This window comes from Phyllobates terribilis, unplaced genomic scaffold, assembly GCF_046119375.1.
Source record: "Phyllobates terribilis strain yellow unplaced genomic scaffold, ASM4611937v1 Scaffold_3__8_contigs__length_932513732, whole genome shotgun sequence".
Classification (NCBI taxonomy): Eukaryota; Metazoa; Chordata; class Amphibia; order Anura; family Dendrobatidae; genus Phyllobates; species Phyllobates terribilis.
The window spans coordinates 466,820,736-467,078,029 of record NW_027362763.1 but is presented as its reverse complement, the minus strand read 5'-3'; the positions used below and the strand labels follow the sequence as shown (position 1 = coordinate 467,078,029).

The 257,294-nt window shown below is 43.8% G+C and overlaps 1 protein-coding gene across 5 annotated transcripts; it reads left to right on the top strand.

Moving 5' to 3' along the window:
• The first annotated feature begins 87,754 nt into the window (after positions 1-87,754).
• Positions 87,755-249,506, top strand: SCML4 (Scm polycomb group protein like 4). Of its 5 annotated transcripts, none has more exons than XM_073675800.1 (9): positions 87,755-88,069; positions 168,359-168,571; positions 192,822-192,941; positions 210,967-211,096; positions 211,791-211,991; positions 216,284-216,478; positions 220,897-221,178; positions 222,648-222,793; positions 240,805-249,506. In XM_073675800.1, exons 2-9 carry the CDS (start codon positions 168,374-168,376, stop codon positions 240,928-240,930), a joined length of 1,398 nt encoding a protein of 465 aa, XP_073531901.1. In that variant the 5' UTR covers positions 87,755-88,069; positions 168,359-168,373; the 3' UTR covers positions 240,931-249,506. The 5 variants fall into 5 exon arrangements, with proteins under 5 accessions (XP_073531901.1, XP_073531902.1, XP_073531904.1 ...); XM_073675801.1 differs by having other exon boundaries at positions 87,757-88,275; positions 220,900-221,178; XM_073675803.1 differs by having other exon boundaries at positions 87,757-88,275; positions 247,585-249,506.
• The last annotated feature ends 7,788 nt before the right edge of the window (positions 249,507-257,294 follow it).

Below are 257,294 nucleotides of genomic sequence, written 5' to 3'. Positions count from 1 at the left end.
AGAGTCACGCAATGGAGGACCACATGTGAATATTAAGTACATCAGTTGTTAGGAAAAATGTACACAGCAAACTGAATAACTGCTATACATATTTATTGGACATCTAATGCCTCTCAGTGCCTAAAACATAAATAGTATATGGGAACAAGTGTTCACAGGAAAAAGTATTGACCTAAGTAGGGTACTTACATATTTATATGAAAGAAAGCTTGTCTAACATGTGGTCCAGGCGCTACAACGCGAGTTTCAACCTTGCTTCATCAGGGAGCGGGTCAAAAAGAGGGCATGTAGGCGAGTATATATAGGTAGTTATGTAAATTACTAAACAAATGGCGACTGTACATATATTGTGCATAAATTCAGCCAAACAAAGGGACCGCTGGGGCTGTTCTCATACCACTGCCAATTAAATAACATGTATCACAGACCTAGACGGAGACCAGCCTATTCGAGGTGCCGTGAGGGAGAATATAACCACAGGGAAGACAACCATTCACATAGTATGTCTCATAAGAAAGTGGCGTTGAGTAGCCTATTACACTAACTCTAACTCATGTAAACACCGCCTTCATGTGCTGATTGGATGATGAGGCGGCATGTCATAGAGCACTGGCCAATGGAAGACCATATTTCCGGCGCATGTGCAGGCGGAATTCTCGCCCAAAGCAATCAACCTCCCTCCGGAACGGCGATCAGAGCGTGCGGCGTCTCCTGGGTTTGGTAATGAAGGAGACAGTCACACGCTGACAGAATCACCCAGCTGAGGAAGATATGGGTAAGTCAGAACGTGCATGCCCACATGGAAATCCACATGGGAAGGAAAATATCTATGGAAAGATTACCAGAATGTGAGTTGTGGGGGAAATGTGGTATGTCACTAACACTGAATGTTGAATACCGTGTGAGAGAATACCCAATGAACTTGTGAATATGTGAGTTTACATAGGGAAGGAGACCATATTAAAAGAACAAAAATAAAAGTGCAGTGTGCATGACGTCCCACTGGAAATATACAGGAACTAAAAGTGAAAGTTCCATACGGGCTAAGGGAAAGTGAAGACAAGCTACAAAATATAGCATGTGATATATAGTGTGTACATGTGTTAGGATGACTGGTGGGAGTCAGAGTTGGGTGACTGCTTTTTAATATTTTCTTTTTAATTCTAATAAAAATTTAGGTTTATGAGACCTTGTACACCATGTGTTGTCTGTTGATGCCCAATGAATACTCTGGACTATTTCTAATGTTCATTGTTCTAGGGTTGGGCATAGTGCACTGTCGTTCGTGAACAATTTTATGCGACAATCAGTTTTGATCAAAATCGTCCTTTTCATTCAACTTTAATCAAATGTCTAAGGGGCCTTAATGAGGACATGGCTGTAGTGGTGCTGTGTCATACTTCTGTAATCGCCATTTGAAATGTTATGCTTAATAAGTTTCAAGTGCAGTAGGGCTGGACTCGGGGTCTTCTCCTGCCTTTCTGTATATTCCCTGGCCCCTCCGCCTGCCTCCATTCTTTGAGTGACAGGTCAATGCTTTTTCAGTGACTTCCTCTGCTTGAAATCTTCCCAGCGCCATCATTGCTATGGGCAGTGCTTACAGTTATCTCTAAAACATCGAGCCAGGGACTCAATCTGTGCACGCACCACCCACGGAAATGACGAGTGTCAATGCGAGATTTCAAACAGAGGAGGTAGGTCACTGAAAAAGCAGTGACCTTTTATTCAAAGACTTGAGGCAGGAAGAGGGGCTGGGAAATCACAGACAGGGAGGAGAAGACCCAATGCAGAGTTCAACCCCAATGCACTTGAACAAAATTAGCATAACACTTCAGATGGTGAATAAAGAAGAATGACAAAGTGAATGTCTTCAGTACAGTGCGATGACAGCCAAGTCTTTACTTGAAAATACAAGTTTGTGCTGATAGGTTCTCTTTAAGGCCACTTTACACATTGTCCTTTTCATTCAACTTTAATCCAATTTAGATCAAACTGATTGTTCATCATGTAAAATTGTTCACGAACGACCGTGCACTACTCCCGAACATAGAACCGTGCCTTTACTTTAGATTCCAAATTCGTGTCGACAGGCCCTCTTGAAGACTGGTAATACTTCTGACACTTAGCTCTACAACTTTTAAAGATTACACTTAGTCATACTTCAACCCTGATTTACTAAAAAGGTTGTCTTGTAACAAGTATCAGCGCTTCTAATAAAAAAAAAAAGTATGCAACTTATTTTTCATAATACGTATGACTGATTTACTAAAGCTCACTAACTTAGTTCAAACTTGATCAAGACTTAAAATGCACCAAGTTTATTATAGTGGTTCATGCTAGTTGATGTATCTGGGCATCTTTAGATTGTCTGGTTTCGACCATTTGTTAGTTTGCTTACTTTGGTTCACAAAGTTCTGACCATTTTGGCACACAGGATTGTAATTTAGGCCACACATATTCTGCCACTTTGATAGACCATGCTCCCCTCGTCTAAACCACTTAATAAATGTGGCACATAGCATGAAGAACACTTTTATTGCCGCATCTAGCTTGTCAGCCCTTTTTGTGTTTCACTTCCTCAACATTTTCATGACTTTCTGTTTGTCAATCCTGGAAAGAAACTGCTTTAAGAGGCTGACAAGCTTCTGCCCTAGTGCTTGTCACAGAGCTGATCGTGGTACAAGTAGACTTATATACTGTACACAAGACTGAACAAGCCACTTGAATGTTGTGGTGCCTTTAAACTTTGCAGATTTTAGTTTAAAAAATGCCAGTACCTAAATAAAAATCTGTACATCTGAATGCCTTTTGTGAAAATCATATGCTCAAGCTGCAGTAAAAAAAAAATTCTATGTAACTAGATTTTTTTCCTTGAACATGCGCTAAGGGTTTAAGTCTAGAGGTGGATGTCTAGCCTCTCCATAATACTCAATGGATATCTTGTTTTAACTGATGCACTTTACAACACTTCCTGATTTGACCTTCATCTTTTGATTATGACTATTATGATTACAATTTTTTAGACCTGTTTTGAGCAGTTTTGCTTATATTTTGAGGCTCTTGATGATGACATGTCTGTCTTGCACAACCCCCTGACTAAGCAACATAAGGGATTGAGAGCAGTCTTTATACTACTGCTATGGGCGTACGTATGCATTCACTTTATTCACAACTTTTTTTTATGACCCTAGTGGAAGGCCCAAAACATGCTCCAACAAGCAGTTTTTGCAAAATCTTGAGGCCATTAACAATCTATAATCAGAAAACGCTCAATGATCTATTTGACAACTGCAGCAACCTTCAAGACTGAGTGACACAGCGGAGGCAGGGAAGTATTATTTTAGGTCCTAAACTAGTATAATTGTATTGCTTTATTGAAGCCTACGATATCAGTACAGTATTGGAGTTTCAGGTGAGGGTCAATATTTTGAGGAAATCCATCTCTACTATTTTAACTATTTTACTCCTATGGCCTCCCTGCGTGTAATTGACAGTTTGCCTCTGTAATTGTGCGCTGCAGGGTGGAGAAGTCACTGTGCATCTCACAAATACATCAGATGTCTTCACAGAGATATGCACTGGTGCCAGCAGAGGTGGAACTTGAAGCTCCTGTGCCAATGCAAAATATGCAAGGCCCTCCCAGCTAGTGCATGACATTTATAATACTGACGTATGTCAAACAGGCATTTGGGCTTAAGGTCCTGATTGGTACTTATGGCACTTCTGCTCTGTCTATACAGTAGCTATGCTTCTATTTGCCATAGTTTAGTGGCAATATTCTCGAAGGTGGGTATAAAATCCATACAAGCTTTATATGCAAGGCGGCCAAGAAGGGTTGCATTCACTAATTAGTATAACTCTTAGGCACTGTCATGAATTAGGAAGCTGGCAGCTTGTTTTGCCAAATTTTTAACACTAAGGTTCGGATACGGCTTTAAAGAAGGCAACCACTTACAATATAACGCAATTTTATTTATAATAGTTGATTTAAAAGATAAAATACACAATTAAAGAAATAGTATGATATGATATTGCGTACGCTTTTTTATATGTTAACATACAAAGGTTAAGTACATATACTCATGTTATCACAAAGGAGCTTTTAAACATCATCCGTCTGGAATATCAGAGAAGCAATCACCAAGACAGAGAAAGAGAACCCCTGGAAATATCACAACACTGCATGAGCAGGTATCACATACAACACTACTCAGTGCAGGTACAAGGCTTCTGTCTCAGTAATATTTCTCTGGCCTTATATAGTGAATTTACACTAGTAAGTCTAGTTGACCTTTCCCCTACAGTGGCCAGCCTTCAGGAAAAGATAAATCAGATGTACAAGGCTCTCACACAGACAATGAGGCAATAAACCCTCACCATTCAAAAGCTCTCTGGAGTTACATAAGAAAACTAAACACAAAGGTTAAGTAAATCTCCCTGTATTACAATAACATTAAACAGAAGACTATTTGAGAGTTGAATCTTTCAGACAATGTGAATAAACATTTCTCAAGATTTTGTTACTATTAACATTGTCTTGTGTCTAAATATCAAGTAAAGCTAAAACAGAATGTGCCTTATCTATCTGTGAATATTTATCAGACCAGACCAGTGCTGGTTTGAATACATTCTGTATATTTCAATATGGACTCAAAATATAAATTTTTATATTCACACTACACAGCTATAGAAGTTGCAAATTGGATATTTTACAGTCTAGATATACTACGTAGACAATAGTTTTTGTGAGCAGCAGTGCACATGCCCGACCACTGCTCCATTCATTCTCTATTGAGTACCAGAAAAGTTGAACGTACTACTTGGGAGCCCCATAGGGAATGAGTGCAGCAACAGTCAGGTATGCGTACTACCACTTCCAGGGGCGGACATACCATTGGTGCAACCTATACAGCTGCACAGCGGCCCAAAAGGTAAGGGTGCCCATTTCCACCTCGTGTATTATGATGAGCTACTGGATTTCAAAGAGCCCATCCTCTCTGTGTTCGCCTCTGACCGCTCCATTCTAATGGGGATAAAAAAATTTACCTTTCTGCCAATCGGTGCAGGTCCAGCGGTTGGATGCCCACCAATAAATAGGTTACCTTTCATCATAGAGTGTGCAAAGCAGTCATCAAAGCAAAAGATGGCTACTTTGAAGAACCTAGAATATAAGACATATTTTCAGTTGTTTCACACTTTTTTGTTAAGTATATAATTCCACAAGTGTTAATTCATAGTTTTGATGCCTTCAGTGTGAATGTACAATTTTCATAGCCATGAAAATACACAAAAATCTTTAAATGAGAAGGTGTGTCCAAACTTTTGGTCTGTACTGTATATATATATTTTTTTACTGTTCTGGTGTAGTTTTTTAAATAAAGCAGGTATTATGCCAGTTATTAACTATTTTATTTCGATTCATTTTGCAATTCTGTGGTCCAGCATGTACAGCATGTAGTTGATCATAACTGCTCTCTTCCTTTTTGCCTGCACCTCCTCTTGAATAAAAACATCTGCGGTGTACTATGACTGTGGTTGTATCGAGGGATTTACTATAACTGCAACCTTTGTGGCAAGAATAAACTGCTTCTGACAAGACGGAGACTAGATCTCACCAGGGGAAAAACCCCGACATTAGAGCAGTCTCTGTCGCTAAAAATACATCTATTTCACATAAATATTGCTAGAATGACACGAAAACCTGGCAAGAATTCATAGTGTGGGCCACCAATAGTATATTTGCTTCTCTTAGTTAAAAAATGAACCAAACCAATGCCACACACAAGCTAAATCATATATTTGATATTTTTTTTATAGATTGGATGATCATGAAACAAATATACAAGGGCAACTGATATTTTCATGACTGTTAAAACCTTTAGTCCCTCCATTTTTATACTACCTACTTTAAATGGGTTGTCCCACGAATAAAAGTACATTTTAACCCTAGAATGCGTAACCCAGGCCTAGTACGGTCAGACACAGCAGGGGCACATTTATAAGATTATCTCAGCACAAGAACATTTTATTTATACACATCCAATTGTGGAAGTTATTATTATTCCAAGATCTATTGATTACAATGAACTTTTGTTCGTAGGAAAACCTCTTTAAAGAATGCTGCGGTCAGATGGCCTGTCCTCTGAACTTTTTACACCAATGTTTTTATATTTCTATATAGTTTATTTTGATCAATTTACAAAATCAAAGTGAATGAACAAAAGAGAAATCTAAATAAAATCAATATATTGTGTGAACGATCTTAGCTTTTAAAAAAGGTTCAATTCTTCTAGATACAGTTGCACGCAGTTTTTGAAAAAACTAACATCTTGGAGAACTAACCACAGATTTTCCGTGGATGTAGGCTTGAGCAAATCCTTCTGTTTCTTCATGTACTCCCAGACAGACTTGATGATGTTGGGATAAGGACTCAGTGGGGGCCATATCATAATAATCTTTATTTATATAGCAATAACATATTCCGCAGCGCTTTACGATTCAGAGGTTCATATACAACAGTCATAAGTAACATAGTTAAAGATAATAAAATAATTAAATCAAAAATAATGACGACCCTGCTCGTAAGAGCTTACAATCTACAATGAGGTGGGGGTGACACAAAGTACAGGTGCTTATTTATGATGATGGTCCAGTCATCTTGAGGAAATGGGGGATAGATAAAGGCTGCATGATCTAGTTCCCAGCCAATATTTGTAGTACTTTTGGGTGCGGTGGAGTTTGATGGAGAGTTATATTTAAAAATACAGTGAATGGGCTATATATAAAAGGACTTCAATTAGGGAACGTGATAGGCTGCCCTAAACAGATGTGTTTTTAGGGAGCGCCTAAAACTATGTACCGTATTTTTTGGACTATAAGGTACACTTTTTTCCTCCAAAATTTTGGACGAAAGTGGGGGGTGCGTCTTATAGTCCAAATGCTATATTATTGTATGGCCCGTGCATGGTGGTGGGTGTGGGGGAGAGGCAGCGAGGCATCAGCGGGGCACAGGAGGCAGCAGCCGCCTGCTGCAGCCTACACTGTGCCTGCTACTAAAGAAAATGAATATTCCCTGCTCCCCACGCCCATGTGCGTGGGGAGCAAGGAATATTCATTTTTCTTAATAGCCGGCACACTGTAGCTGCAGAGCGGCTCCTGCTGCCTCTCTGCGGTCTGTGTGCCCGCTATTAAAGCTCATGAATATTCCTTACAACCCACTCCCATGGGTTGTAGTGAATATTCATGGTCTTTAATAGCGGGCACACTGACCGCAGAGCGGCAGCAGGAGCCGCGCTGCGGTTAGTGCGCCAGCTATTGAAGAGACTAAATGGTCACCGCTCCCCACGCACAGAGTCCCTCTGTGGGGAGCAGTGACAATTCCAGCACAGCATCTCACACTGTGTGAGGGCGCATGGCAGGGACGCCATGCGCGCCCTGCCATGCGCGGCTCACCCTGTGAGAGTGTTGGCAGCAGAGCAGGACAGCGCTGGAGGAGAGAGGAGGTAAGTATGATTCTTTATTTTTTTTCTGGGCAGCGTGATGGCGCATCAAGAGGTGCCATACATACCAGGATGGGTGAACAAGGAGTGCCATGTATGCCAGGATGGGGGCTCAAGGGGTGCCATACATAACAGGATGGGTGATCAAGGGGTGCCATACATACCAGGATAGGTGATCAAGGGGTGCCATGCATACCAGGATGGGTGATCAAGGGGTGCCATGCATCCCAGGATGGGGGAATCAAGGGGTGCCATGCATACCAGGATGGGGATGAGGGGGGCCATACATACCAGGATGGGTGATCAAGGGTTGCCATACATACCAGGATGGGTGATCAAGGGGTGCCATACATACCAGGATGGGGATCAGGGGGGTGCCATGCATACCAGGATTGGGGAATCAAGGGGTGCCATATATACCAGGATGGGTGATCAAGGGATGCCATACATACCAGGATGGGTGATCAAGGGGTGCCATACATACCAGGATGGGGATCAGGAGGGTGCCATGTATACCAGGATGGGGTATCAAGGGGTGCCATGCATACCAGGATGGGGGATCAAGGGGTGCCATGTATACCAGGATGGGTAATCAAGGGGTGCCATGCATACCAGAATGGGGGCTCAAGGAGTGCCATACATACCAAGATGGGTGATGAAGGGGTGCCATACATACCAGGATGGGGATCAGGGGGGTGCCATGCATACCATGATGGGGTATCAAGGGGTGCCATGCATACCAGGATGGGAGAATCAAGGGGTGCCATGCATACCAGAATGGGGATGAGGGGGGCCATACATACCAGGGTGGGGGCTCAAGGGGTGCCATACATACCAGGATGGATGATCAAGGGGTGCCATGCATACCAGGATGGGTGATCAAGGGGTGCCATACATACCAGGATGGGGGATAAAGGGGTGCCATGCATACCAGGATGGGGGATAAAGGGGTGCCATGCATACCAGGATGGGGGATCAAGGGGTGCCATGAATACTAGGATGGGGATAAGGGGGTGCCATGAATACCAGGATGGGGGATCAAGGGGTGCCATGAATACCAGGATGGGGAATCAAGGGGTGCCATGCATTCCAGGATGGGATGTGGGCCACGTAGCCACGTATACCAGGAAAGAGGGGCCCTACATACCAGGATGGAGAATATTAACAGAATTGGGGAACATTACCCCAATACCAGTGTTAGCAGCAGACCCCCTTCCCCATAACAGGGCATCATGACCACATTTTTTGCTTACATTTTTTTTCCTATTTTCCTGCTCTAAAACCTAGGTGCGTCTTATGGTCTGGTATGTCTTATAGTCGGAAAAATACGGTACGTTGTGGTTAGCCCTTATTTCTTGGGGTAGAGCATTCCAGAAAATTGGAGCAACTTGGGAGAAGTCTTGGAGCCGGGAGTGGGAGGTACGGATTAGTGCGAATGTTAGTCGAAAGTCGCTTGTGGAGCAGAGTGAACGAGTAGGCCGATCAACAGAAATGAGGGAGGACATGTAGGCAGTTGCTGCACTGTGGAGCGCTTTGTGGGTGAGAAGAAGCAATTTAAATTGGATCCTATAATGTAAGGGCAGCCAGTACAATGACTGGCACAGAGAAGAAGCAAATCAGATGCCTCCCTGATGCTATTGCATGATGCATAAGTTTCTGCATGTATTTCTCAGCATTGAGGACACCATTAATCCTGACCAAATTCTCAACACCATTTGCTGAAATGCAGTCACAAACTTGTAAGGAACCTCCAACATGCTTCATGTTGCCTGCAGACAATCAGTCTCCAGCCATTCAGCGAGCAAATATAACTGCCAAATATTTAAAATTTTGACTCCAGAGCACTTACTGTGCATAGTTAATTTGCATGACCTTGTTTCCAGGTTGAATATATGTCCCTTTGGCCACAATTCTTCCATGAAGACCACTTCTGGCCAGACTTTGTCCCAAGCAGCAGATGGGTATACCTATGTCCCACTGGCACTGCTGGACATCTTCCAGTTTCGAAGAGATGCAAGCATGATGTGTCTTTCATCATGTACTAAGTTTCTTTGGCCAACCGCTACATCTACAGTCCTCAATGTTTCCCATTTCTTGGTGCTTCTTCAAAACTCATCATAAAACGCCAGTCTGCTTTGAAACCTTTGCCGGCTGATGCAGTTTACCTTCTGTTTGGTTGCTGTGCTCAGTCTTGTCATGGTTTATGACATCTGACATGAAACGATCTTTCACAACCTCACCTTTGTATAAGAGTTTGGCTGTTCCTCACCCAGGTTTTAGCCTCCTACCCAGCGGTGTGTTTCAGTTAGTGACTGTATTTCAACCTGCATATGATGTAAATACTTTTATGCCAAAAATGACAAAAGTATTCTCAGAGTGATACCTTTATTGGCTAATAGTGTTGAGCGAGCACTAAAATGCTCGGGTGCTCGAAGCTCGGGCCGAGCTCGCCGTGATACTCGGGTGCTCGACCCGAGCAACGAGCCCAATGTTAGTCTATGGGAGACTCGAGCATTTTTTGCGGTGGCACCCCTGGCAGTCTTTTAAAAGCCTAACAAGTGCCCAAAACGATAGTGACAGTGCTCAAATGACATGGGGACAGCATGGGGATCGCCCCAGGAAGCATTTCTGCCCCCCAGGTCACTGCTGTCAACAACGTGGTCAGAGGTATTAAGCCACTTTTACAGGCTCACAATAAAACGTTCAAAAACGAAACTGAAACTTTTTTCCTGTGAAATATGTTAAGGATAGTGTTGAGCGATACCTTCCGATATCAGGAAATATCGTATCGGATTGGATCGGACCGATACCCAAAAAGTATCGGATATCGCCGATTCCGATACCGGAAACCAATGCAAGTCAATGGGACACAAATATCGGAATGAAAATAAACCCTTTCTTTCCTTGTAGGTTAATTCTACATGAAGTAAAACAACTAAGAATAATGTAGAATGTATTACGCGAAAAGCCGGCAATTCATCAGCGGCATACACCGGAATTCTCCTGCACTCAGCGCTTCAGCTTGAGAATTTTCCCACGCTGTCAGTGACGTGCATGAGGTGAGCTGAGTTCATTGGACATGACCTCACCTCATTCATGTCACTGACAGCGTGGGAAAATTCTCACGCTGAAGCGCTGAGTGCAGGAGAATTTTCCCACGCTGTCAGTGACGTGCATGAGGTGAGCCGAGTTCATTGGACATGACCTCGGCTCATCTTTATGCCGTCACAGAGAGACACTGAGGAGCGCAAGCATGCCTGCGCTTCTCAGTGTCTGCGGGATGACAGGCTGGAGGGCAGCGTTCTGCTGCGGTCCAGCCTGTCATCTCGATGTAGCAGAGCTGAAGCTGTCGTGGGAACCATGGAAAGGTAAGGATGAGGTTGCTTTATTATTTTTCTTTTATTGCAGGAGATCGTTGGCTTCAGCTGGAATGGGCGTGATGGTAAATATAGTTTAATTTAGAACAATAAAGAATTGTGTGTTTATTTCAATTAAAGGACTTTTTTCTGGGTGTTGTGTTTCTTTAAATTCTTTACTAGAAATTCATGGTGGTCATGTCTAATATTGGCGTGACCCCATGAATTTCCGGCTTAGGGCCAGCTGATAATGCCAAGCTGGCCTTAACCCCTTTATTACCCAGTGAGCCACCGCACCAGGGCCCTGGATGAGTTGGGTACAACGCCAGAAGATGGCGCTTCTATGAACGCGGCATTTTCCGGGGTGGCTGCGGACTGCAATTTGCAGCGGGTGGGGCCCAGAAAGCTTGGGCCTCCCTGCGCTGCGGATTCCAGCCCCCAGCTGCCTAGTTGTACCTGGCTGGACACAAAAATAGGGCGAAGCCCCACATATTTTTTTTTTTAATTATTTCATGAAATTCATGAAATAATTAAGAAAAAAAGGGCTTCCCTATATTGTTGTGTCCAACCAGGTACAAATAGGCAGCTGGTGGTTGGGGGCAGCCCGTTCCTGCCTGCTGTACCTGGCTGGACACAAATATAGTGCGAAGCCCCAGGTCAATTTTTTTTAAATTATTTTATGAAATAATTTTTTAAAAAAAGGGCTTCCCTATATTGTTGTGTCCGGCCAGGTACAAATAGGCAGCTGGTGGTTGGGCGCAGCCCGTTTCTGCCTGCTGTACCTGGCTGGACACAAATATAGGGCGAAGCCCCACATCAATTTTTTTTTAATTATTTCATGAATTTCCTAAAATAATTAAAAAAAAATTGACGTGGGGCTTCGCACTATATTTGTGTCCAGCCAGGTACAGCAGGCAGGAACGGGCTGCGCCCAACCACCAGCTGCCTATTTGTACCTGGCCGGACACAACAATATAGGGAAGCCCTTTTTTTCTTTATTATTTCATGAATTTCATGAAATTATTAAAAAAAAAATACGTGGGGCTTCTCCCTATTTGTGTGTCCAGCCAGGTACAACTAGGCAGCTGGGGGATGGAATCTGCAGCGCAGGGAGGCCCAAGCTTTCTGCCCCCCCCCCCCCCCCCGGTGCAAATTGCAGTCCGCAGCAGCCACCCCGGAAAATGGCGCGTTCGTAGAAGCTGGATGCTGTACCTGGCTGGCATACAAAAATATGGCAAAGCCCAAGTCAAAATTTTTGGGAAAAATTAATTAAAAAATAAATAATAATTTAGGGACTGCATCTTTATTAACTCCTCAAATGTCATTTAGTGTTAAAATAAAGGATTTATTTTTAAAAAAATTGGCGTGGGATCCCCCATAATTTTAGGCTCTAGCGGAGGTTAAGCAGACGGCTGGGGCAGATGTTTGAAGCCTGGGAAGTGGGTAATACCCACGGAGCTTCCCAGACTACTAATATCAGCCCCCAGCTGAATACCTAGCCTTTACTAGCTATTAAAATGGGGGACCCCCCCAAAAAAATGACGTGGGGTACCCCCTATTTAATAGCTAGCAAAGGCTAGGCAGACAGCTGGGGGCTGATATTAATAGCCCAGGAAGGGTGCCATGAATATTGACCCCCTTCCAGGCTAGAAACACCAGCCGTCAGCCCGCCCAGAAATGGCGCATCCATAGGATGCGCCAACTCTGGCACTTAGCCTCGCTCTTCCACGCTGCCCTGGTGCGGTGGCAGGGGGTAATAGGGTTGGGGTTCATGTCAGCGCCAGCAGCCATGAAGCCCAGGTTAGTAATGATGGGCGTCTATAAGACGCCCCCATTACTAACCTACAAAGTGTTAAAAAGAAAAAACACACTACACCCAGAAAAAAATAATTTATTTGAAATAAAACACACAATTTTATTTAATTCTTAGTTTACTAAAAAAAAATAGTTACCTTTCCACGTTCCTGCGCTGATCTCCCATGCACAGCTGTCACATCTGGAGATGGTGACAGCTGTGCATGGCTGCTGTAAGCTCACACTGCCGGGAACACGTCCGCTCCCGGCAGCGGGAGCCACTGACTGAGGTCACCGGAGTGCATTCAGGCAGCGCAGCTCCGGAGACCTCCTTTACGGCACTGCTGTAAAGTGGGAATTTCTCACGATACAGCAGGGCCGTAAAGGAGCTAACCGAAGCAGCGCTGCCTGAACTCCGGCGAACCCGCTTATGCAATGACGGGGCTGCTTTACGGCCCCATCATTCTAGCGGCGGCAGCGGTTCAGAGCGGTCACATTCTATGTGGCTGCTCTAAACTGGAGATCATCGTGGGACACTCGTGGACTACTACGGAGGGGTAAGGATAAGGTTGTGGTTTATTATTTTATATTTTATTACAGGAGATCGATGGCTTCGGGGAATTAGGTGTCTAGGTGAGTATAGGTGTAGTTTTTTATTTTTTACTTTATTTTAGGTGGCGATCGGCAGGGACAGGTAACGTATGAACTAATTTATTGTAGGCAACCACTGGCCACCAATGACATGTATTTAAAATTTATTGGGGACACAGTAGGGCAATTTAAATAGCAGGATCAGGCTGATGGGAACTACTGCTCCCATCGAGCTGATCCTGCTGGCACGAGTGGACGGGGGACAGACATAGGCCGATGGGAGTAGTAGTGTCACATCGGCCTATGTCTGCCTGCACGCACACACCCGCAGACATCGCACAGACACCGCACACACTCGCAGACATCGCACAGACACCGCACACACCCGCAGACATCGCACAGACACCGCACACACTCGCAGACATCGCACAGACACCGCACACACTCGCAGACATCGCACAGACACCGCAGACATCGCACAGACACCGCACACACCCGCACACATCGCACAGACACCGCACACACCCGCAGACATCACACACACCCGCAGACATCGCACACACCCGCAGACATCGCACAGACACCCCGCACACACTCGCAGACACACGCACAGACACCCCGCACACACTCGCAGACACACGCACAGACACCCACACACACCAATCATGACGGGCTGATCGTCTTGGAGGTGACGCTGTGCGGCCAGCCAATCACTGTAATGCCCACAAGCAACATGGCTGCGGCATTACAGTGACTGGCTGGCAATCCCTGCATGTTCATTGGCTCTGTAAAGAGCGACAAACATGCAGGGCGGAGACCCGAGCTCCCGCCCGAGTAACCCGGAAATGCTCGGTGCTCGCCGAACATCCCGAGTAGCGTGATGCTCGGGCGAGTACCGAGCAGTGTCGAGCATGTTCGCTCAACACTATTGGCTAACCAGAAAAAAATATATATATATGCAAGCTTTCAGAGCACAGAGGCTCCTTCGTCAGGCAAGATTACAAATGAATTTATAAGACAAAAAGCACAACATTTGAGAGATGTTACAACAAGCTATTTGTTCATGAGGTGTAAGTTGTGATGCCTCTGAGAATACTTTTGTCATTTTTGGCATAAAAGTATTTACATAGATTTTTCTGGCTAACACGGTACCACAATATAACTAGTGATGAGCGAGCATACTCGCAAGTACTCGGTACTCGAGATGTTCGGAGCTCGCCAAGTACTTGCGAGATGCTCGGGCGGATGCTCGGGTCCCCTCCCAGCATGTTTGGCGGTCTTTAGAGCGCCAATCAACATGCAGGGATTGCCTGCCACTCATTGTAATGCTGCAGCCATGGTGGTTGTGGCATTACAGTGATTGGATGGCCGCACAGCGTCATCAGGTCTATATCAGACCTGGCGCCGCCGTGCTCGTCACAGTCACTCCAGAATCAGTTTGAGTAGGGAGAGGTGCTGCTGCGTCAGGGAGAGATTTGCTTGTGTATTAGGTAGTGTAGGGAGAAAAACTGTACACTACACATATCCATCTTAACAAACAGTCCTTTTGAGGATTAACTAATCCATCTGCAGAGATATCAGGCAGGCAGGGTATATAGGCAGGCAGGGTATATAGCAGACTGCAGTACATATAGCACAAGAGGCTCCATTTCAATTCTGCCTTCTGCTGCTGTTAGATATTTCTATACAAAGGCCCAGGTCTCAGGGGCTAGGAATACTTTTTTGGATCTTAATCCTCATTATTTGCTTAAAAAGCAATCCAGAGGACACCGTTTTTCTGCGCCATTTGCTTGTTGGCACGGCAGAATACAGCCAGGTCCTTTCCATATTACAGCGCTAGAAATCCAGCTATCTAAAACTGTGTTTCTTCGTCACACAGATCACTTATACGTTTTCAGAAAATACTGCCATTTTTGGCCTCCATTCCAATTTTTTTTCACTGTGTCAGTGAAGTTTTTGACACCGGTTTGCTGTTCAAACTAGTTACCTACAGGCCAAGTATTTAAAACTGTTTTCTCCGTCACACGGATCACATATACGTTGTCAGAAAATACTGCCATTTCTAGCCTCCATTAAAAATTTCCTTTAGTGTGCCAGTGAAGCAATTCACAGCAGTTTGCTGTTCAAACTAGTTACCTACAGACCAGGTATTTAAAACTCTGTTTTCTCCGTCACACGGATCACATATAAGTTCGCTCCAAACTCAGTCAATTGTAGTGAGCGTGGAAGATACTGTCCTCCATTTAAAATGGGCAAGGGACGGGGAACTGGACGTGATGGTGATGGTGCATGCAGAGGCCGAGGACAAGGCCGTGGGCAAGCAGAAATTGTGCCACAACAAACACCCACATCTTCTCGCCCGACCTTCCTGTCCCAATTCCTAGGGGATCGCAGCACACCACTATTGAACCCAGAGCAGTGTCAAAAGGTTGTTGGTTGGATAGCGGATAATGCTTCCAGTCACTTAGCCACTACCCTGTAGGCCACACGGTCAAGTCTCAGTAGCCGTGAGTCTGGACCGCATATTCCTCACCCTGATCCTCCTTCCTCCCACCATGCCGAGTGCCGGGAGATAACTGATCCCACACTTGGACACTCTGAAGAGCTGTTCACTTTTCCATTTATAGATTCGGGCCTCTCGCCCGGTCCACTTGAAGCGGGGCAAGAGGTCATTGCATGTAGCGATGCCCAAATATTTGAGCAGCCACGGTCACACGAAGGCAACGGTAGGAAAGTGTCACAAGAGGTGGACGATGATGAGACACAATTGCCAGAAAGTTAGGAGGAGGACCAGGGTGCGGAAGTGGAAGACGAGGTGGTGGATGATATAGTAACTGACCCAACCTGGCAGGAGGACTTGCAGAGCGAGGACATCAGCACACAGGGGGAGGGAGGCAGAGCACCCCAACAGGAAGGGAAGAAGCAGTGTGGTGGCCGCAGACAGAAGGCAGGCAACCGTTCCCCATAACACCAACACGAAGGAAGTTGCCGATACAACTGTTAGGTCTTCCCGAGTCTGGTTGTTTTTTAAAGACTCTGCCGATAACCCCAAAAAGGCCATTTGCACCACCTGCCAGGCCAGCATCAGCAGGGGTGGCAAAACGACCAGCCTGACCACCACCAGCATGATCAGGCACATGGCAGCAAAACACCCGACTTTGTGGGAAGAACCCCAGGGTCCAGGAACAGTGTCTGCGGGTGGCACCATTGCTTCTTCCGCTGTTGTGCATGCAAGCCAATCCCCTGTCCATGGTGCATGTGAAGATGCCTCCTGCCCTGCACCTGTCATTGCACACTCTCAAATAGCAGCATCAGGAAGCACGTCCATGACCTTGTCCCAGCGCATCGTTCAGTTGTCCATACCCCAGTCCTTGGAACGCAAGCGCAAATATGCAGCCAACGCCCCACAGGCCACACTACTAAATTCTCACATTTCACGACCGCTTGAGCTCGAAATGTTGCCTTTTAGGCTCATGGAAACAAAAGCATTCCGCAACCAGATGGCGGCGGCCGTCCCTCGATACTCGGTCCCCAGGCGCCACTATTTCTCCCGGTGTGCCATCCCTGCATTACACAAGCACGTGTCCCAAAACATTAGCCGTGCCCTCAACAACGCAGTTACCGGGAAAGTCCACCTAACCAGGGGAGACGTGGACAAGAGCTTGTGGGCAGGGACGGTACATCTCGCTGGCAGCACACTGGGTTAACAGTGGAAGCCAGGATCCAGTAGGACCTTGGGACGGAACACGTCCTCCCGACGCCAAGGATTGCGGGTCCTAGGTCAATCAGGGTTGCCCCCACAGTCTACAGCTCCTGCACCTCATCCTCCTCAGCCTCCTCCTCCTCTTCAGCCTCCATCTCCGAAATGACCACATCAGTCACAAGCTGGAAGCACTGCAGCACTGCCTCGGCCAAGAGGCAACAGGCTGTGCTGAAGCTAATATGCTTAGGTGACAAACCGCACAATACTGAAGAGTTGTGGACAGCTCTGAAAGAGCAGGCAGATCTGTGGCTCACACCGCTGAATCTACAGCCAGGCATGGTCGTGTGTGTTAATGGCCGGAACCTGGTGGCGGCTCTGAGGCGAGGCGAGCTCACACACGTACCATGCCTGGCCCATGTGCTTAACCTCGTGGTTCAGCGGTTTCTCAAATCCTACCTGGAGCTGCCGGATCTGCTTGTTAAAATACGCCGCCTGTGTGCCCATTTTAGAAAGTTACCTACAGCTTCCGCCGCCCTTGCCGTGTTTCAGCAGCGTCTGCAGCTTCCGGCTCACAGACTGGTGTGTGATGTCCCCACGCATTGGAACTCTACACTGCAGATGTTGGGAAGGATTTGTGAGCAGAAGAGGGCAGTTGTTGAGTACCAGCATCAACAAGGCCGTCGGTATTCAGCACAGGCTCCACACATAAGACCTCAGGAATGGACATGGATGTCAGACATATGTACTGTACCATCCTCCAAAACTTTGAGGACTCCACCAATATGGTGAGCGGCAATGACGCCATAATTAGCGTCACCATCCCGCTTCTCTGTCTTCTGAAACGCTCTCTGCTCACAATCAAAGAGGATGCATTGCAGGCGGAGCATGAAGAGATGGAGCAAGGAACCATACAGGGTGATTACACACAGCCCAGCTTAATCTCATCCCAACGTGGATTGGGTGACAATGAGGAGGAGGAGGAGGAAGGACAGGAGCTAGTTTCATGCTCTATAGACGGTACTACCTGCACAGCTGTCATACCGTCTGTTCAGCGTGGATGGCCAGAGGACAGGGAGGAGGAGGAGGACAGCATGGTCAGTCATTGTTAGAACCCTCCTGTTAGTTCTTTTTCTATTTTGTTGGTCACATGACTTTCTGCCTATATAATCCAGCTCCGCCCTTCTGGCCTTGCTGGACTTCAGTGTTTCTTTTACTCTTAAGCTAGCCAGGTGCCTTGTACCTAACTCTGTAGTTTGCTTGGTCTTTGGACCACTAGTACTTTTTGTTTGTTTGTCTTTGCTCTGCTACAATTTCTGCTAGGAGGTGTCCATCTATATCCCAGTCCTTAGTTCTTGTAGGGACCCCTTCCTTATATCTATAGGTCTGCGTTCAGACTAGCCGAGGACTTAGGCGGGTCTGTTCACAAGGAAAAGGTACCCCGCTGCATCGTAGGGAATCAGCTTAGTCCTATTGTAGGGACAGTTTTCCTACCTTTCCTTAGTGCTTGTAGCAGTTCATAACAGTAAGTCCAGCCCAAAACAAAATAAAACACTCTAAGGAAAGAAATCCAGTTATCAGCATGGTGTCGGTTCAGGAGTTGGGTCTTCGCCTACAGGGACTGTCTTTGGAGGTGGCCGAGCTCCAGCAACACGTGAGTAGCTGTCCTGGAGCGCATTTTGTGGAACCGAAGGTAGGACTGCCAGATTTTTTTTATGGTAAACAGCAAGATTTTTTTTCCTTTAAAAACGCTTGTTTATTATATTTTCGTTTAAGACCCAGATCCTCTGGGAATGAATCACAGCGCATTGGGTTTATAATGTCACTTTTGCGCAAAGAACCACAGGGATGGACCTTTTCTCTAAAACCTAATGATCCGTGTTTTAGATCAGTGGAAGATTTTTTTTCTGCTATGGGGTTGTTGTATGACGATCCTGATCGAGTCTCATCTGCGGAAACTGAATTAAGACGTTTGAAGCAGGGATCAGGTGATGTGGAAAATTATTGTACATACTTCAGAAGATGGTCGGCCGAAGTGGAATGGAATGACTCGGCATTAAAATGTCTGTTTCTTGCTGGTCTAGGTGAAAGGGTTAAGGATCTGCTGATTGCCTTCCCAACACCTGGAACCTTGCAGGAGGCAATGTAATTAGCTATATGTGTGGACAGGAGACTGCGTGCTAGGATTAATGAAGAGAAATCTACTGCTATGACAGCTCCTAGCTTTCAGAGGGTCTGCTCGGAAGGTGGAGAACTGATGGAGATTGGGGCGATGTCACCCCATTCTCAGGAAAAAGACCGCAGGTTTGCTAAGGGATTATGTTTTTATTGCGGTAAATCTGACCACTTTATTAAGAACTGTGTGCTTCGTTTGAACAAAGAAAAAAAAAAGGTCAGTTACGCCCGTATAGCTTGTTTAAACTCAAAGGGAGTATTTCTTTCTGGGAGCACCTCATTTCAGGAGGAGTTGATTGAATTTCGGGTATTTGTGGATTGTGGTTCTACACTCAATGTGATTGATAAGAGATTTTTGGAAAAATTTAAATTAGAATCCAAACTTTTGTCATCTCCTATTTCTGTGGTTGCTGTTGATGGCTCTCCTTTGAAATGTATTACTCACAAGGTTTTTGAATTTCCCCTCACCATTAATGGTATTCACCAAGAGAATTTGGATTTGGCGGTATTAAATAACTTGCCTTCTCCAGTGGTTTTGGGGTTACCTTGGTTAAAATTGCACAATCCTGTACTGGACTGGTCTACCCATGAAATTAAGTCTTGGAGTCCTAAGTGTCATGATAAATGTTGTAACGGTCGCATTGCTGCTGTGGAAAGAGGGGAATTACCTGTACCTATTCAGGATTTTTGGAAGTTTTTTTCTGAGGAGGAGTCGCAAGTTTTGCCTCCTCATAGGGACTATGATTGCACCATTGAGTTTGTCCCTGGAGCTACTCTTCCCAAGAGTCGCTTATTTAATCTGACTATCCCTGAGAGAAAGGCCTTGGAGGAATACATACAGACAAGCTTGGCCGCCGGTCACATCAGACCTTCTAAGTCTCCTGTGGCTGTAGGATTTTTTTTTGTAAAAGAAAAGGACGGCGGTTTACGTCCATGTCTGGACTTTCGCGAAATTAATAAAATTACCATACGCAATTCCTACCCACTGCCATTAATTCCTGACTTGTTCAACCAGTTAGTGGGGGCCAAGTGGTTCTCTAAAATTGATCTCCGGGGGGCATACAATTTGTTGCGCATGAAGGAAGGTGATGAATGGAAAACTGCTTTTAACACTCCGGTGGGTCATTTTGAGAATCTGGTTAGGCCTTTTGGTCTTACCAATGCACCAGCATTTTTTCAGAACCTTATTAATGACATCCTAAGACCGTTGATCGGTAAGAATGTGGTGGTGTATTTGGATGACATTTTGATTTATTCGCCGGATCTGGAGTCTCATTGGCAGAGCATAAGTGAGGTATTGCAGTTGTTAAGTGACAATTCGTTTTTTGCTAAGCTGGAGAAATGTGAGTTCGCTGTGAAGAATTAGTTTTTTGGGCTACATTATCTCCAGCGAGGGCTTTGAGATGGACCCGGTGAAGGTTCAGGCGGTGCAGGAATGGCCTAGGCCTATTGGTTTGAAATCAATACAGAGATTTTTGGGTTTCGCCAATTATTACAGAAAATTCATTAAGAATTTTTCTAGAATTGTTAAGCCACTGACCGATCGCACCAGGAAAGGTGCGAATACGGTTCAGTGGACTACGGAGGCCATTGAGGCTTTTGTGTATCTCAAGGAGAGGTTCAGTTCTGCCCCCATCCTTATGCAGCCTAATGAGACCAAGCCTTTTTTGGTTGAGGTTGATGCTTCTTCGGTGGGGGTCGGGGCTGTTTTGTCTCAGGAAAACAAGGATGGAGTACATCCCTGTGGTTTTTTTTCAAAAAAATTTTCTGAGACCGAACTTAATTACGATGTTGGTAATCGGGAATTGCTGGCTATTAAACTCGCATTTGAACATTGGCGTCATCTCTTGGAAGGTGCTAAATTTCCCATTCAGGTTTTCACTGATCATAAGAATCTGATCTATCTTGATGCTGCCAAGCGCTTGAATGCCCGTCAGGCTAGGTGAGCACTTTTTTTTCGCGGTTTAATTTTTCTGTTACTTACATCCAGGGTACCAAGAATGTAAAAGCTGATGTTTCGGATAGGGACGCCACTGTCTCTGTTCCTCCGCTGGTGGAAGACAGTGAATATGAAATTTCTCGCATTCTTAATTCTAGATGGCATAGAGGGAGATTGCAGTATATCGTCGCTTGGAAAGGTTTCGGTCCCGATGATAACTCCTGGGTAAAGGCGGATGATGTCTCTGCTCCTAGACTTGTCGGAGCGTTTCACAGGAGGTTTCCTGATAGACCTGGGCCTGGAGGATCCGGAGGATCCTCATAGAAGAGGGGGTACTGTTAGAACCCTCCTGTTAGTTCTTTTTCTATTTTGTTGGTCACATGACTTTCTGCCTATATAATCCAGCTCCGCCCTTCTGGCCTTGCTGGACTTCAGTGTTTCTTTTACTCTTAAGCTAGCCAGGTGCCTTGTACCTAACTCTGTAGTTTGCTTGGTCTTTGGACCACTAGTACTTTTTGTTTGTTTGTCTTTGCTCTGCTACAATTTCTGCTAGGAGGTGTCCATCTATATCCCAGTCCTTAGTTCTTGTAGGGACCCCTTCCTTATATCTATAGGTCTGCATTCAGACTAGCCGAGGACTTAGGCGGGTCTGTTCACAAGGAAAAGGTCCCCCGCTGCATTGTAGGGAATCAGCTTAGTCCTATTGTAGGGACAGTTTTCCTACCTTTCCTTAGTGCTTGTAGCAGTTCATAACAGTCATCCTCTTGGTGAGGACACGAAAGTCTTGCCTGTTAGTAGTCTGGCACGCATGGCTGAGTTTATGTTACGCTGCCTTTCCCATGACCCTCGCTGTCTCAAAATTTTGGGTGACAGTCATTACTGGTTGGTGACATTCTAGACCCACGCTACAAGGAGAACTTTATATCTCTTATTCCTGAGACGGACAGGTCTACAAAAATGGGGCTGTACCAGAAGGCCCTTGTTGCGGAACTATTAAAAAAATTCCCATCTGAAAACGCTGGCGGCAGAGGGCACACTTCGTTTGACAACCAAGGAGTACAGGCGAGAGAGACACAACTTCAGTCCAGCAGAGGCAGGGGAACACTGTCAAAGTTCTGGGAGAGTTTTCTCAGCCCCTCCCATCGCACAGGCCCTGAGGCACGGGGTACTCTCACAAGGAATGCAAAGTTTGGGAAGATGCTGAGGGAGTACCTTGCCGACCGTACCAACGTCCTCCATGATTCCTCTGTGCCTTATAATTATTGGGTATCTATGCTGGATACATGGAATGAACTGGCTCTCTACGCCTTGGAGGTCCTGGCCTGCCCTGCCGCCAGCGTTTTATCAGAGCGGGTTTTTAGTGCTGCTGGTGGAATTATAACTGATAAGCGCATCCGCCTGTCAACTGAAAATGCTGACAGGCTGACTCTTATAAAAATGAACAAGGGCTGGATTGGGCCAGACTTCTCAACACCACCGAATGATAGCAGCGTAACATAAACTCAAATCCAGTGTCTTTTCTTGGGAAGTGTATTCCCATGCACCTTTTCACACCCAGACATGGGTATACACTTCCTGTTTTTGGCTATTTGCTCTTGTCCTCCTCCTTCTCCTCATCCTCCACCACCATATCACCAGGGTGATTGTGGTCCGCGATGCAACACCCACATAATTTTTTTAAAGGGTGTTTATGATGCCCGTAAAAAAAACTTTTATACAGTATGTTCATGTATACCCCCCAGGGGTAAATGTTTGTCAGCCCATACACTTAGTGCATGGGCATTACAAGTATAGGAGGCCCGCTCCTTTCTAATGGGAACATTTTTATGAGGCCCTCCTCCACATCTCTTCCAAGGGGCATTGGAGTGCCTCCAAATTTTTGGCAACCCTTGCATTCACTGCATTGGCCAGCACTATCGGAGACCCACTTCCTAATAATGGGAACATTGTTTGGAGGAGGCCCTCTGACCTCCATGTCTCTTCCAAGGGGCATTGAAGTGCCTCCAAATTTTTGGCAACCCTTGCATTCACTGCATAGGCCACCACTATGGGAGACCCACTTCCTAATAATGAGAACATTGTTTTGAGGCGGCCCTCTGACCTCCATGTCTCTTCCAAGGGGCACTGAAGTGCCTCCAAATTTTTGGCAACCCTTGCATTCACTGCATAGGCCAGCACTATGGGAGACCCACTTCCTAATAATGGGAACATTGTTTTGAGGAGGCCCTCTGACCTCCATGTCTTTTCCAAGGGGCATTGAAGTGCCTCCAAATTTTTGGCAACCCTTGCATTCACTGCATAGGCAAACACAATGGGAGACCTACTTCCTAATAATGGGAACATTGTTTTCAGGAGGCCCTCCTCTAAGTCTCTTCAAAGGGGTATTGGAGTGCATCCAAATTTTCAAAGTGGTATTGGGGTGCGTCCAAATTTTGGGCAGCCCTGGCACTCACTGCATACGCAATAACAGTATAGGAGACCCACTCTTTAGTAACGGGAACAATAAAACATAGCCGGCTGATGGCTCCCTAAGAATAGTGAGGGCAGACTGCTGGTCCTTTAAGAATAGTAAAGGCCGCCTGATGGCCCTATGAAAATAGGCTTTGTGACTTTCAGAGTCCCCCCTTCATAAATGAAACACGATGTGTCTGATGATATCTCAGACACCACATGGCCAGATATGGTTGTAAAATGTTAAAATGACATTTCCTGGTGAATGCATTTGTCACGGTTGAAAGCAATGCAAAAGTGAAAAATCACATCAAAAATGCTACGTGTGAACATAGCCCAGGGTGTGGAGGAGCATTTTTTTTGGGTTATTTATTTTGCTTTATTGTTTATAAACTCATTACCCTGGAAAGGATGTTCCTGAACATATTTCCCAGGAAAATCAATTTTGGTTTTGTTTTTGTATGTTTTATTGTGAGTCCGTAAAAGTGGCGTAATACCTCTGACAACGTTGTTGACAGAAGTGACCTTGGAGTCAGAAATGCTTCCAGGGGTCATCCCCATGCTGTCTTCATGTCATATGAGCACGGTTCCCATCGATTTGGGCAATTTTTAGGCCCTCTGCAGACCGCCAGGGGGTGCCGCCTGAAAAATGCTCGAGTTTCCCATAGACTTACATCGTCCCGAGCATCGAGCACCTGAGCATTTTAGTGCTCGCTCATCACTAAATATAACCTACATATGACAATTCTGATCATAATTGATCAAAATAAAACTATTAACATTTCTATTTTTGAATGCATTCTTACTTTGCAGCATTTTTTCCACACTTGATTAAAACTTTTCCACTGCTCTGTATATATTTATGGGTATGTTATTGGAATATTATAGAAGGATTCACTTGAACTCAATCATTGACATAATTTTTTTTTCTTAGACATGAATTAATTAAAAATAACAAACTGAGGGATGCTCATATGCTGTCAACACCAGGGATCCAACGCAGGTTGCGCTGTCTTCACATGTGCACCAGGAGTCCACCTTTCTATCTACTTGTTTTCCATCTATCTCCACCCTTCTCTGGCACTATAAAGCCAAAGCTGTTAATCAAAGAAGAGGAGGAGGGGTAAGATGGAGGAAAACAGGCAGATGGGAACATGCACTTAAATGTTGGCCACGCCATGATGTACCGAGCACATGTACTTGGCTTGAACAGTCATTCTGTGCTGACAGAGTCCCTTTAAGATGTATTGAAAAGTGGAATCACAAGCAACTTTTCAATATATCTTAAATTGCAAAGAAATGGGTATCTCACTTTATGTATGACTGGAACAACCAATGACGCACTGTTCAAGTTGCCTTACCGCTGCAGCCAATCACAGACTTCAGCGGTCCTGTGACACAGGTGGCACTGTCTTCACTTCTGGAGCCACCGCTGACCTTTGACATTTGTTTAACAATCCAAGCCTAAGAACTTTAAAAAAGTTATCCACTATCCTAACTTATTTCATTTTTTATTCATTATTCTTGCTATTATGTGCCAGTAAATGCATCCATACTCTTAGTATAGTAATATATACCTTCATCATGCAGATACCATCACGTTGTGTCTGCCAGCTGCAGATCCGATGTTTACATCGATCACTTCCTGTCCCCATGCTTACTTTGTTCTAATACTACAAGTTCCATCATGCATTGCAGTAGCCTGTGAGCCAGCACTTATCACACCCCTCCATTTTCCACCCAAACTCCTCCCTCCCTCAGACTTTAGGAAGCTTGCTCAGGCAAGCTGTCATTCAATCCAAAACGTCCACACCCACCACCAGGAGCACAGTGATGACTTCCTTTCATTTTGTAGGTTTCCTGTGCCCGGAAAAAAAAGTATCAGATAAAGCAGTGGAGGAAGAAGCATCTCCATAACAATCCTGTACCATGTGATCTCTGCGGAGATGGGCTCCTAGAAGCTGTACATCTAATACAAGTATATTACAAAAGGTTTTGTTTTGAAGAGCTATGACATATAATGGGGGGGTGAAAAAGTAGTGGAAAACCCCTTTAACCCCTTTCCGACGAGGTCAGTAATAGTACGTAGCTGCGCCTTAGGACTTATGGACCAGCTACATACTATTACGCGTGCGGCGATCACGCCCGCACACAAGCGGTGCGGGGCGATCACCGCTGGTTGTCAGCTGATTGTCACAGCATTGCGGGGGAAAAGGGGGAGGTGATCGCTATACTCACCTCTCCTGCCTCCAAAACATGGAATAACATGCGATCAAAAAGACGAATGTAAATAAAAATGGTACCGCTGAAAACATCAACTTGTTCCGCAAAAAAACAAGCCACCATACAGCTCCATCATCCGAAAAATAAAAAAGTTATAGCTCTCAGAATAAGGCGATACAAAAAAATTCTTTTTTCTAGAAAATAATTTTTATTGTGTAAATGCGCCAAAACATAGAAAAACTATATAAATGCAGTACCTCTGTAAACGTACTGACCCGAAGAATAAAGCTGCCTTATCAAGTTTACCACACACGGAACGGCATTAAAAAAAACTCATAAAAACAATTCTGGAATTGCTGGTTTTTGTTTATTCTGCCTCCCAAAAATCGGAATAGAAAGTGATCAAAAAATGTCACATGCCCGAAAATGGTACCAATAAAAAAGTCAACTTGTCCCGCAAAAAACAAGCAGTCACATGACTGTCGGACAATATATGGAAAAATTATAGCTCTCAAAATATGGCAATGCAAAAACTAGTCTTTGCAAAAAAAAGCGTCTTTTAGTGTGTGACTGCTGTCAATTATAAAAACCCGATATGAATCTAGTATCGCTGTAATCGCACCGACCCAAAGAATAAAGTCGTCTAACCACTTATACCACATGAGGAACGGTGTAAAAAAATAAACTCTAGGGTTAGGGTTGTGCTAGGGTTAGGGTTGTATTAGGGTTGGGGTTAGGGTTGTGCTAGGGTTAGGGTTATGCAAGTGTTAGGGTTGTCCTAGGCTTAAGGTTGGGCTAGGGTTAATGTTGGGCTAGGGTTAGGGTTGGGCTTGGGGTTAGGATTGGGGTTAGGGTTAAGGTTGGGCTAGGGTTAGGCTTGGGCTAGGGTTAGGGTTGGGCTAGGGTTAGGGTTGAGCTAGGGTTAGGGTTGGGCTAGGGTTAGGGTTGGGCTAGGGTTAGGGATGGGCTAGAGTTAGGGTTGGGGTTGTATTAGGGTTTGGTATTTTTTCAAAAGTAAAGAAAAAAAAATGATGACGATATGGCGACCAGTGTTGAGCACAAGTGTTCGCTACTTGAGTTTGCATCGGGTGCTCGGGTATGCCCTGAACATCGTGGGTGTTTGAGTGACATGCTCGAGTCTCTGCTCCATATGCTTCGCGGCCAAAAAAAACGTTGCTGGGTTCGCCTGCCTTGCACGAGCGATCCCCGCATGTTTTTTTGGGTGTCTAACAATCGTGAAACATGCGGGGCAGGGACTCGAGTATGTCATTCGAGCACCCGTGATACATGGTGCATACTCAAGTACCCGATGCAAACTCAAGTAGCGAGCACTTGCGCTCAAGACTAATAACAACTTGTTCAATATGATGACCTAATGTTATCAAATTCTGTCGTACCTCTGGGTTCAAAATGTACACAATACCCCTTTATAAAATCCTTGAGGGGTCTAGTTTCCAAAACGGAGTCAATTGTGGGGGGTTTCCACTATTTAGGCGCATCAGGGGCTCCCGAAATGAGACATGGCGTCTGCTCTTGATTCCAGCCAATTTTGCGTTCAAAAAGTCACACAGTGCTCCTTCCCTTCTGAACCCTGATGTGCGCCAAAACAGTGTATTTTCCCAACATATGGGATATTGGCGTACTCAGGAGAAATTGCTCAACAGTTTATAGGTTCCATTTTCTCCTCTTACCCTTGTGAAAATAAAAATTTGGGGCTAAAAGATAATTTTTGTGGAAAAAGTTAGATTTTTTTATTTTCACGGCTCCATGTTCTAAACTTCTGTGAAGCATCTGGGGGTTAAGGGAGCTCACCACACATCTAGATAAGTTCCCTGAGGTGTCTAGTTTCCAAAATGGTGTCACTTGTGGGGGTTTTCCACTGTTTAGGCACATCAGGGGCACATCCGCTAATTATTCAAGCAAATTTTACATTCAAAAAGTCAAATGGCACTCCTTCCCTTCCGAACCCTGCAGTGCGCCCAAGCAGTGGTTTTCCCCCACATATGGGGTATCGGCTTACTCAGGAGAGATTGCACAACAAGTTGCATGGTGCAATTTCTCCTGTTACTCTTATGAAAATGAAAAACTGGGGGCTGAAAAACATTTTCGTGGGAAAAATGTGAAAATTTTATTTTCACGGCTCCATGTTATAAACTTCTGTGAAGCACCTAGGGGTTCAAGGTGCTCACCACACATCTAGATAAGTTCCCTGAGGGGTTTAGTTTCCAAAATGGTGTCACTTGTGGGAAGTTTCCACTGTTTAGGCACATCAGGGGCTCTCCAAACGCTACATGGCGTCCGCTAATTATTCAAGCAAATTTTACATTCAAAAAGTCAAATGGCGCCCCTTCCCTTCCAAAGCCTGCCGTGCGCCGAAGCAGTGGTTTTCCCCCACATATGGGGTATCGGCTTACTCAGGAGAGATTGCACAACAAGTTGCATGGTGCAATTTCTCCTGTTACCCTTATGAAAATGCAAAATTGGGGGCTGAAAAACATTTTTGTGGGAAAAATGTGAAAATTTTATGTTCACGGCTCCATGTTATAAACTTCTGTGAAGCATCTGGGGGGTTCAAGGTGCTCACCACACATCTAGATAAGTTCCCTGAGGAGTCTAGTTTCCAAAATGGTGTCACTTGTGGGGGGTTTCCACTGTTTAGGCACATCAGGGGCTCTCCAAATGCTACATGGCGCCTGCTAATTATTCAAGCAAATTTTACATTCAAAAAGTTAAATGGCGCTCCTTCCCTTCCGAACCCTGCCGTGCGCCCAAACAGTGTTTTTTCCCCACGTATGGGGTATCTCCGTGCTCAGGGGAAATTGCACAACAATTTTTTCTGGTCCATTTTTTCCTGTTACCCCTGCAAAAATAAAAAAATTTGGGTCTAAAGTAACATTTTTGTGAAAAAAGTTAAATGTTCATTTTTTTCTTCCCCATTCCAAAAATTCCTGTGAAGCAACTGAAGGGTTAATAAAGTTCTTGAATGTGGTTTTGAACACCTTGAGGGGTGCAGTTTTTAGAATGGTGTCACTTTTGGGTATTTTCTGTCATAAATTTTCAAAATTTTTGCCAAATTTCTGATTTTTTTACAAATAAATGCAAATGATATTGAAGAAATTTTGCCACTGTCATGAAGTAAAATATGTCACGAAAAAACAATCTCAGAATCAGCGGGATCTGTTGAAGTGTTCCAGAGGTATTACCTCATAAAGTGACAGTGGTCAGATTTGTAAAAATTGGGCTGGTCATTAACGTGCAAACCACCCTCGGGGTTGAAGGGGTTAACCACTTTAAAAGCTGGTAGACATTGTTCGTTGCTACGGTGATGTTGTTTTCAAAGATTTTCATTTTAGATTCATCAGTAAATTCTTCACTAATCTCAGTTTCAATATGCAAATTATTTATTTATTTGAAAGCTATATGTTTTTCTCAGTTACAGCTTCTCTGTCTTGTAGTTTTACATCATTGAGTTGTCTTCTCTTTGTGACAGGACATAAACACCAATGGATTTTTGGGCGATCTAAACCAAGGATAAAGCCTTTCTCACGTACATAGTTATAATGGGATTGGAGGACATTATTTTCCTTGATGGTGGGTGCAGTGCAGGCAATAATAAGACATTCCATTTTCACCATATCATTTATTATGGATAAATTGAAATGTTGCAGAAATGTCTCAAATCGCCCCATTCATCTGATAATGGCATGCACAATAATGCTGGCGAGGAGAATAAAGTTCATTTTCTCCCCGCTGCATTTTGTTGCATGCAGGGCCCGGCCAGCATAATAACGTAATAACGCCATTAACCTGCAGATTAACCGCATATCTGCAGGTTAACAGCATTATGACTGGTGACAGGTTCCCTTTAAATATACTATGGTGCAGGCTGGACTGTCCATTTATAATCCCATTTCCAAAAATGTAAAATGTAAAGAAAACAAGAATGCAATGACATTTCTATTTTTTGAGCCCACTATTGACCTTCCCCACTGCACAACTTTCAATCTCCAATTTTTAACCCATTTCTTTTTTTTTCTAAAATAAAATACTCTTCAATACTACAAGTGCAGCCATGTTCTTCACCAGAAGTTTAAGCGGATCTTTCCTCTTGACCTTACTGATGTTCCAGAAATGGTGAGAATTTACCTCACATTTCACCATTTGCATTGCAAAAAATGAAATCCGCAGCGACACTCGAAGTCTAAATTTACATGCACCAGATGTTAGATCCACAGCGCTGGTAAATACATGCTTAGACTTGTCTCCACAGCGCGAATGCATGAAATCCCTTTCACACTGCTGTTACAGAAAAAAAGTGCTGCATAATCGCCCCATGGGTACATACCATTGAATTGAAAATGGAGGATCCAGACTGGCGAGCGAACAGTGCAGTTGCCTAGGTAACTGTACAAAGCTGAAGACCTTTCCAGCAATTTAATGTTATTTAGCTAATAATAGGGATTAACGTTTACCTTGAATTGCCAAGTGACTGTTCATTATATTGACATTTCTATTACTTGAACTACAATATTTCCGCTAGTTCTTTCCGTTCCAAAGTTACTGCTCCTGCTTGTACAGAATTCAATGACAAACTATTGTTAAAAAAGAAAAATAAATACAGTACAGACCAAAAGTTTGGACACACCTTCTCATTTAATCATTTTTCTGTATTTTCTTGACTATGAAAATTGTACATTCACACTGAAGGCATCAAAACTATGAATTAACACATGTGGAATTATATACGCAACAAAAAAGTGTGAAACAACTGAAAATATGTCTTATATTCTAGGTTCTTCAAAGTAGCCACCTTTTGCTTTGATGACTGCTTTGCACACTCTTGGCATTCTCTTGATGAGCTTCAAGAGGTAGTCACCGGAAATGGTCTTCCAACAATCTTGAAGGAGTTCCCAGAGATGCTTAGCACTTGTTGGCCCTTTTGCCTTCACTCTGCGGTCCAGCTCACCCCAAACCACCTCGATTGGGTTCAGGTCTGGTGATTGTGGAGGCCAGGTCATCTGGCGTAGCACCCCATCACTCTCCTTCTTGGTCAAATAGCCCTTACACAGCCTGGAGGTGTGTTTGGGGTCATTGTCCTGTTGAAAAATAAATGATGGTCCAACTAAACGCAAACCGGATGGAATAACATGCCGCTGCAAGATGCTGTGGTAGCCATGCTGGTTCAGTATGCCTTCAATTTTGAATGAATCCCCAACAGTGTCACCAGCAAAGCACCCCCACACCATCACACTTCCTCCTCCATGCTTCACGGTGGGAACCAGGCATGTAGAGTCCATCCGTTCATCTTTTCTGCGTCGCACAAAGACACGGTGGTTGGATCTCAAATTTGGACTCATCAGACCAAAGCACAGATTTCCACTGGTCTAATGTCCATTCCTTGTGTTCTTTAGCCCAAACAAGTCTCTTCTGCTTGTTGACTGTCCTTAGCAGTGGTTTCCTAGCAGCTATTTTACCATGAAGGCCGGCTGCACAAAATCTCCTCTTAACAGTTGTTGAAGAGATGTGTCTGCTGCTAGAACTCTGTGTGGCATTGACCTGGTCTCTAATCTGAGCTGCTGTTAACCTGCGATTTCTGAGGCTGGTGACTCGGATAAACTTATCCTCAGAAGAAGAGGTGACTCTTGGTCTTCCTTTCCTGGGGCGGTCCTCATGTGAGCCAGTTTCTTTGTTGCGCTTGACGGTTTTTCAACTTTACTTGGGGACACATTCAAAGTTTTCCCAATTTTTCAGACTGACTGACCTTCATTTCTTAAAGTAATGATGGCCACTCGTTTTTCTTTACTTAGCTGCTTTTTTCTTGCCATAATACAAATTCTAACAGTCTATTCAGTAGGACTATCAACTGTGTATCCACATGACTTCTGCACAACACAACTGATGGTCCCAACCCCATTTATAAGGCAAAAAATCCCACTTATTAAACCTAACAGGGCACACCTGTGAAGTGAAAACCATTTCCGGTGACTACCTCTTGAAGCTCAAGAGAATGCCAAGAGTGTGCAAAGCTGTCATCAAAGCAAAAGGTGGCTACTTTGAAGAACCTAGAATATAAGACATATTTTCAGTTGTTTCACACTTTTTTGTTAAGTATATAATTCCACATGTGTTAATTCATAGTTTTGATGCCTTCAGTGTGAATGTACAATTTTCATAGTCATGAAAATACAGAAAAATCTTTAAATGAGAAGGTGTGTCCAAACTTTTGGTCTGTACTGTATATACACCCCTCAACAATAAAATTGCAACACCTAGAAGGAAAAGTCATGCAAATATGGAAATGACAGGATTGATAGAAATGTTACTGATATGCAAATGTTGAAAAAAATTGAAACATTTTTAAAACATTTCAATTTATTCAATATCGAGTACGAGAAATATATACACTTACACACCTTGGCATGTTATCAGTCAAGTTATTAATGGTTGTCTGAGGAATATTTTGCCATGCTGATTTCACTTGGGAACACAAATCATCAAAATCCGCTGCTGGCAGCTTCCTTTGCAAGTGCTGACCAATGATGTCTCAAATGTGCTCAGTGGGAGACAAGTCCAAAGATGCTGCAGGCCATGGTAGCACGTTTAGGCCACACAAGTGTGATGCTGAGTCACTACTCAAGGACCAGATGTGAGACAAGGTTGTCAGGAGGTCTGAGGTCAGATACCAGGAGAGCACGTAGTACAGAGGGGCAAGAAAAAGGCATGGTCTGGTAACAGTCTGAGGTCAAATGCCAGGAGTGTACATCAAGACAAGGGAGTGAGACTAAGGGGTAGTCTGAGGTGAAGTCTGGGGTCAGGTACCGGAAGTCAGAAAGCGTCAAGAGCAGAAGCAATAATCCACATGAATAGTCACAACAAATCCCAGGCCCGACAACAAGATCAGAGAAACAGACACAATGCTAAGCACACACACCAAACAAAGCTAAACTACAGCTGACACTGGACTGCTCACAGCTAGCCAGCTAAATAGCCAGCAAATCACTAAGGATGGGAGGCACCTAGGGAAACGCCTACAGGCTAGACCAGATCGAACACCAGGGCAGTCCATCAAAGTGCTGACAGCCCAGCACACCCCAGCATCACATTGGATGACTGGACTGTCACTCACAATACTGACAATCCAGAACACTTCAGATCCCATAGGGCGGCTGAGCTGTCACTCACAGCGTCCTTAGGCAACAATTATGGAACCGTGACAACAGGCTGCTTACAGTAACACAAGTGAACATGCTGCCTATTGTTATGTTAAAAAAACTCCTGGGATACACATGGTACATATATATATATTTTTTTATGTTGTTTGGTTGTTAATCTGCTTTAAGAATAACTCCAGGTCTTTCCTTTTATGCTCACGAAAAGCAGATACTCTTTAACTCCTCCACCATGTTTTCTTGGTCCTTTACCTACTTCTGAAAAATGGCACGGAAAAACGTGAAAAAATAAACAGGGGGAAAAGTATAGCAGACTTTGCTTCCTAACAGCATGACAGCTAAAGATTTATAGCGGGAGATATAGCGGGTACATTGGATGGCAGCCATACATGGCGATGTGTAATACTGAAGCCACGGTGCTAAGAAATGAGAAACAATGAACAGTACTCCCTGTATATATTCCACTTCCAGATTTCTAAACAAATGTCTAGTCCTGCTTCCATTGCTGCCATCCTATATATTGACTGCAGGTTAGAATATATTGACTTGTGTTAGAAGTCTACAGTAGGATGACAAATGCCCATTAAAATGAAAGTGCAATAAATCTAAAATATTAATAGAGATTCATTCTGGATTTACCTAGACTGCAGTGTCCTAGATTCTAAGAATAGTAATACTGAGGAACAGTAAGTAATTACCCAGACAATCTAAAAAAAGCAGCTAATAAGCAACAAATACTTTGAAAGACTGTTAGCCTACACCCAGGTACTGCACACTTCAAGACTTGTCAACATTGGCTCCATTGTACGATATTGTTTCAAAGCTTTCAAGGACATTAGCTCAAGCAGTAGTGAACTTCTCAAAGCATGTGTGGGTGTGTAAATGAGAAATCTGTCATTTTTTTATTTAGTGATTGCAGGTTGGCTTTATAGAGGAACCCTGGGCAGCAAGCAGTGTCCTCGCTCTTCAAATAAAGTATGTATAAGGTAGGTTTCACACGGATGGTTTACAGATCGTAAGGCCCGGCCTGACCTCCATGCATCCTGACCTAAGCTACCTGCTTATAATTATAAAACATTTAGCTCAAATTGGGAGACCTGACATTTGGGCTGGATCTTTGTATGCGAGAATGGTCCACTTTTCACGGATGTGTGAAACCGGCTTTATTTTGTGACAATGACACCTGTTAAGGGGTAGTATATACACTGCTCAGAAAAATAAAGGGAACACTCAAATAACACATCCTAGATCTGAATGAATGAAATATTCTCATTGAATACTTTGTTCTGTACAAAGTTGAATGTGTTGACAACAAAATCACACAAAAATCAGCAATGGAAATCAAATTTATTAACCAATGGAGGCCTGGATTTGGAGTCACCCCCAAAATTAAAGTAGAAAAACACACTACAGGCTGATCCAACTTTGATGCAATGTCCTTCAAACAAGTCAAAATGAGGCTCAGTATTGTGTGTGGCCTCCACGTGCATGTATGACCTCCCTACAATGCCTGGGCATGCTCCTGATGAGGTTGCGGATGATCTCCTGTGGGATCTCCTCCCAGACCTGGACTAAAGCATCCGCCAACTATTGGACAGTCTGTGATGCAACGTGACATTGGTGGATGGAGCGAGACATGATGTCCTAGATGTGCTCAATCGGATTCAGGTCTGGGGAACGGGCGGGCCAGTCCGCAGCTTCAATGCCTTCATCTTGCAAGAACTGCTGACACACTCCAGCCACATGAGGTCTGGCATTGTCCTGCATTAGGAGGAACCCACGGCCCACCGCACCAGCATATGATCTCACAAGGGGTCTGAGGATCTCATCTCGGTACCTAATGGCAGTCAGGCTACCTCTGGCGAGCACATGGAGGGCTGTGCGGCCCTCCAAAGAAATGCCACCCCACATCATTACTGACCCACTGCCAAATCGGTCATGCTGAAGGATGTTGCAGGCAGCAGATCACTCTCCACGGCGTCTCCAGACTCTGTCACGTCTGTCACATGTGCTCAGGGTGAGCCTGCTTTCATCTGTGAAGAGCACAGGGCGCCAGCGGCGACTTTGGCAATCCTAGTGTTCTGTGGCAAATGAAAGCGTCCTGCACGGTGTTGGGCTGTGAGCACAACCCCCATCTGTGGACGTCGGGCCCTCATACCACCCTCATGGAGTCGGTTTCTAACCGTTTGTGCAGACACATGCACATTTGTGGCCTGCTGGAGGCCATTTTGCAGGGCTCTGGCAGTGCTCCTCCAGTTCCTCCTTGCACAAAGGCGGAGGTAGCGGTCCTGCTGCTGGGTTGTTGCCCTCCTACGGCCCCCTCCACATCTTCTGGTGTACTGGCCTGTCTCCTGGTAGCGCCTCCAGCCTCTGGACACTACACTGACAGACATAGCAAACCTTCTTGACACAGCTCGCATTGATGTGCCATCCTGGATGAGCAGCACTACCTGAGCAACTTATGTGGGTTGTCGAGTCCGTCTCATGCTACCACGAGTGTGAAAGCACAACCAACATTCAAAAGTGACTAAAACATCAGCCAGAAAGCATTGGTACTGAGATGTGGTCTGTGGTCCCCACCTGCAGAACCACTCCTTTATTGAGTGGGTCTTGATAATTGATAATAATTTCCATCTATTGTCTATTCCATTTGCACAACAGCATGTGAAACTGATTGTCAATCAGTGTTGCTTCCTAAGTGGACAGTTTGATTTCACAGAAGTTTGATTTACTTGGAGTTATATTCTGTTGTTTAAGTGTTCCCTTTATTTTTTTTGAGCAGTGTATTAAGCAAGCGAACAGTTAGTTCTTCAAGCTTATGAGCTGGGAGCAGAAAAAATGGGATAGTGAAAGTATATGAGAAAGGGTCTGCATGTAATGAGTTGATTTCTACCTGGGCCAAGGTGATGAACTCAGTGATTGACTGCAGCAGTGAAGTGAGCTGTTGACATGACCTGACCAATGCAGCCAAATCATTGGGACCTAAGCCGTAGTAGAGAGCTGGCATTGGACCCAAGGAAGGTGAGAAATATCTGATTTTTCAGCACTCTTGAACAATGAAGTTGCAACATCACGAAGGAAAAGTCATGAAATTCTAAAAATCACTGGATCGATAGACGTGTTAATGAATAAATGGATACAAAACTTTCAAAACATCTTAATTTATTCAGTATCGAGTATGAGCACCAGGCACAGAAATATCCACTTGCTATCATTCAGATTATTAATGGTAGTCTGAGGGATGTTTTGCTGGCGATTGCACTTGGGCACACATCAAGATCCGCTGTCGGCAGCTCCTTTTGCAATTGCCAACCAATAACATACCATAAGTGCTCGATGGGTGACAAGTCTAGAGACGCTGCAAGCCATGTAGCTAGTTTAGACCATACAGGCTGCTCACAGTAGCAAAGCTGTTAGTGTACCTGGAATGAAGAGTAGAGGGGTCTGACTGTCATACATTATATTACCCCACACCATTATCCCAGGAGTAGGACTGGTGTGATGGTGTGATGACTCATGAAGAACTTTTGATGGTGTTGCCAATGTGATTTTGTCAGATAGTGATCTATTTTGTAATGCAAGTGAAATTAGTTGTTACATACCAATCCTAGAGCGTCCAACAGTGTCTACATAAACCATCAGAAGGTGTTTGAATGACTTTGGGAAACTAGCCAAACATCCAGCTATAGGTGTTCCATTAACCTCACACCACCGCTTTCAAACGCTATAATTATGTAAAATAACATGGCAGTGGAGGCTGGAGTGTCTCTTCAGCAATGAGTGCCGCTTTTGTCTTTGATGCAATGATAGCCATAGGTTGGTTGGGAGACCACGTGGGGCAACTCTATGAAAAGACCTTCATAAGAGAACATGAAAGTGTCCCAGGAGCCATTATTCAACATAAAGGCATTGCAATTTTAATGTTAAGGAGTGTATTTTACATGACAGGCAATGTTTGGGGTCTACTTTTCTAAAAGTGGAAAAACCCTTTAATGCTGTCTATGAGAGAAAGGTGTCAGAATACACAGTGCATGGCAGCTTACTGCTTATAGGACTGAATGGCTATAGACGATTCAAAGTACCCATGACAAGCTTTGTCTGTCACGGGAAGCACCATGTCTTTTAAATGACATGGACCAGAGGCCTAGCTAGAGATTCAGCACAGGCAGGTGTGAAACACATTTGAGTGAGCCCCTAACATAGGCAATAGACAACCATGTTTCCAACTATGGTGGTGCACCCTATTCATAGTGGGTAAAGGGGAACCTCAGCAGGTGACCATCCTGTTACGTAGAAAAAATCACTATACAAAGACTAAACCTATATTATCACCATATGGTGATCATATAGTGGTAGATATACCAGTCCTGCAGAACATGTTAAAAGATTAATAGTACAGTTATAGATAGTGACTTACATCTGACGTTTTTCTAATGGAGTCTTTCACTTTTCCAGTCTTTTTTTTATCCGGCTCAGACCACCATGACAACTTCTTCTAACCATGACTTGGCTGTACAGTTTACAACAAAGACACGTTTAGCTTCTCACATTTCCAGTAAAACACATCTATTCTCAACCTGCACAAACTCCCCAGCCTACTGACACCCCAAGCCTGCTGTCGTATTTATCCCTATTATCGCACCTGCTGTGTGGTATGGTAACAGTGCCCCTCTTAGTCCCTCACATAGTTATTAGTGTTGAGCCACCCCCGTAGTGTTCGAGTTCGGTTCGGTTCGTCGAACACCCGTGTGTTCGCCGAACTGTTCGTCGAACTGTTCGTCGAACACCTTCGAACACCGTTAAAACCAATGGCAGGCAAACAAAAACACATAGAAACACATAGAAAACACCTTCAAAGGTGTCCAAAAGCTGACAAACTGCTCAGAAGACACAACTAACACATGGAAAAGTGACAAGTACATATAGTCATGCGAAAAGAAAAGAGGTGGAGGAGTAAAAGGAGGGGGAGACACAGATATAGGCATGTCATGCCCTTCTAAAATCCAAAAAGTGAGAAGCCGACACGTTCAGTCCGCTCCTGCCCGTGCCACCTCCGTGTCGCCGGGTTTGTGCCAGAGCCGCGGTGAACCCTGACGGCCAGCCCCCCTCTCCCAATACTGGTGCCTGTCCGCTGGTGGGTCGAGCGAGCCCCCCTGTGGTGGAGGCAGCTCTAAGCTTTTTAATTTAAATTGTCTCTCTAATTTGAATAAATACACTTTAAATCCATTTACAAGGATCTATTGGAGGGCAAGTCTCATGCCAGCAGCCGCGTAATTCCAGCTCCAGTAGCGTCCACTAAAGCTGCTGCAGTTAAAAAGCTTTTATAAGGATCGAGCTCGGCTGTCCACCGCAAGGCATCCTACTGCCAGTCCGAGCCCCTATGCCTTGGGGTGCCTTCTGATGCTCTTCACTGAGTATCCCGTGGTCCCGAAGCATTTCCTTTGAAAAAATGAAGTGTCCAAACTACAGGTGGTGTAGCTTGCTTAACAGCCGGGATAATCCGCTAACTAGCAGACCCTGCTACTAGGCACAAAGTATTTCCTGGGCTAGATGCAGTTAAAAATTTGTAATTAGATACTCTCGTTGGATGCTGAGAAAGCATTCCATAGAGTCTCCTGGCACGCCATATATGATTCTCTTAAAAAGCTTGGGGTAGGGGTCTAGGGGACCCTTTTATAGCCAAAATCACGGCCCTGTATCGCAATACGTCACCTAGGCTGAAGATAAATGGAACTGTAGCACCCTGAGGGCTCGGTTGCTACAGAGGTATTGCACCTCACCCAGAGGTGTGATATCTCACTCTCAGGTAAGGATGTAGTGTGGATCAGGACCCGACACCTGCATGCATTACACCACATTGCCGTGGGGCAGGGCGACCAATATGCCCCTGAGATGGGCACGACAGTCCCTGTCCCTGGCTGGAGTGGGGGGAGGGAACACTGAGGAAGGGGAACCCTGTAGTGCAGGAGCAGGGAGGAAGCAGTTCCTGGGTGCATTGAGAAGGGAGTATAAAAGGTGGGCACCATCTTAGTTCAGTGCAGAGAAGTCTGAGCAGAAGTGGCAGGGAGCAGGGGCTCTGCATGAGCTCTGCTCCGGAGGCGGGCCTAGTAACAGAGGCCCAGGCCTGGAAGAGGGAGAAGGAAGGAAGAGGAGCGGAGAAGGCTCCAGGAACGAGGAACGAAGGGATCTCAGGGGTGCGGACGGGCGAGTCGCCACCGCACGCCCGAATCCACCTGCGTGGAGGGGTCAGGCCAAAGGGGGAGACCGGTCCCCGAAACTAGTGGAGGCAGGAAACGACCCTCAGCTAGAAACAGGAGGCTGTGACATTTTATGTGGCGCAGCCCCTCGCTACACCCGCTAGGAAGGCACCACATAGGGTCAGGGAAACTGGCGCCAAGTTTACCAAGAGGAGGCCCGAGGCAGCCGGACAGAAGGGTTGGTAAGAAAGGCCAGACAAAGGACACACAAAGGGGGTCCTGTGAAGCACTCCAAAGTTATCTGGGAGTTGTCTGAGCCCCTCACCTGGTGAGCACAGTACGACGTGGGCAGCCGTTACCTGCAGACGTGGTCTGGATAATAAGAACTGTGAGTAAAGGCCCTGGAATGCATCACTGACTCCGTGTCATTACTGCTGCTGCCCTGCACCATCACCCCCATCCTCCGCATACACTGCCCTGAGGCTATACTCCTCCCGTGGGGAGTTATGCTACGCTCTGCTGCACCCACAACACCAGCCTCAGCGGTCTGCCCTGGAGCGGCGGTTCACTCTGACCGCAATCCACGGGTGGCGTAGTCGGACATTTAAACATCAAAACCACATAAATAGTTCCGCCACTGGTTTGACCGCCCTGAGCCACGGAACCGGGTTGCCGCCACGGAGACTACAACCACCAGCATCCACCAAAAAGGGTCCGGCTCCGGGTGTCCCAAGACCCAGGGGGCGCGTCAGAACATTTTCATCACCTTTCACAATCACCAATGGGACAAGGCAGGGATGTTCTCTGTCCCCTCTCTTATACATCCTAGTGACGGAGCACCTGCTCTCATCAATTCGCCATAACCCCAATATTAGGTGGATTGAGGTGGGAGGCACCGAGTACAAGTGCTCTCTATTTGCTGATGATGTCCTAGTATATATCACTCAATCACATATATCCATCCATGCTGTTATGGCTGAAATAGATCACTTTGTTACATGGTCAAATTTTAAAATCAATGCAGCGAAGTCTGAGGCCCTCGATGTCTCCCTCCCCAAATCCATATAGGATTCCATCCAGTCCAACTTTCCCTTTGCCTGGCCCTCACAGGGTATCAAATACTTAGGAATTCCTATTCATAGAGACCTCTCCCATCTATGTTATCTTAATTTTGGGCCCTTTATTGAACAACTCCATACAGACCACGGTTGGCAAGTTAGAACTGTAAGATTCACTACGTGAACCACTGGTGTTTTGTGGAAAAGCACATGTACACTGTGTTCCAAATTATTATGCAAAAAGTGTTTAGGAGTGATAAGGGAAGAATTTGTTTGTTTGTCAGTTAAACTCATTGATGGTGATGTGTGTCAGGGCTCTTTATATCACTGTAAGCAATTGCAGACACCTGTGCTAATTAGTTTGGCAGGTGTGTCCAATGAAAGGCAAGACTACTTAAGAAGGCTGTCTCACATTATTAAGCAGCCTACATTTTCTGCCAAAATAGGAAAGAAAAAGGATGTGTCGGCTGCTGAGAAGCAACAAATTGTGGAGTGTTTAGGTCAAGGCATGACTACAATCAACATTATGCGATGATCAGGATGAAGCGTCTTGGCAATCAAGAAGTATGTAGCTGATTCACAGTACACACGTGTGCGTGCTGATAAGGGCAAATTGAGGACTCTTTCCTACAGGCAATTACGTCAGGTTGAAAGAGCAGCGGCAAAAAAGCCTTGTCATAGCAGCAGACAAGTTTTTGAAGCTGCTTGTGCCTCCAACGTCCCCCGAACAACAAGATGCAGGGTCCTTCAGAGGTTTGCAGCTGTGCATACGCCATCCTGTCGACCTCCTCTATCCACTTCACACAAGCAGAAACGGCTCCAGTGGGCCAAACATTACATGAAGACTGATTTCAAAACTGTTTTGTTCACGGATGAGTGCCGTGCAGCGCTCGATGGTCCAGATGGATGGAGTGGAGGATGGCTGGTTGATGGACACCCCACGCAAACACGGCTACAGCGCCAACAAGGAGGAGGTGAAGTAATGTTTTGGGCTGGAATCATGGGGAGAGAGATTGTCGGCCCCTTTAGGATCCCTGAAGGCGCTAAAAATGAACTCCATAATGTATGTGGATTTTCTCAAACAGCACTTCCTGCCATGGTTAAAGAAGAAGAACCGTGTATTTCACAGCAAGATCATTTTTCTGCATGATAATGCACCATCTCATGCTGCACATAAAACATCTGCATCTCTGGCTGATATGGGCATAAAAGGGGACAAACGTATGGTGTGACCCCCATGCTCCCCTGACCTCTACCCCATTCAGAACCTTTGGAGCATCATTAAAAGGAGTGTCTATGATGGCGGGAGGCAGTTCACATCTAAGCAACAGCTCTGGGAGGGTATTCTGTCCTCATGCAAAACAATTGAAGCAGAAACCATCCAAAACCTGACAAATTCAATGGACGAGAGAGTTCAGAAGCTCCTTTCGAACAAGGGGTCCTATGTGAAAATGTAACATCACCTAGAATAAAGTTTTGAGTTGAAAACTGTTTGATTTCAGTTTCTAACAACCTGCTAATGCTTATAATTTCAAAAATGACCATTTTTTTGGTCTTTATTAAAATGAAAAGGTTGATCGAAAAGTTTGGGGGATCTAAGAGTGTGGCAACCCAGTAGTCATGATTACTTCGAATTCTGACAATATGAGGGTCATGCTGCAGGTAGTGCAGCAAGAAGGCACTTATGTGTCCTGCGCATCTCGGAGCCCCAAAATTATTTTCCGGGCTAGATGCAGCTAAAAATTATTATTAATTTTAAATCTGGTGAAGTTTTAGTATAGATGGCCTAATAGGATCAGTGCTGCACACTGCTACAAAGCCCAAATTATTTTCCAGTCAAGATACAGATAAACATGATTAGTAATTTTAAATCTGGTGGAGCTTATTATAGATGGCCTAATAGAATCAGTGCTGCACACTGCTACAAAGCCCAAATTATTTTCCAGCCAAGATACAGATAAACATGATTAGTAATTTGAAAGCTTAAAACGGTTGGTAGGGTGATTTTAACCAATCATCAAGCTTTTACTCTCCCCAGGATGACACAGGGGTAGAAAAGTCGTTTCGGATCCATGATTTGTTCATCTTTATGAACGTGAGTCTGTCTACATTATCAGTGGAGAGCCACGTGCGCTTATCTGTCAGCACACCACCAGCAGCGCTGAACACACGTTCAGACAGAACGCTGGCTGCGGGGCATGACAAGATCTCCAAGGCGTAAGTGGCTAGCTCCGGCCATTTATCCAGATTGGAAGCCCAAAAAGAGCAAGGGTCCAGTGACACAGTCGTGGCTTCAATGTTTACTTGGAGATACTCCTGTACCATCGTCTCTAGGAGTTGACTATGTGTCAGACTTCTTGTCTCCTGTGGCCTTGCAAAGGATGGGCTAAAAAAGTGGTGAAATGATTCCGCAAAATTGATGTTACCAGCAGATACTGTGGTTCTGTTACGGTTTGAGTGCTGAACACTTGACGGTCCCACGGTTGGCAAGTTGGAACTGTGAGATTCACTACGTGCACCACTGGTATTTTGTGGAAAAGCACATGTAAGATTCTGCAACAGTCTCTGCTGATACTCCTGCATGCGTGCATCCCTTTCTATGGCAGGAATAATTTCTGAAAATTTACTTTTGTACCGGGGATCTAACAGTGTGGCAACCCAGTAGTCAGGATTATTTCTAATTCTCACAATTCGAAGGTCATGTTGCAGGTAGTGCAGCAAGAAGGCACTCATGTGTGTTGCGCATCCAGGAGCACCAAGTCCCTGTTGTGTTGGTGGCGAGGTAACAATCATGCTTCCTTCCTCTGTCCTCTCCCCCCAACCTCGCACAACAGAAATGTGATCAAGGTCTCCCTCATCTGATGAGTCTTCCATCAGTTCGTCCTCCACTTCTTCCTGGGCTCCTGCACCTTCCTCACTAGTTTGGCTGCTACCATGCGCCCTGGTAAAACCATCTCCCCCACCCTCACATGCCTGCCGCCTTGGTGCTGCCGACCGTCTGGACCTTGCAGATGTTAGCCCTTCCGCATACAACTCCTCCTCCTCTACTTCCTCCACCTCCTCTTGTGCCACCACCTGACTCCGAATTCTGTTTAACATGTGCTCCAGCATGTAAATCACCGGAATAGTCATGCTGATAATGGCATCGTCAGCACTAAACATCTTCGTCGCCATTTCAAAACTGTGTAGAAGGGTGCATAGGTCCCTGATCTGAGACCACTCCTCCAGCGTGATTTGCCCCACCTCTGGATCTCGTTGGCCCAGGCTATACGTCAGAACGTATTGCACCAGGGCTTGTCGGTGCTGCCACAGTCGCTGCAACATGTGCAGAGTTGAATTCCACCGGGTAGGCACATCGCATTTTAGCCGGTGAAGTGGCAGGCCCAACGACTTCTGTAGAGATGTAAGTCGCTGAGCTGCGGGATGCGAACGGCGAAAGTGAGCACACAGCGACCGTGCCCTCTGCAGAAGGCCATCTAGTCTGGGATAGTGGGCTAAAAATTGCTGGACAACCAGGTTCAACACGTGAGCCATACAAGGCACGTGTGTGACATTGCCCCGGCGAAGGGCCGCACCCAGGTTTGCAGCATTGTCGCACACGGCCTTCCCTGGTTTCAGGTCCAGTGGAGACAACCATTCATGAAATTGGTTCTCCAGAGCTGACCACAACTCCTCAGCTGTGTGACTCACATTTCCCAGACATTTCAATGTAAAAACCGCCTGCTGACGTTGAGCCCTACTGCCAGCATAGTAAGGAGGTGTGCAGGATCCCTTCTGCGCAGTAAGAAAGCTTGTGGCATGACCAGACAGGCTTTGGGTGCAGGTGGAAGACCGAGAGGAGGTTGAGGAGGCAGAAGCAGTGGAGGAACTTTGACATAAAGAGGATTGACGCACAACTCGTGGGGACGGCAAGACTTGGACAGCAGCCCCTTGTCCTGCTGTCACCATAGTTACCCAGTGCCCAGTCAGCGACATGTAACGCCCCTGTCCATGCCTACTCGTCCAAGTGTCTGTGGTGAAATGCACCCTGTCACACACAGAGTTTCTCAAAGAAGCGGTGATGTTGTGTGCGACATGCTGGTGGAGCGCAGGCACACCTTTCTTTGAGAAGTAGTGCCGACTGGGCATCTGGTACTGGGGCACTGCGACGGACATAAGGTCTCGAAAATCCTCTGTGTCCACCAGGCGGAAAGGCAGCATTTCTGTAGCCAAGAACTTGCAGATGGTGAAATTCAACCTCTTAGCTTTCTCATGGCTAGGAGGAAATGGTCTTTTACTTGTCCACATCTGAGGGACCGAGGGCTGGCTATTGTGCTTAGACGGGGTTGATAAGGGTGTCCCCGGCAAACTGCCGGTCTGTGAGGAAGATGCAGGCGGACATGTTAGGTTGCCTTGATCCAAAGGTGGTGCTATCGATGTCGGACAGCGCTCAACACCAGCTGGTGTTACCACCTCCAAAGAAAATGATGACCTGCCAATCACGCTGGCTGTTGCGGGTAAAGAGGTGGCAGGTCTGCGCCCCAAAACAGGTGTGACTGCTGTCCCCCCAGTCACAGAGGATGAAGAGGCCGCGGATGCACAAGATATGGCAGACGGTGGTTGGCCCGGCCGGCTAGGCCGCATTGTAGCACACTGAGCTTCCCACTGCAACTTATGCTTCATGTCCATGTGCCGGTTCATGCATGAAGTACTCAAACTATGTATTTTTTGGCCTCTACTTAGCTTTTGCTGACAAATGTTACAGATAACACGAGTTGGGTCATCTTTATCGATCTGAAAAAATGCCCAGGCTATGCAAGGCTTAGCACCCATGCGACCTGAAGAGCCACCACGACTTGTGGTGAGAGGCAGAGTTGTGTTTGAGGATGCAGTTGTTGACGTGCTTCCAGTACTACGTCTCTGTCCAGGAAGGCGCAACCTGACCTCGTCGTCACTAGCATCTTCCTCCACCTCCTCTGCTGACCTCATCTCTTGGCTGACTGTGGGTTGACAGTAAGTGGGATCTCCAACCTCATCATCATCACCCTGTGCGTTATCACACCCGTCGTCCTCAGAGCCAACCTGTTCCTGCCCTGACAAAAAACTAAAGTTGTCGCTCCAATCAGGTATTTGAGTCTTATCATCGTCTTCCTCATTGTCTCCACCAACAGGAGTTACAGTTTGGGAATGAGGGTCTACATTATGGTCAGAACCTTCTGCGTCTGGTCCTGGATCCGACTCATAAAGATTCTGGGCATCAGTGCAGATCATTTCCTCGTCTGGATTCACAGAAGCGCTGGAGTCGACCTCTGATTCCCAGGCTATAGTATGAGTAAACAGCTCTGCAGACTCAACCATCTGTTCTACCTCATACTCAGACGGGCAGCTGGAGATTTGGGAGCTGTGAGGAAGCAAGTGCGATTGGGGTGACACCTTTGAGGACTGGAGTATTTGTGATGTTGAAGTTGATGTGGAGGAGAGCCCACTTAAAGGAGCACTTGATATCCGTTGAAGCACCTGCTGTTTTTGTGCCTCATCTGGAATTTGTAGCGATTGGCGTGGCCGTAAGAAAGTGATTTTATCACATTGTCCGCTAAAAGAAGTAGACATTTTAGTTTGGCTGGAAGATGGTCTTTCTTCTGCAGATGTTACTGTTGTTTTAACACCTACCCCACGGACACAACCTTTTTTCCCCTTCCCAACACGCCTATTCCCCTTTCCACCAGCAGCAGGCCTTTTTCCACTCATTTTGGTGGTTAACTAATTAACAACTCTGGAGTTGTTTGCACAAAAAAACAATGGATGGGAACCGAGCAGAGCTGAGTGGCCAAACTGTGGTATTAGGCCAAAACTATTGGCTGGGTTAGATGCAGAAAAAAATTATATTCAATTTGCAACCTGATGGAGGTCAGTATAGATGGACTAATAGAGAAAGTCCCACACACTGCTAGAAGGCCAAATATTTTTTGAGAGCTAGATGCAGATAAAAATTATTTTTAATTTGCAACCTGATGGAGGTCAGTATAGATGGACTAATAGAGAAAGTCCCACACACTGCTAGAAGGCCAAATATTTTTTCAGAGGTAGATGCAGAAAAAAATATATTCAGTTTGCAACCTGATGGAGGTCAGTATAGATGGACTAATACAACAAGTTCCACACACAGCTAGAAGCCCAATATTTTTTCAGAGGTAGATGCAGAAAAAAATATATTCAGTTTGCAACCTGATGGAGGTCTGTATAGATGGATTAATAGAACAAGTCCCACACACAGCTAGAAGCCCAATATTTTTTCAGAGGTAGATGCAGAAAAAAATATATTCAGTTTGCAACCTGATGGAGGTCAGTATAGATGGACTAATACAACAAGTCCCACACACAGCTAGAAGCCCAATATTTTTTCAGAGGTAGATGCAGAAAAAAATATATTCAGTTTGCAACCTGATGGAGGTCTGTATAGATGGATTAATAGAACAAGTCCCACACACAGCTAGAAGCCCAATATTTTTTCAGAGGTAGATGCAGAAAAAAATATATTCAGTTTGCAACCTGATGGAGGTCAGTATAGATGGACTAATACAACAAGTCCCACACACAGCTAGAAGCCCAATATTTTTTCAGAGGTAGATGCAGAAAAAAATATATTCAGTTTGCAACCTGATGGAGGTCTGTATAGATGGACTAATACAACAAGTCCCACACACAGCTAGAAGCCCAATATTTTTTCAGAGGTAGATGCAGAAAAAAATATATTCAGTTTGCAACCTGATGGAGGTCAGTATAGATGGACTAATACAACAAGTCCCACACACAGCTAGAAGCCTAATATTTTTTCAGAGGTAGATGCAGAAAAAAATATATTCAGTTTGCAACCTGATGGAGGTCTGTATAGATGGATTAATAGAACAAGTCCCACACACAGCTAGAAGCCCAATATTTTTTCAGAGGTAGATGAAGAAAAAAATATATGCAGTTTGCAACCTGATGGAGGTCAGTATAGATGGACTAATACAACAAGTCCCACACACAGCTAGAAGCCCAATATTTTTTCAGAGCTAGATGCAGAAAAAAATTATATTCAATTTGCAACCTGATGGAGGTCAGTATAGATGGACTAATAGAATGATGCTATGCCCAAAAGATTTTACTTCACTAGGTGCAGTAAAAAAATTGGTATTCTATACACAGGTGGTATATCTTGCAACACAGATAGGCTACTCCACTGACTAACACACTCTGCAATAGGCCAAAAAGGATTAGCTTTGCTAGATTCAGCCAAATGCTGTGAAAAAAACTTGCACAGCACTGGCACAGACCTGCCTGGCAAAAACTGATAGGAACTGATGTAACCTAGTCCTGAAAAGGACTCCAATTACAATTAGTCTTTACTCCCACAATCTATCTATTTAAGAGCACAGACCTGCCTGATAAAAGTCGTAGGAAATGCTGTAACCTAGTCCTTAAAAGGACTGCAATCACAACTATTCCCTACTCCCAAGCTATCTGTAGATTTGTGCGAAAATTGGCTTGAAATTAACAAGGTATAGCGCACACAGCAACAGCGGTGCCGTCTAACACGCAGCTGCAGCAGTGAGAAAATGGTGGCGACGGGGAAAATGGCTTGGTCTTATAGGGCAAGGACATGTGACATACACTGCCAATGACACATGCCCTTGCTTGTGTGAAAAAAAGCACTTCGCTCCGTGTGTGCGCTGCTGATAGGCTGACAGATTGCACCTCCCCACTGTAAATGCGGGAAAGAGAAAAAAAAAATGGAGATCTTCATTGTTCCTGCAGAGATCCATCCCCTGCCCCTCCCCCCACCCCGCTGTACACTCAAACTGCGTAGTAACATTAATTTTCATCATTACTGAGAAAAAATCCAGTTATGATTTTGGTGCACGAACAGTTATCGAACATAACCTCGAACAGCCGAATTTTTCTCAAATTGTTCGTGTTCGCCGAACGGCTCGAACACCGCCCAAAACAGCTCGAATTTGAGATTGGCGAACAGTTCGAGTCGAACAACGCTCATCTCTAATAGTTATACCATGGTGGCCATTACATAGTAAAATGTCCTCTTTGTGCCCTCTAGATAGTAAAACTGCTTCATAGAAAATATTAATGCCCTCTGTGGATATCCTAGAAAATAATAGTACTCACATTTTGCTCCATAAAAATTACAATGCCATTTGTGTGCCTTTTTTGGCAATTATAATATCAGGAGTTCCCCTATAATGTAATAATGCAGGTGTGGGAACCTTTTTTCTGCCAGGGGGCCATCTGGATATTTATACCATCATTCGCGGGCCGTAAAAAACTGAATTTGAAATTTATTCTGCTATATTTGGTCAAACAATTAATTAGCTCACACCTAATGAGGTGCTGGAGTTGTTTCTCTTTGGTGAGACGTGTGATGCTTGGTAATAGTGATGATGTTACTACTCACAATTACTTTTCCAGGCTTGTGTTGATCTGGAGTCAACTCTTTGTGATGAATTTTGAAAAGGACTAGCAGCAGTAGGTTCTGAACACAGGAGATGCTGGGGGCATATATACATCACAGGTGGCGCTGGGAGCCTATATACATCACAGGAGATGCTGGGGGCATATATACATCACAGGTGGTGCTGGGAGCCTATATACATCACAGGAGACGCTGGGGACATATATACATCACAGGAGATGCTGGGGGCATATACATCCCAATAGACTCTGGGGGCATACACATATCACAGGACGAGCTGGGGGCATATAGAAATCACAGGACGAGCTGGGGGCATATAGACATCACAGGAGGGGCATATATACATCATAGGATGGGCTGGGGGAATATAGACATCACAGGAGGGGCATATAGGATGGGCTTGGAGAATATATACTTCACAGGACAGGCAGAGGGCATATAGACATCACAGGATGGGCTGAAGATGCCGCTACTGTCGTTGTTGTTGGTGGAACTGGAGCAAGGAGCACAGAGAGCACTGACTCCAAGGTACGTCAGCATCTTCAGTGAACACGCGGCAGCATTCTGTACTGAAAACTGAGTGCACGTGCTCTCAGTATCAGGAGCAATTAAATGGCCCATGTCCGGCAAAACTTTGGTCCCTGGGAATTTGCCCAGGGGCAGTAGGAAAGGACACCGTGGTCCACACCCCTGTAATAATGTCTTTTAATTGTTCACTTAACATTTAATTGTGTCGCTGGAGTGTCCCTAAAATGTAATAATGCCCCCTAAAGCCCACACAGCCCCCAACACATTATGATGGCCCCATAGGATCCCACACACAGTATAATGGCTCCACAGCTCTCCACACAGTATAATGGACCCACAGGTCCAAAAGTAATAGGAAATATAAGAGAGGGACTTATACTACTTTTTTCCGGATCCGCATCTGGCTTGGATAAGAAAATTGCAGTAAAAACTGCATGTATGATTGTGGTCTTATAGCAACTATCTAGTCAGTAACTCCATCAAGATAAACATATCAAAATCTACAGAAGATGATTACCTGATAATTATTATTCTCAAATTTTGCAGATTTTTAGCACAACTACAAAGTTGTGACTACAGTTTAGCTACAATGCATACAAGAACTCTGAACAAGGAGTAACCATAACGTATATCGGGGCTGACACCATTCTGGAGGGAAGATCGATTGTAGGTGTGTATACTCTTACTTGACTGGACTTAGTTCTTATACTATTTACTATCCCCAAGTCATTTGTTAATGTTCATAGTTATTTGTTAATGTTCAAAGTTATTTGGTAATATTCATAGTTATTTGGTAATGTTCATAGTTATTTGGTAATGTTCTTAGTTATTTGATAATGTTCTTAGTTATTTGGTAATGTTCATAGTCATTTGGGAATGTTCATAGTGATGTGGTAATGTTCATAGTCATGTGGTAATGTTCTTAGTCATTTGGTAATGTTCATAGTCATTTGGTAATGTTCAGTTATTTGGTAATGTTCTTAGTTATTTGGTAATGTTCTTAGTCATTTGGTAACGTTCATAGTCATTTGGTAATGTTCAGTTATTTGGTAATGTTCTTAGTTATTTGGTAATGTTCTTAGCCATTTGGTAATGTTCATAGTCATTTGGTAATGTTCAGTTATTTGATAATGTTCATAGTCATTTGGTAATGTTCCTAGTTATTTGGTAATGTTCTTAGTTATTTGGTAATGTTCATAGTCATTTGGTAATGTTCACAGTCATGTGGTAATTTTCTTAGTCATTTTGTAATGTTCATAGTTATTTGGCAACGTTCATACTTATTTGGTAATGTTCATACTTATTTGGTAATGTTCCTAGTTATTTCGTGATGTTCTTAGTTATTTGGTAATGTTCATAGTCATGTGGTAATGTTCTTAGTCATTTGGTAATGTTTAGTGATGAGCGAGAACTAAAATGCTCGGGTACTCGTTGTTCAAGTCAAGCAAATTGGAATACTCAAGTGCTCGGTCAGAGTAACGAGCCCAATCTATGGGAAACTAGAGCATTTTTCCTGCGGCTTCCCCCGGTGGTCTGCAGAGGGCCTAAAAATTGCCCAAATCAATGGGAACAGTGCTCAAATGACATGGGAACAGCATGGAGAAGACCCCTGAAAGCATTTCTGACTCCCAGGTCACTGCTGTCAACAACGTTGTCAGAGGTATTACGCCACTTTTACAGACTCACAATAAAACATAAAAAACAAAACCAAATTGGATTTTCCTGGGAAATATGTTCAGGAACATACTTTCCAGGATAATGACTTGTATAAGGCAAAATAAATAAAAAAACGAAAATGCTCCTCCACACCTTGGGCTTTGTTCACACGTAGCGTTTTTGATGCTTTTTTGCACTTTTGCATTGCTTTCAACCAAGACAAATGCATTCACCGGGAAATGTAATTTTAACTTTTTACAACCTTATCTGGCCATGTGGTGTGTGAAACATCATCAGATACATCCTGTTTCATTTATGAAGGAGGGATTGTGAAAGTCACAAACACTATTTTTATAGCCTTACTATTCTTAAAGGGCCAGCAGTCGGCCCTCGCTATTGTTTGAGAGCCATCAGCTATGCTTTGTTGTTCCCATTATTAACGAGTGGGTCTCCTATACTGTTATTGCATATGCAATGACTTGACGGGCTGCCAAAAATTTTGACGCAACCCAATACCCCTTTGAAGAGACATAGAGGAGAGTCTCAGTAAAAAAAATGTTGCCATTATAAAGGAGCGGGTCTGCTATAGTGGTAATGCCCATGCTGTGACTGCAAGGGCTGCCAAAATTTGGGAAAAACCCCACTAACACTTTAAAGACACATAGAGCTGGGCCACAGTAACGAGTACAACATGTTCCCATTAGAAAGGAGAGGATCTGCTATTCAGTTATAGGGTATGCAGTGAGTCCAACGGCTGTCAAAATTTAGGAAAAACCCACCTAACAATTTAAAGACACATAGAGCTGGGCCACAGTAATGACATATTCCCATTATAAAGGAGATTGTCTCCAATAATGTTTGCCTATGCAGTGACTGCAATGGCTGTCAAAAATTTGGAAGCACTCCAATGCCCCTTGCAAGAGACGTAGAGGTCGGAGGGCCTCCTGAAAATAATGTTCCTATTATTAGGAAGTGTGTCTCCCATACTGTTTGCCTATGCAGTAAAGCAACGGCTGGCAAAAATTTGGACGAACTCCAAGGTCCCTTGCAAGAGACGTCAAGGTCAGAGGGCCTCCTGAAAAATGTTCCCATTATTAGGAAGTGGGTCTCCCATACTGTTTGCCTATGCAGTTAAGCAATGGCTGCCAAAAATTTGGAGGAACTCCAATACCCCTTGCAAGAGATGTAGAGGTCAGAGGGCTTCCTGAAAACAATGTTCGTATTATTAGGAAGTGTGTCTCCCATACTGTTTGCCTATGCAGTGAAGCAACGACTGCCAAAAATTTGGAGGAACTCCAATGTCCCTTGCAAGAGACGTAGAGGTCAGAGGGTCTCCGGAAAACAATTCCCATTATTAGGAAGAGTGTCTCCCATACTGTTTGCCTGTGCAGTGAAGCAACGGCTGCCAAAAATTTGGAGGAACTCCAATGCCCCTTGCAAGAGACGTAGAGGTCAGAGGGACTCCTGAAAACAATGTTCCCATTATTAGGAAGTGTGTCTCCCATACTGTTTGCCTATGCAGTGAAGCAACGGCTGCCAAAAATTTGGAGGAACTCCAATGTCCTTTGCAAGAGACTTAGATATGTTGATATGGTACATATGGTGGTGATATGGTGGTGGAGGATGAGGATGCGGAGAAGGAGGAGGACAAGAGCAAATAGACAAAATCAGGAAGCGTATACCCATGTCTGGGTGTGAAGACAGAGGTGCAAGGGAATAGAGTTAGATCTCCTAAAAAAAAAGACACTGTATTTGAGTTTATGTTACACTGCTATCTTTTGGTGGTGTTGAGAAGTCTGGCCCAATCCAGCCCTTGTTCATTTTTATAAGAGTTAGCCTGTCAGCATTTTCAGTTGACAGGCGGATGATTCCATCGGCTTCACTAAAAACCCGCTCTGATAAAACGCTAGCGGCAGGGCAGGCCAGGACCTCCAAGGCGTAGAGAGCCAGTTCATGCCACGTGTCCAGCTTGGATACCCAATAATTATAAGGCACAGAGGAATCATGGAGGACGTTGGTACGGTCGGCAAGGTACTCCCTCAGCATCTTCTGCAACTTTTCCCTCCTTGGGACAGTACTCCGCGCATCAGGGCTTGTGCAATGGGAGGGTCAAGAAAACTGTCCCAGAACTTTGACAGTGTTTCTCTGCCTTCTGGATTGCATTTGTGTCTCTCTCGCCTGTACTCCTTGGTTGTCCAATGAACTGTGACCTCTGCCGCCAGCATTTTCAGATGGGAATTTTTTAAATAATTCCGCAACAAGGGCCTTCTCGTACTGCCCCATTTTATTAGGCCTGTCCTGCACGGGAATAAGAGACAGAACGTTCTCCTTGTAGCGTGGGTCTAGAAGTGTCACCAACCAATAATGACTGTTACCCAAAATTTGGACAATGCGAGGGTCATGGGAAAGGCAGCGTAACATAAACTCAGCCATGCGTGCCAGACTGCAAAGAGGCAAGACTTCCATGTCCTCACCAAGAGGACGACTGAACGTTCTCTCCTCCTCATCCTCCTCCTCCCTGTCCTCAGGCCATCCATGCTGGACAGACGGTATGACAGTTGTGCAGGTAGTACCGTCTATAGCGCAGGAAACTAGCTCCTCTTCTTCCTCCTCCTCCTCTTCCTCATTGTCACCCAATCCACGTTGGGATGAGATGAGGCTGGGCTGTGTGGAATCACCCTGTATGGTTCCTTGCTCCATCTCATCGTGCTCTGCCTGCAATTCATCCTTTTTAATTGTGAGCAGAGAGCGTTTTAGAAGACAGAGAAGCGGGATGGTGATGCTAATTATGGCGTCATCGCCACTCACCATCTTTGTGGAGTCCTCCTGAGGTTTTATGTGTGGAGTCTGACCTGAATACCAACGGCCTTGTTGATGCTGGTAGTCAGCAACTGTCCTCTTCTGCTCACAAATCCTTCCCAACATCTGCAATGTAGAGTTCCAAATCGTGCGGACATCACGGATCAGCCGGTGAGCTGGAAGCTGCAAACGCTGCTGAAGCATGGCAAGGGCGGCGGAAGCTGTAGCAGACTTTCTAAAATGGGCACACAGGCGGCGTACTTTGACAAGCAGATCCAACAGATCCGGGTAGGATTTGAGAAACTGCTGAACCACGAGGTTAAGCACAAGGGCCAGGCATGGTACGTGTGTGAGCTCGCCTTGCCTCAGAGCCGCCACCAGGTTCTGGCCATTGTCACACATGATCATGCCTGGCTGTAGGGTCAACGGTGTCAGCCACAGATCTGCCTGCTCTTTCAGAGCTGTCCACAACTCTTCAGCGTTGTGCGGTTTGTCACCTAAGCATATTAGCTTCAGCACAGCCTGTTGCCGCTTGGCCGAGGCAGTGCTTCAGTGCTTCCAGCTTGCGATTGATGTGGTAATTTCAGAAATGGAGGCTGAAGAGGAGGAGGTGCAAGAACTGTAGAATATGGGGGCAACCCTGATTGACCCAGGGCCCGCAATCCTCGGCGTTGGGAGGACGTGTTCCGTCCCAAGGTCCGACTGGGTCCCGGCTTCCACTGTAGTAACCCAGTGTGCTGTCAGCGAGATGCACCGTCCCTGCCCACAAGCACTTGTCCACGTGTCAGTGGTTTGGTGGATTTTCTCAGTAACTGCGTTGTTGAGAGCATGTCTAATGTTGCGTGACTCGTGTAATGCTGGGATGGCACACCGGGAGAAATAGTGGTGGCTGGGGACCGAGTACCGAGGGATGGCCACCGCCATCAGGTTGCGGAAAGCTTCCGTCTCCACGAGCCTAAAAGGCATCATTTCGAGTGCAAGTATTTGGGAAATGTGTGAATTTAGTAGCGTGGCCTGTGGGGCATTGGCTGCGTATTTGCGCTTGCGTTCCAAGAACTGGGGTAGGGACAACTGATCGCTGCGCTGGGACAAGGACGTGCTTGCTGATGGTGCTAGTTGAGAGTGTTCAACGACAGGTGCAGGGCGTCTTGGCATGCGCCATGGACAGGAGATTGGCGTGCACGCACAACAGCACAACAAGCAATGGTGTCACCCGCAGACACTGTTGCTGAATCCTGGAGTTCAGCCCATTTAGTCAGGTGCTTTGCTGCCATGTGCCTGATCATGCTGGTGGTGGTCAGGCTGCTAGTTTTGCTACCCCTGCTGATGCTGGCCTGGCAGGTGGTGCAAATGGCCTTTTTGAGGTTATCTGCAGAGTCTTTAAAAATTAACCAGACTCGGGAAGACCTAACAGTTGTACTGGCAACTTCCGTCGTGTTGGCATTATGAGGAACGCTTTCCTGCCTTGTGTCTGCTGCCACCACACTGTTTCTTCCTGCCTGTTGTGGTGCTACGCCTCCCTCTCCCTGTGTGCTGCTCTCCTCGCTCTGTGTGTCCTCCTGCTAGGTTAGGTCAGTTACTATTTCATCCACCACCTCGTCTTCCACTTCCGCACCCTGGTCCTCCTCCTGACTTTCTGGCAATTGTGTCTCATCACATCATCATCCACCTCTTGCGACAGTAATTGCACTTTCCCACCATCGCCTTCGTGTGACCGTGGCTGCTCAAATATTTTGGCATTGCTCCACGTGTTCTCCTCTTGACTTGCTTGAAGCTGGCCAGGCGAGAAGCCCGAATCTACAAATGAAAAAGTGAACAGCTCTTCTGAGTGTCCAAGTGTGGGATCAGTTGTCTCCGGGCACTCGGCATGGTGGGAGGAAGGAGGATCAGGGTGAGGAATATGCGGTCCAGACTCACGGCTACTGAGACTTGACCGTGTGGAAGACAGGGTGGTGGTGGTGGTGGCAAAGTGACTGGAAGCATTATCTGCTATCCAACCAACAACCTTTTGACACTGCTCTGGGTTCAATAGTGGTGTACTGCGGTCCCCTAGTAATTGGGACAGGAAGGTCGAGTGACAAGATGTGGGTGTTTGTTGTGGCGCAATTTCAGCTTGCCCATGGCCACGTCCTCGGCCTCGACCTCTGCATGCACAATCACGTCCACTTTCCCGTCTCTTGCCACGCACATTGCCCATTTTTAATGGAGGACAATATTTTCCACGTTCACGAAAAATGGCTGATTTTGGAACGCAGTTATATGTGATACGTCTGACAGAGAACCACAATTTTAAATAGCAGGCCTGTAATTTACTAAAATTATTCCACACAGAGACCGATGATGAATAGCTTGACCGACACACTGCAACAGAATGGAAATGGAAGAAATGGCTGATTTTGGAACAGTCTTATAGGTGATATGTCTGACAGAGAACCACGGTTTTAAATAGCAGGCCTGTAATTTACTAATACTATTCTACACAGAGACCTAGTGTGAAAAGCTTGACCAACACACTGCAACGAAATGAAAATGGAAGAAATGGCTGATTTTGGAACACTCTTATAGGTGTTATGTCTGACAGAGAACCACAGTTTTAAATAGCAGGCCTGTAATTTACTAATACTATTCTTCACAGACACCTAGTGTGAATAGTTTGACCGACACACTGCAACAGAATGGAAAAGGAGGGCAATATTTTTCACGTTCAGTTTAAATTTCTGGATTTTTATCGCTGAAATATGGAACACATCTGGTTTTATTCTGCAGTGAGAACAAGCAAATGGAGCAGAAAAATGGTGTACTCTGGATTGCTTTTTAAGCAAATAACCAAGATTAAGATAAAAAAAAAATTTCCCTGGCCCCTGATATCTGGGGCTATGTCTACAAATATCTGTAAGTATTGCAGCAGCAGCAGACAGGACGTTCAATGTACCCTCTTGTGCTGTGTCATACACTGCAGTCTGCCACATACACTGCCTGCCTGCCTTGCACTGGTTATATGCAGTTGGATTAGTCGTCAGAAGGACTGTTTGTTCAGATGGATATATATATGTTGTGGAATACCTATACTAACAGGACGTTCATTGGACCCTCTTGCACTATATGCACTGAAGTCTGACACATACGCTGCCTGCCTGCCTAACTCTTGCTATCACCACTGAATATATGCAGCTGGATTAGTCCTCAGAAGGACTTTTAGTTCAGATTGATATATACTGTATATATGTTGTGGAATACCTATACTAACTATAAAGAAGCAAATCCCTCTCCCTACTCTGCCTGATTCCGGGGTACACTGTGACAAGCATAGCAGCGCCAGGTCTTATATAGACCTGATGATGTTGTAAGGCCAGCCAATCACTGTAAAGCCCACAACCAACATGGCTACGGCATTACAGTGCATAGCAGGCAATCCCTGCATGTTCATTGGCTCTCTAAAGAGCGCCAAACATGCAGGGAGGGGACTCGAGTTCCCAACTGAGCAACCCAAAAATACTCGCCGAGCGCCGAGCTCGTCGAGCACAATGATGCTCGGGCGAGTACCGAGCAGTGGTGAGCACGTTTGCTCATCACTAGTAATGTTGTTAGTCATTTGGTAATGTTCATAGTCATTTGGTAATGTTCATAGTTATTTGGTAGTGTTCTTAGTTATTTGGTAATGTTCATAGTTATTTGGTAATGTTCATAGTTATTTGGTAATGTTCATAGTTATTTGGTAATGTTTTAGTTATTTGGTAATGTTCTTAGTCATTTGGAAATGTTCATAGTTATTTTGTTATGTTCATAGTTATTTGGTAATGTTCTTAGTTATTTGGTAATGTTCATAGTTATTTGTTAATGTTTTTAGTCATTTGGTAATGTTCTTAGTTATTTGGTAATGTTCATAGTTATTTGGTAATGTTCTTAGTTATTTGGTAATGTTCTTAGCCATTTGGTAATGTTCATAGTTATTTGGTAATGTTTATAGTTATTTGGTAATGTTCTTAGTCATTTAGTAATGTTCTTAGTTATTTGGTAATGTTCATAGTTATTTGGTAATGTTCTTAGTCATTTGGTAATGTTCATAGTTATTTGGTAATGTTCATAGTTATTTGTTAATGTTCTTAGTCATTTGGTAATGTTCATAGTTATTTGGTGATGTTCTTAGTTATTTCGTAATGTTCTTAGTTATTTGGTAATGTCCATAGTTATTTCGTAATGTTCTTAGTTATTTCGTAATGTTCTTAGTTATTTGGTAATGTTCATAGTTATTTGGTAATGTTCTTAGTTATTTGGTAATGTTCATAGTTATTTGGTAATGTTCTTAGTTATTTGGTAATGTTCTTAGCCATTTGGTAATGTTCATAGTTATTTGGTAATGTTTATAGTTATTTGGTAATGTTCTTAGTTATTTGGTAATGTTCATAGTTATTTGGTAATGTTCTTAGTCATTTGGTAATGTTCATAGTTATTTGGTAATGTTCTTTCTTAGTTATTTGGTAACGTTGTTAGTCATTTGGAAATGTTTGTAAATATTTGGTAATGTTCTTTCTTAATCATTTGGTAACTTTGTTAGTCATTTGGTAATGTTCATAGTTATTTGATAATGTTCTTAGTTATTTGGTAATGTTCTTAGACATTTGGTAATGTTCATAGTTATTTGGTAATGTTCTTTCTTAGATATTTGGTAATGTTCTTTCCTAGTTATTTGGTAACGATGTTAGTCATTTGGTAATGTTCATAGTCATTTGTTAATGTTCTTAGTTATTTAGTAATGTTCTTAGTTATTTAGTAATGTTCATAGTTATTTAGTAAAGTTCATATCTCTGCTTATCTTTTGGCTGCTATATTTTGAACATCTTGTACATGGACTTTATTTCAATGGTTAATTATTCTCGGCAATCATTATGTATTTATTACACTGTCTAGTATCTTTTTATTCACGTTATCATGTATTCAAAATGTAATTCATGACATTGTTCTTCCCTTCGAAGATGTCACTTTTCATGTGACTCTTTTTCAATCTCCTGTCTTTTTATCTATTAATATTAATAAAATATGTATTGTTAATTGGAATTGATTTGCATCATTTACCCACTGGTTCTGTACGTTCTGAAGGAGTTTTGGGTACTCAAACATATGCTTCCTGCCTCATAATTTGTCCTGGCTGCACTTCTTTCCATCCATTTACTACTCCGCCTCTTCTGATTGTCTGTTGAGTAAAACACAGGTCTATTACAATTTCACCAGCAAGTCAGAGCATGGACCGCTGAGTTATATTACAGCATTGCCTCTCTGATGCTTCCTGATGGCTTTTATTGGTGCTGCAGCTGTGATGTCATGTCTGTCCAATCATTCGGTTCAGTGGTTTTGTGGCATCTAGCTGGGCATTACTGCTGAGCCAAGTGATTATGTTACGCTCGCGCCCGGACTGACTGGCGTGAGCATGATTAGTGATCACACTGTACCATGAACCGAGGAGTGCCTGGAGGGGCGTAACTAAGTATCAACCCAATCTGACCAAGGTCGCACGGCGGCTCAATCGACTCCATGAACCAGGGAGGAACCGAGCAGAGGGACCAGGTGCTACTCCAGGTCAGACCCGGTCACAGCTGTTGACCCACACCGGGGAATGCAAGAGCAGGCGGGTTAGACTGGCATATTGACAGGTGGGTACTGGCAGGCACGGCTGGTATGCAGACAGGTGGATATTGACAGGCACAGCTGGTATGCAGACAGGTGGGCACTGGCAGGCACGGCTGGCATGCAGACAGGTGGGCACAGGCAGGCACGGCTGACATGGAGACAGGAAGGTACTGGCAGGTAGGAATGTAGGCAGGATAGGGACCAGTACAGACTGGGATACAGGAACAGAGCCGCAGATGTGGTAGACAAGCAGAGCGGAGCAAAACCCGCAGGTACGGTAGACAAGCAGAGCAAAGCAAAACCCGCAAGTGCGGTAGACAAGCGGAGCAGAGCAAAACCAGCAGAGGCGGTGAACAAGCAGAGCAGAGCAAAACCGCAGGTGCAGTGAACAAGCAGAGCAAAGCAAAACCCTCAAATGCGGTGAACAAGCAGAGCAGAGCAAAACCCACAGATGCGGTGAACAAGCAAAGCAGAGCAAAACCTGCAGATGCGGTGAACAAGCAAAGCAGAGCAAAACCTCAGATGCGGTGAACAAGCAAAGCAGAGCAAAACCCGCAGATGTGGTGAACAAGCAAAGCAGAGCAAAACCGCAGATGCGGTGAACAAGCAAAGCAGAGCAAAACCCGCAGATGCAGTGAACAAGCAAAGTAGAGCAAAACCCGCAGATGCGGTGAACAAGCAAAGCAGAGCAAAACCATAGGTGCGGCGAACAAGCAGAGCAAATTAAAAACACGCAGATGCGGTAGACAGAACAGGGCTCTGTTCACATGGAACAGACTAGAAAACACAAGAAGATAGCTGGAACACAGAAGTTAGATACAGAGGCAGGGAAACAGAACAAGCAGAACCAGATACACACAAGGTACTTGCAATGAAGTAGCGAGTGGACACAAAACTCACAAACAGAAGTACAGAGACAGCAATTTGTAATTAGGTGCAGGTTCAGATACTGCAGGAAAAAGGGAAGATACAGACATAGAGACAAACAGGTAACGGACTAGGACACTGTTCAGACAGGATCTGAACCAGGAACAAGATACAGGAACGAGCCTGGGAACTCAGCCCCCAGGGTGGCTGAAACTGACTAGAAGTCACAGGTACAGGTAGCGGCCCTGGGTACTCAGCCCCCAGGGTGGCGGAAACAGACTAGAGTCAGGACAGGACCTGGCAACTCACGGTTGCACAGAACACACTGTAAGAAAGTGTTGCTCAGGCGCCTCCTACTGGGTGGAAGGGGTTTAAGTATCCAGTGACTCACAGCAATAGGCTGGGGACGCATTAGGACTGTGCACACTGTAGCTTTAAGAATCAGGAAGCAACAGCGCCGACGCCCTAAGCCAGCAGACAAGAGACATACAAACAGCAGGTACTGGAGCAAAGTGTGCAGCCTGGCCTGATAGGTAAGATTGCGGTCTAGCATGGTGGGAGATGGTAAGCCATGCAAGCACGCCGCCAGGGATGTTACAGATTACCTGCAGCGGTCACGAGTTATAGACAAGATATTGCTGCTGCTCCTGAGACTGGCTGGGAACAGTAGAGAGGCAGCGCTGGAGTGGCAAGGGCTTCTCTTTGTAAGTACTGCTTCGTCTTTTTTTTATAATTCATCAACAGCTTTGGCTTTTTTTATGAACTCAGACAACTCATTTAAGGGCTCAGCTGGTAATGTCTTGATATAAGTTGTCACAGGACACCTTTAAAGATCTTGTGGAATCCATAGACGAATTGGTCGGAGCTGTTTTAGTGGTGTGAGGGAGTCCTATTGAATATTAGAAAGGTTGTTGTCATGTTATAATTGGTTAATGTACATGTTATACATAGACATGTATGTACTTATTTACACAAATGTATACTGCCATAAAACGCTACCTATTAGTTCCAGGCAATGACACTCTGTGCCCAAATAATACCTCCATATAATCCCTGAACAATATCTCCATACAGTATCCAAACACGTCTACTATTAGCTTTCCACATAATACTGTCATGCGGCATTAGCTATACTATTATATAATCCAAATATTAATAATACTGTCTTAAAGGGAATCTGTCACCCCTTGGGACTTTTCAGACTGCTAATATGGGCATACAGGTTATAGAAATGTGAATCTATACTTACCTGTATGGCCCATATTAGCGGTCTGGTTTCTGTGTAATCGCATTTTTATTGAATTATTTCTGCTAAGCTTGGCGTCCCCCAGACGCCAAGAAATGCCCACCTACTAGCCCTATTATCATACTTACCCCACCTCCCCTGAACGTCACAGTGCCCTGTGACATGCAGTTCCCGGACGGATTCCGCACCTGCGCAGTTTCCCCTATACGGATGGAGCTCTTCTCCTTGCTCCACAAGGCTGTATGAATGACAGGGAGAAGAGCGCCGTCCGTAAAGGGGAAATAGCGCAGGCGCGGCATCCGGCAGAGAACTGCACATCACAGGGCCCTGTGACGTTCAGGGGAGGTGGGGTAAGTATGATAATAGGGCTAGTAGGGGGGATCCCCCAGACGCCAAGCTTAGCAGAAATAATTCAATAAAAATGTGATTACACAGAAACCAGACCACTAATATGGGCCATACAGGTATGTATAGATTCACATTTCTGTAACCTGTATGCCCATAGTAGCGGTCTGAAAAGTCCCAGTGGGTGACAGACTCCCTTTAAAGGTGTTTTCCAGGCTTCAGCTAATTATTCGACTTGCATTGTTGCAGTCACGTGCTGACTACAATCTTTTTCTACATATCGCAATGTTCTTTTCAGTTAAAGGGGTGATCGGAAGGTAAAGTTATTTTGCTCCTAACTCCCTATCTATTTAGTCCCATAATCTAAGTTATTTTCTAATGTACTTGTGTTGAAAATTCCCTACCGTTCCTAACTATTTTTTTCTCTACTTCCTGTGTGATGACGATTTGTCTGAATATCCCAGTGCATGCTGGATACTCAAAGTGTCATCAGAGCAGGGGGCGAAGGCTGCGGTCACTGTCACAGCCTCTGCCCCCTCCCATAAACAAAGCATCACCAGTGGTGCTCGTTTCAGGGGCTGATCTCTGCTCTGTCCCCGTTGTGCTGTCTCCCCTGAGCAATGTGTGCAGCGTGCTGTCTCTTCTGTGCGATGTGTGCAGCATGCTGTCTCTCCTGTGTGCGCTCTATTATCTGCTTAGATGAATAGTAATAAGCCGACAGCAGAGCCGTGTCACAATATCTGGCAGAGACCAGTGACGTTACTTGTGGGGGTGGCGATAGTCTCCTTCACCACCGGATATAGTGACACCGCTCTGTTCCTGGCTTATTTCTATTCATCTAAGCAGACAGCAGAGTGCACAAGGGGGAGACAGTGCTCTGAGCCCATCGCACGGGGGATGCAGTGCACAGGGGACACAGCATGGACAGATACCGCCTCCTTAACGAGCGTCACTGATGTCGCTTCGTTTCAGGGAGGGGGCAGGGGCTGTGACAGTGACTGCAGCCTCTGTCCCCTGATGACACTTTGTGTATCCTAGCATACACTGGGATACTCAAACGAATCGTCATCACACAAGAAGTAGAGAAAAGAAATACAATAGCTGTTAGATAATGTAGTTAGGGAATGGTAGGGAATTTTTAAAGCAAGTATATTATAAAATAGCTTAGAATATAGCATCAAATAGATAGTAAGTTAGGAGCAAAATTACTTTGCCTTTGAACCACCCCTTTAAGCAACTATACAAATTGCATGGTGGCAGCCAAATGATGACTGCTCAAGCAGCCAACAAAGTGGAAGCCTGACAGAGTGCATATTGTATACTGTCAAAATTCAGCAAGCCTAGAAAACACCTTTAGGGTTATGTTCCCACAATGAGTTTTTGCCGCTGTGTATTTTGTGCTGCATCAAAAATGCAGCATCTTACAGTTCCAGCAAAGTGGATGGGATTTCTTGAAATCTCATGCCCTCTGTGTTTTTTATAGTGCAGTGCAAACTGACCTGCGGTACGTGTTTGAAATCCACAACATGTCAATTTCTCTTTTGCGTATGCTGAGATTATCTATAGATGTTTTTAGTGCGTTTCCGCTGCAGAAACACATGAAAAACGCATGTAATCCGTAGAAGACAAAAACAAAGCAGGTTTGTTTAAACCATAGCATACTAAAAAGAAGCAAAAACTGCAGTGTCAGAAACGCAATAAAAATTATGTAAAAAAATATATTCAAAAACGTAATGAAAAAAAAGCAAGCAGCCTAATTTACCTAAATGCTGCAGGAAATCTGCAACATCAAAAACTCAGCAAACGCTCATTGTGGGAACATAGCTTTAAAGATCTCATGTCATACTGCCACACAATTACCAAATAATATCATACCATACATTGCTAAATAATAATGGGTGATTTCAGGGTTAATTCTAATCTAGGTTGCTAAAGGGGGTTTCCAATAATTGACATTTATTATGTATCTGTAAGCAAAAAGATAAATTTATTTATAATTATTATATTACGCTTGAAAATATAACACAAATATATTCTGCAATGCAAATACATATTAGAGCAAAAACTTCAGATGTACATAAAATCACTCCAGGAAGGGAGTACATTAGCTTAAAAATTTTGCAACTTTTTAAAAAGTCACAATTGAAAACATCTGTAAACCTCAAATGTCACCTATAATGGCAAACATAAAAAAAAAACAACCAAACACATATAAAATAGACTTTAAAAAAGGCGGAAGATAAAAGTAGAATGAGGTTCAAATGTAAGGCCACGGAAAACCAACAAAATCTAGACAAAAAAAGTGCAAATAATGAACATAGAAGCCACCTGGGGCTGAGAGGCAGCCCTAGGCAGCCTCTCCCAAGAGGCAACATCCTTGCTAAGGTTATGTGCACATGTTCAAGATTTGAATGCAGCAATTTCTGCAGTGTTTCCCCATCTCTTAGCAGGAAAAACGGTGTGGAAAAAACGTGCGTTTTGCCACATTTTTGACGCGTTTTTTAATGCATTTTTTGATGCGTTTTTGTACATCAATGAATTTTTAGAGCTAAATAAAGATATTTGAAAAAAGAAACGTGTGACATTGCTTTAACCCTTGGATTACCGTCAGACCTGGGGTGAGTATATTGGTTAATTTAAATGATTAAAGAATGTGTTTGTTGTATTTCAAATAAAGCGTTTTACGCTGTGTGTGTTTATTTAACTCTTTACTTTATTTTAATTAGCATTTAGTAATCACTAAAAAAAGGGCTACATGTCAGCTAATCCCATGCACCCAATCTCATTAGCATTCTGTGTTCTAATGCAGCACTTTTGTTTTCAATACTTGCGGATCCACCGCATATAATGACACTTCAATCGGTCAAAATCTGCAATTGACATGCTGCGGGTGAGTTTGGGTACGTGGCCACGATCAGGAGCCGCTGCAGGTTTGCTGCTGCATGTTTATACAGCGTCAAACCCGCAGCGTCCAGATGTTGCAGCATGGTGGATGAGATTTCTAGAAATCCCATGTCCACTATGCGTGCATCTGAGGCTGCAGATCACACGCAGACATTGACATGCGGTACGTCTTTCAGGACCGCAGCATGTCAAATTCTCTTGCGGAGTCGCTAGTCTCCGGAACATAAATTTGACCACTAGAATGTATTGAATGTAATAAATCCACATGGTTTAGTGAATACGTGTGGATTTACCTGCGTTAAATAGAACACAGCGTTTTGGACTCAGCAAAAATATGCTGCATCCAAAGCACTGCTGCGTCTGGATCGTGAGCACATAGCCTAAAAAATAAATAAAAAAATGGGGTGGGCTCCCGCATCATTTTCATAACCAGCAGAAGGAAAGCCGACTGCTGGGAGCTGATATTAGTAGCCGGGGAAGGGACCATTAGCCAAAAATGTTCCCTGGCTATTAATAACAGCCCACAGCTGTTTGCTTAGCCTTTACTGGCTAGATTATAGGGGGACCCCAGAAAAAAAATTGACGTAGGGTCCCCCTATAAAATGTAACCAGAAAAGGCTAAACAGACAGCTGTGGTCTGATATTAATAGCCAGGGAAGGGGCCATGGATACTAGCACCCTCCGCGGCTAATATTATCACCCCTTAAGCAGTTCCAAAATGGCGCATCCATAATATGCGCCAAATCTGGCGCTTAGCCTCCGCCGGGTAATAGGCTAGGGGTTCATGTCAGCCTTGTATTGGTGACTGACATGAAGCCCAGGTTAGTAATGGAGAGGCGTCTATAAGATGTAGTAAAGTTTTCAACGCTTTTTCAATAAAGACACCACCAGAATAAAGTATTTTATTGAAATAAAATTACACACGGTTTTAATAATTGTTTATTGTTCTCTCAATCCCCGATGCCCTCATCTCCTGAAAAAAAACAAAAATAAAAAACAACCATATCACTCACCTGTCTGCCGTCATGACGTAATCCAGATTGTCCCATGGCGATCCGGGTCAATTCTATAGCAGCCACATCAATCACTGATGTGACTGCTGTAGAAGACATCACTGTACACTGACAGGGGTGTAATCACTCCTGTCAGTGTACATCGATGCGCTGCTGGATGAGGTCAGGTGAGTTCATCAGCTGAAGATCAGCTGATCAGCTCTGGTGACCTCATACTGCATCAGTATTGCGTGGGAACATTTGTGAGAATATTCCCACACAGCATCGGTGCCGTCAACTGAGGTCCCGGAGCTCGTCAGCTGATCTCCAGCTGATGAACTCACCTGACCTCAGCCGGCAGCACAGCGATGTACACTGCTGGGAGCATGCTCCCGTCAGTGTACCGCCGGACGCCGGGATGGTCACATCGTCGGGGGACATCAGGAGGACGGCGGGACACTGGGAGGACAGGTGAGGATAAAAGGTGTTTTTATTTTAATATTGATTTTTGCTTTTTCTTTTACACAGCGCACAGCCCCGACTCGGCTGAGGAGACTTTTATCAGCGGGAGTGGTGGTTGGATGATGGGAAAAGTAGTCTTCTTTCCCGACCCTGGGTACCATTCTTTCTACATTTTTGCAGCGTATTTAACCCATTGACTTCAATTAAGTTAGTGAAATACGCAGCAAACAACCGCAGCAAATCCGCAAATATATTTATACCTGCGGGTTTGTTGAGGTTCATTTGAAGTCAACACTGCAGAAACGCTACAAAGAATGGACATGCTGCGGATTTAAACACAATGGCTATCCTGAGCAGAAAATTCCGCATCATGTGCACATCACATCAGGATTGTCGTTGCATTAGCTGGCACACAGATTACCTACCGCTTTTGGTGCATTTCCATGCGGAAAAAACGCCACAAAAATGCATCAAAAACGCACAGTGTGCACATAGCCTTAGGTATATACTTCATTCATCTATTGTCTTTATCCCTTTAAAGCTTGAACCCTCATTTAAATCTGTGCAGCATGTATTAATGGTATATACTTCATTCATTTATTGTATTCATCCCTTTAAAGCCTGAATCCGCATTTCAATCTGTGCAACATGTATTATTGGTACTGTATAGCTTTCATTCAGCTTACTGAGCTTGTACCCTGATGACGTCAGGTCATCTCACTTGTTCAAAGAGTTTATTATCCATGTTGGTTGGTCTGTGAGGTTATTTGTTTGTCTGTGAATTTTATTGTCTCCTGCTGTCTTAAGTTAGTTGATTGATTGTTAACGAGTTAAATTTGTGTTATATTGTTGAGGAGAGCCATAGGATCAAATACTTAATTAACCTCAAGACATAGGAGATTGAGAGAAAAGACCCATAAAGTGAATTATTTCACCTTACATAAGCTTGTTTAGATCAAAGATGGCTGCCATTTCCTGTTTCATCACACCATGCTCTGTTATGCAAGATAGCGACTGGACCTATGACTAAATCCTGTTGTACATGTGCAAAGGTGGAGACTTTATTTATGACTACATCCTGTCGTACAAGGAAGTTCCGGGAGGAAGCTGAATTCTATAGAAGGACTAACCAATCATAGTGCGACACGTCGCTTGGAGACACCCGATCAAGACCACGCCCCTGATGACCTTATGGACCAACCCACCCTGATGACATCATGGACCAAGCCTCCTTATGACCTCATGGACCAACCCACCCTGATGACCTCATGGATCCGCCCACGGACTTGCCCATTGCCCAATCCATTAACCAATGAATACATCTGGTTACTCACATTCTAGGGTTAACCGAGCCCCTTTACAGAGTTTATATAAGTCCATGTTCGTGTTGAATAAAGGATCTTGGAGCTGTGCCATAGCTGATCAAGGAGAGCTTACATCCGACTGTGTGTGTCTGATGTTATTCTTTCTTGCATGCACTTGATCATATCCATTAGGCCAGGAGCAGGCAACTGGTGAACATATAAAACTGTTCATCTTAACATTTTTGGCGTCCATCGTGGGGCCAGCAGAGGAAGAAGCCCTACACCCTGAGGACCGGTGAGTGGAATGGCAGGATGCACTGAATACCCCGAGCCAGGAGACTGATCACTTCCTTAACCAAACACGGTAAATCTGCTGATTTTTATAATCTGTAGTCTTTTCCTGTGTTCCTCGCGGTATCCTGTGCAGATTTCCTGACTGTGTCTGGTTTTCAAGGTATCTGTAAGACGGCAGAAGGGTCTCTCCACTGCTGGCCATTTAATTGTGGAAGAACCGTCACGTCCTCAGTTGCCTGCTGCCTGTTATGTGTCATGTTGAGGGGAGATTGACTTGTATTAAAGGGAGCAAGTGGGTTTTTGAGTGGTATCTGGAGAAGCAAAGAATATTGTCTGTGGTACAGTTCACGTTTGTCGCCTATGACACGATTTTCAGTTCTTGTGGAGAAAGTAAGGGTACTTACCCTGGAGTGAGTGACTCGGCATGGGCTAGAGTGAGTGACTCGGCCTGGTACCGGCACAGAGCCTGGAGTGAGTGACTCGGCCAGGAGCCTAGTAAACTGAGTTTCGGCACGTAGCCTAGAGTGAGTGACTCGGTACGGGGCCTGGTAATTGGATTAGTAAATTGAGCTTCGGCACGTAGCCTAGAGTGAGTGACTCGGTACGGGGCCTGGTAATTGGATTAATATGAGGTGTTTTATTTTTTATATACGGAAATCAGACAGGGACCACGTGGCAGAACGGAGACGGATAGAAAGTGTGTGCTGCAGACTCAGTTTTCCTTTAGAATCTCAGGTTTGAGTCATTCTCCCCCGTCTTATTGTTTGTTTTGTGTTTGTTATCTTGGTCTATATAGAGAAAGGTGGAGAAATGAATGCAATTTTGTCGTATTGGCACTAAGCCAAATTCAGATGGCAAGTTGGACCCGTGTACATTAGTCGTGACTCGTGAAGGGAAAAGTCATGTTAAACAATGCAAAAAGCTTATGATGTTGTGTGGAATGCCAGAAGGGGGGAGGTTACAGCCCCTGGAGTGGAAGACTGTCTTAAAAGAGAGAAAAGGTACTCTAGAAGATAATGCATTGTTGTCTACTGCTAGGGCATGGGAAAGAGCCTCTGAAAGTTTGATAGACAAAATTGGGTAGAAGAGGAAAGGAAAAAGAAGGACAGAGTTTTGAGTTATGTGTATTACAAAAATGTATCCTGTGAGCGGCCACCGCCGTATAATGGTGGTGATGGTGGCACATTGCCATGTGCTGCTTCTGGCGGCGCCCATTTTGTTGATGGCAAAAGTGCTCCTTCTGGCAGCGGCCATTTTGTCGATGGCACATGTGCTGCTTCTGGCGGCAGCCATTTTGTGGATGGCAAAAGTGTTCCTTCTGGCAGCGGCCATTTTGTTGATGGCACATGTGCTGCTTCTGGCGGCGGCCATTTTGTGGATGGCACATGTGCTGCTTCTGCCAGCGGCCATTTTGTGGATGGCAAAAGTGCTCCTTCTGGCGGCGGCCATTTTGTGGATGGCACATGTGCTGCCTCTGGTGGTGGCCATCTTGGAACGTTGCCCCAGGTCATACAAACTGAGTCATATCATCCTGTAACTGACATAGATCTGGCTAAATCGAGTGAGGCACAATCCAGGAATATACACACGACTTTCGGTGGTGAACATACTAGGCCAATGCTACACACCACAGGACCAGATCCTTTTTACCCAGTAATGACCACCAATGGCCAGTACTATACTCCTTCGGGAAGTGAACAGGCTTTACCCATGTTCCCTGTCCAGTGGGCCACTGACCCTTTCACCTAACACTCCCATCGTAAGCCCAGCTATTCTCCCACTTGGTTCATCCCCAGCACCGACCCTTTCCACTGTCACTTCCTCTGGCAACTCAGCTGCATGTCCACACGAGTCACTTCAAGCAGCGACCCCTCTTCCCAACACTTCCGCTACAATAGCACTCTCACGCAGTCTACTTAACTCTGTTCCTAGTGCCTCACAGCCTCTCTCGCAGCCAAGCACACACCTGTATGGAACGGTGGCCACTGAATCAAGGAGGGGCTCAATCTGGGGGGGACACCAACATCACAGGAAGCACAAAGGGAAGGGAATGTTGGCAACCCATTCTTGAAAAAGAACTTCCTGAGGGACCCTTGTTAGAGGTGGGTAAGGGTGACATAACGACAATGGAAATGGATGCTACTATTAATGCTGCCAACCCTTGGTTAGAGCACAACGGAGGTGTGGCTAGAGCTATAGTGGAAGCAGGAGGGGCGACTATTCAAACTGACAGTCGGATCATTGTTGAGTCGCGTGGTCCGATAGCTGTTAGGGACATAGCGGTGACTAAATCTGGCAATCTTCCTTGTAGAATTATCATACACGCTGTGATCCCTACTTTTGACCCTATTCATCCGGATGTCAGTGCTCGACAACTACGCGCTACAATAACTCGTATCTTAGAGTATGCGAATATTAGTGAGCAGATTGAGACCTTGACAATTCCTGCCATTGGTGTTGGCATCTTCGGGTTCCCTGTTCATGTGTGTGCAAGGGAGATTGTTGGAATTATAATGAACAAGTGTAGCCCCCCAAGCATTTGTTGCCTCTCCGAAATCAGGTTAATTAGTAATGAGGACAGGACTGTTAAAGCTTTTAAGACTGCCTGCGTCACCTGGACTCCACCCCATGATATTGGAGCTGCCGAAATAGAGCCCCTCATTCCAGGACTGTTACCTCCTCCAGCTCCTCATACACAAGTGATACACAAATGATGCCTCACTTGTCAGTGACACCACATGGGACCCTGGTGTTCAGTTCTGCCAACAACTTAAGACATGGGCCTTGGATAAGTTGGCTGATCAGTCAACATCTTTCAAGGACAACCAGGGGAATCGGTGGAGAGATATCATGCTCGTCTAACTCAAATGTTTAATGACCTTGGCTTCAGTAACCAAATAAAAGTTCAACGGACACTGCTCGTTTCCTATTTTGTTGAGGGCCTTCGGGAAGCTCTGAGGAAGCAATTTCAAGCGATTAGACCTGAATATGCTACATTGGATCCTAAGGATGTCTTAACGATAGCTAAGGGATTCGAAAAAAAAAACTCCCTGAGAAATCTATGACAACCTCGAACAAAAAGACCTATATTCTGTGGACTGATGTGCAACATCAAACCCAGAAACCTCCATTATCTTGTACCAAAGATGTCTGTTTCAATTGTGGTAATCCGGGTCACCAAAGACAGGATTGTAGGGCCCCTCTTCAAGGATGCAGATTCAGAAACCACAATGAGGATAATCGCTGATTCAACTATCCTAGATGCAATGACCAATACTACGAATTACCACCACAAGCTCGGATACATCCAGATACCAATCACACCGCTGCTCTGATGGATCTCAATATCCGATAGGACAAGGGCAAGCCCGTGTCCACTACTTTGGCTTCTATATCTGGTCCAATTGGCAAAGTAATTATCTACGTTCAAGGCAAACCCTTATCGTTCATTGGGGACACCGGTGCAGCCAGAAGTGTTATCAGATTACAGGAACTGCCTTTTTTCCGATCTGATATCCTCTGAAGCCGTGACGTGCGTGGGAGTAGATGGCAAGCCTACTTCTAACAAGCTCACCCGCAAAATACAGGTTGGACCATACAAAGATGTGTTTATGCATCTTGTGGTGTTCCTCACTTGTCCTACTAACCTTCTGGGAGCAGACCTTCTTCAAAAGTTAAGAGCGACCATCGCCTATTCATCAGATGGTCTCACCATCACCATCACTGACCCGCTCGATCCGAGTGAAGATTGTCAACTTCAAGCCGCACCTCTGCTCATGATGATGGACAAAGCTGCTAACACCACCTCAAGTGTTCCGCCAGAAGTGATGTCACAGGTCCCATCTACTCTATGGTCTACTGGCTCTGAAGATATTGAACGTCTTGCTGTACCTCCAGTACGGGACATTCTTAAACCAGGAGCTCAACTCCCTAGGGTGCCCCAATACCCACTCAAATCAGCCCAGGAAGAGTCTTTGGACACTCAAATCAAGCCTCTCCTGGAAAATGGGGCACTAGTCAAATGTAACTCTCTCTGTAACACGCCCTTGTTCCCAGTAAAGAAGAGGACATTAAAAGGAGAAGCCCCGAAGTACCGTATGGTCCAAGATCTCTGAGCTGTTAATGCAGCAAATGTACTAAAAAGTCTCATTGTGCCCAATCCACATACATTGTTGTCAGAAATACCATCAGATGCAAAATGTTTCACTGTCATCGATCTGACCAATGCTTTCTTTAGCGTACCACTACATCCAGAAGATTGGTACCTGTTTGCCTTCACTTACAGAGGATCACAATACACCTGGACGGTCTTACCATAAGGAGCACAGAACTCGCCAAGTCATTTCTCTTAGGCCCTTGCCTCTTGTTTACGGCCATGGAGAGAGACTAACCATCAAGTTGTCCTTCTTCTTCAGTATGTGGATGATCTCCTACTATGTTGTCCGGATCAGGTGACAGCTGAAGAGTTGAGTCTCAGTCTTCTCCTTCATCTTGCACAACAAAACTGCAAGGTGTCCCTCAACAAAATCCAGTGGAGTCAGCCCAAGGTTGTGTTTTTAGGCCACTGTCTGTCTCCAAACCTGAAACACCTAATGGGTGAAAGGAAACTTGCTATTGAGACCGTTCCTCTACCAAAAGGACCTAAGCAATTACAAGCTTTCTTAGGACTTATTACATATTGTCGCCAATGGATTCCAGATGCATCAAAGCTGATGCAATCGTTGTACGATGACCTCAAGACATCAGCTTTTCCACTACTTCCCAAATCCGTGGAAGCCTTCTACGCTCTTAAACAGGCCATACAGTCTGCACCAGCTCTTGGAATCCCAAATTATCAACTACCTTTTTACTTGTTTGTCAGTGAAGTAGCAGGACATGCTTCCGGAGTCTTAGCACAGAAACATGGGAGAAGAACAAGACCCATCGGCTATTACTCTGCCCGCCTGGAGTCGGTGTCTCACGCTTCCCCAACTTGCCTCAGAGCCGTACATGCTGCACATATGCTTCTGGACAAAACTTCTGATATCATCTTAGGACATCCGGTTCTCTTAATGGCTCCACACAACATAAAAGCTATTCTTGACCAAACTCAACCTAAACACCTGTCGCTGCAGCGTCATATGAGACTCCAATGTTCCCTCTTGATTCCGAATAATGTCACTCTTGTCCACTGCACCATCCTCAACCCATCCACGCTACTTCCTCTTTCCAGGGGGGGTGTGGATGATGATACTGATGCTCTTGGTGAAGACGCCTTTGCACACTCAGAGGATCATGATTGTCTCGAACAGATGCAGGAAGAAGCAGCCTCCAAGAGAAACGTGTCTGAAGACCCACTCCCGCATGCTGACCTGACGTTCTTCACCGATGGTTCCAGATTTGCAGATGAAACAGGAAGATTCCATACGGGATATGCCGTGGTTGCACATGACCAGGTCGTCTCAGCCGGATCCCTACCACCACACATGTCTGCACAAGAAGCGGTACTTAAGGCTTTGACACTGGCCTGTCAGGAAGCGGCGGAGAAGGTGGTCAACATCTACTCGGATTCAAGCTATGCTTTCGGAGTGGCTCTTGACTTCGGCACTATCTGGGCAGCCAGAGGATACCTAACGTCCAGTGGAACTCCTGTAAAGCATGCTGCTGCCATACAAGAACTTGTTGCCGCTCTAGATCTACCTTCGGAGGTTGCGGTGATCAAGATCAAAGCTCACAGGAGATTGGATTCTCTAGAAGCAAGAGGGAACTTCTTTGCTGACAAAACAGCAAAAACTTATGCTGTGGATTAATTTAGGAAAGAGAAAGCAGCGGTGTACGTGTCTCAAGACACTGAAGGAGGGCCTCAAAGCTCTCTTATGAAGTTTATCCATTTATATCAAGACAAGACACCGGATGATGAAAATAAGTCGTGGCAAGAAGCAGGAGCTAAAAAGGATGAAGATGGAGTCTGGAGGAAGAACAAAAAGATCTGTCTACCTCGTAATCTGTACCCCTCAGTGACAGAATGGGCACACGGTATCACCCATAGAGGCAAGAATCAGATGAATGACTTGATTTGGAAGTCTTATATGGCACCTGGGATTTCTACTGTCACCCAAAAATATTGCAAGTCCAGCTTTGTGTGTGCAACATGCAATCCAGCACCGCCTCAGAAAGTTACTCAAAAACATTTGGCTAAACCACTCTATCCCTTTCAAAGAATTCAAATCGATCATATTCATATGCCAAAAGTAGGGAAGTACGAGTATGTACTGGTAGTGACTGACATGTTCTCGGTATGGCCTCAAGCATGTCAAATCAACTCCAGGACTTTTATCTGCTTAATTGAGAATGACATAATGCAGGGATTGCCCACACCTGTCCATGAAATAGCCTTGGAGTCAATTGTCCAATTAATTTTGGTCCCTTTAAAAACAGGGTGGCACATGTTAAGGAGCTGAAACTCCTAAACTCTTCATCCAATTTTAATGTGGATACCCTCAAATGAAAGCTGAAAGTCTGAACTTCAACTGCATCTGAATTGTTTTGTTTAAAATTCATTGTGGTAATGTCTAGAACCAAAATTAGAAAAATGTTGTCTCTGTCCAAATATATATGGACCTAACTGTATATTCTATTGTATACAGGCCTCATCCACAGTAAAAAATCTAATTTGTTCTGTTACTACCGTGATACAGCAGGCCACATCTCAGCTTGAAATTGTTTGAAGCATATATTCTATTTTATACAGGTCTCATCCACAGTACAAAAATAAATAATTTTTTCTGTTACTAAGGTAATACAGCAGGGCAGATCTCAGCTTGAAATTTTTTAGAGCATATATTCTATTTTATACTGGCCTCATCCACATGAAAAAATCTAATTTCTTCTGTTACGAATGTGATACAGCAGGCCACATCTCATTTTGATTTTTTTTGTAGTATATATTCTATTGTATACAGGTCTCATCCACAGTAAAAAGAAATAATTTCTTCTGTTACTAAGGTGATACAGCAGGCCAGATCTCAGCTTGAAATTTGTTGGAGCATATATTCTATTGTATACAGGCCTCATCCACAGTAAAAAAAAAAAATAATTTCTTTTGTTACTAACATAATACAGCAGGCCACATCTCATTTTGAAAAATTTTGAAGCATATATTCTAATTTATACAGGCCTCATCCACAGTAAAAAATCTAATTTCTTCTGTTACTAACATGATACAGCAGGCCACATCTCAGTTTGAAATTTTTTGGAGCGTAAAAAAAATCTAACTTTTTGTTGCTAATAGAGTGCTCCAACCACACTATCTGAGCAACATGAGTGGGAAAAAGCAAGGTCGTGCTGGAAGGGGGAATAGGCTTGGTGTTCAAGGTGTACGTGGGGTAGGTGGTAATGTTACTGAAAGCTCTAGTGAACCAACACCATTATGTCCTATCCAAAGACAACTGACAACTTCTGTTACTGGACGAGCTACTCCACTCCTTTTCTTTAGCAGCCGCACAACGGTACGCCTTCTATATGAGGGCCAGAAAGAGCATGTTCTCCAGTGGATGGCAAGCGCTGCATCAAGTGGCCTCTCCTTCTCTTCCTCCACCTCAACATCACACACAGTACAGTCCTCAGAGTTGGCATCCCAATTACCCTTGTTTCCACCCGCATCACAACTCTCCAACCACCCAACTGACTTTAGGGAACCACAGATGGGTGAGTCTGCAGAGCTGTTCGCACATTCTATGCCATGGGTATCAGAGGTCTGCTCCAAAGATTCACAGACTCAATAGGAGGAAAGCACCTGCACCGATACCCAAAATTTTCTTTAGGTTGGATCCGGGGCAGGACGAAGTAGGGTCCGAGCAGAATCCTGACCCTCGTCACCAGATGTTAACCACCGTGGGGAGAGTTGATCCTGATGAGACTCAGATACATGAGGCGCACGTAGACTGTACTGTGCTGTCGAGGGCAGGAAGAGGAGGAGGGTGACTTTCAGGGTGAGGAATGGGAGAACAGACAGGATGATGATGAGGTTGTAGCTCCCACTTGGTGTGAACCCAGAGGCACGCAGCTGAGTAGCTCATCTGAGGAGGTGGAGGAGGAAGACGAGGAGGTTACGTTGCGGCCTACGGCACAGACACGGAGTGATGCAACCATGACGAGTACTGCATCCTTAGGCACAACTGTGGCTGTGGCTAGCAGCGGTCGCGGGTCTTCAGCTCGCAGGGGCAGCAAGGGTTGCCTAGACTGGGCCTTTTTTGACACTGCAAATGATGAGCCAACTCACGTTATCTGCTAACTTTGCAAAAAAGACTAAGTACAGGGAAAAAATGCAATAATTTGACTACTACATGCATGAACCGTCACTTGGGCGATCAACATGCGTTACTCTGGCAATCTCACTGCGATAAAATGCAGACCAGCGGGCCTCACCAACCATCGGCCACCCCATCAACTGCATCTGCTGTTTCTTCCTCCTCCGACACCGTATCAAGTGTTCTCACGCAGCATTCCAACCGCAAAATCTCCACTTGTTTACCCGCTCCAGTCAGGCTAAGTGAGAGCCCGTCAGCTGTAACAGAAGTGGAAATGCCTGCTGTTTTTGCTTCACCGAGCACACCACATCTTTCTCAATCCACCGTAACATCTGCGCCTGCACCTCACTCAAGGGCCATCAGTTTGTCATGTTCACCCTACTCCGCCCTCTCTCAGCACTACAGCCAGCCCTCGGTCCTGCAGTTGTGGTCACGTAAAAAATGTTTTCCTCCTACACATGACAAAGCGAAGAGGATGAACTCCACCATCTCCAAAATGTTGGCCATGTGAATGTTGCCTTTCCGCCTGGTGGATACAGACGGTTTCCGAAAGCTGATGGCCATCGCAGTCCCCCTGTACCAGTTTCCCAGTCGCCCTTACTTCTCTAAGAAAGCTGTGCCTGCGGTACACCAGCATGTCGCACACAACATCATTCCTTGACTAAATCTATGTCTGCCAGTGTGCATTTCACCACAGACACCTGGGCAAGTAAGCATGGCCAGAGGCATTACATCTCGCTTACTGGGCACTGGGTTATTCTGGTGGCTGAAGGGGCAGGCGGGGAAGAGGCTGCTCCACAAGTCTTGGAATCCCCAAGGCTTGCGGGACAAACTCTGTATATAACACTTCCTACACTGCTTCTGCCTCCTCCACCTTCTCTAGGGCCTCCACCTGCACCCTCAACCTCCGCCTTAATGAGACACGCGTTCCAACAGTGCAGAGCGAATCTCCACCACCTCCATACTGCACAGCCAGGGCTCACCGCAATCAGGCAGTGTTAAAATTAATATGCCTTGGAGATTGCAGTCATACAGCTGAAGAGTTGTGGACAGCTATCCAGGCCGAGTTTGAGAAATGGCTGTCTTCGCAGAAGGGAAGGCCGTGTGCAATAACGGTGCGAACCTGGTGGCGGCCCTATGCTGGGGCAAGCTCACTCACGTGCCTTGCATGGCTCACATCCTCAACCTGGTGTTACAGCAATTTCTCCGCCGCTATCCCGGCCTGTATGCGCAGCTGCAGAAAACAAGGAAGTTGTGTGCTCACTTCCGCAGTTCGCACCCCTCAGGTCTTCGACTTGCATAGATACAGAGCTATTTGTTTCTGCCTTTTAACTGGTTGATATGCAATGTGCCGACACGGTGGAATTCCACTCTGCACATGTTGCAACGACTGTAGCAGCAGCGATGAGCCCTGATGCAGTATCTCATGTCGTATGGCCAGCACAGTACGGACGTGGTGCAAATCACGTTTGCAGAGTGGGTGCAGATTAAGGACATCTGCATCCTTCTGCACAGTTTTGAAATGGCTACTAAGATGGTTAGCACTGATGATGTCGTCATCAGCATCACTATTCCGGTCATCTACATGCAGGAGCAGACTTTGAATAGCCTGCGGGAGGAGGTGGTGGTCCCAGAGGAAGAGGAGAATGCAGAAAGGATAACAATGTCTCTAAGTTCCAGACTGTCATTACACAGGCGGGTGCCAAGGGTGGGTGGATTACAGTGATTGAGGGGGGCTGGTGATACCAGACAAACTGTTAGTGAAGGTGCAGGAGCTGAGGAACAAATGGAGGAGGAAGAAGTGATGGGCGAGCAACAGTCAGGAGATGAAGAGGATAATCATCCCCTCTCTGTTGTCCATGGTTGATGGGAGGGGACGGAGGGAACAAGCATCAGTGTTACCTAGCCACCAACACACCATGGGCTTGGAATACATGGAACAGCCCAACACATGGGCGCCTTCTTGCTGCACTATTTGCAACATGATCCACGTATAGTTAAGATTCAAAATAATGCTGACTACTGGGTTAGCCACGTTATAAGAGTAAATTTTGCCAGATGCTTCCCGCCCTGGAAAAGGACCCCGCGCATGCTGGAGTATCGAAACACGCTTTTAGACAACCTTAAGAGAGGTTTTCCCCAAGACAGAAGTGAGGCACACAGTGTGCGTCACAGCTCTAGACTTCCAACCTTAGGAACGTCAATTCGTCAATGCAAAAATATTAGCAACAGCAGTGTAAGTGGCAGAAGCAATTTCTGTAAGTCCTTTCACACATTTTTTAGACCAGCTTGTGCACCAGCACAACAGAGTATAAGTCTGACACGTGGTGAACGAATGGAGAGGATGGTGCAGGAGTATCTCGGGCTTAATATCAATACCATCAGGGAGGGTTTGGACCCTTTTACATTTTGGTCTTCAAAAATGGAAGAGTGGCCTGAGCTCGCCTATCATGCCTTGGAGGTTTTATCATGCCTGGTAGCCAGCGTTCTCTCAGAACGTGTCATCAGCGCTGCTGGTGGTGTCCTGATGGGTAAGCACAGCTGGCTGTCCCCTGAAAGTGTAGACTGCCTAACTTTCATCAAGATGAACAAGTCATGGATCTCCAAGGACTTTTGCACCCCAATAGCAGACTGTGCAGACTAGGCAATGGTGTCGTTTTTAGTGTGTTGCATTGATCTCGCGTAATTGCAATCTGTGATATCTTTGTTGTGGCTTCTGTGCCTGCTGTTGCTGCTGCTGCTGCAGATGTTAACACTAATTTTTCTAAATGTGGAGACTCCTGGTTGGGTCTCCATCTGCTGGGTTGGATGTAGTGGAAGAGGTGTCGGTCCCCATTATACTATTTCTACTCTGGTGAAATTGATGCCACTTTGGTGGTATGTGCCCCTAATTTTTGGAAATTTTAAGACTCCTGAATAGGTCTCCATCTACTGGGTTAGCTGTAGTGGAAGAGGTGTTGATCCCCATTATACTATTTCTACTCTGGTGAAATTGATGCCACTTTGGTGGTGTGTGCCCCTAATTTTTGGAAATTTGAAGACTCCTGAATGGATCTCCATCTGCTGGGTTGGCTATTGTGGAAGAGGTGTCAATCCCCATTATACTATTTCTACTCTGGTGAAATTGATGCCACTTTGGTAGTGTCTGCCCCTAATTTTTGGAAATGTGAAGACTCGTAGTTGGGTCTCCTTCATGTGTGTTGCCTGTAGCATTAGGGCTCCCAGACCTGCAGGCATCCACTTACTTTCAGTCAACTATCTGTGTTACTATCCTTAAATTTTTGTAACAATAGTACTCTATGAAACTGATTTTTCTGCCATCTGAGTGTGGCTGAGCAGAAAAGCAGCTTGAGCTGTTGCATGTGGTATCAGGGCTCCCAGCACAGCAGGCCTACACCGATCCCTCACCCACCTCATTTTAATTTGAAGTTACATTCAAAGCTGTAAATGCTGGCCCAGACCCTGATACCTCATGCATGGCCCATGGCTGACTGCTGCTGTGCCATTATAAAATTTTTACTGTGGGTCAATTGATGCCACTTTTCCTGGTGTCTGCCCCTATTTTGAGCTGTTTTGTCAGCTTTTGGGCCCGTTTGAAAGTGTTGTGTATGCGTTTGATTTTGTCTCCCATTAAATCCAATGGGGTTTGGGATGTTTGATTAGCCGTTCAGCGAACTATCCGGCGAACATTGGGAAGTTCACCGAGCTGAAACGAACTGAACATTAAAAGGCTCGCTCATCACTAGGAGATATTTCTCCTAATTCCGACCCTTCTTGTAATAATAAAACTAACTCATTCCCTGATACACTCAGAAACCCTGCAAATCTCATTAATATTCCTTCTGTTTCTTTTAATTGTGCCCTCTGGAACGTATGGTCAGCATGTAACAAACTCTACTACATCCATGACTTTTTCCTTTCACCTTCCCTTAACCTTATGGCTCTTACTGAAACCTGGACCAGCAGTCAGACACCGTCGCCGCTGATGCGCTCTGATATAGTGGCCTACATTTTTCTCATACCCTGAGACATGACAACAGATCAGGTGGAGGTGTTGATCTGTTCCTTTCAACAAAATGTACTTTTTCAGGTCATTCCCCCAGTACTCTAATGTTCCCTTTTGAGGTCCACACTGTCAAATTCTACCAGCCCTTCTCCCTGTGAATTTTGGTTGTTTATCGCTCTCTGGGCTTCTACCTTCAGTTCCTGGATCACTTTGCCACCTGGTTTCCCCATATTCTGTTTTGTGACATCCCCACTCTCATCATGGGGGACTTTAACATCCCCATTGGCGATCCCCTCTCCCCATCTGACTCCTACCTTTTATCGCTAACTTCCTCCTTCGGCCTTTCACAGCTTACTAATTCTCCTACGTATGAAGACGGAAATATGCTGGACCTGGTCTTCTCCCGGCTCTGCTCAGTGTATGACTTTACTAACTCCATCCTTTCGCTCTCTGACGACAACCTTCTTTCATTCTCTAGCAAAATTGTCACCCTACTCAGGACACTCCCACTTTCCAAACTTATAGAAATATACATGCCATTAACACCCAGAAACTTATGAAGAATCAGTCATCATTGGCCCCAATCGCCTCCTTTTCGTGTCCTGACTCTGCATTGAAACATTATAATGAAACACTGCAATGTGTCTTGGATTAAGTTGCACCGCCTACATTTAGAATACCTCGACAGACGGCGACAACCCTGGCACATTTTGCAAACATGTTTTCTCCAGCGGTGCCCGAGGTGCGCCGAGCATCTGTAGAGAAAATCCAATCTGGCCGAAGATTTCATCTATTATAAGTTTATGCTTAAAACATACAACTCCGCCCTTCACCTCTCCAAACAAGCCTACTTCAACACCCTCATTATCCCACTATCCAATAATCCTAAACGACTCTTTGACACTTTTCACTCTCTCCTCATTCCAAGAGTGCAGGCCCCCACCACCGACCTCAGCGCTGATGACCTGGCTAATTATTTCAAAGAAAAAATTTACCATATCTGACGGGAAATTTTCTCCCAATCCCCTAATATCATGCATTGTCCTCCCTCCCCCATTGCATCTAGCTCACTCTCCGTCTTTGAACCAGTCACGCAAGAAGAAGTGATAAGGCTCCTTGCATCCTCTCATCCTACTACCTGCACCAGTGACCCTATTCCCTCACATCTCCTCCAGTCCCTTTCCCTGGCTGTCACCACTCATCTAACTAAAATATTTAATCTCCCTCCCTCATCTGGTATTTTGCCCTTCTCATTTAAACACACCATCATACATCCATTACTTAAAAACATCCCTCGACCAGAATTGCGCTGCTAACTACAGACCTGTCTCCAATCTTCCCTTAATCTCTAAACTCCTGGAACACTTGGTCCACTCCCGTCTAATCTGTTACTCTCAGATCATTCTCTTCTTGACCCTTTGCAATTTGGTTTCCGCTCTTTACACTTTACTGAAACTGCCCTCACTAAAGTCTCTAATGATCTACTAACAGCTAAATCTACCGGTCACAACTCCCTGATGATTCTCCTGGATGTCTCTGCAGCATTCAGCACTGTGGATCAGCAGCTCCTTCTCACTATGCTCCACGCTATCGGCCTCAAGGACACTGTTCTCTCCTGGTTCTTCTCCAACCTCTCTGACCTCCTACCTTCACTGTATCTTTTGCTGGCTCCTCTTCCTCTCCACTTCCCCTTACTGTCGGGGTTCCTCAAGGTTCCGTCTAAGACCCTCTCCTTTTCTCCTTAAACACTGCCCCCATTGTGCAAACAATCTGTAGTTTTCAGTACCATCTCTATGCTGATGACAACCAATTATACACATCGTCTCCTAATATCACCCCCACTCTAATATAAAATACCAGTGATTGTCTTTACGCTGTCTCTATACCATTATGTCCTACCTTTATCTAAAACTGAATCTGTCAAAAACTGAACTCTTTGTGTTTCCTCCCTCCACTAACCTACCTATGCCCGATATTGACATTTCCGTTTTCCGTATGTGGTTCCACCATTACTCCCCAGCAACATGCCCGCTGTCTTGATGTTATATTTGATTCAGATCTTTCCTTCACTCCCCACACCCGATCACTCGCCTGCTCCTGTCACCTACACCTCAAAACATCTCTCGAATTCGACCTTTTCTTACCTTCGACTCGGCAGAAACTCTTACTGCAGCTCTTATACATACTCGTCAGGACTATAGCAACTCACTACTAATCGGTCTCCCTCTTAATAAACTCTCCTCTCTCCAATCTGTCCTGAATGCAGCAGCCAGTATCATATTTCTTTTCAGCCGCTACACCGATGCCTCTACCCTGTGCCAGTCGCTGCACTGGTTGCCTATCCGATGCAGAGTTCAATATAAACTTATTAGTCTCATACGCAAAGCGCTTCATGGTTCAGCACCACCCTACATCTCCTCCCTCATCTCTGTCTACCATCCTACCTGTGCCCTCCATTCTGCTAATGACTCAAAACTAAAATCCTCAATAATCCGAACCTCCCACTACCGTCTCCCAGACTTCTCGGGTGCTGCTCCAATTCTTTGGAATACACTACCCAGGACAATTCGATTAATTCCCAACACCTACAGTTTTAAGCATTGCCTAAAAACAAATTTTTTTAGACTGGCCTCACCTCACTTATGTAACTATCCCCGTTTTGCCCATACAAAATTTTCTTCAAAATCATGACCCTTGTAGCATCAGTTGACACACCCCAATGCACTCTCTATGTCTGCACTGTACACATACTGGCTGGTGACCAGTTCATGCAGCGTTATGTACATACCCTATTTAGTATATTATGGCTGTATCATACAAGCACATTCTACCATTTACCTTTCGCGTCCCCCGTATTTCTTCATCGATTGTAAGCTTGCGAGCAGGGCCCTCACTCCTCTTGGCATCTGAGTTATGTGTTATTCTGTAATGTTTTTATTGTCTTTACAAGTCCTCTCTAAAATTGTAAAACTGAAAACTGCTGTGGAATATGTTGGCGCTACAAAAATAAAAATTATAACTAATATAACTGTGCCTGACTGCTTGGGGCACAACCACCAGGACCCTCATGATACCTAGAATCGGGGTCCCAGCATGTATCGTTATCACAAACTGTATATATCATAGTTGCTAAATAACAAAAATATTCTTACAGTATATATCATAGAGGCAGCCTTTGCAGCTGGAAAGGCGTGCAGTCCAAGTTCTCAGGAATACCTCATTCTTATTTCTCATATGAAGCCTTTATGTATGTAAGGCTCTTTCGAAGGCCAATTTTTTTATATTTTTCATTAATCAAAATAATGGCCAGAAAATTCATTAGTTTATTGTATTTTTCATTTAAGGGTTTTCTCAAGTTGGTAATATTGCAAAATGCTTATAAAAATAAGCAACTTTGCAATCTGCTTATTAAAAATCTTCTCCGTTTTCAAGAATGGAGGGATATTTAAATTAATAGTTTACTGCTCATTGCCTTGGTTACCGGCTACCGCTGCAACCTATTAATGATGGCTGGTCACCTAGCCAAGGAGCTCGGTGCTTACAAGATCTTTGCTACAGAGCTTGGAAGCACTGCTTTTAAGCTGAACTCCTCTGCTTGCAGTATTGGAGAGCATTCAGTTCGCACCAGCACTGCATCCATGCTGCTGGCCCAAGCTGACAATTAAATGTATCTTTCCCAGGAAGCAAAAATGCATGAGGCAGGGGAATGTGGTGTCATTAAAATGGATTATGAGACAGGGAAGAGTCAGACGGCCGTATAAATCAGACACAATGCTCAGACTGGCCACCGGATCTCCCGATCCGAGCGTTATAGCTACATAGAAATACAGGTGCATCTCACTAAATTAGAATATCATGGAAAAAGTTAATTTATTTCAGTTCTTCAATACAAAAAGTGAAACTCATATATTATATAGAGTCATTACAGAGTGATCTATTTTAAGTGTTTATTTCTGTTAATGTTGATGATTATGGCTTAGAGCCAATGAAAACACAAAAGTCATTATCTCATTAAATTAAAATAATTAACAAAAAACACCTGCAAAGGCTTCCTAAGCATTTAAAAATGTCCCCTAGTCTGTTTCAGTAGGCTCCACAATCATGGGGAAGACTGCTGACTTGACAGATGGCAGTCATTGACACACTCCACAAGGTCCCAGAGTTCCAATTTTCATTGGCAAATCAAGGTCCCAGAGTCTGGAGGAAGAGTGGAGAGGCACACAATCCAAGCTGCTGGAGGTCTAGTGTGAAGTTTCCACAATCATTGATGGTTTGGGGAGCCATGTCATCTGCTGGTGTATGTCCACTGTGTTCTATCAAGACCAAAGTCAGTGCAGCCATCTACCAGGAATATTAGGACACTTTATGCTTCCCTCTGCCGGCAAGCATTTTGGAGATAGAAATTTCATTCTCCAGCAGGACTTGGCACCTGTCCACACTGCCAAAAGTACCAATACCTGGTTTACAAACAACAGTATCACTGTGCTTGATTGGCCAGCAAACTCGCCTGACCTTAACCCCATAGAGAATCTATGGGGTATTGTCAAGAGGAAGATGAGAGACACCAGACCCAACAATGTAGATGAGCTGAAGGCTGCTATCAAAGCAACCTGGGCTTCCATAACACCTCAGCAGTGCCACAGGCTGATCGCCTCCATGCCACGCCGCATTGATGCAGTAATTGATGCAAAAGGAGCCCGACCAAGTATTGAGTGCATTTACTGAACATATATTTCAGTAGGCCAACATTTCGGATTTTAAAAACATTTTTCAAGCTGTTGTTATAAAGTATTCTAATTTACTGAGATAATTACTATTGTGTTTTCATTGGCTGTAAGCCATAATAATAACATTAACAGAAATAAACACTTGAAATAGATCACTCTGTGTGTAATGACTCTATATAATATATGAGTTTCACTTTTTGTATTGAAGAACTGAAATGAATTAACTTGTTGATATTCTAATTTAGTGAGATGCGCCTGTACAGTGGTGGCCAAAAGTATTGGCACCCCTGCAATTCTGTCAGATAATACTCAGTTTCTTCCTGAAAATGATTGCAATCACAAATTCTTTGGTCTTATTATCTTCATTTAATTTGTCTTCAATGAAAAAACACAAAAAGAATTGTCCTAAAGCCAAATTGGATATAATTCCACACCAAACCTAAAAAAGGGGGTGGACAAAAGTATTGGCACTGTTTGAAGAATCATGTGATGCTTCTGTAATTGGTGTAATTAACTGCACCTGTAACTTACCTGTGGCACCTAACAGGTGTTGGCAATAACTAAATCACACTTGCAGCCAGTTAACATGGATTAAAGTTGACTCAACCTCTGTCCTGTGTCCTTGTGTGTACCACATTGAGCATGGAGAAAAGAAAGAAGACCAAAGAACTGTCTGAGGACTTGAGAAACCAAATTGTGTGGAAGCATGAGCAATCTCAAGGCTACAAGTCCATCTCCAAAGACCTGAATGTTCCTGTGTCTTCCGTGCGCAGTGTCATCAAGAAGTTTAAAGCCCATGGCACTGTGGCTAACCTCCCTAGATGTGGACGGAAAAGAAAAATTGACGAGAGATTTCAATGCAAGATTGTGCGGATGGTGGATAAAGAACCTCGACTAATATCCAAACAAGTTCAAGCTGCCCTGCAGTCCGAGGGTACAACAGTGTCAACCCGTACTATCCATCGACGTCTGAATGAAAAGGGACTGTATGGTAGGATACCCAGGAAGACCCCACTTCTTACCCCGAGACATCAAAAAGCCAGGCTGGAGTTTGCCAAAACTTACCTGAGAAAGCCTAAAAAGTTTTGGAAGAATGTTCTCTGGTCAGATGAGACAAAAGTAGAGCTTTTTGGGAAAAAGCATCAACATAGAGTGTACAGGAAAAAAAAAGAGGCATTCAAAGAAAAGAACACGGTCCCTACAGTCAAACATGGCGGAGGTTCCCTGATGTTTTGGGGTTGCTTTGCTGCCTCTGGCACTGGACTACTTGATCGTGTGCATGGCATTATGAAGTCTGAAGACTACCAACAAATTTTGCAGCATAATGTAGGGCCCAGTGTGAGAAAGCTGGGTCTCCCTCAGAGGTCATGGGTCTTCCAGCAGGACAATGACCCAAAACACACTTCCAAAAGCACTATAAAATGGTTTGCGAGAAAGCACTGGAGACTTCTAAGGTGGCCAGCAATGAGTCCAGACCTGAATCCCATAGGACACCTGTGGAGAGATCTCAAAATGGAAGTTTGGAGAAGGCACCCTTCAAATATCAGGGACCTGGAGCAGTTTGCCAAAGAAGAATGGTCTACAATTCCAGCAGAGCATTGTAAGAAACTCATTGATGGTTACCTGAAGCGGTTGTTCGCAGTTATTTTGGCTAAAGGTTGTGCAACCAAGTATTAGGCTGAGGGTGCCAATACTTTTGTCTGGCCCATTTTTGGAGTTTTGTGTGAAATGATCAATGATTTGATTTTTGCTTCATTCTCTTTTGTGTTTTTTCCTTGCAAGCAAATTAAATGAAGATAATAAGACCAAAGAATTTGTGATTGCAATCATTTCCAGGAAGAAACTGAGTATTATCTGAAAGAATTGCAGGGGTGCCAATACTTTTGGCCACCACTGTATATGCTGTCACACTTGGGTCAGGAGAGCCGCCAGTTAGTCCAAGCATTGTGTTGCGATCCCCATCCGAGTTATATGGCTGCCTGACTCTTTTCCCTAATTCTATGTACTTATTTATTATTTATTTATTTATTTTATGCACTTATATAGCGCCATTAATTCCACAGCGTTTTACAGACATTATCGACACTGTCCCCATTGGAGTCACAATCTAGATTCCCTATCAGTATGTCTTTGGAGTGTGGGAGGAAACCAGAGAACCCGGAGGAAACCCACGGAAACACATATTTTTCCTTCATGTCATCCCAAGGCTGGTGTATCTGCACATCTATAAGCTCTACAAGAAAAGGGTGATTGTCTTTCATAAAATTTGTGCATTTTATGGCACAAAACTGTTGATGTGGGTGTCAAAGTCTGTAATAAGTTCCTGACTCCTTTTGCATAGTAAATCTCCCTTAGTTCAGTTGTATTCCCCCAACGTGCTTACACATCTTCTCTCTACATTTTCTGCAAACCCGTGTGTAGCAAATAAGCGGAAGTGATGAATACCTATACGAGCCTCATTCATTTCTGACACCACAACACAAACCACATGTGACACGGCGGAAGAGGCGAAGAAGTGGCTCCGAGCTCTTGTGATTGTAGAGATAACCAAGGCGTAGTTCTAATGCAAAACTTCATGTATGTAAAATGTGGGTCTTCTCCCAATATTTGCTCCACGTCCCCATATCGTGCTGTTAGAAAACTAACACACAGTTAAGGCTTATTGTATGTTTGTGTTGCCAGATAGGTCTTGTGGTGCAGGCGAAAGCTACAATTAGGTGGAGGAGGGGAGAGAATGTGGGGCAGCAGTGTCCCCCCTCTAATAATAGTAAATTCACAATCACTTAAGAGATTATTATCCCAATGATGAATTTTCTGTCTGCTGATTGAAAGGCAGTGCAATATCTATGTAGCATGACTACGTCGGCATAGATAATGCCCTCATAGGCTGTATGGGTATATGAAAACAATAACTGCAGGCTGCCACGGACACTAGCATGTCAAGCCTATTCTTTGTGTGTCTGTGTGAATTGCTCCCTATCTCAGGGTGCCAGTCTAGGGCTATAGATTTGGGTGTAGAGAGGACTTGGCTGCTGCATTATGAGGACAAAGAGATGTTACAGTCTGGTTTCTATGGCAACAGAAGGAGATGTAGTCAGAACCCAAATTCTTTCTAATATCCCAAATTTTGCAATGTGTGTGCACTATGCAGGCTCCAAAATGATGATGCAAAAATTGTCACCCCCTTCATGTCAGGGCAGAGCTGGGAGGGTGCGCGCTGTGTGAGGGGCTGCACACAGCCACTCCATTTCTACTTTTGGAGAGTGACATTTTTTGGCTGAGCAGCTTAGAGGAAGGGACACAACACACAGGCCCTGTTTTGTGCATGTGAAATGTGTGTGTTCTGTACAAGGCAGTGGTTGGCTGCTTTTCCGGACATGATGTGGTTGAATCTGTCATCGTAATGGAAATTCATTGCTGTAGCTATGGTAAATGGAGTTTTCTGCCTGTGCTGAATGCATTAGTCTAATGAGATGTTTGCAGCTGGAGATCTGAGCTGCTGGAGGAGACTTCCAGCTTGAGAGCAGACAGGGAGAAGATGGCTCTGTGTGTGCTTGCCCTGGCAATCAGCTGTCCTCGCAGTCACAACAGCCTGCTGTGAAGGCTCTGACAACTGCTCTGCAGGAAGGCGAAGGTAAGGGGAGAGCTGCAGCCTGGTGCCCCTCTGCCAGCCTCCAGCCCTGCATCTACCTATATGCTCTGCTGTGGACATATTTGAGGATAGACTGTCAGTCATAAGCAGTATATATATATGTCTGTCCTCACACAGATAATGGATCTGGCATAGATACTTGAGATTGAAATTGGGAAAGCAATACAGTATATGGTATTCTTAGGAGTTGCTAAACCTCTATACACACATTACATATAGATTTTTTATTTCCTATTTATAAGGTATAATATGGCTCTGCTTACTATATAGGGTATACTAGCACTGTAATAATAGGGATATAATGTATTATCTGCCATTATTGTGTTGTGGATGCTGTTCACCTTGTATATATTATGCCCAGTAATGTAAAGTAGAAATAGTCTATTTCCTAGTACTACAAGTGCCATCCATGTATTTGCTGCATAGTCTGTGAGTGGTAGTAGGAGCACTACACTGAATGCACTGTCATGGGAAGGCTACAGTTCTTCCAGGTGAATGAGCTTGGAGCTGACCTGCCAGGGATAATATAACAGTAGCACTTTGCACAGTCAGTTCTCCTGGCAAGTGTCAGATTCCTGTTAGAGCTGCATGATTAGTCCTGTAATAGAAAGAATAGCTCTCCGGCTGGACATGGCCTTTTAGGGGATTGTCTATCCTGCTGGTCATTTGATTGTTTCCTTGTGTGCTTCAGTTTGGGAGATACTGTAATCTCCACTAATACAGCTTTACTATCAGCACTGCTAATGTTTTCATAGAGCCATTCTGGGATATCTTGCAGATGGAAAGGCGGTTAACCCCTTCAGATGAAAAAATGGGAAGTGGTAGACACAGCATGTTACATAGCACTCCCTTAGATATTTAGCTGGTTTATCATGATAAAAGTAGCCCTATTGCTTAGAGGTTAGAATCTTCATTGTGTTTTTCTTAATGCAATTTTAGAAGGATAATTTTTTTCATGTAAACTTGTCCGCTCAAGAAATCTTTCACATGCCATTTCACACATAAAGGTATTTGTATAGAGGTAAAACCTGTATTAAGCTATGGTACAAAAGGTATACAGTGCAATGTGCCTGCTTTATGTATTTACACTATTTATTATACTTTACACTAATTATTAGCACTTTACAGATATCATTACTGTCCCCATTGGGGCTCACAATCCAAATTCCCTATCAGTATTTATTTATTTTACTCACTTATATAGCACCATTAATTCCACAGCGCTTTACAGACATTATCATCACTGTCCCCATTGGGGCTCACAATCTAGATTCCCTATCAGTATGTCTTTGGAGTGTGGCCAGAAACCTGAGCACCCAGAGGAAACCCATGGAAACACGGGAGAACATACAAACTCCTTGCAGATGTTGTCCTTGGTGGGATTTGAACCCAGGACCCCAGCGCTGCAAGGCTACAGTGCTATCTATGTCTTTGGAGTGTGGGAAGAAACCAGAGTATCTGGAGAAACCCACATAAATATGGTGAAAACATACAGACACCTTGCAGATATTGTCCTTGGTGGGATTTGAACTCATCAGTGTCTGACTAAGATGCTTAGGGACCACTAGTAGAATTGACTCTGGGGTTCCACCTTAAAATTCCGCGCTAATTTTAGGCTAGATTCACACTCGTGTTTTAGTATTTGTTAAGAGGCTCAGTGTTAAGTTCCATAATTAGCACCAGAAAAAAAAGTGCAGTGTGCTACAAATTTTTTTTTGTATTAAAAAGATGGACACCCTAACGGAAACCAAAAAGACCTGGTAATAGTCAGTGTAGTCTGTCCATCACCATATGTGTCCGATCCATTTCCTTCATCAGTTCAATTTTTCTGTTCCTAAAGCAATACAAAAAAATGGAACCCTTAACGCCAATGTGATCTTAGCAATACATTTTAATTTTTAGGCCTTCAGAATGCAGTATATTGTTTTTAGTTTCCCAGGGCCATATCTTTTTTTATTTATGAGTTGACACAAGGCTTGATTTTTATCAATGCCATCACTTGAGGGTGTATATAATTTAAAGGGGTTGTCTCATATCAAAGATTATTATTCCATAATCTCATGGACCAAAAAAGCCTCAAACTGTCACTGTTCTAGCATTTGTTGATTGGCTGCAGTGGTGACTTCACGTCTTCAGCACTGCTTAGTGGCTCGTGACATTTATATCAGATGCTGAGTTCAGTGATTGGCTGCAGCACTACAGAAATGACGTCACTGCTGCAGCTATTCAAAACAGGCCATGGAGTGAGTAAAAGCTCAGTAAGTTTTTTTGTGCAGTTTCTTTTTCCGTCTCTGAATCTATGGAGTAATAAACGGGACAACCCCATTAATGATTTACTTTTATTAACTTCTTTGGGAGTGGGAAGGTGGGAAATTTTTTTTTCTTTCTTTTATATATTTTTTCTTTTTGTGAAAAATATCATTAGATTGATTGATTTTTGCAAATAAAAATTCCAGTTAATTTTCTTATAGGTACATACATTTGGGCTTTTTTTTTGGGGGGTGGGGAGATGATTTTTGCATAAATTAGGAAGGACACCTTGTCCCCATTCCAGGATAGCAGTGGAGTAGGCATTGTTAAAGAAAATCTGTCAGCAGGATTTCACATCCCAAACTATTTAAATGCGCATATAGCTTTGAAAGACAAGTCCAGCAATATCTTTACTTGGCCAGTCCGTTCCTCCATTTCATGAAAAATCAGCATTTTAATTGCAATGCAAATTAGGCTGAAGGACTATGGTAGATCTGAATCTCCCCTGTCGCTCCAGCTCTACTCCTTGCTCAGCACCGCCTCCTCCTACTTGACTGATAGCTCCTTTGCTGAAGTCCCACTGCACAGAGGCTGTCAGTCAAACTGGAGGAAGAGGTGCTGGGTAGAGAATAGAGCTGGAGTGACAGAGGCTACAGATCTTTAGCCTTATCTGTGTATCAATTCAAATGCTGATAACAGAGGAATGGACTGGTCATGTAAAGATATTGCTGGACTGGTCTTTGGAGGAGCAACCTGCATATATAATAGTTTGAGTTGTGAAATCCTGCTGACAGATTTGTTTCAATCATTAACTAGAGCGCTGGGGTACAAGGGGGTAGGAAAGAGCAGCTGTGTAGGGGAACAGGAAAAAGCAGCTTTTGGTGAGGTGGATGATAGGAGAGGGAAGAGGGGCTAGAGGCATAATACAGATAGCTCTACTACTCACTTCATGCCCAGCGCTGTGTGACTCTGGAGCCTCCCCTCCCCATAGTGCTAGTGCTGGTCTGCCATAGCGGTGCAGGAGAGCAGGAATACAATCTCTCTAGTCATTTCTCATACATAGTTTTGAAATACTCATGTACAGAGTCCTGGCCTGAAACTCCACAACAGGCCCATGCAGGTGTGCAGGGCTTGCTCCTATAAGGCTCCAGGAGCAGTATAGTGAGTGCAGTGGGGATAGCTGCACTTGGCCTTTTAGGTGCTCTCCCTCCCTACATACTATCCAGAAACTGCAGCTCCCTAGCCGCCAACAAGCGGTGGTTCAGCTGCTAACACATACACCTTGGTTGGGGTCTTCTTTTTTTTATTCCAACTGACTTAGCTGGCCCTGACCCCGCCATCACGTTTTTCAGTGCAGGCTCAGTATGTGGGTATGATATGCTGCTTCATTGTGCAACACATCATGCACTGTTTAGAAGGCGGGCCTATGTAGAGAGATGACAGCCCCTGCCTTGCCAAACCAGGATGCCAGTTCCTTGATGTGGGAGGGACGTGGCACCTGTGGTAACGTCTACTAAAGGAAGCACTCTTTATGGAAGAGGCCCATCGAGAGTCCACAGATTCTTTGGTGCAGAAGTCTGAGCCTGCTTAGTATGTGTTCACCACCTCTCCAAGCTGCCTGTATAACAGTCACTGCAGGAGCCGCCATTCAGTGAGAAAGATAGGCATCTGCCAGCTTTATACCCTCTTCTAATGGACGGGCAGATTCAATTGGGCATTTAGAGTATGTGTAGTATGATGAAAAGGGACAGATAGTTGGAGTCAGGAACCCATTGGCGGGATGCATGGGTCCCTGGTGGGATGGTCCGAGACTGCAAACAAGTATATGACACACATACATCAGTATATAACACAACAGACACATCAGTATATAACACACATAGTATAAAACACACACATTAGTATGTAAAACACATTAGAATATCACACATACATCAGTATATAACACAACACACACACACATCAGAATACACACATATCAGTATATAACACACACATAGCATAAAACACATTAGTATATAAGACACACATCAGTACATAACATACACCAGTATATAAGACACACACTAGTATATAACACACATCAGCATATAACATACACCTCAGTATATAACACACACACATTAGTATGTAAAACAATAGAATTGAAGACACACACATAAGTACATAACATACATAACACATACATCCATACATAACAGACACATCAGTATATAACATCTATCAATCAGTATATAACCCACATACGCATACTACCCGCCCCACTCTACACCCACATACAGCCATTAGTTTGGATTCTGAGATGACTAAGCTGCCCCCAGATTGTTGCCCTTGCCCATGTCACTTGGCTGTATATCACAAATGCACATAATATAAACTGAATATGCAAACTCACATCTAGTAACCTAGCAACGTAAATAGCATAATGTCATCCTGGTAGTGATGTGCCTGAGACAAGCAAGGAAAGAGCAAGATGGATTTCCCTCATTCACTGTCAGCAATGAGCTTTCCTATTTTTACTACAATACATTTTAAATGACAGAACAGGAATGATTATTAGATTTGATAGTTGAATCTATGATCCACTATATGATGTGATTCATTAAAGGATTTTTATTTATTGGCGTTCGTACACATATAATTTATAATGATGCCGGGTATAGGAAGTGGTGCTATTCAAGGCTGTTCATATTTCCATATACACCCCCGTTCCTTTCCTTTTCCCTGTGTCCTCTCAAGTAGTTGAGTTGGTTTCTAATAAGCCATTTTGGTTTATATGTGTATTAGGATTTTGGATATTTCTACCATTACTTTAGGGGTTTTGGTGTTGTCTCATACACGTATGTAGGACAAACTATGTCGCAGCAGGGGGTTCTCTCTTTAACCACAACATTTAATATTTGGAAGGCTAAATTTTTCCAGTGCTTCCCTCCGGTGACAATATTACTCCTTCCCCCCCTTCCTTCTTGTCAAGAAGAGGAGCAGAGGAGCCTGACTGATATACAAAGGAAGACCTCATTTAGCCTCTCCTGTGCTCTCAAATCACCAGGCTCATTTGTAATGTCTAACATGTTAATATTTCTTTTTAATTGCTTTTTCGATGGGAACCAACTGCCTCGGATGTGTTGAGTCTGTGGAGCTTTAAATGCTGTCATTTTCTATGCATATTTTCTTCTACAAACACACAAAAAGCATTTATTATATCATTCAAGTGTTGGCTTCTAATCTTATTTACTGGCTAAATAGAAGAATGTGATTTTAATGGGTATTCCCATTTTATAATTTTATGGCATATTGCTAGGATATGACGATATGCTGGGTCCAACCTCTGAGACCCCTACCGATCCAGAGAATGAAAAGTATCAGGTCCCTTCGGCTTTTCTCCTAAACAGAGGTTCTCCGACCTACCTGATGTGAGTGTAACAGCAACACTAAAATGAATGGGTTGTGTTGTAGTTCTCTGAACATGGGGGTTCCTTCAATCAAAAAGGATTGGTGAGGATCCCGCTAAATGGACCTTTATCAACTAGGAAGTGATGCCAAATATTTTGTTTGCAGTTGTGGAATGAAACATTCCCTCACTATTATATAGTTGCACATACAGGCCGATTTGCAATTCATTATTTAGCAATTACACTTAGGCCATGTTCACACAATTTGAAAAATTTCTGCTGCAAATTTGGTCACGTACCCTTTAGGTACGTGTAAGAAATAGACATTCCTCACATGTAATAAAACTGTCAAACAGTTGCAAATCATGTACATGGGAGCGATTCAACCATATCACCGAGCAGCTATAAATACTCGGAGCTCGGCCTGAGCATACTCACCGAAAGGGTTAATAGAACATACTCGCTCAACACTACATATTAACATCGTTCTGTGCGCATAGAAGTCCAAACGTTCTGTCTAAAAAGTGCATTAAACGACTGAGGATCGATCATAGGCCATTACATTGACTTCCATGTAACTGATCATCTATTATTCAATGTAAATAGGCCTTAAGATGAGCTAACAAACAAAAAAAAAGCTTTTCTTTACTTTTAGAAGGGTGTTTTTGCATTATGTTCAATGACAATCCGATAATCCGGAATATATTATACCCTGGCAACTATTGTAATTCTCTTGGCATAACAAAATAACTAACTACAGAAATCATTCAGTCTCAAAGTACAATATTCCATGATAATCACCATGGCTAGATTCACGCATATTGCTATAGTTTAACAGACGATAATTCTAAATCATATAGATATTTACTATATTTTAATGATCATAACTGTCAGATTCTGTTATTATCCAGCCTGTATTAATAATTCTTTTTTTCATGTTAGTACTGTGATAGTAGCCTGACTTAATAATTTTTTAATGTTAGTACTGTGATAATAGCATGTACATAGTGATTGCAGGTAGAGAATAATAAAGCTTTATATTCCAAGGCAGGCATCACTTTTCCTGGTAATATCCCAGTGCAGACAAATGCAGACCGACATTTAGGTAATTAATTTTCTGGACGTTCCTCTGATTGGAGTCTTTTATCTCAAAGTAAACAACCTAAGATGAATTCCTTCAGCTTCATATTGTAAATATTGTTTAGGAATAGCTAGAAGACATGCATAATGCTAGCGGCTCAGCCAAGTAAAGGACTGAAGGATTTCCCCCTCCTTTCCTGCTGTTTGAATTACAGATGAAGCTTTGAACATTTGTGATTTTGCTCTCTTTGTGTATGCTTTCGTACATAATATATATATATATAGTGCACATTCGCAGCGCTTTGTATTCTGAATGAATGGAAATGTATCAAGTATGTGTTAGCTGTGCTTCCAACACTGCAGTGCAGCATAATGATCTATACTTCATAGGGAAAGCATTGTGGAGATGTGCAATACAGAGACCGTGTCAGTACAGGACTGTCCAGACCATAACTATAAAGAGATACGTGTTCATATGTCTGATTATCATTTCATCTATCAATGTACATCTATTCCAAACCAAGGACTTGCTCACACAGGCCTACGATCCATAGTGTGCCTTATTACAGATAGCATGGTTCTAATAGATAAAAAATAATCTAGGGCTTAGATTGGAAAATGTATCAAACATACAGGTGATCTTAAGCCCCCGTCTCACATAGCGAGATCGCTGCTGAGTCAAGGTTTTGGTGACGCAACAGCGACCTCACCAGCGATGTCGCTATGTGTGACACTTTGCAGCGATCAGGCCCCTGCTGTGAGGTCGCTGATCGCTGCAGAATGTCCTGGACCATTTTTTGGTCTTTGCCCTCCCGCTGGTCAGCACACATCGCTGTGTGTGACCAGCGGGACCAGCGATCAGGCTGGTAACCATGATAAACAGCGGGTTACTAGGGGCACACGCGCACTTAGTAACCCGCTGTTTATCATGGTTACCACTCAGCTACGGTGAGCGGTAACCTCCTGCTCATCGTAGCAGGCTCGTAACCATGATAAACAGCGGGTTACTAGGGGCACACGCGCACTTAGTAACCCGCTGTTTATCATGGTTACCACTCTGCTCCTGCTTCAGCAGGCTGGTAACCAGGAGCAGGACATCGTGGAAAGATTCTTTCCACGATGTCGCTGATCCCCTGATCGCTGGTGAGCCTGCCTGTTTGACAGCTCACCAGCGATCACATAGCGATGCAGCAACGATCCCTGACAGGTCGTATCGTTGTCGGGATCGCTGTAGCGTCGCTAAGTGTGACGGGGCCTTTAGTCATTTAATGGTTATTTCAAGGATGGCCATATCATTGGAGCAACCTGTGCAGCCGCAAAGGTGCCCAAAAGGTGAGGGGGGCCTGTTTTGACATCCAAAGCAGGTGGACTTGTGCATTATGATGAGCTGTTTGACTGCAAAGGCAGGCCCGACATCAGCATCCGGCGCACCCGGGCAAGTGCTGGGGCCCTGAGCAGGCAGGGGGGCGCACTCACCGTCGAACGCCCCGGCGTGCTATGGGATCCGTGAGCAATGCGGTGCTGGTGCTGGTGCCAGCGCCCGCGCCCCCACCCGCTTGCTCAGGGCCCCAGCACAATACTTACCTCTCCCCGTGCCTCCGCAGCAGTTCCGATCTCTTCCTCGGCTGCTGCACTCTGACGTCTCAGGTCAGAGGGCTCGGTGACGTCTTTACACCGCGCTCTCTCCTGAGCCATCACAGCGCAGAGCGGGAAGACGCCGGCAACGCTGAGGAGTCTGGAGCAGCGGCAGCAGGTGAGAAGTGAGATATTTGATTTTTTTTTATATGTATGGAGGCATGGGGCATTATATGGGGGGGGGGTAACAAGTGACATCCTGCATGGAGCATTATATGGGGGAAAAAGTGAAATCCTGCATTGGGCATTATATGAGGGGAGAGTGACATCCTGCATGGGGCATTATATGAGGGGGGAGTGACATCCTGCATGGGGCATTGTATGGGGGGGAGTGACATCCTGCATGGGGCATTATATGGGGGGGAGTGACATCCTGCATGGGGCATTATATGGGGGGGAATGACATTCTGCATGGGGCATTATATTGGGGGGAGTGACATCCGGCATGGGGCACTATATGGAGGGGGAGAGGTGACATCCTGCATGGGGCATTATATGGGGGGGAGAGGTGACATCCTGCATGGGGCATTATATTGGGGGGGAGGGGCATCCTGCATGGGGCATTATATGGGGGGGTGACATCCTGCATGGGGCATTATATGGGGGTAGAGGTGACATCCTGCATGGGGCATTATATGGAGGGAGTGACATCCTGCATGGAGCATTATATGGGGGGGAAATGACATCCTGCATGGGGCTTTATGTGGGGGTACAACCTGCATGGGGCATTATGTGGGGGCCAGTATTCTGTATGGAGCAATATATGGGGCCCATAATACTGTATGGAGGACTATGTTGTGCCCATAATACTGTACAGAGGAGTATGTGGGGTCATTATTCTGTATGGAGCAATATATAGGGCCCATAATACTGTATGGAGGACTATATTGTCCGGTCTGCACTGTGCGCTGCGAGGATTCATCAGTTTCTGAGCTATTGTGGAATTTACAATAGATATCACTCATGTAATATAAGGAGTGAAATCTTTGTCCTAGTACTATATATATATTTCTCTTGGATCTGTGTATCATGAATGTGTTAAAGGGGCCCACTGAGACTCTTTCGCCCGGGGCCCACAAAAACCTGGAGCCGGCCTTGTGCAAAGGGCCCATTTTATTGTTCTTGCACAGGAGCCCTCTTCTGACCTATTACTTAAATCACATTTTTGGGTTTTATGTATTTTCTAAACATTTTTATTCATTTTTTATACCACAATCTGTATTAATAAATAAGTGAGAAATCTTGCAATTTTCACACTAATAACTGGGACAATTTTTGACTCATTCTTTCTGTTATTTCAGAAAGCGTTTTCAGCAGTCTCATTATCTTCACAAGCAGGATCACGTCAAACACAGCTGATAACACAGGATCCACCATTCACAATAGGTGATGTCACAGCTTCCCCTGGTCACAATGACCTTTGCACACGCTCATTAGATGCTTCAGTACAAACATTGGGTCTGAGTCAGTCTATTGCTGATAATGGATTTCCTGAAAGAACTGGAAGTATGAGTATAGAATAGTACTTGTGGCCAATGTAAAAATTGCAAGATTTCCATTTTTATTAATACATATTGTGATATGAACATTAAAAATCAGTATAAAAAAAATAAAAGATGACCTTTTCATTTTAATGCATCACAAATAAAGCAACTTTAATCTGTTTTGATTAAGAAAATGGACTATTTTTTGTCTACAGCTACTATGTATATGTATGTATCTCTAAGGTAACAGACAAGAAAGAAACCCTTTGTAGTCCAATACTGTAGTCACAGTGACTGGCGGACACAGATAGAAGAGGGTTCCTGTGCAAGCACAGTATATGGGCCCTTTATAGTCCAAAAGCTCATCATAATGCAAAGTTCCCCCTACTTTGGAGGTGGAAAAGGGCCCCCTTACCTCCGGGGCTGTGGCTGCACAGGTTGCACCAATGATATGTCCTCCCCTGGTAATACTCCTTTTGTACGACTACCTTACTTTATACTAATCTACCAAATGTATGTTAGAAATAAGTAGCAAAATAAATGGAGATTCTAGATGCCATGTGACACAAGGAAGCCCATAGCACCTTTATGATGTCAGTTTTTCACAGCAGCAGCCTCAATGCAGCAGCAATTACTTCTTTTTCATGAGCACATAGATAGTGTACTGTGTGTAGTCATTTTAGTGACTGATCAATTAATTTCCGTCTTTTTGGTGGGACCAGAATGTCAAGGAGACAAAATGTTATCTGTAATGGCAGTGCTTCCATTTGTGCTATCTGTCATTGCTGATTAAATCTATGTGTCCCCACTGCGTGGAGTAGATGCTTCTAAAATGTAAATATAATATTTGTGGTTGTAAAGTTACAGATATATGTTTGCTGGTATAAATGCTTAAAATCAGAATGCTGTGTGTGCAGCTCGTCTGTAGGAAGCTGTGCAGACAGGATATATAGTCTGTGCTGCTGCTGTCTGCCTTGGTATCATCGATCCATGTAGACACTGTCATTTCTGCTCATCTTCTGAACTCTGCATGAGACCAAACAGTCCTCTCCACCATAATTATATACAGAATGTCTGTGTATTCCCTGTTAACTTTACTTTTTGTTCCATTAAAATTTGGTATGTGGTATGTTGAGTTAATATATTATTTTTCAATGACTTAAAGGGGTATTCCCATCTCCAAGATCTTATCCCAATATGTAGTAGGTGCAATAATAATAATAATAATATTAGCAAATACCTCCAATTAGAAATGTAGTATAGTTCTTCTGATTCGCTATGTCACTTACATGATGTAGGGCAGGGGCCCTCAAACTACGGCCCGCGGGCCGCATGAGGACTTTTATCCGGCCCGCTGGGCTATGGGCGGAGGAGAGGGGAGCGGTGTCAGCGCTTTCTCAGAGCCCCGGCAGCCCGATACTTACCTCTCCCCGTGCCTTCGCAGATCCGCTGTCTTCCTGCTCTGCGCTCCCTGTGACATCTCAGGTCAGAGGGTGCAGTGACGTCTTTCCACCGCGCCCTCCCCTGAGCCGTCACAGGCAGAGCAGAGTGGGACAACGCTGGAGACGCTGGAGTCCGGACCTGAGCAGCAGCAGCAGGCAAGGAGGGAGGTGAGTATTGGATTTTTTTTTTTTTGAATGTATGGAGGCATGGGACATAATATTAGGGGTGACATCCTGCATGTGGCATTATATGGGGGGGGGGGGTTGACATCCTGAATGGGGCATTATATGGGGAGGGGTGACATCCTGAATGGGGCATTATATGGGGGGATTACATGCTGCATGGGGCATTATATAGGGGGGTGACATCCTGCATGTGGCATTGTATGGGGGGGGGTGACATCCTGAATGGGGCATTATATGGGGGGGGTGACATCCTGAATGGGGCATTATATGGGGGGGGGTTGACATCCTGAATGGGGCATTATATGGGGGGGGGGTTGACATCCTGAATGGGGCATTATATGGGGGGGTGACATCCTGAATGGGGCATTATATGGGGGGGGTTGACATCCTGAATGGGGCATTATATGGGGGGGTTACATGCTGCATGGGGCATTATATAGGGGGGTGACATCCAGCATGGGGCATTATATGGGGGGGTGACATCCAGCATGGGGCATTATATGGGGGGGGTGACATCCTGAATGGGGCATTATATGGGGGGGTGACATGCTGCATGGGGCATTATATGGGGGGTGACATCCTGAATGGGGCATTATAAAGACAGGGGAGTGATATCCTGCATGGGTCATTATATGGGGGGGGGTGACATCCTGAATGGGGCATTATATGGGGGGGGTGACATGCTGCATTATATGGGGGGTGACATCCAGCATGGGGCATTATATGGGGGGGTGACATCCTGAATGGGGCATTATAAAGACAGGGGAGTGATATCCTGCATGTGTCATTATATGGGGGGGGGGGTGACATCCTGAATGGGGCATTATATGGGGGGAGGGGGGTGACATCCTGAATGGGGCATTATAAAGACAGGGGAGTGATATCCTGCATGTGTCATTATATGGGGGGGGTGACATCCTGAATGGGGCATTATATGGGGGGGCGAGATCCTGAATGGGGCATTATAAAGACAGGGGAGTGATATCTTGCACGGGGCATTATATGGTGGGAGAGAGGGAAATCCTGCATGGGGCATAATAAGGGGGGGAACAGCCTGCATAGGGCATTATAAGGGGGAAACAGCCTGCCTATTGGGGACATTTACCTGCCTATTGGGGACATTTACCTGCCTATTGGGGACCTATGCTGCCTATTTGAGACATTTACCTGCCTATTGGGGACCTATGCTGCCTATTGGGTACATTTACCTGCCTATTGGGGACCTATGCTGCCTATTGGGAACATTTACCTGCCTATTGGGGACCTATGCTGCCTATTGGGTACATTTACCTGCCTATTGGGGACCTATGCTGCCTATTGGGTACATTTACCAGCCTATTGGGGACATTTACCTGCCTATTGGGGATATTTACCTGCCTATTGGGGACATTTACCTGCCTATTGAGGACCTATGCTGCCTATTGGGGACATTTACCTGCCTATTGAGGACCTATGCTGCCTATTGGGTACCGTTACCTACCTATTGAAATACCGGTTGATTTAACTTTACTTGTTCTTCATTTTAAATATTTTATTTGTTCCTGTATTGTTTTTTTTTAACTACAAAATAAGATATGTGCAGTGTGCATGTAACGGGTCTGGGAGGTGGAACCTCTGGGCTACGATACAAAGGGGCAGTCCTTGTAAGGAAGCGGGTGGCTCCCAGGGTAGGCGGGCAGGTAGTCACGGCAAGTGACGGGGACAGTCTCTGGGAAGAAGGGCAGGAGGTCACGGCAAGTGACGGGGACAGTCTCTGGGTAGAAGGGCAAGAGGTCACGGCAAGTGACGGGAACTGTCTCTTGACAGGCGGGTGGTCACGGCAAGTGACGGCGAAGCCTCCAGATAGGCTAGCAGGCGGGTAGCAGGTGGACGCTCCCAGGTGAGCGGGCAAGAGTCTCTGGACAGGCAGGTGGTCACAGCAGGTGACGGCAGAGCCTCCAGGTAGGCTAGCAGGCAGGTAGCAGGCGGACGCTCCCAGGTGAGCGGGTAAGAGTCTCTGGACAGGCAGGTGGTCACAGCGCGTGACGGCAGAGCCTCCAGGTAGGCTAACAGGCAGGTAGCAGGCGGACACTCCCAGGTGAGCGGGTAAGAGTCTCTGGACAGGCAGGTGGTCACAGCACGTGACGGCAGAGCCTCCAGGTAGGCTAGCAGGCTGGTAGCAGGCGGACGCTCCCAGGTGAGCGGGTAAGAGTCTCTGGGCAGGCAGGTGGTCACAGCACGTGACGGCAGAGCCTCCAGGTAGGCTAGCAGACAGGTAGCAGATGAGCGCTCCCAGGTGAGCGGGCAATCAGATCCATAGACAGACTGGCAGGGCTGGTAGGCAGACTGTCGGACCGCAGGAATGCAAGTAGATAGACTAGAATCAGGCAGGTATCAAGCAGGAATCTGGCAGGTAATTGGTAACTGGTAACGGGACCTGAGGGCTGAAGCAGAGTGATAGACAATGCAACAACATTGCTCGGGCACCTCCATTTTAGAGGAGGTGCCTTATATGTGCCTTATATATGGTGAGGTCCTCCGGCCTTTAAGAGAGGGGGAGCGCGCACGCCCTAAGCACAGTGGCCGGGAAGCAGCGCGCGCTGCCAGCAGAGCGGGAGAAGGACGCCGGGCACGGAGCGGAGAGGTGAGGGGAACAGCGTCCCTGCCTAGCAGGGACGCCGACGCTACAGTACCCCCCCCTTTAGGCCCCCCCTTTTTTAGGCCAGACAGAAATTTATCAAGGATGAGAGGGGCATGGATGTTCTCCTGGGGCTCCCAAGTTCTCTCCTCAGGACCAAACCCCTTCCAATCCACTAGAAAAAAGGTCTTTCCTCTTACCCTTTTGGTGGCCAGAATGTTCTCTACCTCAAACTCGTTTTCAGCGGAAACCGGAGCAGGAGGTGTACCTGTAGACTTGGAAAAAGAGTTAAGTACCACGGGTTTGAGGAGAGATACATGGAAGGAGTTAGGGATCCGCAAGTTGGCCGGGAGTTTCAATTTATAGGCCACTGGGTTGATTTGTTTGATAACTTCCAGTGGGCCGATGAACCGAGGCCCTAACTTGTAGGAAGGAATCTTGAGCCGGACATACTTGGACGAGAGCCAGACTTTATCTCCAGGACGGAATTGTGGAGGATTCAGGCGTTTTTTGTCAGCGTGTTTTTTCATCCGCTCGGACGACTGAAGGAGTGCGGATCGGGTACTCTCCCAAATGGAGGAAAATTCGCTAACGAGAGATTCCGCAGCCGGATTGTCCACCGAGGTGGAGACGGGAAATGGGATCCAAGGATGCTGACCGAAGACTACAAAAAACGGGGATTTGGAGGAAGATTCGCTCTCGTGATTATTGTAAGAGAACTCGGCCCATGGTAGGAGATCCACCCAGTCCGAATGGTGGGCATTAACGAAGTGCCGGAGGTAACTGGTCAGGATCTGATTGATCCTCTCCACTTGACCATTGGACTGTGGGTGGTAAGCGGAGGAGAAGTCCAGGGTGACGTCCAGCAGCTTACATGTGGCTCTCCAGAATCGTGAGGTGAACTGAACCCCACGATCCAACACGATGTGGAGGGGCAGGCCATGGAGACGGAAGATGTGGCGGATAAAGTCTTTAGCCAGCTCGGGTGTAGACGGGAGGCCCGGCAGGGGAGTGAAGTGAGCCATCTTGGAAAAGCGGTCAGCGACCACCCAAATGGCCGTACAACCGGCAGAGACAGGGAGATCCGTTATAAAGTCCATAGCTATATGCTGCCACGGGGCAGCAGGTACTGGAAGAGGAAGGAGGCGACCGGCTGGCAGATGTCTCGGAACCTTGTTGCGGGCGCAGGACACACAGGCTGAAACAAAGTCTATTACGTCCTTGTGCAGGGTAGGCCGGGTAATAAGCTGGAGGGTCTTTTTCTGACCGGCGTGGCCAGCTAGCTTAGACGAGTGACCCCAGTGTAGGATCTTCTTCCGATCAGGTACTGTTACGAACGTCTTACCGGGAGGGAGACGATTTAGATTCACGGGGGCCACCTGCATTACTCTGGCGGGATCAATGATGTGCTTAGGCTCCTCCTCTAGATGAGACACCAGGAAGGATCGGGACAAGGCGTCAGCTTTGATGTTTTTGTCTGCCGGGCGAAAATGAAGAGCGAAATCAAAGCGGGCAAAAAACAAGGACCACCGGGCTTGGCGCGTGTTAAGTCTCTGGGCGCTCTGGAGGTAAGCCAAGTTCTTGTGGTCCGTGTAAATAATTACCGGGTGAAGAGCCCCCTCGAGCAGGTAACGCCACTCCTCCAGTGCCAGCTTAATGGCCAATAACTCTCGGTCTCCTATAGAATAATTGCGCTCAGAAGGGGAGAAGAGTTTGGAGAAGAAGCCGCAAGTTACCATTCTTCCGGAAGATGACTTTTGGGTAAGTACCGCTCCGGCTCCAGAGGAGGAGGCGTCCACTTCCAGGAAGAATTGTTTGTTGCCGTCCGGACGATGCAGCACCGGGGCGGAAGAGAAAGCCTGTTTTAAGGAAAGAAAGGCTTCCTCTGCTTCGGGCGGCCATTCTCTGGGATTAGTGCCCTTACGGGTGAGCGCAGAGATTGGGGCAGTCCGGGAAGAGAAGTGCGGTATGAAGAGACGGTAGTAGTTGGCGAAGCCCAGGAACCGCTGAATAGCCTTCAACCCCTCTGGTCGGGGCCACTTCTGGATGGCAGACAGTTTCTCAGGATCCATTCGTAGGCCGGTCTGAGAGATTATGTAGCCCAAGAACGGAAGCGAGGTCTGCTCAAAGAGGCACTTCTCATATTTAGCGTAGAGGTGGTTCTGCCTGAGCCTGAGCAGGACCTGACGAACATCCCTCCGGTGAGTGAGAAGATCCGGAGAGAAGACCAAGATGTCGTCCAGGTACACCACTACGCAGGAGTAGAGAAGGTCCCGGAAGATGTCATTGACCAACTCTTGAAAGACGACGGGAGCATTACAGAGACTGAAGGGCATTACCAGATATTCATAGTGGCCGTCCCGGGTGTTGAATGCCGTCTTCCATTCATCCCCCTGATGGATACGGACCAGGTTATACGCCCCACGGAGGTCCAGCTTGGTGAAGGTTCTAGCCCCACTCAGACGGTCAAATAATTCTGGAATGAGCGGAAGGGGGTATTTATTCTTCACCGTGATCTGGTTAAGGCCTCTATAGTCTATACAGGGACGGAGTGAGCCGTCCTTCTTTTTGACGAAGAAGAAGCCTGCTCTCGCCGGGGAGGTCGATTTCCGGATAAATCCCCGGGCCAGATTCTCCTCAATATATTAAGACATGGACCGGGTCTCAGCAGCGGACAAGGGTAAATACGCCCACGGGGAGGAGTAGCGCCGGGCATCAGGTCGATTGGGCAGTCGTATGGTCTATGAGGGGGTAATGTCTCTGCCTCCTTTTTATTAAAGACGTCCGCAAAAGACCAATAAGGAACCGGAAGACCAGGTAGATTGGCTGGGGTAGGAGAAGGACGGACAGGATGGACGGGAACTAAACAAGTCTTATGGCAGTCCTGTCCCCAGCGAAGGACTTCTCCGGTCTGCCAATCAAGCACGGGTGCATGTTTCTGAAGCCAAGGTAGGACTAGCAAGAGGGCGTGAGAGAGTCCAGGCAGAACATGAAAGAAGATACTCTCAGAGTGCAGCATTCCCACCTGCAGGGTTATGGATTCGGTGATGAGTTGGATGGGATGTGGTAAGAGGCCCCCATCTACGGCAGCGACAGACAAGGGTACAGCTAGAGGTTTGGTGGGAATGCGGTATTTCTCTACCAGGGACTGAGAAATGAGATTTCCGGCAGCTCCAGAGTCAAGTTGGGCTAGTTCAAAATAACGGTTCTCCCCGCAGATGATAGAGACCGACAGCAACAGAGATGGAGAGGGTTTACTCTTGTCTAGGACGACCTCTCTGAGCGATCCTAGACACAGGCGTTTCCCGACCTCTCCGGGCAGGAACGGATCCGGTGCTCCTTACTGCCACAGTAGAAGCAGCTCCCCTCGGCTCGGCGTAACTCTTGACGGGTCTTGACCATCTTGGTCTGGTCGACCTGCATAGGCTCGGGTGAGTGCGCCTGGGGAGTAGCGGGAGAAGTGACAGGTTTCTGAAAGGTAGGGGCTAGACGTGGAAACCTCCTCTCACGGGTGACCTCTTTGGTGCGTTCCTGGAACCAGATGTCAATCCGGGTGGCAAGAGTTATTAAGTCGTCGAGAGTGATAGGTATGTCCCAACCGGCGAGTTCATCTTTAATACGGCCGGACAGACCCTCCCAAAAGACAGACACCAGGGCGTCGTTATCCCAGGCCAGCTCCGAAGCAAAGGTACGGAACCGTATGGCATATTGGCCCACGGTGAGATTTCCTTGATGGAGGCGTAGCAGAGATGATGCGGATGAGGTCTTCCGTCCGGGTTCGTCAAAGACTTTCCGGAAAGCCGTGAGAAAGGCTGGCAGGTTGGACACCAGGGGTCTCCTCTCTCCCATAGAGGATTTAGCCAAGCCATTACCTCCCCCGTGAGATGGGACATGATGAAGGCTACTTTGGCCCAGTCGGAGATAAACTGGTGGGACAGGAGTTCAAAATGCAGGGTGCACTGGTTTATGAAGCCCCGAGCTTGAGCGGGGTCGCCTCCGAAGCGAGGAGGTGCAGAAAGCCGGGGTCCGGGGCAGGATGCCATAGTATTGGTAGGCAGCGGCGCTGCCGGGCTGCGGTGGTTGCTGGTGGAGCAGTCAGGGTGTCCAGGCGAGAGTTGACATTCCGCAGGATGGACTCCTGTTGGGACCTCTGATGGGACAGTTCATGACATAGGTCCGAGAGAGAGGGAGCTTGGGTGCCACCGGGTTCCATGGCCCGAGCAAACTGTAACGGGTCTGGGAGGTGGAACCTCTGGGCTACGATACAAAGGGGCAGTCCTTGTAAGGAAGCGGGTGGCTCCCAGGGTAGGCGGGCAGGTAGTCACGGCAAGTGACGGAGACAGTCTCTGGGAAGAAGGGCAGGAGGTCACGGCAAGTGACGGGGACAGTCTCTGGGTAGAAGGGCAGGAGGTCACGGCAAGTGACGGGAACAGTCTCTTGACAGGCGGGTGGTCACGGCAAGTGACAGCGAAGCCTCCAGATAGGCTAGCAGGCGGGTAGCAGGTGGACTCTCCCAGGTGAGCGGGCAAGAGTTTCTGGACAGACAGGTGGTCACAGCAGGTGACGGCAGAGCCTCCAGGTAGGCTAGCAGGCAGGAAGCAGTCGGACGCTCCCAGGTGAGCGGGTAAGAGTCTCTGGACAGGCAGGTGGTCACAGCGCGTGACGGCAGAGCCTCCAGGTAGGCTAACAGGCAGGTAGCAGGCGGACGCTCCCAGGTGAGCGGGTAAGAGTCTCTGGACAGGCAGGTGGTCACAGCACGTGACGGCAGAGCCTCCAGGTAGGCTAGCAGGCTGGTAGCAGGCGGACGCTCCCAGGTGAGCGGGTAAGAGTCTCTGGGCAGGCAGGTGGTCACAGCACGTGATGGCAGAGCCTCCAGGTAGGCTAGCAGGCAGGTAGCAGATGAGCGCTCCCAGGTGAGCGGGCAATCAGATCCATAGACAGACTGGCAGGGCTGGTAGGCAGACTGTCGGACCGCAGGAATGCAAGTAGATAGACTAGAATCAGGCAGGTATCAAGCAGGAATCTGACAGGTAACTGGTAATGGGACCTGAGGGCTGAAGCAGAGTGATAGACAATGCAACAACATTGCTCGGGCACCTCCATTTTGGAGGAGGTGCCTTATATATGGTGAGGTCCTCCGGCCGTTGGCCGGGGACTCCTTAGGACGGCGCGCGCTCCCCTTTAAGAGAGGGGGAGCGCGCGCGCGCACGCCCTAAGCACAGTGGCCGGGAAGCAGCACGAGCTGCCAGCAGAGCGGGAGGAGGATGCCGGGCACGGAGCGAAGAGGTGAGGGGAACAGCGTCCCTGCCTAGCAGGAGGCAGGGACGCCGATGCTACAGTGCATAGGAATTTGTTCATAGTTTTTTTAAAAACTATTCCGGCCCTCCAATGGTCTGAGGGACAGTGAACTGGCCCCCTGTTTAAAAAGTTTGAGGACCCCTGATGTAGGGCATTTCAGTAGCTTAGGTATCCATGGTTACAACCACTAAAAGCTGTCTAACTAAGTAACTGTCACTATGTGAGTGGTCATAACCATGGATACCTAAGCTACTGCAATGCCTGCACATGAGGAAAGAGACATAGTGAATCAGAAGAACTTTACTACATTTCTAATTGAAGATATTTGCTAATAATATTAATATTACACCTACTACATATTGGGATAGGATCTTAGAGATGGGAATACCCCTTTAAAGGAGTTTGTTAGCACAATATACTAGGGAAGTGGATCCTCTATACCACATTGGTTTGGCGCTGGCTAGAGTAGAGAGGGAATCTCTCTGTTCTTGAGTCTTCACCATTAACCCACGCAAGCCAGTTGCAGTCTCCAGAGAAGTATGCAGATGGGGCAGAAGTATATTTAAGTATATTTAATTGTAAGGAGTGTATATAAAGTCATCCAGGGTCATCATATGACAAGGCAGAGGAAGAAACAGAAACAGTCAGTAGATGGCTAGAGGTCATTCTCTGCATGCCATATACTCTATGTCTTCATTAAACATACTATTTACATGGAATTTAACATTTTAATTGACATTCTCTAGTCAGTCAATGTAAATCTAGCAGGTTTTAAGTATATTTTATATATATATGTCATTTTAAGTAGTGGAAATTATGAAAATCACATAATCAATAGACTGGTTAGTAATATGCAAATGATGAAAATATGTAAGCAAACTTTTCAAAACATCCCGGTTGATTCAGTATCGAGTATGAGCACTAGTATCGAGTATGAGCACTACGTGCAGAAATACAAACACTTGCGTCTTGCCTTGCTGTCATGGTTGTCTGAGGAATGTTCTGCCACACTGAATGCACTTGTACACACGAATCATCATGATCCGCTGCTGGCATCTTCCGTTGTAATTGCCAACCAATGACCTCCCAGGGCTGTGGAGTCGGTAAGCCAAGCCTCTGACTCCGACTCTTCAATTTCCCTGACTTCCGACTCCAACTCTGACTCCTACTCCACGACTCCGACTCCACAGCACTGCCTCACTGCTGAGCATGTAAATAATGTGCAGCACATATTTTTCTCAACTAAAAGCCTAGGTGTAGTGCAGAACAGACATTTATAGGACAATTCATAATTTTCCCAAATTCTAAATACATTTACAACACATACTGCATTGTACTACTGTACCCAATTTATTATATATTGTTGGAGTCGGTCCATTTTATACCGACTCCGACTCCACCAAAATGGACACTGACTCCACAGCCCTGCTTGCCAAGGTGTGTAAGTGTGTGTATTTCAGCATGTAGTGCTCATACTTGATATTGAATAAATCAAGATGTGGAAATTCTGTTTCCATTTTTTCATCATGTACTTTTCATTAATATATCTATTTATACTGTGATTCCTAGAATTCCATCACTTTTCCTTGTTGATTAGTGTGTATATGTATATTTACAGTACTGTGCAAAAGTTTTTGGCAGGTGTGGGCAAAATTCTCTAAAGTAAGAATGTTTTAAAAAATATAAGCGTTATTAGTTTATTTTTAGCAATTAACAAAATGCAAAGTGAATGAACAAAGGAGAAATCTAATCAATATTTGAAGTGATGACCTTTTGCCTTCAAAACAGAATCAATTCTTATATTTACACTTGCCAACAGCTTTTGAAGGAACTTGGTAGGGAGGTTGTTCATAACATTTTGGAGAACTAACCACAGATTGTCTGATAGATCTCTACATGTAATCCCAGACAGACTCAATGATAATGAGATCAGAGGTCTGTGGGGGCAATATCATCACTTCTAGGAATCCTTGCTTTTCTTTCCACTGAAGATAGTTCTTTATGACATTGGTTGTTTGTTTCATGTTATCCTGCTGCAGAATAAATTTGGAGCCAATCAGATGCAGTATTGCATGATGGATAAATATCTTCCTATATTTCTGAGCATTGAGGACACATTAATCCACAATTCGTGCATGAAGACCACTTCTGGTCAGACTTTTACGAACAGTACTAAATGTTGTTATGCACCTCTCTCATTCTCTTCTTCCGTCCCTTATGGCCGCTGCTCTCTGTTGTGCTCCATATCAGGTTTTGCAAGAATTTCCATGTGGCTCTTTGATGTTATCTCCCTATGCCTATTTAAGACCCACTAACACACACCTTTGTTTTAGGATTAAAACTTATGTACTCAGTTTGCTTGGTGTGCTCTATCATCAGCCAGCGACCATTGTGCATCTACCTCTGTGACCCTGTATACGCTCTGCCTTTCTGGTTAACTCTCTGCTAACCAGATCCTGGATTTCCCCATGGTTGCAAAAGCTATTATACTATTGTTGGACTCTGTTCATATTGAATATTCGTTCCTGCACTACACCTGTGGTTCCTCTGCCTCCCCTTGGTTCTGCTTCGGACTTGCCGTGTTTCTCTTCAACTGCTATCCTGTACCTGTGGTCTCCCCAGTGTGCCAAGTCCTCATGTACCTTCCTGCCTGCTGAACCAACGCCTGGGGTCCGTGTGCCCACCTGGACCTGACCCATCGTAAATCCCCCCACTAGGTGAGCCTAACACGTGTACCTGGTTCCCACTGGTGCTGCCAGTTCTGAACTTAGCAATCTGTTGCACCTAGTTTCCTTGGCCGACCACTGCGTCTATAGTCATCAATGTTGACCATTTCTTGTTGTCCTCAATGCTGAGAAAGACAGGCAGATAATTATTCATCATATAATACCATCAGGAAGGTGTCTTACTGGCTCCAAATTTATTCTGCAGCAGGACAACGACACCAAACATACAGACAATGTCATTAAGAACTATCTTCAGTGTAAAGAAGAACAAGAAGCCCTGGAAGTGATGAAGGTCAACAGAAAGTCCTGATCTCATTTTAATCGAGTCTGTCTGGATTACATGAAGAGACGGAAGGGTTTGTGTTGCCTACACCCACAAAAGATCTGTGGTTATTTCTACAAGATGTTTGGAACAACCTCCCTTACGAGTTTCTTCAAACGCTGTGTGCTAGTGTACATATAAGAATTTATGCTGTTTTGAAAGTAAAGTGTGCTCACCAAGCATTGATGTGATTTTCGATTTCTCTTTTGTTCATTCACTTTGCATTTTGTTAATTCATAAAAATACTTTATTAACACTTCTATTTTTTAAAAAATGTTCTTACTGTGCTTTAATTTTTCCACATCTTCCTAAAGCTTTTGCATGGTACTGTGCATTCTCTGGCCCCATTGCTACTGCGATCAGTACTTTTAATTATGTATTAAATAAAGTTTGGGTATTTTTACCTTACTCCTGGTGCTAGTTGAACAACCAATGGATTTTCATATATTTTTTTTACAATTTGCACGTATTTTTGTCTATTTTTTTTTAACTTTCTTCAATATAGAAAAACAACACCTGTTACTACCTGAAAACAATGAACCAACTTCTGTTGACAAATCTGCTATTTTTGGATATGTTGGATATGTTATTACATACAATTCGTAGCAATTAGGTGATAGGGCTGATTAATATTAAAATATGATTAACAGATTTTTTTTTTAATTAAAGGGTCTGTCTAGTTAAAACAAGTTATCATATATTTGCTGGATAGTTGATGACTGATTGGTGATTGTCTTAATCCGGGAATCCACACTGATCAGTAGATTAGGGAATTTTTATCCTCGGGGAAGAACTTTAATCTTGTTACAAAATGACGCAGCAAATCGGAACACCTGACCACCACTCCGTTCATTCCTTACAGGGCTGCCAGAAAAAGCAGTGCCAAGCACTCGGGAATAAAGATTTGCAATTCTGCCAATCATTATGGGTTCTAGTGGGAAGGATCCCCACCGATCAACAAGTTATGACCTATCTCCAAGATAGGTGATAACTTGTTTTCACAGGACAGCCTCTTTAAAGTGGTACTTCGAAACTAAAATTTATTTTAATCCCAAATGTCTATCTCTTTAATGTCATAATCTAATCTTTTTTTTAGTATACCTTAATTAAAAAGTCCCTACCTTTCCCTCACTACTCTATCTAACTGCCTTATTTATTTATTTTTTACTTCTTCCTCTTTGATGATGCTTTGTTTGATAATCAGAGACTACGGTTGTCAATTCCGATGGATGCCCAGTAGGATCTTGTCACTGTGCACTATTCTTCTCAGTGCACAGTGACAAACCCAGCTACCTCAACGTCAACAGAGCAGCTCTTCCTCTTCCGGGTTGCTCTGTTGACGAAGCGAGACTGCTGACGTCATGCTGATTGACAGACGGCTGCCCGCACTTAGGCATGACACCGGCAGTCACGCACTGTCAGCAGACCGGAGAGGAAGAGAAGCTGCTGCTCTGTCAACGTGACATCAGCGGAAGCCGCAGAATTGCCAGCAGGAGCTGTCTGTGACTACTCTGTGCCCGCAGAGATCGGCGCCGGGCACAACATGCAGGTAGGTAACAACTACCTGCCTGTTAGTTTTTTATGCCCATAGTAAAAAAAAAAATAGTTCCGGATAAACCTTTTAGGTAATACTCATGAGTGGCAACAACAATTTACAGTAATTGAAGCTGGCCTTATTTCTTTAATATAGTCTGCCTTGTCTGCTTACAGACCAATAAACCATGAGTTTTACGGGTTTTTTAGCAGCTTGTATTTTGTTGACTCAATAGAGAGTAGGAAACTGATAAATAAGCACATTAAACTTCTGCCACCTGCTGAAGTCCACATGCTGTTAATAAAATGAAAATATATTAATTACAGACTGTTTTCCCGGAATATAGATATTCTTTTAACATTCTGTCTTAATTTTTTGTCTCACTCCTGGAGTGTCAATCAAACTAGGCTATATTTATCTAGATTATTTTAATGTGCACGTTACAAACTTAGGGTATGTGCACATGGTCAGGAATGGCTGCAGATTGGACGCAGCACACTTGCACTGTGTGCAATCCGCAGCGGCCAGATGTTACAGCATAGTAGATGGGATTTCAAGAATCCCATGCCCACCATGCGTCTCCGTGCTCCTGTGGCTCACCCGCGGACACAGACTTGCGGCACGTCTTCACGACTAGCGTCTCCGCAAGAGAAATTATATCAGTTCGATGTATAGGATGCGGTGAATCTGCATGGTTCAATGAACACATGCGGATTCATCTGCGTGCAGCGCTTTGGACGCAGCATAAAGTATGCTGCGTTCAAAGCGCTGCCAGAAAAGATCGTGTGCACATACCCTTAGTGTAAAATGATAAATTGTTCATGTTTCCCATACCAGGCAATAAGAACTCAGCTTTCGCTTCTTAAAATGAAGGTTCAGCTTTTACTACCATGTCATTTAGAAGAAGTTTGCAGATTATAGTTTTACTATGGAGAATTCCCATATCCAATCCACAGAAAATTCACAACAAAAGTGCAGCATTAGAACACCCCGTTTTGGACGCAACAAAAACGCGCTGCATCCAAAGCGCTGCTGAGTGCTCATCGGGGGGACGTAGCGGTTAACAAACCAGCTGTGAGATGTTATTTAATGGCCAGGGACCATGTTTGCAAATGGCACCTTCCTAGGCTAAAAATACCAGCTCAAAGCAGCCGCATAAATTACATGAATAAAAATGTTAATGAATATTGGGTGAATGGGATTAGCTGACACCCAGCTCTTTTGTTTGGTTATGACAAGGTGTCAATCAGACTTTTTCATGACCAAAACTGATTAAAGTAAAGAGTTAAATAAACACACATACACAGAGCAAACACTTTATGTGAAATACAACAGACACATTCTTTAATCGTTTAAATTAACCAATATACTCACCCCGGTTCTGACGGTAATCCAAGGGTTTAAGCAATGTCCCACCAAATAACTTTATTTAGCTCTAAAAAGCATTCATTGATGTACAAAAACGTTTCAAAAATGCATAAAAAATGACCAAACGTTTTTCCTGCCAAGGAGATGCAGAAACGCTCAGAAAATTTCTGCTTCAAATCCTGATCGTGCGCACATAGCCTTAGGCTGATCTCTCACCTTCCTCATGATCAAGGATACCCCAAGAGGTGAGATTTTGCATGGTGCCCCACATCGATGTCGATTGACAGTCATTTTGTATTTCTTCCATTTTCTTACTAATGCACCAACAGTTGTCTCCTTCTCACCCAGCGTCTTACTTATGGTTTTGTAGCCTATTCCAGCTTTGTGCAGGTCTATGATCTTGTCCCTGACATCCTTAGAAAGCTCTTTGGTCTTGCCCATGTTGTAGAGGTTAGAGTCTGGCTGATTAATTGAGTCTGTGGACAGGAGTCTTATATACAGGTGACTTTGTAAGACAGCTGTCTTTAATGCAGGTAACGAGTTGATTAGAAGCGTCTTTCTGGTCTGTAGGAGCAGAACTCATAATGGTTTGTAGAGGGTCAAATAATTATTTCTCACTGCAAAATGCAAATAAATTAATTTAATTTATACAGTGTGATTTTCTTGATTTTTTTGGGGATATTCTATCTCTCAATGTTAAAATTAACCTACCCTTAAAATTATAGACTGTTCATGTCTTTGTCAATGGTCAAACTTACAAAAACAGCAAGGGATCAAATAATTATTTCCTTCACTGTATGTAATAGAAAATGCAATGAGAGTTTTCTGTAGTCTGCAGCATCACACCAGCTTTTAAAAATATTTCTTGTAATTTAGCAAATGTCCAGCAATGAACTATGTGTATAAACTTGCTTTGCTGATGTCTGGATTGTTTTGTTTTTTAACGGATCATTTTATTTCATTAATTTATACAATCATAGGAACAGTTAATCTCTCACTAAGTTATTCTCAGAGGAACGACTATGTGACAATGCAACTCAGCTGAGATTCTCCGCCTGGTCTTGGCTTGGTAAATAAAAACAGCTGTATTTAGCTTGTTGGTGAGTGCCATTATATAGACACCTTTCCATACCTCCCACAGAATGTTAGCAATCAGTGAACTGTTATATAAACAGCGTAATTGTGTCATTAATCAGTGAGGCCATTTGCTTCAGTTAGTATTGCTCTGGACTAACAGCGTCAGTACGTTGATATATGTAGCATAATTCATAGGTAATACGTTTGGTAGCAAATTGAATCTATATTGAACGGTTTCCCATGACTTCAGCTCAACCCAAGCTCAAGGCTTTTAGCAAGAGACAGTCTTGGACAGGCTTGCTATTATATCCTGTTTCTTTGTGACAAAATGTATTTCTTTTTTAAAATTTGAGCTAGAAAAATCTTTAAAGAGCATTTATCACCTTTAAATATAGGCCCTGATTCATCAAAGCAATTTCACCAGAATTCTAGCATGAATTGCTTTGAAAAGTCGCAAAGGTTTTGTGCACCATGAAGTTGAGCAAATGACGCGCCCCCTGGGCCAGTGTTGTTTGGGGGATACCCGGAGCCGGATCAGATGGGGGTTGTAGTCTCCGAGTGGCTGTGACCCGGTCCGTGCCCAGGGTGTCAAGCTCAGTGTGTGGCAGTCCTACAGATGTTATTAGTTCTTTGTGTCGACTACGCCACCCGTTGATTTGCGGTCAATACGGCCGCCGCTGCAGCAGGGTCCACTGAGGCTGATGATGTGAGTGCAGCTTAGGTAGTATAACCCCCAACGGGAGGGGTATAGCCTCAGGGGGTCAGCCGTGGAGGATGGTGGTTGTGAAGGTGCAGCAAGGAGACTCAGAGGCATAAAATGCAGTTCCAGGGTTTTACTTACTGGTGTTGCTCGGGTCACTGTGTACAGCAGTGACCACCCAAGCCGTGCTGCGTCCACCAGGTCCTGGACTCGGTCAACTCCCAGGCAACTCCGGAGTGTGGTCCTGAGCTCCTTTCTGTCTCTCCCTTCTTCTGGCCGTTCCCACCAGGGATCCACCTAAGTCCGGCTCCCTCGGGCCTCTTGTTGGTCAAGCCTCCTCTGGGCTCCCTGACCCTATTCTTGGTCTGCCTTCCGGGTGGATTTAGTGGGTGATCGTGGCAGATCCTGCCCACGACCTCCGGTTCCTGGCTAAGGTGTGCTGTAGCCTCTGCCAGCTTGGGATCCGGTACCCTGTTGCCGACCCTTCACCCTATTAGCTCTCTTATGGGCTCTTGGGGTCCCCTCTGCGCCTCTGGGTCTCTCTCTCTTCTCCTCTGCTCTGCTTCTCAGGCTCTCAGACAGACTGTCTGACTGACTCACAGGCTGACTGACTGACCCTGATCTAAGATGGTGCCCACCTTATATACTCCCTCTATGTGTGAGCTCAGGTGACCAGCACCCAATGAGCTCCTAGCTTTACCCAGGCTGCTCCCCCTATCTGCCCCTACACTACTGGGATGTTCCACCCCCCTCCCACTCCAGCCAGGAACAGACACTGTCGTACCTGCACATTTCTCTAGTGGGAGTACCATCGGTCTGTTCCCCGGAAATGGGATGTGTGTAGTGCATGCAGCCTACTAGCTCAGTTCCACACTCCATCCTTACCCGGGAGTGGAATATCACACCTCTGGGTTGAGGTGCAATACCCCTGTAGCAGCCGAATCCTCAGGGTGCTACACAAACATTATGCATCTTTTGGCATTCTCTTGCCAGTTTCTCAATATGCATTTGCTCCTGACAAAGCCACATTGGTAGTGGCGATACGCATTGGGGAACTCTCCTATGCCCGTGTTATTTCCTATAGGATCCCTATTTTTGATATCTCTCTCAAAACATCTTGGTCATACTGGTATTGTATATCTATTTGGGGAATATGTCTGAATGAATTGTACTGCTCTGCACTATATAATGACACTGCAAGTATTTTACATCTGCCTATTGCATCTTGAAATGGAGTGTCCACATAGCAATTATTGTTAAACAAGTTTGTTACAAACAGACTTGTTATAGATTGGCTCAATGCAAACCTTGCTTTGTATGTCTTATGCATATCAAATCTGAGATTATGACAAGTCACATTTCTTACGCCAGAAATTTTAGTCCAGTCAGGGGCTAGAGTCAGATTTCTGCTACTTCACACGGAGGTGCACGCCATTCTTTGGACTCTCTTAATGAATCAGGAGGGTCTAACTCCAAAACACCCCTCATCACCTATTAAATCCCTCATGGTAGCTCTCAGAAACTTCCCCTCTCAGCTCCACTCTCCTTGCTCCTCTGTATCTGCCTTATTCAACTGAAGATATAATTTCGACCTAGAGCATTAATATAGTATTAATATAGTAGGTGAGTCCACACAATGATTAGTTGCATTTATAAAGCTCCACTGTCTCTCTGCCTGTCTATACTACATGTCTTGGAATGTTGTGTGCAGAATTTCAGTGTATTGTATGAGGTGCTGCTTCAGCCTTTCTCCTTGCCTCCTGTTAAAGCTGACATGGAAAACCTATCACAAGCAGGAGGCAGGGTAAATAGCCTGACGTTGCCTCACATAGGATACATTGATTAGGGAACCTCAGTTCTTTGTCTCAGATCTTTTACTAATGCTGTTAGGACTCAGACTACATCCTCTCTACCTCTGAAGACTCAGATGCACTATGGGAAATGTAGACTGCTTTAGGCCTCCTTCCTGATATTTCCAGTATGGTAAAAACCAGTACCGGAGATATACGTGTCCGTGTGCCATGTGTCTGTGTGCAACATTATGTATGACATACGTGGCATCCGCCTGGGAAAAAACATACCTTTAGCGCTGTTCCCAGGTGCCGGGTGCTGAATACTGCTGGCATCATTGTCGGCTGGTCTCCCTGCGATCAGCGAGACCAGGCGACACTGATGATAGTTGTAGTTAGTAACTGCGGCAGCCGTCTGTGTCTAGTGAGTATTAAATAAATAATTTTAAAAAATAAACAGCGTGCAGTGCCCCGTAATTTTCATAACCAGCTGAGGGAAACCGACAGCTGGGGGCTGATGCTAATAATATGGAAAAGGGGCCAATTGCCCTAAAGGTTCCCAGGGTATTAATAACAGCTCACAGCTGTTTGGTTAGCATTTACTGGTTAGTTTACAGAGGGAAACCAGAAAAAAATTATGTAGGGTCCCCCTAACCAGCAAAGTCTAAACAGAGAGCTGTGGGCTGATATCAATAGCTTGGGAAGGGGCCAGGGATATTGGCCCCCCTCCCAGACTAAGAATATCAGCCTTCAGCCGCAGCAGAAATGGTGCATCCCTAAGATGCGCCAAATATGGCGCTTAGCCTCGCTCTTCCCACTTACTCTGGTGTGGTGGCAAGTGGGATTATAGGGTTGGGGTTGATGTCAGCTGTTTAATGGCAGAGGCATCCATAAGACGCCCCATTACTAATTTCATAGTCAAATGTAATAAAGGACTCTACTCTGTCTGTTTCTTTAATTAAAATAAAAAACACAAAGTCCTTTATTTGAAATAAACACTTCCCACCCTGTTTTACTGATTTATTACTGTAAAATTAAAAATACTAAAACCCCATATTCCTCACCTGTCTGCCGACAATCTATTTGTCCCGCGAAGAATGCCAACTCTGCTTCATCTGGATTTCATTGCTGAGCAGTGGCAAGATGCAACCGCTCAGCCGTGGATCCATGAGACACTGAGCTGAGCATGAGAACGCATCTTCAGTGATGAGCGATAACGTCATTGAGGTTACCGCTGGTCACAGCCAGCTGTTCCCATGGTCAGCTCAGTGTGAGCCGGCTGATGATCTGCGGACTGTACGGCTTTTCCCGGGCACCAGTATGCACATGTGCAGGACGTTTTACCACCCGTGATGCAGGCAAAAAATCTGACTTATCAGTGTGTTTTGCCCATGAACACACCGTCCGTGGAAACACACTGACATGTGCGCAGACCCATAGATGTGAATGGGGCTATGTGTGTCAGTGTCTCTAGTACGTGTGAAAACTGTCACCACTCCTACCAGAGACACTGAGGTGTGAAAGACGCCTTAGTAGAAATATATTAGAAGGGAAGAAGGGGCCAATGTGGCTGTCATCCCAGAAATGGCAGATACAAGGTATTCACAGGTGCCTCCTACCTTTAATATTAGTGTGTGCTGCTTTTATTTGGGAGCCACTACATTGAATAGGAGGTTTACTATTCAGGAATCTGAAATGGCTGACACTAACATATAACAAAATCCCTTAATTTTTGACAGAAGAGGACAATCCAAAGACTTTTATTTTTGGAGGTAATGGAAGTTAGCTCTATTATTCAGATTCATCTGAAAATCAAAATGCTGCTATCTCTCCCCTCAGACATGGACTTGATATAAATGAGACATTGTATTAGGTCTGATTTTTTAGCTCTGTAATGCATATTGATTTTCTGCTGGATTGAAGACTGTGCCAGACAGAGGGGCTCTCGTGTGTAAGCGATTTTTCTCAACCTGTGTTATTTATTGAAGAATATATAGAATTGTACCGGTATGTGTGCCTCATAGTAAATCAACTGTGGAAGGCTGGAGTTTCATGTTGGACAGCGCTTGCAGAGTAGATCCACAGCTTATTTCAGCAATGACCTAATATATTTTGTATCGACCGACTCTACCGTATGTCACAGTGTGAGAAAGGCTCGACTGTATGCCTGTATATAGACATGTATAGACTAGCAGTGGCATTTTAATATTGTGTTGCCTTTCCCCATATCTACTGTAATACTGTATATCTATGTGCAAACTTAACAATTTCCAAACTGTGCGCTTGTGTATATTTTAAGTAGAGTGGTTTGTGCCAGCACATAGCAAATGTGTTGTGGCTAAATGGTTATTTTTAACGTGGTAGCTCACTTTGTCTAATAAAAATGCTATATAGGACTTCTATGCTCAGCAGCAATTCATTGCGCCTCTTCGTTTTCACACTTCTCATACTGTATATTCATCCAGTTTGTAAAGTGTTATTCATTAGTATGCAGAAGAATTATAGATTATTGCACAATGCACATTACTATATCGTATTTCCATATAAACTGCTAACCCTTTAGCATTACATATTATATTTTTGTATAACTGAAGAAGGCTCATTCAGGATAAAATTTGCCACGTGCCTTTTAAAATTCTGTCTGCTCTACTTGCGTGCTTCTTAGCATCTGAAAGTTTTTTTAAATACATATGAAAATGCAGAAAAGTGGCAATTTGTTAGCTGTTGCTAAAGAGCAATACCTACCGTAGATACAAACCATGCAACTACATTAGAAGGCTTCAAGGTCTTCATAGATTTTAGATTAAAAAAAAAACAACTTGCGCTTTTGCACCACCCTGCAGTAATAACATGTAAAAAACTACCGCACTCCTGGGGGCTGTTGGTGCTCAAGTAGGGGCCAAACCCGGAATCATAGGTATATGAACTTGGCACTTGTATGACTCAAGAGTTATTTTTATATATTTTAATGAGAAAAAGGTACAAAAACAGACGTTTCAGTCACTGCGTACCTTCATCGGTGTACAGTATGCTGCGACCAGTAGATGTAAATAGGACAGATGTCCCGGAGGTGCGGTAGCTTGGTAGTGGAGGTAGATAGATAAGATGCCTGGCAGTCGGAACGCGGTGTTCACCGCTTGTTCCTGTGGATGCCTGTGTGGGTGTCCTGTAACTAGCTGATGGAGTTAGCCCTGGTCTGACATGCCCCCTCCTGTGATAGGCGTCTCACTGTCTATGGACTTTGGCCTGGTGTGGGCGGGGTTAGCTTTCTCAGCTCTGCTTCATTCTAAATATAAAAGCTCTGACTGTGTCAGAAAGGCTGCACCCAGTAATCTAAGTGATACATCGTTGAATTCAGATTTGCTCTACCTACATTATGCTGCTCTCAGATGAGGTAGCAAAAACTGCTGACAGATTCTTTTTAAGTCTGTAATTTAAGAGCTGAAAATGCAACCTGTAATACGCTTGTGTGAACAGTCATGATGGAGAAATTTATTGAACTGCCCAATTTTTTTAAATAATGTAAAATGATCACCCTGAAGTGGAGGATGCAAAAATCGGAAAGAGAAAGAGATTTATTGTTACCATTAGGCTCTTTTATACCATTTCTGTGCTTGGCAAAATGTTTAGATGGAATCAAAGAAACTGGATTTTGCCGGAATCTTAGACTAAGTTCAGACAGCACTTGTAATGCTATGTCCCCAACATGCAAAAATGTTGCTTTTTTCTGCTGCATTTTTTCTGCAGATAGCTGCTCCAAAATACAAATAATCTGCACTTAAAAAGAAAACTGCATTTTGTTTTTTTCATGTGTTTTTTTCAGGCTCCTGAAAGAAGCCTATAGGGAAAAACACATAAAAAAATGCATGACGCTTAGTGGGCTTACATTTTCATAAAATGACATTCACTTTGCTTGAACTATTAAACAAAGCAGGTTTTCTGCACTCAAAAATACGTATTATTTACGCTGCGTGGGAACATGGCCTTAAAGTTGGGCCAAAGTAGAAAACAATGGCACTCAGAGATCATGCAAGGTAAGAATTCTTTTATTGGGAGATCATTATGAGGTGGGAATCCACAGTGGATTCAGGTACATATGCTGACGCTATTTGACTCAGTCCTTGACAAAGGTCCAGGGATGGACTGAAACGTTGGTCGTTAATTCTCACCACGTTTTGATCTCCCAATAAAAGAATACTTGCCTTGCATTACCTCTGCGTGCCGTGGTTTTCTACTTTGTTACTTAGGATTCCTCCAGTTCTTTCCATTGAGCACCTACCTGTATACTTGAGTCCCAGCCATATATTCTTCTTAAAGTTGAGCCAGTGACATCTTAAAACTGCTCTGTGCGCAACTCCTTGTGCCCGTCTGCATAGCGGACAGGTGAAGGAACAATCTGCTATTCCTATGCTCTAGTCTGGTATGAAAATCAGTGGTCCGTGTGCAAAATAGTCCATGTACACTAGCACATAGGCTAACATTGGATCTGTTTGCTGTCCATTTTCCACACACACAGCACACATGTACTCTTAGCTATGTAAACCACAGTTAGTCCTCATTGAGACGTCCATGAATCACATATGTATTTTATTAGTAATTTTCAGATGGAACACATACTCATTTGTAGTCTATGGTGCTGTTCACAAGTTTGCGCTTTTTGTGGAACGTGTGTCCACATAGAAATAACGGAGACGTGTCACAGATCAAAATTGCCCATTCAAGTCTATGGGTCTGTGAAAATAACGAACAGCACACGGATGGCATCAGTGTACAGTCTGTGATCAACATTGTAATGGACAGGAGATGATTTGCAATTTTTGTTTTCATACATGAAAATCTTAAATGAAACGCAGATGGTCAAAAAAGACAAACCAACCTAATACCGCTGATACTCGTATCTAAAACTGCTGAAACTCAGACTGTTTTTGTGCATGTGAACAATCACAGATATCTGAATGAGGTCTTAGCAGTAGGCTTCCTCGGTACTTTGTTGTGTCTACCATTACAGTGTGTAAGTTTTATTTTGCACAGTTACCGCAGTAGCCATTTGTCTTGATTCCTGGATCACCTGCTTGACTTTTTATGCAAAAAAATAAATAATGATCACATTCTATTAATCCGTTCTGTAAAAGTGTAGCTACACATGATGTTTCAAAGAGAAACACGTGCAGGAATTAGTTAATTCTAAATTGCCTACTAATGCACAGGCATAGATTGACTGTGTCCTAATTACACACAAGGCGTTGATATGTAGTAGCCGACTCAGCAATGTGTCAGATGCGGTCGTTTTCTAGAAATAGTGGCAGCAATAGATCACTGGAAGACACACCATTATTAGAAGACTGCGTCATGTCTGACCTATTTGAATTGTAAAATAATAGCAGCAATTACATTTAAAATCCACTGGGAATCGGCATCCATTTCTTACATTTTCTCACTCACCTCCTATTTATTTCAATGTCCCCAAAGCATAATAAATAGAGTTACCAATAAAAGATCTGCCCATCACCAAGTCTCCTAATACCAGTGTGGAAATTCTGCATTAATAGTTTATTCAGATGTTTCTATAAGTGCTGAACGAGTCCTAGACTTAGTCCTCCTATACTCCTGCAAAAGAACATTTATTATCCCAAACATTCCTTTACTGGACCATCTTCCTGCCCAGCCTGCCAACATTCTAATTGGTGGGATGGACGGCTCTTCATTTAGGGCTCGCTCACACGTGTGATCATTCTCTCTTCTGAACAAATCGGATCAATTATAGCAATGACACTCGGCTGAAACTCTGATCAGAGTTTGATCCGAGTGTCAGATTACTGTGATCCGATAATCTCTCATGATCAGAGTTTGAGCCGAGTATCAGTTTAGTGTGATCTGATTCTCTTACATGAGAAAATCATATCACAGGTGTGGAGAAGATGGAGAACTTAATTTCTCCATCTTCTCTATTGTTTGTACCACCGTATAGCTGTATAAAAATACATGCTGTCACGCTCGGGTCGGGAGAGCTTCCTGCCAGTCCGAGCATTGCGTTGCAATCCTTGTCCGAGTTATACGGCTGTCTGACTATTCCCTTAGTCTGAGATAATGGTCTTTCACTTCATGTGATAACTACATACATTATCAATGTCCTGCTTGGTAGACTGGTTATTATTTACCAGTAAAAGGACTGGTGCTTTTTCTTTTTCACAAATGCAAAGACTAAACTGTGGTGTCTAGCAAAATGCAAAATGCACAAAGTTCTGATGTGAGGAAAGAGCGTATAATTTGTAATTCAAGCAACAGAACATCTAGTCAAACAATGGCGCACACAGTATAAAGTGAGGCATGACGAGACATATTTAACATGGTAATAGAAAAGAGATGGAGGCTCTGTTAGCTATTGTGCTCATATATTTATTAGAAGGAGCAAGCACTCTTGGCAGAGAAAGGAATTTCCTCGCTCATAGTTAATCAGTATACGTTAGATTCTGTCTGCATTCATTTTGAAGAAGTCATATTGATTGCCCGAGATTTAGAGAAACAAGTTATATAAAACTGTTCTAATTATCTTTCTTTCGTACCATTAGACCTCACTTCCTAACTTATTATTTAAATGTATGCAATTAAATGTACAATTTGTATAAATTAATACATGAATTCCACTATTGCTATACATGTTAAAATGTAAGGTAATAAGTTAATATTTTTTGATCTAAAAGTAGAAAAGCCATCCAACAACGTCAAGGTGAACCTAAATATGGATGGTCCCTAAAACTTGTGTCTCATCTCTCTATCTACAAAGCCAGGCCTCTTCTGAATGGGGAAGTGAAATGAAAACCAGGTGTAGCTTCTAATTAAAATATATAGCATTCATATAAATTATATACATATGTACAAATTGTACAGTGATAGTATGCTTATCATTGTTAAGTGTGTTTGTCACACTCAAAAATGCATGTCAAATAAGTTGTACAGTGATATAGGGGACTTAGTCCTTCTAAAAATCATACTAGTACTGTACCTGCTACTAGTATAGTACCTGGAATATAACTTAATTTGTATGCAAATGAGGGGGCTTCAATGCATGGGCAATACTTTGGTGCACCATTACGCCCCATCATTTGCATATTGGGGGGCTAATCCCACTTTTAATTGAGAGTGCTAACTTTCTAGAGCGAGCACTGTCTGAATGCTGCTGAAGTGTGTACGCATGCGCACTGACACTGCCTGTACCTGGCCGCGCATACAAACAGTGGCTGGGAGCGTTCTTCTCCCTGTCCCCTTTCTGCTGACGCCACTTGCTACACTAATGCACCCGGAATTGTAACGAGCAGCTTCAGAGAAGGGGGTGGAGAGCAAATACCTGTGGCTCCTAAGTTTACTTCATCACCGAATAGGATTATCCCCACTGCCACCAATGATAATAGTGTATGGTGTGTGATCATACCATAAAAGCTCAATCATTTTTTGTTTTCGGGTTTTCATTTTTTCCTCCCCTTTTTCAAAAGCCATAACTATTATATTTTTCAGTCAACATAGCCGTATGAGGGCTTGTTTTTTGTGGGATGAGTTGTAGTTTTGAATGATACCAATTATTTACCGTATAGTGTACTGAAAAGTAGTAAAAGAATTCCTATTGAGGTGAAATTTTAGAAAAACATACGCAATTCAGCCATGTTTTTTTGGGGTTTGTTTTCACAACATTCATTTTGTGGTAAAAATGATCTAGCAATATAACTCTCTAGGTCATTATGATTACCACAATACCAAATTTGTCAAGTTTTTTGTTATTTTAGGGGTTAAATATTCTTTTCAAATTAGTTGAAAATAATGTTTGTTTGTGTCACCATTTTCTGAGACCCAGAACTTTATTATTTTTCACTCCATGGAGCTGAGTGAGGCCTTGTTTTCTTTCACCCTGATATGATGTTTTTATCCATACTATTTTTGATGGACATATGACTTTTTGATCACATTTTATAGAATTTTTGTAGGAAGTACAGCAACCAAAAAGTGGAAATTCTGGCGTTTCAATTTTTTCATTCTTTTCACAGTGTAACAAAAGGTTTTAGGAATTTTATATCTTCATAAATCTGACTTTTTTGGACATAATAGCAAATGTGTTTATTTTTTCACATTTTTATGGGGGGAGTGATTCTAATTTTTACATTTTTTTATTATTTTTTTCCTTTATTTTGTAGTCCCCTTAGGGGACTTGAACCAGCGATTGTTTGATTGCTTATAGTATATAGTGCAGTACCACAGTTTTTGAAGTATATAGTAAAATCCTGGTTCTTCTATGGAGCTCAGCCTGTCTTTGAGCTTCACAGGAGAACCAAAATGGCAGTTACAGGGTCCTCCAGCAGTCCCCAGCTGCAATGGTAACCCATTGTTTCTCCATGATTGCTTCATGGGGGGGTCAATGGGTGCCAGTGTGCACTCACCAGCAATGTCAGAGTGCACTCACCGGCAATGCCAGAGATTCAGATCGGCATTAAAATGGTTTAACTGCGGCAATTGGCGCTAACTCTGGTTACTGCAGTTACAGGCAGATTCCAGCGGTGTAACATAGCCGGCATGTACTTGGAATGAAGTTGTCTCAGCTCCTGAGGAAGCTTACTACATTCCTTATCAACTAATGACGAAAATGTACATCCTAGATCATTGGCCACATTCAACATGCTATCCGATCTGTGTCTTGCATGCTATAAAGCAGGAGAAGCTTAGCAGATTGATATATAACTTAGTGGGAAGAGCCCCAATATAACATATTATTCCTGTTTATTCTGTGAGAAAGCAGGAGGTAAGGTCCTGGATGGCAGATATGTGCCAGCAAGCTGGTTGGTCTTGGTAATGTAAAGTCTGTACCAGTAATGCTAAGCTAATGAGAGGGTTAATTTTTGTCTGTATTTTTTTGGGATCCGGGATTTAGGAGCAACCAAAAGAGTCTGGGGGGAAATTGTTGCTGCCATAATCCAGCCCGTGGCTTACAGGCCTAATAACGTCAGCTGGGTTGGCCCAGCAGTGTGGAGTTGTGCTAAGGCTGAATAGAGGTGTGTTTGTTTGGTGAACACATTTAAACTGCTGGAGCTGCCACGGCCAGAAATATAGAGATTGGTGAGGCAGCTACATTTACCTTGTTTCATTGTGTCTGAAGAAAGGACTGTTTAATGATGTTTACTTGTACTGGAGAAAAGCTGTTTTTGTTTTGGAGCTGTAAAGTTTATGATGGACAATAAACTTTATGCTGTTTTGATATAAAAACTGTGACTGTGCGTATCCAAGCAGCTACCAGAGAGCTAAAACCCTACAATTCTTAAAAAAAAACAAAAAACTGAATGCAACTATAGAGGGGTCACAGTTGCTAGGAACTGGTGCAGAGAGTGTTCCTAAATCCAATACTTGAAACAACATGTAATAGTTTTGGGGTACAGCTATAGATTTTGCATTGGGGCCCTGAAAATTAGACTTACGCTTTTAAGGACATCTCATTGACATTTAATTGATGTTTGATTGTCTACCAGTTCTGTCTTTATGAATATACCTAATATTCAGCATATTTTTGCTTCAAGTGGAAAGTTTAGCTTTATTTAGTTAAAGAGTAACCGCATTTTAATTTTTATTTCATAAATAAATAGTACACACAAAGATAAATAACTTTGTAATATATCTTATTAGAGAAATCTGCTTCTTTTTCCTCCTGGACTCTTGTTTTATTCTGAATTCATGATTAAAATCTGACAAATTTGATGAGTAAAATCTGAAAAATCTGTCTGCAGTGAAGACAGATTTTCACATTACTGAGGTAAGAGATGGCAGTTGGTACTCATAACATTCTATTGAGCGAGGAGATGGGGGTAGAAGGGAGGAACCAGAGGCAGACACTGACATTTTGCTGCATGTTCTCCTGAAATGACAGTTATAGTTCTCCATAGAATTTTATGAGCACCAACTGTCATCTTCTATCTTCAGTGATGGGAAAATCTGCAAATATATTTTTACTTGTGAATTGAGAATGATCAGTCCAGGAAGAAGTAAAAGTGGATTTCTCTAATAAAATATGTTTCTTATTTTCATGTGTACTTTTTATTTATGAAAAAATAGTAATAAAACAACAGTTATTCTTTGAGACACAGACAAATTAGATTTAAGACACAGACAGATCTGTAGCTTTTCTATTCTTCTTCTTAGTTGTTCACCCTTCCATAAATAGCTACAGAAAATAACACAGTTGGCAAAAATTCACATATTTATTCAAGAATAATTCTAAGTATTTTCTAGGTCTTTGATCCCTGCTTTACCAATTCTTGGCTCCAAGATACTTTCATGTTAGTAATTATTTTCCACAATTACTCATCTTTCAAGCCCCATAACATTTGTTTTCTTCTTAATAAATTGTATTTTCATAAACATCATAACTGTGTTCGTGCAAATATTATTATCAAGTGCATTAATGCTAAAGAACGTTAGGAGATACATGTAGGTAACTTATTAAAACAGGGCTTCCGTGATGTAATTTCTTAGCAGTATAGATAAACATATGAGCTCTTTTTAAAGAATAACTGCACTGTTTGAACTTATACACACGTCACTATTTGGTCAGTATTTTGCATCAGTGTTTGTATATCAAAAAACCAGTATGGAATTTACAGAAAAAAAAACTATAACTGAAAGATTGACACCTGTTTGGTATTTTTGAGACACTAGTGGTTTTTGCATAGAAATACTGATCAAAATACTGATGTGTGATCAATAAAAAAGCTTTTGTCATAAAGGCAAGTTTTGATCAATAGGGGTCTTGGGCTTGACACTCCCACCAATTTCTGAATGGGGGGTAAAAGTGATCAGATGAGTTTTGGTCTATTCCGAGATTAAAAACATGCTCAATAGAAGTTACATGGTGTCCATTTTCAGTAATGGAGGGAGCAGTCATAGACTGAGCCTTCTGCCATTCTGTCTAAGGCCACGTTCAGTATTTGATCAATATTTTACCTCAGTATTTGTAAGCCAAAACCAGGAGTGGGTGATAAATCCAGAAGTGGTGACGTGTTTCTATTATACCTTTTCTCTGATTGTTCCACTCCTGGTTTTGGCTTATAAATACTGATGTAAAAAACTGACCAAATACTGAACGTGTGATTGTGGCCCTAGAATACCCAGAGCTCTACTGATCAAACGTCTGATATGTCTCTTTGAAGTGTCAAAAGCTTTGTGCGCATTATACAGGTGAAAACAATATTGAAATAAAAAAGACGGGTACCACTAATGCACCTAGTGGAGTCAGGGGTGGATTAAGGGTAGCCAAGACCCCGGGCAGTTTAGGGTGCATGGGCCCCCCCCCCCAGTACCCATCATATCACGTGACATGTCACATGATATTTTTGGGAGCTCATGTGACAAGTCACGTGATGAACTCACGGGTGCTCTTGTGCACATCTATAGATGTCAAATTTTTCCCTTACGTACAGCGCTAAACATAACAATAGAGGATACCATGTAATAAGGGACAGGGCTATATATATAACAATAGAGGATACCATGTTATAAGGGACATGGCTATACATAGCAAGAGAGGATGCTCTGTAATAAGGGACGAGGCTATACATAACAAGGGGGGATGCTTTGTAATAAGGGACGGTGCTTTACATAACAAGAGGGGATGTTATGTAATAAGGGATGGGGCTATACATAACAAGAGGGAATGCTTTGTAATAAGGGACGGGGCTTTACATAACAAGAGGGGATGTTATGTAATAAGGGACGGGGCTATACATAACAAGAGGGAATGCTTTGTAATAAGGGACGGGGCTTTACATAACAAGAGCGGATGCTATGTAATAAGGGACGGGGCTATTCATAACAAGAGGGGATGCTATTTAATAAGTGATGGGGCTATACATAACTAGAGGGGAGGCTATATTATAAGGGACGGGGCTATACATAACAAGATGGGATGGTGTGTAATAAGGGATGAGGCTATACATAATAAAAGGGGATGCTATGGAAGAAGGGACATACAGCACTGAACATAACTAGGGAAGACCCTATATACTAAGTGATGGTGCTTTACATAATAAGGTAGTTTCTTCAGGTGAAATGATTTTTTGTGCAGCACAAAAGATCATCGTCCTCTGTAAACAGGACTCGCACTGCCGAGAATAATGATCATGGTTTACCTATCAGTGGTCGTTTAGTGCCACTGATCACCGTGTAAACCTTTGTATGGTGCAGATACAGTTTAAATATTTGCAGCCAGTCACTTACCGCTGATGTCTCCTCTGATTACAGCCATTTTCTCTGTTTCTCCATCATGTCAAACCTTCTTGTCGACGTCCTAAAGCCATGATGTGGCCACTGCAGAGTTTGCCACACTGTTCACCACGCCCGTTACATATGTATGTCCCATATATATATACGCACACATTTGTTTCCTGAAAAAAGAATTCCCCACACTGCACCGCTGAATACAGACATGCATCCACCATTAATATGTAATTAGCCATTGTGCAACTCACCATTCAAAATATAAATGAAAACACCACCACTTTGACCCACACTAACTATAATTAGTCACTTTTCCCCGCCCAATAAAAATATAAATTAATTAGCCCCTGTGCTGTTTCCCCCAATTCATTACCAGTCACTCGCCTGCATCCTCAACACCCCCCCACCCCCCACTGTGCTCCTCCTACTCTCCCAATTCATTACAATTTCATGTCCTCTCCCCAATTCATTCTAATTGTATACCCTTAAAATTACATACCCCAAATTCATTATAGTCACATACCCCCAATTCATTACTGTCTAGAGTTTTTTATGGATTTGCAATAAAGAAGAATTTTTTTATGAGGACCCAGTGCTGGATGTACCTTCCTTTTCTCTCCCAATTCATTATAGTTACATACCCCAATTCATTATAGTTACATACCCCAATTCATTATAGTTACATACCCCAATTCAGTATAACATACTGTGCTCTCACGCATCCCGCACCTCAATTCATTATAACATATTGTGCAGTGCTCAAACCCATCCTCACAGCCCAATTTATTCTAACCTACTGTGCAGTGCTCTCACTCATCCTCCCACCCCAATATATTAAAACATATTGTACAGTGCTCTCACCCATCCTCCCATCCCAATTCATTATAACATATTGGGCAGTGCTCTCACCCATCCTAACCACCCCAATTCATTATAACATACTGTCCAGTGCTCTCACCCATCCTCCCACCCCAATTCATTATAAGGTACTGTGCAATGCTCTCACCCATCCTCCTACCCCAATTCATTACAACATATTGTGCAGTGCATCCTAGCGATCCCCTGCAGCTCTACTTCCTTCCTCCTCTTGCCGGGGCGTACATGGTAAACGACAGAGCAGCACGATGACATCATCACTCCGGCTGAATCATAGGGAAAGCGACAGGCTGCAGCTATGCTCCGTCTCTCTCCAGCAACGCAGCAATAGGAGCGCTTGCTGCCGATGTTGGCGCAAAAAATATTATAATGAGAGCAGTCTGGTCATGGGCCCCACTGGAACCTGAGTCTCCAGGCAGTAGCCCAGATTGCCCTCATTATAATCCGCCTATGAGTGGAGTGCACATCCACCTGCATATATGACGCGCCCCCTGGGCCTGTGCTGCTTCTGCTGCGCAGGGGGATACCCGGAGCCGGATCCGTTGGGGGTGGTAGTCCTCGTGGCGGTGACCCGGTCCGTGCCCAGGGTGTCAAACTAAGTGGCGATGTTTTTAGTGGCAGATGTGATATTGTTCGACTACGCCACCCGTTGAATGCGGTTACGAAACCGCCGCTGCAGGGCAGACCGCTGAGGCCGGTGGTACAGTTGTGCAGCGTGGGTAGTATAACCCCCAACGGGAGGGGTATGGCCTCAGGGCAGCGGACGTGGATGATGGGGATAGCGGATTTGCACACAAGCACCAGGAACCACTCAGAGACGGTGCGGTGTAGTTCAGGGTCTTTACTGGTGACAAAGATAGACCCTCCCGGGAGTACTGGCTAGCGGTCGGGGTCTGGTCAGTCCGTGAGCAGACAGGATCTCCCCTGGCCAGGCGGAGTTGTAGGCCTCCCCAACTAACTGTACTCTTCTTGGCTACCTTGCTAGAAGCGGGTAAAAGTAGCCCACGTCCCTGAGTGTACCGTGTGGTGCTCACCCGTATGGCCGGTGACTCGGGGCCTTCTGGTAGCCTCCGCTCCACGTCGGCGGTGCTGGTCCCTTGCGTGTGACCGTGCCTTCGGGTTTCTTGGCCAGAGGACCTGAAATCCCCTGCTGGTCGGTTTCTGCTGCTGGGTATGGAACAGTCCCCACAGCCTCGGACTCCGTGTCCGGTGAGATCTCTCCAGTCCGGACGAGCTCTACAGCTTCCAGTCCCGGACTCCTTTTATCACTGCTCCCACAGAGCTCCTGTTCTTATTTTCCCTGTAACTGATCCACACCAGACCAGACTGTGTCTCTGTCTCTGTCTGTGTTCTCCCCTAACCCCACCTCAGCCCCAGTTTATATAGGGGAAGTTCTTCCCCTCCCAGGACTGGGCAGGAGGTGTGGCATGCTTAGGATTCCTGACCAGGAGACCTCCCACCTGCTCACAGACGTAATATTGCTATTACTGTGGTAACCAGACCCCTGGGGTTCCACATTCCCCCCTTGTAAAATTTAGTATTCCGGGACTAAACATATTTTTTTTTAAAACATAACAGGGTATAAACAGGAACAATACAATAAGGAAAAACATGTTAAAGTGGTCACGGCGTGTCCGCAACCGGGTGCAATTTTTGAAACAAAAAGGGTGTCCATTTCAACAAAGAACAGGGAGCCGTAACCAGGTAGGGGTCTGTCCTGCCCCGAGTCTTTAACAGTCTTTAGTCTGTTCCTGGGTTACGCTCCAAACATATATACAATAGAGTTCTAGTAAATCCACAAAAGATACCTATAAAATAACTGGAAAAACATAATTATTTACAAGCAACAGTAAACAGGTAAATATTAATAAAACAGTCTAAACACTTTAGATCCTCCAACGTACGGGCAACTGGCCTCTAGTGGCTCTAGTGGACCTACGGAGCTCACTAACTGGTCCTGCACTACAGGGTGTAGGAGCTGTTAAAGGTAAGCTGGGCAGCTGTCTACGGACTCTTTGGCTCACTAGGGGCACGGCAGGCTCACTACAAGCAGAGGGTTGATTCTCCTGGTCTGCTTGTGTGGGGTCTTCTGCCTCCTGGACCAGCTGCTCTTCCAGCTCTACCTGTTTTTCCGAAGGCACTTGGGATGCTGGCTGGAGGAAGGTGAGGACGGGTACCACAACAGCGCCATTTACCTGTGTCCAAGACCGAGGGAAGTCTCCGAGTACAGTACTGACCATCTCTTCCCTTTCCTCTGCGGGTCGAGGGTTTTCTTGATCTTCTTCAGGGTTTCGTAGCTGCTCGGGACACTTCTTCAGGTGATCTCGGGAGACAATGGCTGTGGTTTCTCCTCCATCCTTACTGATTGTGCAGACTTTCGGGTTTTCATGGCTTGATGGCAGTATGGTGTACGGGTCCTTCTCCCACTGGTCGTCCAACTTGTGGAGCCGTCTTTTCCTCTTCAAGACCTGCTCTCCAGGTACCAGGGGAACAGCGGGAGCATGCTGGTTGTAAGTCTTCTCCTGTCTTTCTCTTGCTTGACAGAGACTTCGCTCAATGCTCTCCTGTACTTTCCGATACTGCTGCTGCCTCTCTGTGTCCCAGTCTGCTTCTGGTGAAGTGTCCTCGGGTGTCAGGACTCCCATATCCAGATCAACAGCTTACCAGGTCTTGCTCTCATTAGGTAAGCCGAGGTACAGTTGGTAGAACCTACAGGGATGTGGTTGTATAGGTCCACCAGATCAGGCAGTTTCTCAGGCCACAGACTGCGTTCTTCCAGGGGCAATGTTTTCAGAAGGTCTATCACCACCTGGTTCATCTTCTCGCAGAGTCCATTGGTTTGCGGATGATAGGGTGTTGTTCTTATTTTCCGGCAGCCATACAGAGTGCAGAACTCCTGGAAGACTTCCGCTTCAAAGGCAGGTCCTTGGTCCGTCAGCACCTGCTCTGGGTATCCGTGTGGACGGCAGAAGTGCTGCTGGAAGGCTCTAGCTGCTGTTTGAGCCGTTAAGTCCTTGACGGGGACTACAACCAAGAACCGGGAGTAGTGATCCACGATGGTTAACGCATAGACGTAGCCACTTCTGCTGGGGGTCAGTTTTACATGGTCCAAGGCTACCAGTTCCAACGGCTGCCTGGTGACGATGGACTGCAGGGGAGTCTTCTGGCTGGCACGGTCCTTCCTTCTTAGGTTGCATGGGCCACAGTCTCTGCACCACCTCTCGATGGTTCCTCTCATGCCTACCCAGTGGAACCGCCCGCGCAGCAGGAACTCCAGCTTCTTCCATCCGAAGTGCCCAGTTCCGTCGTGGTATGCCTCCAGTACCATTGCCGCGTCTCTTCTTGGCACCACTACTTGCCAGATCAGTTCATGCGTCCGGGAGTTAACCATTCTGCGGCACAACTTCCCCTTGTAAAGGAACAGTCGACTCTTCTCAGCCCACAGTTGCTTGGTCTCCTCCGAAGCGTCTGGGTCAAGGCGGGCATCTGGCTGAGTCAGCATCTCCTTCACCCGTCGGACGGCGGGGTCACTGTCTTGCGTTTCCGCCCAGTTGTAATGAGGTAAGGGGTTGAACGTAGTGGATTGCTTACCCCTTACACGGTGGGAATACTGGGCAGTCCCATGACGGTGGAACGCGGGGAGTTCAACCTCTTCCAGTTCCTCTGGATCTTCCCCTACGTCCGGTAGGTTTGGCATTCTGGACAAGGCATCCGCGTTGGTATTGGAGCGTCCTGCCCGGTATTTAATCGTGAACTCATAGTTGGACAGGCGGGCCATCCATCTCTGCTCCAGGGCACCGAGTCTTGCAGTGTCCAGGTGTGTCAACGGGTTGTTATCCGTGTACACGGTGAACCGGGAAGAGGCGAGGTAGTGCTTAAAGCGTTCGGTGACTGCCCACACCACTGCCAGGAACTCTAGCTTGAATGAGCTGTAATTCTCAGGGTTTCTTTCGGTGGGTCGCAGTTTTCGGCTGGCGTAAGCAATTACCCGTTCTCTCCCCTGCTGGATCTGGGACAGTACGGCTCCTAGCCCGATGTTACTTGCGTCGGTGTAGAGGATAAAGGGCTGGCTGTAATCCGGGTACGCCAGGATTTCATCCCCCGTGAGGGCCATCTTCAGCTGGCGGAAGGACTCTTCTTCCAGCTTCTCCCATCTGAAGGGCGGCTTCTGGTTCTTGGCCTTCCTGGACTGGCCTATCAGGAGGTCCTGCATAGGAGCTGCCTTTTTGGTGAAACCGGGAATGAATCTTCGGTAGTAGCCTACCAACCCGAGGAACTGCCGCACTTCCTTTACGCTGGAGGGTCTTGGCCATTCCTTAATCGCGGTGATCTTATCAGGGTCGGGAGCCACTCCGTCAGCACTCACCACGTGTCCCAGGTACTGCACTTTTGGTTTTAGCAGGTGACACTTCGACGGTTTCACCTTCAGACCGTAGTTTGCCAGGGCGTCAAACACCTCCGCCAGGTGTTTCAGGTGGTCCTCGTAGGTTTTGGAATAAACTATAACATCGTCCAGGTACAGCAGGACCGTCTCAAAGTTCCGGTGTCCCAGACAGCATTCCATCAATCGTTTGAAGGTTCCTGGTGCGTTGCAGAGTCCGAACGGCATGCACGTAAACTCGCTAAGTCCCATCGGGGTGGTGAATGCGGTCTTCTCCCGGTCCGCCTCTGCTACAGGAACCTGCCAGTACCCGCTAGTGAGATCCAAAGTGGAGAAGAAGTTAGCAGATTTTAAAGCAGCCAAAGACTCCTCTATCCTTGGTAAGGGGTACGCATCTTTGTGTGTGATACGGTTGATTTTCCGGTAATCTACACACATTCTCATGGTGTTGTCTTTCTTTTTAACCAAGACTAGTGGAGCTGCCCAGGGGCTACAGCTATCCCTGATTACCCCAGCCTCCTTCATGTGTCTAAGCATCCCCTTGGCGTGTTGGTAGTGTGCAGGGGGTACGGGACGATACCTCTCCTTTATGGGAGGATGGTCTCCCGTGGGGATGTGATGTTCCACTCCCTTCACTCGCCCGAAGTCTAGCGGGTGTTTACTGAACACTCTCTCGTATTCCTGGATCACCCGGTAGACTCCCTGCTTTTGGTGAGCGGGTGTGGAGTCAGTACCCAAATGCAGTTGCTGACACCAGTCCTCCATTTGTTGCTTAGAGCCGTTACCTTCCTCTGGATGAAATGGAGGCAAGGGTTCCACGGACTGTACAGAATTTTGGTTGATGGTATACAATTTGGCTAGCGTAGCATACCGGGGCAGGTACACTTCCCTCTTCCCGATATTTATTATGCGAACGGGCACCCTCCCATGGCGTACATCAACCACCCCCCGTGCCGTCAAAATGGTGGGCCTACTATCTGAGTAGACTGGTTCTACCATTGCCTGGTAATCTCTACCTCTCAGACCAATAGCTGCCCGGCACCAAATCATCATTTCACTTTTCGGGGGCATGGCAATAGGGAAAGGGTCACACATTCTCACGCTACCAATCTCACCACCGGAGAGTTCCACCTGTTGCCGTCGCATCAGTGCCCGGATCTCTTTTTGGAGCACTCGCTGCTGGCCGGAGCTGGCGTTCTTGGCAACCTGCTGTAAAATAAGAATCACCTCTGCAAGACAATTTTCAATCACATTAGTTCCTAGAGTTATCTTTGGGTGACTCTCGCGCTTGTCAATGTCCACAATGATCAGTCCCTGTGCTGCCAGTTCGACTTTACCGATTTTAATGGTCATCTCTTTAAATCCGATCTGTGGCACGGGCTGACCATTGCTGGCGACGATACTCAAGTCGTCGTCTAGGTAGCGGGTTATATCCGAGTCATTCCAGTACTGCTTGAAGAGCACGTACGGGATGGTGGTGACCTGTGACCCGGTGTCAAGTAGGGCACTCATAGGAATGCCATCCAGTACTACAGGCAAGACTGGACGTCCTCCCACGTATTTGTCACGCCAGTTCGATGGGCCTGGTGATCTTATTCCTAGGGGTTGGCCCTCTACCCCAGGTTGTGCCAGTTTAAAGGACAGTACCTTGCCATATGTCCGGGTTGATTGCAGCGGCGGCAGATGAGTTGTCCGTCCTCATTGTATCGGTCGCTGGGTCTTCCTCTGGCCGGTGGGGTCCTCCTTGGTCGGCGCCACGGGATATCCTCCGGTCCGGATGCCAGCTGGATCTTCCCTGGAGTAGAAACCTGTAAAGACTGCACAGTTCGGGTTAGCGCGGCAACGCTTTTAGTTAGCTCTTGGACCTGATGGTGCAGGTCTGTAGCCGGGTCATTGTTTAAAGCCTGCGCATCAGCTCCCACAGGCCCTGCCGACAAGGGCGCCGCCTCCTGGTGGTAAGTGGTAGCAGGGCGTTTGTGGGTCACAGCGCCACCTGGTGCCGGTTCTCGGAGTACCCGGATGGCTCTGTCCTTGAACTGTGCAAAGTCCAGATGAGGGTCCTGTAAGGCCATGGCTCGCAACTGGGTTCGGTGGGCATTACAATGTAGACCCTCTATAAATTGTTCAGTCAACAGCTTGTCTTCGTTTCCCACGCCGTGAGGGTCGGCCTGCTTAATGGCTCTCAGGGCCTCTTGTAGGTTTAGTACATAGTCCCTTATATTCTCATGTGCTCGCTGCTTGCACCCGTAGAATCTAAGCTTGATCTCGGCTGAGGTACGGGTATCAAAGGTGTCCTTCAGCCGGGCTAGTATCTCTGCGACAGTCCTCCTCCTCCCAAGTGGCCAGGTCTTTACCTCCCTTTGGGCTGCCCCTGTTAATTGAGTCACCAGGATGCTCACTTTTTGCTCTTCTGTGAGGGGGTACACCTGGAAGAGGCTATCCAGCCTTTCTCTGAAGTCATTTAGGGTATGTGACTCCCCTGAGTACTGGGGTAGCCAGGCTGCCCCCGGGATGTAGGGCATGGTGAAAGGCATGACCGCAGCAGCGGTGGCGCTGGCGGTGGCTGTGGCAGTGAAGCTCTCCTCCGTATCCGACATCCTCCTCCCCCCTAGTGGACCGTGGCCTACCTTGCGATGATCCTCTTCCGTAGGCCGCGGCTCCGCAGTGGATCGTCAGGGTTGAGGACCTTCCATCGCGCTCCTGTGACGTCGGCGTCTGCTGGGCTCCTTCCAGAACCTTACGCAACGTCCGGACGTGAGGCGGGGCTTCAGTTCTCGCGCGCTTTCGGAGTCCACGCCCCTCTTCTTCCCGCGCGGCGTCCTCAAGATGGCGTCCAATGGCGGGAAGACTCCACGGATGGCGGGAAGAAGGCAAAAGATGGCGTCGGATGGCGGGAAAACTCCACGGATGGCGGGAATCTTCACCACAGGTAAGTTTAACAGTCTTTTTCAGGCACGCAGTACCCGGTGGTTGCGGGCACGAGATCCTGCCGACTACGCCAAAAGTTGACGCGCCCCCTGGGCCTGTGCTGCTTCTGCTGCGCAGGGGGATACCCGGAGCCGGATCCGTTGGGGGTGGTAGTCCTTGTGGCGGTGACCCGGTCCGTGCCCAGGGTGTCAAACTAAGTGGCGATGTTTTTAGTGGCAGATGTGATATTGTTCGACTACGCCACCCGTTGAATGCGGGTACGAAACCGCCGCTGCAGGGCAGACCGCTGAGGCCGGTGGTACAGTTGTGCAGCGTGGGTAGTATAACCCCCAACGGGAGGGGTATGGCCTCAGGGCAGCGGACGTGGATGATGGGGATAGCGGATTTGCACGCAGGCAACAGGAACCACTCAGAGACGGTGCGGTGTAGTTCAGGGTCTTTACTGGTGACAAAGATAGACCCTCCCGGGAGTACTGGCTAGCGGTCGGGGTCTGGTCAGTCCGTGAGCAGACAGGATCTCCCCTGGCCAGGCGGAGTTGTAGGCCTCCCCAACTAACTGTACTCTTCTTGGCTACCTTGCTAGAAGCGGGTAAAAGTAGCCCACGTCCCTGAGTGTACCGTGTGGTGCCCACCCGTATGGCCGGTGACTCGGGGCCTTCTGGTAGCCTCCGCTCCACGACGGCGGTGCTGGTCCCTTGCGTGTGACCGTGCCTTCGGGTTTCTTGGCCAGAGGACCTGAAATCCCCTGCCGGTCGGTTTCTGCTGCTGGGTATGGAACAGTCCCCACAGCCTCGGACTCCGTGTCCGGTGAGATCTCTCCAGTCCGGACGAGCTCTACAGCTTCCAGTCCCGGACTCCTTTTATCACTGCTCCCACAGAGCTCCTGTTCTTATTTTCCCTGTAACTGATCCACACCAGACCAGACTGTGTCTCTGTCTCTGTCTGTGTTCTCCCCTAACCCCACCTCAGCCCCAGTTTATATAGGGGAAGTTCTTCCCCTCCCAGGACTGGGCAGGAGGTGTGGCATGCTTAGGATTCCTGACCAGGAGACCTCCCACCTGCTCACAGACGTAATATTGCTATTACTGTGGTAACCAGACCCCTGGGGTTCCACATATACACCACTTAGAGAGGTTGTCCGAGAGGTTGTCCAACTTTGGGGACAATTTTTTTTCTTGATCAATTGCATGTAAGTGGTGTTCATTAAAAAATGGAATTATTTTCCGAAACCGGAATGCAAAAAAAAAATTGTCCCCAGAGTTGGACAGCTCGTTTAAATAAACTGTAATCAGACAATATAAAAAATGGTTGGTGCTTCCAGATAAAACAAAAAAATAATTGGTTTTGCTTAGTAGCGCCAACGTATTATGCAGTATTTTACATTATCATCACTTTCTGTCCCCATTGAGGCTAACAAGCTAAATTTTTCTACCAGTCTTTGGAGTGTGTGTGGAAACCAGAGTACCCATAAATCAAGGACCCCAGCACTAGAAAGTAATGGTGCTAGCCAGTGGGGTGCCAAGGGCCCACCAGTAACCGGATCCATGCCCCACTTTTCAGCTACATGCAAATGTGACATTAACCTCAATCTCAAATGTATATAACAATGATCTGGGTAGATTGTTAAATGAATAAGATGCTGCCTTTATCTGTACATAGTGATTCATTATATAGTGCCAAGTACTGCTCGTATAAGAGGGTGGTGGCCCAGCCTTGCACAGAGGCCCGCCGGAGGACTCTCCTGTTCTCCTGTGGGCCAGTCCAAGCCTGGTGCTAGCCATTGAGCCACCATGCGTCCCAAGATTATAGCAACGTTTATTGGATCACTGCAAAATAGCTACAATATACAAAAACACATTACATATAAAACCATAGAAGCTTCAAATTACTCCTGTTGGCAAAAATCCTGAAGAAAATAAATATTTTTATTAATTTTGTAATATATTTTGCAACTTAATTCATCATCAATAGTAAACTGACTTTTGTGCTAATCTAATTTTGGCATTCCCTAGAAATTAGCATGGAATATGTTATTTTAATAACTATAAGATCTCAGCGAATTTCTGAAATTTTGTCATTTTGTCATCTCTGAATATTATTCACTTCATTAATGTAATCATTGTCATTCCCATGAATATGCCAGTGTCACCTACAGTATTTTAGTAATCCAATTACAGTGAGTGAGATTTTTGTTGTATATTTCATGAAATTACTATCTTCATTTTATATCTCTCCACTTTAAAAATACATTAAAGCTGCGTATAATTACAGGATCACAGAGTATGGTAATATACTCACCTGCCCCAGAAATGAATTATGTATTTTGTGACTATACTAAGATTTCATTCTTTTTTTTATTATTTTTGAGCTAAGAATTTTGACGTAGAGAAGAAAAATAAAGTGAAGCTGAGTGTATGTGGCAGACATTGCCATGAGCAAACAGAGACCTTTTTCAGCAGAGGTATCCCTTGCTCACAGTGTAATCAAGGCTGTTAAAAGGCTCTAGGGAGATCATTTGTCACAGAGTCCGAGCTGCAAACCTGTCCTAAACTAATACAGCTAAGTACATTCAGATACGCTGTTTGTAACCCCTCTATAATATGTTTCGAGATTTTTTTTCTGTTGTGTATTTGTCTCTATAGTTCATCCACACTACTGATAGATTTTGGATTAAAGCTTCTCCCAGTAGATGGCAAAACTGTTGGTAGAAGGTACATAGAATATTGTATTTGCCCCTGATGAAGCTGAAGTCCAGTGGCATTACGCGTGGGGAAATCATGATTGCCACAATTAAGAGCAGCATTGTTCGAAACGCGTTGGCCTTACACCACCACTGCCAATAGTATTTTTAAATATGTATTAAATCAAGTTTTGGGATTTTAACCTCACTTCTGGTGCTGGATATACAACCCTTGGATTAAGTTACCATTGCATCCGAATAAAGTTGATGATAATCGATTCGTACGTCCCATTACATCGGCCACGACAGTGGTCTGTGACTGCTTGAATGAGAGCGAAAGTACAGTCTTTTACCTGATAGCGTCTGTGGTTCTTCTTTCTATTAGCCGGCCTGGCGCAAGGTCACATGGGCATCGTGCCTCAACAATGACGTCGCACAAGGCCTGCTAATCAAAAGAAGAGCCATGTACACTGTCAGGTAAGAAATGATACTTCCTCTCCCATTCCAGCAGCCACAAACCACTGAAAGGACATGCAAATAAATTCGCACCAGCTCTACATCCTACTGATTCCACTATTGGAACCTTGCTGGGATCAGATGTTTGAGTGATATATTTTCATGAAGGATATTGTATAACTTGATTCTAATTATTTATTTATTATACAAGATATTGTATATACTGTGTGCACTCTGTTTATTTGCATGATCAGAATTATTGGTGAGACTATACTACTGTTATGGGTGGTTCTTTGGCAGTCCTTTGTTATTTTATGGTTGACCTTATTGTAGGGTTTTGCACCACGTTCCCAGGTCACATGATCTTAGTGTGCCTGGTTGAAAGTTCTTTTAAATGCTTTTAAATGTCTGTGTTGTGACCTTGTTGTGTAACTATTATTTTGTGTGCACACTTTTTATGCCTTTTTTAAGTTAAAAGTACACTGCTCAAAAAAATAAAGGGAACACTTAAACAACAGAATATAACTCCAAGTAAATCAAACTTCTGTGAAATCAAACTGTCCACTTAGGAAGCAACACTGACTGACAATCAATTTCACATGCTGTTGTGCAAATAGAATAGACAATAGATGGAAATTATTGGCAATTATCAAGACACCCTCAATAAAGGAGTGGTTCTGCAGGTGGGGACCACAGACCACATCTCAGTACCAATGCTTTCTGGCTGATGTTTTGGTCACTTTTGAATGTTGGTTGTGCTTTCACACTCGTGGTAGCATGAGACGGACTCTACAACCCACAGAAGTTGCTCTGGTAGTGCAGCTCATCCAGGATGGCACATCAATGCGAGCTGTGGCAAGAAGGTTTGCTATGTCTGTCAGCGTAGTGTCCAGAGGGTGGAGGCGCTACCAGGAGATAGGCCAGTACACCAGTAGACAAGGAGGGGGCTGTAGGAGGGCAATAACCCAGCAGCAGGACTGCTACCTCTGCCTTTGTGCAAGGAGGGACAGGAGGAGCACTGCCAGAGCCCTGCAAAATGACCACCAGCAGGCCACAAATGTGCATGTGTCTGCACAAACAGTTAGAAACCGACTCCATGAGGGTGGTATGAGGGCCCGACGTCCACAGATGGGGGTTGTGCTCACAGCCCAACACCGTGCAGGACGCTTGGCATTTGCCACAGAACACCAGGATTGGCAAAGTCGCCACTGGCGCCCTGTGCTCTTCACAGATGAAAGCAGGTTCACACTGAGCACATGTGACAGACGTGACAGAGTCTGGAGACACTGTGGAGAGCGATCTGCTGCCTGCAACATCCTTCAGCATGACCGGTTTGGCAGTGGGTCAGTAATGGTGTGGGGTGGCATTTCTTTGGAGGGTTGCACAGCCCTCCATGTGCTCGCCAGAGGTAGCCTGACTGCCATTAGATACCGAGATGAGATCCTCAGACCCCTTGTGAGACCATATACTGGTGCAGTTGGCCTTGGGTTCCTCCTAATGCAGGACAATGCCAGACCTCATGTGGCTGGAGTGTGTCAGCAGTTCCTGCAAGATGAAGGCATTGAATCTATGGACTGGCCCGCCCGTTCCCCAGACCTGAATCCAATTGAACACATCTGGGATATCATGTCTCGCTCCATCCACCAACGTCACGTTGCACCACAGACTGTCCAGGAGTTGGCGGATGCTTTAGTCAAGGTCTGGGAGGAGATCCCACAGGAGACCATCCGCAACCTGATCAGGAGCATGCCCAGGCGCTATAGGGAGATCATACAGGCACGTGGAGGCCACACACAATACTGAGACTCATTTTGACTTGTTTGAAGGACATTAAATCAAAGTTGGATCAGCCTGTAGTGTGTTTTTCCACTTTAATTTTGGGGTGACTCCAAATCCAGGCCTCCATTCATTAATAAATTTGATTTCCATTGATGATTTTTGTGTGATTTTGTTGTCAGCACATTCAACTTTGTACAGAACAAAATATTCAATGAGAATATTTCATTCATTCAGATCTAGGATGTGTTATTTGAGTGTTCCCTTTATTTTTTTGAGCAGTGTATATTGTATTTGTTCTCTCAAAGTATTGCTATTTACAAAGTCTGACTTTTTGGCAGCTCCTTTAATTTAGTGGAACCATTCTGGGTAATTTTTTTTGGTAGCTGTCCTATAATGATACTGATGCCTGTCTCCCATATACATTTTCTTACTTATCAATTCAAATACACTCTTCAAAATTAAAATTGCAATACCAAGAGGAAAAAGTCATGGAAATCACATGATCGATAGATATGTTAATGATATTCAAATGATGAAAAAATGAAAACAAAATTCTCAAAACATCTCGATGTTTTCAGTATGAGTGCCACAAGCAGAAGTACACGCACTTACACACCTGGGCATGTCATCAATGAGGTTATTAATGGTTGAAGAATGTTCCACCATGGTGAATGCACTTGGGCTTGAAAATCATCAAGTTCCACTGCTGGCAGCTCCCTTTGCAATATTGCCAACCAATGTTGTTCCAGATGTGCTCGATGGGAGACAAGTCTGGAGATGCTGCAGGCCATAGTAGCAGGTTTAGGTCATGCAGGCTGCTCACAGTAGCATGAGCAACATGCAGCCTGGCGTTGTTGAGTTGAAAAATAGCTCCTGGAGCAATTTAGAGAAATGGCCGTACCACCGGTTCCATGATTGATCTATTCTGTATTGTAAGTGAAATTAAACGTCACATACCAAACCTAATGGTGACTAACAGTGACTATACAAACTATCAGAAGGTGTTTGTATAACATGGCTTAGGAGGAAAACATCCTGCTACAGGTGTTCCACTGACCTCACACCACCACTCAAGAGCAAGATGCTTATGGAGACTGGAATGGAGGTCTATCCTTTCCAGTGATGAGTCAAGCTTTTGTATTGAATGCAAACCAGAGATTGGTCTGGAGATCATGTAGGCAACGCCATGAAGTGGCCTTCAATAGGAAACGATACATCAGTCCTACTGCCAGCATTATTGTGTGAGGAGGAAAATGTACAGTAGCTAGACCACTGTAGTCTTCATTTCAGATACACTAACAACTTAGCGTTACATGGATTTGGTTGTGGAACCAGTAATACCAGGATATGTAAGTGTGGGTATTTTTGCACGTAGCGCTCATACTCAACACTGAATCAGTCGAAATGTTTTGAAAGTTTTGTTTCCATTTTTTTCATCATTTGCATATCAGTAACATGTCTATCCATCCTGTGATTTCCATAATTCCTGTTCCTTCTTGGTGTTGCAATTTCAATGTTGAGGAGTGTATATTTTAGAGGCTTTCAATTAAATTCCATAGATGTTCTTTAATAAAAGAGCCAAGTGGCGGTATCCTCAAATATTCCTTTATAGCAAAGTCATTGAGGCACATGCTTTCTTAAAGGGATCCTGTGGCCTATAATAACACTATTCACTATTCAGACATAGTAATAATCTGCAGGTAAATAGTGTTTTAGTCATGTTAGGCTGGTTACTGGAAGAGTGACTACAGAAAATGAAGTTATAATCTCCTTCTAGTCGCTCACTTAGAGTCATCAGGGTGATGCTGGGGGCTGTAACAGTCACCACTCACTGCAGTAAGCGTGGCTGTAATCACTCCCCTTGCACCTCAACTGACTATCTGCTCTTTATGTTCTGAACTCACTACTGAAGGTCGTCATGATCCCCATTTTTTCTTGTGACACCTCTGGTTGTGATAAGTGGACATCCCTCTGCATTTTACTCTATTAGTAAAGTTTTTCGGCAAAGTATTTGTGATGCTCACAGCCCTCCCTGGGAGATGGGGAACTCAGAGCCGGGTCAGATGTTGGGGGAAGCAGTCATGGCCTGGACCCGTTCCGTGCCCAGGGCCGTCACATTAAAAAGGGTTGGTACGGGCTATCAGGGTTGAGTGGTTGCTATTGACTACGCCACCTGTGGTACCTGGTGAAGGCCACCAGCGCTGCTGCAGTCCTCTGAGGCGGGATGTTGTGGCAGCCGACGTTGATACTAGTCCCCACAGGCGGAGCAGGGCCTCAGGGCAGAGACGAGGATGGAGGGGGTTGTAGTGTAGGAGGTCTGGTGCTGCGTGTTGCAGTGCAGTGCAGAAATAAAGAGTCCGGAGGCCATAGGGGTTGACTTCCAGGGTATTTACTCACGTTGGAGAGTACAGCTGCAAGGCTTCTCCCTACTCCTCACGGAGTTCTGCGGTCACCAGGGACGGGGGTCCGACAACCTCCGAGGAATTCAAGTGCTTAATCAGGACCCCGCACCAGAGTGTTCCTAGACTTTAGACCGAGTCCTTTCCCGTCTGTGTGTGTGTAGATAGGCTGGGTCTCCCTCTGGACTTCGCTCAGAAACAGGGTACGGGTGGCAGCTCCGCTCCTTCCGTTACCCGGTGGGATCCTCTGGGCCTGCCGGGCTTCCCTGACTAGGACGTAGAGTAGCAAAGTCAGGTGTCAGGGGCCGGTAACCCCTCTTGCAGCCGGAATCCCTCTGACTAGGCCAGAATAGCGAGGACAGGTGGCGTATACCGCTCCGTCTGCATCCCCCTGGGATCCTTTTGCGGTGGAGCTACACTCCTAAGCTCCAGGCCTTCTTGGTCATGGTCCTTGACCGGGTTGAGACATACGTTAACTCCAACCTGCCCCTTGACCCAAGGCCAGGGTTCAAGGGCCGTGTCTCCATCCGCTGCAGGTTCACCCAGAAGCCACGTTCAGGGATGGAGATTACAATCAAAGAACCATGAGCCCAAGATGGCTGTTTATTAAATATGAAATATTAAGTGTAACTAAATGTGAGTCCTCCACCCTCACCCACTAATTGGTTCCCCCTATCTCTTGGTTCCCCAGTCTCCCTATTTCCAGTAGGGGCAGCACACTAGTGCCTACTAGCCCCCTCTGGTGGGAGAAGTGTGGTGTTGGATGTGGAGGTGGGGTCCTGACCATTGCACCGTTATAACATCGAAGGAGGAACACCACACCCCATTAAAGAGGTGCAGCATCCCTGTGGCGGTCGAACCCTCAGGGGCGCCACATATTCACTACAGTTCTTCTCTGTATAAAAGAAAGTGTTTGACTTACAGCGTGTAGAGTTCAATATTCATTGACACTTACTAGCGGAGGTCTGGTCAACAATCACAGAAAACGATTAAGGAGCCAAGATAAATTGTGATGACAGATGGGACATTCAAACACAGAAACAGGTGAATTGACAAAACCTGGACTAGTACTATTAATTCTTATAATTGTCACAGTGGCAGCCAGTGGTGTAATCTGAAACTTGTGGACCTCAATGCAAAATCTCCAACAGGGCCCCCAATTGTCACCTGCTTTAGTAGTAATGATCTTTTCATACAAGCCAAAAGGACCTCTTTGTCACTCTAGGCTCCAGGGCCTGGGTGTGATTGCAACCCCCATGCCCATCATAGTTATGCCCCCTGCTGGCAGCTGAAACTTGTAACAGACTCCCTTTTAGGTAAATTCATATTTAAAGCCCCTTTAATGAGTACAAAGATCTATGCGGATATATGGAAGAAGCAAGATAAATTTAGTAAATCTTCACTAGCTGCAAGAGTTTCAAAACAACTCATTGTATTGTTACAGCAGATGGTAGAACAACGTCACAGTGTTACTTGATAAATTTACTCTTTTTACTTGATAAATTTAATCTTTTTACTCCTAATTTGCCACAAAACAGAATACTACAAAATGTGCAAATACGGAGAACACAGAGTCTATGCTACTTTGTAAAAATTATAGTTTATTGAACAATTTATTAAAAACCGATAGCTAACAATATATAGGCAAAAAGTAAAGAAAAAAAACAGTATAAGGGTCAAGGCTACTGCCAATCTACAAACAAACAAATAGGACAATGAAAATTGAAATAAACACCACTCATGCAGCATATAAAGCTCTTAGTATGTTTCAACAATTTCTGCAGTATGCCCTGCTAATGACTGTGCTTAAAGGCCGAGCCTAATAATACTAAACACTGCTCATGTGGGGATATATGATCACAAAATAACAGTATCAATATCAATAGTTAAACCAAACCATGAGGTTGATCTTTCCCCTAGCACCTTACTATAATATGCAGCCAGAATGTGGTAGGCGCAACACCATAGGTAATAGAAATCAATTCAGTCGCCGATGCATAGCACCACATGAGCATGAGGCAATAGAGTGGAAATATGACAAAGTGTCAGCATGTTAAATAATAGGTACCCATTGTTTTTGTGATGGCAGCACATCAGTCCAGACTCCCCAACGCGCGTTTTGCGGTATTTGCTTCCTCAGGGGGATGATGGTAGAACAACGTCACAGTGTTACTTGATAAATTTACTTTTTTACTTGATAAATTTAGTCTTTTTACTCCTAATTTGCTTCAAAACAGAATACTACAAAATATGCTTAGCTGCCAATGAGTATTTCAATGTGGATCGCAATTTATCAAAATCAGCATGAGGCACACATACTTACCCTGGTCACTGCTAATACTTATTACCAATAAGAAGATCACTCCTTTATTAACCTTGCTTTTGAAGCATTGCCTGTACAGACCAATTTAATTTTAGAAGTTTTGTTTCCAGTAAAATTTCTAATTTCATCCAAGCATCTGAGATTTTTTTTTGCAGTGGGTTCCCATTTTCTAGCAAATAGTGTGACCCTAAAGCTAATGCAATGCAAATTCTTTCATCTCCCGTCTGTTTTGTACCAAGGCCTTCCAGCTCTTTAATTAACTATTGACTAATGGCACTGTCCTTTGGAAAACTGCCAAATTTCCCAAGTAGAAAACACTTAAAAACATATATCAGTCATAGTATTATGGCATTGTTACACTAATATGCCAGATGAGGGGTGGGTTGGTTCGTGGCAATTTCTAAAAGTAAAATTCAGTAAATTATAAGCAAGAGGAACCATAGAAGAACCAGTATGGCCAAATGAATGTCTAGATTGCTATATACTGTAGGTGCTTATATTGCCTATTGTATATGAGATAGTTTGAGATCCAGAGTATTATTGAACGCTATGGGTCACATTTAGACAAGGTTTACACGTTATCCGTTTTTCAATCAGAAACAAATGAATTTTTTCATCTGTACTGTGATTCATATGTCCGCCTTTCATGCTCATATTACATGTGAATGTCCATTTTTTACATCCGCGTGCCATCCACATGCCCCTTCTGTACATGGGTATGGCATACAGTTTTTACATTAACAATTTGATAAGTAATAAAGGACAAATACAGTTTCTTATCTTAATAATTGTATTGAATCTGTGAAAAAACAGATGACATACAGATGATAACCCATGGTTGATTCATTTTTTGTGCACCTATTGACTTATAATTGACAAGTCTGGTTTGGAATACGGATCAAAGTAGTGCATGGTGCGATTTTTTTTTTACATATGAATTATCTGTCTGTGTGTACAAACAAACGCCCATGTGAACTAACACTTTGACTTGCATTGGTCCTACATGTTTTGCATGCAGACAGCACACCGACATTTAATACGTTCATCTGAGTGAGCCTTTAATTTAGGTCTCGCGTAATAGTAAAATGTGAGAAATTTACAAGCAGACACAGCCCTCTAAATAAATTTCTTGCATCTCTGCCTGCTTGTGTACTGTGCAGTGCCTTGAAAAAGTATTCATACCCTGTGAACTTTCCCATATTTCATCACGTTGCACTCACAAACATAAATGTATTTTATCTGGATATTATGTGATATACCAACACAATGTAGCACGTATTTGTGAAGTGTACAGGAAATTACACATGGTTTTCTAAATATTTAAAAAATATAAATATGAAAATTGTGATGTGCATTTGTATTCAGTCCCCCTGAATCATTCCTTGGTAGGACCACCTTTCACTGCTATTATTGCTGCAAGTCTTTTGGGGTCTGTCTCTACCAGCTTTGCACATCTAAAGGCTAGTATGGAAAGAAGAATGAGAAAAAATTTCAGCCTCTAGATGTGTATATCAGGTAGAGATATACCCCAAAAGACTTGCAGCAGTAATTACAGTGAAAGGTGGTCCTACCAAGGATTGATTCAGGGGGGCTGAATACAAATGCACGTCACATCTTTAAGGTTTATATTTTTTAAATAATTAGAAAACGATGTATCATTTCCTTTACACTTCACAAATACTTGCTACTTTGTGCTGGGATATCCCATAAAATACCAATAACATACTAAAAAAAATAAAGGGAACACTCAAATAACACATCCTAGATCTGAATGAATGAAATATTTTCATTGAATACTTTGTTCTGTACAAAGTTGAATGTGCTGACAACAAAATCACACAAAAATCATCAATGGAAATCAAATTTATTAACCAATGGAGGCCTGGATTTGGAGTCACCCCAAAATTAAAGTGGAAAATCACACTACAGGCTGATCCAACTTTGATGTAATGTCCTTAAAACAAGTCAAAATGAGTCTCAGTATTGTGTGTGGCCTCCACGTGCCTGTATAACCTCCCTACAACGCCTGGGCATGCTCCTGATGAGGTTGTGGATTGTCTCCTGTGGGATCTCCTCCCTGACCTGGACTAAAGCATCCGCCAACTCCTGGACAGTCTGTGGTGTCACCATTACTGACCCACTGTCAAACCGGTCATGCTGAAGGATGTTGCAGGCAGCAGATATCTCTCCACAGCGTCTCCAGACTCTGTCACGTCTGTCACATGTGCTCAGTGTGAACCTGCTTTCATCTGTGAAGAGCACAGGGTGCCAGTGGCGACTTTGCCAATCCTGGTGTTCTGTGGCAAATGCCAAGCGTCCTGCAGGGTGTTGGACTGTGAGCACAACCCCCATCTGTGGAGGTCTGGCCCTCATACCACCCTCATGGAGTCGGTTTCTAACCATTTGTGCTGACACATGCACATTTGTGGCCTGCTGGAGGTCATTTTGCAGGGCTCTGGCAGTGCTCCTCCTGTTCCTCCTTGCACAAAGGCGGAGGTAGCGGTCCTGCTGCTGGGTTGTTGCCCTCCTACGGCCCCCTCCACGTCTCCTCGTGTACTGCCCTGTCTCCTGGTAGTGCCTCCAGCCTCTGGACACTACGCTGACAGACACAGCAAACCTTCTTGCCACAGCTCGCATTGATGTGACATCCTGGATGATCTGCACTACCTGAGCAACTTCTGTGGGTTGTAGAGTCCGTCTCATGCTACCATGAGTGTGAAAGCACAACCAACATTCAAAAGTGACCAAAACATCAGCCAGAAAGCATTGGTACTGAGATGTAGTCTATGGTCACCACCTGCAGAACCACTCCTTTATTGATTGTGTCTTGATAATTGGCAATCATTTCCATCTATTGTCTATTTCATTTGCACAGCAGAATGTGAAATTGATTGTCAATCAGTGTTGCTTCCTAAGTGGACAGTTTGATTTCACAGAAGTTTGATTTACTTGGAGTTATATTCTGTTGTTTAAGTGTTCCCTTTATTTTTTTGAGCAGTGTATTAAAGAGTGGCATAAAAAAAAGAAAAGTTAGCACATTTTTGTCAAAACAGATGTGCCAAAGTTTGTGGGTCCTTTTTCTACCAGAATTCTGGTCATGTCACCAATGGCTTCTTTGTATATCAGATGTGTAGAAACCCACGGCAGTAACAAACAGACATTATCACTATATATGCTTTATAACAGTTTTGGCCATTAAATACAGAAGCTGTCAATGTGAGAGTATAATGCACTCATACTGAGTGTTGCTAACATCTCCTGAGATACACAGAGGCCTAAATTGATGGGCATTGATCTGTTAAAAGAAGCTGTGGGTACTTCTCCAGGACCCCGCATCACAGCTGAGAAGCCACAGAGAGCGGTGTTTTTCATGATTGATTACCTGCTCCTCCTGGGTGCTGCATTTATCGGTTATGTTTTCCGATAACAAAAAAAAATGGATCTGCATTTAAGGTTCATTTCTGAATAAATATGGCGACACGCTGAACCTTTAATTAATGTAATGTAATTGAGTCTCCAGCTCACGCTCAGTAATGACTCTTATGTGGCTTCTGAGTGGATGAATCCGTTTTTCACTCTTCTATTTCAGTGAAAGATCAATAAGAACTGATAAGTGAAGATGTGTGTGTCCCTGGACGGACGACCTGAGAGGACGCGTTCTTTAAGATGGCTTGATGAGTGTGATTAGGACAATTAAACATGAAAAAAGAGGTGCACAGTGATCCCTAAAATCACGGTCAGCGGATAGTATGTGCTGACAGAATGCCGCTCACCTCTGTGCTATTACAGGAAATGTTTTGGTCGATGGTTGCTATGTGCTTTGGTACATTTACACTTTGCAGCTCATTAGGCAGGCGCCTTGGGTACATAAGCGAGAGAGGAAAAAGCTTTGCTTTAATCTCCCTCAGTTTAAATGCATTTTCCTAGTTTGGTAAATCATTAACTCATGGATGCAACATTGTTGTAATGAATAACCGGGCATACTGACGTGTAGACACCCATACCTGTACTAGGAGTATAGTAACTGTCAGACTCTGCAGTATTTGTCAGGGGACAGCAGTTCTAGGTCACTGGTCTATCATTGCTGCACTTAGGATGCAATGTGATAAGATTGCACCCTCTCTACAAAGCCAAAGGCATCATGGGACATATGGTATGCGGTAAGGAAGCCATATTAGTAAGGATGACGAATTCAGCACAGTGGACAGGCCAGATATAGCCCAAAACCCAGAAATGCATTAGAATAGCTATAGAGAAGGCATACTTGAGAGTTTCTACATTTGTCCCTGATAATATCCTATACTGCATTTTATCGGTAAAGAAATGATTATTAGCTGTTTAAGAGAAAGCACATAGATTAATGAAGACTATTAAAGAAGTATAAGTCCCCCGCCTTCCTACGAGGCTTTTAGGATCCAGCCGTTCTTCTCTTTCCTGAACTTCCTAAGACCACGTGCACATGTTGAGTATTTTAGTTTTTTACCTCAGTATCTGTAAGCCAAAACCTGGAGTGGGTGATAAATACAGAAGTGGTGACGTGTTTCTATTATACTTTTCCTCTGGTTGTTCCACTCCTAGTTTTGGCTTACAAATACTGAGGTAAAAAAACTTCACCAAATACTCAACATGTGCATGTGGCCTAATACACACGGAAGTATAGTGAGTTTAAGGAAGAGGCCGACAGCCTTATAACTCGGACAAGGATCACAACGCAATGCTCAGACTGGCCGTCAGTTCTACTGACCTGAGCATGATAGCTGCATAGAAATACATGCTAATATCAAAAATTTTGGAAGTGACGGTCAGTCTTTTGATATTTGTATACATAGGCTTTCTGACTGAGCACTCCACCCCTAAGCCTCAGGTGGTTTTAATTATAGCAGGATCTTACCTTCCCATATACTGTACATATAGGCTTTAGTGTAAGAGGATTCACACTAGGTAGGTTCCCAGCAATGAGAGTCGCCTTACCGTGGCTGCCGGGTACGCATGAATTGGCCAATTTTTCCGCTAAGTATTCTCAATTATTTCTAATTTCTAGAGCAGTAATACAATTCAATTCATATATTTCATGTTTGCATACTATAGCGCTACAGAGTGCTACTTTATTTGTTAGAAATACATGCTGTCACGCTCGGGTCGGGAGAGCCAACATCCAGTCCGAGCATTGCTTTGTGATCCTTTTCCGATTTTTACGACCTTCTGACTCTTCCCTTAGAGTCTACTGCTCTATATAAACACCAGAGGTCTCAAACTCTACCAGGTAAATAAGCTGCACATAAAAAAAACTTTGAAGTTGACGGGCCACATTCTTTGCAGGATGAGATGACATTTTAAGTGATAACATTTTTTTTTCTGAACGGCTTTTTGATCACTTTTTGTTCCATTTTTTGTGCATAATGAAAAAGCTACACTTTTGGCTTGTTTTTATTTATTTTTTATGGTGTTCATTGTATGAGTTGTGGAACAGTTTTTTAGTTTGGGTCCTTCTGGACTCTGATGTAAAACATGTACTTTTTTCTTTACTTTTGTCTTACATAAAGCAACATTTTTAGTGGAGAAATATTTTTCTGTTATTTTTTCACACTTTATTTTGACATTGTTTTATTCTTATATTTTTTTCTTTTTTACTTAGTCCCTATATGGTACTCTAACTTTTAGGCCACGGCCCCACTATCAGTATTCGGTCAGTATTTTTTCCCAGGAGTGGGAGACAAAACGGCCCCACTATCATTATTCGGTCAGTATTTTTTCTCAGGAGTGGGAGCCAAAACCAGGAGTGGGTGATAAATGCAGAATTGGTGACTTGTTTCTGTTATACTTTTTCTCTGATTCTTCCTCACCTGGTTTTGGCTCCCACTCCTGAGAAAATATACTGACCGAATACTGACCAAATACTGATAGTGGGGCCGTGGCCTTACACTAAAACTGCCTTTTAGACCCAGTTTATTGCAGGGCCTTAAGGCCATTACTTGTCATTGGGTTACATGGCAACTACCAGCACCCGTCAATCACAAGGTGCCGATTGGTTAAAGAGGGCGCCCCCTCCCTCAAATAACTCTCTAAGTACCTCTGTCACGATCAACGGCAGTATCTAAGGGATCAAAAGTCCACAATCAGTTCTAATACTGATCATGGCCATTCCTCCTGAGTATCAGGTATGATATACAGCTGACGCCCACTGATGATGGTGTCAGCTCTGCTTAAGAGCTGTCACCATCTTAACGCCGTATATGTATGATAGTTTGCAGGAAGTCAACTCCCTCTGCAGATGTCTGGAAGGTTTTTTTTTTTAAAAAAAAATACTCTTCTTCATATTTACCTACCACTGCTCTAGTGTGATGTCATGAGTGAGCACCGATGTGCACCTCCTTCAGCCTGTTCTCTGCTGTCCGGAGGATGTCAGCCGCAGAAGACAACCTCAGGGGCCGCATACAGATTTATGGCTGCATAATTGAGAGCTCTGATATACATACATATTGAGTATAGAACTAATTCACATAAAATACTACATAGGGTTTACTACGTGTCTACCAGATTTAACACTATATACTTCTTGGTTTCTCCTGTCTTCTTTAGAGCTTGCGGCTTTCTTAGAGCAAAGTATCATGCGTGGTGGTCTTGCCTAAAAGTTTTAGCATTCTGGCAACTAATTTCAGTTTTAATTGAAGTTATCACAGGCTACTCCTGCCCCAAATTGCCAGCTTATAAGGAGAGAAACCGTTGAAAATGCCTAACGTAATATTTAAATATTAAGACTATCTCATATTATATTACTCGCTGCTAGAATCCATATTGCTCCCAAATGGAAGTCCTCTTCCTTACAGCTATCAATGGTTATTTCACGTGTTAATGACATTGTGCTGTGTGAAAAATTAAGTACCCTTAGAGGGGATGAAATAAAATGCTTTGAGCAGATCTGGGTGCCGTGGCTGTCCTCCTAATTTGTTTCTGAGGTTTGATATTATTTGTCAATTAAATATATTTTCTGTCATCTATAAGTGCCTTTCCTACACTCGTCAACATTGAATTAAAATGTACATAAAAGGTCACCATCGGTCTGAAAAACACATACTGTATATCTCAAGTACCTGATTGACATAGAATGCACACCCTTCCAGAATCACAATAGACAAATACACACCTCAACATTGAAATTACAATACAAAAAAGGAAAATATGTTGAATTATGGAAATCACAGAATAGATAGACATGTTGATCATATGCAAATAGTGAAAAAAATGGAAACCTCATTTTCAAAATGTCTCGGTTTATTTAGTTTTGAGTATGAGCAACACGCACAAAAATACCCACACATACATGCCTTGCTATGTTATCAGTGAAGTTATAAATGGATGTCTGAGGAATGTTCCGCCACACTGAATGCACTTGGGCAAGTCATCAAGATCCACTGCTGGCAGCTCTCTTCACAATTGCTGACCAATGACGTCCCAGATGTGCTCGATGGGAGACAAATCCGAAGATGCTGAAGGCCATGGTACCACATTTAGGCCATGCAGGCTGCTCACAGTATCACAAGCAACTTTTGTACTGGTGTGTTGAAAAACAGCTATTGGGGCACTTTGGAGAAATTGCCGTACCACTATTTCCTGCACCAAATCAATGTAATACCAAGGTGGGGTCTGGCTACTGTACATTATTCCACACCAAAATCCATGGAGTTGGACTGGTCTGACATTCCCTCGTGAAAACCTTTTCATAGCATTGCCCAGTGGTCTCTAGATGGAGACTGAAGGCTGGAAAGAAGGTTTGTGATGTGATGATGAGTCTCGCTCTTGTCTTGGACACAATGATATTCAGAGATTGGTCTGAAGACCACATGGGCAATGCCATGAAGAGGCCTTTACAAGGGAACGTCACACCAGTCTTACACCAGGGATTATGGTGCGCATGTGCATTCACTGTGGTAGAACATTATTCAAAAAAATATTAATAACCTCCTTGATAGACTGCTGAGGCATGCAAGTGTGTGTATTTCTGAACATGGCACTCATACTCGATGCTGGATGAATCAAGATGTTTTGAAAAAAAAGTTTCCATTATTTAATTATTGTCTGTGTCCATCGATCCTGTGATTTCCATAATTCCACATCTTTTCCTTCTTGTTGCAATTAAAAATGTTGAGGATTGGATTCCACCTCTGTACACCATGTTTTTTGTCAGTGTCCACCATCAGGACTATAGCGGTTTTGAAATTGCGCTGTATACATTATTCACAACTCGTAGTATCTATTATTTATAGTGTTTGGGTGCTCGTTCTGTATGCCGCACTTTTTTGTTAGTGTCCACCATCAGGACTTTGGCATGTTTGGAATTGTGCTGTATACAGTATTCGCAACCTTTGGTGCTTATCAGTGGGGCATTGGAGTCCCAATACTATTGTTACACTTTATATAGGTGCCCTAATGCCATTTCTGGTATCTTGCTTCTAAAAGCCATTTTATTCACTACGCACTTTTTTGGAAAAATCTGTCATCATAGGTACTTAAGTGCTAATAATGTTGTGTTTTACATGTGTGTGTCAGTGCCAGTTTTGACCTATTCCATCTAATACATTACAGACACTTTATTTACTGTGTAATTTTTATCTGAGGCCATTATCAGAACTCCTGCTGTGAATTCTTTGCATTCATCTCTCATTGCCTTTGTACCACTGTCTATTTCTTACACTCAAGCTTAGTCTGTATGTCCATAATTTAGTTAGTATACAATTATGCCTAAACTAAGGGCTTGAGTGCCACTAGTGCACCCTTAGTCCTACAAGTGTATTTAGCGTCTACTAGCCTCCTGATGTGCCCACGGTATACTCTCTTGGAGAAACACATTGAGACAGTTTGAGCAACGTTAATATGTGTGTCATATAATAGTGACATAAACTAATACTTATAGACAATTATCTTGAAATTATTACATTACATGTGCCATATAGGCCTCCGTACAGTATATTGCACCCCCCACAGTCCTCCATATAATATAATGGCCCCCATACTTTATGATGGCCCCACAGTCACACCATACGTTTCAATTAAAAAACATCATATACTCCCCTATTCCAGGATCCTGACAAGTCTTCTTGCAAAGCGCTGGCGCAAGCACTGGACATCAGAGTCCTGACGCGGAGCGATGACATCACGACACCCGGACTCTGACTTCCTGCCCCAGAATCACCTGCTGTTCTGTTGACCGCAGGTTTAAAGCAACCTGTGGTCTACAGAACAGAGAACGGTGGTGCAAGGAGACCGTGTCTGCCTGCTCTACCGCAGAAATTAACGGCGCGCTGTGAATGCCGATGCAGTTAAGGGCAGCGTAGCTCTGGGTGGGCCCCTCAGAGGGCGGGGCTTGGGGCAACCGCACCTTTTGCCCCCCGGTAGCTACGCTACTGAGAGCGGAATATTATACGATAGACCAAGGGGCTCAAACACGCGGCCCGCGGGCCGCATGCGGCCCTTCAGGTTGCTTCAGCCACCATAGACCCCGATCGCGGCCCTATCCAGGAGCTGCCGTCAGCTGTGCTTCAGTTCAGTGTATTGCCGCTCAGAGACCGGCTCTCTGCACAGCAATACCAGTGCCAGCCGCCGGTCTATCAGAGGCCAGCATGGCACAAGGGACAGTCCTCCAAGATGGGGACCAGGCTGGGGACAGTCATCCAAGATGGGGACCAGGCTGGGGACAGTCCTCCAAGATGGGGACCAGGCTGGGGACAGTCCTCCAAGATGGGGACCAGGCTGGGGACAGTCCTAAAAGATGGGGACCAGGCTGGGGACAGTCCTAAAAGATGGGGACCAGGCTGGGGACAGTCCTAAAAGATGGGGACCGGTATGTGAAATTACGACAAGATGGGACAAAGATGGGGGACATTACAAGATGCAGACCAGGGTGGGGCACATTACTACAAGATTTTGGCAGAAAAACGTCAAAATAAAGCATGAAAAAATATTTTGCCACTAAAAATGCTGCTATATATCTAAACTAAAGTAAACAAAAAAGTGCATGTTTTATTATCGCCACGTCCATAACGACCCAAGCTATAAAAAATAAAACAGCAAAAATGTTCAAAAGGTGTATAGAAAAAAAATGGTATCACTAAAAATATCACTTTGTCCTGCAAAGAATGCGGCACCCCAAATTAACTTTTTTCCGTGTGCGGCCCATATACCCAGTCGAGTTTGAAACCCCTGCGATAGACTGTAAAACTTTCTACTACAGTGGAATGTAGCTTGAATATTTTAATTGGACTAAAACTAATAAAATTATCTGTGTATAAATAAATATATATATATATATATATATATATATATATACAGTGCCTACAAGTAGTATTCAACCCCCTGCAGATTTAGCTGGTTTGATAAGATGCAAATAAGTTAGAGCCTTCAAACTGCAAACGAGAGTAGGTTTTATGAACAGAAGCATAAATCTTACAAACCAAAAAGTTATGTTGCTCAGTTGAATTTTATTAAATTTTAAACATAAAAGTGTGGGTCAATTATTATACAACCCCTATGTTTAATATTTTGTGGAATAACCCTTGTTTGCAATTACAGCTAATAATCGTCTTTTATAAGACCTGATCAGGCCGGCACAGGTCTGTGGAGTTATCTTGGCCCACTCCTCCATGCAGATCTTCTCGAAGTTATCTAGGTTCTTTGGGTGTCTCATGTGGACTTTATTCTTGAGCTCCTTGCACAAGTTTTCAATTGGGTTAAGGTCAGGAGACTGACTAGGCCACTCCAACACCTTGACTTTTTCCCTCTTGAACCAGGCCTTGGTTTTCTTGGCTGTGTGCTTTGGGTCGTTGTCTTGTTGGAAGATGAAATTACGACCCATCTTAAGATCCTTGATGGAGGAGCGGAGGTTCTTGGCCAAAATCTCCAGGTAGGCCGTGCTATCCATCTTCCCATGGATGCGGACCAGATGGCCAGGCCCCTTGGCAGAGAAACAGCCCCACAGCATGATGCTGCCACCACCATGCTTGACTGTAGGGATGGTATTCTTGGGGTCGTATGCAGTGCCATCCAGTCTCCAAACGTCACGTGTGTGGTTGGCACCAAAGATCTCGATCTTGGTCTCATCAGACCATAGAACCTTGAACCAGTCTGTCTCAGAGTCCTCCAAGTGATCATGAGCAAACTGTAGACGAGCCTTGACATGACGCTTTGAAAGTAAAGGTACCTTACGGCCTCGTCTGGAACGGAGACCATTGCGGTGGAGTACGTTACTTATGGTATTGACTGAAACCAATGTCCCCACTGCCATGAGATCTTCCCGGAGTTCCTTCCTTGTTGTCCTTGGGTTAGCCTTGACTCTTCGGACAAGCCTGGCCTCGGCACGGGAGGACACTTTCAAAGGCTGTCCAGGCCGTGGAAGGCTAACAGTAGTTCCATAAGCCTTCCACTTACGGATGATGCTCCCAACAGTGGAGACAGGTAGGCCCAACTCCTTGGAAAGGGTTTTGTACCCCTTGCCAGCCTTGTGACCCTCCACGATCTTGTCTCTGATGGCCTTGGAATGCTCTTTTGTCTTTCCCATGTTGACCATGTCTGAGTGCTGTTCACAAGTTTGGGGAGGGTCTTAAATAGTCAGAAAAGGCTGGCAAAAGAGATCTTTAATCCACACATGTGAAGCTCATTATTCTTGGTGCCTGAACTACTTCTTAATACTTTAGGGGGACCAAACAGAATTCTTGTGGTTTGAGGGGTTGAATAATAAATGACACTCTGAATTAACTTTTAACGTTTTAAAAAAAAAACAAAAACAAAAAAAAAAACAATATTTGCTGCAGTGCATTTCCCACTTCCAGGCTGATCTACAGTACAAATGTCACAATGCCAAGTTAATTCCGCATGTGTCAACCAGCTAAATCTGCAGGGGGTTGAATACTACTTGTAGGCACTGTATATATATATATATATATATATATATATATATATATATATATATATATATATATATATATATATATATATATATATATATATAAAAAAATATATATATGTACACTACCGTTCAAAAGTTTGGGGTCATTTAGAAATTTCATTATTTTTGAAAAAAAGCACATTTTTTTTCAATAAAGCTAACATTAAATGAATGAGAAATACACTCTACACATTGTTAATGTGGTAAATGACTATTCTAGCTGCAAATGTCTTGTTTTTATTGCAATATCTACATAGGTGTATAGAGGCCCATTTCCAACAACCACCACTGCAGTGTTTTAATGGTACATTGTGTTTGCAAACTGTGTAAGAAGGCTAATGGATGTTTAGAAAACCCTAGAAAACCCTTGCACAAGTATGTTAGCTCAGCTGAAGACGGTTTAGCTGATTTGAGAAGCTATAAAATTGACCTTCCTTTGAGCTAGTTGAGAATCTGGAGCATTACATTTGTTTGTTCTATGAAACTCTCAAAATGGCCAGGAAAAGAGAACTTTCATGTGAAACTCGACAGTCTATTCTTGTTCTTAGAAATGAAGGCTATTCCATGCGAGAAATTGCCAAGAAACCGAAGATTTCCTACAACTACTCCCTTCAAAGGAGAGCACAAACCGGCTCTAACCAGAGTAGAAAGAGAAGTGGGAGGCCCTGCTGCACAACTTAGCAACAAGACAAGTACAATAGAGTCTCTAGTTTGAGAAATCGATGCCTCAAAGCTCCTCAACTGGCAGCTTCATTAAATAGTACACGCAAAACCCCAGTGTCAATGTCTACAGTGAAGCGGCGATTCCGGGATGCTGGCCTTCAGGGCAAAGTGGCAAAGAAAAAGCCATATCTGAGACTGGCTAATAAAAGGAAAATATTAATATGGGCAAAAGAACACAGACATTGGACAGAGGAAGATTGGAAAAAAGTTTTATGGACAGACGAATCAAAGTTTGAGGTGTTTGGATCACACAGAAGAACATTTGTGAGATGCAGAACGACTGAAAAGATACTGGAAGAGTGCCTGACGCCATCTGTCAAGCATGGTGGAGGTAAAGTGATGGTCTGGGTTTGCTTTAGTGCTGGTAAAGTGGGAGATTTGTACAAGGTAAATGGGATTTTGAATAAGGAAGGCTATCACTCCATTTTGCAACGCCATGCTGTACCCTGTGGACAGCGCTTGATTGGAGCCAATTTCATCCTACAATAGGACAATGACCCAAAGCACACCTCCAAATTATGCATGAACTATTTAGGGAAGAAGCAGGCAGCTGGTATTCGATCTGTAATGGAGTGACCAGCGCAGTCACTAGATCTCAACCCCATTGAGCTGTTGTGGGAGCAGCTTGACCGTATGGTGAGCAAAAAGTGCCTATCAAGCCAATCCAACTTGTGGGAGGGGCTTCAGAAAGCATGGGGTGAAATTTCTTAAGATTACCTCAGCAAATTAATAGCTAGAATGCCAAAGGTCTGCAATGCTGGAATTCCTGCAAAGGGAGCATTCTTTGACTAAAGCAAAGTTTGAAGGAGAAAATTATTCTTTCTAATAAAAATTATTATTTCTAACCTTGTCAATGTCTGGACTATATTTTCTAATCATTTTGCAACTCATTTGATAAATAATTTTGTGTTTTCCATGGAAACTCATACTTTTGTCTGGGTGACCCCAAACTTTTGAACAGTTGTGTATGTATACATACACACACACACACATTTATTTTATTTTTGTCCACTTTTATCAGTGATTGGAGAGTGTATTTGTCTATTCTGATTCTGGAAGGGTGTGCATTCTATGTCAATAAGTTCCTTGAGATATATGTGTTTCTCTGAGTGATGATGACCTTTTATGTACAGTACATTTTAATTCTGCCAGCCTGTAACTTTACATGTTGCATTAAGCTATGTTCATTGTTTTGGATTATACTATATTTATACCACTTAATAAAGTTTATATGTTTGAGGCTAAATAAATCTAAGTATTTACAAGCAATACAAACATAATGACATTTATTACTTGATGTAAAAACTCCTCAGTAGGTGTCAGGGGCGCACAGGGACAGGACCGGGGAGATCACACAGTATCTCGCCACTGCCGTCACTCTGTCAATTATTCACTGGATTGAGCAGGGATTCGCGAGCACACGATCCCAATTACTCACTACTTAGCTATCTGCAAGCGAGCAGAAAGCATATGGCACACACTTCCAGATTCCAACGCGTGGAATATGTGTACACGCCCTGTATGGTTACTGCCGGCTTCACGATAGCCCAATTAATATTATTCGCTGCCACCACCGACCACGTTTGAACTATAATACAGGCTTGGCCGGACTCCTGCTTTCTGTTATCGTATATGGCTTCGGGGGAGGGAACGATTACAGAGCAAAAGAAACAGAGCTATTAAATTTTACATTTAATCCAAAAGGGAGGCAATGTTTAGGATAAATATGCAAAGATTTTACAAATGGATATTTACAGTACAGAATAGACAGTTTCATAAAATAAACAAGATTCCAGAAGAAACTTACTATAGAGTTCGCAAAGACAAATTAGTATAGCTGGAGGAGGGGTTCTCCGATTTGATTTGAGCGTTATCGAACGCGATCCGTTGCTTATAGTATCTATACCCCCCTGGCAATGAATATGGATCAATCTTTAGTTGGATCTTTTATGTCGAAGAGGGAGACAAGCCCACACACCCCTGTGATGACATCATGTGGGCTCGGGCTCCACCCTTCATGTTTTTGTTAAAATATCTAACTTCCGCGATAACTTCTTGCTGGTTGCCCTCAGCAGCTTGCAAGCGACACCATATTTTCCGTTATGAATGGTGTATGGTGTAACTGCGATCAGTTATTCTTGAACTTTTGCATTACCGCTCCCTGGAGGTGCTTACAGCTATGGAAAAATAAGCATATTGCTCCTTGGCTGACCCTGCCACTAAAAATTTGGGTCCCGTTATTATCGGACTTATGAAACTTTAGTTATTCCATATTCCGTATCGGTGCTGGCATGACTATAATTTCCTTTTGAAGCTCGGAAGTCAAGCTTCCTCAGCTGGAGGTAAATTGTTGCAGGTCTGTGTTAGAGGAAAACACCCTCGCATTTTAAATGGGGTTGGCAGCACCTCTCTTGTGCCAGCATATGCTTGAGTCACTTCTGCTGTGTGTGTTAATTTCCATAGGAGATCGCCCTTTAGATTGTCAGCTCTTCTCTTGTGACAGATGGTGGATAAGGGAGGGGGGAGATGGAAAAGGGGTTTGGGAGAAATTGTTAATATTTTCTTAATATTTCCCTGACAGTAGGTATGTAGAGTAAATCAATGATTTTTTTTACATACACTGTGTGCAGAATTATTAGGCAAGTTGTATTTCAGAGGATTATTTTTATTATTGATCAACAACGATGTTCTCAATCAACCGAAAAGACTCATAAATATCCAAGCTTAATATTTTTGGAAGTTGAAGTGTTTTTTTTTTAGATTTGGCTATCTTAGGAGGATATCTGTTTGTGCAGGTAACTATTACTGTGCAGAATTATTAGGCAACTTAATAAAAACCAAATATAATCCCATCTCACTTGTTTATTTTCACCAGGTAAACCAATATCGGCTTTACAAACTATGTACTATGTACTATGTACTATGCACAAAATTTAGAAATAAACATTTCTGACATGCAAAAACAAAAAACAAAAGAATTAGTGATCAATATAGCCACCTTTCTTTATGATGACACTCAACAGCCTTCCATCCATAGATTCTGTCAGTTGCTTGATCTGTTTTCGATCAACATTGCGTCCAGCAGCCACCACAGCCTCCCAGACACTGTTCCGAGAGGTGTACTGTTTTCCCTCCCTGTAGATCTCACATTTTATGATGGACCACAGGTTCTCTATGGGGTTCAGATCAGGTGAACAAGGGCGCCATGTCATTATTTTTTCTTCTTTTAGACCTTTACTGGCCAGCCACGCTGTGGAGTAGTTGGATGTATGTGATGGAGCATTGTCCTGCATGAAAATCATGTTTTTCTTGAACAATACTGACTTCTTCCTGTACCACTGCTTGAAGAAGTTGTCTTCCAGAAACTGGCAGTAGGTCTGGGAGTTGAGCTTCACTCCATCCTCAACCTGGAAAGGTCCCACAAGTTCATCTTTGATGATACCAGCCCATACCAGTACCCCACCTCAACCTTGCTGGCGTCTGAGTCGGAGTGGAGCTCTCTGCCCTTTATTGATCCAGCCTCTGGCCCATCCATCTGGCCCATCAAAAGTCACTCTCATTTCATCAGTCCATAAAACCTTTGAAAAATCAGTCTTAAGATATTTCTTGACCCATTCTTGACGTTTTATCTTATGTTTCTTGTTCAAAGGTGGTCGTTTTTCTACCTTCCTTACCTTGGCCATGTCCCTGAGTATCACACACCTTGTGCTTTTTGATACTCCAGTAACGTTGCAGCTCTGAAATATGGCAAAACTGGTGGCGAATGGCATCTTGGCAGCTTCATGCTTGATTTTCCTCAATTCATGGGCAGTTATTTTGCGCCTTTTTTGGCCAACACTCTTCTTGCGACCCTGTTGGCTAGTTGCCATGAAACGCTTGATTGTTCGGTGATCACGCTTCAAAAGTTTGGAAATTTCAAGACTGCTGCATCCCTCTGCAAGACATCTCACAATTTTGGACTTTTCAGAGCCCGTCAAATCCCTCTTCTGACCCATTTTGCCAAAGGAAAGGAAGTTGCCTAATAATTAAGCACACCTTATATAGGGTGCGGATGTCATTAGTCAACACCCCTCCTCATTACAGAGATGCACATCACCAGATTTACTTAATTGGTAGTTGGTTCTCAAGCCTATGCAGCTTGGAGTAGGACAACATGTATAAAAAGTATCATGTGAGCAAAATACTCATTTGCCTAATAATTCTGCACGCGGTGTAGTTATAAGAAAATGAGCGATATTTCTCACTTACATAAAGAAAAGATCTGCTTAATGGGAGAGTAAATTAGTTATGCCTTAATTAGATTGCTTCACCTTGGCAACTGTAACAAATCCTCTTCATATTGACATGTGCTAATGAGGCATAGCAGACCCCAAGGGGAACATGCAGACATGCATTCACCATGACATCCACAGGTCATGTTTCACTGGTTTGGTGTGCGGACACAAGTTTAAGCTTTGCTTATACTCTTGTTGGAAATGGGGAGCCTTCCTTCCATTACATTGTCCGAATAATAGGCCACACAGTTTCTAAATGCCATTAACCCCTTCACGCCAGGGCCCTTTTTTGTTTTTGCGATTTCGTTTTTTGCTCCTTTTCTTCCCAGAGCCATAACTTTTTTAATTTTCAGTCAATATGATGCAAAAAAAGTGCAATTCCACAGTTGTTTTTTTTCTTCTTTATCATGTTCACTAAATGCTAAAACTGACCTGCCAATATGATTCTCCAGGTCGTTACGAGTTCGTAGATACCAAACATGTATAGGTTCTTTTTATTTAAGTGTTAAAAAAAATATCCAAAGTTTGGTAAAAAAAAAAAAAAGTCGCCATTTTCCGAGACCCGTAGCGTCAACATTTTTCGGGATCTGGGGCCAGGTAAAAGCTTATTTTTTGTCCGCCGAGCTGGCAATTTTATTGATACCATTTTAGGGTAGATGCAATGTTTTGATTGACCGTTATTGCATTTTATTGCAATTTTGTGGCGACCAAAAAAAATGTAATTCTGGCGTTTTCATTTTTTGTCGTTGCGCCGTTTAATGATTGGATTGGTTCTTTTTATATAGATAAATCGGACGATTCTGAATGCGGTGATACCAAGTATGTGTATATTTGATTTTTTTTTTTTTTATTGTTTAATTTTTAATGGGTCGAAAGGGGGGTGATTTAAACTTTTGCATTCTTTTATTTTTTTATATTTTTAAAAACATTTATTTTTTATTTTTTACATGCTTCAGTAGACTCCATGGGAGACTAAAATCTTCGATCATCTGATCGCCTGTGTGTAGCAGAAATGCTCACTTTCAGTGAACGATGACCGCTGGACGGCGCTCATAGCATCCCGGCAATGACAACTGCAGGAGACTCCGGGTTGTCATGCCAACCCATCAGCGACCCTTCGGTCATGTGACACGGGCGCCGATGGGCAGGACTAGTGACGTCCTTCTGCCGCAGCCATGTTAAATGCCGCTGTCAGAGATTGACGGCGGCATTTAACATGTTAACATCCACGGGTGGATCGCGATTCCATCCACGGCTGTTAGGTGCACATGTCAGCTGATCAGATCAGCTGTCATATCGATGGAAAGGTGCGGGCTCATCGCCGAATCCTGTGTCAAAGGGTGAGACACGCCATGCGCCATACATGTACGGCGCATGTCGTGATAGGTTTAAGCAGGAATACTGTACAGAGTCCACGTAATACTGAGCTACTTCACAGTGCTGTATATAGTGCCATACCCATATAATAATTCTATAGAGCTCTGATTCTCAAGCTGTAGGGCAGACCTCACTGGTTACATAGTTAATGGGAATATGTCAGCAGGCTTTGCTGACAGCATCATGAAGTAGGGACAGAGACCCCGATTCCAGCAATGTGTCAGTTTACTGGGTGCAGCAGTTATGATAGAGTCACATTTTTCTCTGCTGCAGATCTAACACAGCTGAGCTGTTGATCTCTGTATAACTCGCCCACACCACTGCTTTCTGTGTACATTGTATAGTGACAGAGAGATGCTAATGAGTGCTGAGGGCATGGTTGGACTGGGATGCACATGCCAAGCTGTGCTATATGGATAAACTCCTGCTGGTAAAACTTTAGTTGTATTGGAACAGCAAAACACAGCCTAGTATGTGAAACATCACTGGAATCAGGGTCTCTGCTCCTACATTATGGTGCTCTCCGATTATGATTCACAGCTCAAAATCTATCCTAAATGGATAATAATTGTATACTCTTATAAACTTAGTACATATATAGCTAGAGTATCTCTAAAACTTAACCTTTAATATAATATGATAAAAAATATACATCACATCATAAAGTGCTCATAGTGCCTGTGCTCATTAAAATAATCACGATCTGACCCAACTGTTGATGACTCAGATGAGTCCTAGGTACTGAGACACAAAGATAGGAACGCAGGAGTACAAAACTTTGTCCCCAGGTACCCTGTCGTGCACTGTAGATCTCCCGCTCTGACAAGAGCAGTACCCAAGTGTACTCTGTATAACGAAGTCCCAACGCTTTTCTGCCTCAATAGCGAGGCCTCATCAGGGGAGTGTGCCTATATCACTTAATCAGAGGTCCTCGACGGCTCCTGATGTGACCTGCCCATGAGGTAGACTATTCTACAGATTTCGTTTTTATGGTAAAGAAGCCTTGTTATACCTGTTTGGGAGGTTTTAACAGCAAAGTGCCTAATGACACAAACCCTTTAAATGATTCCCAATCTCTGGTTTATCAACTTGATAGATTCCTTTCATGGAAACTATGTTCAAGAAACACATTTAAAATATAGGTTTAGGTCAATTTAAATATTTTGGTGATCGCTATATATCATTAAGAGCATTCAAAAAATACAGCCATAAAATTAGTTGTATGATGAAACCTTGCATTGAACGTACAAGGAGGAAATTTACACATGGCTATGATAAGATATTGAAGGCAGTAAATGATGGTGGACATGGCGGCCAATGGGACAGTTCTATATAGAGTTTCTGACTGACCACTTTCTTCCATGGTACAAAAAGAAGAACCGTGCCATGAGTAGCAAAATCATCTTCATGCATGACAGTGCATCATCTCATGCTTCGAAGAATACCTCTAAGTCATTGGCTGCCATGGGGATAAAAGGAGAGACACTCATGGTGAAGCTACCATCCTGCCCTGACATCAACCATATTGAGAACCTTGGAGTATCATCAAGCAAAAGATCAAGAGGCAGTTCACATCAAAAGTATTCTGACTCCTGCAAAGGAATTCATGCAGAAACTATCCACAAACTTACGAGTTTAATGGATGCAAGAATTGTGAAGGAGATATTAAAGAAGGTGTCCTATGTTAACATATAACTTGGCCTGTTAAGACCTTTTGATCTGAAAAAGCTTTTGATTTCAATAAATGTGACCTCTTAATGACCATTTTCAGTTCTTTACAACCTATAAAATGTTTGAAAACTCTGTTCTGCATAATAATTTTGAACAGTGCATTTTGTGTTTTGGTTCTTTTAGTTTTGAAAAAATACTGTTATCATTGGGAGGTTTGTCCAATTAAATTTGATTTATACTCTTAACGGTTGTCGATTTGAACATTATACTGACTCGTTTGCATTGACCGTTTAAGAAAATCAGAGAAACATAGCATTTGCATAATAATATGGAACGCGGTATAGTAATGTTTCCTTTTGGAAAATCTGGTGATAAACCAACAATCATTGTTTCTTTTTAGAGAGCAATTTTTATGAGATTGCTACACCCATTTTTAATTAGTACTTTACAAAGAAAAGAAGACAAGCAATAAAATCATCTACACTAAGCAGAGACACCATTGACCATTGACATAGATGGACTGTAGTATTATTTAGCCCCCCCATACACTTTGATAGCTGTCGACTGGACAATGGTTCGGCCAATCATTCGACCAACATCTATCTCACCCATGACCCGACCCTCCCACGCTCAGGCGTGCTTACTCTACCAAGTGCTTGTGTGTTCTCTGTAACTGAGCCGCTGCCAGACTCCCATACACATTAGACTGTTGGCTGAACCCTTCGATTTTGGCGTATTCAGCTTACATTAGTCTAATGTATATGGGGGTCTCTAGTCTCTGAAGAAGCTGTGAAAGATTTTAACTTTGCTTAAGTACAGTTTTCTTCTTTTTGTTTCAACCAAAAGGGCTTGGAATCAAAAAGAGCAATGTAGTGTCCCAACTATTTTCTTTTTGAATTTTTGATTGTTTCAAGGCATTTCAAATACTAAATGACACATGTCTCTTACAGCTTACTATCTATATGTAGAATAGGTTAGCAAAAAGATAGACAGGAGGCAGTATGATCACATTGACATATTAGTGTTTGGATGTTCATTCTGATGCCTTCCAAATGACTTTATTTACCAAATTGTATTTATATAATGGAGAGTGTTATTTGTTTTATCTTTCAGGTCTATTTTTTGTGAATGAATCAGTCTATACATAACGTGAGAGAGTACATTGCAGAGATGCAGTCTCCTAGAATACCTGGCAGAAAACGGGGGCGACCCCCACTTCATTCCAACCCCCTGAAAATGACTGTCCACAACTTATATTCGGGGAATGCGGGATCCATCCCAACTGTAAAAATTCCAAAGAAGAGAGGCAGAAAGCCTGGCTTTAAGGTATTTCTATGAACATCTGTTGTACACAGTAATTTTGTGTATTTTCCATACTGTTCATTTTTAAATAAAACTAAGGGATGGTCTCTTCATGATTAAAAGTATAAACAAAATAAACAGAATCTTTACATCGTAGAAGCTCATGTTAGATTACAAATTTGGAAAAGTAGCCAGAGAAACTCAGTATTAAGCAGATTTAGGCTGAGTTCACACGATGCGTTTTTCATGCGTTTCCGCGGCGTTTTTGCAGTTGCGTAAACGCCGCGGAAACGCATGAAAAACGCATGGTAGAAGGGCAGCAATGTTCCCCAATGGAAATCCGCATGTGCTGTGCCCATGATGCGGATTTTTCCGCAGCGTAAACGCTGCGGTCAAAAATCCGCAGCATGTCAATTAATTTTGCGGAAACGCTGCTCTTTTGCCGCCATTGACTTGCATTAGACCGCATGGAATCCGCATCACTGTATATGTTGATGCGCTTTTCATGCGGTCTAATGTGCGGATGGTACCCGGGTGTGGATGAGAGGACTCTCATCCAGACCCAGGTACCATTAAAAAAAAAAGAATAAAATAAAAAATATATATATTCTCACCTTCTGACGGCCCGCGCTGCGTCCTGCCGGCTTCCCGGGCACTTCGCGGTTGAATGAAGGACCTTCGCTGACGTCAGAGTCATGTGACGGGTCACGTGACGCTGACGTCGGAAGGTCCTACAGTCTTCACTGCCGGCAGCCGGGACCGATGAAGCAGGACACCGGGGGCCATCAGAGGGTAAAGTATATATTTATTTTTTATTTTTTGACATTCACACACTATATAAATCCATGCCGGTTGCATGGATTTATATAGTGTGAAGTTGACAAGCACTTTCCAAGTGATGCTAAAATCGCTTGGAAAGCTCTTGTCAACCCGCATGCGGAAATGAAAGTGAAGACCGCTTCATTTCCGCATGTCCCTGGCAGGAAACCGCATGTACAATCCGCATGCGTTTTTTCCTGCCAGAGAGATGCAGAAACGCTCAGGAAAAAATGCTGAACATTTCTGCATCGTGTGCACATACCCTTAAACCTCTACAGGGAACCTGTCATCGGGATATTAGACCCCTAATTAAAGGCATGTGTTTAATGGGTCTATAATGCTCTTTAAATCCTTACCTCACTTGTAGCATTTTGTTTGGAAATTGTAGAGAAATCCAGCCTTAATGTTTTAATTGCTACTGAGGGGGGCCAATACTGCACTTCTTTCTTTCCTGCTTTTTTCCCTATTTCCCCGCCTGCTGCCGGCCTCTGGACTCTGATGGACAGGTCACTCTTCTCTCAATGATCTGTCTCCCCTGCCCTAGATTCTGCACAGGCGCGGTTATTGACGGGGGTCGTACATTGGGGGGTGTGCATGCACAGATCGATAGTTTGGCTGTAGCAAAGTCATCAGAAACTTACTGTGCACGCGCCACCCCCTCTGATGTGATGACAGTGCTTGCGCTGGATTTCTTTACAATTTCTAAATAAAATACTACAAGCAAGGTATAGATTTAATAAGCATTTAAGGGCCTTTACATACATGCCTTAGTTAGAGGTGAAATATCCTGACTTCAGAATCCCTTTAAATGATAGACCTATTTACAGTACTAGGGAATAAAAAAGCAATTTCTTAGGGTAAGTTCATATATATTCCAGCAATCTAATGTGATTTTCCTCCATCACACCATAAAAAACACTGGAGAGAAACTCATGCTAGAACTGATCCCATTGCTTTCTCGTGGTTTGTTTTTGGCATCTGATATTTTAGTTGTAGTGCCAGATTAGTCCATGAGCTAGATTAAAAAACTGACTGACTAAGGCTTTTCTTCATCTGGCGTGTTGACAGGTTTAGTACTTTGCCTTGTGTTTGTCTATGGAACGCTAAAATGAATGAAGGGTGTAAAGCTTCAAGCTTCTGGCATCTGATAGTCACTTCATTGGATCCTCATCAGATGTTATCCCATTTGTTGATAATGCGCATGGTGTCTGTTTTTTATAGAAAATAGAACATTGTTGCCTCTGTTCTCATTTGAGCTACCAATCATATGAAAGCTAGGACATAGAAAAGCTAGGGCTTGTAGGATTAAAACCAAAAACAGTAGTGTTCTGCAGTCAATAAACAGACATTCCAATCCAACAATTTTTAGAATGAAGATTCAAATTGTATCTTCAGAGAGGAAGAGGACTTGAACTCTAGCGCCACCTATAGGAAGTAGCAATTCTAAAAATCAATATCAACCCTTTAACGAGCCTTGCCATATGACTTAGGATAAAAGCCAAACCAGAATCTCTATTTTCAGACACATGTTTCAGGGTGTTGCCCCTCCTCAGTGCAAAGTGTGAGATCTGATTTAGCTGTATGAGAGACCTCTGACTGGGGTCTAAGGGGTATGTCTCCCATTGTGACATGCCTGATATGTTAGAGGGGAGAATAGAGTGTATAGTGGGCAATACACCCTGCTACTCTCTCCTGCTCACATGTGTTTGGATATAATGGACTATGTGTTTGGATATAATGGACTGAACAAGAGAAGATTTTTTTTGGAATCATTTGGTAACTGCAGTGTGGATTCATTCTAATAATTGTTGGCATGTCTGTTTTTTATCTAGAAGTAAAATAATGTGAGCACTAGGATCATTTTTTGCAACTTTGGATGTATAATTATACGTTCATCTAGTCCTAGAAAAATGAGTCTTCATATAATTTTAGGATCACAGTAAAAGGTATAACAAACTATACAACCAAGCTATGTTTTAAAGGGGCTGTCTCACAAAGACCGTCCTAGCTGATCATTGCTAGTCCAGCTGCTCTAACCCCCTGCTACAAAAGCTGCATCTAGCCATCTATGATTAAGAGCGTCTCTGTTTCTCACTCTCGAAACGTGTCAGACAAGTGTGATTATCTGAATCCTGTCTTGCTACACCATGATGTTTTTATGATGAAGCAATAAAACTAAATTTTATCAACACTGAAAAAGCTGGATTTTACTTTTGCCTAGCTGTTTCAGGCAGCTAATTCCTGGTGTTCCTGTTGTCCAAGTCTAATGTTGGGTGAGCTGTAATTTACATTGTTATCTACTTAGCCATGCTTAGTTGCTAACCTGCCAAATTTGTGTTACCAAGAAGCGTGGATGCGGTTTATTTTGTCAACGCGTTTCAAGGTTTTAAAATCTCTTCATCAGGACAGAACCACAATGATAGTAAATAAAAAGGCATAGCATAGAAACTTAGTTTCTTTTAATATGTCACATTTATATTCATGTTACAGTTTCTCCACCTTTTAAACAAACGGCTGAAGTGCATTAGTCAGCATGTGAGAGGCAGGCTAACATGCTCCTAAATCATGCACTGATAAAAATAAAATAGGGTTGCAATTCTAAGAAGCACATTAACCTCATGTTTATTGAGAAGAAACCTATGCAATTGTGAACCTATAATGCGTGCACAATAATCTCCGAAGAACATCACAAAGAATTTCACCCCCAACCTTAACCCTACATAGGCTGGGGTTACATTGATTTTTTTGGGGTCCTCACATCCGTAATTAGGATATTGCAAAGCATTATGTGATGGCACACAGCATTACAAGACAAGATTACAAGGCTGTAAAACAACATAATGTAATAAGACAAGTTATGTGAATGGAGAACAGCATAAATTATGACATTTTACTGAATGAGGCTGACCATCTAAAACAGATGGGGCGCAGTGGTGACAGCAACTATGGTAATTATACACTAGCACAGCAGTAAAATGAATCTGTTACATCAGCATGAAGAAATAAAGTCAGCAGACACAAGCAATAAAACTGTAACAATATTTCATTAAAGCCAAGGAGAAGACGGAGTTTGGACCAGATGGCCATTAGCATAGGAGGTCATACTTGCAGTACCATCTGCAACACTGCTTCATTACAATGAAAAACATCCTTGTTATTAATGAAAATGCCTAGGTTCCAGCTCCTCACATCACAGTATGTACAGCACATACATAATGCCCACATGTATAGGCATCTAAAATTCCAAACAGACGAGGGACAAGTTCTTGTGCCCAAGGTGACAGTTTTAGAAGGTGCTCCCAGTTCTTGAAGTTCACCATGTTAACTGTGCTTTGTGGCTTGTTTATACCGATTGGTAAAAATGTAACAGTAGCATGTTGTTTTTTTTCCTTTAACTACAAACATTTTATCCCCACTTTTAATGGTGCCCTAGACAACCTCCTAGTTTGCCAACAATTTGTCTCTGATTACAAAACATGCAGTTTACAGGTTTTCATATAATTTTTCCTAAGTCATTTTTAAAGCAGAAGTATTAAAGGGAATCTGTCAGCAGGATTTCATCCTCCAAACGATTTATATATTGTAGTAGATCGACTTACTCGGCTTCTTAAAGAGGCAGACAAAGGAACTGTTTTTAAAGTGCGGTTAATTTATTGCTGTCCTCATAAATCGCATCACCAGAAAATGTAAATACAGCCTTTGTCCGGCAGAAGGTAAAACATAAAATAACATTCCATACAATAGTGCTGTTTAGCCCAACTGACTTAGAGTCCAGCGTCCATGTCCTTTAACAAAAGAATTCACACCAGGAGACCTGCAATCTCCATACATCCAGCATGTGTGCCACAAACAACTCAGAACTCTCTCCTCCAGGCCACCACACACCAAATGCTCTGTAAGGCTGTGTTTTTCTATCCTCCAAGTTCCTCCCTTTCTACCGCTGCTTTAATTACCCTAGGACCAAGATGGCGGTTTAACCTACTCGTGTGCTGGAAACTTTTTCCTATAACAATTACTGCAGCTATCAATTCAAGTGCTACATATCTCCCCTCTAGTACTTTGCCAGTGACCTTGTCACATATTCCCCCCCTCTGCCCAAAGCCGTAGGTTTTGGCACCTTCAGTCACCAAACCTAGGAGTCTAAACTGGCATCTGCGTTACTATGCAGCATCACAGGCCTGTGTTCACATGAAAGATAAAGTCCTGTAGCCCTGAGTTTCAATTCTTGGAGTGCCATTTCATCTTCCTGTAGCTCAGGTATTTTCCCTTCTATTTCTCGATGGTACCCTTCTTTGGGTTTATGGTAAAGCAAGCTTACTTCAGCGTATCCAGCAGATGAATCTGGCTCAACGTAGCTTTGATATGAGTTCATCGTCGCGGGATATCGGATACGCATAATTTTTAGCCCCTTCCTTCTAAATCACCTTGCGACGGACTTCAGGGATTCTATACGACTTTTGGTTCACCTACACAAGTGGTTCTGTCAGGATTCCTTGTTCATCAACCTGCGTACGTCTAGGTAGCTCCGAAAACAGGTCCTTGTTCTGCTGAAGAAGTTCTCAGCACTGTTGTTTCTGGGCCGGGGACAGCGTATCTGCCACAGGGACACCCTTCGTGTCACCTTCTGGTCTGTTAACCCACATGGAGTTTCAACTTGGTTTCTCTGTTGCCCAGCCTTGATGGATAGTGGCATGAGAGGATTTTGGAATAGCGAGGTGGTAGCGGTTGACTGGCAGGTGGGACAGGACTTGCAATATTTTAGGATTTCACTCTGACATCTGAGCAAACAGAACCTCTGCATGACCCTTTGTTGAGTTTTGTCCACCCCCAGATGACCACCTAAAACATGTGAATGGGATCTGTCCAACACCCTTTGTCTATAGGGTGCTGGCACCAATAATTGCTTCACTATCTCCTCCCTCACCGTAGTGATCCAGTACAATAAGTCCCCACTCAACATGAAATAGGGAAACCTGGTGTCAGCCCCCGACTGTTGTGGTATGCCGTTTATGACGGTTACCTTATTGAACGCTTCTTTTACTGATATGTCTCTATGTTGGTTGAGCCCCAAATTCTCTCTGGTCACCCCGATTTCAGGAATGTCTGCCTCAGGGGATACTACTTTCTCCTCTTTTCCCATTACACATAAGGGAAACCCATCAGACTCTGGAGTTGGAGAGACTTTTTTTAGGGCCAACCCGTTTCTTACCCAAGTAATCCAGGCCTCCGCCCCTCCCCCATAAGTCCCAAAACAACACAAAGTCCCAGCCTATGATGATTGGGTGCAACAAATCTGGGACCACCCCGACCTCATGAGACTCAGTACCTCGGGCCGTCTCAATGACCACTCTGGCCACCGGATAGTTTTTAGCATCCCCGTGAATGCAGCGGAGTCCAACCTTCTTCCCAGAGATTAATTGAGAGATGGGGATGTGGCCCTCACAAGGGTCACCAAACTTCCTGAGTCTAGTAGTCCAGTCATTTTCAGGCCATTCACTGTTACAAGACAAACTTGAGGCCCCTTGCTGGGTGGAGAGTCCACACTGCAAGCTGGATATGCATAGAAGGAACATCGGCGTCTCATGCTTCAGTCCATTTGCTCAGTGGTAAGGGGACAATGGGCTGCTATATGACCTGGACCGTGACATCTCAAGCAAATTACATCCCCCGATGAGGGTCTTGGCATGACCTCTGTCTCCCCCTTGGATTTTGGACATGCCAGCCCTTTTTTAACCTCCACCCTCCAGTATGGAATAGGCTGCCTCCCCAGGGACCCTTTGACACCCTGATACCTTTTGACCAATCCGACCAAGTCATCGGCGTTCCGATGAGGAGAGGACAGAGAATTCATCAGCTGTCAATGGAGTCGGAGCCGCTGCAGTGCCACGAACCGCCGCTGTGAGTAAATCTTCTGCTGTTTTCGACTCTGCTGCTGGTACTTTTGGAGCTACTGCTGGTGCTGTTGCTGCTGCTGCAGCTGTTGCATGAGCAGCTTACTTGTCTCCTGTTGTGCCAGCTGTTGCTGCTGCAGCTGTTCCTGATGTTTCTGCAGTTGTTGCTGTTGGAGCTGCTGCTGCTCTCGATGCTGCTGTTGCTGTTGCAGGTGTTGCTGGTGCTACTGGCGCTGGCTTTGGACTAGTTGCTTGATCAGCTCCTCCATTTTGTTTGATCGCTGTTCAATGCTCATAGCCGCCTTCACCTAGGACATGCAGTCTGTCCACAGCCATCACACTTGTTTACTGGGGATCTTGCCCACACTTCTAACACCAACTGTAGTAGATTGACTCACTCGGCTTCTTAAAAAGGCAGACACATGAACTGTTTCTATTTAAAGTGCGACTGATTTATTTCAGTCCTCATAAATCACCTCACCAGAAAATGTAAATACAGCCTTTGTCCGGCAGAAGGTAAAACATAAAATAACACTCCATACAATAGTGCTGTTTAGCTCACCTGGCTTAGAGTCCAGCGTCCATGTCCTTTAACAAAGGAATCCAGGAGACCTGCAATCTCAAAGCATCCAGGATGTGTGCCACAAACAACTTAGAACCCAAGGACCAAGATGGCGGTTTAACCTACTTGTGTGCTGGAAACTTTTTTCTATAACAATAATTGCAGCTATCAATCCTAGTGCTACATATCTCCCCTCTAGTACTTTGCCAGTGACCTTGTCACAATATGCATGTAGTTATTTCAAGGGACAAGTCCAGCAACACCTTAAAATGGCCGGTCTGTTCCTCCATTACTAAGAAATCAGTATTTGAACTTATATGCAAATGAGGCTGAAGCCTCTGTCACTCATAATTACATAAATTGAAAGACCTAGGGTCATCAAATTCAACCTTTCTCCCAGCTCTATTCCTAATCCAGTGCCTCTTCTTCCTGCCTGACTGACAGCCTCTATGCTGTGTGACTTTAGGCAAAGGAGCCATCAGTCAAGCAGAAGGAGGCAGCATTGGGTGTGGAACAAAGCTGGAGTGACAGAGGCTTCAGATCTACAGTGGGTATGGAAAGTATTCAGACCACTTTACATTTTTCACTCTTTGTTTCATTTCATCCATTTGGTAAATTCTAAAAAGTTCATTTTTTTTCTCATTAAAGTACACTCTGCACCCCATCTTGACTGAAAAAAAACAGAAATGTAGACATTTTTGCAAATTTATTAAAAAAGAAAAACTGAAATATCACATTTTCATAAGTATTCAGACCTTTTGCTCAGTATTAAGTAGAAGCACCCTTTTGAGCTAGTACAGCCATGAGTTTTCTTGGGAATGATGCAACAAGTTTTTCACGCCTGGATTTGGGGATCCTCTGCCATTCTTCCTTGCAGATCCTTTCCAGTTCCGTCAGGTTGGATGGTGAGTGTTGGTGGACAGCCATTTCTGGTCTCTCCAGAGATGCTGAATTGGGTTTAGGTCAGGGCTCTGGCTGGGCCAGTCAAGAATGGTCACAGAGTTGTTCTGAAGCCACTCCTTTGTTATTTTAGCTGTGTGCTTAGGGTCATTGTCTTGTTGGAAGGTGAACCTTCGGCCAAGTCTGAGGTCCAGAGCACTCTGGAAGAGGTTTTCATCCAGGATATGTCTGTACTTGGCAGCATTCATGTTTCCTTCAATTGAAACCAGTCGTCCTTTCCCTGCAGCTGAAAAACACCCCAATAGCATGATGCTACCACCACCATGATTCACTGTTGGGATTGTTTTAGGGCAGGTGATGAGCAGTCCTTATTTTTCTCCACACATACCGCTTAGAATTATCACCAAAAGGTTCTATCTTCGTCTCATCAGACCAGAGTCTGAGAGTCCATAGTCTGGGAGTCCTTCATGTGTTTTTGAGCAAACTGAGGAAAGGCTTCCATTGGGCCATTCTGCCATAAAGGCCCGGTGGAGGGCTGCAGTGATAGTTGACTTTGTGGAACTTTCTCCCGTCTCCTTACTGCATCTCTGGAGCTCAGCCACAGTGATCTTGGGGTTCTTCTTTACCTCTCTCACCAAGGCTCTTCTCAGACGATTGCTCAGTTTGGCTGGATGGCCAGGTCTAGGAAGACTTCTGGTAGTCCCAAACTTCTTCCATTTAAGGATTATGGAGGCCACTGTGCTCTTAGGAACCTTGAGTAATGCAGAAATTCTTTTGTAACCTTGGCCAGATCTGTGCCTTGCCACAATTCTGTCTCTGAGCTCCTTGGGCAGTTCCTTTGAGCTCCTTATTCTCATTTGGTCTGACAGGCACTGTGAGCTGTGAGGTCTTATATAGACAGGTATGTGCCTTTCCAAATCAAGTCCTATCAGTTTAATTAAGCACAGCTGGACTCCAATGAAGGAGTAGAACCATCTAAAGGAGGATCACAAGGAAATGGACAGCATGTGACTTAAATATGAGTGTCTGAGCAAAAGGTCTGAATACTTATGACCATGTGATATTTCAGTTTTTCTTTTTTAATAAATTTGCAAAGTTTTCTACATTTCTGTTTTTTTTCAGTCAAGATGGGGTGCAGAGTGTACTTTAATGAGAAAAAAATTAACTTTTTAGAATTTACCAAATGAACCAAAGAATGAAAAATTTAAAGGGGTCTGAATGCTTTCTGTACCCACTGTACATCCTTATTTGCATATCAGTTCAAATGCTGATTTCTCAGTAATGGAGAAATGGACTGGCCATGTAAAGATATTGCTAGACTTGTCTTTGAAAGAGCTACATGTGCATATAAATAGTTTGGTGTGTGAAATCCTGCTGACAGATTCCCTTTAAGTAGTGCAGTCCAGGCATGCATCATTTTTCCACAGTATTATAATGAAAACATCTTATAGCAAAGTCCATTGTTCAGTTTATTAACAGTATACTTGTACTTACAGAAAACATTTGACATGTAATAGAGACATGTCAGAAATTTTAATTGATGGGGTGTGAGTTCTGAGACTTCCACCAATCGCTAAAGTAAAGGGGTGGAAACTCTGCTTTCCTCTAAGAGTGTATTTTCAGTTTTGGAGGAGAGTAGCTCTTGGCTGAGCACTTCTGCCCCTGTATGTAGTATCATAGATTAAATAAAGACCTAGGTCCATCAAGTTCAACCTTCCTCCCTGTGAAGACCCGGCGTCTTCCGTGGGCGTAATACCACTCAGACAACACAAGGTGAGGGTAAAACAGTGTGGCAATACTTTATTGAACTGAAAAGTGGACAATATACAGATAGAACAGTCCCAGCAAATACGCAAGATGGTACAACATTACACAGTCTCACCCTTCCACTCCGCCTGCCTGGGATAGAACAGCTGAGACTTTGGGACTTCCAGGGCCAACTACCTCAATGACCCCCTGATTCTGGCGGGCCCCCACAGAAAGAAGGTAGTGGCAAGCTTAGGAAGCTAACAGTCCATCGAGGTACAAGGCCAGGAGACCCAATGGTCCCAACCTGGCCTCTCAGAGAGTTTCCATGGGGTCAGATGACCGGCTGGTTCCAATCTGGCTTCTATGAATGTCTCCATGGGTTCCAGGCGACCGGATGGTCCCTCCTGGCAACCGCAAACAATAGATCCATGGGGCCAGATGACTTCCTCGTCCCAACCTGGTCTCCCGAAACGTATCCATGGGCTCTCTGATGGTCAATGGAGCAGATCCGTATCTTTCCAGTCAGGGCCGTACCCTTAGGCCGGAATCATGTACATTCCAAATCTGTGTCTCTTTGGTTAAATCCATGCTTCCAAGCTGATGGTCTCAGAGAGTCTGTGTCCTTGCTTCTCCTTGATTCTCTGTTTTAAGACTCTCCGCTACAGATGCACATGTCCTTTTTAAGTATACATCCACAGGTTGGGGGGAAAGAACAGCCTTATGTCTCATTGTTTGAGCATTTAATGAATTTGTTTAGTTTGTCCTCCTGTCTTGTGAGTCAATAAGCCACAGGGACCACAAAGGTTAATCAACATAATTAGCAAACATTCATTGTTCCAGAATCAAAGAGGAGACAACAATCAGGGTTATACAAATACTGGTCTGTTCTTCTTGATCAGGCACATAAATACACATACGTTTACAAGTCAATACAAAGATAATAGTGTATTTCTCTTGGATTAACAAATCAAAACGTCTGGCTTATTAAGATTATTGGCTGTATCGTCACACTCCCCAATTGTACATTTTGTCTAATTTAACTATAACCCACAATGTTATGTGTAGTGAGGAAATCATCCAGCCCTTTTTTGAAAGCTGTTCTAGTGTCTGCCATTACTACTTCTTGTGGTAGGGCATTCCACAGTCTGACAGTAAGTAATTAGTGGGGACATCAGAACTCGGTCTCCCACCAATCAAAACTTCTAACATGTCTCTATAACACAATAAGAAAAAAAGTAAAAAATGTCCGCTATACACGACAATTGTGTACCATATAGTGGGCAAATGTCATCGATTCAAGGAATATTGTTGAATTGCATCATTGAAAATCTACAGCATCCAACCAGTTGAAGAAATATCTGGATAAACTTTTATTGTTCCAAAATCAATCCGAAATGCTTTTACCTTTGCAGAGTATTTAAACAAGCATACTTGATTATCACTTTGTTGAAGGTTGAGCCATTTTATTTATTTTACTCACTTATATAGTGCCATTCCACAGCACTTTACAGATATTGCCATCACTGCCCCCATTGGCAAATAGAATCTACATTCCCTATTAGCATGTGTTTGGAGTGTGGGAGGAAACCAGTGAACCCGGAGGAAACCCACACAAACACGGGGAGAACATACAAACTCCTTGCAGATGTTGTCCTTGGTGGATTTTGAATTCAGGACCCCAGAGCTGCAAGGCTACAGTACTAACCACTGAGCCACCGTGCTGCCCAGTTGCAGGTTGATATTTGAGAAATACATTTTTTTTCATATATTTCATATTAACCCTCTTGGATGCTGCCAGTCCTTGTAGATGTCTCTTTGACATATCAAAAGGTTTCTAAACGTGCAGATATTCATTAAGGAATTTTACTAGAACTAATCTTTAAAGACAGTGAATTTAAGCAAGGGTTTCCTCATTCCTAAATACAAAGGTTTATCGGTAAAAATATGGCATGTTCACATCTTATGAGTCTCTATTTAAACCTTTAACTCCAAGCTTGTAGCCCATTGTTTCATTCTTTCCAGTGTTTGTTTTCTTCAGGAAGATCTGCCATCAGAAATTTCTGGGCTCCTTACCACAAAGGATACTGAGGCCCCACTAGTTCTCATTCCTCAATATCAGGAATTGAATGCAAGGTGGAAGACATATTGGCAGAGGCTCAGAAAGAGGAACAACATATGGTGGCAGGGCTTTGTTAGGTGTAGACATAAGGCTATGTTCACATGTCCAGTAGTGATCAGTTAGAACGGATCCAACAGCAATCCGTTGGCATAAAAGTTGTGCAGACACAACTTTTTAGTCCGTTTTTAAATAACTGATCTCAGCTGGATCCGTTTTTTTAGCATTGAAGTCTATGAAAAATGGGTCCGTTAATTAACCATCCGTTTTCCTTTCATTTGTAATGGATCCGTTTTTTGTTTACTGGATATCCAATAAGCAAAAAACGGATCAGTTACAAACGAAAGAAAAATGGATGGCTAACCGATTCGTTTTCCAAAGGCTTCAATGTTAAAGAAAACTGATCCAGCAGAGATCAGGATCTGACAAAGGAGCTTTGAAGGCGCATAGCAGAGAGCGTAGGGGGCCAAGGCCACAAAAACTGCATGGAGGAATAAAAAATTGCAGGGGCTGTGTGGGGTAGGGGAGCAGAGGAAGGGATACACATCAGCAGGGGCTGTGTGGTGGCAGATGGAATACAACATATGGAAATATCTCTGTTAAGGAGAAGGGAGCTGGAACAGTGAACAGTGAACGAATAGTTTGGTGTGAACATTCTAGGGAACGGAAGGGAAAAATAGTAGTTGCATAAAAGAGAAGCTTTTTAAAATAAATAAATAATGAAGATTCCTAGAGAGAAAAAGGCAGAATCATTCACTGTGTCACAACTACTGCTGCTGCTGGCTGCCTTCTAGTCTTGGCAGTCCAGTGAAAATGGCAGGCTTCGGGCTCTGCAGCTGTTTTCGAAAAGGGTTCTCCGGGAATAGAAAAAAATAAAGGAAATAAACTAAAAGAAATATCATTATAAATAAGTTTCTAATTACATTTAAAGATGATCTTTCACCAATTTGTGACGCCTCTACTCGAAAAGCCCTTTTCTTTACCCTGGGTGATGGGGGACTCAGAGTCGGGTCCTGTGATGGAGAGATGGGGTGCAGCCGTGGCCCGGACCCGACCCGTGCTCAGGGCCATCACATTAAAAGGATGGTGTGGGCTTATCCGGGTTGAGTGGCTGATTTACGACTACGCCACCTGTGGCACCTGGTGAAGGCCACCAGCGCCGCTGCAGTCCGCTGAGGCATGGTGGTATGGCGGCCATAGTTATTACTACTCCCCACAGGCGGAGCAAGGCCTCAGGGCAGAGGGACAGGATGGAGGGGGTAGTAGCAGAGGAGAACGGATGCCGCGTCCCGCGGTGTGGCGCAGAATAAACAGTCCAGAGGCCATAGGGGTGAACTTCCTAGGCTTTACTCACTTTAGAGTTGACAGAAGGAAGGCGACTCCCTGCTCCCCGCGGAGTCCTGCGGTCACCAGAGACGGGGGTCCGACAACCTCCGAGTAAGTGCAGCGTTCAATCGGGACCCTACACCAGAGTGTTCCTGAACTACAGACCGAATCCTTTCCTGTCCGTGTGTGTGCGAATAGGCCGGGTCTCCCTCTGAGCTCCTCTCAGAACAAGGGTACGGGTGGCAGCTCCGCTCCTTCCGAAACCCGGTGGGATCTTCAGGGCCTACCGGACATTCCCGACCAGGACATGGAGTAGCAAGGTCGGGTGTCAGGGGCAGGTACCCCTCTTGCAGCCGGACTCCCTCTGAATATATCAGCTGGTGAGGACAGGTGGCGTACACCGCTCCGTCTGCATCCTCCCAGGGATCCATTTGCTATGGAGCCACACTCTTAAGCTCCAGGCGTTCTTGGTCCTGGTCCTTGACCGGGTCGAGACATTCCTTGTCTACAACCTACCCCTCGTCCCAAGGCTGGGGCACGAGGGCTGTGTCTCCGTCCTCTGCAGGCCCACACAGGATCCACGCTCAGGGAGGGAGATCACAGTACAAAAGACAGTCAGAAGAACTAAACTACAAGAACCAAGATGGCTCTTTATTAAATATGAAATTTAAAGTGTAACTAAATTGCAAGTCCTCCACCCTCACCCACTAACTGGTTCCCCTAAGTCTTGGTTCCCCAGTATCCCTGTAACCAGGAGGGAAGCACCTAGTGCATTCTAGCCCCCTCTGGTGGAGAAATGTGGTGTTGGATGCAAGGTTGGGTCACGACCATCACACTGTTCTTACCTCAGAGGAGGAACTCTACACTCCATTAGAGAAGTGCAGCATCCCTGTGGCGGTCGAACCCCCAGGGGCGCCACAAATTATAGCATGTTAAACTGACCACATTGTGGAATAGTGGCTGCAGAGCTGAATAAAACTTATTTCTCTTATATAACTTAATTTCGTTGTAAAGATATTAGCTTGTAATGTGTAGGTTATAACTTATGTTGAGTCTAATGTGGTGTTACCAGAGATTTGTCTATGAGCACGTATGACATATTGTATGACACTGACAAATCATAAGCAGACAGGAATATATAGGGGAAAAAGAACACAGTCCCAGAAAAGCTTAGCACTGATCTCATTGCAGAGCGATTACATGTGCCAGGAATAGGTCAGAGATGAGTGTGATTACTAGCACATTATAGCTTTTATCTCAGGGCAGTCAGTGTGGGAGGGGTTAAGGGAGTACAGCGGAGCTGACAGTGCTGTGAAAGGAGAGCTGCAACTGCTGATATGTTTGTAATGAGACAAAGCTGTGCTGTACTGCCCCTCCCAGCAAGCTGTCTGCTGTGAGATGAAAGCTGAAAGGTGTTAGTAATGTCTGCTCAACTTCCAACACTTGTATTCACTTTGAAGGGAGACCAGTGAGGAGACCACACTGTCTATCACTACATGTCTCATACTGGGAAACCTGTTCTAAGCTATTGTGGGAGCTTGTTCCTTTTTTTCTTGTATGTTGCTGCCTGCTTATCAATATCATACAGGGGAAGAAGCACACACCCCCAGAAAAAGATCTTTGGTAGCACCCTCTTGGACTTAAATGATAGTCTAAATTTTACAAACTAATATCTCCACAAAGGAGAAGAGAAATTAAAAAAATAAAAACTACATTTTATTAAGCTTTGCAACCACTATTCCATGATGTGGCAAGCTTAACATGCTCAGACTTGTGAACGGTTTTCTTAAATTGCTATACTGATAGATACCTGCCCTAGAATGCGAATAGCACAGATGCCTGTGAGCATGTACAGTAGAAGCTCTGCCTCCTCTCCTTATGTATAGGATGGTGCGTTCTAAGTGGGTATTCAGATATAATACTAGAAATACCAGGAGTGCTGAGGTAAGAAGAGGCTGCTCACACTGCTGTCCACCCTGCCTTATACTATAGGAATCTCCAGGTCACAACAGAGGAGCTTCTACTCCACGTCCTTGTAGCCACCTGCTTTACATTCTAGGACAGGTATTTCTCATTGTAACAAGGAGGCAGTCATTTTAATTCTATAATGGTTACCTCCCTAGACAAAGCAATTGTGATTAGATAATTCAAAGTATTTAGGAAGTTATTTAAAATGACTATTCCGTTAGTTCTTTTTTTCTATTCCCGAGAGTCCCTTTAAATCGTCACTTCTTCCATCAACCCTAGCATAGTAATACAAGGAGATTACATCACAATGATCACAATGGAGTGAAAAACTAGGAAAGTAGAAGTAGATGATTTATGTTCACACCTAGGCTCGCTCTTGACACTATCCTTTTATTAATTAAATTACTGAAACTTTGGCATGGTCAATATACTAAGAAAAGCTATAAGAATCTTGCGGCAAATTTAAAGTCCATTTCCTTTACGATAAATTGGATGGATATCAATTCAAGAAACCTCCGGCACCAAAGGGCTCCCATCAGCTGGACACATATTAGGTTCACGACTCCTAGGCTTCTAGCAGCTGAAACTGGCTACTTCAATTTCATAAGTCTAATTTTCTTATAGGATCTCTTTTATGTGAAAAATTTCCAGATTTTATTCACCCATTCCTGAATCCCACAGCTTGGGGATGTTCTATATATTCACTTGATTAATTTTGTAAATTGTTTCTACTTTTACTACACCCACTTTGACAATTCTGGCAGTTATTAGCCATTTCTAAATGTCACAGATTATTCAAACAGCTTATTAGAACTCATCAGGGGTAGGCAATCCATGATGTTCTCAATGACTCCATCACCATGGCGACAAAATTAAATCTGAAAAATCTACACTGGCACTCTAAGGCCTGCGTTCTCTTAATATGTCTCTCGTCGTTTCTGTGATCTAATCTCTGTGATCTGTATGTATGAACCGCACAAATTACAAATAAACAGGAAACGGCACAGCGAGAGCGAGGAAAAAAAGACTGATATGTGTCCCTTGTGAGTAAAATCATAAGACACAATTTGGGCCTTTTATAAATGGTAAATTGACTTAATCTTGTCAGCTTTAAAGAGTATTTCTTAAGATAAGAAATCACTGAACATTTTCACACAAGTAGCAGCCTATAAAATAATTCATCGTATGACTGGACTACATTGATACTATATAGGCTGTTGGATTTCATGACTTCTGATTCACAATGTTGCTACATGAAATATTATCCCAAACATATATCAGAGCAGAAAGCTTATATCCACAAGCATTAACCCTTTGTAGTGTCATATGACAAATTGACATGCCATATAGTATACAGTTCCACCAGCACGTTACTTCACTGTACTGCTATATACAGTCGTAGCCAAAAGTTTTGAGACTAACACAAATTTTGTTTCTTACAAAATTTGCTGCTTCAGAGTTTTGTAGATCTTTTAGTCAGATGTTTCTATGGTTACTAAAGTACATTTATAAGCATTTCATAAATTTTTAAACATTTATTGACAAATCTAATAAGTTCATGCAGAGGCTCAATATTTACAGATTTGAGTCTTAGTTTTCAAGACTTCTGCAAATCGCTCTGTCATGCTGGATATCAGCTTCTGGGTCAAATCCTGACTGATGCCGACCCATTCTTGCTTCATCAGTGCTTGCATAAATTATGTCATTTTGCTGATGACATTTTGCTAACTCTTACACAGCCTCTTCCTCGGTCCCCCGCCTCCTTTCTATGTTAACATTTTTTGTCGAAGATTGTTGCTTGACTATTAATAATTCCAAATCATGTGCCCTCAGTGTCTTTATACTCAACTCTGACATTTCTGCCCTATTGACCACCTAAACCTTTCAAAGGTCTACCACTCATCTAGACTATTTAAGGATTGACAAAATTTCCTTATACAACATTTTTACAGCTAACTACCCACCTATGCTCTGCTCTATTTCCACCCTGATGTCCAGTTGGTCCCCACTGATCACTTCTTAGCTAGGCAAAATGAATACTGTCAAAATGACACTACTACCTAAGCTTCTTTACCTTTTCTGTAGGCTGCCTGTCTTTGTGTCCCCGCATATTTCTTATGTTTTCTGCAAAGAATACTCACTTCCTATGTCTAAGAGGTTGGATGTCCCCGTATCCTTCTTCATACTCTTGACATCACATAAATGTGATTGTGATCTCTGAGTCACCAATATCTTACACTACATTACATTCTTTCACTGAAATACCACTGTGGGTCTTTTCTCAAATTCCCAACATTTCCCCTCTGCCTATTAACTCTCTATTATAGACCCCTCATGTGTTCAGATCTACTACATAGAGGTCTTTGATGAGTCATTCTCTTAAGGTCTGGGATGCTGTCAAGTTCTGTGCTATATGGCATAACAGGGCCTTTCCACTTGGTTTAGATGACTATGCTTCCTTCTCATGCTGGTTGGCAAATGAGAAAGTTTCTCAATTGTTCTCCTTTTTATCCTCTTCTCCTTCAAGGTACTGAGAGTGAAATACTCAATTATTTCTTCAGAACATTTTTTATATTTGCAAATAAAACTTTGGTTGTCGAGCTATTTGCCTGGTTTTAATGTTCTTCATACTTTTACATCATTTGGGCATATTTGCCAATCATTTCCACACTCCAGAGGTCTGAGTTCCATTGTCTACTCACTATTAAACAGTGTTCCTCACCACACCATACACAGTTATGCATATACAGGTGCTTCTCACAAAATTAGAATATCATCAAAAACTTAATTTATTTCAGTTCTTCAATGCAAAAAGTGAAACTCATATATTTATATATATCACATATATATATAGAGTCATTACAAACAAAGTAATCTATTTCAAGTGTTTATTTCTGTTAATGTTGATGATTATGGCTTACAGCCAGTGAAAACACAAAAGTCATTATCTCAGTAAATTAGAATAATTAACAAAAAACACCTACCAAGGCTTCCTAAGCGTTTAAAAAGGTCCCTTAGTATGTTTCAGTAGGCTCCACAATCATCGGGAAGACTGCTGACTTGACAGATGTCTAGAAGGCAGTCATTGACACACTCCACAAGGAGGGTAAGCTACAAAAGGTTATTTCTAAAGAAGCTGACTGTTCACAGAGTGCTGTATCCAAGCATATTAATGGAAAGTTGAGTGGAAGGAAAAAGTGTGGTACAAAAAGGTGCACAAGCAACCGGGATAACTGCTGCCTTGAAAGGATTAAGAAAAGGCCATTCAAAAATTTGGGGAAGATTCACAAGGAGTGGACTGCTGCTGGAGTCATTGCTTCAAGAGCCACCATACACAGACGTATCCAGGACATGAGCTACAAGTGTCGCATTCCTTGTGTCATGCCACTCATGACCAATAGATATCGCCAGAAGCGTCTTACCTGGGCCAAGGAGAAAAAGACCTGGACTGTTGCTCAGTGGTCCAAGGTGTTGTTTTCAAATGAAAGTAAATTTTGCATTTCATTTGGAAATCTAGGTCCCAGAGTCTGGAGGAAGAGTATAGAGGCACACAATCCAAGCTGCTTGAGGTCTAGGGTGAAGTTTCCACAATCCGTGATGGTTTGGGGAGCCATGTCATCTGCTGGTGTAGGTCCACTGTATTTTATCAAGACCAAAGTCAGCGCAGCAGTCTACCAGGAAATTTTAGAGCACTTCATGCTTCCCTCTAACGACAAGTTTTTTGGAGATGTAAATTGAATTTTCCAGAAGGACTTGACACCTGTCCACACTGCCATAAGTACCAATACCTGGTTTAAAAACAACAGTATCACTGTGTTTGATTTGCCACCAAACTCGCCTGACCTTAACCCCATAGAGGATCTATGGGGTATTGTCAAGAGGAAGATGAGAGACACCAGACTCAACAATGCAGACGAGCTGAAGGCTGCTGTCAAAGCAACCTAGGCTTCAATAACACCTCAGCAGTGCCACAGGCTGATCGCCTCCATGCCACGCCACATTGATGCAGTAACTGATGCAAAAGGAGCCCAACCAAGTATTGAGTGCATTTACTGAACATACATTTCAGTAGGCCAACATTTCGGGTTTTAAAATCATTTTTCAAGCTGGTGTTATAAAGTATTCTAATTTACTGAGATAATGACTTTGTGTTTTCATTAGCTGTAAGCTATAATCATCAACATTAACAGAAATAAACACTTGTAATATATCACTCTGTTTGTAATGACTCAATATAATATATGCGTTTCACTTTTTGTATTGAAGAACTGAAATAAATTAACTTTTTGATGATATTCTAATTTTGTGAGAAGCACCTGTAAATGACACACTTGGTGGGCACACGTGAGCTTCCTTGAATAATGCATGTGTTGCTATTTCTTCCTGCTCCATAAATTCTGACACAGTCCTATCTGCATATAAAGTCCTCATGCGATGGTACATGGTCCCTTCGCGGATAGCATATATGGTTAAAGCTGATATTGCATGCGGGGTGGACGTGTCTGTGGGAATATCGCTGTTCTTTAGTATACAATTTGACCCAAGCTATCTTCCCTTGCTAAGGATGGTGCTGACGCCGGCCATGTCTGGGACCCAGGAACAACATATGTCCGGCCACATTTGTCAAGTACCAGTCTGTCCTTTGGTTAATTTTATACCCTAACACATCATACCTGAATCAACTCCTGGTCTCACCCTTCTTATTTTTTATGTGCCTCTTCCCTCCATTATCCATCATAAATACCCCACCTCTTGATTCTTTTATGTTTTGTTTATTCTTATTTTTATATTACTATACTGACGTTATATGCCATTGTTTTCTTTTGTGTTTGCTGTATACCAAATGTTACACCTGATTATAATTGATAAAATACAACAAAAAATTTGAAAGTAAAAAAACTTGTGAAATGCTTATAATTGTAGTTCAGTAACCATAGAAACATCTGACTAAAAGATCTAAGAACGCTGAAGCAGCAAACTAAAATTTTTGTCAGACTCAGAACTTTTTCTACAGAAGTGATATTTTACAAAACTATTACATTAAATATGCCCATATGAAAATATTATAGACATATAGACTTTAAAAAAAAAAAAATATAGTAGCTTTTTAGTAGCTAATTTTATGTCAAATAGTATAAATAAATACATTTGATGCAATTGAGCAAAACACTAATATATTAATATTAAATTAATATTCACAAATATGGCATATCCTATTGTTGAAAAAGTAAGTGTGTACTTGGCTCTGTCGTCCGGTTTTCTGAAATGTTTTAGCTATGCAATGTAAGGGGTATGATGAAAGCACATTGCTGCTCCTCAGTGCTCTAACGGCAATTCTATGGGTTATACAGCTCTCCTTTTGTTTGATCATTCAAAAACTTGTAATTTTTTTTTTTTGGTGAATTTACAGTTATTTGTAGGGTTGATATCTTAGGTCCATTTACAGGTGTCTTATAATCAGGCTGTGGAGTCGGAGTCTGAGCCTATTTTGGTGGAGTCGAAGTCTATATACAATGGACCAACTCTGACTCCTAAAATATATAATAAATTGGGTACAGTAGTTCAATGCAGTTTGTGGGGAATATTTTTTCATAAGAATTTGGGAAAGTTATGAAATGTGCTATAAATGTCTGTCCTATTCCTGATCTAAGGGTCTAGACTTTTAGCTAAGATGAATCTGTGCTACAGTAAATTTATCACTTAAACATGAGCCATGTATGAGGGAGTCGGAGTCGTGGAGTCGGAGTTGGAGTTGGTGTCAGGGAAATTGAGAAGTCGGAGTCAGAGGTTTGGCTTACCGACTCCACAGCCCTGGTTATAATCTTCAGACAGATGGTCTTAAATAATCCTCAAACATTCTCTGCTACCTTGAATAGCCATTTATTGATAGTGAGGTGCCCAGTTTCTGATACAGCAAAGCATTTCCAGTATTTACAACACCATGCTATGTAAAGTGTCTAAGAGCAGTAGTCACGACTGGGCTGCTGTTGGTTGCGCACTAGCACTTTGCAGACAAGGAGAGTCACAGTCCCTGTGTGCTGTAGGGTGTGGGGTGTATCACACTCGCTTGTAGGCTGCAGGCTTCCACGGTCTCCAGGCCTCCGTCCTCAGGAGACGCCGCAGACAATGAATGGGACACCAAGTTCTTTGTAACAGTCAAACTTTTACAAAACAGTCCAAGTTCACCAGGTGGGCACAAGTTGGATAGGGCACAGCAATTCACACTTCCTTCCTTCTTAGTACAACTCCTATTCTGTCTTGCCACCCGTTTGTTCTGGACTACCCCCAAGCCCGCTGACTCCATCTCTCTCAGGGATTTGTTGTCCACTGTGGCAGTGCAACTGAGACCGACCCCTTGCCTCCCACGGAATTCCACATCCACTGGCCTCGTGATGTCAGAAATTCAGACCCAGAAACCTGGCCCGAGTCCTAGGCTCCAAACACTGTTGGAATGTCCGTCAGAGTACTCCATTTGGCATCCCACTGCCTTGAACGTTTGTCCCATGCTGTCCCTAGCAACCACCCCACCTGAACTTGAACACCACTGTACACTTCACTAGCTGACACTGAACTCCCTCTAACTAGAAAGTGCCCCTCTCTTTATCAGCACTAGTGCCCACCCACTGGGCTAATCCTATTCTTAACCATTTCCTATTTTTCATGCTAAACCTACTTTTCCTTATTCTATTTCCTATGCTGTCCTGAGCTTATCCTATGCTATAGTCACATTATGCATTAACGCCGTATATACTGTACATCACCATAATACATTACATCACATTAGACACACGTTACTTTTAAATATAAAACCGCACAACAGTATTCACATAGTGCGTCTATTGTCTTCAAGGGCAGGAACAGGGTAAGACAGTCCACATCCCTACATTCATCCCTTATTTAAACATGGTCATCCTCGACCATTCTGGGACCTGGAAGACAACACACGGCATGCAATAATCACATAAAACATTTAAACTGTTATTCTCCTCTCTTCTGGGGTATAGAGTGTCCATTACCGGTGAGTGCACTGACCCCGAAATCAAAGAGCACAAGTTCCTGGACCTGTAGGCCAACATAACAACCGCCCAACAGTCCTTGGGCGCATACCATGTCCTTCTCCTGCACAAAACTTTAAAGGGAACCTGTCTCCAGAAATAACACTATTAACTTCAGATATGCGGTTAATCTGCAGGTTAACAGCGTTATTATGCTGCCCGGCGCCTGCACAGAGCCGAATGCAGCAGGGAAAAAATGAACTTTATTCTCTCCGCCGGCATTCGGTTTCAGTCATGGAGGCGGGGTCGGCACTGGTTCAGTCACCAATCTGAGTATAGAGAGCTGTGGTTGTAACCGTGCCCCCTGACTTTGACACTAGCTTTGCTTTGGGGTCGCTGTCAGTCAGGGTCCGAGGCACGCTTATAGTGGCTGCTCAGTATTATCAGAGCGATGACTGAAGCAGCGTTGCCCCAGCATGAGGTAGAGGCTGAGACACAGATATCAGAAATGTGTAATTTATTAGGCTGTGTTCTGTTGTTTTCATACAGTGAATGTTTTATCACCAGGAGATTATCACTGCCCAGACTAGCTCCCTCTTGCCAAGTGGTTTGACCACGCCCTCAGCTCTAATTTGCAGCTTACTCTCAGTAGACAATGTACATAGAAAGCTGTGGTGTGGGCGGCCTCAGCTTTCTGAGCTCTACTACATGCTACATCTAAAAACTCTGTGTCAGAACCGCTGCACCCAGTGAACTAAGTGATACATCATTGGAGTCCGGGTCTCTTTTTCTACATTATGCTGCTGTCAGATAAGGTAGTAAAAACCTGGTGACAAATTCCCATTAATTTGTGCTCCTAATGGATAGATTGATTCTCTCTGATATCAGTAGTGGCAGGAGCTACCTGTAGGTTGTTTGATTAATTTTGAGTTCTTAGAAACTTCATGGAACATCTTGGATTCTGCTTACAGCCTGAATGTGCAGAAAGGGCCCAGAAAGGACAAGTGGTTAGTTCTTAGAAAGCATCTCTTGTAAATGATCTTCAGGATAGTAGAAAGATTTATTCATGTATGGTTCTATGGCAATATTTTCAATCAGTTGAAGACTGGGCAATTTGAGAGGGGTGTAGGATTGCTAGTGGTGCCATTGTTTTTTAGTTATTTTTGTATTTATTTATTAATTTATTTATGTTTTATATCCATTGTACCACACCTACAATCACAACAGACCTTTACAAGCTATGTTTTACATTTTACACACTTTTTTTATTGCTCATTTTGTCGGTGATTGTGGTTGACATAATGGCTTGTGGAAATACAGCTTCCCGACTGCACTGTGATGCTTGCTCGTTTTACGGTATGTGATCAAAGTAGGACTGCCAGAGACAGTGGTGCTGAAATGGCAGGGGAGATAAAGGGTAATAGTTGCCCTACAACAGTGCAAACTAATATTTGGACGTAGTTCAGTAGGTCACTATGCATTTTTAGAAGCATAGTAATATTCTCCATCATCCTCACCATGGAGCTGCTCTCCTTTACTGACTTATCTGCGGTTCCAGTTTACTTCCCTGCATAAAAACTCAGGACCTTGAAGTTTGGGGTGCTGGTCCTTTGCTCATTTTATGGAAGTACTGTAAACAAAAATACAGAATAGCTATTCACTGTAACAACTTGTGTAGCCCACAGAGTTAGAGTTGTACAGAGGTATAGAGTTGTACATACATAACTCCCAATCGGCCTAATAGGAGTTGGCCAAGAGTAAAGTTGTATTTTTCGTAACTATACATCATATTTTAGAACCATGTGCATCTGTAAACTAACCACAAAAGACACTATGTAACATGTTTATTAACAGAAGTGTGATTCATTTCTATTTATCATTTGTAAAGACGAAAAGGGTGGTGTATCCAAAATGGGAACTGATAGTGCTGTTCTCCCTTATGTTTTAGTATATAAGGGCTCCTGCACCACTGTTCACCTTACCCGATGAAGGGTCCATAGCCAACTCGAAACGTTGTTACTCTCTGCATGCCCTCACAATAAATCTTCAAGCATTGCATCTTCAGAGTGTGAGTATTTGATTTTTTTTTATTCATTTTTTGAAATTCAGGATACACCACCAACCTTTTGTCTTTACATGCATACTTTTTTTTTTCTTGGGCACGAATATGCCTGAATTCATTTGTCTTTTATTTTTCATTCACAACAAGCAGAACAGTAATGTGATTTAGTTATATGTTGAGATATTCCATATTGTCAATCCTATCAAATTCCAAAATTGCATATAGGACGGTGACCTTTGATATGTAAAGTCAATTGAGCATAAATTGAGTATCCAGACAATGCAATAGAAAAGTATTGATTTCGATAGAAATGCACAAAGGAAATGTTACCTGATAAATGCCGTTCACACAAGATGCTGGCTTCTATTTAAACTAATATCACTTCAGAAAACCACAGCATAAAATACAAATTTTAATAAATCATCATCTTCATTTGAAGGCAAAACATATATTATATATAATTTATCAATGCTGTGAAAAAGTCTTTAAGCCCTTCCTAAATTCAGAATTTTTAACACTTATGTGCTTCAGATCTTCATCAGAACTCATTATTGGTAGGACACTTTTGGGAAGATTTACCACAGTTCTGAGTTATCTTCAATTGTAGAAAGAAAGGCCCCAATATAGATTAGATTAAAGTCAGCTGCACCCTCTTGGTATTTAGGCCTCTTGATCCCCCTGACTGATGATGTTGAGGTAGAGAAGGATTGGGCAAGCTGAGTTTAAATGCTCAATCCTTTTGTTCTCACTGTAGATAAGTTGCAGCCTTAGGTGTTTGGTAGAAGCATATTCCTATCTCCCCACTGAAAATGTATGAATGCTCAGCTGTACCAAGCACTCATATATTTGGGGGAGAATCAGGAGAGATAGCTTTGGGTCAAATGAGTGTCCATTCAACAGATATTGAAGGTGTATGGGCACCTTAACTCTAAAGATGATTAATGGAGTCATTTGCATAAGGTTGTTTTGGCATCAAACACATGGGCCCTGATTCATCAAAGCTTTTACATTAAAATTCTGGCTTAAAAAGCTTTGAAAAATAGCAAAATTTTGGCGGAATGTGAGGCTGCTCAAAAATGTAACAGCTTTTGTCATTTTCTTGCCATTTTCGCCCAGCCCCAACAGAGTGGTGGAGCTGGAGTGGGACGAGGACATGACAACCATCACTCGTCAAATTCATGACGAGCGGTGACATACCTTACAACCCAAATCTTACTCCAGTTTGCGATTTGGAGTCTGATTTGTGACGAGGCCCACAGAGGCATGTGACTTTTAATGAAACAGACGCCTTGCATTCCACATCACCCGCTCATCAAGACTTGTGAATATCGCCAGTATTGATGAATGAGGGCCATGGATTTCTGCAAACCCTATTTAGATTCATCGAACAGTCACAGACATTTCGCCAACAAATCTGCCATATGCAATTTCTCACTAACCCTTTCTAAACTTATATGTTCAATTATTGTTTTTGAAACCTTTTAAGGCTAGGTTCCCACGATGGGCTTTTGGTGAGTTTTTGATGTTGCAGATTTTGTATACTTGCATTTTTTCAAAAATACACAGCGCATAAAACTCACCAAGAACTCATCGCGGGAACGTAGCCTACAGAATTTCTTGTTGAGATTGTTCATCAAGGATAGGTGTGTCTCAGGGCGCTATTACATTAGGGTTTACCGGTTTACCTCTAATTACCATACTGCACCTGAACTTGCAGCTTGAAACAATGTTAAGTGCAGATGCAGCCCAGTAATTAGATGTAACCTGCGAGCACTACAACCTGCCACTAAAACACGTGTAATAGCATCATTATATTATACTTATTTGAAGATCTGAATCAATTAGTGTGAAAAATATGCAGCAACAATAAAGTAGAAATAAATAATTTTTCACAATACTGCATATGTTTTGTTTTATATAATAGATGGATTTGCTTCCTAGATAATTTTGTTTTATTTAAAACTTTAATCTTTAGAAAATGAACTGCTGCAATAGATTTCAAGCATAAATGACATTACTAGATTTATCTTCTTCTAGATAAATAAGTACACTTTTAGTCGTAGATGATAAAGTATACTTGCCATCCAAACACACTGGAGGCGACTGTTTTGTGATTTGCTCCAATATTTCTGAAAATACTGCTGATCAATGAACTGCCTGCATCAGTCAAGTGTATAGTTTCAAGCAGTAATGTTTCATGGACAAAGCAGTTGATGCCAGTGCTTTAGGCCACTCAGTTATTAAATCGCTCAATGAACATAAATACATTTTTAAATTTTAAAATAACTCACATTGACTTCTTTGATAACACTGGTGAGATTAATATAATCGTGTAACTTAATTAATATTGATTCAACTCAAATTTGCTATAAATCTCCCAACCTGTTTCATAGGGATCACTATTAGGATGGCCAAGGCATTGTAACATTCTGATGGAGAAAACATTTTAATATGTCACGTTTCCTATATCCTATTTGGGATCTCAGGTTATTTTATTCTAGTTATTATGAAGGAAAATGATAACAGTAGCAATAATTGGTCTTCATATAACAATTCAACATGTAATCTAAATACAAACAGGTTAAACAGAAACATTAAAGAGTAACCGTTATTTAATATTTATTTCATAAATGAATAGTACATACGATAACATACTTTACAAAGTTGCTTTTTATCAGAGAAATCTGCATCTTTCTTCTTCTGGACTGATCTTTTACTGAGAATTCAGGGATAAAATCTGTCTTCAGTGAATCCAGACTTTCACATTACAGAGATAGGATATGACAGTTAATGCTCATAAAGTTCTAAGGAGAGGACAGGAAGAGAGAGGAGCCATGGGTTACTCAGACATTCTGCTGCAAGTTCTCCTGAAATGACAGTTAACCTTAAAAAATTAGAGTTTAAAGTGTAACTGTTATTTCAGGAGAACTTGCAGCAGAAGAACTTACCCTGGAGGGGCATAACTAATTAACTACCTAGTCTTCACTAGAGCCTCTGATGGTGAGGATAGACTTGGGCTGTTATGGTACTCACCAGGTGCCCCTGCAGGGTAGTCCCCGGACCTGCAGCAGCTGACTAACATCATGAATACGAAGTACATAGGTGAAATACAGAGACGTGGTCAAAAGGTTCAAAATACAAAGCAGCGGTCTGGAGCGGTGAGATCAGATAGAACGAGTAAACAAGCCAGGTCGGTAAAAGGAGGGTCAAACAATAATGCACCTTGGCAGGAAACTAGAGACAGACTGCAAGTAGAACCTATGTTCAAGCAAAGTGTGGAGGGAGGAGCTGCCTAATATAACTACTGCTATCAGGGGATAGGCAATGGAAGCAAAACTCTGCTGCACACAGTGGTTTTAAATTTCTGCAGAGTCTGGCTGCGCCTCCCTATAGCCGGGTGGAGACTCTCCAGCAACAGGAGGATGTAGTAGTGCTGGAAGTGTAGCATGAGGCAGCTCAGCGAGAAGATCTGACACTGGGAGTAGCAGAGCGGTGCACACAGTGAGTAGGATGGCGCTTACCAACCGTGCAAGTCACCAGGATGACAATCTGTGTAACTTATAGCTCCTGAAATATTAGTTTTGGTGAACAAAAAGAAACAGTTTTCCCTGATACATTCCAAGTTTCTTATTTTTATGTGTACTATTGGTTTATGAAAAGAAAATTACAACAACGTTTACTCTTTAAATTTAAAAATATATTTAGAAAAATTTGAAACACAATTTACCATTAGAATCTATTTATAGGGGACCTTCACAACTCTTATCAGTAATTCATTAATATACTTTTTTATACTATTAACTGAATTATTCCCAAATTTTAAAAGGTGAATGTGTGCTATAAATCACAGATTGATTCCTGGGTTTGTTGCATTCTTAGAATTATTGTGGATATGTAGAGTACTGTGCAAAAGTTTTAGGCAGGTGTGGGAAAAATACTGCAAAGTAAAGATGCTTTCAAAAATAGAAGCAATTTTTTTATCAATTTAGAAAATGCAAAGTGAATGGACAAAAGAGAAATCTAAATCTATATTTGTTGTGACCATGCTTTGCCTTTAAAATGATTGATGATTTTGTACGATTATAGTCAAGTGTAAGAGTAACCAATTTTACCTAACAGGTGATAATGATCATCATTTTCAAATGTAGGTTGAAACATAGTCATTAACTGAAACAGAAACATTTATGTAGGAGGCTAAAATCTGGGTGAGGAACAGCCAGATTCTGCTACAAAAGTGAGGTTGTGGAAGACAGTTTCACGTCAGACAATATGTAGAAAGTTCAAAGAAGCCGAGGCACCAAAACTGCAAGTTCTTGATAAAAACTTTAACATTATTCCATATTAGTTAAAACAGGAAGACAAAGCAGGCAATGTTTCAGCCATAATTGGCCATTCTCAAACCTAAAAACTACTGCTGTACTGAGCACAGCAACAAGACAAAAGGTAGTTATACTGCATCAGCAAGGTCTCTCCCAGACAAAGATTTAAAATAAGACTGGGGTTCCAAGATGTGCTGATCAAGCTCTTTTCAAGACGCACCACGAAATGGGCAATGTTAAGGACACTGGATGCAGTGATTGGCCAAGATAACGTGCAGCAGCTGAAAGGCATATAAACCTTCCCTTCTAAATCGACAACCAGTGGGACCCAACTACACTCATCTACTGTTTGGAGAAGTCTGGCCAGAAGTGGTCTCCATGCAAGAATTGCGGGACAAAAACCCCATACCTTTGACATGGAAATAAGGCCAAGCGACTCTGCCAGAAAATGTCAGAAGGTGCTCATGACTCATGAGTCAAAATTTTAAATATTTTGCTGTAACAGAAGGCAGTTTGATCATCAAAGGAGTGGGGAGCAGTACAATAACGAGTATCTGCAAGTAATAGTGAAGCATGGAAGAGGCTCCTTGAAAGTTCGGGGCTGCTTTTCAGCAAAAGGAGTTTGCGATTTGGTAAGGATTGATGGTGTTCTCAATGCTGAGAAATACAGGTAGATTATACATTACCATCAAGGAGGTGGCTGATTGGTTCCAAATTTATTCTGCAGCAGGACAAAGATCCCAGACGTACAACCAATAACATTAAGAACTATCTTCAGCGTTACAAATAACAAGGAGTCATGTAAGAGCCCCGATTTCAACATTTTTGAGATTCATGTTAGATTGCACAGAAGGATTTGTTTAGGAAAACCTCCCACCCCAAAATCCTTCAAAAAATATAAGCAAGTGTACCTAGAAGAATTGATGCTGTTTTGAAGACAAAGGCATGTCACGACAAAGTTTGATTTTAATTACTCTTTTGGTCATTAATTTAGCATTTTGTTAAATCATGAAATCATAAAAATAAACTAGTAACACTTCTATATCTTAAAATATTTTTTCATTTCAGCAATTTTTGCCTCACCTGCCAAAAAGTTTTGCACAGTACAAGTTGCATCAAAATAGCAAAATATACAATGGAGAAATCTGTCACCAGGTTTTTGCTACCTAAACTGATATCTGCATGATGTAAGGCAGAAACCTTGATTCCAAAAATGCATTGCTTACTCAGCTGTTGCTGTAGTTTTGATAAAATCACTATTTTATCAGCAGAAGATTATCACTTGAGGATTACTAAACCCGCTGCCATATATTCCTCCATATTCTTGAGCTCTGTATAACCCCACCCCCACCACTGATTGGCAGCTATCTGCCTATGTGACTCGCCCCCTGGGCCGTGGGGCACTCGGATCCGGGCAATAGGGGAACGATGGGGGTAGTAGTGGCAACCCGGTCCGTGGCTCAGGGTGGTCAGACCAGTGGTAGTTCCTTTATAAGTTTTAAGTGATGTCCGACTACGCCACCAGTGGATTGCGGTTATTAGGAACCGCCGCTGCAAGGCAGACTGCTGGGGCTGATGATGTATGCAGCTGGGATAGTGTGACTCCCCACGGGAAGAGTGCGGCCCCAGGGCAGTATAATGGAAGATGGGGGTGATGGTGTAGGGCGTCCCAGTACCGTTAGTGCTGGAGGAGCAAGGAGTACGCAGACAACAGGTTGCAGTCCAGGGTCTTTACTAGAACAGGTGAACTGACCCACAAACAGTCCCGGCTAGGAGGGGACCTGGATGTCTGAGAGTAATTGGGAAATTGGCCCTGGTCAGGGTGAGGGTGTAGGCCTGCCGTGCTCTCTGCGCTCCTTCTGGCTATCTCCTCCTGATAGGGTAACAGCCCACGGTCCGAGCTCACCGTGTATTCTCGCCTGTATGGCCTGCAACGTGGGTCCCTTTCTGCTCCCGGCCTGGTACGGCCTTGCTGGTCCCTTCTGTTGTGGCAGAGCCTCCGGGCTTCTTAGGCCAAGGAACGTACAGTCCCCTGCGGACTGGTTATCTGCTGCAGGACGAGGAATCCTCACAGCCTCAGGCACCAAGGTCCTGTAAAATGGAGTTCTTTGTCTGCCAAGACAGGCTCACTTCGCCTCTTGTCTCTGGCTTGTGGCTCTTCTCCTGCCACACTTCCTCTTAGGGTGCAATACAACTGTCCCTCACTGCTCTGGGACAACTCTCAATCCTGAGACAGGTCGTCCAGTTCTCCCTAACCCTGCCCCCAGTTCCAGCTTTTATAGGGGCAGCCTGCTCCCCCTACTGGCCTGAGACAGGAGGTATTGCATGCTAATGTTCCCCTGACTAGAGAACCTCCCCCTTGCTCTCAGACACAGCTTAATTATATTTGTGGCATCCAGGCCAGGGTGACACATTCCCCCCTAGTAGAATTTAGTACTCCGGGACTAAACAGTAAACAAAGATAATATACATGACTATAAAACATTATCAGGAAAGTGACGCACAGATTGAGTTCTTAAGGTCACAGTGTGGTCTGTGACCGGGTGTCCATCTCACCAACACAACGGGGAGCCTTAACCAGGTGGAGGTCTGTCCTACCCCAAGTCCTTTACAGTCTTAGTTCATTCCTTGGTTAGGCTCCGAACGCAGTCCATACAAAGTCCCGGTTATTAAAAGTCCATAACCTTTGAGTCCGTACGGTAACTGCAAGAAACTGAAATACGCTATTAATAATCATGCAGGTAACTTGGCAAACATTTCAACATTTGGCAACATGGTTACTTACAATTTTAGCGCACGTTATACTCTCCAGCGAGCGGGTATCTGCCCCTTTGTGCTCCTGGTTGACCTCCTTAACCCACTGTTTGGTGGTGGACCGACCTGGCTTTCCCCACTAGCGTTAGGGGTACAACTACCAGCTGGGTGTACAGGTAGGGCAGGCAGCTGTCTGCGGGTCCTTTGGCTTACCGCAGGCATGGCAGGCTCACTGTCAGCAGAGGGTTGACTCTCCTGGGCTGCTGGTACAGGCTCTTCTGCCTCTGGAGCTGCTAGCTCTTCTTCACCTTCCGGCTCTGGTGTAGGTTGTTGCTGGGCCCGTTGCAGGAAATGCAGGACGGGTACCACTATGGCATCGTTTATTCGAGTCCAGGACTGAGGGAACTCTCCGAGAACGGTGCTGATCATTTCTTCCTTGTCCTCTGCGGGTTCAAGGTCACTTTGATCCTCTTCTGCACTACGGAGTTGCTCGGGGCATCTTTTGAGGTGGTCTCTGGAGACGATACTAGTGGTTTCTCCTCCGTCCTTGGTGATCACGCACACCTTCGGGTTGTCGTGACCAGACTGCAGTACGGTGTAGGGTTCCCTTTCCCACTGGTCGTCCAACTTATGTAACCTTCTTTTTCGCTTCAGGACCTGCTCACCAGGTTCTAGGGGACCAGCAGGGGCGTGTTGGTTGAAGAGTCTTTCTTGCCTTTCTCTCACCTGGGCCAGGCTCTTCTCCACATTCTCCTGTACCTTCTTGTACTGCAGTTGCCTTTCCGTATCCCAGTCCGCATCCGGGGAGGTGTCCTCAGGTGTTAGGACTCCCATCTCCAGGTCAACGGGCAGCTTACCTGGTCTAGCTCGCATCAGGTAAGCCGGGGTGCAGTTTGTAGCATTCACCGGGATATGATTGTATAAGTCTATCAGGTCCGGCAGTTTTTCTGGCCACAGGCTGCGTTCCTCCAGGGGCAACGTCTTCAGGAGATCAACGACTATATTGTTCATTTTCTCACACATCCCGTTGGTTTGTGGATGGTAAGGCGTTGTCCGAATCTTCTTACAGCCATAGAGGTTGCAGAACTCTTGGAAGATTTCAGCCTCGAACGCTGGACCCTGGTCTGTCAGGACCTGTTCCGGATACCCGTGTGGACGGCAGAAGTATTGCTGGAAGGCTCTGGCCGCTGTTTGGGCTGTCAAGTCCTTTACCGGGACCACCACTAGAAAACGGGAATAGTGGTCCACGATTGTCAGGGCATAGATGTATCCTGACCGGCTTGGAGCCAATTTGACATGGTCCAGAGCTACCAGCTCAAGAGGCTGCGTGGTGACGATGGGCCTCAAGGGTGTCTTCTGGCTGGCACGGTCCTTCCTCCTTAGGTGACAAGGGCCACAGTCTCTGCACCACTTCTCTACAGCCCCTCTCATGCCGACCCAAAAGAACCGTCCTCTTAGCAGGAACTCCAGTTTCTTCCAACCGAAGTGCCCCGCTCTGTCATGGTAAGCCCCCAGGACCATAGCTGCATCCCGCCTTGGGACCACGACTTGCCAGGTCAGCTCATGCGTCCGGTGGTTGACAATCCTTCTGCACAGCTTGCCTTCGTAGAGGAACAGCTTTCTCTTCTCTTTCCATAGCTGCTTGGCTTCCTCTGGAGCATCTGGACCTATGCGGGCATCTTCCTAGGTCAGCAGATCTTTCACCAGGCGGATGACAGGGTCACTATCTTGGGTTTCGGCCCAGCTGTGGTGAGGTAGGGGATTGATCATCACGGTTGTTAGATCCTCCTCCTTCAGGCGGTGGGAGTATTGAGCGGCTCCATATTGGTGAAACGCGGGGAGCTCTACCTCCTCCAGCCCTTCTGGGTCTTCGTCACCTTCAGGTAAGTGAGGCATTCTCGATAGGGCATCAGCGTTGGCATTGGTTTTGCCTGCCCGGTACTTGATCACGAAGTCATAATTGGAGAGACGGGCCATCCACCGCTGTTCCAGGGCACCAAGTCTTGCATTGTCTAGGTGTGTTAACGGGTTGTTGTCCGTGTACACCGTGAACTTTGCGGAGGCCAGGTAATGCTTGAAGCGTTCCGTCACGGCCCACACCACTGCCAAGAATTCTAGCTTGAAGGAGCTGTAATTCTCCGGGTTCCTCTCGGTGGGTCTCAGCTTCCGGCTGGTGTACGCGATCACCCTTTCTCTGCCCTGTTGGTTTTGGGATAGTACGGCTCCCAGTCCCACATTACTGGCGTCTGTGTGGAGAGTAAAAGGCTGGCCATAATCAGGGTAGGCCAGGATCTCATCCCCTGTGAGGCCTATCTTCAACTGGCGGAAGGACTCCTCTTCCAGTTTATCCCACTTGAAGGGTGGCTTTTGGCTTCTGGACTTAGACTGTCCTATCAGGAGGTCCTGCATAGGAGCTGCCATCTTAGTGAACCCGGGGATGAACCTTCGGTAGTAGCCTACCAACCCGAGGAACTGCCTTACTTCTTTGATGTTCGAGGGGCTGGGCCAGCTCTTGATTGCCGTGACCTTGTCAGGGTCGGGGGCCACTCCTTCCGCACTTACCACGTGCCCTAGGTACTGGACCTTCGGTTTCAACAGGTGACACTTCGATGGTTTCACCTTCAGGCCGTAGCCTGCCAGGGCTTCGAACACCTCAGCCAGGTGCTTCAGATGGTCCTTGTAGGTCTTCGAATAGACGATCACGTCGTCCAGGTAAAGGAGGACCGTCTCGAAGTTTCGGTGCCCTAGACAGCATTCCTTCAGCCTCTGGAAGGTCCCTGGTGCATTGCAGAGCCCGAAGGGCATACAGTTGAACTCACTCAGTCCCATCGGGGTGGTGAAGGCGGTCTTCTCCTTGTCAGCCTCTGCCACAGGAACCTGCCAGTACCCACTAGTAAGGTCCAAAGTAGAAAAGAAGTTAGCTGATTTTAGTGCGGCTAAAGACTCCTCTATTCTAGGCAGCGGATATGCGTCTTTGTGAGTGATACGGTTGATTTGTCTATAGTCCACGCACATTCTCATGGTGCCGTCTTTCTTTTTTACCAGAACCAGGGGGGCTGCCTAGGGGCTACAGCTATCTCTAATGACCCCAGCTTCTTTCATTTCCTGCAGCATACCCTTGGCGTTCTGATAATGTGCAGGGGGTACAGGCCTGTGTCTCTCTTTTATTGGTGGGTGGCTCCCTGTGGGGATATGGTATTCTATCCCTTTTACTCTGCCGAAGTCTAGCGGGTGCTTACTAAAGACTCTCTCATACTCCTGTACCACCCGGTAGACTCCTTGTTTTTGGTGCAGGGGAGTGGAGTCAGCACCCACGTGGAGTTTCTGGCACCAGTCCTCCTTTTGTTTCTGGGAGCCATTACCCTCCGCCTGAGGAGATGGAGGCAAAGGCTCCACGGCCCTGATAGCTTTGTGTTCGACAACAAACAGTTTGGCAAGTGTAGCGTACCTGGGTAAGTGTACCTCTCTCTCCCCAATGTTGAGAATGCTAACGGGCACCCTCCCATGACAGACATCAACCACCCTCCGAGCTGTCAAAATGGTGGGCCTGCTGTCCGAGTACACGGGTTCTACCATGGCTTGGTAGTTTCTACCTCTCAACCCGATTGCAGTCCGACACCTGATCATCATTTCACTTTTGGGAGGCATGGAAATGGGGAATGGGTCACTCAGTCTTACGCTACCGATCTCACCACCAGACAGTTCTACCTGCTGCCGTCTCATCAGGGCTTTTATCTCCTTGTTGAGGACTCTCTGTTTGCTGGAACTAGCATTCACCGCCACCTGTTGTAGAATTACAATTACCTCTGAAAGACAATTTTCAATCACGTTAGTACCCACAGTTATTTTAGGGTGACTCTCACGACGGTCAATGTCCACAATAATTACTCCCTGTGCTGGTAGTTCAACTTTACCAATTTTAATGGTCATCTCCTTGAACCCCATCTGCGGCACGGGCAAGCCATTACTGGCGATGATGCTCAAGTTACTGTCTGGATACCGTGTGATATCAGCATCTGTCCAATACTGCTTAAAAAGTACATAAGGGATAGTGATTACTTGCGACCCAGTATCCAGCAAGGCGCTCATGGGGATACCGTCCAGCACCACGGGTAAAACCGGGCGCCCCCCAACGTACTTATTACGCCAATTGTAAGGGCCTGGTGATCTTATGCCTGGGGGTTGGCCCTCTGCCCCAGGTTGGACCCGTTTAAATTACAGTACCTGGAAATGTGTCTGGGCTGGTTGCATCGACGGCAAATGGGCTGTCCATCCTCTGCATAGCGGTCTGTGGGCCTCCCTCGGAACGACGGGATCCTCCTCTGTCGACGCCACGGGACATCCTCTGGACTTGAAGCCAGCTCGATGGGTCTTGACGGGTCCACTTGTAACGCCTGGACGGTCCTGGTCAACGCCGCGACGCTCCTGGTCAGCTCCTGGACTTGGTGATGCAGATCTTTCGACGGGGCTTGGTTCAGGGCCTGTGCGTCAGCCCCCACGGAGTCCATAGAGGAGGGCGCCGCCTCCTGGTGGTAGGTCAGAGCAGGGCGCCGGGGGTTTATAGCGCCACTTGTTGCGGGTTCACGGAGCACCCTTATGACCCTGTCCTTGAATTGGGCAAAGGTCAGGTCAGGGTTCTGAAAGAACATGAGGCGCAGCTGGGTTCTGTGGGCGCTAGACAGCAGACCTTCTATAAACTGTTCTGTTAGTAGCTTATCCGTATCCTGCACGCTGCCAGGGTCAGCTTGTTTAATGGCTCTCAAGGCTTCCTGCAAATTTAGGGCATAGTCTCTGATGCTGTCCTGTGCCCGCTGCTTACATCCATAGAACCGCATTTTAATTTCAGCGGAGGTACGGGTATCAAAGGTACCTCGCAGCCGGGCCAGAATGTCCTTCACAGTCCCTTTCTCCTCAGCGGGTCACGACTTTACCTCCCGCTGGGCCGCGCCAGTTAACTGCCCCATCAGTATGCTGACCTTCTGTTCCTCTGTCAGGGGGTAAACTTGGAACAAACTGTACAGCCTTTCCTTAAAATCAGTCAGGGCATGGGGCTCCCCTGAGTACTTAGGCAGCCAGGCCGCTCCAGGGATGTAAGGCAGGGAAAATGGCATCACCGCTGCTGCAGCTGCGCTGGTGGTAGTGGGCGCCTCCGTGTCCGACATCTTCCTCCCCCCTAGTTAAGCGTGGCCTACCTTCCGACGATCCTCTTCTGTAGGCCGCAGCTCCGCTGGTGCTGCTCTGGACGAGGACCTTGCGTCGCGTCCTGGTGACGTCAGCGTCGCTCTCTCTCCCTTCCAGGACCTTGCACAGCGTCGGTGCGTGGGGCGGAGCTTCGGGTCTTGCGCGGTTTGGACGTCCACGCCCCTCTTCTTCCCGCGCGGCGTCCTGAAGATGGCGTCCGATGGCGGGAAAACGGCTGAAGATGGCGGGAACCGACAAGATGGCGGGAGACGGCTGAAAATGGCTGGAAACGGCTCCGGATGGTGGGAAACCTCTTCTTCGGGTACGTGTACAGTCTTTTTCAGGCACGCAATACCCGTTTGTGGCGGGTTGGTTACTATCCTGCCGACTACGCCAAAGCTGACTCGCTCCCTGGGCCGTGGGGCACTCAGATCCAGGCAACAGGGGAACGATGGGGGTAGTAGTGGCAACTCGGTCCGTGGCTCAGGGTGGTCAGACCAGTGGTAGTCCCTTTATAAGTTTTAAGTGATGTCCGACTACGCCACCAGTGGATTGCGGTTATTAGGAACCGCCGCTGCAAGGCAGACTGCTGGGGCTGATGATGTATGCAGCTGGGATAGTGTGACTCCCCACGGGAAGAGTGCGGCCCCAGGGCAGTATAATGGAAGATGGGGGTGATGGTGTAGGGCGTCCCAGTACCGTTAGTGCTGGAGTAGCAAGGAGTACGCAGACAACAGGTTGCAGTCCAGGGTCTTTACTAGAACAGGTGAACTGACCCACAAACAGTCCCGGCTAGGAGGGGACCTGGATGTCTGAGAGCAATTGGGAAATTGGCCCTGGTCAGGGTGAGGGTGTAGGCCTGCCGTGCTCTCTGCGCTCCTTCTGGCTATCTCCTCCTGATAGGGTAACAGCCCACGGTCCGAGCTCACCATGTATTCTCGCCTGTATGGCCTGCAACGTGGGTCCCTTTCTGCTCCCGGCCTGGTACGGCCTTGCTGGTCCCTTCTGTTGTGGCAGAGCCTCCGGGCTTCTTAGGCCAAGGAACGTACAGTCCCCTGCGGACTGGTTATCTGCTGCAGGACGAGGAATCCTCACAGCCTCAGGCACCAAAGTCTGGTAAAATGGAGTTCTTTGTCTGCCAAGACAGGCTCACTTCGCCTCTTGTCTCTGGCTTGTGGCTTTTCTACTGCCACACTTCCTCTTAGGCTGCAATACAACTGTCCCTCACTGCTCTGGGACAACTCTCAATCCTGAGACAGGTCGTCCAGTTCTCCCTAACCCTGCCCCCAGTTCCAGCTTTTATAGGGGCAGCCTGCTCCCCCTACTGGCCTGAGACAGGAGGTATTGCATGCTAATGTTCCCCTGACTAGAGAACCTCCCCCTTGCTCTCAGACACAGCTTTATTATATTTGTGGCATCCAGGCCAGGGTGACACATATGCACAGTGTACACAGATAGTTGCTAATTAGTGGTGTGAGTGGAGTTATACATAGCTCAGCATTCAGAGAACTGCTAGATCTGCAGCAGATAAAACAGTGATTTTATCAAAACTGCAGCAAGCATCAAAGTAATCACTGAAATCAGGGTGTCTGCCCCTACATTGTGCTGCCCCCAGATGGGGTAGCAAAAATCTGGTCATAGATTCCCTTTAAAAGACATTTTTTTTACTGAAAGTAGTTTCATACTATTTCGTATCGTGATGTAATAGGTTTGTCAGCTCTGTCGCTTTGATATACTGTTGAAACCAGAAGTTTACATACACTATGTAAAAAGACACATATGCATGTTTTTCTCAATATCTGATATGAAATCAGAATAAACCTTTCCCGTTCTAGCTCAATTAGGATTACCATAATTTTTAATATTTGCCAAATGCCAGAATAATGAGAGAGAGAGAATGTTTTAAGGTATTTTTATTACTTACTGCAAAGTCAAAAGTTTACATACATATCATTAGTATTTGGTACCATTGCAAGGTCGGACTGGGCTGTCTGGGGCCCACAGGAGGAAATGACCCTAGAGGCCCACCCTACAGCTATATGCAAATACCTGTTAGCCGTTATCCTTGTTATAGAGGAGAGTCGACTGTAAAACACAGGCGGCTCCTGCACATCTACTGTGCACATACTATAACTGGGATGTACAATTACTTTCGTTTGCATTAAAGGGTTATTTGATGAAAACAAGTGATCACCGATCCACAGGTTAGGTAGGTGATAACTTATTGATCGGTGGAATCCAACCATTGGAAACCACACTGATCGGAAGAATGGGGAACTTTTATCCTTGACAGGGCATTTTTATCCCCATTTTAACATGCAGCGGCAGGTGGGATGTCTGACCGCAGCTCCATTCATCCTCTTTGGGGGCTTCCAGAAAAAGCCAACTGCAGCCCCTTAGGGAATGAATGGATCAGTGGTCAAGTCGTACATGCAGTTCCATACTAATGGGGATAAAAGTTGCACATTCTGCAGATCGGCCAAGTCCCAGCAGTCGAACCCCTACCAATCAATAACTTATCAGTTATGCTTTGGCCACGTTCACACATTCAGTATTAGGTCAATATTTTACATCAGTATGTATAAGCTAAAACCAGGAGTGAAACAATCAGAGGAAAAGTAGAATAAAAACCCGACACCACTTCTGTATTTATCACCCACTCCTGGTTTTGGCTTACAGATACTGAGGTAAAATACTGACCATATACTGAATGTGTGAACATGGCCTTAGGATAGGTGATTGCTTGTTTTTACCATAGAACACCTGTAAGTGCATATTTACTACTGTGTAATAGTCACAGGACAGGGAGGGGTTAAACATCCAAGTATTTAATCTCTATTGGATATCAAGAATCTTCCCCTTATTGATATCAGAGAGAACAAATAGCCGCCATGTACAACACAATCCACTATAACAAGACCAATACCACCACATACAAGGGATAAATACCGCCACACCGTGACCAGACTACATATTACCACGATATAGTGAACGGATAATACCACATGCATGCGATTAATACAGTCACACCATGATCAGACCACATGTTACCTCCACATAGTGACCGAATAATAGCACATACAAGGAACAATTACCTCCACACCATGACCTGGCCAGGTATTACCACCTCATAATGACCGAACAATACAATACTGATCATTAATAAAAACCACAATACTAATAACACTAATATTACCACTGGTGACATTACACACAGGAGTTCTGTATATAGTTTTAAGTGTACAGGTAATACAGGGACTCTCCAGTGACATTACAGCATATGCAGAGTATCTGTATATACAGGTAATACAGTCCCCCATACAAAATCCTGGGCCCTACATGGTCCCCCATACAGGATCCTGGGCCCCACATGGTCCCCCATACAGGATCCTGGGCCCCACATGGTCCCCCATACAGGATCCTGGGCCTCACATGGGCCCCCATACAGGATCATGGGTCTCACATGGTCCCCCATACAGAATTCTGGGCCCCACATGGTCCTCCTTACACAATTCTTGGCCCCACATGGTCCCCCTTACAGAATTCTGGGCCCCATATAATGCTGCATACATCAAATGCTCACCTCTCCTGATCCCTGCAACAGGTACGGTATACTCAGCGCGTGTTCTGACTCTGCAGTGCTCAGAGCAGAGGGCGGTAGTGACGTCAACTCACCCTTTGCCCTGAGATGTCAGAATCAGAAGATGCTGACATCACTGGAGCTGCGAGGAGAGGTGAGTATTTGAGGAGGAGAGGGAGGGGAGGTACTCGTTCTCCCTCCCGGGGGGGTTCCCTCCCTCAACTCATGGGCTCAATGGCGTGCCGGTGTCTCTTCCCCCCGAGGCTCCAGCACTTAACTGGGTGCGCCGGGTGATGACGCTGGCCATGGTCATCGGGGCAGGTCAGGTCTGCGTACATGCGTGAGCGTGTCCCTGCCTCCTGTGCTTTTAAAGGGCCCATGTCCCTGAAAAAAATTTTTTTTACACTTCCTCTCCTTCCTCTGTCTCTGGGGCCCACCGGGCATTTTACTGGTACCCTGCCAGGCCAGTCCGACACTGTACCATAGCCCTTAAACTAAATTACTTGGGTCAAACATTTGGGATATCCTTCTACAAGCTTCTCACAATAGTTGGTCAGAATTTTGGCCCATTACTCCTGACAAAAATGGCTTTTTTATGTTTTCTTTGGAGTAATGGCTTCTTCCTGGCAGAATGGCCTTTCAGCCCATGTTGATACAGTACTCGTTTCACTGTGGATACTGACACAATCTTACCAGCTTCCGCCATCATGTTCACAAGGTCTTTTGCTTTTGTCTTTGGGTTGATATGCACATGTCGGACCAAAGCACATTCATCTCTGGGACACAGAACCTGTCTCCTTCCTGAGCGGTATGATGGCTGGACATTCCCATCTTGTTTGTACTTGCGTATAATTGTACAGATGAACGAGCCACCTTCAGGTATCTTGAAATTGTACCCAAGGATGAGCCAGACTTCTGCAAGTCCACAATTCTCTTCCTGATATCTTGACTGATTTCTTTAGACTTTCCCATGATGCTACACAAAGAAGCAGTGTGTTTCAGGTGTGCATTAAAATACATCCACAGGTGTGCCTGTAATTAACTCAGATGTTGCCAAAAAAACAGAAGCTTCCAAACACATGACATCATCATATGGGTAGTCCATAATTATTTAAAGGCATAGTAATCTTAGTGTATGTAAACTTTTGACTTTGCAGTAAGTAATAAAAATGCCTTAAAACATTCTCTCTCTCATTATTCTGGCATTTGGCAAATATTAAAAATTATGGTAATCCTAATAGACCTAAAACGGGAAAGGTTTATTCTGATTTGATGTCAGATATTGAAAAAAACATGCATATGTGTTTTTTTAAATAGTGTATGTAAACTTCTGGTTTCAACTGTAGTTGTTTCTGCGGAAGTTATGTTAAAATTTTTTGGGTATACAGCTACCACAAGGTGGAGCAAACTGGAGACTGATTTGTGCAGATTTATGGAGTTTAAAAAAAAAGAAGAAAAAACTGAAAATCCACATAATATTGGTCTCCCCTAGTGGAATCTTTGTGTTGCTGAATTGTATGAATTGTATATATTTAAAGGAGTATTTCACTTCTGTGATATTGAATTTTTAAGATTAGTCATCCATAAGAGATCGTCAGGGTTTCGACAACTGGCACCTGTTACCAGCCACAGCAACAGGCATATGTAAAAGTGTATGGAGTGGACCACCACAAGCATCTAAACTGTCCCCAGTACGTTGTTAGTGATGCAATTTGCATCACTAGCACGTTATTTTCATTAAAAATGGCGCTGTAATGATGTCCAAAAAGCACTTTATATAGTTATATCGTACCTGCTCATTTAATCATAGGGGTGTGCTTTATTTTCTGTTCAGTCACGGGCATTACCGCCCACTCAATTTGATCAATTTCCCTAATTCACTAGAATCCCGCGCTGGTGGCACTTGGAGCTGCGTTTGCGCAGTGTGTAGCGTGGAGCCGGACACGCTTGCGCAGTTTCGAGCGGGGAGCCGCGCTTGCGTAGTGTCGATCGGGAATGCGAACAGCCTTCCTCAGCATAAACTTGACAAAATCAGCATTATTTCTCAGGAAGCTATCAATATACACCATTGTGTTCAGATTGTCAAGCTACAACTTCATGCTGTAGAACGTAGAGTATACCTTCATAACCGCCTAATTTACTCCCTGTGACAATGTCCTCTTTTTTTGCCAATGAACATTTTCTATCTGTTTTGCAGCTGAAATCTCGTGTTGTAATGACCCCATTAGCAATTTCGCCTCCTCGCAGCACTCCAGAACCAGACATCAGTTCTATTCCTCAGGATGCAGCTACTGTGCCCAATTCTGCTATTCCACAGGCACTTAAAGGTATAAGATTTTTGCTGGTATAATAACACTGATCTATCCAGCTGGCCGTGTACATGGGTATTTAGGAGTGCACCACTCTTTGCTCATTTTAACATTTGAATATTTTGGGGGCCATTGTGCATGTTAATGACTTTATCTCCTAGTTGAATGTCAGTAGATCCCCTCCAAATTTCACTTTGATCAACCAGCATTCTAATGTCTGTAGGCTAAGTTCTATTGTCCCTCAATGTCTTAGGAATCAAATATGTTGGATTTTTACTTGTCCAATTTATTTTTTCAAAGAGATAAGTGCCCCATTGTGTGATTAGCTGCCACTTATCCCCATATGTCTATAGAAATAATATGTTGGATGAGATGAAAAACATCCATCTATAATAAAATAATGAATAATAATTATTATTATAAATAATATACTAAACAACATCATGTATAACATTCATCTAAATGTCAATGGAGTCGTTGGTGAAACCAGCTGATGGAGCAGATGTTGCCCCATGTGAAATCATTAGTTGTTATGTGGAATGTTAATATAAGCAATCAAAATGATATATTTGATGTTACACAAAATATATCAATCATATAATATCATAGGGTTTCAGCAGGAAACTAAACATTATTACTGCAGTTGTTGGTTGCAGGATGTCTTTTATTCAGCACTAACAGAATATTCTTCTTTTTTTTCTTTAAATTTCAGTTTGTATTTATGTGAACAAACAAGGTAACTCTGGACCCTATCTTGACAGAAAAAAGGTCCAGCAACTCCCTGACCACTTTGGACCTGAGCGTCCTTCCATGGTGCTACAGCAAGCTGTTCAAGCCTGCATTGACTGTGCTCATCAGCAGAAGAGTGTGTTCTCCCTAGTGAAGCAGGGCTATGGAGGAGAAATGGTTTCAGGTAATGGGAGATTAAGATGTTTAGGTTCCTTTGAGCTACGAGGGCGCTAACAGAGATTCTTCTCTATGGGCGTTTACTTTTTCTTCTGCATGATGCTGCCCAATCATAAAAAGGCAATGTCATAGAGGGGAACAAAGCAAAAGCCTGCATTTTCAGTGACATCTGCTGAGACTTGATGTGTTGTAACTTGACCATGCTGAGAACTCTTCACTCTCTTTGCTTCCTGTCATTACAATGAATCATGGGAGCAGTGTTTGTCATGTACAATGGTCTGGACCTACTACAATGGGGAATAAGGAGATTGATGGTGTGCCTCTGTACCTGTAGTAGGTCCAGAGCCGTTTATTTGATAAAAGCTGTTCCCACGATTATCTTCATTGCTCTGGCACCGACACTTCGGCACTCTTCCTCCACCATGACAGGAAGCGACAGGAGTGAGGGATTCTCAGTGTGGTCAAGTGAGATACATCAAGTCTCACCAGATCAATCTGAAAATGCCAGTTTTTGACTTTCTCTGTGGGCCTTTACTTTTTGGCCCCTTTTGGCCTTTATGATGCTTCTTTTTTATAATTGGAAGTGTCATAGAAAAAAAAGTAAACGCCCCCCAGAGAAGATCATTTGCTAATACACTATTGGTGTAATTTTGAGCAACCTAAACTTCAAAAGCTCATATTTTGGCAAAAGATACGTCAGCCCTTTGTTTTAGTGAGTTATACAGTGTAAAATAAAAAAAGCATATTGTGAAAGGTCCTCTTCAAGTGATGAACAACAAAGGAGCAACCCAACTTTGTTGTGTTCAGCCTTTTCTGTTGCTCCAGGGCAGGGCATGTTTTGCATCTTTTGACCTAAGCTGGTAGCATTCTGTCAATGTCTGAAAGTTTGATCTGGTAGGCAAAAAATCACTGTATCGCCGTTGAAATGTCAAGACTGGGCCAATAAGTATCTGAAGACAGATTTTTCAAAGGTTTTATAGACTGATAAGATGAGAGTGTCTCTTAAAGGACCAGATGGATGGGCCTGTGGCTAGATTAGTAACAGACACAGGCCTAACGGCCATAGACGCCAGCAAGGTGGTGGTGGGGCACTGCTATGGGCTGGTATTATTAAAGATGAGATAGATGGATCATATCAAGTTGAAGATGGACTCCAAATCAACTCCTAATCTTAATGTCACTTTTTAGAAGACACTTCCTTCAAGATGTGGTACAGGAAAATGGTCCATCACATGCATCAATGTACTCCACTGCTTGGCTGCCAGTAAATGCCTTAAAGTGAACCTGACAGGTCTCCCATTCCGTTCAACCCATCATTTGTGTATTTGTTGTTAAATACCTTGCCTAACCAGCTCTTTATAATGATTATCACGTAAATACATGTCTAAAAAAAGGTTTTTTTATAAAGTTTGCTTTTCCTATACTAATTAGGCTTTGACTAATCGATGGGGCGTTGTTTTCCTCAGACTAGTTGGCCCTCACAGCATGTTATCACGTTCCTGTGGGCGTGATAGCATGATTTACAAGAGCCGGCATACTCGCCATTTCTCTGCAGATCTCAATCATGCGCGCGGCTTTCCTTGTCCACGTCAATGTGCACTGCGCATGTCCGGAAGTTGATAAGAAGTCTTCTTCATTTCCGAACATGCGCAGTGCGTCTCTGAAACACTTCTGCATTTTCTACCCACTCCTGGTTTTGGCTTACAAATACTGAGGTAAAAAAAACCTCACCAAATACTGCACGTGGTCTAAAGGGTCAGAAAAAGCTGAATTTAATATTAAAAGGGATGCCTCAGCTTGTTAATTGGGTAAAATTGCAAAGTGCTTGTAAAAAAACAGCAACTTGGCAATTTATCTTTTTTTAAAATCTTCTCTGTTCTTATAACGAGGGATTTTTAATTCTATTGTTTACAACACATTGCCTAGGTTACCGGCCATCTCTGCCGTGTATCACTAGTGGCCGCTTTTAGGCAATGAGTTGTAAACTATAGAATTAAAAATCCCTGTCAATTTTCAGCAGCAGACTGCCCTCCGGAAAGCAGGGATCTGGGAGGCTGAAGATAGAAGATGAAAGAACACCATAATACTTTTCTCACAAGACACAGGACCTCTGTGAAATTGATATTGTCATCTTACAGATATTCTGTTTAGACTTGATCCCATAGTATCTACTTCTCAGCCAAGAGCAGACCAAATCTTTACACATTTTGGCCCTGATTCATTAAGATTGGTGTTTCATATGGGGCATGAAGAAATCTGATGGGTCATATTCATTAAGATGTGCATGCCACTTATTGAATTCAGTGTATCTTATCAGTGGGATGCGCCTCGCCAGAAATGTTACTCCAGTCAATGACTGGAATAACATTTGTGCTGTAAGAAATGTTGACACTATTGAGGAGTTTGACAAAAGGATGTGACCACTCCCTGTCAGACCCTGGCCCCTCCCCAGCTCTATCCATTATGATGGAGTGAAGCTGTAAATGGCAAAAGTAAAAAAAAAATGCGCAACTCAACAATTCTCAAAAGTGTTGTGCCTTTTCAAAGTGTTTTACAAATACGTGGCATAAACATTTCGATGAATTAGGGCCTTATCAGTCTTCATTCATACACTGTAAATAAATTTATTGAATACGATCAGGAATTGAATGTCAGAAAGTTGTATAACTTTTATAGTGATTAAGTACTAATAACCTAGTACCGGAGAACCGGTTCACTTTCACTCCGTGAAGTAGCAGCAGTTAATGTCCATGTACATGTAAAAGATTATTCCGAAAAAGGATAAAAGCGAACCAGCCTTAAATGAAGGGGAGAGATAACGCAGAATTGGACTAGTGCATATAAGCACTGGCACATCTGACGTGAAATAAGAAAAATACGCTTTGTGAAATCGCTCAGCCATTCACGGTTCGGGAGCTGCTGAGATAATTAGTAAGCTGTCGTTCCAACAAAGAGAATTAATTAGAGCAAGAAAAGATCTAGCGCACACTTTAAAGCAAACCGACAAACCTATGAATACTATAGTGGATGGCAGAGCGGCTGCTAATGTATCATCATGCTCCACAATTTACGACACTATCGGAGAGTGTCATAGACAAAAAATGGATTCCAATAGACAAATTGCCTGACATGGGGGGATAATTAGAATTAGTCAAGGCTGAAAATTCTTTTTTTTTCTAATACATATGGAGTATTTCCAAACTATTTGATCTAGTGTCTTTAGGACGTCTGAAAATATGAAAAGATTCCATTTTTTTAGGAACCCCCCTCATGAGGTGATTATGAATTTACCTATTTGAGTTTTATGTCTCACTGCTGGCTCCTTTATTCTTTTGACCTGGAAAAATGTGTTCAAAGACAACAGAGTAAATGATCAATAAGTATACCACTAAGTATAGGGTTAGGCCAGCTTAGCATCGCACTTTATTATATTTAGCACGACTCATAAGTTATTAAATAGATATTTTTAACCTGATGAGGTTGGTGCACTTACTTTCAAAATTCATATAAGAAAGTCTGTATACACCTTTTTGAAAGTTTTCCAGCCGGATATTAAAATGAGCATTTTATGTGTTTCAATTTAATATAAGGCAAGAAAGAGCGTACAGAGTAAAAGCAGGAAAATTTCAGATTTTTTTTAAACATAGTGACATGAAAAATTTATACCAGCAATGACCAATTATTCTTAAAAAATATGTTTATCTTTATTTCAACAATATATAATTTTCTGAAAGCACATTTACTTTAAAAATAATTTAAATTAAGACAATGCATAAAAAGTCTCTAACAACCACCACTATCAGTCATTATGGCATATCCTGTGAACAACAGGTTGAATTACAGTATAAGGCTAGGGTCATACCAGCGTTTTCTCTCTCATCCAGGACAATCGGGCCGATTGTACTTATTTATACTCTGATCACAGTTTGATCACAGTTTGATCATAGTGTGATCATAGTGTGATCCAATTTTCTCTGATGAGGAGAAAATCTAAAAAAAAAATTCTCCATCATCTTCATTGTGCCAGTCAGTGGATATCAGACTGCACTCGGATTTCATCCGACTGCAGTCCAATTTTTTCCATGGATTTATTGATTTGCATGGCCAAGTGCGTTCCAAATATCGGATGCAAATCATGCATACTGCTATTTTTTAATCAGACATGCACGACCCCATAGCGTAACATTGGTCAGAGTGCAATCCTATGTTTTGTCAGATCACACGCTTAAAAAAAATATGGTCGTCTGCATGAGCCTTAAGTGTATATAATAAAAGTATATCTTTTTTTCTCTTTTTCAGTTTCTGCTTCATTTGAAGGAAAGCAGCATCTTCTCAGCCTTCCTGTAGTGAACAGCATAGGATATGTTCTGCGATTCCTGAAGAAGCTGTGCCGCAGTCTTATCTGTGACAATCTGTTCAGCAATCAACCCTTTGTACAGTATAGTACGACTTCAGACAACCCCAAGGAATATGATACTGGAAGGATGGAGTCAGGTACAAGTTAGATTTCATCTTTTCTGTTAAGATAGGTAGGCAAAGTCTTAGATACAGCTTGATACACTAGTGTGGATAGTCCAGACAAGTAAAATATAGTAAATGCTAAAGGGATTGTAGAAGAAAATATCTATAGATGTGTTTAATATAAATGTGTTAAAAATCTACTATTACTATTTAATTCTAATTTTTCAAAAATCTATATACTCCAGAATGCGGATTTTTTGTAATTCGCTCAGTACGAATTCAGCAAAATAGCAGCCAAATGCCATTTTGCTAAATCAAAGAGGGACAACAAAAGGTTTAAAAAAAAAAAGCAAAAAACCTACTACTCACCTAATTGTTCACCTCTCCAGCAAACTCTGTTGTTCGCTCTCCCCCGTATTTTTTTTTTTTTATATATAGCGCTAACATATTCCGCAGCGCTTTACATACATTATCGTCACTGTCCCTATCGGGGACGTTGGGCCGCACAGCCCTCCATGTGGCCTGACTGCCATTAGGTACCGAGATGAGATCCTTAGACCCCTTGTGAGACCATATGCTGGTGCGGTTGGCCCTGGGTTCCTCCTAATGCAGGACAATGCCAGACCTCATGTTGCTGGAGTATGTCAGCAGTTCCTGCAAGATGAAGGCATTGAAGCTATGGACTGGCCCGCCCGTTCCCCAGACCTGAATCCAATTGAGCACATCTGGGACATCATGTCTCGCTCCATCCACCAACGTCACGTTCCACCACAGACTGTCCAGGAGTTGGCGGATGTTTTAGTCTATGTCTGGGAGGAGATCCCACAGGAGACCATCCGCAACCTCATCAGGAGCATGCCCAGGTGTTGTAGGGAGGTCATACAGGCACGTGGAGGCCACACACAATACTGAGCCTCATTTTGACTTGTTTTAAGGACATTACATCAAAGTTGGATCAGCCTGTAGTGTGTTTTTCCACTTTAATTTTGGGGGTGACTCCAAATCCAGGCCTCCATTGGTTAATAAATTTGATTTCCATTGATGATTTTTGTGTGATTTTGTTGTCAGCACATTCAACTTTGTACAGAAGAAAGTATTCAATGAGAATATTTCATTCATTCAGATCTAGGATGTGTTATTTGAGTGTTCCCTTTATTTTTTTGAGTAGTGTATATTAATAAAGATTTATACTCTTATAGAGGGGTATTTTCTGGCGTATAATCGATAGTCTATACCCTATTATTTCATTATATGTTAGCAGAAACAAAGACGAGAGTTGGCCAACTGCCCATCACTAGAGATGAGAGGATCTTAAGAGTTTAGAATTTGTCAAATTGTGAAGATTTTACCAGGAGATTTGATTTGCACCAAATTTATTCTCTGGGAATTGCATTTTCCTTATTATGTTCTGGAATCTGGAGAGACTCCAAAGCATAGTAAACTTCAGATGTAGAGGGAAAAAAAACAACTTATTTTCACCTCACCACTCACCTGACCTCTATACAGTCCTCAGCGCCTCTCCTTACCGATGCCGTGCACTGAAAATCCAGATAGCTTCACACTAGCCTGGGATGTTCCTGTGCATGTCCGGACCAAGTGTCAGCCTGGAGTGCATATCTTAAGGTCGTGGAACATGTGGTGATGTCACAACGTCGCCACCACCTTCCAACGAACGTGTGCAGAGACATCCCGGGCCCAGTCGTGCACTCTAGGCCAGGACTTCTGTCCATGACCAGGCCCAGGACTTCTCTATTCGTTCATATTGTAAGGTTACAGTGTCGCCATGATCTCTAGGCTGAGACTTCTGGGCGCGACTAGGCTCGGGACATTCCCGTGCTTGTGCAGGGACGTCTTCCCGGTGGCGCAGTGGTTAGCACTGCAGCCTTGCAGCGCTGTGGTCCTGGGTTCAAATCCCACCAAGGACAACATCTGCAAGGAGTTTGTATGTTCACCCCACACCATTACTGACCCACTGCCAAACCGGTCATGCTGAAGGATGTTGCTGGCAGCAGATCGCTCTCCACGGCGTCTCCAGACTCTGTCACGTCTGTCACATGTGCTCAATGTGAACCTGCTTTCATTTGTGAAGAGCACAGGGTGCCAGTGGCGACTTTGCCAATCCTGGTGTTCTGTGGCAAATGCCAAGCGTCCTGCACGGTGTTGGGCTGTGAGCACAACCCCCATCTGTGGTCGTCGGGCCCTCATACCAGCCTCTCATGGAGTCGGTTTCTAACCGTTTGTGCAGACACATGCACGTTTGTGGCCTGCTGGAGGTCATTTTGCAGGGCTCTGGCAGTGCTCCTCCAGTTCCTCCTTGCACAAAGGCGGAGGTAGCGGTCCTGTTGCTGGGTTGTTGCCCTCCTACGGCCCCCACCACAATCCTGGTGTACTAGTCTGTCTCCTGGTAGCGCCTCCAGCCTCTGGACACTACGCTGACAGACACAGCAAACCTTGTTGCCACAGCTCGCATTGATGTGCCATCCTGGATGAGCTGCACTACCTGAGCAACGTCTGTGGGTTGTAGAGTCTGTCTCATGCTACCACGAGTGTGAAAGCACAACCAACATTCAAAAGTGACCAAAACATCAGCCAGAAAGCATTGGTACTGAGATTTGGTCTATGGTTCCCACTTGCAGAACCACTCCTTTATTGAGGGTGTCTTGATAATTGCCAATAATTTCCATCTATTGTCTATTCCATTTGCACAACAGCATGTGAAATTGATTGTCAATCAGTGTTGCTTCCTAAGTGGACAGTTTGATTTCACAGAAGTTTGATTTACTTGGAGTTATATTCTGTTGTTTAAGTGTTCCCTTTATTTTTTTGAGCAGTGTACATTAAAAATACCCCATATGGAGATAAGTGAAAAATGAAAAACAATTATTAATAGATATGATCCCTTGTGGGATCATACACATCCCAATAAAGTGCATAATACGAATGCAGGAAAATTGGAACTCCCAACCATAACTTGTAGCGAGGACACCAATGAGAAACAATCAGGCAGAAAATATAGGACTATCCCTATTAAAACCCTGTTGGGAACCTTATACCTGCCTGACCGCAGAGGCTGGCACTCTAATGACATAATGGCGACCCCGCTCACCAGTGGCTCTCCCTCAAGACAGTCCCTATAATGACCCTTAAATATTCAAGAATGAGAATAAATCAATAAGAAGGGTCATGTCATTTAATGTTTCTAAAAGATGCAATTACTTAGCTTTATTTCCTGCTTCATAAAAGGCCCATGAGGTGATTTGGGGATCGATTATTCCCCCTCCAAGTGGTTCTGGTCCATCTGGATCCGGGGTAGTAGTCTCGACACGTTTCCCCCTTTTTATTGAGTGTAAGGGTTCCTCAGGGGACGAGATTCATGTGTTGGCACAATCGCCCATCATGCTGGCCAAAGGGTAGTGATGGCCATAAACAGTATTTCTACTTTAAACACATCTAAAGATATAGAGATTCACAGGACCCAATCCAGCGGCCACATCAGTGATCTTTTGCCATTGGTTGGGAGATCTGCGAATTGCCTCTTACCTGGCCTCTTTTCATTAGCCAGTCTGACGTGACATTATCACAAGTAGCCATGGAACGCACATGTTACATTGCACCAGGTCAGCTAATCAAAAGAAGAGCCGCGGATGTTGGCAGGTAGGATGTGGTTCACCGGGCTATCGTTTGACAGTCACAGATTACTATGGTCGCCACTGGATCAGGCCCTGCAAATCCTTAATTTTTTAGTCTAGCTGGTCAACCTCTTTAATGAACATAATAAACAGCCTTAATTATATTTACTGGTGGATTTTTGCACACTTTCTATTCCTTTTCAAGTTTTTTGTTTTCTTATAGCTTTTGTTTGCTTAGTCAACTCAGTTTTGTATTAGTGTGTTTTTTTTGTCATATATTCAATAATTACTGTAAACAGCAATATAAATGTATATCAAGGGGACTCAAAGTGTTAAAAAGCATTAAAACATGAAAAGAAACATGAAAAGATCCAGATTAAATGTAATGTCTGCATCTCTTCACTTATATTTGCTCAACTTTTTGGCGGGTACAGTAATTGTGAGTGAAGGGCACCGTGCTATAAGCAACTCTACGCTGAAGTTATTGTTGTGCTGATACAAATACTATGCTTATACTACTGTATAGTCAATATTACTGTATGCAATAGTCTTCACTGAGTATTACTCATTGGAACAAAGCAGGACTGCTACTGGTGCCATCAGGTCTGGCCATTCATATAACTTAGTAATGGCATAATACTAGGCTCATACATCGATTCAATCATACATATAGTCAACACCAAATGTTATTATAGTATGCATTTAAACTCATAAAAGAAAAAAGAATTGTTTACCTTTGATATTTGTCAAAAGTTGTTCTGTATTGATTTCCATTAATATGTGTTCCATTACTTTAATGATTATGTGCCCCCATTTTTTCAGCAGAAACTGTCATTCCAGAAGATTACTTGGTTGATCCGGTTAATACAAAACGGTACAGCGTTGACCCTTCTGATTCTGCCTACAACTACATGGGTTCTCTTTACCCTGTAAGACAGAGCAATGGAGAAGGACGGCTCGGAGGTGGAAGTGGTGGAAGTTCCTCTTCTTCATGTAACCATAGGTCCAATCAGATGTCTTCAGGAGGTCAGTCCTCGACAGGATTAAGGCGTCAAACATCAAGTCCCACTAGAAGTGGAAGTTACCTTGAAGGAAACAGAAGTGGTAATGAAGTTTAGTTCATGTCCTACTATGTCCTGATATGATGTGTTTACATTTTTATTGCATTCTGTTTTTTTTTAATTTTCACAAATTTTCAATAATGAGAGTCAATGTTCAGCAAAGCGTGTTAACAGTAGAGTTCAAACCAATGAGCAAGTACGCTAAAGTAGCATACCATATTAATAACAAGGAAAACCATTAAGGTACCATTCAAAATAGTTACCATGTTCTAACACAGAGAAAGTTATTACAAGTAGGCTGTAAAGCAGCTGAACAGGGAGACATGCTAACAGATGTTGAAGCAGAGAATATCGAAGCAGATCATTGGTTAGTGGAACAGATCAGGTTTATGGGTTTGCATTCATACAGATAGTGCTGCCAGTCCGTGAGAATAGGGTGGAGGGTTCCACATGGAGAGGCTGAACTGCTGTTATAAATGTTGAGACAATTGGCCATCGGTATTCTGGAGGCATCTGGGTGTGGATAGGTATCAATATACTGTTTATCGAGCTCCTAATAAGCAGCAGTGGTTCATGGGAAAGGCTGAAATGGAAGGCATCAATCTAACCTTGCTCTTGCTCAATTGTAGTTTTCCCTCCATTCACTTCTGTCGATATGGATTTAACATTTTTCTTACACATTTAATGAATATTTCAGTTTAAATGTGGTATCACCTATCAATGGTATAAGTTATAATAACTACTAGAACTACTAGATCTGTGGGTGTCCAGTTTCTAAGATCCCCCAGAATAAGGGCCTTATGTCCCCTGATTGAATAGAGCAGTCGTTGGTAATGGATTACAAAAAGTTCCGAAGTTACTGGATGTGAAATAAAGACAGCCCTTTTCTTAAGATTCATCTTGAATTTGTCATTTTGACATTTGTGCCATAGAATAATTGTCTTGTAAGGCTGCTGGTACTTGTAGCCAGTTAGCATGACAAGTCCATGAATGGTGCAGCAGTTCACATGTGAACTTTCAGGTAGTAGGGTACATCCTTATCGGTGGATCTCAATAGTAACCTTTCTGATGAGGAAGCAAGAAAATAAGAGGAAATAAATAATGAGACAAGGCGTGATTTATGGATAGAGATAGAATATGGATGAGAGAAGAGATTAACTAATCCTGTGACACATTAGCACTCAACTGGTAGGTCATAATTCTTGAATACCTAAAGGTCAACCAAGCAGTCTAGGTTACATGGAAAGGGTTGATCAGTTCTTCCATTTGAAAGATGTAGATTACTCGGTCATATGGATCTGAAAAGGAAGAGGGACCACCAACTTCCACTGTTGAGCAATAATTTACCTAATAGTATCAGAAAAAGTATTGTAATTAGCTCCTATTACCTAATTGACTCTAATTAACCCTGATATGAGAGGAAAGGAGGCCAGCTCCAAAGATCCTGCCACAAAGTATCGTTTTTCCGTACATTTGTAGAAAACATGAGCTCTAATATGTTTTACTTTATAGCCTCCAGCCCTTCTCCTGAAAACCAGGATTCAGTCAGACCAACTAGCAAGGATCCATCCAACTGGACTGTGGAAGATGTTGTCTGGTTTGTGAAGGATGCTGATCCACAGTCATTGGGCCCACATGTTGACCTTTTCAGAAAACATGTAAGTAGGATTTTGGTTGCAATACATTAAACATTTCTTACAGGTAATGCCACATCTGTCCAGTGACTATATCTTGTACTGCAGCTTAGCTCTATACAAGTCTACGATCCTCACTTAACTCCAGAGCAAGGACTTCAATTGTCTTCAATCTAACTCTATACTAATTAAAGAGGATCTATCACAATTTTTTTTATTAATGATTGTTAATTATATATATATACAGTTGTGCTCAAAAGTTTACATACCCCGGCAGAATTTTTGCTTTTTTGGCCTTGTTTTAGAGAATATGTGTTACGCTCGCGCCTGGACTGACTGGCGTGAGCGTGATTAGTGATCCCACTGTACCATGAACCGAGGAGTGCCTGGAGGGGCGTAACTAAGTATCATCCCGATCCGACCAAGGTCGAACGGCGGCTTAGTCGACTCCGTGGACCAAGGAGGAACCGAGCAGAGGGACCAGGTGCGACCCCAGGTCAGACCCCGGCCACAGTTGTTGACCCACACTGGGGAATGCAGGAACAGGCAGGTTAGACTGGCATACAGGCAGGTGGGTATTGGCAAGTACTGCTGGTATGCAGACATGTGGGTACTGGCAAGTTTGCTGGTATGCAGACAGGTGGGCACTGACAAGCACGGCTGGTATGCAGACAGGGAGATACTGGCAAGCACGGCTGGTATGCAGACAGGGAGATACTGGCAAGCACGGCTGGAGTGCAGACAGGGAGGTACTAGCAGGTTGGAGCGCAGGCTGGATAGGGTCCAGTACAGACTGGGAGACAGGTACAGAGCCGCAGATGCGGTAGACAAGCAGAATAAAGCGAAACCACCGGAGCGGAGGAAAAGGCAGAGCAGAGAGGAACTGCTGGTGCGGTGAGCAAGCAGAGCGGCGCGAAAACCGCAGGTGCGGTGGGCAAGGCAGAGCAAAGCGGAACCGCCGGAGCGGTGGACAAGGCAGAGCAGAGAGAAACCGCAAGTGCGGTGGACAAGGCAGAGCAGAGCGGAACCGCCGGAGCGGTGGGCAAGGACGAGCAGAGAGAAGCCGCCGGAGCGGTGGGCAAGGCAGAGCAGAGAGAAGCCGCTGGAGTGGTGGGCAAGTCAGAGCAGAGAGAAACCGCTGGTGCGGTTAGCAAGGCAGAGCAGAGAGAAACCGCCGGAGCGGTGGGTAAGGCAGAGCAGAGGGAAGCCGCCGGAGCAGTGGGCAAGTCAGAGCGGAGAGAAACCGCCGGAACGGTGGGCAGACAGAGCGGAGCGAAACCGCAGGTGCGGTGGACAAGGCAGAGAGGACAGGGCTCTGTTCACATGGAACAGACTGGAAAATTCAGGAAGATGGCTAGAACACAGGAGGAAGATACGGAGGAAGGGAAAAGGGACAAGCAGAACCAGATACACACAAGGTACTTCACATGAAGTAGCGAGTGGACACAAAACTCACAAACAGAAGTACAGAGACAACGAGTTGGAGTTAGGTGCAGGTTCAGATACTGCAGGAAAAGGGAAGGTACGGACATAGAGACAAACAGGTAACAGGCTAGGATACAGTTCAGACAGGAACTGCTACTGCAATGAGATACAAGAACGAGCCTGGGTCTACAGTCCCCAGAATGGCGGAAACAGACTAGAAACAGGACAGGACCTGGCAATTCAGTAGCAAAGACTAACTGAGTGAAGGTGTTGCTCAGGCACCTCCTACTGGGTGGAGTGGGTTTAACTATCCAGTGACTCACAGCAATAGGCTGGAGACGCATTAGGGGTGCACCCACAGCAGCTATAAGAATCAGGAAGTAACCGGGCCGCCGCCCTAAACAGTCAGTCAAGCGACATGCACATAGCATGAACTGGAGCAAGGTTTGTAGGCTGGACTGGCAGGTAAGATTGCGGTCTTGCATAGTGGGAGGTGGTGCACTATGCAAGCACGCCGCCAGGGATGTTACAATATGAATGATAACAAAAAAACTTTTTCTCCACTCATGGTTATTGGTTAGGTGAAGCCATTTATTGTCAAACTACTGTGTTTTCTATTTTTAAATCTTAATGACAACCAAAAACATCCAAATGACCCTGATCAAAAGTTCACATACCCCAGTTCTTAATACCGTGTATTGCCCCCTCTAACATCAATGACAGCTTGAGGTCTTTTGTGGTAGTTGTGGATGAGGTTCTTTATTTTCTCAGATGGTAAAGCTGCCCATTCTTCTTGGCAAAAAGCCTCCAGTTCCTGTATATTCCTGGGCTGTCTAGCATGAACTGCACACTTGAGATCTCCCCAGAGTGGCTCAATGATATTGAGGTCAGGAGACTGAGATGGCCACTCCAGAACCTTCACTTTGTTCTGCTGTAGCCAATGACAGGTCAACTTGGCCTTGTGTTTTGGATCTTTGTGATGTTGGAACGTCCAAGTACGTCCCATGTGCAGCTTCCGGGCTGATGAGTGCAAATTTGCCTCCAGTATTTGCTGATAATGTGCTGCATTCATCTTTCCTTCAACTTCTACCAAGTTTCCTGTCCCTTTGTAGCTCACACATCCCTAAAACATCAGCGATCAACCTCCATGCTTTTCAGTAGGAATGGTGTTCCTTTCATCATAGGCCTTGTTGACCTCTCTCTAAATGTAACGTTTATGGTTGTGGCCAAAAAGTTAAATTTTGGTCTCTCCACTCCAAATTACCTTGTTCCAGAAGTTTTGATGCTTGTCTGGCTGTTTGGCATATTGTAGGCGAGATACTTTGTGGCATTTGCGCAGTAATGGCTTTCTTCTGGCGACTCGACCATTCTGCCCACTTTTCTTCAAGTGCCTCCTTATTGTGCATCTTGAAACAGCCACACCGCTAATTTTCAGAGAGTCCTGAATTTCAGCTACAATTTTCCTGGCAGTTGTGGCCGAAATTTTTGTTGGTCTACCTGACCGTGGTTTTTTTTTGAACGCTGCTGACTGGCATTATCAATTCCTTGAATATCTTTTTGTATCCCTTTCCTGTGTTATACAGTTCAACTACTTTTTCTCGTAGATCTGTTGACAATTCTTTTGCTTTCCCCATGACTTACAATCCAGAAACGTGAGTGGCTGGATGAAGGATGCAAGAGTCTGTCTGGATCCCAGAAACTCACTCAGCTTTTATGCACACACACTGATTACAAGCAAACAGGTCACAGATGAGGATGTTACCTTTAGTAGCCATTCAAACCCATTTGTGTCAAATTCTGAGCATGTTATCAGGCCAAAATCACCAGGGTATGTGAACTTTTGATCAGGGTCATTTGGATGTTTTTGCTTGTCATTAAGATTGAAAAAGAGAAAACACAGTAGTTTGACAATAAATGGCTTCACCCAACCAATAACCATGGAGTGGAGAAAAATATCATTCATATTCTCTGAAACAAGGCCAAGAAAGCAAAAATTCTGCCAGGGTATGTAAACTTTTGAGCACAACTGTATATATATGTTTATTTATAACAGTATAAAATTAAATGGTTTAATATTTTTTTAAATTATTTTTTTTGTTCAGTCACTGGAGGCTGCCATTTGTATTTTCTTTTATGTAATGTGTCAGAGCACGACACGACACACAGCAAGTGCGGCAGACACAGGGCATAGGAAACTTTGTTTGGTCTCCGGCCTCATTTCCTACGCCGTTGGCCGCATACGTTCTGGACTATGTACACCCTCTGTCATGCGCAATTAATAGCTGTAGGTGAAGCTAGGCAGCATTTTACTTTATTTTCTGAACTAAAAAAAAATTAAGTTAAAAATATAATTAGAAAAAATAGTTAAATAAAAAAAAAAGGTAAATGTTAAATCATCCCCGCATCCCTACTCCTCCATTAAAAATAAAGGAATTAGAGATGTCCGCGAAACACGATCCACAAGCAAAATCGATATCATCCAAGGCGACTGTAGAAATTAAAGTAGAAATTTATTGTGCCATATAAATAATTCGATGTTGTGACCCAATGGAAGTCTTTCTCAAGCAAACATAATGTGGCATAGCTCCAATGTAAATAGTGTACATAAAACAATCCTTCCAATCGATGTTTCGGAAACACAACACGTACAAAGTATAAGAGAAAGGTCAATAAATCCAAACAGAATTAGGTCAGTACTTAACATCAATTAATACATATAAGAAATAACACATAAATACACATCATTACAGTTTAAAAATTCATAAAAACTTTTGAGGACCAAAGAGGGTTACATCTGTAAAACGCATGCAATGATGTCCAACAACCACCTTCAGACATGTGCATATGTCGGCCAGTCTCTATCACCAGGCAACTTCGGTCATTTGACCAGAGGTCCCGGTTCATCAGCATACAGCAAATATCCAGCAGGCACTTCTGCGCATATATTATGTGGCGGCCACTCAGAATCAGAACGTCTCGTCGACAGGCAATCCCAGTTGCCGGTCTGGAGAACCCAGTTGCGGCAATGCAGGACTGAATAGGGGAGATAACAATAATCCCATGCCCTTAATCATTCATACCAGCGGATGAAGGTAAAGAAGCCCCAAAAAAGAATATTATAAAAATGCAAAAATATTTAAGACAGAAAAAAACAAAGAGAAAAAGAAGAGATAGTTAAGGGCCATGTTGTATTAATAGCAAGCCTAGCAATACTGATCAATGAGTTCCCCCATAGTTAACAGTAAATGGCTGACCCAAGCATATCACAATCTAACAGCTGAAGATATCTAGCTCATGTTTTCAGCACAGGCAAGATTTGAACATAAAGAAGGAATACAGTCACTAAAAAATCATATCATCTAATAAAGTGCCATCAAGGGCACCATTCTAGCAGGGGCAATAGACTAAACAACCAAAAAAGAACTGCTCGAAAAAACAAATAAATTAATTATAATAGAATTTTATTCAAGACACCAAAAAGACAATATTAAAAAACAAAGACATATAATAGACAACATTAATTGTTAAAAAGAGGGGCAAAACAGTAAGCACAGCATGATAGTGTCAAAAATTAAATCAGGCACATTCATGATAAAAAAACATAATATTTAAAGTGCAGTGCACAAGAGAATGAAATCTAAAGTGATGAAGTGCAATACATGAAAAGGTAAATATTACCCATATATTACAAGATAAATAATATGGAGATCAAGAATTAGTAAAAGGTAATCCTAATAAATAAATAGAAATCCATTGTATTTAATGAAACTTCACACATAGGGCAAGATGAAATTACTGACCCAAATTCATGCTGTGTATGCTGTCCGCTAAGGCCTCAGACTCCAATGCGCGTTTCACATGTTGCTTCCTCAGGGTGATTTGAACATAGCCCAAATATCTTAAGTTTCCAAAAGCATTAATTAGAAAAAAAATAATAATAGTAATAATAAGTATCTTGAATTTAATATGTTACACATAATAAAGTACCCATAATTAATCGCATAAAAATAAGCTAATAATAAATTAAAAAATATTTATTACAGAATAATTAAAATAGTTACAGTATATTTAAATTGTGCACCATTGGCTGGTCACAATATGGTAATGGGGAAAAGAGAAATTACAGAGGATGAACCTTTATTATGAAAAAAGTCAACAAATTTAACACAGCAATTAAAAACAAATAAAAATACCAATGGTGTTTATGATAGCTTAAGATAATGAGCATGAAAATAAACCATGGCCTCAAACAAAAATAATGCATAGAGATTATTATTATTATTTATTATTATAGCGCCATTTTTCCATGGCGCTTTACATGTGAAAAGGGGTATAATACAAGAACAGTTACAATAATCTTGAACACAATGTGACAGCGACTGGTACAGGAGGAGCGAGGACCCTGCCCGTGAGGGCTCACTATCTACAAGGGATGGGTGAGGATACAGTAGGTGAGGGTAGAGCTGGTCGTGCAGCGGTATGGTGGAGCGGTGGCTACTGCAGGTTGTAGGCTTGTCGGAAGAGGTGGGTCTTCAGGTTCCTTTTGAAGGTTTCCACGGTAGGCGAGAGTCTGATACGTTGGGGTAGAGAGTTCCAGAGTAGGGGGGAAGCACGGGAGAAATCTTGTATGCGATTGTGGGAGGAGGAGATAAGAGGGGAGTAGAGAAGGAGATCTTGTGAGGATCGGAGGTTGCGTGCGGGTATGTAACGGGAGACTAGGTCAGAGATATATGGAGGAGACAGCTTGTGAATGGCTTTGTATGTCATGGTTAGGGTTTTGAACTGGAGTCTCTGAGCAATGGGGAGCCAGTGAAGAGATTGACAGAGAGGAGAGGCCGGGGAATAGCGGGGGGACAGGTTGATTAGTCGAGCAGCAGAGTTTAGGATAGATTGGAGGGGTGCGAGAGTGTTAGAGGGGAGGCCACAGAGCAGGAGGTTGCAGTAGTCAAGGCGGGAGATGATGAGGGCGTGCACTAGCGTTTTTGCAGATTCATGGTTGAGGAATGTGCGGATCCGGGAGATATTTTTGAGTTGGAGTCGACAGGAAGTGGAAAGGGCTTGGATATGTGGTTTGAAGGAGAGTTCCGAGTCCAGGGTTACCCCAAGGCAGCGAGCTTGAGGGACTGGGGAGAGTGGGCAGCCATTGACGTTGATAGATAGGTCAGTTGGGGGGGTTGAATGAGATGGCGGAAAGATGATGAATTCTGTTTTGTCCATGTTAAGTTTTAGAAATCTGGCAGAGAAGAAGAATGAAATAGCAGACAGACATTGTGGGATTTTGGTTAGTAAGGAGGTGATATCGGGTCCAGAGAGGTAGATCTGTGTGTCATCAGCATAGAGGTGATAATGAAAGCCATGAGACTCTATGAGCTGTCCCAGGCCGAAGGTGTAGATGGAGAAGAGCTGGGGGTCCTAGAACTGAACCTTGGGGGACACCGACAGATAGGGGGCGAGATGAGGAGGTGGTGTGTGAGTGGGAGACACTGAATGTCCGGTCTGTTAGGTATGAGGAGATCCAGGATAGGGCCAAGTCTGTGATGCCGATAGATGAGAGAGTCTGTAGTAAGAGGGAATGGTCCACTGTGTCAAAGGCAGATGACAGGTCTAGGAGGAGGAGGACAGAGTAGTGTCGCTTAGATTTGGCGGTTAGTAGGTTGTTGGTGACTTTAGTCAGTGCAGTTTCAGTAGAATGGTGCGGTCGGAAACCAGATTGCAGGCGGTCGAAGAGGGAGCAGGAGGAGAGGTGGGAGGACAGTTCAGAATGGACATGTTGTTCCAGTAGTTTTGAGGCGTAGGGGAGAAGTGATATGGGGCGATAGCTAGACACAGAGGATGGGTCAAGGGAGGGCTTTTTGAGGATGGGTGTGATTGAGGCATGTTTGAAGCATGAGGGGAAGACACCAGTTGTTAGTGACAGGTTGAAGAGGTGGGCTAGGGCTGGGATGAAGATAGTGGTAAGGTTTGGGATGAGGTGGGACGGGATTGGGTCAAGTTTACAGGTGGTGAGGTGTGATTTGGAGAGTAAGGAGGAAAGTTGATCTTCAGAAATGGTGGAGAAGGTGGTTTTGGAAGAAGAGGGTTGAGTAGGTGTGGGGAGGGGCTGTCGGGGCTTTAGGCAAAAGCTTTGTCTGATGGTGTCAATCTTCTGCTTGAAGAATGAGGCAAAGTCTTCGGCTGAAATAAGAGGAGAGGGAGGAGGCACTGGGGGACGGAGGAGAGAATTCAAGGTGTTGAATAGTTGTTTGGGGTTGTGAGACAGGGAGGATATGAGAGATGTTTTGCTGCAGTGAGTGTGGACTTGAAGGTAGTGAGGGACTGTTTGAATGCGATGAAGTGCTCATGGGAGTGGGACCTTTTCCATCTACGCTCAGCAACCCTGGAGGCCCGTCACAGTTCTTTAGTTAGGCTGGTGTGCCAGGGTTGTCTGTTGATTGTGCGAGCCTTGGTATGTGTGAGGGGGCGAGCGAATCGAGAGCTGCAGCGGTTGTGGTGCTGTATAAAGTGGCAGCAACATCTGCATCATGTAAGGAACTAATGTCTGTAAGAGGGAGGAGGGATTCAGAGAGTGAGTGTAGGTCAAGGTGTTTGAGATTTCTGCGAGGATATGCAAGTTTGTGAAGTGGGGATTGTTGCCCCAGGGAGGAGAGAGAAGAGAATGTGAGTAGGTTTTGGTCAGAAAGAGGGAGAGGTGAGTTAGAGAGGTTAGATAGGTTACAGAGGCGGGTGAAGATGAGGTCCAGCGTGTGGCCATCTTTGTGGGTGGGTGTGGAAGACCACTGAGTAAGACCAAAGGAGGAAGTGAGGGATAGTAGCTTAGAGGCAGCTGAGAGGGAAGTGTCGATGGGGATGTTAAAGTCGCCCATGAGGATAGTGGGGATGTCAATAGAGAGGAAATGAAGTAGCCAAGTGGTGAAGTGGTCAAAGAAAGTGGAGGTTGATCCTGGGGGGGGCGGTAAATGACAGCCAGTTGGAGGTTGGAGGGGGAGTAGATACGCATGCAGTGCACTTCAAAAGAGGGGAGAGTAATTGAGGGCGGCAGTGGGATATGGGTGAAGGACACTTGGTCAGACCTTGCAGCCCTCTGGCGCCCCCTTATCCTGCTGGTCAAACCCGGTATTGACCGAGGATAAGCACAGGCGCAGCTGCTCTAATTTATGTAGAATATTATGGCACGTGATGTGACAGGACGTATATATACCACCAGTTCCTTCCAGGAACATATATATACCTCCGACCAGCCACCCTCAAACCACAATATCACATAAATACTGGTATACTGCCACCACCGATCGCTTAACAGGTGGATTGGGTGCCAGTTAGGTAACGTGAATTAGCGGGTGAGGAACGGGTTTGCTCGACAAGAAGAACGAAGCTGGTAAATAATAATGATTTACTCCCGAAAGTGGGCAGTGTTTACAAAAGATATACAAGATATTATAAAAGAGACAATTTACATATATGCATAAACAGTTATTAAAATAAAAGGGATAAGTAATAGCAAAACCTGCGCCATGAGGTGATGGTCTCAGATTCTGTGGGGGGGACGGCTCCCCGGAAATTAGATGTGATTCTTCCACGCAACGAGGTGTGCATGCGTCTGACGTCCCTGGCAAGAATGACTTAAAATGGCTGCTCCGGTTTTTATTAAGGAGCCAAAACATTGGGAGACACCCATGTTATTTACCTCACACGGGGGCTCAGTTTTGTGAACCCACCCAGCTGCATAAGACATAGAAATCCTTCAGATTTCATATCTTGGTGTGGGGGGTCCCACATCCAAGATGGAGACATCATGTTTGCCGTCACCAATATTCATGAAGATGGATATCAAATATGATATCTCTATGTCGCTCAGAAGCTCAGCCAATTTGTCACGTACCCGCTCCTCAACACGTGACTTGGGGTTGCGCCTGCAAGGGTTAATCTCTCTCCTCTCACTCAATCCAGCACTCAACCTCTGTCCTATGCTGAAGGGAGCATCAATCACACCCCAACTCAAACTGCGCACCCCGCTTCACACATGCTGCCACCACCCACCGGATTTGGGGCCGATGGGTCCCCTAAACTAAAACTATCGGACAATCAACAAAATCACACCCTTCCTAGGGTTATGGGTTCTTTAGCGCATACAAGATTCAGGCTTATTAAAGTTTTAAGCTTTAATAGAAAAGGTACAGTGCTTATAATAAAAAGATATAAAAAATAGAAATAAAAAGTGACATACAGATAAAAACGTAATGGATACATGCAAAAAAAAATAAAAAATTACCCCCATTAATAACAAGGTAATATAATTCAAAAAATATTTGAATAATGGGTGTGAAATAAATATGATGTTTCAAAGCTAAAAAGGGATGATGAGAGAATAAGAAAATAAAAAAATGCTAGAGGTGTGTAGTGGCAACAGCGATATTGGTCAAAATATAAAAAACATTCATGGTGGAGTAAAAAACACTGTAAATAACAGTGACATCAGCCCACGGGATACTCACCTCCTCTTCCGGCCTCCAGCGCTGTCTTCCCGGATGTTGCCATGATAACCCGATGTCGTCATGACAACATCCGGGTCACCAGACAGCAGGAAGATTCTTTGGTGATGCGCAGTGCATGACCAAACTATCTTCTACCTGTGCAGCACTGACAGCCTGTATAGCACAGGGATGGTGCTGCATTCCTGTGCTATACAGGCGATCAGAATAAAAAAAGTGAAAGTCCCAGAGTGGGACACAGAATAAAAGTCCAAAAAGTGTTAAAAAATGAAACAACACGCAATCAAAAAGACGAATATAAATAAAAATGGTACCGCTGAAAAATTCATCTTGTCCCGCAAAAAACAAGTGGCCATACAGCTCCATCAGCCGAAAAATAAAAAAGTTATAGCTCTCAGAATAAAGCGATACAAAAAAATATTTTTGTCTATAAAATAGCTTTTATTGGTAAATGTGCCAAAGCATAGAAAAAGTATATAAATGTGGTACCGCTGTAAACGTACTGACCCGAAGAATAACGCTGCCTTATCAATTTTACCACACGCGGAACAGCATAAAAAAAAAACCATAAAAAAAATTCTGGAATTGCTGGTTTTTGTTTATTCTGCCTCCCAAAAATCGGAATAGAAAGTGATCAAAAAATTTCAAGTGCCTGAAAATGGCACCAATAAAAACGTCAAGTCATCCCGCAAAAAACAAGCCGTCATATGACTCTGTCGGCCAAAATATGGAAAAATTATAGCTCTCAAAATATGGTGATGCAAAAACTAGATTTTGCAAAAAAATGCGTATTTTAGTGTGTGACAGCTGTCAATCATAAAAACCCGATATGATTCTGGTATCGCTGTAATCGCACCGACCCGAAGAATAAAGTTGTCTAATCACTTATACCGCATGAGGTGCGGTGTAAAAAATAAACTCTAGGGTTAGGGTTAGGGTTGTGTTAGGGTTATGGTTGTGTCAGGGTTAGGGTTGGGCTAGGGTTAGGGTTAGGCTAGGGATTTTTTTTCAAAAGTAAAAAAAAAAAGATGACGATATGGCGACTAGTGTTGAGCACAAGTGCTCGCTACTTGAGTTTGCATCGGGTGCTCAGGAATGTGACGCGCCCCCTGGGCCGTGGGGTACTCAGTAGCCGGGCCGGTCGTTGCTAGGGGAGATGTCACAGTGGCGGTGACCCGGTCCGTGACCCAGGGCGGTCAATAAAAGGGGAATTTGGGAAAGGGGATTATAGTTTTTATGAAATGTTCGTGATGCCACCTGTGGTATGCGGCTATATGGAGCTGCCGCTGCGGAGCAGGTCCTCTGGAGCTGATGTTAATGCAGCAGAGTTGGCTCAGCTCTCCACAGGTAGAGCTAAGCTCCAGGGCGGTGCGGTGATGGTAGATGATGAAGTAACTGTGGTTGTGCAGTGTGGTGCAGGGGATGATGGCACAGCAATGATTCACAGAGACAGTGGGGTGCAGTCTTCAGGGTTTTTACTCACGATTCTCACGTTGCTCCTGGTTACAACTGCAGTTCATAACCACCCACGTCACCCGGTGTTTACTCAGGGAGGGGTTCAGCAAACCCTCAGGTAATTCAAGAGCACTTAGCGGGACCCCTTTCTGTGTGTCCCTCCTGGTCGTCTTCCTGAAGTTCCTTGGATCTTGTGTGGCTACCTTTTTGGCGATTAATTGCGGCTGTGGCAACTACACCCTGAAAATGTAGAAGCCTCCGGTTTCTAGTTGAATATTGCAATTCTCACTAGTTAGGGGCCTGATCCTTCCACACCTGGTAGATTCGGGCGTACGGGTGGCCTCCAGCACGGCCCGTACCCCTAGGATCCTCTCTTTCCTTCTGGAGCCTTCCTTCCTGCTCCTCGCCTCTTCAGTCTGACCTCCTGGGCCTCTCTTACTCAGGCCCGCTCTTCCCTGAGCAGAGCTCATGCAGAGCTCCTGCTCCCACTCCTTCTCCTCAGACTAAACCCTCACTTCCAAGATGGTTCCCCCTTTTATATCCTCTTTCTGCCTGTGCTCCCCTAAACTACGTCCTCCACCCGCACCCACTACATAGTTCCACCCTCCAGCTAGGGACCAGGGACTGTGCTCTCCCTTAGGAGCAATCTTGCCCTGCCCCTACTGAAGTGGAATGTGTTGGATGCAGTTGTTTGGGTACCAGGCAGTACTCCATCCTTACCTGAGAGTGAGATACCACACCTCTGGGTGAGATGCAGTAGCTCTGTGGCGACTGAACCCGCAGGGGCGCCACAAATGCACTGAGTATCGCGGGTGCTCAAGTGACATGCTCGAGTCTCTGCCCCATATGCTTCGTGGCCGAGAAAACCTCGCGGGGATTGCCTGCCATGCACGAGCGATCCCCGCTTGGTTTTTTGGGGTGTCTAATAACCATGAAACATGCGAGCGGGGACTCGAGCATGTCACTCGAGCACCCATGATACATAGTGCATACCCGTGTACCTGATGCAAACTCAAGTAGCGAGCACTTGCGCTCAAGACTAATGACAACTTATTCAATATGATGACCTAATGTTATCAAATTCTGTGTCGTACCTCTGGATTCAAAATGTTCACTATACCCCTTGATAAAATCCTTGAGGGGTATAGTTTCCAAAATGGGGTCACTTGTGGGGGGATTTCCACTGTTTAGACACATCAGGGGCTCTCCAAACGCGAAATGGCGTCCTCTTTCAATTCCAGCCAATTTTGCGTTCAGAGTCACACAATGCTCCTTCCCTTCTGAACTCTGCCGTGCGCCCAAACACTGTATTTTCCCCACATATGGGGTATTGGCGTACTCAGGAGAAATTGCACAACAGTTTTTGGGGTCCATTTTCTCCTCTTACCCTTGTGAAAATAAAAAAATTGGGGCTAAAACATTATTTTTGTGGAAAAAGTTAGATTTTTTTATTTTCATGGCTCCATGTTATAAACTTCTGCAAAGCACTTGGGGGTTCAGGGTGCTCACCACACATCTAGATAAGTTCCCTGAGGGGTCTAGTTTCCAAAATGGTGTCACTTGTGGGGTTTTTCCACTGTTTAGGCACATCAGGGGCACATCCGCTAAGTATTCAAGTAAATTTTACATTCAAAAAGTCAAATGGCGCTCCTTCCCTTTCGAGCCTGCCGTGCACCCAAACAGTGGTTTTCCCCCACATATGGGGTATCTGCTTACTCAGGAGAAATTGCACAACAAACTGCATGGTGCAATTTCTTCTGTTACCCTTATCAAAATGCAAAATTGGGGGCTGAAAAACATTTTTGTGGGAAAAATGTGAAAATTTTATTTTTACCGTTCAATGTTCTAAACTCCTGTGAAGCACCTGGGGGTTCAAGGTGCTCACCACACATCTAGATAAGTTCCCTGCGGGGTCTAGTTTCCAAAATGGTGTCACTTGTGGGGGATTCCACTGTTTGGGCACATCAGGGGCTCTCCAAACGCAACATGGCATCCGCTAATTATTCAAGCAAATTTTAAATTCAAAAAGTCAAATGGCGCTTCTTCCCTTCCGAACCCTGCCGTGTGCCCAAACAGTGGTTTTTCCCTACGTATGGGGTATATGTGTGCTCAGGGGAAATTGCACAACAAATTTTGGGGTCCATTTTTTCCTGTTACCCCTGCGAAAATAAAAAAAAATTCCTGTGAAGCACCTGAAGGGTTAATAAAGTTCTTGAATGTGGTTTTGAGCACCTTGAGGGGTGCAGTTTTTAGAATGGTGTCACTTTTGGGTATTTTCTGTCATAAAGACCCCTCAAAGTGACTTCAAATGTGATGTGGTCCCTAAAAAAAATGGTTTTGTAAATTTTGTTGGAAAAATGAGAAATCGCTGGTCAACTTTTAACCCTTATAGCTCCCTAATAAAAAAAAAAATTTTGGTTCCAAAATTGTGCTGATATAAAGTAGACATGTGGGAAATGTTATTTATTAACTATTTTGTGTGACATATCTCTCTGATTTAAGGGCATAAAAATTCAAATTTTGAAAATTGCTACATTTTCAAAATTTTCACCAAATTTTTCGAAGAAATTTTACCACTATCATGAAGTACAATATGTCACGAAAAAACAATCTCAGAATCAGCAGGATCCGTTGAAGCGTTCCAGAGTAATTACCTCATAAAGTGACAGTGGTCAGAATTGTAAAAATTGGCACGGTCATTAACGTGCAAACCACCCTCGGGGATAAAGGGGTTAAAGAAATTATTAAATATTTGAAAAAATATATATTTTAAATGTTGTAAATTGTTTAACTTTTTTTATGATAAATTTCCTTTAAGAAGAGTGACACTGGCCTCTAACCCAATTAATTCCACATTCTAATCTGTCTCTCAGAAAATTTTGCACATAAAGTTTTATAAACCGTATTTTTTGGACTATAAGACACACTTTATATAAAAAAAAAATCTTGTTAAAAAGTGTGTGTGCCTTATAGTCAAGAGGCAACTTCCTGTGGTGGAGTAGAACGTTGACACAGCAGTCTTCCTGATCACTGATTTAACTGCTCTTTCTCCTCCTGTCCCCCACAAATCAATGTGATCGGTGCAGTAGAGGAAGCTACCGGGACCTGCACAGAGGCTGCACGTTTTGTCCAGGTCTTGTGATCAGTCAGTTACAGTCTGAAAAATACAGTAAATAAAGCCATTTTACTTCAGTACTTTACAGTACTCTCCTCTCTTGCCGTTTTTAAACAGTTTTTCTCAAAAATGCTGATGCCAATCTAATACTGACCTAAATGTCCTACTTAGTACTGCAATACCATTCTCAAATAATATGCAGGATCCAATTGATACCATCTTGAAATACCCACATAATAGTGCCTAATAGAACCCAGATAATACTGTGAATCAATTCTCAAATAATACCACCAAACAGAGGTGCAAATAGGTTTTCCGGCACCCGGGGCAAAAATTCAATTTGGCGCCATCCCCAAGGACATATGCAATTTGTACAATTACAGTCATGTTCCAACTAGCTGCTCTCCTTAACTCTCTCACTGTTCAGTGAAAAACTGAGAGAAGCAGGAAGGGAAGCTCGTTGTCACGTGACTTTAAGTATGAAAATCGCATATGAGTGTAGTTGCCATGTGATGACTGCTGGAACCTGCAGAGCTGAATCCTGATCGTGAGTATATTACACACTGTTAGGATTGCCATGCTACAGGGCTTAATTTTATAATTAAAGGGCTTGTCCAGTGTCAGATGAAAGTGTGCAGTTACTCTATGTGACTGCAGGCTTCTGAATTCTCACAGTACATGCACTGCACACTTTTAGGATTCTCCCTTGCCGGTGGCAAGAGTGGACAGTCATGTGAGCATAAGTATGCAATTTGTATACTTTTGGCAACATTCCAACTAGACGTGTCTGGCCTCGCTCAATTCATTTTCATTGAGTGAGGCCACACATATCTAGTCGGCACGTGACCACATGTATGCAAATCGCTGGCACCAGAAAATCCTGACAGCGTGCAGTGCGCACTGTGAGAATTCAGAAGTCTGCAGTCACATAGAATGACTGCAGACTCATCACAAACTTAGATAACCCTTTTAATGCTCCTAAAATAAATAAAAATATAAGAATTAGCATCACAAAAAAACATTTACATCCAGGTGCCTTATAGATGAGGTTGTCTCTGACAGGAGTCGGTCTCTTTCTTTTCTTCATCTTGTCCAGACTCCATGATGACTTTTCACAGCCACAGCTCATCTCTGCAGACTGCCATTTTCTTTGGTCTTCTGCATCACATCCCCACATGATACTCTTAAAAGCAGTGTCATTATAATGCTCCTGAATAAAATATCTGCCCTACAGTGAGCCCTTGAATAAATAATTGCCCCTCATTATATTCCCTGCACAAAATATGACACCCACACTGTCCCTCTTATGGTACATGCCCTCCACACTGCCCGCTCCTTTCCATAGTGGGCCCCATCTTCACACTATGTCCCCTCTATAGAGCCCAGTCTCTATACTGTGCCCCCTCATTACATTCCCCCTCCTTAGTATGCTTTACCATCCTGGCTGTGCCCTTACACTGTCGCCCCATGCTACTCCCCCTCACACTGCTCAGACTTTATTCTGGGCCCATATCTCCCCCCATACTGTCTCCTCACACTATTCCTGTCAATAGTCTTCTCACACATTTCCCCCTCCCTCCTCATACTGTCTCACCTCACATTCCTCCCTGCTAACCATTCTGTCTCCTCACATATTTACCCCCTCGCTCTTTATGCTGCCTCATCACACATCCCTCCAACTCCCCATGCTTTGTCTGCACCCATCCTATCACCCTCGCTCCCCATACTGTGTCCACATACAATATTCCCTTCGCTCCAGATACTGTGTCCTCACCCATCCCCCCACTCACCATACTGTGTCTGCACCCATCCCTCCACTAACCATACTGTGTCTGCACCCATCCCCTCCCTCGCTCCCCATGCTGTGTCTGCATTGTTCACCTACAGCTCCTCATACTGTGTCCGCACACATCCCCCCACTCACCATACTGTGTCTGCATGCATGCCCCCCTCATACTGTTTCCTCATGCATGCCCCCATCTCAACCCTTTCTCCTCATACTGTGTCCTCAAATTTCTTCCACTTTCCCCTCCCCATATTGTATCTGCACCCATCCCTTCCTCGTTCCCAAAACTGTGTCCTCAAATGTTATTTCTTTCCCCCCTAAACTGTGTCCTTAAATTTTATTTATTCTCCCCCCCAAAACTGTGTCCTTAATTCCTATTTCTTCTCCATCCCCCACCCCCTACTCCCATTGCAATAAATCTTCGGTGTCTTAATTACCACTATTGCTGTATGCGGCTCTGCAGCGCCGGTGAGTGACGTCACATGACCTGATCACGCTACTGGCATCGCCCTGACCTGGAGGTCAGGACTTCAATTTTACTCGTTTCTGAAAGACGCCAGTACAGCTGATCACTGGAATCCGATGCACACCTTCCCTGAGTAGGCTGTCAGTTTGACAGCCAGCTCATATAACGGCCGACTCCCCCCTGCCAGCTGCACCCGGGACAGATGTCCCACCTGCCCCTACGACCCCCCCCAGATATGCCTCTGCCACCATACACTGATAAAGTACACTAGTTCATTGTAGTTTGGGGTTCCTGCCCTTGAAGTTCCCTAGAAAAGAGGGATCATTTGTGGTTGTCTGTTTTGCCACCTTCTCGAACCAGCTCTATATGGAATTACCTGAAGGGTCATGAAGGGGAGCTGTGTAGGCAAACAAGCACAATTCATCTCCAGGGATCCATAAGTACTACTGTTTGTAGGATATTGTAACATAACCAGCCCTTGAAGAATGTCTTTACAATTGAGATTGCAGAGCAGATGAGAAATTAATCTTTTACAACTAGTGCAGTATTTATTTGGTACTTAACTGTGATTATTGACTTTTCTTCATAAATTATTGATTTGTCCATTTAACAAGGAGAAAAATGAAAAAGATTCTTCATTAGAAGAAAGAATAAATGAGCATTACCACCACAAAGCTACTGCAGTTCTTATGAGGATGAGTCTTGTATAGGGATGAGTGGACCCGTGGAAGTTGGGGTTCTGGTACCTGACCCGAGCTTTATTCCAAACCAGAACAGTACCCAAACTTGAACCAGAACCCGAACCCCATTAAAAACCATGAGGACCCAAACTTTTGAGCTGAAAAATTCTCTCTGTCCTCCCGGACTTCCCCCCAGAACTCCGAACATTGCAACGGACTTCCGGGAGAAGTCCATGTTCGGAGATTAGCACCGGACACTAACTGTCCGGTACGAACTCCGAACTTTTAAGTTCGGGTTCACTCACCTCTAGTCTTGTGTAATAAATTTTTATACCAGGTCTGCAAATGAATAATTAAATTATATAATCTTGAAATGGAAAAATCAAAATACGTAAAAAAAACCTGGTGACAATGGCTTCACGGTACAAAGACATATATCTCTGTACTGCCACCCGCGTGCACATGACTCCAATTTATCAGTCAATAATCGATAGATACCAACAAACCATTGTATATGGATTTTCCTAATATGCTTATGGTTTTACTTTAAATTATATACCACTTTACCATTATATTTCACTAATACTGGCCAAATATTGTACCTTTTTTTATCCTATAGGAGATTGATGGCAACGCCTTGCTTCTTCTGAGGAGTGACATGGTTATGAAGTATTTGGGACTTAAACTGGGACCTGCTCTTAAACTTTGTTACCATATCGATAAGCTGAAACAAGCAAAATTCTGATCATTAAATAGCATTAATTCTGTACGATGGTAAAGATGTAACATGTTGCCTTATGAAAAGGCCATTCTGACACCTTATTATTTGTCATAGGCTTGTGCTATAGGAATGGTTGTGCCATTTTCACATTGGCCTATCTTACTTACTGAAATGCTGTGCAGCTCATTGCTCTGAATGTGGGTGACATACATGTAGGCGTCTGTTGTATCACATTGGCATAACTAGCATGGAATTGAAAACAAAACACCAAACTTTTGGTATGGTAGGTGCTAGGTGCTGGAAGATATATTGACACCATGAAACCGATATTTGCCATATGAGTGGAAAATTTGCCAAAACCTCTAGCCCTGACACAATACATTTTTATAAAGCTGACACACATTGTTGTAGCTGTTCCATGAACACAGTCATTTTTGTACTAGCAGTTATGAACCTTTAAAAGATTATCTACTGCGGAAAGTGAGATATAGATAGAAGCTTGCTCTATGCAATTATACCAAGGTCTTTATCTATGTGCTCACGGCTTGTCGATGGAACCAGTGCTCTAAAGTTATTTCACTAATAAGTTAAAAAGGATCATTTTTTCGTGCCAACAAATCAATTAGTCTGCTAAACAAAGTCAAAAACTGGAAGTTCAGCTACAGTGGTCTGGCACTGTATATCTCCAAAACTTTTACCTACTTGTTCAGAAATCCCAGTATAGAAGTATCTGTTAACCAATTAGAAGCTTACCAGTTATTAATTTAGCTACTACATATGAGTACAGGCATAGCCCTCCAACTTCTAAGGTTTTGAATATCATGCTGTAGCTCACTTAGCTAAAATATTTTTTTTCCAAGCAAAAAAGGTTAAAATCAACAGTTAATTCCTTTGCCAAATTATCAAATTATTATAACACTGCAGTCCTTATATGTGTTTGAAAAATGAGAAAACATTTTCAAACCTCATACGACTGCTGTAAGAAGTTGATATTCCACTCCTCATCTGCATTCTCTGGGAATAGAAAAAAATAATAGCTAAAGGAAATATCCATAAAAATAAATTCCTAACACCTTCATTTTGTCTAGTAAGGTAAACACTATGGGACTAAAGTGGTACTAGAGAATTAGAATGGTGATGCTGAAAGTATGTTAGTAGGACTGGTGAGAGTGGGCATAGTATTAGGAAGCTCCGCTTCTGTGACCTGGAGATAACAAATACCATGTACTGTCAAGCTAGCTCCAGCTACTCAGCATTCAGAAACACAAGGTGGACAGCAGTGTGAGCAGTCTCTTCCTACTGGGAATCTCCAGTATTAGATCAGAAAGACAGGGTGGACAGCATTGTGAGCTGTCTCTTCTTACTTTAGCACTCCTAGTATCTCCGATATTAGATAAGATAGACAGGGTGGACAACAGTGTGAGTGGCCTCTTCTTACCTCAGCAGTCCTGGTGTCTCCAGTATTAGATCAGAAAGACAGAGTGGACAATGGTGTGAGCAGTCGGTTTTTAAGTGCTATCTCTGATATTAGATCAGAAAGACAGAGTGGACAGAAGTGTGAGCAGCCTCATCTTAGCTCATCACTCCTAGTATCTCAAGTGTTGGATCAGATAGACAAGGTGAATAGCAGGGTGACAGGGTGGACAGGAGTGTGAGCAGCCTCATCTTAGCTCAGCACTCCTGGTATCTCCGATATTAGATCTGAAGGACAGGATGGACAGCAGTGTGAGCAGCCTCTTCTTACCTCAGCATTCCTGGTATCTCAAGTATTTGATCAGAACGACAGAATGGACAGCAGTGTGAGCAGCCTCTTCTTACCTCAGCACCTCTGATATCTCCAGTATTTGATCATAAAGACAGAATGGACAGCGTTGTGTGCAGTCTATTCTTAACTGGTATCTCTAATATTAGATCAGAAAGACAAAGTGGACAGCAGTGTGATCATCCTCTTTTTACATTAGTGCTCCTGGTATCTCCGATATTAAATCAAAAAGACAGAATGGACAGAGTTTTGTGTAGTGGACAGCAGTGTGAATAGCCTCTTCTTAACAAATATCTTCAGTATTAGATCCGAAAGTCAGGATGGACATCATTGTGAACAGCCTCTTCTTAACTTAGCGATCCTGGAATCTCAATATTAAATCATAAAGACAGGATGGACAGCCTCTATTATAAAGTCGTTTTTAATGTGAATAATTATTGTGCCGTTTGTGAGATAAAATATACCTATATCCGCTGGGGATAATTCAGGAAGTACGTTTTGTTTACTTGAATAAAAAGAAAAAAACATTTAGTTGACAATTACTACAATGTTATACTATTTATATTAGTTTTTACCAGTGAAGTAAGACACAAAAAATGTAACACACCATATTATGTATAAAACTGTACAAAGACCAAAATACCATATACATATCAGTAGTGTAATAACATACTATATATATATATCAGTAGTATAATAACTTACTATACATATATCAGTGCTGCATTACTTATTAGGTGCTATACCGTGTAATATACACAGCGCAATCTGTAATGTATAATTACACAAATGTTCAATATCTGTTCTGTGAGTGCTTTACTGACAAATGGCCATACTTTTGCACAAAAACTTAAACATTTACATCTTGGTGCTGTACCACTGACTTCTTCATGTTAATTGGCCATGGATCAATGCCAGATACATTGTTATACTACATTAAATCATAGTGTTTGTGCATTTACACTGTCCTGGAGAACATGCATTTGTTATCAATGCATCCTGTCTGAAAAAAGTAAAAGCAATTTCCCCACTAGTGAAATGTACACCCATGTCCTGTATGTTGGTCCAGAGAAGTTTGTGGCTGGGAACATGTAACTGTGCTTTTTGAACATAGTTTAATAGAACTCTTAGAGGTTCTTCAACTAAGGAATAAAGGGACTTTGAGGAAGTTTGTTAAGAAAAGTTGCAAATTTTGGTGAACTTCTAATTTGCACATATAAATGAAGGGCCAACGGGTTTACTTTAATTTACACCAGAAATTGGAGTTAGAACAGAAATGTACACCAAGTCAGATTTTTTGGTTTAGCATGGACATATAGCCTAAATTTATTACAAGGTGCATTTTACTTACAACTTGCAGAAAGTATTTCACTTCTTAAGAAACTGTTCATAACAATCCATTATAAGTGTAAGCTAGGCACAAAAGCGACAAATCTGTAAAGGCACATACACATCATTTGGATAGAAAATGAGCCCCGCAGAGATAAATAGGTTTTTTTTTTTTACAAATGTATATAATGAAAACATTTATTGTAAAAAAAATTTTTTATTTCTTTTTGCAGTTTGGTATTTGCTCCATTCTGATTATTGCAGCAACTATGTTCAGTAATTCTTATATGAAAGGATTTGAAACAACCTTTAATTCATAATGTATAGCTTTGCTCTTTTATGAGTAGGCACCCAAGGTGATCATAAAACCAAAAAATGAAGTATTTCGTATGAATTTGGAGTGAAACCATCCACAGTTGGACTCGTGTATGTAAAATGTTTAAAGAAACTGCAACCAATTATAATCCATCTGTCATGTTTCGTCATAGTTTGTAAAATGAATACAGTGTTCTGATTGGTTGCTAAACTCCACTTTTGTTTTAGTATTCAAGATATATTGTGCAATTTAATCTTTTACATAGATACAGTATATTCTCCACCAATTGGGCATGTTTTTCTAAGGGTATGTGCACACAATGTCTTTTAAGGAGAACCTGTCACCAGGTTTTCCCAATATAAAGTACGGACACTAATCCCCTCTGCATAGCACAAAAAATACATTTTTTAAAATACCCCCTTAAGGCGCTGTCTGGTCCAATGAGCGGCGCTGGTGTTCCTCCGGCAACTCCTCTCTTGTCGCAATCGCCATCCTCTTGCCTGCTTCATGTGAATGACGTGTCCTACGTCATCCACACAGTGTCCCCAAATCGCACTCCAGCACGGTAGAGCAAAGTTCGCCCGTGCAGGAGCTCGATTGGAGGACACTGTGCGGATGACGTAGGACATGTCATCCACATGAAGCAGGCAGGAGGACAGAGATTGCGACATGAGACGAGGTGCCTGATCAAGACCAGAGATGCCCTTCTTCCTGCATCCAACCATATGTGGGTATAATAGAAGTTCTTTTTTGTGCTATGCAGAGGGGATTGGGGAACTTGCATACAGCATACTAGAATACTGTAAAAGATGCCTTAAACGTGGTGGCCAGACTATATAGTGGGAAAACCTGATAACTGGTTCACTTTAAATTCGGGTAAACCACCCGAGTTTTCCAAGAGGAAAATGCTTCGGGACACGTTGGCATTTTTTTTCCTGAAGCATCTGTTTTTGCATCTTTTTGGTAGTTTCCTGAGCCCTCACATAGTCATTTTTTTCAAGCTTATTTCCATCACGTAAGTCGCTATCCTTTACTTGGTGCTGACTCGAAATAATAGAATATTGAATGTCCATTACTTAATTTTTGAAAATGAGAAAGATCAAAAACTGAATAAGAGAAAGTGTTGGCAAGTCAAAGCCATAACTTAGACGATTGCTGAACAACATGACTAGTTAACCCGTTTCTAAACAATTCCATAGGACACTTCTTCTGTATGTAGCTTTTTAAGGACAGTAGCACAGTTTTCTATATAATATAAGGCTAAATCACTTTCCATATCAATAATCAATACTGTGTACAATTTTACAGCATTAAAATAGTCATAGCTTGAATTTATCTTGGCAACATAGTCATTTCATCTGTATGTATAGACAGTTATCATCTACGACACTCTAATACTCAGACACCAACTGATGGTTTGAAATGATGAGAATAAGGCCTTGAGCCAAGTTCAGACGACTGTGAAGCATGGTTTGTGTATGGACTGTGATGTCTGAACTGGCCGCGGGTCTCCTGACCTGAACTGAACAGTCTCGTATGTGTCTCATTTACGTGTAGACATCAGGGTCCATAGTCGGTCTGTGTTATACAGACATCTGCATTCTGCGTAAGCTAGATTCACACATCCTTGTGAGTGTTACCATCTGAGAGAAATGAACCAATTTTTTTTCTTAGCTGTCATTTTTCTCTCTTTTTTTCACTGAAGAGGTGTACTTAATTAAAGGACAATAAAAAACTATTGGAAGGTCACGTTTTTATTTTAGGTTTATTGCTAAGCATCTGCTTTGCATCTGTGTCTAATGGATCTCCATAGACTTGAGCAGATCAGAATAGGACATACTCTGAGTCCCATGGATCTCACTCTCTGAAACGCTATTTTAACGGATGTGTGAATACATCCATTCTACTCTATAGGTCTGTGTGCTGTCTGAGAAAAAATCAGACAGCACTCGGACATGTCACATGAATGTATGAGTATTGGATGATGTATAGGTGAGAGCCTAAACCGAAACAAAAAAGGGGATTATCGCTTCTGAAGAAGTGAATATTTATTAAAGGGAATTTGTCACCAGATTTTTGCTGCTCCATCTGAGAGCAACATGACACCACTTACTGGCAGTTTTCTCTAAACACCGTGCATAGGCAGAAAGCTGCCAATCAGTGGTGGGGGCAGGTTATACAGAGCTTAAGGATATGGAGGACTACATGAGAGCAGGTTTACTAGTCCTCTAGTGATAATCTACTGCTGATAAAACAGTGATTTTATCAAAACTACAACAAGCAACCCAGTAAGTGACACATCACTGGAATCGATTTCTGTCTCTACATGATGCTACTCTCGGGATAGGTGGCAAAAACCTGATGACAAATCCTCTCTAAAGTGTCTAAAATAACACGTTTCAAGGAAAATGTCCCTCTTCAGATTAGAAGACCAATTATGGACCCGATAGAAGCGCTAGTTCCCATTTTTTTGTTTTGGTTTAGGCTTTTATTTATACTTTCTCCACTAGTTGTACATGGCTAAACCGCGCGGCATCTCTGGAGGGATCTACAGTGCATTGTGAAAGTATTTGGCCCCCTTGAACTTTTCTACCTTTTGCCAGGGAGACTTGATTACACACAGGTGGATTCTATTTATCATTACCAGTCATTTAGGACAACATTGGATCAGAGATCCTCACTGAACTTCTGGAGGGAGTTTGCTGCACTGAAAGTAAAGGGGGCCGAATAATATTGCACGCCCCACTTTTCAGTTTTTAATTTGTTAAAAAAGTTTAAAATATCCAATAAATTTTGTTCCACTTCACGATTGTGTCCCACTTGTTGTTGATTCTTCCCCAAAAAATTAGAATTTTATACCTTTATGTTTGAAGCCAGAAATGTGGCAAAAGGTAGAAAAGTTCAAGGGGGCCAAATACTTTCACAAGGCACTGTATATAGAAGACAGACTGAACTTCTTTCACTTGTGACCAACATGCTGTCATAGTTGTTGTGGACCCTCACAACCAGAGGTGAGCACCTAGAGTAGCGCAGTCTTAGCCACGTTTTCCTTTGCAGTATCACTCTATGTTCCACGCTCTGCTTTATTATTAAATGTCTCTACTTGGCGAATGTGTGAATGTAGCCTTATTCTCAGCTTTATCAGTTCTTTCCAAAGACAGCACATTGACACATATATATGCAGCTATTTATATGTCCATTATGTTTTTTTTTTCTAACCTGTGGTCCAAATAAAAAAGACATGTCCTACTTTACTTCGTTTTGTTGACAGGATTGACCGTTCCAGTAAATGGGCCAGTGAAAAAAATATATTACATGGATCCCAGTGCTGTTTGTTTCTTACAGACTGATTGCAAGGAGAAGCTTGAAAAACCTCTAAAAGTTTTTTGGGCGAACAAGAAGAATCAATGAAACTGATGATAAATACAGATAAATGAATGAAAAACAGAACATCACACTAACAAAAAACAATGTTTTGTTGTTTTTTTTGCGAATGTGAAGCAGACTTGAATGTGTGAATGAAGCTTAATATTCAAGTCGGTCCCTAGAATACAGACATTTTAAGAGTTAAAGGTTGCCTCTACTTCAACAAATTTTGCTTAGCTGGACTATACCTGTATATGCCATAGTTAATAGTGTTAAAAAGGTATTTTAAACATTTAAGCTATGTTCACTCATTGCGTTTTTGTTGCATTTTTTAATGCAAATTTTAAGCTGTGTTTTTCAGAAATCTCATGCACATGCTTTGTTTTTTTCCTGACTGATTTGGAAAACTGCTGCGTTTTTGCAAACTACAGCATGTCACTTCTTTCAGCATTTTTGCAGCATTTTTTCACCCATAGAAAGCAATGAGTAAGTGCAAAAACGCAGCAAAGATGCAGGTACCAGATTTTGCTGGGTTTTTAGTGCCAACACATTAAGGAAGTTGCATCATCTTTTTTGGGGGGGCACTAAAGTTTATCAGCATGCACAAGAGACAATAAAAAAGCATCAAAAAAACGAAGCAAAGCCTGCTTTTTTGAAGCTGCTTCTTTACTGCCAAGAGAGCAGATTTTGCCTGCGGAAAAAAAATTCAGCAAAAAATGCAAGTGTGAACATAGCCTTAAAGTGGTTTTCCAGTTTTAGAAAAACACTGCCTTCTGGCTGAAGTTTGTTAAAAAACAAAGAAGAGCATTACTCACCATCCCCAGGTCCGGCGCTAAGTCACCGCAGTCTGTTACTGTCTTCAGCACGGATATCACGTCTACAACTCTGCAGCCAATAAGTGAGCTCATTGCCTCCAAGCTCACTTATTGACTGTAGTGCTGTCAACGTGGAGTAAGAGGTGCAGACAATAGCAGACACAGGCAGGAGCAGTGGCAGAGAATAAGCGCTGGACCTGGGTAGGGTGAGTAATGCAGTGGCAGAGATTCAATGGACGAACCTGGGGAGGGTGAGTAAAGTAGTTTGTTTTTTTAAAAACAAACTGCAGCCAGGGAGCATTAGCTATGGAGAAACCGATATGAATTGGTAAGAAAGCTTCATGTGATCACAATACCTCCGAAATAAGACGGTCTCATAGGAAGGTATAGATATACCATAAATGTTTAAAATAACCTTTTAACTCCTGCACTCCAGCCATAGAAGAAATGTCATAGCTAAGCATGGTTACAGTAATTCTGCAAGAAAGTCATATTACCATTCAGCTCTCCTCTCACTTGCATACTCATTATGTGTAGTTTCTACATATGGATGTACATACAATACGCATTAAGTTTCGCAAACCTACCAGCATAATAATGGAGCTATATGTACAGCATATATGCACAATGTAAATTGCTCACAGCTGAGGGTTGCAGAACAGCATGTTTTCTATGGGTGGTGCCAATTCGTACATGTCTACAGTGTTTTAGGACAAATACTACCAAATGTACAATATAAAAAGTGTCAAATGTGCTTTCGGTTTTTTCACATATTTGATTTGTAATTTATTAAAGTGTATGATGTCACTATTTAGAGGCATGTTTTTGAATATTGTAATTGACTGTTAAGTGTATTGTATCTCTGATGTTTGCATATTAATTACAATGGGATATACCTGGCCTTAATGTTTTTAATTATAATTAAAAGTACCTTTTTAATTTTCTTTCATAAATGAGGCTTTATGTTTTCAATACTGTTAAATAAATAATTGTGATTAAAGACAAGAATATTACTGTTGTCATGGCGGTCTTTATTTCCTGCTATCTGAATCACTACCTTCACTGTAAAGATGCTTAAAGATGGGATGATAGTCGGTAAATGCGCATCCATAAGAATGCTCCTTCTCCATTATCAGTCCATGTAAACATGCCAGTGATCACCCGACGAACGAGCAAAACTCTGTGATTGTTTCTGCCAGAATGAAAATCATCATTATAGTCAGCACATTATCCTGCGCAAATGGGATTCTTCAAATAAAATTTATTATGAGTATTTCATATCCGATGATGACACGTTACTTATCCCCATACTAAAGTAGATACAGGGATAAGTATGGTTTCAGGTATAAAACCCTTCAACGTACATCAGACATGTAAACAATGGTCACTGCATATACAGTACAGACCAAAGTTTGGACACACCTTCTCATTTAAAGAGTTTTCTGTATTTTCTTGACTATGAAAATTGTACATTCACACTGAAGGCATCAAAACTATGAATTAACACATGTGGAATTATATACTTAACAAAAAAGTGTGAAACAACTGAAAATATGTCTTATATTCTAGGTTCTTCAAAGTAGCCACCTTTTGCTTTGATGACTGCTTTGCACACTCTTGGCATTCTCTTGATGAGCTTCAAGAGGTAGTCACCGGAAATGGTCTTCCAACAATCTTGAAGGAGTTCCCAGAGATGCTTAGCACTTGTTGGCCCTTTTGCCTTCACTCTGCGGTCCAGCTCACCCCAAACCATCTCGATTGGGTTCAGGTCTGGTGACTGTGGAGGCCAAGGATATAGGATATAGGATACAAGCTGGTTTTCTTAAGAGTATTGCACCCATCAGAGATGCTGCTGTTTTTCTTTGCTTTTATGTATGTATGTATACATGCACAGATTCATGTAATATTCTATTTTTAACAACATGATGATGCTGCTTGAGAGGATATCAAGGATGTGAAAAGCTGTCATCAAAGTAAAATGGAGGTACTATGAGGAACCTAAGGTTTCACACATTTTCTGGTTTGTTTCACACGTGTTACTTTACCTCTTATTTACATATGTTTCATTTGGTGCTCTTGTCTGCCTTTAATTTGAACTAGCAATGTGCTCTGCCATATTATTATTATTTATTATTATTAATTTATATAGCGCCATTGATTCCATGGTGCTGTACATAAGAAGGAGTTACATACCAAATACAGATATCACTTACAGTAAACAAACTAACAATGATAGACTGGTATGGAGGGAAGAGGACCCTGCCCTTGCGGGCTTACATTCTACAGGAATGGGGAAGGAGACAGTAGGTTGAGTGGTTGCAGTAGCTCCTGTGTTGTTGAGGTGACAGCAAGCAAGGTCATGGCAGGCTGTAAGCTTGTTTGAAGAGATGGGTTTTCAGGTTCCGTCTGAAGGATCCAAGTGTGTTGGGGCACAGAATTCCATAGGACGGGGGATATTCGGGAGCAATCTTGAAGGCGATTGCGTGAGGAACGAATAAGTGTGGAGGAGAGAAGGAGGTCTTGGGAGGACCGGAGATTACGTGAGGGAATATATCGGGAGATTAGTTCAGAGATGTACGGAGGAGAGAGGTTATGGATGGCTTTGTAGGTCAGTGTTAGTAGTTTGAACTGGATACGCTGGGGAAATGGGAGCCAGTGAAGGGATTTGCAAAGGGGGGTAGCAGAGGAGTAGCAAGGAGAGAGATGGACCAGTCGTGCAGCAGAGTTAAGGATGGACTGGAGGGATGCGAGACTGCTAGCAGGTAGGCCACAGAGGAGGATGTTGCAGTAGTCAAGGCGGGAGATGATGAGGGCATGCACAAGCAGTTTAGTAGATTGAGGGTTGAGGAAAGGACGGATTCTGGAAATATTTTTGAGCTAGAGGCGACAGGAGGTGGCGAGAGCTTGGATGTGGGGTTTGAAGGACAGGGCAGAGTCAAGGGTTACTCTGAGGCAGCGGAGTGTCGGTACAGGGGAAAGAGTGATGTCAGTTATTGTGATAGAAAGATCAGGTGGGAAAGATATGTGAGATGGGGGAAAGATAATGAGTTCAGTTCATAGAAAATATTAAGAATTTCTCTCTCTGAAATCCCTCTTCCCCCCTCCCCTATAACATTTGTCAAAGGAAGAACAGCTTGAAATCTACAGAGCTGCTTATATGTAAATTAGCAGTGTACAGAAGAGGTGGCAAACTCAATCCTCCAGGCTAATTACCATACAAATGGAGCTTGTAGTAGCATAGACCTGTGGTAAATAGACACCTCAGCATATGGGCCAGAGATTGAAAGAAAGAGGAAACTGCTCATTAAAGGGGATCTTCAAAGGGGATCTACCACACTCCGTACAATAGCAGGGTCATCCTCATTTGCAAATTGCTTTTGTTCACCAGTCTTGTAGGCACCGACATGAAATATGGAATATCGGAAGTTCTATAATTCAGATAATGATGGAACCCACATTTTTAGTAGAGGGGCTAGCTAAGGAACGATATGCACATTTTTCCAGATCTGTGAGCCCTTCTGGGGAGCTATGGTGCAAAAGTACCAAAATAACGGACAGCAGCCATGTCATGTCTGGTCTCTACAGAAAGGTAAATTCTCAACAAGAAATATGGTGTCACTTGCGAACTTCTGTGATCAAACAGCGAGAAGTTAACAAAGAAGTTAGAGGTTTTAATAAACACATGCAGGGTGGAGCCGAGCCCACGTGAGGTCATCACAAGGAAGTGTGTGGGGAGAGCCCCACTTCGACATAAAAGATCCAGCTGAAGATCGATCTATACTCATGCCGAAAGGTATATATTCTATAAGCAGGTGTCCCGTTCGATAACAGTCCATCGGAGCACCTCCCCTCCAGCTAAACTGAATCGTCTCTTCGATCTGTCTAGTAAGTTCTTCTATTAATCCCATTTATTTTGTGTAACTGTATATTCTGCATTTTATTGTCCCCCTTTGTAAAATCTTTGTATATTTTTCATAAACACTGCCTCCCATTTGGATTAAATATAACATTTAATAGTTCTGTTTCTTCTGTTTTCAAATCGTTTCCCCGAAGCCATATACGCTATGAGAAAGCAGGCCTCCGATCAGGCCTGTATTATATTGTAAAACTGATCGGTGGTGGCAGCGAATAATCTTAATTGGGCTATCGTAAAGCTGGCAGTGATCGTACGGGGGTGAATACACATATTCCATGCGTTGGAATTCGGAAGTGTGTACACCATACACTCACTGCTCGCTTGCTGATAGCTATGTAGTGAGCAATCGGGATCATGTGTGACACTCGCAGCCCTGCCCTGAGAGATGGGGATACTCGGAGCCGGGTCAGATGTTTGGTGGGTTGTAGCCGTGGCCTGGACCCGTTCCGTGCCCAGGGCCGTCACATTTAAAAGGGTGTAATGGGCTTTCAGGGTTGGTGTTTAATCGAGTGGTTGTATTGACTACGCCACCTGTGGTGTCTGGTGATTCCCCACCAGCGTTGCGTTCATTCCTCTGAGGCGGGATGTAGTGGCAGCCGGAGATGATACTACTCCCCACTGGTGGAGCAGGGCCTCAGGGCAGAGGGAACATGAGGATGGGAGTCGTAGTTGGAGATGTGGTGCGATGTGGTGCGGTGCCGCGTTGCGATAAGAAACCGGAGGCCATAGGGGTAGTCTTCCAAGCTTTACTCACGGTAGAATGCTCAGCTGCAAGGCTTCTCCCTGCTCATCACGGCGCGCTGTGGCCACCAGGAGTGGGGGTCCGACAACCTTCGGGTAGTTCAGGTGCTTTGGTCAGGACCCCGCACCAGAGTGTTCCCAGACTTTCCCACTAGGTCCTCTCCTGTCCGTATGTGGTGCGTGTACTAAGGCCGGGTCTCCCTCTGGACTATGCACAGAACAAGGGTACGGGTGGTGACTCCGCTCCTTCCGTTACCCGGTGGAATCCACTGAGCCTCTGGGCTTCTCCGACTAAGACGTGAAGTGACAGAGTCAGATATCGGGGGCCGGTACCCCTTTTGCCGCAGGACTCCCTCTGACTAGGTAAGAATAGTGAGGACAGGTGGCGTATACCGCTCCGTCTGCATCCCCCTGGGATCTTTTTGCCTGCGGAGCTTTACTCCTCTGCTCTCCTCCAGGCCTTCTTGGGCAGGGACCTTGATTGGGTAGAGACAGCCGTTAACTCTTGCCCGCTCCTCGACTCAAGGTCAGAGTACGAGGACCGTGTCCCCATAAACTGCAGGTTCACACAGAAAGCCACTTTCAGTGATGAAGATCACAATCAAAAGACCATAAGCCTAAGATGGCTGTTTATTAAATATGAATTTTTGTTGTGCAACCTCTAAGTGTGTCCTCCACCCTCACCCACTACTAGGTTCCCCCTATCTTTTGGTTCCCCCATCTCCACTTATCCCGGCTGGGGCAGCACCCTGGTGCATGTAAGCCCCCCTCAGGTGGGAGAGGTGTGGTGTTGGATGTAAAGGTGAGGTCCTGACAGTTGCACCATCCTTACCTCGAAGGAGGGATAACCACACCTCATTAAAGAGATGCAGTACCCCTGTGGCGACCGAACCCTCAGGGGCGGCACACATGCGTGTGCCGAATCCCTGATAAAGTGACAGCAGCGGTGGGATATTGCATGGTCCTGCCGGTGTCGTCCCTGACAAATTGACGGCAGCGGCGGGATATTGTACTGTCCCGCCAGTGTCCGTCCCTGACATGCACATTTCAATAGGAATACGGAAAAGTATTGCATGAACACGGGTTCAAACTTTTTGAACGGTACTGTAATTTGTGCAAAACATTAGTATACAGATACTGTAAATCCAGTGAATCCAGTGAAATTCTTGCTGGATTCACTTTCCTTTTCCTTTTCGACCCAGACCGCCACGACTACATCTTCCATCCATGTCTCATCTCTGCTTAATGTAACACATCGACATCTTGGGTTCATGTCTTTTCCAGCATCCATCTAACATTCCCCCATTCCTGCTTAAACTGCATAGTACCATTCATAGAGACATGGACAATATTAATTTCCCCTCTGTGCTCTCCTTTTGTGAAACAAACAGTAATAGCACTCAATGTGTTCTTTCATACAGTAAAACTTCCCCTTCTGCTCCTCCACACCGTCAGACCACGTTCACACGTTTAGTGTATTTTACATTAGTATTTGTTAGCCAAAACCAGGAGTGGATGCAAAATGCAGAAGTGGTGACGTGTTTCTATTATACTTTTTTGCGCTGTTGTTGTACTTTGTTGACTGTTCCACTTCTGATTTTTTACTTACAAATACTGATGTAAAATACTGACCAAAATACTGAACGTGTGAACGTGGACTAATAGTGACTACCTCTATACCTTGATATAGTAATAGTGCCCCCTCTGTGCCTCCATATAGTAATACTGCACCTTTCTGTACATTAATATAGTAATAGTGCTGTTCTTGTGCATACATAATAATGGTTGCCCCTCTGTGCCTCTATATAGTAATACTGCCCTCTGTGCCTCCTCATAGGCTAACAGCCTTCCAATAGTAATAAAGCCCCCATTTCCTTCTTTCAGTAATAATGACTCTGATGCCTCTTAATAGTAAGCTGTCATCAGAGTAACAGGGCTACTTTGAGTAATCTAAGGATTCTGGTTTGTTTCACAAGTGGTTCTTTACTAATTGTGTTAATAATATGCCTCCTAATAGTAATATAGCCCCTCAAGAGAAATAATGTTTCCACGAGTTTCCTTATACAGGTAGTATTAAAGCCCCCTGTATTAATATTGTCCCCCTGTGTATACTTACAATAATATAGTATGCTGTAGTAATAATGCCCCTTATGCCTGGAAATGAGAAAAACAAAGTTAATCTCAACTTGCTCCCACGATGAGTGGTGATGCGCTGCTTCTCCTCTATGATAACAGTCCCTTCCCTGCACAGGTGGGGCATTCCCTGTGTGGTGCCAGCCTCTGCAGGCTGGCAGCTGGAAACAGCCTTCGGCATGCAGGAATAAAATGTTAAAGGGCAATGGCTCACAATTTTTTACATTTCATACTGTTAATAGCGCTATAGATCGGCTCATCTGCCATTTTTCCAGAATTTCTGGTTGCCCAATGCAGCCTTGTGTATAGATGTCCTTTAGGGCTTTGAACATTACAGAGCTCAGTGCATGTGGTCTAATAGTGTTAAAACCTGCCCAGGGTTCTCCTCTTTCCCGTCACAGCAATGTTAGGTAACAAGTGTAGGGGAAACAAACAGAGGCTACGGCAAACTTTATCTTCAGGATGTAACAATGGTCCTTTTTTGACATGGTTGTGTCTGATGGTATGGCACAAGTCAGCAACTATAGGGTTTTCCCTTCACTACATATTGCCTGGCTGTATCAACACAAGAGTATAAAAAGAATATAAAAATATAGGGTAACCTGCTGCTCATATTGTGGCTAACCACTGGTTAGCAAAAAGTGCTGCTTGAAGGGGTTGTCCACTACTCAGACAACTCCTTTTCAATCACTGTATTCCCCCATGTAATATAATAGCAGTCCATATTCACCTCCAGCAATGTTAACGCCTGGTCTCCCAGGGTTTTCATGACATTGTTATGTCACATGAGCTCTGCAGCCAATCAGCAATAACTTCACTCTCACTTCCTCCGGATGAAACTGTTGTCCGGAATAAGTGAGAGTTGCTGCTGCTCTAACTTCCTCCGGATGTCAATTTTGTCCAAAGAAAATGAGAGTGAAGCGGCCACTGATTGGCCGCAGAGCTCGTGTGACATAACAATATTTTGTGAGTTCCAGCAGACCAGGCCCCGACATTGCAGGAACAGCGTCCACGCCGGAAGTAAGTATAGGCTGTTTTTATTTCACACGGGGGAATATAGTAATTGAGAAGGAGCTGTCCGAGTAATTAACAACCTTTTAATGAAAAAATCAGTCTGAAACTTTCCCAGATTCACAAAAAAAATTATGTTGTATACCATTGCAAGCTTAATTTGAAGAAATATAACTGAACAGATCAAGGACAGGTACTGTAACCTTTCATAAAATTGCTAATTGGAGCACATAAAATGCTTCTCTAGATTATATAAGCTAAGCATGGCTCTTGTCTACAGGAGTTGTGCACCCCGTAACTATTATTACTATTAAATTACTGTTATAACTCACTATTTATGGTGCCTTGATATGCATCTGACCTTCCTTTGCAATAATCAAGGGAACATCTACAAATTGTCTTTTCTCATCAATTTCATCATTAACTATTAACTTTCTCCTTGAGCAATTCTATGATAAAACGCTAAAACTATTAAATGCACATTTATTTTAATGAATAGTTGTCGAATGAAATAATTACAGTCATGATGTATGAGAGAATGGTTATAGTCTCCTCGTGTCAGAAGTGGAACAATGGACAATATCATAACAGTGACCTTCAACCTCAATCACGGGAAAGAATTAACTAAAATAGTTTTATATCCACTGTTCATTTAACTTGGTATCTAAAATATATTAAATGGCATTGGGGGAAAAATATAGGGAATAAAAAGGAGAGAAAAAAGGATGAGGGTGATTTAGTTTTACAGATGAAGAAGCTGCCCAACAGATACATCAGAAATTGGGCATATGAACTACCATGGCAAAAGCATTGGTGAGAGCCAACATGACCGTGACAATGAGAAATGTTTTGTAAACCATGAGATATGAGGTTGGTTGCCTGAGACTACAAATCACACAAATCCATCACTCATGCAAAATTGTCTCTGTATATAGAATATCATTAAAATAATTAGAGTGAAAGATACGTGATAATAGCGCTGAATCCTGAGTAGAGATG

Excerpts from the sequence above, each read along its gene's own strand:
- SCML4 (XM_073675800.1), top strand. The coding sequence starts at position 168,374 with ATGAATCAGTCTATACATAACGTGAGAGAGTACATTGCAGAGATGCAG. Across the intron at positions 221,179-222,647 it reads CCTTGAAGGAAACAGAAGTG|CCTCCAGCCCTTCTCCTGAA; the intron begins GTAATGAAGTTT and ends TTTACTTTATAG. Across the intron at positions 222,794-240,804 it reads TTGACCTTTTCAGAAAACAT|GAGATTGATGGCAACGCCTT; the intron begins GTAAGTAGGATT and ends TTTATCCTATAG.